The 288358-nt window shown below is 46.9% G+C and overlaps 2 protein-coding genes across 2 annotated transcripts in view; both read right to left on the reverse strand.

Moving 5' to 3' along the window:
* LOC127578014 (mucin-2-like) overlaps positions 1 to 17821 on the reverse strand; it is a 166305-nt gene extending 148484 nt beyond the window's left edge. The window contains exons 1-4 of the mRNA XM_052029720.1: positions 17599 to 17821; positions 12727 to 12839; positions 9972 to 10114; positions 6844 to 6958 (exon numbers count right to left, since the gene is read on the reverse strand). Coding sequence (XP_051885680.1) covers positions 6844 to 6958; positions 9972 to 10114; positions 12727 to 12839; positions 17599 to 17821 — 594 coding nt within the window. The remainder of the gene's footprint in view (positions 1 to 6843; positions 6959 to 9971; positions 10115 to 12726; positions 12840 to 17598) is intronic.
* Positions 17822 to 66413: 48592 nt separating this feature from the next.
* LOC127578015 (mucin-2-like) lies at positions 66414 to 214923 on the reverse strand. Its single transcript, XM_052029721.1, has 71 exons — positions 214719 to 214923; positions 187374 to 187635; positions 184143 to 184257; positions 178085 to 178175; positions 177873 to 177988; positions 174361 to 174577; positions 168391 to 168516; positions 164160 to 164277; positions 163921 to 164059; positions 161618 to 161728; positions 159015 to 159084; positions 157123 to 157260; positions 154057 to 154221; positions 152600 to 152694; positions 150297 to 150423; positions 148418 to 148673; positions 148279 to 148331; positions 148101 to 148198; positions 145126 to 145277; positions 140311 to 140449; positions 138273 to 138383; positions 137989 to 138168; positions 137653 to 137892; positions 137408 to 137564; positions 136371 to 136499; positions 133127 to 133268; positions 132537 to 132580; positions 131158 to 131208; positions 127631 to 129229; positions 126758 to 126886; positions 126308 to 126457; positions 125885 to 126034; positions 125475 to 125611; positions 125254 to 125318; positions 124637 to 125130; positions 124187 to 124336; positions 122939 to 123646; positions 122639 to 122794; positions 122087 to 122215; positions 120389 to 121096; positions 119537 to 119665; positions 119036 to 119236; positions 118677 to 118813; positions 118456 to 118520; positions 117854 to 118332; positions 116979 to 117115; positions 116156 to 116822; positions 115304 to 115996; positions 114416 to 115138; positions 113166 to 113875; positions 112343 to 113009; positions 111530 to 112183; positions 111068 to 111490; positions 110201 to 110908; positions 109764 to 109900; positions 109376 to 109607; positions 106829 to 109210; positions 106051 to 106259; positions 100953 to 101127; positions 92092 to 92339; positions 89844 to 90027; positions 86501 to 86585; positions 85558 to 85736; positions 82751 to 82819; positions 82586 to 82617; positions 80083 to 80260; positions 74901 to 74941; positions 69595 to 69723; positions 69111 to 69150; positions 67497 to 67617; positions 66414 to 66843 (listed from the first exon to the last, which is right to left on the reverse strand). The coding sequence occupies exons 1-71, from the start codon at positions 214921 to 214923 to the stop codon at positions 66414 to 66416; spliced, it is 19686 nt and encodes a 6561-aa protein (XP_051885681.1).
* Between the last annotated feature and the right edge of the window lie 73435 nt (positions 214924 to 288358).

The following is a 288358-nucleotide window of genomic DNA, read 5'->3' on the forward strand; positions in this document are numbered from 1 at the left end:
ATTGAAACACAGTGAAATGCATCTTTTGTGTAGAGTGTTCTGGGGACAGCCTGCAAGTGTCGCCACGCTTCCGGCACCAACATAGCACGCCCACAACTTCCTAACCCATACGTCTTGGGAATGTGGGAGGAAACCGGAGCACCCGGAGGAAACTCACGCAGACTGGGTTCAATTCCAGCCATTGTCTGTAAAGGGTTTGTACATTCTCCCCATGTCTGCGTGGGTTTCCTGAAACATGAGAGGGGATGAAATTTTATTCTCTTGATTAAAAAGAGACCAAGGTTTTAGATTGGGAGGTTTTAGATTGCTATAGGATTTCATACAGGTGACCCCTGCGTCACAGCCATTTGGGTAATGGAAATTCACCCTTACAGAATTCACAAATAGAAACATAGAAAAACTACAGCACAATTCAGGCCCTTCAGCCCACAAAGCTGTGCCGAACATGTCCCTACCCTAGAAATTACTAGGCTTACCCATAGCCCTCTATTTTTCTCAGCTCCATGTACCTATCTAATAGTCTCTTGAAAGACCCCATCATATCAGCCTCCACCACCATTTCTGGCAGCTCATTCCATGCACTCACCACTCACTGAGTAAAAAACTTACCCCTGACATCTCATTTATATCTGCTCCACAGCACCTTAAACCTATGTCCTCTTGTGGCCACCATTTCAGCCCTGGGGAAAAGCCTCTGACTATCTACCTGATCAATACCTCTTATCATCTTATACGCCTCTATCAGGTCCCCCATCATCCTCCGTCTCTCCAAGGAGAAAGGCCGAGTTCCCTCAACCTGCCTTCATAAGGCATGCTCCGCATTCCAGGCAGCATCCTTGCAAATCTCCTCTGCACCCTCTCTGGCTCCCACATCTTTCCTGTAGTGAGGTGACCAGAACTGAGCACAATACTCCAAGTGGGTCTGACCAGGGACCTATATAGCTGCAACAATACCTCTTGGCTCCTAAATTCAATTCCCCGATTGATGAAGGACAATACACCATATGCCTTCTTAACCACAGAGTCAACCTGCGCAGCCGCTTTGAGCGTCCTATGGACTCAGACCCCAAGATCCCTCTGATCCTCCACACTGCCAACAGTCCTACCATTAATACTATATTCTGCCAACATATTTGACCTACCAAAATGAACCACTTCACACTTATCTAGGTTAAACTGCATCTGCCACTTCTCAGCCCAACTTTGCATCCTATCTATGTCCCTCTGTAACCTCTGACAGCCCTCCAAACCATCCACAACACCCCCAACCTTCGTGTCATCCACAAACTTACTAACACACCCCTCCACTTCCTCATCCAGGTCGTTTATAAAAATCACAAAGAGCAAGGGTCCCAGTACAGACCCCTGAGGTACACCACTGGTCACCGACCTCCACTCAGAATACGACACTTCAACAACCACTCTTTGCCTTCTGTGGGCCAGCCAGTTCTGGATCCACACTGCAATGTCCCCTTGGATCCCATGTCTCCTCACATTCTCCATAAGTCTCGTATGGGGTACCTTATCAAACGCCTCGCTGAAATTCATATACACTACATCTACTATTCTCCCTTCATCGATGTGCTTAGTCACATCTTCAAAAAATTCAATCAGGCTCGTAACGCAGGACCTGCCCTTGACAAAGCTATGCTGACTATTCCTAATCATATTATACCTCTCCAAATGTTCATAAATCCTGCCTCTCAGGATCTTCTCCATCAGCTTACCAACCACGGAGGTGAGACTCACTGGTCTATATTTCCCTGGGCTATCCCTACTCCCCTTCTTGAATAAGGGAACAACATCCGCAACCCTCCAATCTTCCAGAACCTCTCCCGTCTCCATTGACAACACAAAGATCATCGTCAGAGGCTCCGCAATCTCCTCCCTTGCCTCCCACAGCAGCCTGGGGTACATCTCATCCGGTCCCGGCGACTTATCTAACTTGATGCTTTCCAAAAGTTTCAGCACCACCTCTTTTTTAATATCTACATGCTCAAGCTTTTCAGGCTGCTGCAAATCCCCACTACAATCCCCTAGATCTTTTTCCGTGGTGAATACTGACGTAAAGTATTCATTAAGTACCTCTGCTATTTCTTCCAGACCCATACACACTTTCCCACTGCTGCACTTGATAGGCCCTATCCTTTCGCATCTCATCCTCTTACTCTTCACATACCTGTAGAACGCCTTGGGGTTTTCCTTAATCCTGCCCGCCAAGGCCTTCTCATGTCCCCTTCTGGCTCTCCTAATCTCTTTCTTAAGTTCCTTCCTTTTAGCCTTGTACTCCTCCAGATCTCCAACATTACCTAGCTCTCTGTACCTTTTGTATGCTTTTCTTTTCACAATCACAATCAAAAATTTTGAAATATGGAATAAAATTTACTCTCATAGAATTTACGAAAAAAAGTAAATAAACAAACAGAAAATCTCTCCTTTTCAAACCATGTTTCTTGACGCATGTGCAGATGACGCAGCTTCGTGTTGTGGAAAATCGTGATACATACCATTTACCAGGAACACAAACTCCCCATAATGTGGGAATTGCCTTCAGTGTAAAGAAAACCTGTAAACATCAGCTATTACATTTACAGCAAAATTTCCATGAATTAAATGGACTAAAGCATGAAGAGTTGGATGAAGGAGAATGATTCACTTACAAATTCAGAACAATTTTTAACGCTGTCAGATGGCACATCTTTGCATCGTTCTGTGGGACCATTCAGTTTCTGCAAATTTCCAAACTGGATAGGGGTCAGGTGATAGCCTGTAATCAGTGATGGGCGATGAATAAATACTGTGCATCTAATATCAAATAAATTAGAACTAAATGCTTCTCACTACACATACCATTTGAAAAAAATTCATTATCACGGATGCCATTGAAGTCACCACATAATCCGCAGGTTGTATTGACAAACTGCTGACCCAGTTCAAGCTAATGCAAGGAAAGAGAATATGGTTAGAAGAAGCATTCTCAGCCTCATTTCAAGTAAATCATGACAAATGTAATTGTTTGTTTTCACTGAGAAAACTTTGAAGAAGCTAATGTTTTAAGCATCATTGCTATCATTTTATAATTTGTTCATTTTCATGATCTCAATGTGACAGGCAAGGCCAGGCAAGCATTTATTGCCTGTCCCTAATTGTCCTTACTGAGGTGATGGTGTGCCACTGCCTCGAATTACTGCAACCTAACTGGTGAAGATGCTTTCACAGAGCTGTTCAGGAAGGATTTCCAGGACACAGTAATAATGAAAGACTGGAAATATATTTCCAAGTGAGGTTGGCATGTGACTGAGAGGAGACCTTATAGGTGGTGGGGTTCCGATATAGTTGCTGCCAAGTCCTTCTTGGTGCCGTAGGTTGTGGGTTTGGGAGGTGCTCTGGAACCAGTCAGAACAAGTAACTGCCATGCTTATTGTAGATGCTACACATTACAGCCAGTGCGCAACAATGATGGCGGGAATGAATGTTTAGGGCAGTGGATAAGGGACCGATCGAGTGGGATGCTTTGCCCTGGATGGTGCTGAGCTTCCTTAAAGTTGCTGGAGTTGCACTCAACCAGACGAGTGAAGAGTATTACACCGCCCTCCTAAAACGTGCCTTGTCAACGGTGGAAAAGGCTCTCGGGTGTCAGGAGGTGAGTCACTTGTTGCTGGCTACCCAGAGCCTGACATGCTTTTGTAGCCATAGTTTTTATTCAACTGGTTCAGTTGAGTTTCTGGTCATTGGTGACCCAGAAGATGTTGATGGAGGAAGTCTCAGTGATGGTAATGCCACTGAGTGTCAAGGGTGGGTGGTTGGACTTTCTTCCGTTGGAAGTACAGTGTACCCCCATGTCACGGCAGTTCAGGTAAAGGAAATCCGCCCTTATGGAATTAACAAACCACTATCAAAAATTTCAGATATGGAATAAAAGTTCACTCTTATGTAATTTATGTGAGGAAAAAAAAACACAAAACGCAGAAACAAAACAACAAATTTTGTCAAGGGTTCACGTTACTGAAGATCGTAGTATGGACATTTTCTGGGAACGCTGCCACTCCCTAAGGTGGGAGTGCATACTGTAGTCATTCCCTGACACCTTACGGCGTGAATGGAATTTGACACACCAGCCCACAGACTGCTTCATTTGCCGAGGAGTTGCAGGTGGAAGCAAACACTGTGCAATCATCAGCAAGCATCCCTAATTCTGACCTTACAGTGAAGTAGCAGATGATGGTTGGGGCCTAGGACACTGGCCTGAGGAACTCCTGCAGTGAAGTCCTGAGCCCATTACGATTGACCTCGGACAATTGTCCACCACCATTCAAGACTGGATATGGTAGGACTGCAGAGTGTGGAGCTAATCTGTTAGCTCTCTATTTTGCGCTGTTTCTGCTGTCTGGCAATGCATGTCGTCCTGTTTTGCAGCTTCACCAGACTGACAATTCACCATGTTTCACTACACCTGCTGTTGTGCTTCACGCTCCTCTTTGAAGCAGTGTTGATCCCCTGGCTTGACAGTAATGGTTGAATGAGGGATGTGTCGAGCCAAATTTCCTACCTGAGCTAGTCCTATTTGCTTGCCTCGGACCCACATCCCTCTAAACCTTCCCTACCCATGTACCTGTCCAAAACATCTTTTAACATTGTAACTGTACCCGCCTCTATCACTTCCTCTGGCAGATCATTCCATATACTCACCTCCCTGTGTGTGAAGAAACCTGCCTCTCAGGTCTCCTTTAAATCTTTCGCCTCTCACCTTAAACCTGTGCCCTCCAGTTTTAGACTCACCTACCCTGGGGAGAAAACTGTGACCATCCACCTTAGCTACGCCTCTCATCTTGCCTTTTTATGAATCTCTATGAGGTCACCCCTCAGCCTCCTTCATTCCAGGGAAAACAATCCCAGCCTTTCCAGTCCCTCTTCATAACTCCAGCCCTCCGGTCTCGGCAATATCCCTGTGAAACTTTCCTGCGCCCTCTCTAGCTTAGTTGCGTTGTTTATGCCAAATGTTACCTGCCACCTTGCAGCCCATGCCTCAATATGGTGTATGTCACAGAGAAGCAGAGGACTGCAGATAATCTAGATGAAAAACATGATGATGCAGGCCAGGCAGCATCCGTGGAGAAAAGCAGGCGGTCAACGTTTCGGGTCAGGACCCTTCCTCAGGACTGAAGATAGGAAAAAGGAAAAGCCCAATATATAGGAGGGAAAAGCAGAGCAGTGATAGGTGGACAGAAGAGGGGTGGCGGGGTGGGCACAGGGTGGTGATAGGTAGATGCAGGGTGGTGATAGCTAGAGACAGTGATGGGCAGGTGTGGGGGAGGAGGGGAGAGCAGATCCACCGGGGGATGGGTCAAAGGTAAGGAGAGAGAGGGGAAAAGGGGAGAGAAAAGAGAGAGAGGCTGGGAAAGGGAAGAAGCACGGTGGGGGTGGTGGGCGGGGTGGGGGTGTGGGGAAGGGGGGGTGGGGATTACCTGACGTGGGAGAATTCAATGTTCGTGCCATCAGGCTGCAAGGTTCCAAGATGGAAAATGAGCCACTCTTCCTCCACAGCACCTCATTTTCCATCTGGGAACCTTGCAGCCTAACGGCATGAACATTGAATTCTCCCACTTTAGGTAATCCCCACCCCCCTCCCCACCACCACGTTTCTTCTCTTCTTCCCTTTCCCAGCCTTTCTCTCTTTTCTCTCCCCCTTTTTCCCCCTCTCTCCTTACCTGGTGGATCTGCTCTCCCCTCCTCCCCCGCACCTGCCCATCACTGTCTCTTACCTGCATCTACCTATCACCACCCTGTGCCCACCCCGCCTCCCCTCTTCTGTCCACCTATCACTGCTCTGCTTTTCCCTCCTATATATCAGGCTTCCCCCTTTTCCCACCTTCAGTCCTGAAGAAGGGTCCTGACCCGAAACGTTGACCGCCTGCTTTTCTTCGTGGATGCTGCCTAGCCTGCTGAGTTCCTCCAGCATCATCGTGTCTTTCATGGTGTATGTCATGTTGCACACAGATTCATTTTCTTGAAGTTGAGAATGGAATTTAAACCTGTGCAATTATCAGCGGGAATCCCCATTCAGATCTCATGAGGGAAGGAAAGTTATCAATGAAGTAGCTGAGGGGTCTAAGACCCTCAAGAAATCCTGCAGCAATGTCCTGGGGCTTAGATTACTGACCTGCAAAGACTATAGTCTTGATCACAACATCAGAAGTTTGTATAATTGGAGAACGTAGTTTCTAGCAGGTTCATGTATTTGCCATCTTTTTCTTCAGGCGGTAGAGTTTGTGAATCTGGGAAGAGCTGTTGAAGAAGCCTTGAAGAACTGAACCAGATCAGATGGCAGCACCGTAACAACCAGACATTGGTGGTGCAAGGTTGAACAACCCAATGCTTAGCTTGGATGCCAATCTATCAGGTTGTTTTGTCCTGGATGGTGTCAACCACCCTGGGTGTTGCCAAAGCAACACTTTATCCAGGCAAGGGGAGGATCTTACCCCATGAGTTGTAAATGATGAAAAGCTTTGGGGATTTGGGAGGGGAGTCACTCACTGCAGGACACCCAGTCTCTAACCTGGTCTTACTGCCACAGTATTGATATGGACAATAGTGTTTCTCAAAAAGTTGAATGGGAACGACATGATGTGCACGGTAATCATAATAGATGCCTTAGTTATGAGAAGAAAGATCACCCTACTGAAAGAACCAATGAGGAAAAAAGTAACAAGCGGAAAAGCGGGAAGCTTTTCATCCATCATTTAATGATGGTAAAGATCTTGAAACACAGGAAATATTCTTATAAAATGTAACAGTAAAACATGCTTCGTATCATTTAAGTGCCTGATCTTGAGATTCCCATACCTCTAGGGCATCATCGCCATTCCAGGAGACAATCAATCCGATCTTTGCTGTAATGCGGGTGTAATTACTGACTTTCTCAATCATGATCCCAGAATGGGTAAAAGGAGGTGTCACTCTGCAATAAAAGGAACAAATTCAGTTTTCAGCATGGTTTCTAAGTTACTTCACTAACTGGCATAATGATTTTATGATTCGCAAAACATTTTGTTTTTTGCTGTTTTATTTCTTTGTTTCCATCGATATCTCTTCATCTGTTTTCTAATCTTGCAACTTGAACTGTGCACAGTATATGAAGGGCAACCTAAACAAGATTCAGAGCAAGTTTACCATAACGTAGTCATAGAATCACACTGCACAGAAACAGACCCTTCAGCCCACTGAGTCTGTGCCGGTCATCAAAGACTCACTGGCACTAATTCTACTCTAATCTGATTTTGTTCTCTCCATGTTCCCATCTACTTCCCCCTAATTCTACCACTCACCTACCCCAAGGGCAATTTACAGCAGCCAATTAACCTACCAACTGGACGTCTTAGAAATGTGGGACAAAACCAGAGCATCTTGAGGGAACACAGACAATCACAGGGAGAACATGCAAGCTCCTTATAGACAGCACCAGAGTTCAGGGTTGAAGCCAGGTTGCTGGAACTTTGAGGCAGCAGCTCTACCAGTTGTACCATTGTGTTGCTACTTCTCATTTCTGTCCCTCTTCATGTAAACGAGGGAAATCATGTCTGAAAAACCTCTTAGCTCAAAGAGGTAACCAAGAGGGTAGATGGGAGTAGGGCAGTGGATGTTGTCTAAATGGATTTTAGCAAAGCCTTTGACAAGATCCCACATGGCAGCCTAGTCTGGAAGGTTAGATCGCATGGGATCCAAGGGGAGATACCCAATTGCGTTCGTAATTGGCTAGATAAAAGGAAGCAGAAAGTGATGGTTGAGGGTTGTTTCTGGGACTGGAGGCCTGTGACTAGTGGCGTGCCACAGGGGTGATGCTGGGACTTTTGTTGTTCGTTATTTATATAAACGGTTTGGATGAACGTGTACAAGACGTGGTTAGTAAGCTTGCTGATGACACTAAAATAGGTGGTATCGTAGACAGTGAAGAAAGTTATCAAAAATGACAGGGAATCTTGGTCAGCTGGGTACGTACGCTGAAGATTGGCAAATGGCTTCCAATTTGGAAAAGTGTCAGGTGTTGCACTTTGGGAAGTCAAGCCAGGGGAGGACTACTACAGTGAATGGTCAGTCCCTGGGGAGTGTTGTAGAACAGAGGGACCTAGGAGTGCAAGTACACTAGCTCACTGAAAGCGGCGTCACAGGGAGACAGGGTGGTGAAGGTGTTTGGCACGCTGGCCTTCATCAGCCAGGGCACTGAGTATAAAAGTTGGGATGTTGTGTTGCAGTTGTGCAAGACATTGGTGAGACTTCATTTGAGTAATGTGTACAGATTTGGTCACCCTATCATAGGAAAGGCATCATTAAACTGGAAAGAGTGCAGAGAATATTTATGAGGATGCTGCCAGGACTCAAGGGCCTGAGTTATAGGGAGAGGTTGGGTGGGCTTGGATTTTATTCCTTCTTGGACTGCAGGAGATTGAGGGGTAATCTTATAGAGGTATATAAAATCATGTGGGTACTAAAAAAAAGGGGTCATAGGTTTAAAAATGTGAAAGATTTAAAAGGGCCCTAAGGGACTACTTCCTCTAAGAGTGGTCCGTATATAACAACATTTAAAAGACATTTGGATAAGTACACAAGTGAGGTTGTTAAAGAATACAGCAGGATATAGATCAGGTGGAAATTTAGGTGGAGAAATGGCAGATAGAGTTTAATCTGGACAATATATTTTCAGAGGACAAATGCAAGTAAATAGCTCCCTTAAAGTAGTAACACAAGTGGATAGGGTGGTAACAAAGGCGTATGGCATACTTGCCTTCATTGGTCAGAGCACTGAGTACAAAAATTGTGAGGTCATGTTGCAGTTACATAAAACTTTGGTTAGGCCACATTTGGAGTGCTGCGTGCAGTTCTGGTCACTGCATTACAGGAAGGATGTGGGGGCTTTGGAGAGGGTGCAGAAGAGGTTCACAAGGATGCTGCCTGGATTGCAGTGTAATAACTATAAGGTGTGATTGGACAAACTTGGATTGTTTTCTATGGAGTGTCAAGAGGCTGAGGCGTGACCGGATGGAAATATATAAAATTTTGAGAGGCATATATAGGGTAGACAGTTGGAGTCTTTTCCCAGGGTGGAAATGCTCAATACTAGAGGGCATAAGTTTAAGATGAGGGGGGAAAATTTTAAAGAAATGTGCGAGGCAAGTTTTTTTTACACAGAGAGTGGTAGGTGCCTAGAATGCTCTGCCAGGGGAGAAGGTGGAAGCAGATACAGTAGCAATGATTAGGAGGCATTTAGACAGTCACATGAATAGACAAGTAATAGAGAGATATAGATCTGGTGGTGAATCTGTGGAATTCATTGCCACAGAGGGCTGTGGAGACCAGAACAGTGGGTGCATCTAAGGCAGAGGGGTAAGGGGGGTTAAGGCATATGAGGAGAAAGCTGGAGAATGGGGTTGAAAAAAACCAGCCATGATTGAATGATGGAGCAGACGTGATGGGCTAAATGGCCTAATTCTGCTCCTATATCTTTTGGTCTTATGGACCACACCTGGGCAGATGGGTTTCGCTTAATTTGGCATCATCATTGGCAGAGACATCGCGGGCCGAAGGGCCTGTTCCTGTGCTGCACTGTTCTGTGCTATCCCAAGTTCTAGTCTCGTTCCCATCTCCCCGCATTAACACATCCATTACATCAGCAGTCACTTCCTTCAAGACCTTCCTTCAATCTGAGAAATAAACCAATATACAAGGTTAGTGAGAACTTTCTTGATGGATAATCCAAAAGTTCTGCTCCGAGTTGTTTGTAAGTGAGCGTAAGGGAAGTGAGCAAAAGACTGGAACCAGATGACCATTAATGTGGAGAGGAAGACTATGTTAATTTGGTACACTGAATTGCAGGTGTGTGCTACAGTGTTCCATGATCCTATACATCTCACCACACAACAGTGTACAGTTAGATAGTTAAATACTGAAAAAGGCAAATGAACGCACAAAGTACTTACACATTATCATCAACTGAAATAACTGAATTAATTATTTCCACAACCGATCCATCAATTTTCATGACAATTTGAGTGATGCTTGGATGGCCATCAACATTGGCACGCCTCAGCTGGATGTTGAATTGCTCATAAGCACTCAAACACTGGGAAGCGAAGACATAATTGCAGGTGCCAGGGAAATAATAAACATCTCCATCAAAAGTTTTGAAGTGGTACTTGCCCCAGGTACTGCAAACTCGGTAACTGTGGTTTGGATTGTGACCTATGAATTGAGAATAGTGTACAATTACTTTGAGGGGTGGTGACTTGCTTAGAGTTTTTCCAAAAGATATTACCAAAGAACACCAGGTTCTAAAGAATTGTATCTGCACAAGTAAGGTTATGTTTCTTCAGTTTTATACCTGATGAAGCAGTAATATTTGGAACACATTGTTTATCTGATTCATGGTTGTTTTCAGAAAGAAAAATCCACCAAGTGTACTCAGCACAGAAATTACACACAGTACACAACTGGTCACAACACACAGTACTGTGTACACAACACAAAGTTAGCCATTTAAACTCTTAGCGCATGCTTCATAAGCTGATTTTTTTTTTGTTTTAAGTTCTTAAACAGTCCAACCATTGGCTACCTGCTCCTCATTGCAATGTATTGGTGTTTCTAGAGAACTTACACTACACTTCCTCACCTCTTCCACTGTAATGATGCCGATAAGTTTAATTTCTGTCTCTTAACGAGACTGTTACTCATCTTAATCATGTTTCTCCCTCTCTGAAAAGCTGAATTAATTCAGGAATCAGAAACCACTCATATTTTTGGAAAGGTATGTTAGCATCCATCAAATTCATCAGCAGTATGCAAGAAAGAAATTCCCAGTTGATCAGTTTTCTCTCCGTTTTCTATCCTCCAGTATTTTCCGCTGTGTAATATTTATTATCCCTCTTTCTAAGTCTTGTTTTTTTTGCAGTTAGTGATCTTCTGAATGTTCTTTTTTGCTCTTTCTATGTGCCATGTGTTGTACAAAACATCTTTTCTCCCACCTGAGTCCTCACTAAGATTTTTCATACTAGTTCTTTACTCAGATTTGAAGATTTTGTGAGTCTTCTCTTCTGAAATCTGTTGACTTTTACAAGAGTGTAATATTGACCTGCCACTACTTGTTCATTAATTCAAATTTATTATTTTGAAGCATTACAATATCCTAGCTATGAATCTTAGCCAGTAATATGTTTCTCAATTTTCATAAAAGAAATTGTTTTACACTGGAAAATAATTTTGCTTATAGTGTTGTTTAGTTACTTGTAAAAATTGGTGCTGATGGTATTCCAGGAAGCAGTACCACGTTCTTGTTAACCAAACTGGGTTCAGATGCTTTGCCTAAAAACACAAGAAAAATAATATTTTAATAATGAACCACAAAAATGTGAATTGCCTCATGTTAAAAAACAGTGATTTAGTTTAACAGTACCCCATTGGAAGAGGGACCCACTTATCAATGTCAAGTTATCACATAGTTACAGAACATGACAAAGAAGCCAGCTTCTCAACCTTTCATCATGTCCATCCCAGCCACAACAGAACAATTTCAGACTAATGTCAATATTTCTGCTTTCAACTTTCAAGTTATTACGAAAGTCTGGAAAGAAAAGACCATTTTCCCTGGAGCATAAGAGGCTGAGGGGCAACCTAATAGAGGTTTATAAAATCATGAGAGGCACAGATAGGGTGGATGCGCATAGTCTTCTTCCCAAGGTAGGGGAGCCTAAAACTAGAGGGCATGGGTTTAAGATGAGAGAGGAAAGATTTGAAAGGGACCTGAGGGGTAAGTTTTCCACACAAGCTGTCAGAGGAAGTGCCAGAGGTGGGTACAATTAAAACATTGAGAAGACATTTGGACAGGTACATGGATAGGAAAGGTTTAGGAGGACATGGGTTTAGAAGGACATGGGCTAAATGGAGGCAAATGGTACTCGCTTAGATAGGCACCTTGGTCAGCATGGACGAGTTGGGCCAAAGGGCCTGTTTCCATGTGTTATACCTCTATGACTCAATGCACCCCTCTGCCTTGGTTGTCCTCTGCAAATACACTGTTTCCTATTTCTCCCGATTGAATTCCGTTTGCCGTCCTCTGCCCACCCTGTGCATTAATATCTTCCTGAAGACCACTTCCTCAAAATTAACTGCATGGCCAAGTTTATACTCACCGTGCAAACTGAATTTACAAATCTCATGGACCCAGATTTACATTTGACCCTGTTTCTGGGAATGTGATCATCTCTGCCAAGGCCAGAGGCTAATCGGTTTGAAAAGTTGGTGCTGGTCCACTTTCTGGAACCTTCTGGTGAAGATGCTGCCAGAATACTGTTCGGCAGGATCTAGACCCAGTCATCATGAGGTAACATTTCCAGGTGTGACTTGAAGGGCTTCCCATTCCACGTTCCGTTCTTGCTCTCCTTGGTAACAGATCGCAGGATTGGGAGGCTGCAGCAGCAGCTATGAGTAACTGAAGGCTGTGTGGAGGCCGTGAATGTTTAGTGCAGTGGATGGACATCAGCAAAGTGGGTTGCTTTGTCCTGGATAGTGTCGGTGATTCAACTCCCTTGGATATTCATGGTGGGAACTAATTGAATGTCATGAGGACACTCTCTTGTTGGAGACAAGTCTATGGCACGGAAGTAACTTGTTGTGCATTGGGCCACACCTGAATGTTGTCCAGGTCTTGCTGGATGCAGGCATGGGCTGCATCTACATTACTGACAGCAGGGCCCGCACATTGGGGTCCTGCAGTATTCCGTAGTAGAAAGCCTTCAACTGTCTCAAATATCCATCGACCACGACCCTTCGATTATTGCCAGTTTTGGATTCAGCTTACAGTAAAACAGAACATTCTGCAAATATGTAGCAGATCAAGTGTCATCTGCGGGCAGAGAAATTGACCTGACATTTTCCAACATTGGTGGGTATCTGCAGGGCATTTTGAGAATGGTGTGCACTGCAGTCATGGACTGCTGGTGGGAGAGGAAGGTGTGGCTTCTGTATCCTGCAAGGTCTTGAGCTCCTCCTGTGTGCAGATGGGCTCACCAAGTAACTGGAAAGTATTCCATCACTTTATATTGAGGATAAACAAATGAGTTGGTAACAGGTCAGATTTGATTTGTACTGCTTTTTGCTTTTAGCTCACTCTGTAGCTGTACTGGAACAGCCAGGCTAGAGACATGATTAGTTCTGGAACACAAGTTTTCAGCATTCCAGTCGCTATTGTCTGGGCTCACACACATTCCACTCAGCTGTCTCCCAACAGCACATGGAGTGGGTTGAATTGGTGAAAGACTGGAAGTTTGGCTTCCATGACAATGTAGACCTCAGAAGGAAGCCAAGGTGGACAATCCACTTGTTACTCAGTAGAAGATGGTTGCAAAAGGTCGAGTCTTTTCTTTTGCTCAGATGCTGGGATCTGTCACTGTTGGAAACGGAGTGCTCATGGAGTTCCCTCCTCCTGTGGTTTGATCTAGTCTGTTGGCTCTGAGATCATTTACCTCCGTCCTCGGTATACTATTTTCTGTCGTTTAGCATGGGTGTTGTCCGGTGTTGTAGCTTCACAAGTTTTATTCTAATTCCTAAGTTCCTGCTGCAGTGCTGCTCTACACTCCTGATTCACCCATGATGGATCTCCTCACTTGATGGCAATGTAGAATGAGGGGTGGAGTAGAGCTGAATTCTCTAAATTTAACATTTTATGGAACCTCCACTGACCAGAAACTTAATAGGAGCAGCCACAAAATGCATTGACTCCAAGAGCAGAATAAAGGCTGAGTATTCTGACTCCCTCAATCTTTTTTGTTTCTTACAGGCTACGTCAACATTGTAATGGAATTCCCTCTACTTGTTCCTATAAGTGCAGCATCAGGACAAAGCAGCTCTCTTGGTTCACCACCATAATCTTTCACTCTCTCCACTGCCAAAGCACTGTGGCTACACTGAATAGCAACTACAAAATGTTCCACCACAATCACCAAGATTACTTCAACATTACCTATTCTTCTTTAAGATTTTCCAGTTTAGATTAAAGACTATTTACATATTCCAGAAATTTTGTGTGGATTTCCATCATTTTCTCTCTTTATGACGACAATACATCAATACCAAAGATAAGATCAGCACATTTAGGGGAAGATGATGAATGCCAAAGAATGTTACTTTTAAGTAGAAATATTAAATGTGAAAATTCTAATGTATCTTGAAAACATAGTTCCTCACATTTCAACAAAAATCATCAACTAATTTGGAATTTGTATTCGAGCTAATCTGTAGAAATTCATCAAGAATATGCGTTAATTTTTTGTATAATAATCAATAAACCCATTATTCAATAGAACATAGGCTTCACGAATATTTAAAATTGTTCTTGCACACTGGATCGGTAAGTCATTTTCAGAGTGATTTTCTGCCCCTCAACAGCATTGTCAGTTAACGTAGCCTTGCAACAGAGCCATAAGACATACAATTTGTTCAGGCCAATAGAATAGTCTTTTATTTTGCAAAAATAAGGACCTCATTTACAAATTATATTTTTTAAATTATTGTAAAATTATGAAAAGAACATTCTTACGTTTTGAGCTGCTCCAACCATAAGAGGATGAAATGATCAGGATTAGGATCCATCCTGATGAAATCCTACTTGTTGTCATCTTGGTGAGAACTCGGTATGAGGTACCGAGGTTCACGTAGGACGTCGATTACCTGTGGCTCAGTCTTTTATACAAGAAAATTCGGCACGTGTCCAGATTGCGAGTGACTATCGAGTGGGGCTCATGAAGATAGAATTTGTTTTATCCCCAAGTGTAAACAGCAAACCAGTACTGAGATCTGATTTAAGCAAGATTGTTTGCTAAATGGGAGTAGGAACTTTGTGGTTTGTTTATTCAATAAGAAAGAAAAAAGATAAAAGAAATAACAATGAGAATGTAACTGACAGGTTGATAAGTTATTTTCTAATTTGAAGCTATTTGTTAACCATTCTTGAGAAACGCAGAAACTTTTTTTTCAAAATTCACTGATTCCCACAACGAAACTTAAACCTGAAAATGTTCCTTTACAACTATAAATGTCTCCACTGATACGAGGGTACAATCTTCAAGCTATTTTCATAAATTTCCCAGAATTTCCCAAAAATTGACATTTAAATGTATAATTCTACACAAACAGTTCAGGGATAAAAATGCTGCAGTCGTTTCTATGTTTTGTGAGTACACACTTCTGAATTTAAGATGAACACAAGTCATTCTGTACACAAGTTATATTGTTATAGAAGTGATTGATCTGAGCATTAGTTGCAAGAAATGAAAGGATTCTGTCCTCCAGCTCTGATATTCCTTTTCACGCCAGCACAAAGATAACTATATTTATTGGAAGTATAGTGAAATTCTTGACATCTGAAAACTTATCAGATTATGGCAAACATCTTGTTGAATTGAGTCATGGATATATAGAGCACAGAAACAGGCCCAAGCTTCAAACGACCTCAACCCATTTACACTGAACTTGTTACTCTCTTTTTATTCCCCCCACATTCCCTTAGCTCCCTCTAGATTTTACCACTCACCTACACACCAGGAACAACTTTCAGCTGCCAATTAACCAACCAACCTGCTGGCCTTTGGACTGCAGGAGGAAACCAGAGCACCCGGAGGAAGTCACAGGGAGAACGTGCGAACTCCACACGGACAGTAACTGAGATCTGGACTGAACTTGGGACTCTGGTCACTCTGGAGTCCCACAACACAGAAACAGTCCCTTCAGTCCACCATGCCCATTGTACAGAGAACACATAGAACATTACAGCACAGTACTGGCCCTTCGGCCCACAATGTTGTGCTGACATTTTATCCTGCTCTAAGATCTATCTAACCCTTCCCTCCCACATAGCCCTCCATTTCTCTATCATTCATGTGTCTATCTAAGAGTCTCTTAAATGTCCCTAATGTATCTGCCCCTACAACCTCTGCTGGCAGTGCGTTCCACACAGCCACCACTCTGTGTAAAAAAAAACTTACCCCTGACCTTCCTCCAATCACCTTAAAATTATGTCCCCTTGTGTTAGCCATTGTCGCCCTGGGAAAAAGTCTCTGACTGTCCACTTGATCTATGCCTTTTACCATCTTGTAACCTCTATCAAGTCACCTCTCATCCTCCTCCTCTCCAAAGAGAAAAGCCCTCGCTCACTCAACCTATCCTCATAAGACATGCTCTCCAATCCAGGCAACATCCTGGTAAATCTCCTCTGCACCCTCTCTAAAGCTTCCACATCCTTCCTGTAATGAGGCGACCAGAACTGAACACAATACTCCAAGTGTGGTCTAACCAGAGTTCTATAGAGCTGCAACATCACCTCACGGCTCTTGAACTCAATACCCCGACTAATGAAGGCCAACACTCCATACGTCCTCTCAACAATTGTACTTGGCCCCAATCACCCATAGTTGATCAGCGGCCTTTGTTGTCGAGGGAGGCCGCATGCCTATGAGCTGCTCCACCGCGCCACTGTAATGGAACAATGCTGGGATAGATTTTGTTAAATTTAATTGCCCAAATTAAAATAGGGTAGCAGTTAGCGCGACGCTATTACAGCACCAGCGATCGGGGTTCAATTCCTGTCGCTGTCTGTAAGGAGTTTGTACGTTCTCCAGTGTCTGCATGGGTTTCCGCCGGGTGCTCTGGTTTCCTCCCACACTCTAAAGACATACGGGTAGGTTAATTTGGGGTTTAAAAAATGGGCGGCGCGGACTCGTTGGGCCGGAAGGGCCTGTTACCATGCTATAAATAAAATTTAAATTTTTTAAATTTCACACTAAAGCTATCCTCTGCATCTTTTCCCATTTCCCACATATTTAGCCAATAAAATCAACGATTGTCCTCTTGAACTTACAAGGTCTGTAGGAATAGAGAAGCTGGACTTATGTTTCAATTCATTTCCAAGGCAGGATGGTGTTTGGAAGGAAACCTGTGCCCGCTGCCCTTGGTCTTCTAGGTGTTGAGGTCATGGGCTTTGGGAGGTGCTGTCAGAGTAGCCCATGCAAGTAACTGCAGTGTGTCTTGTGGATGCTGCACACTGTAGCCATGCCGGGCTGGTGGTGCAGTGAATGAATGTCCAGGATGGATGGGCTGCCGGTTAAGCAGGTTGTTTCTCCTGGATGCTGTTGAGTTTGTTGGGTTGTTAGAGTGCACTCAGGCAGGTAGAGAGCAACATGTGCCTTGAAGATAGCGGAGAAGCCTTGACGTATCAGGGGGTGTGTCACTTGCTGCAGGACTGCCAGTAGTGTAACGGTTAGTGTGACGCTATTACAGCGCCAGCGACCCGGGTTCAATTCCGTCCGCTGTCTGTAAGCAGTTTTACGTTCTCCCAGTGACTGCGTGGGTTTCCTCCGGGTGTTCCAGTTTCCTCCCACATTCCAAAGACATACAGGTTGGGAAATTGTGGGCGTGCTATGTTGGCGCCAGAAGCGTGGCGACACTTGTGGGCTGTCCCCAGAACACCTTACGCAAAAGATGTATTTCACTCTGTGTTTCGATGTACATGTGACTAATAAAGAGATCTTATCTCATCTTATCTTATACCCAGCCTCTCACCTGCTGCTGTGGCCTTAGTATTCATGAGGCTGGCCCGTTTTGTCAATGGTAACCCCAGAACACTGATGGTGGGAGACCTGGTGATGGGAACAGCTTTGAATGTCAAGGGCAGGTTTGTAAACTCTCCCAGGTTGGAGATGGTCATTGCCTGGCACTTCTGAAGTGGAAATGTTACATGGCACTTAATAGCCCATGCCTGAACGTTGTCTAGGTCTTGCTGCATGCAGGCGTGGGCTGCTTCACTGGCTGAGGACTGTGAATGGACTTGTATTGGTATTGGTATTGCTATTGGTTTATTATTGTCACTTGTACCGAGGCGCAGTGAAAAACTTGTCTTGCATACCCATCGTACAGATCAATTCATTACACAGTGCAATTACATTGAGGTAGTACAGAGTGCATTGATATAGTACAGGTAAAAACAATAACAGTAAAGTGTCACAGCTACAGAGAAAGTGCAGTGCAATAAGGTGCAAGGTCACAACAAGGTAGATTGTGAGGTCAGAGTCCATCTCATTGTATAAGGGAACCGTTCAATCATCTTATCACAGTGGGGAAGAAGCTGTCCTTAAGTCTGGTGGTACGTGCCCTCAGGCTCCTGTATCTTCTACCCGATGGAAGAGGAGAGAAGAGGGAATGACCCGGGTGGGTGGGGTCTTTGATTATGCCGGCTGCTTCACCAAGACAATGAGAGGTAAAGACAGAGTCCAAGGAGGGGAGGCTGGTGTCCGTGATGTGCTGGGCTGTGTCCACAACTCTCTGCAGTTTCTTGTAGTCCCGAGCAGTTGCCGTACCAAGCCATGATACATCCAGAGAGGATGCTTTCTATGGTGCAGACGTGAGTGAGTATCCCTACTTTTGCTGCTATGATGGAAGATCATTGATGAAGCAACTGAAGATGGTTGGATCTGCGATGTCCTGGGGCTGACAACCACAAGCATCTTTCTTTGTGTGAGCTATGACTCCATCCACACAGTGTTTCCTTTTGATGCCCATTGACTTTGGCCTTATCAGGGCTCCTTGATGCTACACAGTCAGGATACTGCCTGGATGTCAGGGCCAATCACTCTCAGCTCAGATCTGGAAACGTTGAACCATGGCTGTGGTGGGCTTTGGATCCGAGTGGTCCTGGTGAAATCCAAACTGGGCATAGATGAGCAGGTTATCAGTGAGTAAGTCCTGCTTAACAGCACTGTCATCGGCAGTTTGCATGAGTTTGCTGGTGATTGACAGCAGACTTCCTCTGGATGCTCCCACGTTCCAAAGACTTACGGTTAGGAAGTTGTGGGCGTGCTATGTTGGCGCCGGAAGCCTGGCGACACTTGCGAGCTGCCCCCCAGAACACTCTACGCAAAAGATACATTTCACTGTGCGTTTCGATGCACATGTGACTAATAAAGATCTTATAAAGATTATATTAGTGACATGTGCGTTTCGATGCACATGTGACTAATAAAGATCTTATAATAAAGATCTAATATAGATTCGCTGGATTGGATTTATACTGCTTTTATTGAAGGAATACCTAGGCAAATTTCTGCAAATGCCAGTGATGGAATGGCTTAGATGGAGACATGGCAACTGGAGTGTGGGTCTTCAGCTGGCATGTTGTCTCATTTCACAGCCTATGATGTATCCAATTTCTTGATATCACGTGGAGTGAACCAAATCGGCTGAAGACATACCTGTGTGATGGTGGAGATCATCTCTTCAGCACTTCTGGCTGAGCATGGCTGTCAATGCTTTGGCCTATCTTTAGCACTCACGTGCTGGGTCCTGCCATCACTTAGGACGTAGTTGGATCCTCCCCTTCCTGGTAGTTGCTCGGTCCACCACCATTCACAACCACGTGTGGTAGAACTGCAGGGCTTCGTTCTGATCCATTAACCGTCAGGTTGTTGCACTCTGTCTATCGCATGGAGTGCAGGTTCACCAAGCTGGAAGCTTATCATGTTTAGGCATGCCTTGTGCTGTTCCCAGCTGCTGCACTCCTCACTGAACCAAGGTTAATGCCCCAGCTTGGCTGCAACGGTTGAGTGAGGGGTGTGCCAGGCCATGAGGTTATGGATTGCGGCTATGAACATTTAAGATTAAGATTATCTTTATTGGTCACACGTACATCGAAACACACAGTGGAATGCATCTTTTGCGTAGAGTGTTCTGGGGACAGCCCGTACGCCTTTGGAATGTGGGAGGAAACTGGAGCACCCGGAGGGAACCCATGCAGACACACGGGGAGAACGTACAAACTCCTTACAGACAGCGGCGGGAATCGAACCCGGGTTGCTGGTGCTGTAACAGCATCATGCTAACCACTACGCTGCCGTCCCTGCACATTTCCACTGCTGATGGTCCACAGTGTCTCCTGGATGCCCTGTTTTGAGATATCATTATGTGTTCCGAGTCAATGTCAATGGAACAATATTAAAATGACAGATTGGCCTCTTCTCTCGTTAATCCCTCAACATAATGATCTGGAAAACCATCTCTTATCTGCTCCATAAATTCACCTTCTGCACTATTACTTCCAACTTGGTTTATCTGGTCATGTGTAAAGTCCCCCCATGATTGTTCTATTGTTACCTGCATCTCTAATTTTCTGATGTATACTCAATAAATGCATAAATCTATACTGCATTTCCTACCACAGTCGGGGGGCCTACATAGTGTATGTTCAGAACAAAGACTGACAGATTTTTAGTGATAGAGAGATAGAGCACAGAAACAGGCCCTTCGGCCCATCATCCCGTCTGACCATCACACACCCATTTACACTCATCCCACATTAATCCCATGTTTTGTTCTCCCTCCGTTTCCACCAACTCCTCCCAGACTCTACCTCTCACTTACACACAGAGGACAATTTACAGAAGCCAATTAACCAAGCAATCTGCATGTCTTGGGGATGTGGGAGGAAACCACAGCACCCAAAGGAAACTCACACGGTCGCAGGGAGCACCATGCAGCGGCTCTACTCTCTGTGCCACTCTGTCAGCCATTAATATTACTGAATAGCAGAGCAGACACAAGGGGACACAATGGCCACCTCCTGCTTCATAAGCAGGCCCTTCAGCCCACCCACGTCCATGCTACCCATCTAACTAATTCCATTTACCAGCACTTGGTCCATAGCTTCTACGCTTTGGCAATTCAAGTGCTCATCCAGGTGCTTCTGAAATGTTGTGAGAGCCCCTTCCTCCACCACTTCCCCTGGCAGAATGTTCCATATTTCAACTGCTCCCCCTCCGGTCACCTCTCCACCTCACCATTAACATGCCCTCTGGCCTTCGACATCTCTGACATGGGGAAAACCTACTATCTACCCTAACTATGCCTCTCATAATGCTGTACACCTCTGTAACGTCCCCACTCAGCTCTGAGGAAAACAAACCCAGCTTATCCAGTCTCTCCTTATAACTGGTGACATACTGTGTTAGGACTTACAATCAGGACTAATCAGCCCACACCAGGACTTTCACCGAGGGAATTCAGAAATCGGCAACCCTTGCAGGGAGGAGTGAAATCACAGATTGAGGAGTTAGAGCAATTGCTCCAGTGTTCACAAGCTCTGTCGAGTTCTGGCCATCAAGCATTGCTCACTATAAACATACCAGGGAATCCCCAGATTTGCTCGAGTCACTGAAGGTGCCATGTAAATGGAGGCTGTAGTAGTTGTAGCACAGCATTCAGCCCATGGAGCCTCAGGATCAATTAAATGCAACAGCTCCCCAGCATCTATTATTCTGTGCCTGTGTAACTTCTTGTGGTCTCTTCAAAACCTCCACTGATGTATTCTTGCCACTCTGAAAGCCACAACTGCCTGAGAAGCTCTTTCAGATATTCTGACACTAGAGCCATTTCCTGGAGTATGTCAGTGCCAAGAGCCTTCTGCAGCTTCAGAAGTTTCATGTAATGTACTGCAGGTATGGGGAATGCATTCCCCGATCATTATAATCGTGTGTGGAAACTGAATCACTGCCAACAGATAAGACCCATCTTCTTGAATTGTGTTCAGAAGTCAGTGTTGAGGTCAGAGCTCCTTTGCTCCATGACTGTGGATGCCACACCTCCCTCTACCTTTCCCTCGCGTGCAGCACTAGGGTTTTCCCTTAACTTCTACCACAATGTCCATATCTGTACTGAGAAACTCACCTAGTGATAAACCTTTAACTCTTCCAACTTCTTAATTGCTCAGAAGCATATGTCTCTGTGTGGGTGCTTGTACAGGGAAGCTGTTGCAAAACAATTACAGGTAAAATGTATGTCTTTGAGTGGTCACTGTAGCAATGGTCCTCTTCCTCCAAGGCACCCATCATAATATGAAAGGCAGTGGTACTTGAATAACAACATAGAACATAGAACAGTACAGCACAATACAGGCCCTTCGGCCCACCATGTTGTGCCGACCTTTAAACCTCGCCTAAGACTATCTAACCCCTTCCTCCCACATATCCCTCGAACTTAAATTCCTCCATATGCTTATCTAGTAATCTCTTGAATTTGACCAACGTACCAGCCTCCACCACTGCCGCAGGCAGCGCATTCCATGCCCCAACCACTCTCTGGGTGAAAAACCTCCCTCTGATATCTCCCTTGAACTTCCCAGCCATTACTTTAAAGCCATGTCCTCTTGTATTGAGCACTGGTGACCTGGGAAAGAGACGCCGGCTGTCTAATCTATCTATTCCTCTTAATATTTTGTATACCTCTATCATGTCTCCCCTCAACCTCCTTCTCTCCAAAGAGTAAAGCCCTAGCTCCCTTAGTCTCTCCTCATAATCCATACTCTCCAAACCAGGCAGCATCCTGGTAAATCTCCTCTGCACCCTTTCCAATGCTCCCACATCCTTCCTACAATGAGGTTACCAGAACTGGACACAGTACTCCAAGTGTGGTCTAACCAGAGTTTTGTAGAGCTACATCATTACCTCGCGGCTCTTAAACTCGATCCCACAACTTATGAAAGCTAACATCCCATAAGCTTTCTTAACTACCCTATCCACCTGTGAGGCAACTTTCAGTGATCTGTGGATATGAACCCCCAGATCCCTCTGCTTCTCCACACTACCCAGAATCCTGCCATTAACTTTGTACTCCGCCTTGGAGTTTGTCCTTCCAAAGTGTACCACCTCACACTTCTCCAGATTGAACCCCATCTGCCTGTAAGTGCAAGATACTTCATCATAAATGCAAATTTAGAATGCAAAGAAGCTGACCACCTACTCAATGGGCAACTGGAAGTGGCTGTGCCAGAAGTTCCCACACCTCGAAAAATAAATAATTCAAGACTAAAGATGCAAGAGACGGCAGATACAGAATCTGGAGCAAAAAACAAACTGCTGGAGGTACTCAGCGGGTCAGGCAGCATCTGTGGAGGGAAAGGAATGATCGACATTTCAGGTCGAGACCCTGCACCAGGACTCATGATGTTAGGGTCTTGACCCGAAACATTTACCGTCCCTCTGCCTCCACAGATGCTGCTCGACCTGCTGAGTTCCTCCAGCAGTTTGTCTTTAATTGAAAAGTAAGGTGGAGCAGCAGTTCTGACTCAATCGCAAGACATTTAAAAGATAAAAAGCAAAGAATGACTTTAAGTAAGGCATAAGTTATGGGCCTATATATAGAACTTTTCACATCCCCTGCAAAATTTCCCAAAGATTTTTTACAGTGAATGAAATGCAGTCATTCTTGTAAAGCAGGAGACACAAGAGCCAATTTGCATGCACCCAGGTCCCACAAACAGTAAGTAGCATGATAATAACCAGATGAGAAATGTTGACATGAAATCTTCCCTTAGTTTAATGTCTCAGCTGAAAGACAACCTCAACACCAACAGTAGGGTAATCACTCAGTGCTGTCCTAGAAGGTCAGCCGAGACTTCTGGGCTCCTATCCCTGATTTGGGACTTTCCATGAATGTTTAGCAGCTCACGTCCGGTATTTGGAACATTTCAACCCCACCTGACAACATACTGTGCAAATCCATTCTTCAACTTGTGAACTGATGGACTGTTAAAAGTATCCTGACTGGTTGCATCACGGTCTGGTGCAGCAATTCAAATGTGCAGGAACGCAAGAAGCTGCAGAGAGTAGTGGACTCTGCCCAATACATCACGGGCACATCCCTCCCCACCATCGGTAGTATCTACAGGAGGTGCTGCCTCAAGAAGGCAACATCCATCATCAAAGATCCCCACCATTAGGGCTGTGCCATCTTCTCGCAGCTCCCATCGGGCAGGAGGTACAGAAGCCTGAGTCCCACACCACCAGGTTCAGGAACAGCTACTTCCCTTCAACCATTTGGTTCTTGAACCAACCTGCACAACCCTAATCACTACTTAAGTATAGCAACACTATGACCACTTTGTACTGAAATGGACTTGTTTTTAATATTTTAATTGTGTTCTTGCTTGTAAAAATTGTGTATAATTTATTTTTAATTTTACGCTTTTCTTGTGAATGCTGCTTATATGATGCTCTGTGGCTGTGATGCTGCTGCAAGTAAGCTTTTCATTGCACCCGTGCATGCATGTACTTGTGCATATGGCAATAAATTCGACTGTGACTTTGAATGAATATCAAGCCCTTACTCAAAGAGGAGGATAGTGCAGCCATCTTATGAAAAGGTAGAGTAGAGCAGAGAAGTTTACTTGGGCTTTCAATAGCTTCTCAGCAGCAATATGTTCAAAGTGAACCCCCAACCTTCCTCCAATAATGTTCAGATCTACAATACATCCAGCCATTTCACAGTCTCTTCTTTGTTGTCCGATGCCTAATTTAGTAGATCAGAGACAAAACAATTATGTGGAATATTTCTGGGCTTTAGGGCTCCGAAGTAAACAGTGTCACAGGCTTCTGAAAGCCACTGGGACGCATGACCGTGATTCTATCAGCTTCAAGGTAGTTATAAAAATTACTAAAGAATAATCCAGAAAGTAAGATGGTGTAGCAGTTAGCGTAACGCTATTACAGCACCAGCGACCCGGGTTCAATTCCGACCACTGTCTATAAGGAGTTTGTACCTTCTCCCCGTGTCTGCGTGAGTTTCCTCCGGGTGCTCCGGTTTCCTCCCACATTCTAAAGACATACGGGTTAGGAAGTTGTGGGCGTGCTATGTTGGCACCGGAAGCGTGGCGACACTTAACGGGCTGCCCCCAGAGCACTCTCCGCAAAAGATGCATTTCACTGTGTGTTTCAATGTAATAAAGATACCTTATCTTAGATCGGGGGAGGCCAATTTAATATCGTAAGACAGGTCCCAGCAAAAGTACTCTGGCAGCAGATACTTGTAGGTCGGTCCATAGCCAATAAGTAAGATGCATTTAAATGTGAAATATTGAGAACTCAAGAGTGAAAGCAACTGACAGCGAGTCCAGGGAACCCTGGATGTCAAGGGATATTGAAGGCTGGATTAAGAACAAAAAAAGCCCACGACAGGGAAAGAGAACTGAAAACAAGACAGGCAGGAGGATAGAAAGTATCAGGGTTCTTACAAAGAGATCAGGAGGGTGAAGTAAGAGTATGGTGTACAGTGTACAAAACCTGGCTGGGTGAGAGGAGGCAGAGGGTAGTGGTGGATGGAGACACAAGAGATTCCTCAGATGCTGGAAATCTGGAGCAACACACACAAAGTGCTGGAGGAACTCAGCAGGTCAGGCAGCATCCATGGAGGGAAATAAACAGTTGACGTTTCAGGTCGAGACCCTTCTTCAGGACTCTGAAGTAGACAGTGTCAGGGGCAGTGTCAGGTGGATGGGTGTTTTACTGACTGGAGATCTGCCATGAGTGCAGCACCGCAGACATCAGGGCTGGGACCTTTGTTGTTTGTAATGTATATAAATGGATGAGAATCTAGAGAGTAAACTTGCAGACAATAAAAAAAATTGATGGAATTGTAGACAGCAAAGAAAGTTACCTAAGGACACAGTGGGACAGAATCAGCTGGAAGGTTGGGTGGAGCAGTGACAGATGGAGGTGATACATTTTAGGAAGTCAAATTTTAGCCAGACATGTAGAGTAAATGGCAGGGCCCTCAGGAGCAGTGAAGTACAGAGGGACCTTGGGGTGCAAGTCCACAGCTCCCTGAAAGTAACGACACAGGTGGATGGGGTAGTGCAAAAGGCATTTGGCATGCTTGCCACTGAGTATAAGAATGGCGGTGTCATATTGCCATTGTACAAAACATCAGTTAGACGGCACTTGGGGTACTGTGTACAGTTCTGGTCACCTCACTACAGGCAGGATGTGGTAACAATAGCGAGAGTGCAGAAGGGATTCACCAGGACATTGCCTGGAATGGAGAGCTGTAGTTACAAGGAGAGATTGCACAGGCTGGGTTTATTCTCACTGGAGTGAAGGAGGCATTATTTTATATAGAGGTTTATAAAATCATGAGGGGCAGAGATTGAGAGATAGTCAGAATCCTTTTTCTCAGGGTAGCAGAATCTGGAACTAGAGGCCACATATTTAATGTGAGAGGGGAGAAATCTAAGGGAGATCTGAGGAGTAAGTATTTCACACAGAGGGTGGTAAATGTCTGGAACAAGCCACCAGAGGCAATTGCAATGTTTAAAAGCCACTTGGACAGGTACTTGGATCGGAAAATGTAGAGGGATGCGGGTCTAATGCAGATGAATGGGATTAGTGTGGATCAGCATCATAGCCAGCATGGTCGAGGTGGGCTGAAAGGGCCCATTTCTGTGCTATGATTCTTTGAGTTCTGGTCACCATACCATATGAACGATGTGATTGCACTTGGGAGGGTGCAGGGAAGATTCATCTGGAAGTTGCCTGGGATGGAGCATCTCAGGTATGGGGAGGGAATGGATAGACTGGGTTTGTTCTCCTTGGATTATGTGTTTCAGAATTCTCCAACTCGTCCTTTAAGATTAAGATATCTTTATTAGTCACATGTACATCGAAATGCATCTTTTTGCGTCAAGTGTTCTGGGGGCAGCCCGCAAGTGTCGCCACGCTTCCGGCGCCAACATAGCACGCCCACAACTTCCTAACTCGTACATCTTTGGAATGTGGGAGGAAACTGGAGCACCCGGAGGAAACCCACGCAGACACGGGGAGAACGTACAAACTCCTTACAGATAGTGGCTGGAATTGAAGCTGGGTCGCTGGCGCTGTAATAGCGTTACGCTAACCGCTACACTACGGTGCCGGCCCCTTTTGGGATTAAAAAAAATAGGTACTGGATCTTCTCGGTGTGATGGCGAATGCAGTTGTTGGTTGATGCTGGATGCTGTGGGGAACCAGCACTGCAGGCCTCCAGCCCAGTTCTGCACCTGCAGAGACACACTGCAGGTGAATGGGACCACAGAATGAGTCCTGACTCTGTGCAGACAGATGGACAGACCGCGGGCGGCACACGTCAGTTTAGTCACCTCTGCTCAGGGGATAAGTTTCCGATAACTGCCCTATCTATGCCCCTCATAATTTTGTACATCTCCAGCGAGCGGGCCCCACCACCCTCAGCCTCCTCTGCTCCAGGGAAAATGAACCTGACCTATCCACTCTCCTCCAACACATTTGAGTGAGGCAAGAGGGAGAAGTCTCCATCCATTTACACTTGTCCTGCATGAATCCCATTTTATTCTCCCCACATTCCCATCAACTCCCCCCAGATTCTACGACTCACCAACACATACGGGGCAATTGACAGTGGAATTAACCTACCAACCTGCATGCCTTTGGGATGTTGTTGGGGGGGAAGCCATGTGATCACATGAAACCGTGCAAACTCCACCCAGGCAGAGCCCCAGGTGGGGATGTGAGGACGTGGCCCTACCAGCTGCGCCACTGTGCCACCCAAAGGTGGAGGGGGATAAATATCTGAAAGATCGAGGAACTGAGGGTTATGGGGAACTGACACAGAAGAGGTCATGAGTGCAGAGGAGATTTACTAGAATGTTGCCAGGTCTTCAGGAGTTGAGTTGCAGGGAAAGATTGAACAGGTTAGGACTTTATTCCTTGGAGCGCAGAAGAATGAGGGGATATTTGATTGAGGTTTACAAAATTATGAGGGGTATAGACAGAGTAAATGCGAGTAGGCTCTTTCCACCTAGATTAGAGGAGATAAGTACGAGAGGACATGGCTTTAGGGTGAAGGGGGAAAGGTTTAGGGGGATCTTCTTCACTCAGAGTGGTGGGAGTGTGGAATGACGTGGTAAATGCGGGCTCACTCTTAAATTTTAAGAATAAATTGGATAGATACATGGATGGGAGAGGTCTGGAAGGTTATGCTGTGTGCAGGTCAATGGGACTAGTGGAATAAAGTTTTGGCACAGACTAGAAGGGCCGAATGGCCTATTTTCTGTGCTATACTATGGCACTTGTGCTGTGCTATGGTTCTATGGCTCCATGAGGCCAGCGTAGATCATATTGAATGGTGGGGCAGGCACGAAGGGTTGAGTGCCCTACTCCTGCCTCTTGTGCCCAGTGTACAAGCGCAATGCTCATTGAAGTGCTGGTGGATATCACAGGGATCCAGCAATTAGTGCCCCGTGGGTTATTGCGATTGCCGAGGCACTGTGCCAGGAGAATGGCAGTGGCTCCACAGAGCACCTCAGGATGACGGTGTTTGAAATCCCACCGCAGTCAACTCCACTGAGTTCCTCATGGAGTCGTACAGCGCACAAACAGGCCCTTCAGCCCAAATGGTCCATGCCAATCAAGATTCCCATCTAAGCTAGCCCCATTTACTTGCATTGGCCCTCTAAACCTTTCCTATCCATGTACCTGTCCAAGTACCTTTTAAATGTTGTTAATGTACCTGTCTCAACCACTTCCTCTGGCAGCTCATTCCATATACAGACCACCTCTGGGTGAAAAAGTTGCCCCACAGGTTCCTATTGAACCTTTCCCTTCTCACATTAAACCTATGCCCTCTAGTTTTTCACTCCCCAACCCTGGGAAAATGACTGCACATTGACCCTATCTATGCCTCTCATAATTATATACACCTCCATAAGATCACCCTTCAATCTCCTACACTCCAATGATAAAGGTCCCAACTTGCTCAGCCTCTCTCCATAGCTCAGTCCCTCAAGTCCCGGCAACATCCTCATAAATCTCCTCTGCACTCTTTCCAGCTTAATGACTTCTTTCCCATAGCAGGGTGACCAGAACTGAACACAATACTCCAAATGTGGCCTCACCAATGTCTTGTACAACAGCTACATAACATCCCAAATTCTATACCCGATACCCTGACTGATAAAGACCAGTGTACCAAAAGCCTTCTTCACCACCCTGCCTACCTGCAATGCCACTTTCAGGGAACCATGTACTTGTATTCTGAGGTCCCTCCGTTCTACAACGTTCTCCAGGGCCCTACCGGTCACACTGAAAGTCCAACTGTCATTTGTCTTCTGAAAATGCAACACCTCACACTTATCCGAATTAAACTCCATTTGCCATTCCTCGGCCCACTTACCTAGTTGATCAACAGTCCTATGTAAATCCTGATAACCATCTTCACTGTCAATGACACCACCTATTGTAGTGTCATCTGCAAACTTACTAACCCTGCCTTGAACATTCTCATCCAAATCACTGACATAAATAACAAACGGCAATGGGCCCAGCACCGATCCCTGGGGAACACCACTAGTCATGGGCCTCCAGTCCAAGAAACGACCTTCCACCATCCCCCTCTGCTTCCTACCATCAAGCCAATTGTGTATCCAATTAGCCAGCTTTCCCTGGATCCCCAGTGATCTAACTTTCTATAGCAGCCTACTATGCGGAATCTTATCAAAGGCCTTACTGAAGTCCATATAGACCACATCTACCGCCCTGCCCTCATTGACCTTCTTGATTACTGCTTCAAAAAACTCAGTCAAATTCATGAGATATGGTCTCCCACTCACAAAGCTGTGCTGACTATCCCTAATCCATTCCAAATGCTTGTATGTCTGATCCCTCAGGATTCCCTCCAATAACTTACCTATCAGAGATGGTCTATAGTTCCCTGGTTTCTCTTTGCAGCCCTTCTTAAATAAGGGCACAACATTAGCCACCCTCCAGTCTTCCGGCACCTCACCTGTCGCTAACAATGATGCATACATCTTAGCCAGGGCTCACACAATTTCCTCTCCAGCTTCCCACAGTGTTCTTGGATATACCTGATCAGGCCCTGGAGATTTATCTACCTTCATACATTTTAAGACATCCAGTACTTCCTCTGCAGACCATCCCCAAGATGTCCCCATTAACTATCTCAAGTACCGAAGTCTTCATGTCCTTCTCCATGGTAAAAACAGTGGAGAAATATTCATTGAGGACCTTGCCCATCTCCTGTGGCTCCACGCACTGATGTCCACTTTGTTCTTTGAGGGGCTCTATTCTCTCTCTAATTACTCTTTTCCCCTTAATACACTCAAAAAATCTCTTTGGATTCTCCTTAACCTCTGCCAAAGCTGTCTCATGCTGCCTTTTTGACCATAAGACCAGAAGACAGAGGAGCAGAATTAGGTCATTCAGCCCATCGAATGGCCTGATTGATTTTCTCCCTTCTGATTTCCTTCTTGAGTACACTCAGAAGACGAGTTATTACGCGTATTCAAGGCCAAAGTCTTCCCCCATTATGACCCAATCAGTAACACTGCTTCATTGAAAGTATTGCACATAATTGCAAAAATAGCCTCATTCTTAAAGAAAGGAGGGAGAAAACAGTAAACATAGAACGGTACAGCACAGAACAGGCCCTTCGGCCCACAATGTTGTGCTGACATAGCTAATCCCTCCTACCTACAGAATGTCCATATCCCTCCATTTTCCTCTCATCCATGTGCCCATCCAAGCCCCTCTTAAAAGCCCCCAATGAACTTGCCTCTACCACCCTATCAGGCAACGCATTCCAGGCACCCACCACTCTCTCAGTAAAAAACGTACCCCTCATATCTCTTCTGAACCTACCCCCTCTCACCTTAAATGCATGCCCTCTGGTATTGGATCACTCAATAATGGGAAAAAGATATTGCTTGTTCACCCTATCTATGCCCCTCATAATTTTATACACCTCCAACAGATCACCCCTCAGCCTCTGCCGCTCCAGAGAAAAGAGCCCAAGTTTGTCCAGCCTCTCCTGATAGCACATGCCCTCTAATCCAGGCAGCATCCGAGTAAACCTCCTCTGCATCCTCCCTAAAGCCTGCATTTCACTGTGTGTTTCGATGTACATGTGACTAATAAAGATATCTTATCTTACATCCTTCCTATAGTGAGGTGACCAGAATTGTACGCAATACTCTAAATGCGGCTGAACCAGACTTCTGTAGAGGCGCATCATAACTGCTTGACTTCTCTACTCAATACCTCGATTAATGAAAGCAAGCATTCGATAAACCTTCTTAACCTGTGTAGCCACTTTCAATGAATCATGGACTTGCATCCTAAAGTCTTTCTGCTCTTCAACACTGTTAAGGGTCTTGCCCTTAAGTCTACTGCCTCTTGACATTAGTCCTACCAAGGTGTAACACCTCACATTTATCCGGGTTAAACTCCATCTGCCATTTCTCTGCCCACATCTGCAGCTGATCTATATCACACTGTATCCATCGCCAGTCTTCTACACTATTCACAACTCCACCAATCTTGGTATCATCTGCAAATTTACCAAACCATCCATCAACATACTCATTCAGGTCATTTATGTACATCACAAACAGCAGAGGTCCCAGTACAAATCCCTGTGGAACACCGCTATTTACAGGCCTCCAGCCCGAACAAGTCCCTTCATCCACCACCCTCTGTCTTCTACGGGTAAGCCAGTTATGGATCACACAGCCAATTCTCCACTGACCCCATGCACCTGAACTTTCTTGATCAACCAACTATGTGGGACCTTGTCAAATGCCTCAGTGAATCTTGTAACAGTGCAGAAATTACCCATTCAAAAAACTGCAGATGCTGGAAACCCGAAACAAAATAAGAAGCTGCCAGAAACACTGAGCAGATCAGGCAACCTCTGTAGAATGAGAAACCACGTTTAAGTTCAAAGATCCTTCATCAGGACCAGGAAAGTGAGAAAACAAGTTGGTTGAAGTTGTGGGTGGGTGGGGGAGGGATGGAGAGGACAAAGGGTGAGGCCAGAGTTGCCAGGGTGATATCAGTGTTTACAGAGTTGTCTGGTAAATAGATCAGTGAGGGAAGCTAGAGGCGGAAAAGCAGCAGAGGGATGTTAACGTGGTGAAATGCAGGTCAGAGTTGTTGTTGAAAACTGAAACCAAAAGGATTGATGGTTGCCCAGATATCTAGACTGCTGTGTAGTTTAATGAGGGGAGACATGTCTCAAGGGGATAACAGACTGCCAGCGGTGCGGACATCACAGGCACCAGCCTCCTCAGCTGACAGGATAAAGAAACCATTTGCAGCCTGTGCCAGGGAGGGCATCGAAGACTGGAAAACTGGAAGGGAATTCAACAACCTTCAGAAAGACGAGGGGAATATGCTGCCCCATTGCATCAACTTGTCCCCCAAATGGGATTTAGAATGTAAGGGCCACAACATAATTCAAGAATTACATTGACAGATAAAGTTTCAACTTCAGATTGTCCCAATGAAAAAAACTGTAAAATTTATTCTTTAATTAAAGGGCACAGAATACCACTGAGTGATTTATATCACTGACCTGCCATTGGCACGTGTGAACGTAAAGATACTGAACTTGGTAGCTATCAAAAACTTACACAGTCATTGAGGTAAAGAATTTTACAGCACGTCAACAGGCCCTTCAACCCAACTTGTCCATGCTGACCAAGGTGCCTAACTGTGATAGTCCCCTTTGCCTGCGTTTGACCCATATCCCACTAAACTTTCAATCCAGGTACCTGTCCAAATGCTTTCTAAACGTTGTAATTGTACTCATCTCTACCACTCCCTCTGGCAGCTCGTTCTACACACCCACGACCCTCTGGGTGACAAACCTGCCCCTCAGGTCCCTTTTAAATCTTTCCTCCCTCAGCTTAAATCAGTGCCCTCTGTCTGAGATTTCCCTACCCTGGGAAAAAGACCATGACCATTCACCTTAGCGATGCCACCCATGATGTTATATATCTCTGTAAAGTCACACCTCAGACTCCAGTGCTCCAGGGAAAAAAGCTTCAGCCGATTCAACCTCTCTTAAAACTCAAGCCCTCCAGTCCCAGTAACATCCTTGTGAGATTTTATGCACCCTTACCAGTTTCATGACACCCCTCCTATAGATGGGTAACCAGAACGGCACACGACACACCACATGTGGTGACACCAACGATGTGTGAAGTCGCAGCATGACATCCCAAATTCTGCTTACTGCCCTGACCAATGGAAGCCAGCCTGCCAAACGCATTCTTCACCACCGTCTACCTGTGTTTCCACATTAAGTGTGCTGTGTACCACAATTTAACAACTGCTACCACTACCCCCACCCCACACACAGCTACACAACTCTACCCCCGCCCAACAGCTTCACACTTCTACTCACCACACACAGCTTCACACCTCTACCCCCCCACACACAGCTTCACACCCCTACCCCCCCACACACAGCTTCACATCTCTACCCCCCCCACACACAGCTTCACACCCCTACCCCCCACACACAGCTTCACACCTCTACCCCCCACACACACAGCTTCACACCTCTACTCCCCACACACAGCTTCACACCTCTACCCCCCCACACACAGCTTCACACCCCTACCCCCCACACACAGCTTCACACCTCTACCCCCCACACACAGCTTCACACCTCTACCCCCCACACACACAGCTTCACACCTCTACTCCCCACACACAGCTTCACACCTCTACCCCACCACACACACTTCACACCTCTACCCCACCCCCCCCACACACTGCTTCACACCTCTACCACCATTGCACATAGCTTCACAATTGCCTTATCCACATCCCAAAACATCCAAATGAAAATTTCAAAAATAAATGCAGATGCTGGAAATCCAAATAACAAAAGTACGAAGCAGGGCAGGCCAGGAATAGAGATCCTCCATCCCCTGCTAATTAAGGTACCAACAAATACTGGTTCCAATCCCAGTTCAATCCCTACCTACCAAAGGAATGCTGTTTCTGAGCCCAATCCCTCCAGGAAGATTATAGCCACAAATGCACATCCCAGAAGCAATATCGTAACTGCTGGTTCCCAATCCCACCCCATCTTTCAAAGTGCCAGATTCCGATACGCCTTCCTCTGACATCTTCCCAGTATTTGCACAGGTCAGTCGGGTCTATGACCATTGATTCTCCCACACTGGGCTTCAGATGGAAGTCCCAGGTAACACATATTCAGTTTTGAAAACATACAGCCCTTGGAAACAGATTTTCTGTGTCAACTGTTAACCAAGAGGGTCATTACAGACCTGCTGCTGCTGTCTCCATGTAGTGCACTTGAATTTCTGGCCAGGACAATTCATAACAGGTTAACATTGAAAACCACACTCCAAATCAGTAGTTTTGATTTAATAATAAAACCGAATTATGGTTTTATTATTGCCAACAATTTTGATTGACGGTTTTGAAATCTACTCTTTGAATTCTGATCAAAAGCAAATACCTCAACATAGATTTACATTCCCAACCAGGTCCAGGAACAGCATCCTGTTTGTTCTTGTGTAATGATACCACAGAAAAATAATGTAAATCAGATTGTCTTTGAGCCTCAGGATGTAAGATTGGAACGATTGTGCAGTCCTGTGCACCTCATAGCAAGCTATTCACAAGAAGTATGGTCAGAATTAAGGCTAGAATACCAACCTGCTTGTCACCAATTTGTAATTTCTGTAAATATTACTTCCCCATTGACAACCAGAGTTCACCCTTCCTCAGCCCCAGTCTCACCAGTGTAAGCAGGCTTCTTTATTGTTAAAGAGAACAAGCCAGTGGCATATCCATGTTGTAAATGCTCCCTTCCCCACCACTTCACACCAACTTCAGCAACAACTGGGTCACGAAGGAACTGAAGTTTTGCTGCAGTCGTGTCTCACTTTGCATTTCTGATTCAATGGGTTTCGTTGTTAGCTACAGACATGAAAAGCACTGAGTAATATTTTCATGTGGTATATCCTTGTATCTTGACTTTCCAGTTATAATGTCCCAACTGAGAAAAGAGGCATCAAGTGATATGCTATAAATTTTGCAATCATTCAAACAAATGCATCGAAGTATTCATTGCTGTTAGAGGCCATGCTACATTATATGCCATCTCATTACCCTTTTAAATAACAATGTTTTGCACTGCATATTTTAAGGCTAAACAGTAATAATGTAAAATACAACAAAAATAAATCGAATGACTATACTCAGCATCACATGTCAGAGTATATTGCTGATACACAGGTACACAGCGTGGAAACAGGCCCTTCGGTCCAAATCGTCCATACCAACCAAGCTGACTACCTGAGCTGGTCCCATTTGTCTGCATTTGGCCCATATCCCTCTAAGTCTTTCCTATCCACGTAACTGTTGAAATGTCTTTTAAACATTGTGACTGTACCCACCTCTACCACTTCCTCTGGCAGCTCGTTCCACACACCCACCACCCTCTGTGTGAAAATATTGTCCCTCAGGTCCCTTTTAAATCTTTCCCCTCTCACCTTAAACCTATATCCTTTAGTTTTAGCCAACAACTGCACTGCCTTTATAAACGTAAAGAAACTAAAAATGTCTTTTCCCATCTATTTTGCATAACACTTGTAACAAAATTCACTGTTTGAGCTTACTTTCATAAAAGCAAAACAAGCTTTTGTAGGCTATGCATAGCCTTTTATATATAGCCCAGACAACCATTTGAACTAAAATCACTTAATTCCAAATGTTATGCGAGCAGTGCAATGCATTCCCTTTGTTCTGGATACTCCATCATTTCATGAGGTTCAACAGAACTTTCATGAGTCGAAATAGAGGCTCAATATTCCTGGAAATTTTTGGCAGCGGCATGAGATTTCTGGATGCATAAATACCTGATAGATGAGAGCTTACTATTCTGAGATAATCAATTCTCAGATAATTTAAATTTTTCCTTTGAATTTGTAACGATGGCAATTGCCAGCACGTGCAAGTGCAATCGTTATGAGCCAGTAGGTCACACGTTTTAAATTTACACAAATTAGATTAGAATACAAAATTCTCCTCCTCCAATGGTCAAAGAAAGGAGAAAGAAAGCAGCGAAGAACCGTATTCACAAAGCACAGCATTTTTTGGTGTTACATTTTTACAAGGTAACTCACTCTGAACTTTCTAGCCTCCATGCTCATGTCATGTATTGCAATTTGTGGAGTGCCACAGTGTTAGAGATATCGTTGTTCAGTCATAGGAAAGAGGGTCTGACTCCTTTCTCTTGAACAAAGAACTTTAAGCAGTGCAGGGTTGGCAGCTTCCTGAAGGTTCAGGGAGAGTTGGGCTCCGTTCATATGGTGCATTGGGTTGCCTTTGAGAACCTTGTTGGGCCACATTCCTGCAAAGTTCAACACTCCATTCATGTCCCCTAATGAAGAAAATTTTCATGCTCAATGTTATGTTTTAGGGAGATATTACTGCAGTCATGAAAATGTGGTTGAGTGAAGGGCAGGACTGGCAGCTTAATGTTCTAGGGTACAAATGTTTCGGACGTGACGTAGGAGATACAAAAGAGGAGGGGGTGGCATTTCTGACTGGCGAGAACATCACAGCAGTACATTGACAGAATATATTACAGGAATCATCCAACGAGGCCATTTGGGTCTTTAGGAATAAGAGAAGAGCGATCACTTCACCGGGGTACTGTAGGCCCCCGAATAATCAGTGGGAATTAGAGGGACAGATACATTGGCAAGTTGTAGAAATGTGTAAAAGTAATGTGGTTATAGTAGTGGGGGATTTTAACTTTGCCAATACTTATTGGGATTGCCTTTAGTGCAAGGGGCTTAGATCGGGTGGAATTTGTCAAGTGTGTCCAAGGTACATTTTTGAGACAACATGTAGATGGTTCGATCAGAGAAGGGACTGTGCTCGACCTTGGGAAATGAAACTAGCCACGTAGTGGAAGTGGCGGGTGGGGAACATTTTGGAAACAGTGACTACAATTCTGTAAGTTTCAAGATAGTTATGGAAAAGAATAATGTTGGTCCTAAGGTTAAAGTCCCAAACTGGGGTAAGGCTCACTTCAATAACACAAGAGAGGACTTAGTGATGGTAGATTGGGAGCAGATGCTTCTGAGCAAAACAACACCTGACAAGTGAGAGCCTTTCAAAAGAGAGTTAACAGGAGTTTAGGGCCAGCATGTTCTGGTAAGGCTAAAAGGTAAAGGTGGCTGGATTAGGGAACCGTGGATGACCAAGATTATTGGCGGTTGGATCAGGAACTGTAAGTAAGCACATGACAGGCACAGGTAATTACAATCAAGCGAGTTCCTTGAGGAATATAAATGGTAGAAGATTTCTTAAATGTTGTTGGTTTCCACCACTGTCTCTGGCAGTGTATTCCAGGTACTCACCACTCTCAAGGTGAAGAAGGCTCCCCTCAGATCCCCTCTAAACCTCTTACCTGTTACACCAAATCTTTGTCCTCCAGTACTACCAACCTTGCAGTCTGCCCTATCCATACCTCTCATAATTTTATGCATATAATCATGTCCCCTCTTAACCCCCTACACTTCAGAGAAAACAGACTGATAGAGACCCAGTCTTTCCACATAATTGAAACGTTTCATCCCAGGCAACATCCTGGTGAACCTTCCCTGCATCCTCTCCAGTGCTATTACATCCTTCCTGTAGTGCGGTGACCAGAACTGCACACAATACTCCAGCTGAGGTCTGACTAATGTTTTATTAAGGTGGAGCATAACCTCCCTGCTCTTGTATTCCATGCCCTGACTAATGAAGATCAGTATCCCATGTGCTTTCTGAACCATATGATCTACCTGCACTGCCACATTCAAGGATCTTTGGGCTTGTACACCAAGGTCCCTCTGTTTCTCAATAATCCCTAGGACCCTATTCAGGTGATGTGGGCAAAGTCTGAAATGAACACCTCACCTCTGTTCAGAAAGGAGAAGGATGTGGAGGATAACGTTTCATGGGGTGAGAGGCTGTAGCATGTGAATATGAAGAAGATGGAGATGTTAGATATCTTAAAGGGTGGATAAATCCCCAAGGCTGCATGAAAGCTCTCCAAGAATGCAACAAGAAACAAGGGAGGAGATTGCACGGGCCCTGATGGAGACTTTTGCATCTTCATTTGTGAGGCAAGTTCATTTGTGAGGTTGAGCAATCTGGGGCTTTTCTCTTTGGAGCGTAAGAGGATGAGAGGAGATTTGTTTGAGGTGTATAAGATTATGAGGGGCATAGACAGAGTGGACAGCGATCACCTTTTCTGCAGGGCGGCAATGGCCAATACCAGAGGACCAGTTTGTCAGAGGTAGGTTTTTTTTACACAGAGTGGTGGGTGCCTGGAGTGCACTGCCGGTGGTGGTGCTAGAGGCTGATACAATAGGGACATTTAAGAGACTCAAACAGAAACATGGAGATAAAAAAAATGGAGTGTTATGGGCTGTGTAAGGTCTCTCCACATAACTGAAACGTTCCATCCCAGGCAACATTCGATTGATCATGGAGTAGGTTTATATAGGTCGGCACAACATCATGGGCTGAAGGGCCTGTACTGTGCTGTACTGTTCAATGTTCTAAGGATCCCCACCATCCGGGTCATGCCCTGCTTTCACTGCTACCGTTAGGCAGGTGGTACAGAAGCCTGAAGTCCCACTCTGCCAGGTCAGGAGCAGCTACTTTCCCACAACCATCAGGTTCTTGAACCGACCTGTACAACCCACACCCTACCTCAGCAACAGAACGCTACAGACCACCTCTTGCACTGCCATGGACTTGTCTCTGATTGTGTTTTTTTTCACTAGAGTCATACAGCACGGAAAAGGCCCTTCAGCCCAACTGGTCCGCACCCTCTCCAGCGCTATCACATCCTTCCTATAGTGCGGTGACCAGAACTGCACACAATACTCCAGCTGAGGTCTAACTAATGTTTTATTAAGGTGGAGCATAACCTCCCTGCTCTTGTATTCCATGCCCTGACTAATGAAGACCAGTATCCCATGTGCTTTCTTAACCATATGATCTACCTGCAATGCCACCTTCAAGGATCTTTGGACTTGTACACCAAGGTCCCTCTGTTCCTCAATACTTCTTACAACCCTTTCATTTGTGGTGTATGTCCCATACTCACTAGTACTCCCAAAATGCATCACCTCACATTTGTTAGTAGTGAACTCCATCTGTCACTTCTCAGCATATTTCACCAGCACATATCATCCTGTAGCTTTAGAGGACCCTCTACACCGTCAACAACACCACCAATCTTCATGTCACCTGCATATCACGTTTTGAGTACTCAAGAAAGAAATTATGAAGGCAAAAAGCCATGAAATATCCTGGGTTGGTAAGATTAAGAATTATCCTATGTCATCCTAGAAGTGTATTAGGAGCAAAAGGGTAGAAAGGGAAAGGTTGCTTAGGGACCAAAGGTACAGTCAGGGGGGTTGGGCGAAGTCCTAAATGAACACTTCTCACCTCCGTTCAGCAAGGAGAAGGATGTGGAGGATAATGTTTCATGGGGTGAGAGGCTGTAGCATGTGAATATGAAGAAGATGGAGGTGTTAGATATCTTAAAAGGTGGATAAATCCCCAGGGCTTCATGAGAGCTCTCCCAGAATGCAACGAGAAACAAGGGAGGAGATTGCTCGGGTCCTGATGGAGATTTTTGAATCTTCGGTTGCCACAGATGAGGTAGGAGACTGGAGGATAGCTAATGTTGAAAGGCGACAGGGATAAGCCAAGGAACTATGAGCCAGTAAGCCTTACATTAGTGGTAGGGAAATTATGGAGAAAATCCAAAGAGATAGGATTTATGGATTTATAGTTTATAGCTTAGTGCGAGCGAAATTCCGTCTCACTAATTCTTTTTTGAGATTTTTGAGGGGATAACTAAGAGGTTGATGAAGACAGGGCAGCAGATATTGTCTACATGGACGTTAGTTCGGCCATTGACAATGTCCCACGTGGTAGGCTGGTCCAGAAAGTTAAGGCACGTGGGACCAATATCTGAACCCCAAGATCCCTCTGTACGTCAATGCTTCATTGGGTCCCTACCATTTGCTGTAAACATTTCCTCTTGCACTTGACCTCCCAAATTCCAACACCTGACAACTGTCTGCATTAAATTCCACCTGCCATTTCACTGCCCAACTTTCCAGCTTGAGGCTGCATCAAAATAAACACTTTTTGTTTGCAATTAGACTAAGAAAAGGGTCAATAATTAGTCAGGAGCAACATAGGATCCAAGAAAACTGCTTGAAGTAGTATTGTAAATAAAAATTCAAAGAAATTATTTTTGGTTCCAAAGATGACTAGAAGCAAAGTTACAGTATTGAAGAAAGTAATGGAGGAAAGGAGTGGCAAATCGCCAAAATTGGATGCTAAATCAATGCCCCTTTGGGTCCTGCCATTGATATTTGACCTCCCAAAGTGCAACATCTCACACTTGCCCAGGTTAAACTCCACCTGCCATTTCTCTGCCCATGTTTCCAGCTGGTCTCTATCCTACTGGATTCTTTGGCACACTTTGTTAGCTCCATCAATTTTTGTGTCATCTGCAAACGTACTAATCAGCCAACTTACATTTTCATCCATATCATTTCTATCACAAACAACAGAGGTCCCAGCACTGATCCCTGTGGACCACCACTGGCCACAGACCTCCAGTCAGAAGAACAACCCCCCACCACTGCCCGTTGACTTCTACGACCAAGCCAATGTTGAATCCAATCTACCAATCTCCATGGATCTCATGTGCTTTCATCATCAGGATCAGTCGACCATGAGGGACCTTGTCAAATGCTTTACTGGAGTCCATGTAGACAACATCTACTGCCCTACCCCCATTGATCATTATCATCGCCCTCGAAAAACTCAATCAAATTTGTAAGACATGACAAATAACCATGCTTTCCATAATAAGTCCATGCTTTTCCAGATGCGAGTAGATCCTATCCTTCAGAACTTTCCCCAATAATTTCCCTACCTCTGACATAAGGCTCACCAGCTGAAAATTTCCTTGTACTCAGTCCCTCTGTTCTACTACAGTCCCCAGGCGCTACCATTCACTGTGAAAGTCCAACCCTCATTTGTCTTCCCAAAATGCAACACCTCACACTTATCCGAATTAAACTCTATTTGCCATTCCTTGGCCCACTTACCCAGCTGATCAACATTCCTCTGTAAATCCTGATGATCACCTTCAATGTCAATGACACCACCTATTTTAGTGTCATCTGCATATTTACTAACCACGCCTTGTATACTCTCATCCAAATCACTTATATAGATGACAAATATCAATGGTTTCTGAGGAACACCACCAGTCACGGGCCTCCAGTCCGAAAGACAACCTTCCACCATCACCCTCTGCTTCCTACCATTAAGCCCAATGTCTTGTTTTCCAGACTTCTTTTACCTCCACTGTCTTGTATACTTTGTTTTGTATTTTGTCTAAATGAATGTGCCTACAATGCTGCTGAAAGCAAGTTTTCCATTGCACCTGTACCTCATCGTACTTGTGCACTTGACAATACACGAGACTTGATGACTCCATATCAAGAATTCTAACCGCTGTTGTACATTTCTCCCAATCAAACACAACATTGAATTCATTTGAATTACGATTACTGTTTAATATATGTTCATATTCTGTTTGGTTACAAACAGCTCAGCTCAATAATAATGACTGAATCCCATATGGCCTGCTCCCTTTTTAATTCTAAAACAGATTATTGAATGAAGTATCACAAACTGGAAACTCACTGACATTCTGTCATGAGCCGTTCTACTTATCCCAATCCATATGAAAGGTATTCCAAGTTTGTGAAACATGTACCCACTATTCCAGGGGGCAATTCAGGCATATTTTCAGAGAATGGATGCTGATAGAACATTGAATAGGAACAGGCCCTTCAACCTGCAATGTTGTGCCGAACATGATACCAAATTAATCTAAATCTCTTCTGCCTGAACACGGTCCATATCCCTCCATTCCCTGCATGTTCATGTACACATCTAAAAGCCTCTTAAATGCCACTGTTGTATCCACCACTACCCCAGGCAGCCTGTTCCAGTTACCACCACTCTGTGTAACAAATCTTGCACCGCACATTGCCTTTAAATTTTCCCCTCACCTTAAATGCATCTCCTCTAGTACTTGACATTTCTACACTGGGAAAAAGATTCTGACTGTCTACCCTATCTATGCTTCTCATAATTTTGATAACTTTTATCAGATCTCCCCTCAACCTCTGACACTCCACAGAAAACAACCCAAGTTTGTCCAAGCTCTCCTTAAAGTTCATACCCTCTGAACAGTCGTCTTCCTTTTCTGACCCTTTCCAAAGCCTCCGCATGCTTCCTGTCATGGGGTAACCAGAACTGCACACAATATTCCAAGTGCGGCCTAACCAAAGTTTTTTATAGCTTCAACATGACTTCCTGACTCTTATACTCAATGCTCTGATCAATGAAGGCAAGCATGCCATACGCCTTCTTTAACACCCTGTCTACTTGCGCGGCTACTTCCAGGGAGCTATGGACTTGGACTGCGAGATCCCTCTGTACTTCAACACTGTTAAGGGTCCTGCCATTAACTGTGTACTGTCCCTTTACATTTGACCTCCTGAAGTTCAACACCTCATACTTGCTGGGATTAAACTTCATCTGCCATTTCTCTGCCGACATTATTTATTAATTTATTGTGTTTTTACAATAGGCTGCTTCAGCAAAGATTTAATACTCTCTGGGCACAATGTTGTATAAACAAAAATGCAGATCCTGGGGGCCTGAAACAATGCTGGAAGTACTCACCAGTTCCAGCATCTTCACCTGAAACGTTAATTCTGTTTCTCTTTCCACAGATGTTGTCTTATCTTCATTTTCTGGGGGTTTTTTTGGACAAGAAGCTTCAATGTGAACATGGAACCTGTACCACAAAACACCATACACTGCAGTTTGTCTTCAGTGTTCCAACAACTATCGTAACTGAGCTGAGTACTAAATAAGGCCTTTGTACATGTTAACTTGAACTATATCTGGTGGGATGCAACGGTACAAAATGATTAGATGGCAATGGTTAAGAAAATGTAAGTTATACATTTATCATGCTGAAGTCAGTGGGAATTAGAGGGACAGATATGGAAACAAATTGCAGAAAGGTGTAAAAGTAATAGTTATGGTAGTGGGGGATTTTAACTTTCCCAATATTTACTGGGATCGCCAGTCAACTGTAATGGCAGCAAAATGGCCAGAGTTGTCACCACACTGAGTAACTGCCAGCAACTGAATGTGCAGTTAAACTCAGATATCCAGTATTGCCTGTCAGTGACTTCACCCTTCTCTGGAGTGCACTTCTTTCTGCTTTCTCCAGGGTAATCTTTAGAAATAATTGATCATCAACCACTGAGAAACTACTGTCATTATAGATGTCCTGAAAATATTATATTTCATTACATGAGGTAAAGGAAAGTTTTTAATGGACCATTGTCATGATTACCGCTCAGCAACTTCTCTGTCCCACAAAAAATAATTTTGTAACTATGGATTGTAATTCCCTCCAACAAATTTTTTTTAAAGTACATCTTAAGACCGGATATTTCAAATTCTGCCCTAATCTGAAATTTATGTTCCCTCATGATGTTGCCCTCCATAAAATATTAAAAAATGTTTTTTTTTAATTTGTATTTTTCACTTCATGGTTTGATAATTTTTTAAGTGATTGCCAGCTGAAAGTCTGATGGCATCATTGAGACTCGATGGCAAAATGACACCTGGCAGCAGCTGATGTTGTGAAAAGGGAATCTATGGTGGATCATCTCTGTCCACACCAAGTGTTGTTACTTCATTGCTGACTGCAAAATCAAGACCAACGTACTTGTTTCAAACCATAGAGTTGAGTACTGATGCCAGGCACAAAACAGAGTCTGTAACAAATATCCTTAGAGCGAGCAGGCAGACGGTGCTGGATTTCCCCTGTGGCCATACCGCTCAGCAACTAGTATACCCCTTTGGATAATGCTGGGGGGGGGGGGGGGGTGGGTGGGGGATGAAACGACCTATCAGGGCACAGCAGCAGCAGCCAGGGCAGTGGCACTGTAGCCAGCTCTGAGGCTCAGGGGGAAGGCAGAGCAATAATGATAGGAGACTCGGTAGTTAGGAGGACAGACAGGAGATTCTGTGGCTGCAAAACAGACACCATGATGGTGTGTTCCCTCTTGGTCACTGGGTCAGGGATGTCTTGGAGCAGCTGCAGAACATTCTCAAGGGGGGAGGGTGAGCAGCCAGAGGCAGTGGTGCACCTTAGCACCAACGACACAGGTAGAAAGGGGGAAGAGGTCCTGCGCAGTGAATGTAGGGAGTTAGTAAGGAGGCTGAAAAGCAGGACCTCGAAGGTAGTAATTTCTGGATTGGTCCAGGTGCCATGTGCTAGTCAGGGGAGGCATGGAAAGAGAACAGATGAAAGGCTGGCTGAGGAACTGGTGCAGGGGGCAGGATTTCAGGTTCTTGGTTCATTGGAACCTCTTCTGGGGCAGCGGTGAGCTATACAAGAGGGACGGGTTGAACCTGAACTGGAGGGGAACCGATATCCTGGCCGGGAGATTTGTGAGATAAGATCTCTTTATCAGTGACATGTACATCGAAACACACAGTGAAATGCATCTTTTGTGTAGATGTTTTGGGGGCAGCCCGCAAGTGTCGCCACGCTTCCAGTGCCAACATAGCATGGCCACAACTTCCTAACTGTCTTGGGAATGTGGGAGGAAACCAGAGCACCCGGAGGGAACCCACACAGACACGGCGAGAACGTACAAACTCCGTACAGATAGTGGCTGGAATTGAACCCGGGTCACTGGTGCTGTAATAGCGTCACACCAACCCTACACTCCTGTGCCTGCCAGTGCTACTCGGGATGGTTTAAACCACTTTGGCAGGGGGATGGGAACTGGCGCACCAGGTCAGAAAGTGGAGGGATGGAGAGGAAGGTAATGTCATGATCAGTCAGTCTGCTAGGAAGGACAGGCAGGAGCAAGGGAATAGACACGATGGGACAGACAGGTTGAAGTGTTTATTTTAATGCTATGAATACAGGAAGTCCCCGGATTACGAACGAGTTCCGTTTGAGTCTGCTCGTAAGGCGAATTTGTATGTAAGTCGGAACAGTTACGTACAGTTCACATCTAGTGTCAATTAGTCGAATGTTTGTCTTAGTATATAGTATCTATTTTACCTAAAACATCATAAATATAATAATGCAGTAATAATAAAAACGCACAGTGTCTTGAGCGTCGCGCAAAGTAGTCCACCCGTTCGTTAGTCTGAACCATTGTGTGTAACTCAATTTTTTTATAACAGGCTTTACAGAGGTCGGTTCATAAGTCGGGCGTTCGTAACCCAGGGACTTCCTGTATTAAGGGTAAGGATGATGAACTTAGAGCATAGGGTGGTGGGGGGATTGCATTATTGAGCTGGGACAATATGACAGCTGCAATCAGAGGGGACAGGATGGAGAGCTCATCCATTGAGTCTTTCTGAGTACAACTCAAAAATAGGAAAGTGCAATCACTCTGATGGGATTATACCACAGATCCCCCAGTAGCTTACTGGACATTGGGGAACAGATATGCAGGCAGATTAGAGAAGGGTGTTGTTGTTGTGGCTGACTTTAACTTCCTCAAAATAGACTGGGACCTCCTTAGTGCAAGAGGTTTAGCCAGGGTAGAATTTGTTAGGTGCATCCAGGAGGGTTTCTTAAATCAGGATATAGATAGTCCAAGTAGAGGAGGGGCCATACTGGACCTGGTGTTGGGAAGTGAGCCTGGGCGGGTGACTGACCTTTCAGTGGGAGAACAGTTGGGGAAGAGTGACCACAACTCCTCAAGCTTGGAGATAACTGTAGATGGACCTGGCAGCCGAGTATTAGGCAAGAACTAGGGAGAGTGAATTGGGAACAGCTGTTTTTGGGCAAGTCCACATCTGACACTTGGAGGGTGTTTAAAGACCAACTCCACAGAGTATACCATAGAACCGTATAACAATACAGCACAATACAGGCCCTTCGGCCCACCATGTTGTGCCGACCTTTTAAACCACACCTAAGACTATCTAACCCCTTCCTCCCACATATCCCCCTATTTTAAATTTCTCCACATGCTTATCTAACAATCTCTTGAACTCGACCAACATACCTGCCTCCACCACTACCCCAGGCAGCGCATTCCATGCACCAACCACTCTCTGAGTGAAAAACCTCCCTCTGACATCTCCCTTGAACTTCCCAGCCATTACTTTAAAGCCATGTCCTCTTGTATTGAGCACTGGTGACCTGGGAAAGAGACGCCGGCTGTCTAATCTATCTATTCCTCTTAATATTTTGTATACCTCTATCATGTCTCCCCTCAACCTCCTTCTCTCCAAAGAGTAAAGCCCTAGCTCCCTTAGTCTCTCCTCATAATCCATACTCTCCAAACCAGGCAGCATCCTGATAAATCTCCTCTGCACCCTTTCCAATGCTCCCACATCCTTCCTATAATGAGGTTACCAGAACTGGACACAGTACTCCAAGTGTGGTCTAACTGGAGTTTTGTAGAGCTGCATCATTACCTCGCAGCTCTTAGACTCAACCCCACGACTCATGAATGTTAATATCCCATAAGCTTTCTTAACTACCCTATCCACCTGTGAGGCAACCTTCAGTGATCAGTGGATATGAACCCCCAGATCCCTCTGCTTCTCCACACTACCCAGAATCCTGCCATTAACCTTGTACTCCGCCTTGGAGTTTGTCCTTCCAAAATGTACCACCTCACACTTCTCCAGATTGAACTCCATCTGCCACTTCCCAGTCCAGCTCCGCATCCTATCAATACCCCTCTGAAATCTACAGCAGTCCTCTACACTACCCACAACACCACCAACCTTTGTGTTGTCTGCAAACTTGCTAACCCACACTTCTACCCCCTCATCCAAGTCATTAATAAATGTCACGAAAAGTAGAGGTCCCAGAACTGATCCTTGTGGGACACCACTAGTCATAGCCCTCCAATCTGAATGCACTCCCTCCACCACAACCCTCTGCTTTCTACAGCCAAGCCTCCCTGGATCCCATGCCCTCTGACCTTCTGAAGAAGCCTACCATGTGGAACCTCATCAAACGCCTTACTAAAATCCATGTAGACCACATCTACTGCACTACCCTCATCAATCTTCCTGGTCACCTCCTCAAAGAACCCTATCAGGCTTGTGAGACATGATCTGCCCTTCACAAAGCCATGCTGGCTGTCCCTAATCAGTCCATGATTCTCTAAATGCTCATAGATCCTATCTCTTAGAATCATTTCCAACAGCTTGCCCACCGCAGACATAAGGCTCACTGGTAATTCCCTGGACCATCGCTACTACTTTTGAATAAGGGGACAACATTTGCCACCCTCCAATCCTCAGGTACCATTCCCGTGGACAACAAGGACTCAAAGATCCCAGCCAACGGTTCAGCAATCACTTCCATCGCCTCATGGAGCAGCCTGGGGAATATTCCGTCAGGCCCCAGGGACTTATCTGTCCTAATATTTTCTAACAGCTCCAACATGTCCTCTCTCGATATCTACATGCTCTAGAACATTATCCTTACCAACACTGTCCTCAGCATCATCAAGGCCCCTCTCTTTGGTGAATACCGAAGAGAAGTATTCATTGAGAACCTCACTCACTTCCACAGCTTCCAGGCACATCTTCCCACCTTTGTCTCTAATCGGTCCTACCTTTACTCTCGTCATCCTTCTGCTCTTCACATACTGAAATGTGAATACTGAATAAAACTGAAATGTAATTCTCATCAATAGTACCAAAGGAGTCAAACACTGAAAATCAGCAATTGAGATTTTTTTTTGTCTTATGGTCATACAATTAACATTAATTATTGTTGAGCACAGTATTTGGGTGATCACCCTAACATCACAGTGAGCTGCAAACAGAAGACGTATGTTCCAGTAAGAAAAAAGGACAAGGATGGCAAGGTAAAAGAACCTTGGAGTGTATGTAAGGTTTAGGAACCTAAAATCAAACGGAGCTCTTGAGGATTATAAAGAAGCTTAGAGGAGAACTCAAGGGATTTGGGGAGCCAGGAGGTCCTAAGATATTCTATCCATACATCAAGAGCAAGAGGATAATTAGGGAGAGGGGTAAGACCACTCAAGAATGAAAAAGGGAACATGTGCTTGGAGGCAAAGGATGTGAATGAGGTCCTAAAAGAGTACTTTGCGTCAGTATTTTGAGAGAAGGACATGGAGGATAGTGAGATCAATGTGAAGCATGATAATATGCTTGGGCATCTTGAGAAAAAGAGGTGACGTTGGATTTCTTGTAGAACATTAAGGTGGATAAGACCCAGGGCCTGACAGGATATATCCCAGGTTATTGAAAGAGGCAAGAGATGAGATTGCTGGGGCCTTGACCAAGATCTTTGTGTTCGCTCAAGCCACAGGTTTTGTGCGGGGCAGGTTATGTCTTGCTAACTTGATTGAGGTTTTCGAGGAGGTTATGAAGGTGATCAGTGGAGGTAGAGCTGTGGATATTGTCGACATGGATTTTAGTAAGGCGTTTCACAAGGTCCCTCATGGCAGGCTCCTCCAGAAGATTAAGATGCATGGGATCCACAGTGACTTTGCGGTTTGGATTCAGAATTGGCTTGCCCATAGAAGACAGAGGGTGGTGGTCGATGGGACTTATACTGGTTGGAGGTCAATGACTAGTGGTGTTCTGCAGGGATCCATACTGTTGTTTGTGATACATACAAATAACTTGGATGAAAATGTGAATGGGTGAGTTAGTAAGTTTGCAGACGATACAAAGATTGGTGGAGCTGTGGATAGTGTAGAAGGTTGCCAAAGAATACAGTGGGATATAGATCGGTTGTGAATATGGGCAGAGAAATAGCAGATAGAGTTTGATTCAAGTAAGTATGAGGTGTTGCACTTTGGGCGATCAAATGTGAAGGGGCAGTACACAGTTAATGACAGGACCCTCAACAGTGTTGATGCAGAGGGATCTTTGGGTCCAGGTACATAGCTCCCTGAAAGTGGCTGCACAGGTTGTTAGGGTGGTAAAGAAGGCGGATGGCATGCTTGTCTTCTCCAAGTCTGTCCAACCTTTCCCCATAGCACATGCCCTCTAATCCAGACAGCTTAATTTGGTAAATTAAAATTGGTTTATTATTGTCACACATACTGAGGTACAGTGAAAATCTTTGTTTTGCATGGCATCCATACAGATCATTTCATCACTTAAGTACATCCAGGTAGTTCCAGGGAAAAATGTTTACCAGGATGTTGCCTGGATTCGAGGGCACGTGCTGAGGGGAAAGGTTGGACAGGCTTGGGTTGTTTTCTCTGGAGAAGTGGAGGCTGAGGGGAGACCTGATAAAAGTTTATTAAATTAGAAAAGGCATAGAGTTGACAGCTGGCATCTTTTTCCCAGGGTCGAAATGTCTAGTACCAGAGGGCATGCATTTCAGGTGAGATGGGGTAAGTTCAAAGAAGATATGCGGGGCAAGTTCTTTTGTTTTACACGGTGGTGGGTACCTGGAATGCGCTGCCAGGGGTGGTAGTGGAGGCAAATATGACAGAGACGTTCAAGAGGCTTTTAGATAGCCACATGAATATAAAACATAGAACAGTACGGCAGAGAACAGGCCCTTCAGCCCACAATGTTGTGCCAACATAGCTAATCCCTCCTACCTACAGAATGCCCATATCCCTCCATTTTCCTCTCACTCATGTGCCCATTCAAGCCCCTCTTCAAAGCCCCCAATGAATTTGCCTCCACCACCCTCTCAGGAAACACATTTCAGTCATCCACCACTGAGTAAAAAACGTATCCCTCACATCTCTCCATCCCCCCTCACCTTTAAATGCATGCCCTCTGGTATTGGATCACTTGCAGGAAATGAGGTGATATGGACATTGTGTAAACAGAATGGATTAGTTTAGTTCAGTGCTTAATTGCTAGTTTAAGTAGTTTGGCACATTGTGGGCCAAAGGGCCTGTTCCTGTGCTGTATTATGTTCTATGCAGACATGATATTTACTTGGACAAGATCCAGTAAATACCCCCAATTATTGTGCCTCACGTTGTAAAGTGCTGCCAATTAAGTAATTGTCTGAAACCACCTCTTCCACGAGAACACTTTGAAACAAAAATAGGAATTGAGAATAAGAGTTGGGACGTAAGTGAGGCCACACTTGGAGTATTGTGTGCAGTTTTGGATGCTACGCTACAGGAAGGATGTGGTTAAACTGGAGAGGGTGCAGAAAAGATCAACAAGGAGACACGAGACTGCAGATGCTGGAATCTGGAGCAACAATCTGCTTGAGGAACTCCTCAGGTCGAGCAACTTCTGTGAGAGAAAAGGAACTGTCAGTGTTTCAGGTCAAAACCCTGCATCAGTGCTCAAGATGAACAAAGATGTTGCAGGAAGATCAAGCTATCAAGAGGGATTAGATAGGCTGGGTCTGTTTTCCCTGGTCTGAAGGAGGCTTAAGGGTGAGATGATACACGTTTATAAAATTATGAGTTACAGATAGGGTAGATTGGCAGTTTCTGTTTCCCATGGTAGGGGTGTCTACAACAAGAAAGAATAGGTTTAAGATGAGAGGGAGCAGGTTTCAATGGGATCTGAGGGGTAAATGTTTGATGCAGAGAGTAGCTGGTATCTGGAATGAGCTGCCAGAGTAGTTGGTGGAGACAGGAAAAGTAACAACAGTTAAGAGGCATCTGGACAAGTGGTTGAAAGAGCAGGGCATCGAGGGATATGGAATTAATGCAGGCAACAGGGGAACAGGGATTAGTGTAGCTAGGCACGATGGTCAGCATCGACGAGGTGGGCCGAAGGGCCTATTTCTATGCCGTACAAGTCTATGACCTTATCGACAAGTAGCGGATTTCAGCTTCAGCCCGTGTCGAGAGCCTGTGATGTGGGTCAAGAAACTGCGGATACGGAAAATCTGAGATCAAACCCGGAAATGCAGCAGGTCGGGCAGCGGCTGTGGAGACCCGTAGGTGCCGAGTGTCACCGCCGTTCCCGCCCCCCCCCCCCCACACACGCCGGGCGTCACCGCCGTTCCCATCCCCCCACATGCCGAGTGTTTCCCCATCTTCTGCCCTTGCCGTCTGATGTCTCCTCACCTCCTCCCCTTGTCTTTGCTCTGTCTCCCTGCCAATTCACTCACCCTCCCCTCCCCAACCTCATCCTCCCTCCATACTCCCTCATCTTCCTCCCTCCCCCTCCTCCCACCTCACCCTCCTCCCCCACAGCCCCGTTAATCCTCTCTCTCCCCTCACGCTCCCTCCTCCCTCGTCATACACTCTCCTTACCCTCCACACCTCCTTCACCCTCCCAAAGCCTCTCACCTCCTCCCCCATCCCACTCCCTCCCTACCCCACTCTCCTCACGCCCCCCTCACCTCACCTCCCTCCCTCACCCCCCACCTCCCTCCCTCCCTCACGCCCCCCTCACCTCCCTCTCTCCCTCATCCCCCCTCACCCTCCCTCACCCTCACGCCCCCCCACCCCCTCACCTCCCTCCCTCACGCCCCCCTCACCTCCCCTCACCTCTCTCCCTCACGCCCCCCTCCCTCACCCCCTCACGCCCCCTCACCCCCATCACGCCCCCTCACGCCTCCCCCCTCCCTCCCCCTCACGCCTCCCATCCCCCATACCCCTCTCACCTCCCTCCCTCTCCCCCTCCCGCTCCCCCTCTCCCCTCCCTCTCCCCCTCTCCCCTCCCCTCCCTCTCTCTCCCCCCTCACCTCCCTCCCTCTCCCCCTCCCCCTCACCTCCCTCCCTCTCCCCCTCCCCCTCACCTCCCTCCCTCCCCCTCCCTCCCCTCCTCTCCCTCTCTCTCCCCCCTCACCTCCCTCCCTCTCCCCCTCCCCTCCCTCTTCCCCCCTCCCCTCCCTCTTCCCCCCTCCCCTCCCCTCCCTCTTCCCCCCTCCCCTCCCCTCCCTCTTCCCCCCTCTCCCCCTCCGCTCCCTCTTCCCCCCTCTCCCCCTCCGCTCCCTCTCTCCCTCCCTCTGCCTCTCTCCCTCCCTCTCCCCCTCCCCCTCCCTCCCTCTCCCCCTCACCTCCCTCTCTCCCTCCCTCTCCCCCTCCCTCTCCCCCTCCCCCCTCACCTCCCTCTCCCCCTCCCCCCTCACCTCCCTCTCCCCCTCCCCCCTCACCTCCCTCTCCCCCTCCCTCTCCCCCCTCACCTCCCTCCCTCTCCCCCCTCACCTCCCTCTCCCCCTCCCCCTCACCTCCCTCTCTCCCTCCCTCTCCCCCCTCACCTCCCTCTCCCTCTCCCCCTCCCCCCTCACCTCCCTCTCCCTCTCCCCCTCCCCCCTCACCTCCCTCTCCCTCTCCCCCTCCCCCCTCACCTCCCTCTCCCCCTCCCCCCTCACCTCCCTCCCTCCCCCCTCACCTCCCTCTCCCCCTCCCCCCTCACCTCCCTCTCCCCTCACCTCCCTCTCCCCCTCTCCCCTCACCTCCCTCTCCCCTCACCTCCCTCTCCCCCTCCCCCCTCACCTCCCTCTCTCTCCCCCTCCCCCCTCACCTCCCTCTCCCCCTCCCCCTCACCTCCCTCTCTCCCCCCCACCTCCCTCCCTCTCTCTCCCCCCCCACCTCCCTCCCTCTCTCTCCCCCCCCCCCCACCTCCCACCTCCCTCCCCCTCCCCCTCCCCCTCCCCCTCCCCCTCCCCCTCCCCCTCACCTCCCCCTCCCCCTCCCCTCTCTCCACATCACAACCGCCGCTCCTGGGCTGCACGCGGTCTCCAGCGCCCGGGGGGCGGGGTTAGGGGCGGGACGAACATCCGGGGGGCGGGGCCGCGGCGGGGACCCTCGGTCCCGGGACCGGATCCAGGGGTTCGGTGACTGAAGGTGGGAGATCCTCGGGGGGAGGTGAGGATGTGGGTGGTGGGGGGAGGGGGTGAAGGTGAGGTGGTGGGGGGAGGGGGTGAAGGTGAGGTGGTGAAGAAGGGGAGGGTAAGGTGAGGGGAGGGGGGTTGAACGTGTTGGGGGAGGGGCACTGAAGTGGAAGGGGAGGCATGAGGGGGTGTTAAGGGGAGGGGCTAGGTGAGGCGGGAGGTGAGGGGGTGAAGGTGAAGGTGGTGAGGGGGAGGGGTGGGAAGGTGAGGGGTGAAGGAGAGGAGGGGGAAGGTGAGGGTGAGGTGAGGGGGTGAGGAGTAGGTGGGGGGAGGGGGAAGGTGAGGGGTGAGGATGGGGAGGCCGGAAGGTGAGGGGGAAATGTGGGATGGGGTTGTGAGGGGGTGAGGGAGGGAGATGGGGATGGGTGGCGAGGGGGTTGAGGGGAGTGGGTGAGAGAGGGAAGGAGGGAGTCAGGATGGGAAGGGCGTGAGAGGGAGGGGGTGGAAGGGAGATGGGGAGGGGTGGTGAGTGGGACAGTGATGGGGAAGTGGGTGAGTAGAGGAAGGGTGAGGGGAGGGAGGGAGGGAGGGAGGGGGGAGATGGTGGAGGGGGATGGGGTGGGGTTTGAGAGGAACAGGGGGAAGGGGGACGAGAGGGGAAGGCTGGGAGGGGTTGTGATGGGGAAGCAGCATTTCTGACTTATTTTTGTTAAAGTTAGTTAAAACACCCAAACTCTCTGGCCTTTCTCAGCCAGAGCGCGGTTCACAGCCAAAAATACTTCAGACGTGTAGCACATCTGTTTGAAATGTTAGAAATGTCCAAGCAAACTTGGGTAGACAGTGCGGACTGGAGAATGGCCACTTAGAAGGCCATGTCAACTGGATGCTGCAGCACAAGTCAACAAACGTTCTGGTCACTGGGCCCACCACCCCACAGTTCAGTCGTACACACTGTGCAACAGGTAGCTCCTGCACTCTCAAATGTGAAGAAGCAAACCTGTAAGGTCACCAGTGCAGATCAAGGGTGGGGGAATGGTTTGCTGGTGAGACAGAAGGTCTAGACTATCACCCTGGACACCAGGTCTCAGGGTTGGGACAGGCCTGTCGGTTGCAGAGGATCCCACCGGAGATCAGACTCTTGGCTCAGTCGGGAGATCAGTGAGAGCAGGTGGGGCGGGAGATCAGGGGGGTGGCTGGGACTCGGAGAGTCAGGACCTGCATGAGTGGTGGAGAAGGGCCGAATGGTCGACTCCTGCTCAGGTTCCCCACTCCTTGTGTTTCAGAGCCGATGGTGACAGGCACTGAACCCCTGTCCTTCCGGGTGCCCAGGCACTGAACCCCTGTCCTTCCTGGTGCCCAGGCACTGAACCCCTGTCCTTCCTGGTGCCCAGGCACTGAACACAACCCTCCACAGGGAATTAAACAGGAAATGCTGGAAACACCCAGCAGGTGAGGTGACATCTCATGAAAGCGCACAAAATTCTTCAAGGCACCATGTGGAGTCCAACTCCGCACTGAAACATAACCCTCTATCCACCAGCTATACACCAGCTCATAGTCATAGAGTCATACAGCACAGAAACAGGCCCTTCAGCTCAATTGGCCCATGCTGACCAAGATTCCCATCCAAGTTCATCCCATTTGCCTGTGTTTGGCCCATATCCCTCTATCCATGTCCCTGTCCATGTTTCTTTTAAATGTTGTTAATGTACCTGCCTCAACCACTTCCTCAGCTCATTCCATACACTGATTTCCACCCCGCCCCCCCCGCCCCCCGGAGAGAGTTGCCCCTCAAGTTCCTGTTAAATCTTGCCTCTCTCACCCTAAACCTATTTCTTGATTCCCCAGTCAATCAAGGTGTTCTGACTTAAAGACAAATAATTTGCTTGGTGTAGCTTGGTCTTGTGACTGTTGGTTCCTCAGTGCTTCTTGTCCTGGTCATTTAGAAAATATTCCAAATTCTTTACCTTGTATCCTTTCAGTTCCCACATTGAATTCCACCTGGCCCTTTTATGTCCACTTGTGCCCTTTGTAACTTTCTGCATTCATCTGCACAAGTGGGGGGACACAGGACACAGCTGGTCGAGCTGCTGCCTCACAGCTCCAGTGACCTGGGTTCAATCCTGACCTCCAGCGCTGTCTGTGTGGAGTTCGCACATTTCCCTGTGACTGTGTGGGTTTCCTCCGGGTGCTGCAGTTACCTCTTCCATACCAAAAACGTGGTTGGTGTATGTAGGTGAGCAGTAGAATCTGGGGGGAGTTGAGGGGAATGTGTGGAGAATAATTTGGGCTTCATGTGAGATTAGTGGCAAGGGATGGTTGATAGTCGGAACAAACTCGTTGGGCTGAAGGGCCTTCTTCCATTCTATGCGACTCTGTAACTTACCGTAACAGTCTGCTATACCAACTGCATTTGTGTCACCGAGTCAACTGAAGAATGGGTTAGAGGACAGTGAGGAATGGACACCGATGATGTATCTCACGAGCCTGGTGCACAGCCCATGCAGTTTGTCCATGAGCCCTTCTTCAAGTCCATGAAAGTTAGCTTCTTGCAGTAGCAACACGATATATTACAAACATTGGTACTGGTTTATTATTGTCACTTGTACCGAGGTACAGTGAAAAACTTGTCTTGCAGACCGATCGTACAGGTCAATTCATCACACAGTGCAGTTACATTGAGTTAGTACAGGGTGCATTGATGTAGTACAGGTAAAAACAATAACAGTACAGAGTAAAGTGTCACAGCTACAGAGAAAGTGCAGTGCAATAAGGTGCAAGCTCACGACAAGGTAGATCGTGTTGTTGAACCTTGAGGTTTTGGTTTATTATTGTCACTCGTACCGAGGCAGAGCTGCAGTTTGTGGTGAAGAAAGGAAGTGGAGATTCAACTTTATTCCTTGAGATAGTGCAGTAGTGGGCAGAAGAATAGAAGACCCCCCCTTCTGTGGCGACAAGCAAGACTCCAGGATAGTGTGCTGCTCCCTGGTGCCAGGGTTCAGGGATATCTTGGAGTGGGTACAGGACATTCTGAAGGGGAAGGGAGACCAAACAGAGGTTTGTACAAAACATTAATATGAACAACGCAGGAGGAATGACACAGGTTGAGGTCCTGCAGGGTAAATTCAGGGAGTTAGGCAGAAGGTTGAAAACGTTTAATCCCGGTTAATTGTGGGAATACTCCCTGTGCCACGGGACTACGATATTGTGGCTATTGTGGCTCTTGCAGAGACTTGGCTGTCACCAGGGCAGGAATGGATATTGAATATTCCTTGTTTTCAGTGTTTTAAAAGGGATAGGGAGGGGCAGAGAAGAGGAGGAGGGGTGGCAATACTGGTCAGGGAAACTATTACAGCGGCAGAAAAGGTGGATAATGTAGAAGGATCCTCTCTAGAGTCAATATGGGTGGAAGTTAGGAACAAGAAAGGAGCAGTTACTCTACTGGGAGTATTCTATAGGCCCCCCCGCCCCCGGTAGCAGAGGGATACTGAGGAGCAGATTGGGAGGCAGATTTTGGAAAGATGCAAAAATAACAAAGTTATTATAATGGGAGACTTCAACTTCCCAAATATTGATTGGCACCTGCTTAGTGCCAAAGGTTTAGACAGGGCAGAGTTTGTTAAGTGTGTCCAGGATGGATTCCTCTCACGGTATGTTGACAGGCTGACTAGAGGGAATGCCATCTTAGATCTAGTTTTAGGTAATGAACCGGGTCAGGTGGCAGATCTATCAGTGGGTGAGCATTTGGGGGACAGTGACCACTGCTCCATAACCTTTAGAATTGTCATGGACAGGGAAAGGAGCAAAGAGGAGGGGAAGATATTTAATTGGGGAAAGGCAAATTATGAGGCTATAAAGCTAGAACTTGAGCATGTAAATTAGTATGACATTTTTGAAGGAAAATATACTATGGAGATGTGGTCGATGTTCCGGGATCTCTTGCAGGATGTTAGGGATAAATTTGTCCCAGTGAGTCAGAGAAAGAATGGCAGGGTGAAGGAACTGTGGGTGACAAGAGAGGTGGAACAACTAGTTAGGAAGAAGAGGGCAGCATACATAAGGTGTAAGCAGCAAGGATCAGACAGGGCTCGTGAGGAATATAGAGTAGCAAGGAAGGAACTTAAGAAGGTGCTGAGGAGAGCGAGAGGGGACATGAAAAGGCTTTGGCGAGTCGGGTTAAGGAGAATCCCAAGGCTTTTTTCTTGTACTTGAAGAGCAGAAGGATGACGAGATTAAAGGTAGGTCCGATTAGAGACAAAGATGGGAAGGTGTGCCTGGAAGCTGTGGAAGTGGGTGAGGTCCTCAATGAATACTTCTCTTCAGTATTCACCAAGGAGAGAGGTCTTGATGATGCTGAGGACTGTGTTGGTAAGGTTAATGTTCTAGAGCATGTAGATATCAAGAGAGAGGATGTGTTGGAGCTGTTAGAAAATATTAGGACAGATAAGTCCCCGGGCCCTGATGGAATATTCCCCAGTTTGCTTCACGAGGTGAAGGAGGAGATTGCTGAACCGTTGGTTAGGATCTTTGAGTCCTCGTTATCCACGGGCATGGTACCTGAGGATTGGAGGATGGCAAATGTTGTCCCCTTATTCAAAAAAGGTAGTAGGGATAGTCCAGGGAATTACAGACCAGTGAGCCTTACGTCTGTGGTGGGTAAGCTGTTAGAAAGGATTCTAAGAGATAGGATCTATGAGCATTTAGAGAATCATGGACTGATTAGGGACAGCCAGCATGGCTTTGTGAAGGGAAGATCTTGCCTCACAAGCCTGATAGGGTTCTTTAAGGAGGTGACCAGGAAGATTGATGAGGGTAGTGCAGTGGATGTGGTCAACATGGATTTTAGTAAGGCGTTTGACAAGGTTGCACTTGGTGGGCTTCTTCAGAAGGTCAGAGGCCAAGGGATCCAGGGAGGTTTGGCTGTGTGGATTCAGACCTGGCTTGCCTGTAGAAAGCAGAGGGTTGTGGTGGAGGGAGTGCCCTCGGATTGGAGGGCTGTGACTAGTGGTGTCCCTCAGGGATCGGTTCTGGGACCTCTACTTTTTGTGATATTTATTAATGACTTGGATGAGGGGGTGGAAGGGTGGGTTAGCAAGTTTGCAGGTGACACAAAGGTCGGTGGTGTTGTGGATAGTGTGGAGGGCTGTCGAAGCTTACAGAGGGATATTGATAGGATGCGGAGCTGGACTGGGAAGTGGCAGATGGAGTTCAATCTGGAGAAGTGTGAGGTGGTACACTTTGGAAGGACAAACTCCAAGGCGGAGTACAAGGTTAATGGCAAGATTCTGGGTAGTGTGGAGGAGCAGAGGGATCTGGGGGTTCATATCCACAGGTCACTGAAAGTTGCCTCACAGGTGGATAGGGTAGTTAAGATGTTAGCTTTCATAAGTCGTGGGATCGAGTTTAAGAGCCGCGAGGTAATGATGCAGCTTTACAAAACTCTGGTTAGACCACACTTAGAGTACTGTGTCCAGTTCTGGTCGCCTCATTATAGGAAGGATGTGGAGGCGTTGGAAAGGGTGCAGAGGAGATTTACCAGGATGCTGCCTGGATTAGAGAGTATGGATTATGAGGAGAGACTAAAGGAGCTAGAACTTTACTCATTGGAGAGAAGGAGGATGAGGGGAGACATGATAGAGGTATACAAGATATTAAGAGGAATAGATAGAGTAGACAGCCAGCGCCTCTTTCACAGGGCACCAATGCTCAATACAAGAGGACATGGCTTTAAGGTAATGGGTGGGAAGTTCAAGGGAGATGTCAGAGGGAGGTTTTTTACCCAGAGAATGGTTGGTGCATGGAATGCGCTGCCTGGGGTGGTGGTGGAGGCTGATACATTGGTCAAGTTCAAGAGATTGCTAGATAAGCATATGGAGGAATTTAAAATAGTCTTAGGCGTATTTTAAAGGTGGGCCGAAGGGCCTGTATTGTGCTGTATTCTATGTTGTATGATTCTTTCGAGAGGGTAGGAACAGGAGGATAGGATGTGAAATGCATCTTTTGCGTAGAGTGTTCTGGAGGCAGCCCGCAAGTGTCGTCACTCTTCCGGTGCCAACGTAGCACGCCCACAACTTCCTAACCGGTACGTCTTTGGAATGTGGGAGGAAACCGGAGCACCCAGAGGAAACCCACACAGTCACGAGGAGAACGTACAAACTCCTTACAGACAGCGGTGGGAATTGAACTCGGGTCGCTGGCGCTGTAATAGTGTTACGCTAACTGCTACAGTACTGTGAATGCATGGCTGAGGAGCTGGTTTAGTGGGGAGGGCTTTTGGATCATTGGGATCGCTTCCGAAGGCTGGTGGGACCTGCACAAGATGGACGGGTTGCCCCTGAACTGAGGGGGAGGGGGGTAACATTCTTGCAGGGAGATTTGCCCTTGTTACTGGAGAGGGATTAAACTAATTTGGCAGTGGGATAGGACGCAGAGCAACGGTGCTGAAAGTGGGGAGATTTAGTCGAATGTAAGAGCATAAACCGAACAGGTCTTAAATTGGGGGAAGACTGATTTTACTGGTATAGGATAGGACCTGACAGAAGTAGTCTGGGTGCAGCTTCTTGCAAGGCAGTCAGAGTTCAGGGCCAACAGGTTCCAGTCGTGGTGAAAGCCAAGGATGGCAAGATTAGTGAACCTTGGTTGACAGGGAGATCGAAGATTTGATGAGGTAAAAAAAAGAAGCATTTGACAGGTATAGGCAGCCCCTTGGTGCAAGAGAGAACTGATGATAGGAATTAGCAATGCAAAAAGGCATCATGAAATATCTTCAAAGAAAGATTAAGGAGAATCCTAAGTCATTCTGTAAGTATATTGGGAGCAAGAGGATAGCCAGGGAATGAGCCAGAGAGGGGGTCCCTTGGGGGAAATCTATGTGTGGAGGCAGGGGATTCAGACGAGGTCCTAAATGAAGACTTCTCATCTGTATTCACCAAGGAGAAGGACGTGGAGGATAAGATAAGATCTCTTTATTAGTCACGTGTACATCGAAACACACAGTGAAATGCACCTTTTGCATAGAGTGTTCTGGGGGCAGCCCGCAAGTTTCGCCACGCTTCCGGCGCCAACATAGCACGCCCACAACTTTTATATTTAAAACTTAATTTTAAAAATGCATATATTTTGTTGTTACACAGCACTCATCAGAAGGTGTAACAGCTGAATTAAGTCATGAGCACGTACCAGCTTTTAAATTTAAGTCACATTGACTATGCAGGGTACATGGACTAAAAATTTATCCCTCTTATTTCCTTTCCTTGGCAATGGATAACTCGGCTAAACTAATGTTTATTGCACAAGAATCTAGTCGCCCAGAAGGAATTGTATCATCTGAATCAATTCCTTATTTCAGATAATAATTTAGCAGCTTTCAAGTTTATCATCATGGGCATGCATACCCAAGGTCTAAATGCCATGAAAATGTGTTCCGGGAGGGATACGTTGATAGTCTGGAGAACATCATTATTAAGGAGGAGGAGGTGTTGGATGTCTTGGAACACATAAGGGTGGATAAATCCCTGTTGAGATTTATCCCAGGCTGCTATGGGAGGAAAGGAGGAGGTTGCTGGGGTCCTGACTGAGATTGTTGTATCTTCGTTAGCCACAGAGGAGGTACCAATAGACCGGAGGATAGGTAATGTTGTTCCTTTATTTAAGAAAGGCAGCAGGGATAAGCCAGGGATCTACAGACCAGTGAGCCTTCCATTGGTCGTCGGGAAGTTATTGGCAAAAGTTCTGAGGGGCACTTGGAAAGACAGGGACTGATCAGGGATAGACAGCATGGCTGTGAGCGGGAAATCCTCTCGCACTCATCTGACTGGGGTTATTTGAAGAGGTAACCGAGAAGATTACAGGGCAGTGTTGTCCACTGGACCTGACTAGGCCCCTCGTGGTAGGCTGGTCCAGAAGGTTCGAGCCCATGAGATCCAAGGCGGTCTGGCAGATTAGATCTACAATTGGCTTAGTGATCGAAGGCAGGTGGGGGCGCTGGTGGTGGTGGAAGGATGCCTTTCTGATTGGAAGTCTGTGGCCAGTGGTGTACCACAGGGATTGGTGCTGGGACCCTTGCTGTTTTGTGATATATTTTAACGATGACTGTGAATGCAGGAGGTTTGAGATTAAGAGTGCGGATGACACAGAAGTCGATGGTGTCGTGGGGAGTAAGAAGGTTGTCTCAGGCCACAGCAGAATAGAGATCAGGTGAAAAGTTGGCCGGACCTTTGGCAGAGGAAAGATAATCCCAAAAAGCGTGCAGTGATGCTGGTTGGAAAGTCAAATCAGAAAAAGACATATACAGTAAATAGTCGGGCCCTAAGAAACCTTGATGGGCAGAGGGACCTTGGGGTTCGTCCATGGTCCCTTGCAAGTGGCCACACAGGTGAGTAGGATGGCAATGAAGGGATATGGCATGCTTCCCTTCATCATATATAACACAGAATATATGAGCTACAACTTTACAGAACACTGGTTAGAACATAGAACAGCGCAGTACAAGCCCTTCGGCCCACGATGTTGTGCCAACATTTTATCCTGCTCTAAGATCCCTCCTACATAGCCCTCTATTTCTCTATCATTCATGTGTCTATCTAAGAGTCTCTTATATGTCCCTAATGCATCTGCCCCCACAACCTCTGCCGGCAGTGCATTCCATGCACCCACCACTCTCTGTGTAAAAAAAAAACTTGCCTCTGACATCCCTCTGTTACCTCCTTAAAATTGTGCACCCTCATGTTAGCCATTGTCACCCTGGGAAAAAGGTTAGGCCGCACTTGGAGCACTGTGTGCATTTCTGGTCACCACACCACAGGAAGGATGTGTGTGCGCTGGGGAGGGTGCAGAGGAGATTCACCAGGATGTTGCCTGGATTGGTGGATCTTAGTTCTGGGGAGAGACTGGACAAGCTGGGCTTGTTTTCTTTGGACCAAGGGAGGCTGAGCAGTGAAGTACATGAGATTATGAAAGGCATGGATAGGGTAGACAGCCAAAATCATCTTCCCATAGATATATAGATAGATCTCTTTATTAGTCACATGTACATCGAAACACACAATGAAATGCATCTTTTGCATAGAGTGTTCTGCGGGCAGCCCGCAAGTGTCGCCACGTTTCCGGCGCCAACATAGCACACCCACAACTTCCTAACCTGTACGTCTTTTGGAATGTGGGAGGAAACCGGAGCACCCGGAGGAAACCCACGCAGACACACAGGGAAAACGTACAAACTCTTTACAGACAGTGGCTGGAATTGAACCCGGGTTGCTGGCGCTGTAATAGAGTCACGCTGACTGCACAACCGTGCCATGGCAGGGATGTCTAGAACAGGAGGACAGAGGAGGGGAGAGGGAGGAGGTTTAGAGGTGATCTGAGGGGAAAGGTTTCCACACAGAGAGTGGCTGCCGGAAATGGTGGTGGAGGCTGATACGATAAGGTCTTTCAAGAGACTGTTAGATCAGTATATGGAGCTGAGTAAAATAGAGGGCTATGGGTAAGCCTAGAAATTTCTAGGGTAGGGACATGTTCGGCACAGCTTTGTGGGCCGAAGGGCCTGTATTGTGCTGTAATTGTTCTATGTTCTATGATATTCAGGATGTGCTGCCAGAGGAGGGGGTGGCAGCAAGTACATTCACTACATTTAGGAGAAATCTAGACAGGCACTTGATTCACCAGGAGGTAGAAGGCTATGGGTGTACTGCAGGCAAATGGGATTGGTATAGATAGGTATAATGATCAATAAAGACACGTGGGCTGAAGTGCCCATTTCTGTGCTGTACGATTCCACGACTCTAGAATTCACTGTCACCAGGGCACTCCATACAAGTTACGTAACTTGGCTCCCTCGCAGACAATTATAAAATCTGATCCCTGAACTTATCACAGTTATTTCGGAATAACTCCATCTACCTCACTGGAATTTCCAGGTGTCTTCTTGCTGGAGAAGTTATTGTAGTGGGCCTAAAAAAACTTCTTACACTTGGATCTGAAATGTAATCTATCTGTGAACACAACAGGGTGAGATTGTTTGCTTAAAAAAGCAAGCTGACACTTCCAGCTCATGATTTATAACAATGTTATCAAACATAAACATTAAGCTGGATAGAAATGTGATAAATAATACGTAATTTTGAAATAGCTCTCTGGTTAATCACTAAATCACATTTGAAGTGTTGTGTGGATCCTGCTTGAGCTGTGGAATCCCAGGGGAACAACAGTGAAAGTATTTGCAACCATGCAGTGAATAGACATTCCCTGAACTTGTTGAGCAGATCATTTTCTTTTAAAGAAACCTGACAGTTCTATACTTTACAAATCAGTCTCTGAAAGATATCTAAATGAGGGCACAGTAAGTTACAGAGTGAGTGCTGCAGACGTCCAGCATAGACGTGATAGGCTGGAGGGCCTGTCTCAGTGCTCTATAACTCTGAGAATATATCTGCTTCGTTAGTGACATCAGTCTAGAAATTAAGTTGTATCATGCACATGTTTTATGTACTGTTGAACTGAACTATCATTGAGAGGCTGGACAAACTTGGACTCTTTTCTCTGGGGCGGCGGAGGCTGAGGGGTGATCTGTTGGAGGTGTATAAAATTATGAGGGGCATAGATAGGGTGGATAAGCAATATCTTTTTCCCATTATTGAGTGATCCAATACCAGAGGGCATGCATTTAAGGTGAGCGGGGGTAGGTTCAGAACAGACTTGAAGGGTAAGTTTTTTTTACTGAGAGAGTGGTGGATGCCTGGAATGCATTGCCTGATAAGGTGGTGGAGGCAAATTCATTGGGGGCTTTTAAGAGGGGCTTGGATGGGCATATGAATGAGAGGAAAATGGAGGGATTTGGGCATTCTGCAGGTCGGAGGGATTAGCTATGTCAGCACAACATTGTGGGCTGAAGGGTCTGTTCCGTGCCATACTGTTCTATGTTCTATGAACTGTAACTAATGGTTTGCATCACACACAGTACACGTTTGGCTCACACACTTTGGGTGCTCTGCCTCACAAACTCATTCAGTTACACACTCACTTGTATTTGATTTGACCATTAGGAGTAGGTTCCCAGATATCCCTTGACGCTGTTGGGTGGAACAATGACGCAGCAGTTGGTCCTGCTGCCTCAGAGTTCCAGGGACCAGACTTTGATCCTGACCTCTGCCGCTGTCCCTGAAGGTTTCCTCCCACGTCCCAAAGACGTGCTGGCAGTTAACTGGCTGCAATAAATTGTCCCTTCATGCAGTTTACTGGCAGAAGGAATCAATGTGAGAGAGAATAACCTGCGGGGTGACTGCAGGAAGTTAAAACCGAACAGGGCCCTTGAGGATTATAAAGAAGCCAGAGAAGAACTCAAAGGAATTCGCAGAGCCAGGAGTGGCCATGAAGTGTCCTTGGCAAGTAGGATTAAAGATATCTTTATTAGTCACGTGAAATGCATCTTTTGTGTAGAGTTTTCTGGGGCCAGCCCACAAGTGTTGCCACGTTTCTGGTGCCAACATAGCACGCCCACAACTTCCTAACCGGCACGTCTTTGGAATGTGGGAGGAAACCGGAGCACCCGGAGGAAACCCACGCAGTCACGGGGAGAACGTACAAACTCCTTACAGACAGCTGTGGGAATTGAACCCGGGTCGCTGGCGCTGTAATAGTGTTACGTTAACCGCTACATACTATGAATGCATCGCTGAGGAGCTAGTTCAGTGGGGACTGCTACACTAACGAGCCTGACCCTAGAACCCCTAGACATTCCTAGATAACTCGGGAGAGGGTAGAACCACTCAAGGATAAAGGAGGGAATGTGTGCTTGGAGGCAGAGGATGTAGATGAGGTTCTAAATGAGTACTTTGCATCAGTATTTACCAAGGGGAACGACATGGAGGAGAGTGAGATCAGTGTGGAGCGTGCTAATATGCTGGGGCACTTTGAGGTAAAGATAAAGGTAGTGCAGGTTTCCTAAAGAACATTAAAGTGGATAAATTCCTAGGGTCCAATGGGATATATACCAGGTTATTGAGAGAGGCAAGAGATGAGATTGCTGGGGCCTTGACCAAGATCTTTGTGTCCTCTCCAGCCACAGGTGAGGTCCCAGAGAACTGACGAGTGGCTAATGTTGTTCCGTTATTCAAGAAGGGAAATAGGAATGATGATGGAAACTATAGACCGGTGGGTCTCAGGTGAGTGGTTGGGAAGCTATTGGAGAGGGTTCTTAGGGATAAGATTTATGAGCATTTGGAAAACCATGGCCTAATTAGGGACAGCCAGCATGGCTTTGTGTGGGGCAAGTCGTGTCTTACTGACTTGATTGAGTTTTTTGAAGAGGTGACGAGGGTGATTGATGAAGGATGTTGTCCGCATGGATTTTAGTAAGGTGTTTGACAAGGTCCCTCATGGGAGGCTCATCCAGAAGATTAAGATGCATGGGATCCATGGTGACTTGGCCGTTTGATTCAGAATTGACTTGCCCATGGAAGACAGGGGGTAGTGGTCGATGGGACTTATTCTGGCTGGAGGTCTGTGACTAGTGGTGTTCCACAGGGATCTGTACTGGGACCTCTGCTGTCTGTGATATATATAAATGACCTGGATGAAAACATGGATGGGTGGGTTAGTAATTTTCTAGACAACACAAAGATTGGTGGTGTTATGGAGAGTGTAGAAGATTGCCAAAGGATGAAGTGGGATATAAATCAGTTGCAGATATGGGCGGAGAAATGGCAGATGGAATTCAATCTCGCCAAGTGTGAGGTGTTGCACTTTGGGAGATTAAATGTAAAGGGACAGTACACAGTTAATGGCAAGACCCTCAACGGTGTTGATGTGCAGAGGGATCTTGGGGTCCAAGTCCATAGCTCACTGAAAGTGGCTGCACAGGTTGATAGGGTGGTAAAGAAGGCGTGTGGCATGCTTGCCTTTATCAGTTGAGGCATTGAGTTCAAGAGTCAGGAAGTTATGTTGCAGCTTTATAGCGAGGCCACATCTAGAGTATTGCATTCAGTTCTAGTCACCCAATTATAGGAAGGACGTGGAAATTTTGGAGAGGGTGCAGAAGAGGTTCACCAGGATGCTGCCTGGATTAGAGGGCATGTGCTGTAAGGAAAGGTTGGACAAACTTGGGTTGTTTTCTCTGGAGCAGCGGAGGCTGAGGGGAGACCTGATGGAGGTTTATAAGATTATGACAGGCACAGATAGAGTAGACGGCCAGTATCTTTTTCCCAGGATTGAAATATCTAACACTAGAGGGCATGCATTTAAGGTGAGAGGCGGTAAGTTCAAAGGAGATGAGTGGGGCAGGTGTTTTACACAGGTGGTGATGAGGCAAATACGATAGGGACTTTTAAGAGGCTCTCAGATGAGCACAGAGAATGAACGGATATGGCCATTGTGTAGGCAGAAGGGATTAGTTAGCCATTTAATGACTGGTTTAATTGGATCAGCACAACATTATGGGTCAAAGGGCCTGTTCCTGCGCTGTTACTGCTCTACGTTCCATATTCTGTTTGAGTCCAAAAGCATGCTCTAACTTCAACAATGAAAGATGCACCAAGCTGTCGAGGTCATGATGTTGAGTAATGATGGTAACCTTGAAAAGAACTTACACAAAAATCAAAAGCTGTGAGATGATAAACAAATTGATGTACTTTTATAGTTTAATTATTTAGAATTATTGACAGGTATTTATTTTCTTTTGCGCACAATGATTCATCAGGCAAGACAATAAATAGGAAGTTATATGGTTTGCCTGATAAAATAATTAGTAACTAATATGAAAGAATAAAGGCCATAAACAGCAGAAGTTTTCAGATTTGCAAATAATTAATGTGATCTGCGAACATTTTTGATTTATCCTAGTTGTGCTTTCTAAGTTGCTTCACGTTCATTCGTTGGCGATGCCTCTGCTTTCTCTCCTTCGGTTGCTTTTCTTGACGATGATTTTGTCGGTTTCCTTCCACTTTACTTTCGTTGGGTTCAATTGCTTTGCTAAAGCTTGCGCTGTCCATCCCTCTTCTTGAGTCAATTAAGTTGCGATTCTCTCCAGATGCATTGGTCATGGATAGGCTGCGTTTTGCTCGAGAGACTTTGTATGCTCTGTTGCTGGTGGTTGAGTTGGTTTGATCTTCACATTTGTTTTCCACACAATCACATGCATCAACATAGATGTATGGATAATGAATAGTATTTCCATCGGGACATAACAGAACAGTTTCTCTTAGGTGTTTCTTCATCTCTTTACAACAAGTACATTTGTGCTCCATTGAACTTACTTCTGAAGAATACCTGTCAATTATGAGACAGAAAATAAAGGTATATAAGATTATGAGATGCATAGATGGAGTGGACAGCCAGCACCTTTTTCCCAGGGCGGCAATGGCCAATACCAGAGGACATCTGTTTAAGGTGAGAGGAGGAAAGTTTAGGGGAGATGTCATGTCAGAGGTAGGTTTCTCACACAGAGCATAGTGGGTGCCTGGAACTCACTGACAGTGGTGGTATTATATTGGTATTGGTTTATTATTGTCACTTGTACCGAGGTACAGTGAAAAACTTGTCTTGCATACCGCTGCAGTTACATTGAGTTAGTACAGAGTGCAGGTAAAAACAATAACAGTACAGTACAGAGTAAAGTGTCACAGCTACAGAGAAAGTGCAGTGCAATAAGGTACAAGGTCACAACAAGAGGCTGATACAATAGGGACATTTAAAAGACTCTTGGATAGGCACATGGATGTAAGAAAAGGTGGAGGGTTATGGGCTGTGTAAGAGGGAAGGGTTAGATTGATCATGGGGTAGGTTTATATAGGTTGGTACAACATTGTGGGCTGAAGGGCCCCGTATTGTGCTGTACTGTTCTATAAAATACACAAATTAAACAAGGAAATTGTATGAGACAGAAAAGTAATTTAGGGTGACAGTAAGGTAATGTTACTCACTTGGAGTAAGTACCGCACATTCCTTCACACGAAGCTAGTTCCACTTTTTCTATTGATTTACAGCCTTCATGGGTAATGTGGACCATTGTCGTCTCACGCTTGCAGCTCTCCTTTTCTTGACCTATAAATGATGGGAAAGACAAACATTATGACTGCAGCACATCCTACATGTAAAGAGAACAGCAGCACTCACTCACTGATGTGTGGCCAAAAATGTTTATGAAAATTTGAGTGCTTAAAACGCATCCAAGTTTTCTGTTCCTGAAGCTGGAAGTGAGCATACTTTTCTCAAATTTTGGTGGCTCTTCATTTTAGAGCAGACCCTTTTATGCTTTTGTACAGAGTGGCCTTAAACAAAGAGTAAAGTTGAGAATTTGGTGCGGTGGTAACTCGTCGGCAGACGAAACCGCCTGTGCCTGCATGCAGCAAGACCTTGGAGTTTGTACGTTCTCCCCATGCATCTGTGTGGGTTTTTTCCGGGTGTTCTGGTTTCCTCCCACATTCCAAAGACATACAGGTTAGGAAGTTGTGGGCGTGCTATGTTGGCGCCGGAAACGTGGCAACACTTGTGGGCTGCCCCCAGAACACTCTAAGATGTACTTCACTGTGTGTTTCGATGTACATGTGACTAATAAGGATATCTTGAAAAAGATCTTAATCTTAACAGTCAGGCATAGGCTGACAAGTATCATCTGTGCCGTAAGGGTGCCAGGCAATTACGATCTCCAACAAGAGACCATTTACTCTTCGATGGTATCACCATCACTGATAACACCACCATCAGCATCCTGGAGCCATGAGCACACGGTGGCTGCAGTGTGTGCTATCTACACAATGCACTGCAGAAACTTGCCACAGTTTCTCTGGCACCTCCCAAACTCCCAGGAACTACCGCCTTACTTGGGAGTGCCAAGTGCTTACTTGGGAGAATCCTCAAGTTCTCCTGCGAGTTGCACACTATTCTGATGTGGAAATATGTTGCAGGTTCTTCATCGCCCCACGGTCCAAATACTGGAACAGTGCTGGTCTTTGTGCATCCGCAGTCCTTTCATGGCTTCTGTGTGTTGTGCAGCCACTTCCAGAACTCATCAATTGTCATGTTTGCAGTGTGCCTTCAAATAGCATGGCTAATAGTGAACCACACGGATCAGCATCCCTGTGGCTTTTTCCAATTATTCAGAAATCCAGAAGTAATACACTCCTGCTACAGTGAACAGGCATGCTGCGGAACACTTTGGCTCTTCTTGCTGACAGCTCCCAGTAGATTGAGAAGTTAATATTCAGGCCATGATGTTGGATAGAGGTGGAGGACATGTTGTGTCATGGCTAAATGCTTAGCAATAAAGGTCTGATGAAGAGCCATCGACCCAAACCGATGGCTCATTTTCCACAGCACAAGATGCTGTCTCACCTGCTGAGTATTTCCAGCAATTTTTGTTTCCATTGAATACTTAGCGCCAACCGTATGTTGTCGATTAATCCTTACTGATTTAGTTCCACTCATCAAAAGGCCAGAAATGTGAAAAGGGGACACTTCCACTGAGCGGTTTAAAGAACTAGCAACAATTTTTTTTATACTTTATCCAAATAACACTGCAGATTTTCAATACTTACAGGTCTTGCAACAGCCATCTGTAGTTGTGGTAATTGTGCCCTGTAACATCAAACAATTGTAAGATGTCACATGTGATCAGTTTACAATGAATTGTATAACTTATAAAAATATAACAACTAGAAGGATCAAACAGGATTTTAACTCATTATTTGAATGAGCATTTGTTAACTCTATCGTTGGGTAGCACTAACTTTCAGATGCCTATTGAAATCTGTTTTAAATTATTTTACAAGCCTCCTTCAAGATGGGTACAAACACTGCTGCAGTCTCTTACAATGTGAGGTGTATCAAGGACAGTTTGCATCAGTAGGAATTTCTAAATGCTAACTTAAACTTGTTTTTACTGTAAATTGCTGTGCACTAACACTGGATGTTCAGCAGAGTAATTTTAATTATATGTTGGTCCATTTCTAAGTACATTTTATAAATATTGTATTACAAATTCATAGTTCCATTAAGTATTTGAAACATATGTATACTTACTGGTTCACAGTTCTCTGGATGAAAATCAGGGCAAACTACCTTGGAACTGGTTGAAATTAAGCTCTCATTGATTTTCATACATTCATAAATTATACACTTGTCATAAGGTGAAGGCCATTCTTTCCCAGGCTAGAACAGAAAAAGAAGATAACACTTCAGAAAGTATCTGCAGCTTATTATGTGTTAGGTTTAATGTGTGGGATATATGTCTCATTGAAAACTCATTACCGACCTGGAGATCCGATTATATGTTTAGTTCACATTGTGATCATTAATGTGTCCCATAGCACAGAATAAACAGCAATTACTTTCTAGTGACAGTTACCCATTTGTGGATTTCCACGTCATAATGTACCTGAATATAGTTTCATTGCAATTTTGTCAGCAAATGGCCGAATACAAGTAGTTAACCAAAGTAAAAAAAACACAATAGCATGAAAAAATGCATACACAAAATTAGCCTGGGTATTATCTCCCACAAGGCAAGAGTACTCTTCAGTTATTTATTTCTATGAATGTTGTTTTACATTTTAAGCAGTTGGTGCTAAAAAAGGTTAAATTAGTTTGAAAAGCAGAAAGAAACACTTTTAGAAATGTGGAGGTAAAGTCGATATCGAATATTTTCAAAAGTTAGGAAAATTGTAATACACAGAATTCTCATGGGGCTTAAAAGCAGAAAATGCCGGAAACACCCAGCACGTTAGGCAGTATCTGTGGAAAGAGAAACAGAATTTTTGACCTAAAACATTAACTCTTTCCACGTGCTGAGGCGTCCCAGCATTTTCTGTTTTTATATCAGATTTCCAGCATTTGGTTTTCATGCAGGGCTTGACAGGGAAATGTGGAGTTGATCTCTCTGTTGGTTGCGGTGTCCAGTGGTCACTGTCTCAACATAAGAGGTCAGAAAGAGATGAAAAAAATCTCCACCCACAGGAGGTGAATCTACTGGAGGTTTAGTGGCTGAGTATGTTCAAGACTGGGTTTGATAGATTTTTAGACATTCAAGAAATAAGGAAAAGATGATTAGTGCAGTAAAGTAAAAGATCAGCCAGGGTCTCATTGGCAGGCCAAATGTCTTATTCCTCTTACCTCTTCTTTAAGGTAAGATATCTTTATTAATCACATGGACATCGAAGTGTTCTGGGGGCAGCCTGCAAGTGTCACCATGCATCTGGTGCCAACATAGCACGCCCACAACTTGGAAATAAACATTCCCTCCGTGGATGCTGCCTGATCCGGCACTTTTTGCGTATTGCTCCAGACTCCAGCATCTGCAGAATATTCTTTGACTCGGATGAGGAATGTTTGACTGGCTGTCAGCAAGTGTCACCAGGGGGGACTGGTGCCTTTTGGGCGTGAGTGAGTGCGGGAGAAGGAGGGAGCCGCGCTCTTTGACTGTCAGCGGGTGAAGTAACTGTGGCCTGGTGCCTGAGAGCTCAGGGTGATGCAGCTAAAGGCACCACATGTCGATAGCACATCTGATGAGGTGGCGATATTTTGTGTTTTGTGGTGTCTTGCTTCTGTAAGTCAGTTCTGTTGCCACCTCCTGCAGAGCAAGGCTTGTCCATGGTCCAGGACAGCGTCTTGGACACCTTGATATAAAGGGCTTCTTTTCCCGTGTGGATCTGATCCACTTCAGGCTCTCATAGAGTAACCTGGGGGTCATGTTCTCTCCCCTCTCCTGTCCCTCCATTGCAAGTTGCCACAGTGGCGTGTGTGACTTGCATGAGCTCCTCAAAGACTGCAGCTCTGACCTTTGCATTGTGTGTCCAAGTGCCAGCAACGCCCAGAACTCCCATTTTAGGTTTTCACTGGGGTGTGACATTTCTTTCCAAATTCAGAAGTGTTTGATAAAATATCCCTGCAGGAGAATTATGGTTGAAATTGGCGACCCTTCGGCAACTTTTGTAAGTGCTGTAAGAGTAAAGCGCTTTGCTGGTTTGCGTACCTGGTCGATGAATTGCTTGAGGAGCTGTTTCTTCTCCTCCTGCCTCTCGTGGGTGATAGAATGGTGCAGCACAGAAACGGGCCCTCTCGCCCACCTCGTCCATGCCGACCGTGATCCTCATCCATGCTCATCCCATTTGCCTGCATTTGGCCTCATACACTCTATACCCTTCCTATCCAAGTACCTGTCCAAGTGCCTTTTAAACATAGTGATCGTATCTGTCTCTATCAACTTCTCTGGCAACTCATTCCTGATACCCACCACCCTCTGTGTGGAAAACCTACCCTTCCCATCTCCTTCAAGTTTCTCCCCTCTCACCTTAAACCTGTGCCCTTGAGTTCTAGACTTCCCTGCCCTGGAGAAAAAGGACTCTGCTCCTACCAGTGCCAATCTCTCCTCACAACTGCAGCCCTCCTGCCAGACATCATCCCAGTGAGTCTCTTCTGCACTCTCTCTTTTGCTACCACATCCTTCCTGTAGTGTGGTGACCAGAACTGTACACAATACTCCATACAGTCCAACTACCATGGGGCAGGCACGGTAGCGTCGTGGTTAGCGCGATGCTATTACAGCACCATCGATCGGGGTTTGATTCCCGTCGCTGTCTGTGAGCAGTTTGTACGTTCTCCCGGTGTTTCTCCTGGTTTCCTCCCGGTGCTCCGGTTTCCTCCCACATTCTAAAGACGTATGGGTAGGTTAACATAGGTTTAAAATGGGCGGCGCGGACTCATTGGGCCGGAAGGGCCTGTAACCGTACCTTATAAGTAAAGTTTTAAAAAAAGTTTTAATGCTTTGTAAAACTGTCACATGTCATCCCAACTCTTATATTCGAGCATTGACCTATGAAGGCAAGCGTGCCAAATGCCTTTTGTACTACCCCATCCACCTGTGTCACCACTTTCAGGGAGCTGTGGACTTCTACCCCAAGGTCTCTCCGTACATCAATAAAGGCCGCTGCCAATTACTCTGTAGGTCCCAACAGAATTTGACCTCCCAAAGTGCAGTACCTCACACTTGTCTGGATTAAATTCCATCTGCCACTGCTCCACCCAACTTTCCAGCTGATCTATGTCCCACTGCTCACATTGCAGTCTTGGACTATCTTAAAGGATGAGAGGCCCAACGGTAGGAGACTGGGAGAAAAGTCAGGGATACATGCTTCACTTGTGGACAACGGGTAAATGGAATGTAGGTAGGAGGACCAGGTTGGAGCACACTCAGGATCTCAGCACTGTCACTGGGATGTTCTCTCCAATGATCATCATCAGTGCCACCATCAGAAAGAGATGTAGACATGCCAGCCCACTGCCATCTCCTCTCTGCCTCTAACTATGCATTACCCTGGCCTTGACAAGAAAGAAGAGTGAATGTTATTTCTCAGGCTGGACTGGGCACGGACACTGTACAGAAGCTACAGACTAAGTTTGTGTGGTTTGTTACAGGGCCATGTGTGCGAGATTAGGATGGGGCACAGTAGTGCAGCGGTTAGCATAACACTATTACAGCGCCAGCGACCCAGGTTCAATTCCAGCCGCTGTCTGTAAGGAGTTTGTACGTTCTCCCCATGTGTCTGCGTGGGTTTCCTCCGGGTGCTCCAGTTTCCTCCCACATTCCAAAGACATACGGGTTAGGAAGTCATGGGCGTGCTATGTTGGCACCAGAAGCGTGGTGACACTTGCGGGCTGCCCCCAGAACACTCCATGCAAAAGGTGCATTTCACTGTGTGTTTCGATGTACATGTGACTAATAGAGAGATCTTATCTTGTCTCATCTCATATGTATTTGAACTAAGGGTCCTGATGATAAAGTCTATAATGAGAATGGAGTGGAGTGAGCAGGATATGAGGGGCATCTGAGAATTTGCTCAGTACCTTGAGGTCATTGAACTTCTGGCAGCACTGCTTGTGTGTCCTGGCCCTCTGTGGAAGCAGTTACCTCTCTATCTCCCACCTGTCCCACACAGCTGCAGTCACAGTTGGAACATCATGGGCAAGCTCCCTCCTGTGAGGTTCTTGAGTGGCCCCCAGGTCAGAATGCTGCAGTCGTCACAAAGTCGCCTTGATGTGGTTTAGGCTGGCTTTACGGTACCTGGCATCAATAAACGTGGCCTGCTGAAGAGATCTGTCCACGTGCAGTGGCGGCTGCATTTGAAGCTCAGCAAGTGAACTCCATCTGCTGCTTATTTATTAAAAGATGAGAGAAATAGAGAAGAAAAAAGAGCTGGGAAATAAAATAAAACCACTAAATTCTGATGCCAAGGTGTAAAAAAGGATTAATAAGGGGAAAAAGTGTGAGAGCCGGGATTTAGGAATATCTTCCCAACGACTTTCACCCCATTGCAGTCTGCAGGCTTTGACTATTAATATTCCCACTTTGTCCCACTTTGTCCCACCTTGCCTCTCACTACCTCTGTCCTGAGAAACAGGCGGAAAAATATTGCAAGAAGCAGGAGATAAAACGGATAACGGGAGAGAGGGAAATGGGGTTAAGAGCAGATAGAAATAGAAAGGAAACCAAGAGAGGGAGGGAGAGAGAAAGAAACAACACAAATTGATGAAACAGGTGAGAAGGTGATCAGGTTCTCTATCACATCACGTGCATTATGGAATCTTAACAAGGAATTAGTTACTGACAATGTCGCAAAATAAGCGACAGTCAGTTATTTATCTTGATGTGATATGATTATACAAACCGGCAGAAGATGGACAGGTTGGTCTCCTTGGTGAATCACACATTGCGTCTGGACGCATTTACCACAGCATTCGCCAGTCATCGCATGGTACTCGAATCCCTGTTGCAAAATGCATTCATTAGTTCCCTGATAAACATCTGTTTGATCTCAGCGATAAAATAAAAATGCTTCATTTTTAATTGTGAGATTTCAATATTTATTTCTCTTTGTCTTTTTTTTATTATTTTGATACTATTCTCTCCAATGGACCACAGTTCACTCACAATTTACTTGTTTCTAGGTTTGTGTACTATTTGAATAGCTGGCAGGGGTCTACTAGCCAAGGCCTGAGGTCAACATGTAGCTGGTGAGTAGCACAGCCAGTGTCATTAAATGGTCACCCACTTTCAATACGCAATTACTGCTAAATAATTAACTATTCTCAGAATTGAAACATATAAATCCTTACTTGTGCACAGTCCTTTTTGCATTCTTTATTCCGACATGACATGATATTCAGCTGAGTAGCTGGATCTGTTACATTGAGGCAAGTGCACGTTTGGCATTTGGTGAGAGGAATAATCGCACCAGGCTGCATGGAGGGGAGAAAATTAGTTACTTTGGTTCATTGCTTAAAACGAACTGATAGTGGGAAAGAAAAGGGCACTTTCAAAGCAATCGACTTACATAGTACACTGACCCTTCATTCACACAAACACCCAGTGGCTCTACAAAAGAAGCAGAACAAGATTCATAAGGTTAATAGTTTTGAAATAAACTAGCTAATTCAGCCAAATATAGAATCACTGAAACCTACAGCACAAAGCAGGCTCTTCCAGCTCGCTTCGTCCATGCCGACCATGGTGCCTCCCTATACTAATCCCACTTCCCTCCACTTAGCCTGTTTCCCTCTACCCCTTTCCTATCCAAGTACCTGTCCAATGCCTCTTAAACATTGTGATTGAATCTGCCTCCAGTACATCTGCTGGCAGCTTGTTCCAGATCTTCACCACCCCCTGTGTGGAAAAACTTACCCCTCCTTTAAATTTCTCCCCTCTCATCTTACACCTGTGTCCTCTGGAATAAGAGTCTGACTCTCTAACCTAACCATACCCCTCCTCGTTTCATAAACCTCTGTAAGGTCACCCCTCGGTTTCTGACGTTCCAGTAGGAATAAACCCAGCCTGTCCGATCTCTCCTTATATCTACAGCCCCCCATTCCAGGCAACGTCCTGGTGGATCTCTTCCGCACTCTCTCTATTGTTACCACATCCTGCCTGTTGTGCGGTGACTAGTGACACAATTATTCTAAGCAGAAGAAGTATATATCAACATCAAGTACATTTTCGTTTTCAGTGTGTTGAATTCAATTACATCCTGTATTCTTATCCACAGCATAAGGGTGACGCAGTGGTTAGCACTGCGGTCTAACAGCTTCAGTGGCCCAGGTTCGATCCTGACCAAGGATGTTATGGTGAGGTTGTATCAGACATTGGTGAGGCCAGATTTGGAGTATTGTGTGCAGCTCTGGTCACCTAACTATAGGAAGGATATCAGTAAGATTGAAAGAGTGCAGAGGAGATTTACAAGAATGTTGCCGGGTCTTCAGGAGTTGAGTTACAGGGAAAGATTGAACAGGTTAGGACTTTATTCCTTGGAGCGCAGAAGAATGAGGGGAGATTTGATAGTGGTTTACAAAATTATAAGGGGTGTAGACAGAGTAAATGCGAGTAGGCTCTATCCACCTAGATTAGGAGAGATAAGTACCATAGAACCATAGAACAATACAGGCCCTTCGGCCCACCATGTTGAGTACGACTTTATTTATTTATTTATATGTTGAGTATGAGAGGACATTGCTTTAGGGTGAAAGGGGAAAGGTTTAGGGGGAACATTGGGGGGAACTTCTTCACTCAAAGAGTGGTGGGAGTGTGGAACGGTGTAAATGTGGGCTCACTCTTTTGAGTTTTAAGAATAAATTGGATAGATACGTGGACGGGAGAGGTCTGGAGGGTTATGGACTGGGTGCAGGTAAATGGGACTAGCGGAATAACATTTCGGCACATAGAAGGGCCGAATGGCCTGTTTTCTGTGCTGTAGTATTCTATGGTTGTAAGGGTGCTGTCTAGGTCACCCTGTGACAGTGACAGCCTTGGGTATTCTGGGTTGCTCCCACGTCCCAGAGACTTGCTGATCAGTAGGTTATTGGCCGTGAGACATTGCGGTCCTGACACAGGGTTTCAACCCGAAGCTTTGACCGTTCCATTCCCCCCGCAGATGCTGCTCGACCTGCTGAGCTCCTCCAGCAGATCGTCTGTTGCTCCAGAAATTGTCTGTAGCGTAGCTGGGTGCCTGGCGACTGGGGGGAGGGGTTGCTGCTGTGTGGGACCTGACTTGTACGGGTGTGAAAAGTAAATCATAGTGCCTACAGATGTTGCATGTCAAAGTAGGCTCGTGGCTGTGTTTGCTAGAAAACATCAGATCTCAATTACTGCTGTACAGTTGAACAAATCAGGAATGGTTTGCTTGATCCTGAGATTTTAGTACTTTACCACATCCTCTCTCTCTTGTTATGTGTGGGTGAGTCAGGCAGGGAGTGAGGCAGCCCATTGTGTTCATGAGCAATGAGTCACTCCTTGGTGACAGATCTGAATGAATGGGGAGAATGTGGATATAGGTACAGATGCGTGTCTTGAAATTCAACTTTGATCAGTAAACATGCTGTATCACAGTGGCTGCTGATTTTATTGAATTAGCTGAACTTAACTTCAAAAACAGATCGAATGTCAGATGTATTACACGAAATACGATCAACATTCCTAACGGGAAACCAATTTATCTACATGGAATCAAACATAAGGTGGGGTGCGTGCAGGATTGGAATTGGGAATTGTGGAGGTTCTACCCAAAACCTGTGGACCTCGATACAAGAGAGTGGAAAAATTGTTATATCTCTGTTGAAAGAAAGGAAATGATAATCTTAATAATTACGGTGGGTTAACCTAGCATTGCTGATGTAACTCTTAGAATTGCAAAATTAGAGGTTAATGAATGAAAGTCAACACATTATTTAAAGGAAGATCCTGTTGGACTAACTAGATTGAGCTGCTTTGTGTAATGGAGAGGCAGACAGTGTTACTGCAGTTGAACTTGTGCACACAGTTTCAAAATTCCCTGAAGGATAACTTCCACACAATAGATTTGTTAGCAAAACTGAAGCCCGCATGGGTAAAGATGCAATAAAAGTGGTTAATGGACAAACAGCAAAGAGTGTGTGAGTTGTTTTTTTCAGACCAGAGGGAAGTATGCAGTGGTGTTCACCAGGACTACTGCTCGTTTTATGACTGATCACAAATGACTGATCTAGACCTGGGTCCACTGGACTCAACTTCATGGGTAATGGACAACTGCAGTTCTTTAAAGCTTGCTCAAGCCTCAGAGAAATCTCCCAGAGCTTATTATGAATTAATTACACTTAAGCCGCTGGTGGAATCTGAATTAAAACTGTGTTGATTCTTGTACTAAAGCATTGTGCTGGAGCTTGTTTCAGTCAGCAAGACATTTCCCAGAAATTGTGCTAAATTGGCTGTATTCCTGAGTTCCTTCTGCCTTTCCCAGGACACAAGATTGTTCAAGGATAGGGTGAATAATGCGTAAGATTGCACTGTCAACTAGACGGAGGTTGACTTAAGGTGTGACAGCCCTTCCTCGTTCTGTGCTTATTCTTTACGTAGATTGTAGACAATGGTTATGTTTTAAGTATGAGTTAAGAAACTGCAGGTTTGCTGCTTGTGAAAGTATACTCAGCCACACACAGTGTCATATTAACTTACCACATGAATAAACTGGGCAACATTTCCCTTCTGGAATCTTTGATGATGCCTTAAACCCAAGGTCACATTCAATATCAACCTGAGGACAGAGGTTGATGTCGCACCCTAGATAGATCACAAAGCATGTATGAATCAAATCGAATTGTTATAAATGAATTTCAAGCTATTTCTGCCATTATGTGCTTGAATAAAATACATTGGCCTAGATTTTGTGGGATGTGTCGGCATTTACCAGTATAGATGGTGTCAGTGCTTACTGTAACAATGAGCAATGTTGGGGTTTCCATGTGAACCTGGATTTCCCAAAGATGTGGGCAATCTGGGAATGTGAACATCCACTCATTTCCAATCACTGTGCACAACCTGGGCAGGGAGTGCATCCCTGTTCATTTCAGTGGTAGGGAACGGCTGCTGGCTCTAGGCCAGTATTGATTGAGGTAGACGTTTCATATCATTTGAGGATATTTTAAATATTTCTGTATTTTAATTGTTTTTGATTTTTAATACTTTATAAATGATCAGTTTTGAAAAGTTTGCAATAAATTATTTTTAAAATGTTTAAATGTCTCTGTTTTCTTTTAATATGTAAACATTCAGAATCATTCAGTTTCTGATAACCTTTAACAGTTCCAACCAAGCCAGACGGCAAAGCTTTTTTGCTTCTTTCTCAGATCAGAGTTTGCTCTGGGTCCCATATCGAAGGCGTCGCTTCGTGAAAGACACTTTTGATGTCTCGGGCCCTCCCTGGTTGGACTGGGTAATTCAGTGGTCAGCTCATCACCAACCACAGATCCTGCATTTAGTGATGTAACTCCAGATCTGAGCATCAATGGCAGAATACTTTTCCCCTTGTGGAAAGCAGGAAGTCAGTCAGCTGTGGGACAGGATGGAATCAGTGCATAGCAGGTGTCTCCGGGTTTCCTAATCTGTTAACTCAGGTGAAAACTGGGACAGTTGCAGAGTACATCTCTGCAGTGACAATGAAACCATCTCAGGCTCAGTTCCTTAATGACAGGGGTACAAGTACTCAGGAATAACAAAGGTCCACTAGAAACTGAAGCTTCATTCAGTCTGACATCAATTTCATATTCATGTTTGCCGATCCCAAATAGAATCTAATTTATTAATCTTTAGTAACGTGTGTCACTGGCAAGCCCAGCATTTATTGAACTTCGCCAATTGCCCTTGAGGAGTTGGTGATGAAATCCTGCAGCCCTCCTGGTGACAGTGCTCCCACGGCGCTACCGGGAGGGAGTTCCAGGATTTTGACTCAGCGACGATGAAGAACAGTGATGCATTTCCAAGTCCGGACGTGTGGGACTTGGAGGGGCATCTGCAGGTGGTGGTAAACCAACCTGGCCACTGCCCTTCTTGCAGTTTGCAGGTCTGGGAGATGATGTCGGAATAGCCTGGGCAAGTAATTGGAGTGCATTTTGCAGATGGTGCACACTGCGACCACTGGTGGAGGAGGAAATGAGTGCCTAGGGTGGTTGGCGGGCTACCAGACAAATGGACCGCTTCAGCCCGGATGGTGCTGTGCTTCTTGCGTGTTGTTAGAGCCGGTGTATGGCAGGAATTCCACCTGATGTGCCATGTAGGTGGAGAAAAGGCATTTGGGTGTCAGGAGGTGAAAATAAGCAAACGGAGAGCAAGTACAGGCCATTGGGCCCCTCCAGCCTGCCCCACTGTTCCTGGCTGACCTGCCCCATTCAATAGCAATCCAGCGGAAAGCTTGTAAATATATCAATTCACGGGTCTGAACCAGAAAGGTTTCAAACACTGCAAACAAAAAAACAACTGCAGATGATGGAATTCTGAAATAAAAACTAAATGTGCTGTAAACACTACCGGCTGCTTCAGCATTTTTTTGTTCATACCTAAGGTGTCTGTCGTTTTCTGACGGGCAGAATATTTTTATCTAAAAAAGATATTAGATGGAGGAGAAACAGAAATGCCACTGAGTTCTCATTCAAATCATCTTATTGCAGGCACGATCCAAGTTATAAAACAATATGATAAAGTAACAATGAACTTACTGCACGTGGGTTTTGTGCAACAATTGTCATCTGGGATTGTTACATTAACATTGATAAATCCTTCTCCATCACAGGTTGTCGCCGGGAAATCAGGACAGCTGGAAGGCTGACAGATGACGCGATGTGTGATCTTGTCACAGATGCAGTCCTGGCAGTTGAACTTAAATTTTTCACCAATCTAGTGAAGGGAAAAAAAGGTAACAGTGATTGGCTGTTGCACTGAGCTTTCTGTGCATTCAAACAAGATGACCCTGCTGTGTTAAAAGGTTTATGCCGTCTGTATTGCAGGAAACACTAAAACATGAACTGATTCACAAGTCATGTGCAGATAATTTGCCAGTATACACTATGGAAGGAAGCAGGTGAGCATTTCTGAACAGTGGTAAAGATCAGCCTGCCTCGTAATTCTTACAGAAGAATCTCAGCCTAGCCCACTTACTTTCCCACCAAATCCCTCCTGTTAGATTTATTTTTGATGTATTTTTCATGTAAGGTGCCAGTTTCTATTTTAAGAGCAAGTTATTTCAAACAGCTTTTTATAAAGGACTATGGGTGCTGAACGTGTGTCATGAAGCCAGAACGGTTTGTGCAATTCTATTGTCTTTCCTAACAATGATTAAGATAAGTTGTCTGTAGTTCCTTAGACTTTTCTACTTCTTAGAATTTCTCTGTGAATGTTTTAACATATATAATAGTTTCTCTGCTTTCTCTTCCATGACCAACTCCAATATGCTCAGTTGTTGTCCAGCCACGCAAAGGTGTCATATCTTCCCCCTTCCTTAATTTTCTGTGCATTACTTTGATCTTTTTTTAAAATCATGCTCTTTTTTAAAAACGTTATTCTCAGATAAATACCAAACTAATAGCTGCTTGGTGTAATACGGAACAGAGGTAGACAGGATGGTGAAGAACACATTTGGCATGCTTGCCTTCATGACTCAGGGCATTGAGTTCAGGAGCTGGGATGTCATGTTACAGCTGTACATGATGTTGTATATGCATTGGTGAGACCGCACTTGGACTACAGGAAGAGTGTAGGAATACAGGACAGCTATAGGAAGGGTGTCATTCAGTTAGAAAGGGTGCAGAAAAGATTCACCAGGATGTTTCTGGCACCAGAGGGCTGAGTTGTAAGGAGAGGCTTGATAGGTTGGGACTTCTTACCCTGGAGGGTAGGAGGTTGAGGGATGACCTTTCAGAGGTTTATAAAATCATGAGGGGCCTAGTTAAGGTGTACAGTCACAGCCTTTTCCCCTGGAGTAGGGGAGTCTAAAACTAGAGGGCATTGATTTAAGATGCGAGGGGGAAAGATTTAAAAGGGACTTGAGGAGCAAATTTTTCACATAGAGGGTAACGTTTATATGGAACGAACTGCCAGAGGAAGTGGTTGACAACATTGACAACATTTAAAAGACACTTGGACGGGTACATGGATATGAAACGTTTAGAGGGGTGTGGGCTAAACACAGGCAAATGGAACTGGCTCAAATGGACACCTTGGTCAGCATGGACAAGTTGGGCTGAAGGGCCTGTTTCTGTGCTGTAAGTGTGACTGTTACTTTCTCTCACGCTCTACCTTGAACATAAAATATCTACACTGATGAAGCAGAGGCATCAGGTAAAGAAAGGTGGCAAACAATCAGCAGCTGATAAGATTAAACAGGAAGAAGCATGAGGGCTGTGAGTCCTTGGAACTTTCTTCATCAAAGGGTGATGTAAGCAGATTCTTTAAGGCAGAGATCAATAGATAGACTGTTGATTAGGAAGGAGGACACTCTGAAAGGTTATTGTGTGTATACTCATTGAATGGCAGAACAGGCGCAAGGGGCCCAGCCTGATCCTGCTCCTAATTCATATGTTAGTTTCATTGGGATGACATGTCTCAGGGAGACGATCATAGAGACGTACAGCTTGAAACAGGCCCTTCGGCCCACCTTGTCTGTGCTGACCATCAAACCAACATTTACGCTAATCCTACGTTAACCCCATTTTTTATTTTTTAACCCACATTCCCATCAAATCCCCCCCCCCCCCTCCGATTCTACAATTCACCTACACACTCAGCCAATTAACCCACCAACCTGTTCATCTTCGGGATGTGGGAGGAAACCAGAGCACCCAAGGGAAACAGGGAGAACGTGCAGTCTCCACACAGACAATGCCAGAGGTCAGGATTGAGTCTTGGGTCTCTGAGGCAACTGTGTCACTGTGCTGCCCTTAGGCCAAAGTGCTTTGTAAAGTTCAGTGGATTTTTTGTATCCATCTGAAAGAGTAGCTGTATCTTCACTGTGATGGTCGATCTGAAGTGCAGCATCTTTGATGGTACAGCAGCACTGACTGTGGTAGAGAGTGTACCTCTGAGTCAACAACAGTGATGCTTTGCAATGTATTCATTGGACAGTTGTTTTGTGTGGATTTGCAAATTGCCTGTTCTCTCCCTCATGTACTGAGTAAATTTGGTAATCAAATGTTTTAATGAGGCATAGATTTATCAAATGCGTACCTCTTTGGTTGACCCATCAGGTCCGAGGCATCCTGTAAAACCAAACATACACTTGCTTACATAAATTTGAAAAGATTCCTTGCATTGAAAGATTTTGAGAGCAGCACAAATAATAAGCAAGGCATTCAAAGTACAAACACAGAATAAAAGAGTCACAATATTTACCACATTTATCAACACAAAGGTCGGAATCAGGGCTGAATAGGATAGTACCCTTGGAGCAGAAACATCCTTCTGATAAGTTAAGGCCAGTCCAATCGACATTGCTTAAAAACATACATAGATATTAGTACTGTACAGTAATCCCGACTGTTGGGTACAAATAAAGTAAATACGTTAAAACTACTTAATTACTAATATATTTAGTTTTGAGAGCAGCGTTATCATAACTAACCTTGAACTGCAAGTATCTTCTTTTTCAAAGATCCCACATGCTTTGTACATCTTGTTTGAGGGACAATTAAAAGCTGCATTGAAAAATGAAAATTCTTGTCAAGACCATCACCAAATCTACATCTTAGTGGAACTTTATGTCTCTTAAAAATTAAAGGATTGAAACAGAGTGTCTTTGTCTTTGAGATTTTACTGTATGCCTTTAATGGCAGGAACGGCAGTGTAGCAGTTAGCGTAACGCTATTACAGCGCCAGCGACCCGGGTTCAATTCCGGCCACTGTCTGTAAGGAGTTTGTACGTTCTCCCCGTGTCTGCGTGGGTTTCCTCCGGGTGCTCCAGTTTCCTCCTACATTCCAAAGACGTATGGGTTAGGAAGTTGTGGGCGTGCTATGTTGGCGCCAGAAGCATGGCGACACTTGCAGGCTGCCCCCAGAACACTCTACACAAAAGATGCATTTCACTGTGTGTTTTGATGTACATGTGACTAGTAAAGATATCTTACCTTATCTAACACTAAACCATATCTTTCTTTTCATGCTAAGGACATGGGCTAATATAATTGTACTTTGGCATATTCCAAGAGGACAGATGTTTACCTGAGACACTTTGCCCACGGACCTCTCATTGAACACAACTTCCAAGTAATCTGCACTCAAACTGAGTTGCTCTGCTAAAGGTGAGTGAACCTTAGAGATCAGAGGATCACTCTGGTTTCATAAGCGTCTTTCTCCAGCAATGCTTTGTAGCTCTTTTAATTCCAGAAGTAGTGGTTTTGGTTTATTATTGTCACGCGTACCAGTGTACAGTGAGAAGCTTTTGTTTGCGTACCGTCCAGTGAGGTAGTTAAAAGAAAAAAAACAGAATGCAGAATGTAGTGTTGCAACTGCAGAGAAAGTGCAGTGCAGGGAGACAAATAAAGTGTAACAGTCACGACGAGGTAGATTGAGAGGTCAAGAGAGAATGACCAGGGTGGGAGGGGTCCTTGATTATGCTGGCTGTTTTCCTGAGGCAGTGGGAAGTGTAGACAGAGTCCATGGAGGGTAGGCTGGTTTGTATGATGGACTGGGCTGTCCACAACTCTCTGCCGTTTCCTGTGGTCTTGGGCAGAACAGTTCCTGCTGCTGTTTCAAGTCGGGGATATAAAGGTAAACAAAACCATGCAAGGAATGAAAAACATGAGGGGGGAGCAATCTGACAAAGTGCAAAGGTTGAGGCTGGGTCAAGTGTTAAAAACTGAAAGCAGGACCACACAGGCGAAAAATTGAAATAATCAGAAAAGATTCACGGCTTCTGACGAGCCTGAGCAAGCAGAACTGTTGGCAGGTGAAAGCGCCGGCTGCGGGGAGAAGGTAAATCTCCGTACGTTACAGTGAGTCGCCCGGCAGAGCAGGAGTGTCATAGACCCGTACAGCACGGAAACAGGCCCTTCAGCCCACCATCTCTGTGCTGACCACCAAGTCCCCAACAACACTAAAGCAACGAACAACCCGCTGGAGGAAATCAGCAGGTTAAGCAGCACCTTTCGGGTCAAGACCCTGCATCGTCAACAGTTCCTTCCCCCCACACCCCCCCCCCATCCCCCCAACAGATGCTGCTCCACCTGCAGAGTTTCTCCAGCAGATTGCTTGTTGCTCTGGATCACAGCATCTGCAGGCTCTGGTGTCCCCAGCTGTGCTAATCTCATTTGTGAGCCCTTGGTCAGTAGCCTTCCACACTTTGGCAGTCCAAATGCTTGCCTAAATATTTCATCAATGTTGTGAGTCTCTGCCTCTAACCCCCTCTCAGGCAGTGCATTCCAGATTGCAACCACCCCCTGGGTGAAAAAAAAATCCTCAAATCTCCTCTGAGATAAGATATTTATTTATTAGTCACACGTACATCGAAACACACAATGAAATGCATCTTTTGTGTAGAGTGTTCTGGGGGCAGCCCGCAAGTGTCGCCACGCTTCCGGCGCCAACATAGCACGCCCACAACTTCCTAACCCATACGTCTTTGGAATGTGGGAGGAAACCGGAGCACCCGGAGGAAACCCACGCAGACACACAGGGAAAATGTACAAACTCCTTACATAGGTAACTCCCACCTCCCCTCTTTTGTCCACCTATCACTTACTTATCACCACCCTGTGCCCACCCCGCCTGTCCACCTATCACTGCTCTGCTTTTCCCCCCTATATATTGGGCTTCCCCCTTTTCCCATCTTCAGTCCTGAAGAAGGGTCCTAACCCGAAATGTTGACCACCTGCGTTTCTCCACGGATGCTGCCTGGCCTGCTGATTTCCTCCAGCATCATTGTGTTTTTCATCTAGATTCCAGCATCTGCAGACCTTTATTTCTCTAGGTGATTCACATAAGCTTGCTTATCTGTTACCTTGTATCACAAAAGCACTGCATGATCAGAGGAGGAATTTACTGTCCCAAGAGTAGTTGAGGTGAACAGGACTGTTGCATTCACTGGGAATTTTGACAAACATGAGTAGAAGGAGACATCGATGGGGCTTGATGGAGGTGTGACTGAAGCATAAATACTAGCCTGTGTTTCTGCCTGACGTACAATGTAACTATGTAATACTTACGACATTCTCCATGCGTGTAATTTCTCCAGTCAATGCAGATGCCGTGAGTCATGCATGTAGATGCGTAAGTTTGCAAACTGGCACACACGACTGGGGTACTCGGTGTCAGGCACTCGTCATGCACACATGCCTGGTAGTAGGAGTCTGGTGCAACAAGGCTGTGGCATTCTTCAAACAACCTAGAAATAATAAATATCATTAACATTTGAAAAAAAAATCGAAAACTATTATCCTCGGTACGAAGTACAGGTGAAGAGCAAAGTTTCACCTGCACTGTCCTTTAAAGAATTCCCTGGTCAGATAGTATGGATTTCCATCTGATTCAAATGAAAAAGTTTGCTTTAACCTCTGTTGAACAAATATATTATTCCCGTTAGTTTCCACATCTCCTCTGAGAAAACCCACTTTCTAATCCCTGCATCACGTTCTGGCTTTGTAGATGATTCCATCTGGTCAGTTGCTGTCCACATCCTTCTGAAAACTGACACCCTCACCTTTCAGCCTCCATTCTCAAACCCTGACCAGGACAGGCCGAATGGCCTCCTGCTCATGCTGTTTCTTATATTTTTATGTTCTTATAGTTAGACCAAGTCGTTTGGTCACCCTGCTGATAACCCCATCTCATCCAATTTTTCCCTGTCCTGTCTTGACTTATTACCTTGAGACAGTGTTTTATTGTAATCATCCTTGGATTTGTATCAATCAGTTTTGATAATTTATTTAATTTCCTGACTAACCAAAAACTCAGAGCTGATGGAACTTAGTAAACCTCAGAAAGCGGATATCCAATAAAGTTTCTTACTTGCTTGTGATGAGCTTGCAGAGAGAATTGGATCTGCAAGGTTGTTGAGTTGTTTGAGGGACGATTGTCCCTTGAGGTCGTGCTGTAGTCAGTGATGTGGATGGTCCATTACAGCCTGGCTTACTGGGATCTTTGACTTGCCAGTGATCAACCATTTCAGAACAGGAGGACACAATCTTTCCGCTGGGCAGAATACAGTCATCGTTCTGAATATTATTACACGTTCCTAAGAAGCCAGATGATCAGCAAATGTCATTTTACCAATATTATTGCATGCATCGTCTTTAAGGCATCTTTTGTCTCTTTTAATAGATACTGCTCTAGATTGAAACACTTTAGCAAACCTCCTGCTTTAGGAACAGTCTGTTTCATTTTTCTGAAATACAAATTCACAGCATTTCTCGGCCAGAGTTAATTGCTGGCATGAAAATGCAGTCACATTTCTGCAGAGAGCTCTGCTGTGATTCTGTGATTATTTTCTCTGGGAAATGCATTTAGAGTGGGGTCAGAAGGTGCAGCGTTTAATATTACTTCGGGGTTAAAGATAAAGTGGCAAATTGAAATTCAACAGTGCGATATTTCCACTGCATTGGTTAAAATGCTCATGGCAAAGTTCAACATTAGTTTAATGAAAAGACAAAATAAATTTCTCAATATATTGTTTAGATGACTACAAGGAAATTTAAGAAAATCTGTAAGCAATGTTTTACAATTAACACAATCTCCATGGTTTTAAAGACATTTATATATTTTTAGAGATGTAGGAATGTATCCACATACCCAGTCATGTATCACCTTTCAATCTTGTGATCTGTTCGAGACATCTTAATATGGCCTAATGTGTTCACAGCCTAACCTAGTAACTTCCTATGAATATATCAACATTTTAATCTTTTATTTTATCCATTGTACACAGGGCTACTTGAGTTTCTTTTCAGTGAACTTCTGAGCCATACAAGTAAGGGAAGTCTTGTTGGATCTCTGATGTTACAGCAATGGGTGATTACAGCTGGGCACGGTGATCTCGACTTAGAGAGGAATAAAAAGCAGACTGCTGGAGGAACTCAATGCGTCAGGCAGCATCTGTGGAGGGAAATGGACAGTTGACATTTCAAGTCAAGACCCTTCATCTGGATTGAAAGACAGAGGGGAGATATCCAGTATAAAGAGGTGAGGAAGAGGGATAGGGGCAAGAGCTGGCAGGTCTTGCTTCACCCCCTTCCCCTCACCTTGTTACACTGACTATCTCCCCTCCATCTTTCAGTCCAGTTGAAGGGTCTCGACCTGAAATGTCGACTGTCCATTTCCCTCCACAGATGCTGCCTGACCCACTGAGTTCCTCCAGCAGTTTGTTCTTTTTTGCTCCAGATTCCAGCACCTTGTGTCTTCGCAGAGGAATAATTCAGTCTTCCCAGTCTTGATGATTATGAAGCGACACCGCATAAAGGATTCTGGGCAATTTAAAATCAGGTGTGATTATCCCAACCAGACAAACAGCAGAAAGGAATAGGTGCCGGATGGTACACAGACCCTCCGGAACTGTACAGGGAGTCATAGAGAGTAATATATCATGGAAACAGGCCCTTCGGCCCAACTTGTCCATGCTGACCATGGTGACCACCAAGCCAGTCCCATTTGAACATAGAACATAGAACACTACAGCACAGTACAGGCCCTTTGGCCCACCATGTTGTGCTGACATTTTATCCTGCTCTAAGATCTATCTAACCCTTCCCTCCCACATAGCCCTCCATTTGTCTATCATTCATGTGTCTATCTAAGAGTCTCTTAAGTGTCCCCAATATATCTGCCCCCACAACCTCTGCCGGCAGTGCGTTCCACGCACCCACCACTCTCTGTGTAAAAAAACTTACCCCCGACATCTCCCTTATACCTTCCTCCAATCACCTTAAAATTATGTCCCCTCGTGTTAGCCATTGTCGCCCTGGGAAAAAGTCTCCGACTATCCACTCAATCTATGCCTCTTATCATCTTGTACACCTCTATCAAGTCACCTCTCATCCTCCTCCTCTGCAAAGAGAAAAGCTCTACCTTGCACAACCTATCCTCATAAGACATGCTCTCCAATCCAGGCAGCATCCTGGTAAATCTCCTCTGCCCACGTTTGGCCCATATCCCTCTAAACCCCCCCTATGCATGCACTTATCCAAATGTCTTTCAAATGTTATTACTGTACCCGCCTCAACCACTTCCTCCGGCAGCTCATTCCATAAACACACCGCCCTCTGTGTAAAGAAGCCCCCCCCCAGGTCCCTTGTAAATCTTTCACCTCTCATCTTAAACCTATGGCCTCTAGTTTTCAGTTTCCCTTCCCTGGGACAAAGACTGTGTGCGTTCATCCTATCTATACCCCTCATGATTTTATGCACCTCTGTGAGGTCACCCCTCATGTTCCAAGGAATAAAGACCCAGCCTGCGCAACCTCTCCCGATAACTCAGGCCCTCGAGTCCTGGCAACATCCTCGTAAATCTTCTCTGCACTCTTTCCAGTTTAGTGATGCCTTTCCTACAACAGGGTGACCAAAACTGTACACAGTACAACAACCTGTACAACTGCAACATAAGTAATACAGAAACCATGGAATGATATAGCACAGAAACAGGCCCTTCAGCCCACCACATCCCTGCCAACCATCAAGTATCCATCTATAATAATCCCATTTACCAGCACTTAAATCCATAGACTTCATGACTCAGCAATTCAAGTGTTCATCAAGATACTTGTGAGAGTGCCTGCTTCCATTTATAAGGGAGCGTATGTAGCTACTGTTAAGTGTACAGAATCAACACCGCACATTATTCATCAGATTCAAGGGCAGATAATTTACTTATTTGTAAGTCTCTGTCCATATCATTCAGCAGCAATGTGAGAGGTACTTAAAATTAACCAGTTTGGTTTGTCTTTCTTTCTCATGACGGGGAAGATAAACACTTCACCTGGCATGTTAATCTTGCAAGGACATTTCTTTCTAATATAAAAGTGTCTTGTTGAGGCTGCACCTGGAATACTGCAGACAGGACAGGTCTGATTGAGGCAGTCTGCTGAAGGTTCCCTGATTGATTCCCGGGCTGGTGGGTTTGTCATGTGAGCAGACAGCTAGGCAGATTGGACCTGTACTCTTGTTTAGAGAAATAAGCGGCGATCTCACTGAAACATGCAAACATGTTGCTGGGCACACGATAGATAGAGTGAGGATGTTCCCTTGCTGGGCATCCAAAACCAGGGCTCACAGCCTCAAGATAGGAGTTCACCACTTAGGACATAGATGGGAAGGACTTTCTCTGGAATTCTCAGGAGCTGAAACTATTAAAGATACGGCTCAATAGATCTTTGGATATCAATGGAATCAAGGGATACGAGTGTGATTGAGATAAAATATCAACTATAAGCTATTTATATTTCTTATGTTCTTATTCGAAATGCGTTATGTTAAAGAGTCTGCGAAACAATCTTCATCCTTACCACATTGCCCCTGGGTCTTGTTTCCAAACAGTTCACTCGGAAGTTTGATTGCAAAAGCTAAACCACTAGAAGTGATGAGAGCTTTTATTTTGGGAATGTGAATCATTATGTTAATGCCTGACCTGAAGATCCTCACGTCATCTCTGAAATATGGTAGTGACGCAATACTTCCATTAATTGTTACCTGAATAACCAGACAAAGTTTCAGAAATTTTCAAAGAAGCAAAACGATTATCACATAGAATCATACATAGAAAAATAACCATGCATAAGAAGCCCTCTGAACCTCTGCCTGCTCCTCAACTCTTATGTCACTGGGACCAGCTCCTCCTTATCAAGATCTTCTAACAGTCTTAACAAAAGTCTCAACCTTCACAACCATCAGAAGAGAATTCCAGCCTCTCTCGTGTCCATGTTGTTGAAGTGCTTCACTATTGCAATAATTCCTTTCCTGCTCCATCTTTAAGGTGTGGATATCATTATCTGTGCTGCGGTTGTGACACTGTAGTTGCTGATTGAGATGGTGTACTTGTGGATAACGCTGGTGTGTGTGTAACTGTTGTAGACTTGGAGGATGGTGTTGGTGTAGTTTCTGTTAATTCGGTTGTGCAGGTTGTAGTCAATTCAGTTGTGACACCAGGTGGTGTTCCTGAGACTGGAGGTGTTGGGGTTGTGGGTGATGCTGTAAGTGTAAATGCACTGGATGTACTGATTGTGGTGATAGTTGTCTGTTGACGTTGTTTCTGTTTGTGTGACTGTTGGCATTGGGGTGGATGGTACCTGTGTCGGTGTTGTTAGACTGGTTGTTGTAGTTGTGGAGCTGGTGAAATGTGTAGTTGTGGTTTTGCTTGTTGTGCCTGTTGATGAAGGGGGAGTGTGCAGTGTTGTGCTTTCACTTGGTGTTGGTGCTGTGGTTGTGGACACTGTAGTTGCTGATTGAGATGGTGTACTTATGGATACCACTGGCTTCTGTGTAACTGTTGTTGACTTGGTGCTAGTGGGTGTTGGCATAGTTTCTGTTATTTTGGTTGTGCAGGTTGTCGTCTCTTCATGCGTGGTTCCTGGTGGTGTTCCTGTAATGGGAGTTGTTGAGGTTGTGGGTGATGCTGTAGGTGTAGTGGCACCGGTTGTACTGGTTGTGGAAACAATTGTCTTTGGACTTGTTGGTAAGTGCCGTGGCTCAGGGGTGGTGGGGGGGGGGGGAGGTTTAGCTTCGCTTAAACTTTCTTCAGATGGATGTGACTTATTCTGCCCCAACTTCATTCCACCTTGTGATGACATTATATCTCATCATGCACAAGGCATTGCATCCAGTCACTATTTGGGATTGGGATACCACTCTTTCGCACTTTGATAGATGTGGTAAGGCTGAAATGGCATGTATATCAGGGTGCCAGTGGCTTTCCAAGTTCTGGCCCTCGGAGATGATCCTGTGGTTCTGGTATTGACCCCAGGAAAGCACTCTGCTTTCTCCCTTCAAGAACATCCCTTCACAACTCCTTTCTGTCCTTTTCCTATCACTGTATCCATATGGCCTTTAATCCCATGGGCCTTAGTTTTGCCTGTAGGTTTATTGTATGATACTTATCAAAAGCTTGTTGAATGTCCATATTCACAGCAACAGCACTATTCTCCATCACGTTAACTAAATTAAGAACGATTTGCCTTTAACAATAGCACGTAACTTTTATGCAGTAGTACATTTTTTTTTCAAATGCCATTTTATTTTGTGCAGCTTAAGTGCAGAATAAGTTAATATCGTTGAGATTATTCTACAGGCTGTTCCTCTTTATTCCTCTTTGCTTTTTTAAATACTGTTTCACATTTCCACCTTTTCGAGGAAGATCAGAGGTTTCCATGGTTTCCACCCTTCGCACCCTCAGCAGCCAAGAATGAATCTTGTCCACTTAACTTTTCAACATCAATGCTGTTAGTCTTTTTAAGTATCTTCTCTCTATCTATTATTCAATTTTGCTACTTCTTGCTTTTTTTAGTGTGTGGCTGTTTCTTCTTTGCAAGTGAAAACGTTACTCATTCAGTGTTGCAACCTTCCTCTTGGCACCTAGACCCTGATTGGCCCTTTCTTCCATCAACCTTTTTAAATTTATGTGTCTATGGAAGATTTTCTCATGCTCCCATTTATATTGCCATTAGTAATGAGATACTCATCTCCATCTCTGCATTATCTTGGCCACCCTCGTTCAACACATGGCAAAGCACTCAGAAGAAAAATCAAGGTGATAGTTACCAGACTTTGAATTTCATTTGCATTGATAGTTGTGACTTGTATTTCAAGATTTTCAAACTTCACAGTAATACCACGCTGGCAGGTGAGACTGTTTTGTGTATCACAGTAGTAATTGTCAATGTAAACACCAAAATTGTGAAGGGATGGACTTGTTTCTTCCACAAGAATGTAGCTGCAGCTTCCATCGTAACTGTAGTACTGACCATCGAATGTAACGATATGTGAACCTCCCCATCCATTGCAATGACCTGTGTGGGGAGCAAATTAATGTGAATCAAATCTCAGTAATAATACATCAATAACTTTCTCCAAGAAAATAAATGTCAGTTTCCCTTTTGATATATTTCATTGATATGTGAATGTGTATTACATATTAAAGATCCTTTATTCTTAAGTGACTAAAGCAGGTGCAATTGGTGACTTGAATCACAGGAGCCCCAGCAGTTGATCTCACTTTGCTCATTACTCCCTTGATTGCCAGGCAACTTTCTAACTGAAATGAAGAGAGGGCAACAACTCTAGCAGTCCTGAACTCTGCTCAGTAATGAATTAAGAGGTCAACTAAAGTCAGAATTTGGGTGGAAACCCTGCTGCCATATGTGCTTATTGCTTGTAAGGGAATTACCGGGTGATCTATGAAAATCCTCACAAAGGGAGTAATCTCAAATGGTGAAGATTTATCCACCACATAGGCAGGGAGGCAGCATAAAGGAAATTACAGACCTATTAGTCTGACGTCAGTGGTGGGAAAGTTATTGGAATCGATCCTCAAGGATGAGGTTATGGAATACCTAGAGGTGCAAGGCAAGATAGGTCCTAGCCAACATGGTTTCATGAAGGGAAGATCCTGCCTGACCAACCTATTGGAGATTTTTGAGGAAATCTCAGGTAGGGTGGATAAGTGAGAAGCTGTAGATGTTGTGTATTTAGACTTTCAAAAGGCCTTTGACAAGGTGCCGCATAAGATGAGAGGTCATGGAATTACAGGTAGGATAACAGAATGGGTGGAGCATTGGCTGGTTGGCAGGAAGCAAAGGGTGGGAATAAAAGGATCCTGTTCTAGTTGGCTACCGGTTACTGGTGGTGTTCCGCAGGGGTCGGTCTTGGGGCCACTTCTTTTTACTTTGTACATTAACGATTTAGATGATGGAGTAAATGGTTTTGTGGCTAAGTTTGCAGATGACACCAAGATAGGTGGAGGAGTAGGGAGTATTAGGGAGACAGGAAGGTTGCAGAGAGACCTAGATAGTTTAGGAGAATGGGCAAGGAAATGGCAGATGAGATTCAATGTTGAGAAATGTGCAGTTTTACACTTGGAAACAGAAATAACGGGCAGATTATTATCTAGAAGGGGGAGAAAATTCAAAGCACAGAAGTACAAAGGGACTTAGGGGTACTCGTGCAGGATACCCTAAAGGTTAACCACCAGGTCAGATCGGTGGTAAAGAAATCGAATGCTATGTTGGCATTCATTTCGTGAGGTATAGTGTATAAAAGTAGGGAGGTGTTGATGAGGCTGTACGGCTCTAGTGAGGCCTCATTTGGAATACTGTGCACAGTTTTGGGCCCCATATTTTAGGAAGGATGTACTGATGTTGGAGAGGGTTCAGAGGAGATTTACGAGGATGATTCCCGGGATGAAAGGGCTTATGTATGATGAGCGTTTGTTGGCTTTTGGACTGTACTCACTGGAGTACAGAAGAATGAGAGGGGACCTCATAGAAACATTTCGAATGTTGAAAGGACTGGACAGAGTAGATGTGGCTAAGCTGTTTCCCTTGGTGGGTGAGTCCAGGACCAGAGGGCACAATCTTAGAATTAGAGCGTACAGGTTTAAAACAGAGTTGAGGAGAAATTTCTTTAGCCAGAGGGTAGTGAATTTATGGAATCCTTTGCCACATACAGCAGTGGAGGCCCGACCATTGGGGGAGATAGGGGGAGATAGATAGTTATCTAATTAGTCAAGGTATCAAGGGATATGGGGATAAGGCCAGAAATTGGGGCTAGAAAGCAACAGGTTTTTTTTTCTCATGGACATTCCCCCATTTCTCATTTCTTTTTTCTTTTTCTTTTTCCCTTTCTTTTCTTTGGAGCAGACTCGATGGGCTGAATGGCCTACTTCTGCTCCCTTGTCTTGTGACCTTGTGATCCACAGTTCTCTCTTCTTCCTTGCATGCCATTACAGAATGGAAAAGTGGAATTAGTCGTGGATTCATACAGCATGGAACCAGGCCCGTTGACTTTTGAAGTAATGTGTTCAGTTCTGGTCGCCTCATTATAGGAAGGATGTGGAAGCTTTAGAGGGGGTGCAGAGCAGATTTACCAGGATGCTGCCTGGATTGGAGAGCATGTCTTATGAGGATAGGTTGAGTGAGTGAGGGCTTTTCTCTTTGGAGAGAAGGAGGATGAGGGTGACTTGATAGAGGTGATAAGAGGTATAGATCGAATGGACAGTCAGAGACTTTTTCCCAGGGCGACAATGGCTAATACAAAGGGGCATAATTTTAAGGTGATTGGAGGAAGCATGTCAGCGGTAAGTTTTTTACACAGAGAGTGGCAGATGCGTAGAACACACTGCCGGCAGAGGTGGTGGTGGCAGATACATTAAGGACTTTGAAAAGACTCTTAGATAGGCACATGAATGATAGAAAAATGGAGGGCTATGTGGGAGGGAGGGGTTAGATAGATCTTAGAGCAGAATAAAATATTGGCACGACATCGTGGGCTGAAGGGCCTGTACTGTGCTGTAATGTTCTATGTTCTAACTCCTGTACTCGGTGCCCTGACTGATGAAGGCCAGCGTTCCAAATGCCTTCTTCACCACCCTGTCTACCTGTGATGCTGCTTTCAGTTCCACAACAGAGGGACCTAGTTTTCCTCCAGTAATTTTTTTTTCCCCACTTTAATAATCTGTCCTCCAGCTAATTATCCAAATTGCTAAAATGATGCTCCAGGGAAGTGGTGATGGGTCAAAAAAGCAATAAATAAATTTGCTGCCCCATCGTAGAATGCGAGTTCAGTCCTATCTGACTGCCAGTCTAGACCGCTGCCACTGTTGGCGACTAGCACAATTCACAGCCAGGCCACCCAGACCTGAACAACTTGTAGCCATTCTGTAGGGCAATCTGCTGCTTCCTTCAGTGGAAGGAAGGAGAGACAAAGGCAGATGTGCACCAGAAACAGGTTCTAAAGCCCTTCACATCCATGCCGACCTTTTTGCCCATCTACACTGATCTCACACTATTTCTGCATCCATCCATACCTTGCCTATTTAAGTGAATGTCTCTTGAACGTGATAATTGTATCTGGCTGCACCACGCACCACCTTCTCCCACAGTGAGTTCCTGATATCAGCCACTCTCTGTGTAAAAGACTTTACCCTCAATTCCCCCTCAAAACTTCTTCCTCTCACTTTAACCCTCTGGACCTCTTGGTTTTGATACCCCTACCTGTCGATCTACCCTATCTTTGCCTCTTGTATGCTCCTATTAGGTCGCCTCTCAGCCTCCTATGATCCAGGGAAAACAAGCCTGTTATCCAATCTCTCCCCATAACTAAAGTCATCCAATCCTGGCAAGCATCCTGGTGAATGCACTCTCTCCAGCGCAATCACACTGTTCCTATGGTGTGGTGACGAGAATTGGACACAATGCGCTGAATGCTGTCTAACCAGCACTTTGTAACATAACGTCCCAACTTTAATGTTCTGTGCCCCGACCTATGAAGGCAAGCATGTCATATGCCTTCTTCGTCACCCTATCGACCAGTGTTAGCGTTTCCTACAATTTTTATCTTGATTACCATGTACAGATATGGAGGAAACATAAGAAATAGAGGCAGGATTAGACTGATCAACTCCTCATGCTTGGTCCTCTATTCAATAAGGACATGGCTGATATACCTCAGCAACACTTTCCTCCACAACCTCCATATTCCCTGATTACCGCAACATCTAAGATTATCTTGGCATTGAAAAATCCTATTTGAATACACACAACAACCTCCACAACTCTCCAGTAGAGAATTCCCTTCAGTTGAAACTGTGATCTCTCTTCGAGACACCTCTGCCAGATGAATCAGTATTCCTTCATCTACCCTGTCTAGTTTCTGTCTGTCATCCTTCAGCCCTCCTCTGTCCACCAATCACCAACCAGATAATCCCTGTGTGGAGCGGGGAGATATGAGTGAGGTTCCAAATGAATACTTCTTATCAGTATTCACCAGGGCCTGGAGAGTTAAAGGAGAGGGACTCTGATATTTCTGGAGCACTTCTGTATCAGGACAGAGGATATGTTGGAAATATTGAGAATATTGCGTGTTGAAGAATCCTGAGAGATTTTTAAAGTATATTGAGGGGAAAAGGGGCCCTCAAAGACCAAGGCAGAAATCTATGTCCGGAGCCACGGGAGATGGCCAGGCTTCTCAGTGATTATTTCTCCTCTGTTTTTACCATGGAGAAAGATGGGAAGACTTGGGAACCTGGCAAAGGTAATGGAGATGTTTTGGGAGCAGTCCGTATTACAGTAGAAGAGGTGTTGCATGTGTTAAGATGTATGAAGGTAGGCAAATATCCAGGTCCTGATGAGGTATATCCAAGAACACTACGGGAAGCTGGAGAAGAAACTGTGGGAGCGCTGGCTGAGATATATGCAACATCGTCATCCTCTGATGAGGTGCTGGAAGACTGGTGGATAGCAAATGTTGGGATGTAAGCATAGACCCATTATAGACCTGTTAGCCTAGCATCCCTGGTAGGTAAGGTACTGGAAAGCAATCTGAGGGATAAGATATACCTATATTTGGAAAGGCAGGGTTTGATTAGGGGCAGCCAGCATGGCTTTCTGCATGGGAATCTTACCTTACGAGTTTGATTGAGTGTTTTGATGAAGTGACGAGGAAGGTTGATGAGGGGAGGGCGGTAGACGTAGTATATGTGGCTTTCAGTAAGGCTTTTGATAAGGTTCAGCATGGTAGGCTGCTCTGGAAGGTTATATCGCATGGCATCCAAGGAGAGCTAGCAAATTGTATATAAAATTGGTTGGATGGTAGGAAACAGAGGGTGTTTCCCAGACTGGGTGTCTGTGACTAGTGGTGTGCCCCAAGGGTCGGTGCTGGGCCCATTGTTATTTGACATCTATTTGGATGGGAATATACAAGGAAGAGTTAGTAAGTTTATAGATGACACTAGAACAGGTGGTGTTGTAGACAGGGAAAAATAGAATCAAGAACTGCAGCACAGTCTTAATCAGCTGGGAAGCTGGATTGAGGAACGACAAATGGAATTTAGTTCAGATGGTGTGAAGTGTTACATTTTGGAAGGACAAATCAAGGTAGGACATTTACATTGAACGGAAGGGCCCTGCATACTTTTGTAGAACAGAAGGAGTACAGGTGCATAGTTCCCTTAAAATGGAGTCACAGGTAGAGAGTGCAGTGATGAAGGCTTTTGACATGTCGGCTTTCATCAGTCAGGGCACTGAATATAGAAGTTGGGCGGTTATGTTGCGATTGTACAAGACGTTGGTGAGGCCACGCTTGGGGTATTGTGTTCAGTTTTGGTCACTCTGTTATAGGAAGGATGTGAGTAAACTGGAAAAAGGATGTTGCCAGTACTTGAGGGACTGAGTTATTGGGAGAGGTTAGACAGGGTGGGCCTTTACTCCTTGGAATGCAGAAAACTGAGGGATGATTTCGTAGACATATATAAAATCATGCGCGGCATAGATAGGGTGAGCGGTCTTTTTTCCAGGGTTGGGGAATCGAAAACTAGAGGACATGGTTTTAAGGTTGGAGGTGACAGGTTTAATAAGAACCTGAGGGGCAACTTTTTTTACCCAGTGGGTGGTAGGTATATTAAGGGGGAAAGGGTGCCAGAGGAAGTGGGTGAGGCAGGCACAGGAGATACATTGAAGAAGTATGTGGATGGGTATGTGGATGACAAGAGTTCAGAGGGATACCGGCCAAGTGCTGGGAAATGGGATTAGCCTGATTATGCATCTTGGTCATCATGGATACTGATGGGCCGAAGGGCCTTTTCCCACACTGTACAACTCTATGACTCTGTTGGAGCACAGGAGAATTTATAATAAGGAAATGGCACAGGAGTCAAACAAATTCTAGTAAAACAAAACTAGTCAATGAGCCTGAAAATGAAAAAATCTCAAGGATCTAATCCTCTACGTCCTTGAAAGCAGTGGCTTTAGAGTCAGTGGACACTTTGGTTATTGTCATCCAAATTGGTGGCGAAAACAGTACAGAAAAATGGAGCTGAGGTAGGAGATCAGACGTGATCCTAAACTGGAGGGGAACCAATGTCCTGGCCGGGAGATTTCCTTGTGCTACCCAGGAGGGTTTAAGCTAGAGTGGCAGAGCGATAGGAACCAGAGCAGTTGGTCAGCGTGTGGAGGGATTGAGGAGAAGGGGGAGGTTAGGTCAAGCAAGAGACATAGATGGAGTAGACAGCCAGTGTCTTTATCCCAGGGTTGAAATGTCTCGTTCCAGAGGCCGTGCATTTAAGGTGAGAGGGGGTAAGTTCAAGGGAGATGTGCAGGGCACATATTTTACACCTGGTGCCTGGAATGTGTTGCCAGGGGTGGTGGTGGAGGCAGATACGACAGAGGCATTTAAGAGGCTCTGAGATAGGCACATGGATATGCAGAGAATGGAGGAAGATGGATCATATGCAGGCAGAAGGGATTAGTTTAATTAGGTGTCAGTAGCTTAATTAGTTGGGCACAACATGGTTGGCTGAAGTGCCTGTTCCTGTGCTATACTGTTCTAAGTCAGTCTGAAAGGAAGGATAGGCAGGGCCAGGTTACTGAACACAGTGGGGCTGATGGGCTGAAGTGAGTTTATTTCAACGCACGGATGATTACGGTAAGGCAGATAAACTTAGAGCCTGGATCAATACCATGGTACTGGTATTGGTTTATTATTGTCACCTGTACCAAGGTGCAGTGAAAAACCTGTCTTGCATACTGTTCGCACAGATTAATTCAATACCCAGTGCATTGAGGTAGTACAAGGTAAAAACAGTACAGAGTAAAGTGTCACAGCTACAAGGAAGTGCAGTGCAGATAGACAATAAAGTGCAAGGTCACAACAAGGTAGATTGTGAGGTCAAAAGTCCATCTCATCGTAGTGCAGCTCTCTTGGTGGTGCAGCCATTGCAGGGACTTGGCTGAGGGGAGGGCAGGGCTGGCAGCTCAGCGTCCCAGGAATCAGATGGTTTGAGACATGAGAGAGAGGGATGGAAAAGAGGTGACCTTCTATTGGGAAATGAGCCTGGCCAGGTGAGGGGATTTCAGTGGGAGAGAATTTTGGGAAAAGTGACCGTAATTTCGAGAGTTTTCAGATAGCAGGGGATAAGGATAAGCCTGGGCCTCAGGGTAAAGTGCAAAGAGGAAAGGCTAACTACAATAGTATTAGACAGGAGCTGGGAGAGTAGATTGGGAGCGGCTGTTACTGGGTAAATCCACATCTGACATCTGGGAGTCACTTAAAGACCAGCTGGTCAGAATTCAGGACCAACGTGTTCCTGTGAGGAAGAAAGTCAAGGCTTGGAGGATGAGAGATGTTGTAAATTTACTCAAAGTGAAAGAGGAAGCATATGTAAGGTTTATAAGTCAGACAAGTCCCTTGAGGAATGTCAAAGAAGCAGGAAAGAACTTAAACAGGGAATCTGGAGGGCTAAAAGGGGCGATGATATGTTCTTGGCAAGTTGGATTAAAGGGAATCCCAAGTCATTTTGAATATACATGAAAAACAAAAGGGTAGCTAGGGAGAGGGTAGGATCATTCAAGGACAAAGGAGGGAATTTATGCCTGGAGCTGGAGGAATTGGGTGAGGTACTTCGGTATTCACCAAGGACATGGAGGATGGTGAGATCAGGGAGGGGTATGCTGATATTCTAGGGCGTGTTGATATCAAAAAGCAGGGGATGTTGGGTCTCTTGAAGAATATTAAGGTGGATAAGCCCCCAGGGCCTGATGGGATCTATCCCAGGTTATTGAGACAGGCAAGGGAGGAGACTGCTGGCACCTTGACAGACATCTTTGTATCCTCATTAGCTGCAGGCAAGGTCCCAGAGGACTGGAGAACAACCAGTGTTGTTCCTCTGTTTAGGAAGGGCAACAGGGACAAGCCAGGAAATTATAAGCCTTTGATCAGTGGTAGGGAAATTATTGGAGAAGATTCTTGGGGATAAGATCTATTCACATTTGAAAAAAACATAGGCGTATTAGGGATAATCAGCCTGGCTTCATGCGGGGAGGTTCACTATAAGGAGACGTTGTACAAACTTGAACTATTTTCCTTAGAGTGTTGGAAGGTGAGGGGGGACCGTATGCAAGTATATAAAATGAGAGGCATAGATATATTTTCTCAGAATGGAGATATCAGATTAGAGGGCATAGGTTTAACGTAAGAGGGGAAAGTTTAAAGGAGAGTTCCAAGGTGAGTTGTTTCACACGGGGAGACCGGTGGGTGCCTGGAACACACTGTCAGGCAAAGTGGTGGAGACAGATGGGAAAGTGATGTTTAAGTTAGACAGGTACAAGAACAGGCAGAGAATGGAGGGATATGGACCGCGGGCAGGCAGATGGGCAGGTTAAATTGGCATCAGGGTCAGCACAGGAGGACCTGTTTCTGTGCTGCACTGTTCTGAGTTCGATGATCTATAAATGTTCTCAAGGGGCCAGTCAGCCCACTCCTGCTCTTTTTAATAATTAACATCAGTATATAAAACATACTCAGTGTTGTTGCAACAGAATCTCACCAACAGAGAAAAGTGAAATTTTACAATTTGGGAAAACAGTAACTATACTGATAAAAACAATCGGTTCTGGTCCGAAGATACTCACAGTCACATTCGTAATGGTAGCAACAATGATGCTCATCATAAACTTTGACAGGTAGACGGCCATTGGCACATTTAATAGGTTCAACGGTGGGACACACCACAGGTTTTAAGGAAATTACATCTTTATCTATACATCTTGCTGTCATACAATCACAGCTCAGCCAGGTCTCGTTATGCTGGAAAGAACAGAAAGCATTTTAGAGATTTCTAAAAACAGAAATGACAATAATACATATTACTGGTTAACTTCTCGTTATTGTTGACTTTCCACTCCATATTATGCTGTTTCTTTATTACTGCTAATTAGAAGGTGGTGTTAGATGTCCTGGAAAGCAGAAGAGTGAATAAATCACCAGGGCCAGATGGGATCTGTTCCAGGATGCTGTGGGAAATTGCTTGGCGACTTTTGTATCTGGCGAGGTGCCAGAAAACTGGAGGATAGCTAACGTTGTTCTTTATTTAAGACAGGTAACCGCAGGACATTGGAAATCTGTGAATAGTCGTTTATCACAGGGATCAGTGCTGGGGCCCTTGTTGTTTGTGCTGTACATCAATGACTTGGATGCGAATGTAGGAGGGTATGATCAGCAAGTTTGTAGATGACGCAAAAATTACTGATGTTGTGGATAGTGAGGAAGGTTGTCTAAGGCTACAGCAGGATAGAGCTCAGTTGGAAAATTGGGTGGAGCGCCGGCAGATGGAACTCAATCCCCACAAGTGCAAGATGATATATAGAGCCAGGACATATACAATAAGTGGTAGGATGCTAAGGAATGTTGCTGAACAGAGAGACCTAGAGGTCCAAGTCCATAGCTCCCTGAAAGTGGCAACACAGCTGGTTAGGGAGGTGAAGAAGGCATATTGTATGTTTGACTTCAAAGGTTGGAGCATAGAATATTAAAGTTAGGATGTTAGGTTGCAACTTTACAAGGTTAGGTCTACACTGATTAGGCCAAATTTGAAGTATTGTTTGCAGTTCTGGGCGCCTCGCTATAGGAAGGATGTGATTGAGCTGGAGAGAGTGCAGAGGAGATCCACCAGGACAGAGATGAGTTCTACGGCATGTAAACACACCCCTTGGCCCAACTCATGTGCCAACCAAGTTGCCTAAGTTAGTTCCATTTTCCTGGTTTTGACCCATATAGCTCCAAACCTTTCCTATCAATGTACCCGTCCAAATATCTTTTAAATGTCATAATTGTACCCACCTCTAACACTTCCTCTGGCAGCTCGTTCCATACACCCACCGCCCTCTGTGTGAAAAATCTTTCCCCTCTCACCTTGAACCTATGGCCTCTGGTTTTGGACTCCCCTACCCTGGGGAAATGACTGTGGCTATTCACTTCATCTTTGCCTCTCAGAGTTTATAAACCTCTATATGCTCCAGGGTAAAAAGTCCCAGCCCATCCAGTCTCCCCTTATAACTCAAGCCCTCCAGTTCTGGCTGAGGGGGTCACCTGATAACAGTCACCTGATAAAGTCAGATTATGAGAAGCGTACATAGGGTAGATGGACAAAATCTTTTTCCCATGATAGGCGTATCAAAAGCAAGAGGATAGAGGTTAAAGGTGAGAGGAACAAATTTTAAAGGGAACCTGAGGGAAGTATTTTACACAGAAAGTGGTTGATATCTGGATCATTCTGCCAGAAGTGGTGGTGGAATCAGGTACGGTCACTGTGTTTAAGAAGTATTTATAAAGATATTTACATAGAACATTACAGCGCAGTACAGGCCCTTCAGCCCACGATGTCGTGCCAATATTTTATTCTGCAAGATCTATCTAACCTTTCCCTTCCACATAGCCCTCCATTTCTCTATCATTCATGTGTCTTTTCAATGTCCTTAATGTATCTGCCCCCACAACCTCTGCCAGCAGTGCGTTCCACGCACCCACCACTCTCTGTGTAAGAAAAACTTACCCCTGACATCCCCCTCATACCTTCCTCCAATCACCTTAAAATTATGCCCCCTTGTGTTTGCCATTGTTGCCCTGGGGAAAAGGTCTCTGACTGTCCACTCGATCTATTGCCTCTTATCATCTTGTACACCTCTATCAAGTCACCTCTCATCCTCCTTCTCTCCAAAGAGAAAAACCCTAGTTCGCTCAACCTATCCTCATAAGACATGCTCTCCAATTCAGACAGCATCCTGGTAAATCTCCTCTGCACCCTCTTTAAAGCTTCCACATCCTTCCTATAATGCGGTGACCAGAACTGAACACAATACTCCAAGTGTAGCCTAACCAGAGTTCTATAGAGCTGCAACATCACCTCACGGCTCTTGAACTCAATCCCCTGACTCATGAAGGCCAACACTCCACACGCCTTCTTAACAACCCTATCGACCTGCGCAGCAACCTTGAGGGATCTATGGATGTGGACCCCAAGATCCCTCTGTTCCTCCACAATTAGGCAAGGCATGGAAGGATATGGTCTGAATGTGATTATATAATGAAAGAGTCAGGCAGGAGCTCAGGAGAGTTACTTGGGAACAGCTGTTTTTGGGCAAGTCCACATCTGACACATGGAGGGTGTTTAAAGACCAACTGCACAGAGCACAGGACAGGGATGTTCCAGTAAGAAAGAAGGGCAAGGATGGTAAGGTCAGGGAACCTTGGTTGATGAGAGAGGTGGTGAATTTAGTCAAGAAGGAAAATAAAGCATACATGAGGTTAAGGAAGCTACAATCAAACAACCCTTAAGGATTATAAAGAAGCCAGAAAAGAACTTAAGAAGGGAAATGAGAGAGCCAGGAGGGGCCATGAAAAGGCTTCTTTATAATCCCTAAGGGTTGTTTGATTGTAGTTTCTTTAACCTTACATACGCTTTCTTTTTCTTCTTGACTAAATTCACCACTTCTCTTGTAATCCAAGTCGGATTGAGGAGAATCCTAAGGCTTTCTCCACATGTATCAAGAGCAAGAAAATAATGAGTGAGAAGTCAGACCATTCAAGAATAAAGGAGGGAACATGTGCTTGGAGGCAGAGGATGTGGGCGAGGTACTTTGTACTTTGCGTCAGTATTCACCAAGAAGGAAGGCATGGAGGATAGAGAGATCAGTGTGGAGTATGCTAATGTGCTGGGGCATTTTGAGATAAAGAAGGAGGTGGTTTTGGGTCTCTTGAAGAGCGTTAAAGTGGATAACTCCCTGTGACCTGATGGGATATACCCCAGGTTATTGAGAGAGGCAAGAGATGAGATTCATGGGGCCTTGACCAAGATCTTAGACCACCTCTCTAGCCACCAGCGAGGTCCCAGAGGACTGGCGAGCAGTTAATGTTGTTCGTTTTTATATGAAGGCAGATAGGGATAATCCTGGAAACTAGACTGGTGAGTCTCATGTCAGTGGTAGGCAAGCTATTGGACAGGATTCTTAGTGATAAGATTTATAAGCAATTGGAAAAAAAACATGGCCTAATTAGGGACAGTCAGTATGGCTTTGTGTGGGGCAGGTCATGTCTTACTAACTGGATTGAGTTTTTCAAGGAGGTGTCGAAGTTGATTGAGGAAGGTAGAGACATGGATTTTAGCAAGGCATTTAACAAGCTCCCTCATGGTAGGCTCATCCAGAAGATTAATATGCATGGGATCTGCTGTGAATTGGCCATTTGGATTCAGAATGAGTTTGCCCATAGAAAACAAGAAGGTAGTGGTCAATGGGAGTTTTCAAGCTGAAGGTCCATGACTAGTGGTGTTCCACAGGGATCCGTACTGGGACCTCTGCTGTTTGTGATATGTATAAATGACTTTGATGAAAATGTGATGGGTGGGTTTTCAGATGACACAAAAAATTGGTGGCATTGTAAATAGTGTACAAGATTGCCAAAGGATACAGTGGGATATAGATCAGTTGCAGATTTTGGCAGAGGAAGTTTAATCCAGAAAAGTGTGAAGTGCTGAACTTTGGGAGAGCAAATATAGAGGGACAGTACACAGTTAATGGCAGGACCCTAAATGGTGTTGATGCACAGAAGGATTTTGGGGTTCAAGTCCACAGCTCCCTGGAAGTGGCTGCACAGGTAGATAGGGTGGTAAAGAAGGCGTACGGCAAGCTTGTCTTTATTAGTTGAGGACTTGAGTTCAAGAGTTAGGAAGTTATGTTGCAGCTTTATAAAACTCTGGTTAGGTCACATCTGGAGTATTGCATTCAATTCTGGTCGCCCCAGTACGTGAAGGCTTTGGAGAGGGTGCAGAAGAGGTTCACCAGGATGCTGCCTGGATTAGAGGGCATGTGCTGTAAGGAGAGGTTGGACAAACTTGGGTTGTTTTCTCTGAAGTGGCCGAGGCTGAGGGGAGACCTGATAAAGTTATGAGAGGCATAGACAGAGTAGACAGCTGGCATTGTTTTCTCAGGGTCGAAATGTCTAATACTAGAAGGCATGCATTGAAAGTGAGAGGGGGAATGTTCAAAGAAATCTGGGGGGGGGGGGGGGGTGGGGAGGGCGCAAGCTTTTTACACAGAGTGTGGTGGGTGCCTGGAATGTGTTGCCAGGGGTGGTGGTGGTTGGCCTGTTCCGGTGCTGCACTGTTCAATATTCCATGTTCCAGTGTAGTTGGGCAAAAAGGTTGGCATCAACACAGCAGGTGAAAGGGCTCATGTCTGTGCCGTACGGCTATGACTCTAAACTATAACAGGTAAGCCAAGTGTATTCTGCACAGCAAATGACCTCTCATCATCAATGCCACTTCATCAAGGATGTTCTTTAAGGCAGTGAGAGGAAATGGGCCATGCCTGCCTTGACAGTTTTTTGAAATTATGTCTCAATACTCCAGTAATACTCCAACATGCAGCTCATTCACAAGTGTCAATAACTTCACCTTAAATGTAGCACATCCAGAGATTAAACTTCCAATTTATTGTTTTGGATGTATCTTATCCAACATTTGTGACAGATCAGGTAGGTTAAATTCTATGTGGAGTAACTGGTTTGATTTCACAGAGTGTAAATGTTTATAGAATTAACATCATGTTATTTTAGTTGGAAAACCTGCCAAGTGTGAAGAAGTTCAATTGCATTCAGCTGTGGCACCAAAGTTTTTATACAGCTGAAATTGACTTTTCTCCAAAGATGTGAATCCTTGATGTAATGCATACTTACTTGTCTTGGTGGATTTAAGTCTGGGCATCCTGGAGGTGGGGTAGATTCAGTTGGCTTTGTTGGATGGCTGCTACTGCTTGGAGGTACACTTGTGGAAGGTGGCTTTGTGGTTCCACAAGGCCAGATATGTTTTTCAATGTTACAGGTGTCATTACAGATTGCATAAATGCAAATTCCAGCATTATCAGTGTAGTTATATATCACAGCACCTAAAAATGCAAACAAAGGGTAATTGTCTTCAAAATTAGAAGGATTGATATTGAAGAACTTTTAGAACAAACAAGAAAATAAAATGTTCTGATTTTAGTTCATCCCCTGAGTATTTTATTATAATGATTTAAGTGTTGGGATATAATAGAAAATTGGAGTAGAAATTGACAAGATCATAAATTGAGAAAAGGAACAAAGCAGTTTATCTGAAACAGGTATGGATTTTTTTTTACTTTTCTGACAGGGCACCAAATGACAAGTGTAAAATCATTAAAATCCTGCTTGCGCCTTGTACGACAGTCTGCTGTTTTACACAGAGAATAGTTTGGAACTATTTAAGGATTGACGTTTGCAGGTTACACGGGAGAAGAGTAACTGAACTTGCAATATACTGTGGTTACAAGAGCAGGCGACTGACACCCTGGTAAGCGATTCACCTCCAGACAATTAATTGGCAAATCTGGTGTCTTTGCAAAGCATGCACAAACAGATATGATGGAAATGTTTAAAGAAGAACTAATGTTCCCATGAAATACATTATCTCATGAACTAAGAGTGAGTAATTTACCTTGGGGATACACGGTTCCATTCACAACACAGAAGCATTCTGTGATGGAAGATGAATGACTTGTGGATGGAGAGACGGTAGAATGCCGAGTGGGACCAGTGGATGAGGAAGAAGAGGTTGAGAAAATCTTGGTCGTAGTTGCAGACAGGGCAGTTGTTGAACCAGGAGAGGAGAGCCGAACGGTGACAGCAGTGGTCGTGCTCCATGTGGTGGGTGACGTGGCAGACAGAGTGACGGTGACTCTGCTGGAAGTTGGAGACGCCGTGGCTGATTCTGTGACGTGGCTGTGCGTGGTGGCAGCTGTACTACTTGGAGATGCAGAGGATGCAGTCCCGTTCGGTGCAGGTGAAGATGATAGGCTGGACAGAGATGGCGGAATTGTGGTGGTTGAAGCTGAGGGTGAAATTGTACTCGTTGATCCTAGAGAACCTTGTGTACTGCCAATAGAAGCAGGGGGCACTGATGTTTCAGTTGTTACTGTTGCTTCAGTTGTGCGGATTGTAGTCAACACTGGTTCAGTGCCAGCTGTAGATGTCCTCCTGGATACAGTGCTTGTAGCACTGACTGGTGTTGTGGCTCTGGATGGAGTTGATGGTGCGGGGGAGGATACCAAGCTTGCTGTTCGAGGTGTCGATACCACTGGTGTGTATGTAACTATACTAGACTTGGAGGATGGTGTTGTTGCAGTTTCTGTTATTTCAGTTGTGCATATTGTCGTCTCTTCAGTTGTGGAAAGAGGTGGTGTTCCTGTGATGGGAGTTGTTGAGGTTGTGGGTGATGCTGTAGGTGTAGAGGCTCCGGTTGAACTGGTTGTGGAAACAGTTGTCTTTGCACTTGTTGTTTCTGTCTGTGTACCAGTTGTTGTTGGGGTGGTTACCACACGTGTTGGTGTTGTTAGACTGGTTGTTGTAGATGTAGAGCTGGTGAAATGTGTCGTTCTGGTTTCGCTTGTTCTGCCTGTTGATGAAGGGGGAGTGTGCACTATTGTGCTTTCAGTTGGTGTTGGTGCTGTGGTTGTGGACACTGTAGTTGCTGATTGAGATGGTGTACTTGTGGATACCACTGGTGTGCTTGTTAGTGTAGTAGTCTTGGAGGATGGTGTTGTTGTAGATTCTGTTATTTCAGTTGTGCAGGTTGTCGTCTCTTCAGTTGTGGAAAGAGGTGGTGTTCCTGTATTGGGAGTTGTTGAGGTTGTGGGTGATGCTGTAGGTGTAGAGGCTCCAATTGTACTGGTTGTTGAAACAGTTGTCTTTGGACTTGTTTCTGTCTGTGTACCAGTTGGTGTTGGGGTGGTTTCTACACGTGTCGGTGTTGTTGGACTGGTTTTTGTAGTTGCAGAGCTGGTGAAATGTGTAGTTTTTGTTTCACTTGTTGTGCCTGTTGATGAAGGGGGAGTGTGCAGTGTTGTGCTTTCACTTGGTGTTGGTGCTGTGGATGTGGACACTGTAGTTGCTGATTGAGATGGTGTACTTGTGGATACCACTGGTGTGCTTGTCAGTGTAGTAGGCTTGGAGGATGGAGTTGTTGTAGTTTCTGTTATTTCAGTTGTGCATGTTGTCGTCTCTTCAGTTGTGGAAAGAGGTGGTGTTCCTGTGATGGGAGTTGTTGAGGTTGTGGGTGATGCTGTAGTTGTAGAGGCTCCGGTTGAACTGGTTGTGGAAACAGTTGTCTTTGGACTTGTTGTTTGTGTACCAGTTGGTCTTGGGGTGGTTTCTACACGTGTTGGTGTTGTTGGACTGGTTGTTGGACTGGTTGTTGTAGTTGTAGAGATGGTGACATGTGTAGTTATTGTTTCACTTGTTGTGCCTGTTGATGAAGGGGGATTGTGCAGTGTTGTGCTTTCACTTGGTGTTGGTGCTGTGGATGTGGACACTGTAGTTGCTGATTGAGATGGTGTACTTCTGGATACCACTGGTGTGCTTGTTAGTGTAGTAGTCTTGGAGGATGGTGTTGTTGTAGTTTCTGTTATTTCAGTTGTGCAGGTTGTCGTCTCTTCAGTTGTGGAAAGAGGTGGTGTTCCTGTGATGGGAGTTGTTGAGGTTGTGGGTGATGCTGTAGGTGTAGAGGCTCTGGTTGTACTGGTTGTAGAAACAGTTGTCTTTGGACTTGTTTCTGTCTGTGTACCAGTTGTTGTTGGGGTGGTTACCACACGTGTTGGTGTTGTTGGACTGGTTGTTGTAGATGTAGAGCTGGTGAAATGTGGCGTTCCGGTTTCGCTTGTTGTGCCTGTTGATGAAGGGCGAGTGTGCAGTGTTGTGCTTTCACTTGGTGTTGGTGCTGTGGATGTGGACACTGTAGTTGCTGATTGAGATGGTGAACTTGTGGATACCACTGGTGTGCTTGTTAGTGTAGTAGTCTTGGAGGATGGTGTTGTTGTAGTTTCTGTTATTTCAGTTGTGCATGTTGTCGTCTCTTCAGCTGTGGAAAGAGGTGGTGTTCCTGTGACGGGAGTTGTTGAGGTTGTGGGTGATGCTGTAGTTGTAGAGGCTCCGGTTGAACTGGTTGTGGAAACAGTTGTCTTTTCACTTGTTGTTTCTGTCTGTGTACCAGTTGGTCTTGAGGTGGTTTCTACACGTGTTGGTGTTGTTGGACTGGTTGTTGTAGTTGTAGAGATGGTGACATGTGTAGTTATTGTTTCACTTGTTATGCCTGTTGATGAAGGGGGAGTGTGCAGTGTTGTGCTTTCACTTGGTGTTGGTGCTGTGGTTGTGGACACTGTAGTTGCTGATTGAGATGGTGTACTTGTGGATACCATTGGTGTGCTTGTTAGTGTTGTAGTCTTGGAGGATGGTGTTGTTGTAGTTTCTGTTATTTCAGTTGTGCATGTTGTTGTCTCTTCAGTTGTGGAAAGAGGTGGTGTTCCTGTGATGGGAGTTGTTGAGGTTGTGGGTGATGCTGTAGTTGTAGAGGCTCCGGTTGTACTGGTTGTGGAAACAGTTGTCTTTGGACTTGTTGTTTCTGTCTGTGTACCAGTTGGTGTTGGGGTGGTTTCTACACGTGTCGGTGTTGTTGGACTGGTTTTTGCAGTTGTAGAGCTGGTGAAATGTGTCGTTCTGGTTTCGCTTGTTGTGCCTGTTGTTGAAGGGGGAGTGTGAAGTGTTGTGCTTTCACTTGGTGTTGGTGCTGTGGTTGTGGATACTGTCGTTGCTGATTGAGATGGTGTAGTTGTGGATACCACTGGTGTGCTTCTAACTGTAGTAGTCTTGGAGGATGGAGTTGTTGTAGTTTCTGTTATTTCAGTTGTGCATGTTGTCGTCTCTTCAGCTGTGGAAAGAGGTGGTGTTCCTGTGATGGGAGTTGTTGAGGTTGTGGGTGATGCTGTAGTTGTAGAGGCTCCGGTTGAACTGGTTGTGGAAACAGTTGTCTTTGGACTTGTTGTTTGTGTACCAGTTGGTCTTGGGGTGGTTTCTACACGTGTTGGTGTTGTTGGACTGGTTGTTGGACTGGTTGTTGTAGTTGTAGAGATGGTGACATGTGTAGTTATTGTTTCACTTGTTGTGCCTGTTGATGAAGGGGGAGTGTGAAGTGTTGTGCTTTCACTTGGTGTTGGTGCTGTGGATGTGGACACTGTAGTTGCTGATTGAGATGGTGTACTTGTGGATACCACTGGTGTGCTTGTTAGTGTAGTAGTCTTGGAGGATGGTGTTGTTGTAGTTTCTGTTATTTCAGTTGTGCAGGTTGTCGTCTCTTCAGTTGTGGAAAGAGGTGGTGTTCCTGTGATGGGAGTTGTTGAGGTTGTGGGTGATGCTGTAGGTGTAGAGGCTCTGGTTGTACTGGTTGTAGAAACAGTTGTCTTTGGACTTGTTGTTTCTGTCTGTGTACCAGTTGTTGTTGGGGTGGTTACCACACGTGTTGGTGTTGTTGGACTGGTTGTTGTAGATGTAGAGCTGGTGAAATGTGTCGTTCCGGTTTCGCTTGTTGTGCCTGTTGATGAAGGGGGAGTGTGCAGTGTTGTGCTTTCACTTGGTGTTGGTGCTGTGGATGTGGACACTGTAGTTGCTGATTGAGATGGTGTACTTCTGGATACCACTGGTGTGCTTGTCAGTGTAGTAGGCTTGGAGACTGGAGTTGTTGTAGTTTCTGTTATTTCAGTTGTGCATGTTGTCGTCTCTTCAGCTGTGGAAAGTGGTGGTGTTCCTGTGATGGGAGTTGTTGAGGTTGTGGGTGATGCTGTAGTTGTAGAGGCTCGGGTTGAACTGGTTGTGGAAACAGTTGTCTTTGGACTTGTTGTTTGTGTACCAGTTGGTCCGGGGGTGGTTTCTACACGTGTTGGTGTTGTTGGACTGGTAGTTGGACTGGTTGTTGTAGTTGTAGAGATGGTGACATGTGTAGTTATTGTTTCACTTGTTGTGCCTGTTGATGAAGGGGGAGTGTGCAGTGTTGTGCTTTCACTTGGTGTTGGTGCTGTGGATGTGGACACTGTAGTTGCTGATTGAGATGGTGTAGTTGTGGATACCACTGGTGTGCTTGTTAGTGTAGTAGTCTTGGAGGATGGTGTTGTTGTAGTTTCTGTTATTTCAGTTGTGCATGTTGTCGTCTCTTCAGCTGTGGAAAGAGGTGGTGTTCCTGTGATGGGAGTTGTTGAGGTTGTGGGTGATGCTGTAGTTGTAGAGGCTCCGGTTGAACTGGTTGTGGAAACAGTTGTCTTTGGACTTGTTGTTTCTGTCTGTGTACCAGTTGGTCTTGAGGTGGTTTCTACACGTGTTGGTGTTGTTGGACTGGTTGTTGTAGTTGTAGAGATGGTGACATGTGTAGTTATTGTTCCACTTGTTGTGCCTGTTGATGAAGGGGGAGTGTGCAGTGTTGTGCTTTCACTTGGTGTTGGTGCTGTGGTTGTGGATACTGTCGTTGCTGATTGAGATGGTGTAGTTGTGGATACCACTGGTGTGCTTCTAACTGTAGTAGTCTTGGAGGATGGTGTTGTTGTAGTTTCTGTTATTTCAGTTGTGCATGTTGTCGTCTCTTCAGCTGTGGAAAGAGGTGGTGTTCCTTTGATGGGAGTTGTTGAGGTTGTGGGTGATGCTGTAGGTGTAGAGGCTGCGGTTGTACTGGTTGTGGAAACAGTTGTCTTTGGACTTGTTGTTTCTGTCTGTGTACGAGTTGGTGTTGGGGTGGTTTCTACACGTGTCGGTGTTGTTGGACCGGTTTTTGCAGTTGTAGAGCTGGTGAAATGTGTCGTTCCGGTTTCGCTTGTTGTGCCTGTTGATGAAGGGGGAGTGTGCAGTGTTGTGCTTTCACTTGGTGTTGGTGCTGTGGATGTGGACACTGTAGTTGCTGATTGAGATGGTGTACTTCTGGATACCACTGGTGTGCTTGTCAGTGTAGTAGGCTTGGAGACTGGAGTTGTTGTAGTTTCTGTTATTTCAGTTGTGCATGTTGTCGTCTCTTCAGCTGTGGAAAGAGGTGGTGTTCCTGTGATGGGAGTTGTTGAGGTTGTGGGTGATGCTGTAGTTGTAGAGGCTCGGGTTGAACTGGTTGTGGAAACAGTTGTCTTTGGACTTGTTGTTTGTGTACCAGTTGGTCCGGGGGTGGTTTCTACACGTGTTGGTGTTGTTGGACTGGTTGTTGGACTGGTTGTTGTAGTTGTAGAGATGGTGACATGTGTAGTTATTGTTTCACTTGTTGTGCCTGTTGATGAAGGGGGAGTGTGAAGTGTTGTGCTTTCACTTGGTGTTGGTGCTGTGGATGTGGACACTGTAGTTGCTGATTGAGATGGTGTACTTCTGGATACCACTGGTGTGCTTGTTAGTGTAGTAGTCTTGGAGGATGGTGTTGTTGTAGTTTCTGTTATTTCAGTTGTGCAGGTTGTCGTCTCTTCAGTTGTGGAAAGAGGTGGTGTTCCTGTGATGGGAGTTGTTGAGGTTGTGGGTGATGCTGTAGGTGTAGAGGCTCTGGTTGTACTGGTTGTAGAAACAGTTGTCTTTGGACTTGTTGTTTCTGTCTGTGTACCAGTTGTTGTTGGGGTGGTTACCACACGTGTTGGTGTTGTTGGACTGGTTGTTGTAGATGTAGAGCTGGTGAAATGTGTCGTTCCGGTTTCGCTTGTTGTGCCTTTTGATGAAGGGGGAGTGTGCAGTGTTGTGCTTTCACTTGGTGTTGGTGCTGTGGATGTGGACACTGTAGTTGCTGATTGAGATGGTGTACTTGTGGATCCCACTGGTGTGCTTGTTAGTGTAGTAGTCTTTGAGGATGGAGTTGTTGTAGTTTCTGTTATTTCAGTTGTGCATGTTGTCGTCTCTTCAGCTGTGGAAAGAGGTGGTGTTCCTGTGATGGGAGTTGTTGAGGTTGTGGGTGATGCTGTAGTTGTAGAGGCTCCGGTTGAACTGGTTGTGGAAACAGTTGTCTTTGGACTTGTTGTTTCTGTCTGTGTACCAGTTGGTCTTGAGGTGGTTTCTACACGTGTTGGTGTTGTTGGACTGGTTGTTGTAGTTGTAGAGATGGTGACATGTGTAGTTATTGTTTCACTTGTTGTGCCTGTTGATGAAGGGGGAGTGTGCAGTGTTGTGCTTTCACTTGGTGTTGGTGCTGTGGATGTGGACACTGTAGTTGCTGATTGAGATGGTGTACTTCTGGATACCACTGGTGTGCTTGTCAGTGTAGTAGGCTTGGAGACTGGAGTTGTTGTAGTTTCTGTTATTTCAGTTGTGCATGTTGTCGTCTCTTCAGCTGTGGATATTGGTGGTGTTCCTGTGATGGGAGTTGTTGAGGTTGTGGGTGATGCTGTAGTTGTAGAGGCTCCGGTTGAACTGGTTGTAGAAACAGTTGTCTTTGGACTTGTTGTTTGTGTACCAGTTGGTCCGGGGGTGGTTTCTACACGTGTTGGTGTTGTTGGACTGGTTGTTGTAGATGTAGAGCTGGTGAAATGTGTCGTTCCGGTTTCGCTTGTTGTGCCTGTTGATGAAGGGGGAGTGTGCAGTGTTGTGCTTTCACTTGGTGTTGGTGCTGTGGATGTGGACACTGTAGTTGCTGATTGAGATGGTGTACTTGTGGATCCCACTGGTGTGCTTGTTAGTGTAGTAGTCTTGGAGGATGGTGTTGTTGTAGTTTCTGTTATTTCAGTTGTGCATGTTGTCGTCTCTTCAGCTGTGGAAAGAGGTGGTGTTCCTGTGATGGGAGTTGTTGAGGTTGTGGGTGATGCTGTAGTTGTAGAGGCTCCGGTTGAACTGGTTGTGGAAACAGTTGTCTTTGGACTTGTTGTTTCTGTCTGTGTACCAGTTGGTCTTGAGGTGGTTTCTACACGTGTTGGTGTTGTTGGACTGGTTGTTGTAGTTGTAGAGATGGTGACATGTGTAGTTATTGTTCCACTTGTTGTGCCTGTTGATGAAGGGGGAGTGTGCAGTGTTGTGCTTTCACTTGGTGTTGGTGCTGTGGTTGTGGATACTGTCGTTGCTGATTGAGATGGTGTAGTTGTGGATACCACTGGTGTGCTTCTAACTGTAGTAGTCTTGGAGGATGGTGTTGTTGTAGTTTCTGTTATTTCAGTTGTGCATGTTGTCGTCTCTTCAGCTGTGGAAAGAGGTGGTGTTCCTTTGATGGGAGTTGTTGAGGTTGTGGGTGATGCTGTAGGTGTAGAGGCTGCGGTTGTACTGGTTGTGGAAACAGTTGTCTTTGGACTTGTTGTTTCTGTCTGTGTACGAGTTGGTGTTGGGGTGGTTTCTACACGTGTCGGTGTTGTTGGACCGGTTTTTGCAGTTGTAGAGCTGGTGAAATGTGTCGTTCCGGTTTCGCTTGTTGTGCCTGTTGATGAAGGGGGAGTGTGCAGTGTTGTGCTTTCACTTGGTGTTGGTGCTGTGGATGTGGACACTGTAGTTGCTGATTGAGATGGTGTACTTCTGGATACCACTGGTGTGCTTGTCAGTGTAGTAGGCTTGGAGACTGGAGTTGTTGTAGTTTCTGTTATTTCAGTTGTGCATGTTGTCGTCTCTTCAGCTGTGGATATTGGTGGTGTTCCTGTGATGGGAGTTGTTGAGGTTGTGGGTGATGCTGTAGTTGTAGAGGCTCCGGTTGAACTGGTTGTAGAAACAGTTGTCTTTGGACTTGTTGTTTGTGTACCAGTTGGTCCGGGGGTGGTTTCTACACGTGTTGGTGTTGTTGGACTGGTTGTTGTAGATGTAGAGCTGGTGAAATGTGTCGTTCCGGTTTCGCTTGTTGTGCCTGTTGATGAAGGGGGAGTGTGCAGTGTTGTGCTTTCACTTGGTGTTGGTGCTGTGGATGTGGACACTGTAGTTGCTGATTGAGATGGTGTACTTGTGGATCCCACTGGTGTGCTTGTTAGTGTAGTAGTCTTGGAGGATGGTGTTGTTGTAGTTTCTGTTATTTCAGTTGTGCATGTTGTCGTCTCTTCAGCTGTGGAAAGAGGTGGTGTTCCTGTGATGGGAGTTGTTGAGGTTGTGGGTGATGCTGTAGTTGTAGAGGCTCCGGTTGAACTGGTTGTGGAAACAGTTGTCTTTGGACTTGTTGTTTCTGTCTGTGTACCAGTTGGTCTTGAGGTGGTTTCTACACGTGTTGGTGTTGTTGGACTGGTTGTTGGACTGGTTGTTGTAGTTGTAGAGATGGTGACATGTGTAGTTATTGTTTCACTTGTTGTGCCTGTTGATGAAGGGGGAGTGTGAAGTGTTGTGCTTTCACTTGGTGTTGGTGCTGTGGATGTGGACACTGTAGTTGCTGATTGAGATGGTGTACTTCTGGATACCACTGGTGTGCTTGTTAGTGTAGTAGTCTTGGAGGATGGTGTTGTTGTAGTTTCTGTTATTTCAGTTGTGCAGGTTGTCGTCTCTTCAGTTGTGGAAAGAGGTGGTGTTCCTGTGATGGGAGTTGTTGAGGTTGTGGGTGATGCTGTAGGTGTAGAGGCTCTGGTTGTACTGGTTGTAGAAACAGTTGTCTTTGGACTTGTTGTTTCTGTCTGTGTACCAGTTGTTGTTGGGGTGGTTACCACACGTGTTGGTGTTGTTGGACTGGTTGTTGTAGATGTAGAGCTGGTGAAATGTGTCGTTCCGGTTTCGCTTGTTGTGCCTGTTGATGAAGGGGGAGTGTGAAGTGTTGTGCTTTCACTTGGTGTTGGTGCTGTGGATGTGGACACTGTAGTTGCTGATTGAGATGGTGTACTTCTGGATACCACTGGTGTGCTTGTCAGTGTAGTAGGCTTGGAGACTGGAGTTGTTGTAGTTTCTGTTATTTCAGTTGTGCATGTTGTCGTCTCTTCAGCTGTGGAAAGTGGTGGTGTTCCTGTGATGGGAGTTGTTGAGGTTGTGGGTGATGCTGTAGTTGTAGAGGCTCGGGTTGAACTGGTTGTGGAAACAGTTGTCTTTGGACTTGTTGTTTGTGTACCAGTTGGTCCGGGGGTGGTTTCTACACGTGTTGGTGTTGTTGGACTGGTTGTTGGACTGGTTGTTGTAGTTGTAGAGATGGTGACATGTGTAGTTATTGTTTCGCTTGTTGTGCCTGTTGATGAAGGGGGAGTGTGCAGTGTTGTGCTTTCACTTGGTGTTGGTGCTGTGGATGTGGACACTGTAGTTGCTGATTGAGATGGTGTACTTCTGGATACCACTGGTGTGCTTGTTAGTGTAGTAGTCTTGGAGGATGGTGTTGTTGTAGTTTCTGTTATTTCAGTTGTGCAGGTTGTCGTCTCTTCAGTTGTGGAAAGAGGTGGTGTTCCTGTGATGGGAGTTGTTGAGGTTGTGGGTGATGCTGTAGGTGTAGAGGCTCTGGTTGTACTGGTTGTAGAAACAGTTGTCTTTGGACTTGTTGTTTCTGTCTGTGTACCAGTTGTTGTTGGGGTGGTTACCACACGTGTTGGTGTTGTTGGACTGGTTGTTGTAGATGTAGAGCTGGTGAAATGTGTCGTTCCGGTTTCGCTTGTTGTGCCTTTTGATGAAGGGGGAGTGTGCAGTGTTGTGCTTTCACTTGGTGTTGGTGCTGTGGATGTGGACACTGTAGTTGCTGATTGAGATGGTGTACTTGTGGATCCCACTGGTGTGCTTGTTAGTGTAGTAGTCTTGGAGGATGGAGTTGTTGTAGTTTCTGTTATTTCAGTTGTGCATGTTGTCGTCTCTTCAGCTGTGGAAAGAGGTGGTGTTCCTGTGATGGGAGTTGTTGAGGTTGTGGGTGATGCTGTAGTTGTAGAGGCTCCGGTTGAACTGGTTGTGGAAACAGTTGTCTTTGGACTTGTTGTTTCTGTCTGTGTACCAGTTGGTCTTGAGGTGGTTTCTACACGTGTTGGTGTTGTTGGACTGGTTGTTGTAGTTGTAGAGATGGTGACATGTGTAGTTATTGTTCCACTTGTTGTGCCTGTTGATGAAGGGGGAGTGTGCAGTGTTGTGCTTTCACTTGGTGTTGGTGCTGTGGTTGTGGATACTGTCGTTGCTGACTGAGATGGTGTAGTTGTGGATACCACTGGTGTGCTTCTAACTGTAGTAGTCTTGGAGGATGGTGTTGTTGTAGTTTCTGTTATTTCAGTTGTGCATGTTGTCGTCTCTTCAGCTGTGGAAAGAGGTGGTGTTCCTTTGATGGGAGTTGTTGAGGTTGTGGGTGATGCTGTAGGTGTAGAGGCTGCGGTTGTACTGGTTGTGGAAACAGTTGTCTTTGGACTTGTTGTTTCTGTCTGTGTACGAGTTGGTGTTGGGGTGGTTTCTACACGTGTCGGTGTTGTTGGACCGGTTTTTGCAGTTGTAGAGCTGGTGAAATGTGTCGTTCCGGTTTCGCTTGTTGTGCCTGTTGATGAAGGGGGAGTGTGCAGTGTTGTGCTTTCACTTGGTGTTGGTGCTGTGGATGTGGACACTGTAGTTGCTGATTGAGATGGTGTACTTCTGGATACCACTGGTGTGCTTGTCAGTGTAGTAGGCTTGGAGACTGGAGTTGTTGTAGTTTCTGTTATTTCAGTTGTGCATGTTGTCGTCTCTTCAGCTGTGGAAAGAGGTGGTGTTCCTGTGATGGGAGTTGTTGAGGTTGTGGGTGATGCTGTAGTTGTAGAGGCTCGGGTTGAACTGGTTGTGGAAACAGTTGTCTTTGGACTTGTTGTTTGTGTACCAGTTGGTCCGGGGGTGGTTTCTACACGTGTTGGTGTTGTTGGACTGGTTGTTGGACTGGTTGTTGTAGTTGTAGAGATGGTGACATGTGTAGTTATTGTTTCACTTGTTGTGCCTGTTGATGAAGGGGGAGTGTGAAGTGTTGTGCTTTCACTTGGTGTTGGTGCTGTGGATGTGGACACTGTAGTTGCTGATTGAGATGGTGTACTTCTGGATACCACTGGTCTGCTTGTTAGTGTAGTAGTCTTGGAGGATGGTGTTGTTGTAGTTTCTGTTATTTCAGTTGTGCAGGTTGTCGTCTCTTCAGTTGTGGAAAGAGGTGGTGTTCCTGTGATGGGAGTTGTTGAGGTTGTGGGTGATGCTGTAGGTGTAGAGGCTCTGGTTGTACTGGTTGTAGAAACAGTTGTCTTTGGACTTGTTGTTTCTGTCTGTGTACCAGTTGTTGTTGGGGTGGTTACCACACGTGTTGGTGTTGTTGGACTGGTTGTTGTAGATGTAGAGCTGGTGAAATGTGTCGTTCCGGTTTCGCTTGTTGTGCCTGTTGATGAAGGGGGAGTGTGCAGTGTTGTGCTTTCACTTGGTGTTGGTGCTGTGGATGTGGACACTGTAGTTGCTGATTGAGATGGTGTACTTGTGGATACCACTGGTGTGCTTGTTAGTGTAGTAGTCTTGGAGGATGGAGTTGTTGTAGTTTCTGTTATTTCAGTTGTGCATGTTGTCGTCTCTTCAGCTGTGGAAAGAGGTGGTGTTCCTGTGATGGGAGTTGTTGAGGTTGTGGGTGATGCTGTAGTTGTAGAGGCTCCGGTTGAACTGGTTGTGGAAACAGTTGTCTTTGGACTTGTTGTTTCTGTCTGTGTACCAGTTGGTCTTGAGGTGGTTTCTACACGTGTTGGTGTTGTTGGACTGGTTGTTGTAGTTGTAGAGATGGTGACATGTGTAGTTATTGTTCCACTTGTTGTGCCTGTTGATGAAGGGGGAGTGTGCAGTGTTGTGCTTTCACTTGGTGTTGGTGCTGTGGTTGTGGATACTGTCGTTGCTGACTGAGATGGTGTAGTTGTGGATACCACTGGTGTGCTTCTAACTGTAGTAGTCTTGGAGGATGGTGTTGTTGTAGTTTCTGTTATTTCAGTTGTGCATGTTGTCGTCTCTTCAGCTGTGGAAAGAGGTGGTGTTCCTTTGATGGGAGTTGTTGAGGTTGTGGGTGATGCTGTAGGTGTAGAGGCTGCGGTTGTACTGGTTGTGGAAACAGTTGTCTTTGGACTTGTTGTTTCTGTCTGTGTACGAGTTGGTGTTGGGGTGGTTTCTACACGTGTCGGTGTTGTTGGACCGGTTTTTGCAGTTGTAGAGCTGGTGAAATGTGTCGTTCCGGTTTCGCTTGTTGTGCCTGTTGATGAAGGGGGAGTGTGCAGTGTTGTGCTTTCACTTGGTGTTGGTGCTGTGGATGTGGACACTGTAGTTGCTGATTGAGATGGTGTACTTCTGGATACCACTGGTGTGCTTGTCAGTGTAGTAGGCTTGGAGACTGGAGTTGTTGTAGTTTCTGTTATTTCAGTTGTGCATGTTGTCGTCTCTTCAGCTGTGGAAAGTGGTGGTGTTCCTGTGATGGGAGTTGTTGAGGTTGTGGGTGATGCTGTAGTTGTAGAGGCTCGGGTTGAACTGGTTGTGGAAACAGTTGTCTTTGGACTTGTTGTTTGTGTACCAGTTGGTCCGGGGGTGGTTTCTACACGTGTTGGTGTTGTTGGACTGGTTGTTGGACTGGTTGTTGTAGTTGTAGAGATGGTGACATGTGTAGTTATTGTTCCACTTGTTGTGCCTGTTGATGAAGGGGGATTGTGCAGTGTTGTGCTTTCACTTGGTGTTGGTGCTGTGGTTGTGGATACTGTCGTTGCTGATTGAGATGGTGTAGTTGTGGATACCACTGGTGTGCTTCTAACTGTAGTAGTCTTGGAGGATGGTGTTGTTGTAGTTTCTGTTATTTCAGTTGTGCATGTTGTCGTCTCTTCAGCTGTGGAAAGAGGTGGTGTTCCTTTGATGGGAGTTGTTGAGGTTGTGGGTGATGCTGTAGGTGTAGAGGCTGCGGTTGTACTGGTTGTGGAAACAGTTGTCTTTGGACTTGTTGTTTCTGTCTGTGTACGAGTTGGTGTTGGGGTGGTTTCTACACGTGTCGGTGTTGTTGGACCGGTTTTTGCAGTTGTAGAGCTGGTGAAATGTGTCGTTCCGGTTTCGCTTGTTGTGCCTGTTGATGAAGGGGGAGTGTGCAGTGTTGTGCTTTCACTTGGTGTTGGTGCTGTGGATGTGGACACTGTAGTTGCTGATTGAGATGGTGTACTTCTGGATACCACTGGTGTGCTTGTCAGTGTAGTAGGCTTGGAGACTGGAGTTGTTGTAGTTTCTGTTATTTCAGTTGTGCATGTTGTCGTCTCTTCAGCTGTGGAAAGTGGTGGTGTTCCTGTGATGGGAGTTGTTGAGGTTGTGGGTGATGCTGTAGTTGTAGAGGCTCGGGTTGAACTGGTTGTGGAAACAGTTGTCTTTGGACTTGTTGTTTGTGTACCAGTTGGTCCGGGGGTGGTTTCTACACGTGTTGGTGTTGTTGGACTGGTTGTTGGACTGGTTGTTGTAGTTGTAGAGATGGTGACATGTGTAGTTATTGTTTCACTTGTTGTGCCTGTTGATGAAGGGGGAGTGTGAAGTGTTGTGCTTTCACTTGGTGTTGGTGCTGTGGATGTGGACACTGTAGTTGCTGATTGAGATGGTGTACTTCTGGATACCACTGGTGTGCTTGTTAGTGTAGTAGTCTTGGAGGATGGTGTTGTTGTAGTTTCTGTTATTTCAGTTGTGCAGGTTGTCGTCTCTTCAGTTGTGGAAAGAGGTGGTGTTCCTGTGATGGGAGTTGTTGAGGTTGTGGGTGATGCTGTAGGTGTAGAGGCTCTGGTTGTACTGGTTGTAGAAACAGTTGTCTTTGGACTTGTTGTTTCTGTCTGTGTACCAGTTGTTGTTGGGGTGGTTACCACACGTGTTGGTGTTGTTGGACTGGTTGTTGTAGATGTAGAGCTGGTGAAATGTGTCGTTCCGGTTTCGCTTGTTGTGCCTTTTGATGAAGGGGGAGTGTGCAGTGTTGTGCTTTCACTTGGTGTTGGTGCTGTGGATGTGGACACTGTAGTTGCTGATTGAGATGGTGTACTTCTGGATCCCACTGGTGTGCTTGTTAGTGTAGTAGTCTTGGAGGATGGAGTTGTTGTAGTTTCTGTTATTTCAGTTGTGCATGTTGTCGTCTCTTCAGCTGTGGAAAGAGGTGGTGTTCCTGTGATGGGAGTTGTTGAGGTTGTGGGTGATGCTGTAGTTGTAGAGGCTCCGGTTGAACTGGTTGTGGAAACAGTTGTCTTTGGACTTGTTGTTTCTGTCTGTGTACCAGTTGGTCTTGAGGTGGTTTCTACACGTGTTGGTGTTGTTGGACTGGTTGTTGTAGTTGTAGAGATGGTGACATGTGTAGTTATTGTTCCACTTGTTGTGCCTGTTGATGAAGGGGGAGTGTGCAGTGTTGTGCTTTCACTTGGTGTTGGTGCTGTGGTTGTGGATACTGTCGTTGCTGACTGAGATGGTGTAGTTGTGGATACCACTGGTGTGCTTCTAACTGTAGTAGTCTTGGAGGATGGTGTTGTTGTAGTTTCTGTTATTTCAGTTGTGCATGTTGTCGTCTCTTCAGCTGTGGAAAGAGGTGGTGTTCCTTTGATGGGAGTTGTTGAGGTTGTGGGTGATGCTGTAGGTGTAGAGGCTGCGGTTGTACTGGTTGTGGAAACAGTTGTCTTTGGACTTGTTGTTTCTGTCTGTGTACGAGTTGGTGTTGGGGTGGTTTCTACACGTGTCGGTGTTGTTGGACCGGTTTTTGCAGTTGTAGAGCTGGTGAAATGTGTCGTTCCGGTTTCGCTTGTTGTGCCTGTTGATGAAGGGGGAGTGTGCAGTGTTGTGCTTTCACTTGGTGTTGGTGCTGTGGATGTGGACACTGTAGTTGCTGATTGAGATGGTGTACTTCTGGATACCACTGGTGTGCTTGTCAGTGTAGTAGGCTTGGAGACTGGAGTTGTTGTAGTTTCTGTTATTTCAGTTGTGCATGTTGTCGTCTCTTCAGCTGTGGAAAGTGGTGGTGTTCCTGTGATGGGAGTTGTTGAGGTTGTGGGTGATGCTGTAGTTGTAGAGGCTCGGGTTGAACTGGTTGTGGAAACAGTTGTCTTTGGACTTGTTGTTTGTGTACCAGTTGGTCCGGGGGTGGTTTCTACACGTGTTGGTGTTGTTGGACTGGTTGTTGGACTGGTTGTTGTAGTTGTAGAGATGGTGACATGTGTAGTTATTGTTCCACTTGTTGTGCCTGTTGATGAAGGGGGAGTGTGCAGTGTTGTGCTTTCACTTGGTGTTGGTGCTGTGGTTGTGGATACTGTCGTTGCTGATTGAGATGGTGTAGTTGTGGATACCACTGGTGTGCTTCTAACTGTAGTAGTCTTGGAGGATGGTGTTGTTGTAGTTTCTGTTATTTCAGTTGTGCATGTTGTCGTCTCTTCAGCTGTGGAAAGAGGTGGTGTTCCTTTGATGGGAGTTGTTGAGGTTGTGGGTGATGCTGTAGGTGTAGAGGCTGCGGTTGTACTGGTTGTGGAAACAGTTGTCTTTGGACTTGTTGTTTCTGTCTGTGTACGAGTTGGTGTTGGGGTGGTTTCTACACGTGTCGGTGTTGTTGGACCGGTTTTTGCAGTTGTAGAGCTGGTGAAATGTGTCGTTCCGGTTTCGCTTGTTGTGCCTGTTGATGAAGGGGGAGTGTGCAGTGTTGTGCTTTCACTTGGTGTTGGTGCTGTGGATGTGGACACTGTAGTTGCTGATTGAGATGGTGTACTTCTGGATACCACTGGTGTGCTTGTCAGTGTAGTAGGCTTGGAGACTGGAGTTGTTGTAGTTTCTGTTATTTCAGTTGTGCATGTTGTCGTCTCTTCAGCTGTGGAAAGTGGTGGTGTTCCTGTGATGGGAGTTGTTGAGGTTGTGGGTGATGCTGTAGTTGTAGAGGCTCGGGTTGAACTGGTTGTGGAAACAGTTGTCTTTGGACTTGTTGTTTGTGTACCAGTTGGTCCGGGGGTGGTTTCTACACGTGTTGGTGTTGTTGGACTGGTTGTTGGACTGGTTGTTGTAGTTGTAGAGATGGTGACATGTGTAGTTATTGTTTCACTTGTTGTGCCTGTTGATGAAGGGGGAGTGTGAAGTGTTGTGCTTTCACTTGGTGTTGGTGCTGTGGATGTGGACACTGTAGTTGCTGATTGAGATGGTGTACTTCTGGATACCACTGGTGTGCTTGTTAGTGTAGTAGTCTTGGAGGATGGTGTTGTTGTAGTTTCTGTTATTTCAGTTGTGCAGGTTGTCGTCTCTTCAGTTGTGGAAAGAGGTGGTGTTCCTGTGATGGGAGTTGTTGAGGTTGTGGGTGATGCTGTAGGTGTAGAGGCTCTGGTTGTACTGGTTGTAGAAACAGTTGTCTTTGGACTTGTTGTTTCTGTCTGTGTACCAGTTGTTGTTGGGGTGGTTACCACACGTGTTGGTGTTGTTGGACTGGTTGTTGTAGATGTAGAGCTGGTGAAATGTGTCGTTCCGGTTTCGCTTGTTGTGCCTTTTGATGAAGGGGGAGTGTGCAGTGTTGTGCTTTCACTTGGTGTTGGTGCTGTGGATGTGGACACTGTAGTTGCTGATTGAGATGGTGTACTTCTGGATCCCACTGGTGTGCTTGTTAGTGTAGTAGTCTTGGAGGATGGAGTTGTTGTAGTTTCTGTTATTTCAGTTGTGCATGTTGTCGTCTCTTCAGCTGTGGAAAGAGGTGGTGTTCCTGTGATGGGAGTTGTTGAGGTTGTGGGTGATGCTGTAGTTGTAGAGGCTCCGGTTGAACTGGTTGTGGAAACAGTTGTCTTTGGACTTGTTGTTTCTGTCTGTGTACCAGTTGGTCTTGAGGTGGTTTCTACACGTGTTGGTGTTGTTGGACTGGTTGTTGTAGTTGTAGAGATGGTGACATGTGTAGTTATTGTTCCACTTGTTGTGCCTGTTGATGAAGGGGGAGTGTGCAGTGTTGTGCTTTCACTTGGTGTTGGTGCTGTGGTTGTGGATACTGTCGTTGCTGACTGAGATGGTGTAGTTGTGGATACCACTGGTGTGCTTCTAACTGTAGTAGTCTTGGAGGATGGTGTTGTTGTAGTTTCTGTTATTTCAGTTGTGCATGTTGTCGTCTCTTCAGCTGTGGAAAGAGGTGGTGTTCCTTTGATGGGAGTTGTTGAGGTTGTGGGTGATGCTGTAGGTGTAGAGGCTGCGGTTGTACTGGTTGTGGAAACAGTTGTCTTTGGACTTGTTGTTTCTGTCTGTGTACGAGTTGGTGTTGGGGTGGTTTCTACACGTGTCGGTGTTGTTGGACCGGTTTTTGCAGTTGTAGAGCTGGTGAAATGTGTCGTTCCGGTTTCGCTTGTTGTGCCTGTTGATGAAGGGGGAGTGTGCAGTGTTGTGCTTTCACTTGGTGTTGGTGCTGTGGATGTGGACACTGTAGTTGCTGATTGAGATGGTGTACTTCTGGATACCACTGGTGTGCTTGTCAGTGTAGTAGGCTTGGAGACTGGAGTTGTTGTAGTTTCTGTTATTTCAGTTGTGCATGTTGTCGCCTCTTCAGCTGTGGAAAGTGGTGGTGTTCCTGTGATGGGAGTTGTTGAGGTTGTGGGTGATGCTGTAGTTGTAGAGGCTCGGGTTGAACTGGTTGTGGAAACAGTTGTCTTTGGACTTGTTGTTTGTGTACCAGTTGGTCCGGGGGTGGTTTCTACACGTGTTGGTGTTGTTGGACTGGTTGTTGGACTGGTTGTTGTAGTTGTAGAGATGGTGACATGTGTAGTTATTGTTTCACTTGTTGTGCCTGTTGATGAAGGGGGAGTGTGCAGTGTTGTGCTTTCACTTGGTGTTGGTGCTGTGGATGTGGACACTGTAGTTGCTGATTGAGATGGTGTAGTTGTGGATACCACTGGTGTGCTTGTTAGTGTAGTAGTCTTGGAGGATGGTGTTGTTGTAGTTTCTGTTATTTCAGTTGTGCAGGTTGTCGTCTCTTCAGTTGTGGAAAGAGGTGGTGTTCCTGTGATGGGAGTTGTTGAGGTTGTGGGTGATGCTGTAGGTGTAGAGGCTCTGGTTGTACTGGTTGTAGAAACAGTTGTCTTTGGACTTGTTGTTTCTGTCTGTGTACCAGTTGTTGTTGGGGTGGTTACCACACGTGTTGGTGTTGTTGGACTGGTTGTTGTAGATGTAGAGCTGGTGAAATGTGTCGTTCCGGTTTCGCTTGTTGTGCCTTTTGATGAAGGGGGAGTGTGCAGTGTTGTGCTTTCACTTGGTGTTGGTGCTGTGGATGTGGACACTGTAGTTGCTGATTGAGATGGTGTACTTGTGGATCCCACTGGTGTGCTTGTTAGTGTAGTAGTCTTGGAGGATGGAGTTGTTGTAGTTTCTGTTATTTCAGTTGTGCATGTTGTCGTCTCTTCAGCTGTGGAAAGAGGTGGTGTTCCTGTGATGGGAGTTGTTGAGGTTGTGGGTGATGCTGTAGTTGTAGAGGCTCCGGTTGAACTGGTTGTGGAAACAGTTGTCTTTGGACTTGTTGTTTCTGTCTGTGTACCAGTTGGTCTTGAGGTGGTTTCTACACGTGTTGGTGTTGTTGGACTGGTTGTTGTAGTTGTAGAGATGGTGACATGTGTAGTTATTGTTCCACTTGTTGTGCCTGTTGATGAAGGGGGAGTGTGCAGTGTTGTGCTTTCACTTGGTGTTGGTGCTGTGGTTGTGGATACTGTCGTTGCTGATTGAGATGGTGTAGTTGTGGATACCACTGGTGTGCTTCTAACTGTAGTAGTCTTGGAGGATGGTGTTGTTGTAGTTTCTGTTATTTCAGTTGTGCATGTTGTCGTCTCTTCAGCTGTGGAAAGAGGTGGTGTTCCTTTGATGGGAGTTGTTGAGGTTGTGGGTGATGCTGTAGGTGTAGAGGCTGCGGTTGTACTGGTTGTTGAAACAGTTGTCTTTGGACTTGTTGTTTCTGTCTGTGTACGAGTTGGTGTTGGGGTGGTTTCTACACGTGTCGGTGTTGTTGGACCGGTTTTTGCAGTTGTAGAGCTGGTGAAATGTGTCGTTCCGGTTTCGCTTGTTGTGCCTGTTGATGAAGGGGGAGTGTGCAGTGTTGTGCTTTCACTTGGTGTTGGTGCTGTGGATGTGGACACTGTAGTTGCTGATTGAGATGGTGTACTTCTGGATACCACTGGTGTGCTTGTCAGTGTAGTAGGCTTGGAGACTGGAGTTTTTGTAGTTTCTGTTATTTCAGTTGTGCATGTTGTCGTCTCTTCAGCTGTGGAAAGTGGTGGTGTTCCTGTGATGGGAGTTGTTGAGGTTGTGGGTGATGCTGTAGTTGTAGAGGCTCCGGTTGAACTGGTTGTGGAAACAGTTGTCTTTGGACTTGTTGTTTCTGTCTGTGTATCAGTTGGTCTTGGGGTGGTTTCTACACGTGTGGGTGTTGTTGGACTGGTTGTTGTGGTTGTAGAGATGGTGACATGTGTAGTTATTGTTTCACTTGTTGTGCCTGTTGATGAAGGGGGAGTGTGCAGTGTTGTGCTTTCACTTGGTGTTGGTGCTGTGGATGTGGACACTGTAGTTGCTGATTGAGATGGTGTACTTCTGGATACCACTGGTGTGCTTGTCAGTGTAGTAGGCTTGGAGACTGGAGTTGTTGTAGTTTCTGTTATTTCAGTTGTGCATGTTGTCGTCTCTTCAGCTGTGGAAAGTGGTGGTGTTCCTGTGATGGGAGTTGTTGAGGTTGTGGGTGATGCTGTAGTTGTAGAGGCTCCGGTTGAACTGGTTGTAGAAACAGTTGTCTTTGGACTTGTTGTTTGTGTACCAGTTGGTCCGGGGGTGGTTTCTACACGTGTTGGTGTTGTTGGACTGGTTGTTGGACTGGTTGTTGTAGTTGTAGAGATGGTGACATGTGTAGTTATTGTTTCACTTGTTGTGCCTGTTGATGAAGGGGGAGTGTGCAGTGTTGTGCTTTCACTTGGTGTTGGTGCTGTGGATGTGGACACTGTAGTTGCTGATTGAGATGGTGTAGTTGTGGATACCACTGGTGTGCTTGTTAGTGTAGTAGTCTTGGAGGATGGTGTTGTTGTAGTTTCTGTTATTTCAGTTGTGCAGGTTGTCGTCTCTTCAGTTGTGGAAAGAGGTGGTGTTCCTGTGATGGGAGTTGTTGAGGTTGTGGGTGATGCTGTAGGTGTAGAGGCTCTGGTTGTACTGGTTGTAGAAACAGTTGTCTTTGGACTTGTTGTTTCTGTCTGTGTACCAGTTGTTGTTGGGGTGGTTACCACACGTGTTGGTGTTGTTGGACTGGTTGTTGTAGATGTAGAGCTGGTGAAATGTGTCGTTCCGGTTTCGCTTGTTGTGCCTTTTGATGAAGGGGGAGTGTGCAGTGTTGTGCTTTCACTTGGTGTTGGTGCTGTGGATGTGGACACTGTAGTTGCTGATTGAGATGGTGTACTTCTGGATCCCACTGGTGTGCTTGTTAGTGTAGTAGTCTTGGAGGATGGAGTTGTTGTAGTTTCTGTTATTTCAGTTGTGCATGTTGTCGTCTCTTCAGCTGTGGAAAGAGGTGGTGTTCCTGTGATGGGAGTTGTTGAGGTTGTGGGTGATGCTGTAGTTGTAGAGGTTCCGGTTGAACTGGTTGTGGAAACAGTTGTCTTTGGACTTGTTGTTTCTGTCTGTGTACGAGTTGGTGTTGGGGTGGTTTCTACACGTGTCGGTGTTGTTGGACCGGTTTTTGCAGTTGTAGAGCCGGTGAAATGTGTCGTTCTGGTTTCGCTTGTTGTGCCTGTTGATGAAGGGGGAGTGTGAAGTGTTGTGCTTTCACTTGGTGTTGGTGCTGTGGATGTGGACACTGTAGTTGCTGATTGAGATGGTGTACTTGTGGATACCACTGGTGTGCTTGTTAGTGTAGTAGTCTTGGAGGATGGTGTTGTTGTAGTTTCTGTTATTTCAGTTGTGCATGTTGTCGTCTCTTCAGTTGTGGAAAGAGGTGGTGTTCCTGTGATGGGAGTTGTTGAGGTTGTGGGTGATGCTGTAGTTGTAGAGGCTCCGGTTGTACTGGTTGTGGAAACAGTTGTCTTTGGACTTGTTGTTTCTGTCTGTGTACCAGTTGGTGTTGGGGTGGTTTCTACACGTGTCGGTGTTGTTGGACTGGTTTTTGTAGTTGTAGAGATGGTGACATGTGTAGTTATTGTTTGACTTGTTGTGCCTGTTGATGAAGGGGGAGTGTGCAGTGTTGTGCTTTCACTTGGTGTTGGTGCTGTGGATGTGGACACTGTAGTTGCTGATTGAGATGGTGTACTTGTGGATACCACTGGTGTGCTTGTCAGTGTTGTAGTCTTGGAGGATGGTGTTGTTGTAGTTTCTGTTATTTCAGTTGTGCATGTTGTTGTCTCTTCAGTTGTGGAAAGAGGTGGTGTTCCTGTGATGTGACTTGTTGAGGTTGTGGGTGATGCTGTAGGTGTAGAGGCTCCGGTTGTACTGGTTGTAGAAACAGTTGTCTTTGTACTTGTTGTTTCTGTCTGTGTACCCGTTGGAGTTGGGGTGGTTTCTACACGTGTCGGTGTTGTTGGACTGGTTTTTGTCGTTGTAGCGCTGGTGAAATGTGTCGTTCTGGTTTCGCTTGTTGTGCCTGTTGATGAAGGGGGAGTGTGCAGTGTTGTGCTTTCACTTGGTGTTGGTGCTGTGGTTGTGGACACTGTAGTTTCTGATTGAGATGGTGTACTTGTGGATACCACTGGTGTGCTTCTAACTGTAGTAGTCTTGGAGGATGGTGTTGTTGTAGTTTCTGTTATTTCGGTTGTGCATGTTGTCGTCTCTTCAGGTGTGGTACTAGATGGTGTCCCTGAGACGGGAGGTGCTGAGGCTGTGGTTGCTGTGGTAGGTGTCGTTTTTGCTGTTGTGGTTGTGGAAGTGATGAATTGTGATGTCCCTGATGTGGTTGTTGTTGGTTCTGGGGTAGTTGTCAGAGGATGGCATATGTAGTCACAACATTGTACCTGTATTTCGTAATCATAGCATTTTTTGATGTATTCTTGGTCTTCATTTCTGCATGTGAGCCCGTAGGATACATTACATTCCACCTTTTGCTGCAGGTCCTCAAGGTCCACTTCCGGTGCATGTATAGCTCTGCACTCTATCCTGTTCGGAGCTTCGCAGATCGCGTATCCGTGCTCCCTGATTTTATCATACGTTTCGAAATCACCTTCCCCATATCCATGTAAGGGAGTACTCACACTTATCCAGTTGGTCCATTCACACTCTTCCACTATCACACAAGTCGCTGTGGGGAATGACAGATAAGATGAGATTAGTCACATGTGCAACAAAACACACAGTGAAATGTATCTTTTGTGTAGAGTGTTCTGGGGGGCAGCCCGCAAGTGTCGCCACGCTTCCAGCGCCAACATAGCACGTCCACAACTTCCTAACCCATACGTCTTTGGAATGTGGGAGGAAACCGGAGCACTTGGAGAAAACCCAGACAGACACGGGGAGAACGTACAAACTCCTTACAGACAGCGGCGGGAATTGAACCCGGGTCACTGGCTCTGTAATCGCGTTACACTGACCGCTACACTACCGTGCCTGTGCTTTCAGATATCTCCTTTAACATAAAACACTTTATGTTGCAGTTTAAGTTTAGTTTCTCATATTCATTTCAGTACCTATTACATATGAATAGACTGGATACATGCCATATTTTAAATTTAAATAATGATCAACTTTTCTTGCACTCTCTTTTGAAGGGCGGACACTCATGCAGGGTTGAGCCGCTTCCTCACAGCTCCAGAGACCTTGGTTCAATCCTGACCTCTGCTACTGTCTGTGTTGAGTTTTCAAGTGGGATTACTCCAGGTGCTCTGACTTCCTCCCACAGCCCAACCACATGCTGGTTTGTCAGTTAATTGGCCACTCTGTTGCCTTTTGTGTGAGGGGTATAACTGGTGAGGTCCTTGATGGGAAAGGTGGAGAGAACAAATTGGGATTAATGTTGGATTAGTGAGAATGGATTGTTGATAGTCAGTGCGGACGGTGTTTCGGAGGACCTGTTTATGTGCTGCATCTCCGTGTGACTCTAATGTGACTGCAATTCTCCATTCATGAACAAATGATGCTCTTCTTTAATGGTGATTTGACAGCCAGTTTATTGAAACCATCCTATGTGGATGCATCACGGCTTCATACGGCAACTTTTCTGCCCGGGACCACAAGAAACTGCACAGAGTTGTGGACACAGCCTAGCACAGATACCAGCCTCCCCTCCATGGACTCTGTCTTTACCTCTCGCTGCCTTGGTGAAGCAGCCAGCATAATCAAAGACCCCACCCACCCAGGTCATTCTCTCTTCTCTCCTCTCCCATCAGGTGGAAGATACAGGAGCCTGAGGGCACGTACCACCAGGCTTAAGGATAGTTTCTACCCCACAGTAATCAGACTATTGAACAGTTCCCTTATACAATGAGATGGACTGTGACACTTTACTCTGTACTGTTATTGTTCTTACCCTGTACTACCTCAATGCATTCTATACTAACTGAATGTATCCGCACTGTGTAATGAATTGACCTGTACGATCGGTTTGCAAGACAGGTTTTTCACTGTACCTCGGTACAAGTGACAATAATAAATGAATACCAACACCAAAATGCACTGTAGAGGTGCTAAAGTTGGGATATATTCCATCACGAACTTGTTATCCTCTCACTTACTGTGAGCAGATTTGTGCATGTTGGTCCCCAGGAATGTGTCCCTGTCCTTCCCAGGTCAGTCTGGTCTGTGGGCCGAAGGGCCTGTTCTTGTGCTGCACTGTTCTGTGTTCCTTGTGGGCTGTGTGTGCAGTCAGACGCCATCCAGGCTGCTTCCACATTCCAGCTTGTTTCAACAAACTGAAGCATGCATCAAAGGTTCTGTCCATGCAGGGAGTCATTGCCCCCAGCATTTGCGGTACCTGAGTCTTTAGTCAGCTGCAGGAAGCCCTCGTCCCTTGTGACTGATGAGGGTTTAGTCTATCCTGACCCGTGACCTCCCTTCCCCTCTCCCCTCCACCCACCAAGTCTCTCTCCCGCACCAGTCTCCCACCCAACACCTCAGACTTGTGTGATTTCCTTTGCGCATTTGATGACTTTCGGTGGATGGCATTTGCTCTTTGACAAGCTGTCTCTTTGCGCAACTGGTGCCTTCACATTTCTGATATTTCCATTTACTTACAGGTCAGTGCTTTGCTGGTTGTGGGAACAGTTGAAGTTGACGTGAGAATCACTGGAAAAAGGAAATCAATATACTGATCTTAAAAACGTGCAGTAAATTTCAGAAGATTATAACTGAACTGTACAAACACTTGAAGAACATATTGATGTGTTACATTTTGGTCATCACTTAGTCTGACTTGTCCCCAAGCCACAAATGATGAGTGAGATCTTTCTGGATGCCATTCTCCTCGCTACTCTGACCTGCAATGGCAACTTGCTGCAAACTGGTTGCTGACCAGCGAGGTCCTGTGACACACAGAGCCCTCCTCATAAACTGCAGTCCCTGTGCCAAGAAATGCTTCGGCAGCTAATTCAGCCTCTCTCCAGGCCTAATGTCTATCAATACTGTCAACTGTCCACGATGCCAGACGGTGAAACACATTCAGAAACTATAATACGTAATCATGTGATTAAAAAGCAAAATATGAATTTGCAAGGTAAAATGAAAACGTAAAGCACCTCAAATAATGAAGTACATTTCACAATTGAATACTTAATGGTAGTGAGTAAATTCCCCAACGCCAGCTCTCCCTTGGTGCCTGTTCTCCCCACTGAAATGGGTGAAGCTTTGATCTGGCACCTGTTCCAACTTCTCACACACTCAGGAGGTGGATTCCCGGAGTAAGGCAACATTCTGCCGCCAGACTTTGGGAGGGATGTGACATTGGATTGCAATTTCAGTGGTGAGTATCCCTCGGAGAAGGCTTTTGACTTCCACGTTTGGGTGAGGGAATCTGTATTGCCAGACCAGTCCTGCTTTCAAACTGTTGTACAGCATTGCTTGAATAAAAGCTGTTCCTGGATGGACTGCTGGGAGTCTCCCACAAGATCATGACTTGCAGTTCTTCCCCTTTTCTAAACCCCATTTTTTTAATCTGCTGACCATTTGTGCTCTGATTAGTTCCATCTTGTCCACTCATCTGCTGGCAAATCCAGTATTTATTTCCAGTACAGAATTCTGTCATTAAAGGGTCATGCACCTCGGCTCAAGTTTTAACTTCTTTTCAGTTATGAAGGAAAATAAAACGCCAAATTTACCTGTACTGGCTGTGATTGAGGATGAGGAAACTGTCCATGGTGTTGCTGTGGTTGTTGCACTTGTTTCACACGATACAATTGTCCTATTAATTGTTCCATTCTCAGCACAGATTGCTATTATGCAATCTCCAAGGCCATCAGTTATATTATAGATAACGTCATTTGGATGATAAATTGTGCCATTGTATATACAGACACAAGCTGTGAAGAAAAGTTACAGGATGATTTGAGTATTTTAATTTATAATTTTATTCTGAAATAAATAATTTACTTCACAGGAAAAATGAAATGAACACTTGCCGCTGCTGTCGTTCATGCATTGAATGCCGTCCGGTGTGCACACACTGAAAAAAAACAAGTTTTCTGTTTTTCTGAGAGTTTAACATGATGACAGTGAATATAAGTTGCACTTTCATTTCTATGGCACATTATCAAACCTTTGGAAACTCCAAAGCATTTCATAACTAAAAAAATACTTTGAAGTTTTCTTACTGAGTATTGGATGCAAATGCTAAAGTCACTTTGTGCATATTTATAGAATAAAAACAAATGAAGTTAATGTCGAATTCTGTATTATCATTGGTGTAGGCCACAAAATGTTGACAATGGCATCGCAAGAACTCACTGCTCGAGAAATACCAAGGAATACTTATCACTGAAATTCTGTGTTAGACCTGCATGAAGAGCAGAAATCATAAACCTCTCACTCAGAGGCTCGAGTGATGTCAGCTGAGCCTAGCGAGGATGTGCTTGTCTCATCCTTCGGCCCATTGAATCTGTGCTGACCATCGACCACTCACTCACACTAATGCCATAGGAATTCCATTTTGTTTTAATTTGACTGTGCAATCTAATTCCATAGTTTATTTAAAATCACAAACTATACATACCACTTCTCACAGTTATTGGTGGTTACCACAGTTTCGTTAACTTCATAATGCTTTCCATTTTCATAGCAGCCACATTCAGCAACACACTGCTTGGTATGCTCATCGAAAATGGGTGTGTCCTCGGGACATTTAGGGTAGCAACCTGCGGGGGAAGAAAATCAGCACATTCATATGGGGGCCATAAAGGGAAGGTAGGACAGCACAAGATGACAAATAGGGTCAACATTAGGAGGTGGGTCTCAAGGCAGAGAAGCTAGAGAACACAGAGGATTCTTAGTGAAGCATATCAAAGAAGAACCAAACATCAATCGAAGCCAATTCAGATTCAAAGTGAGCTTTCGAAGTTCAGTCTCGTGGCTGGGAAGTGCCCTGTTGGCCACGTCAATCGTCACCTCACAAACATACCGTTTACAGCCTTGCAATATGAATGATCAGTAGACAAGCCTTCCTAGCATCTTAGAACATAGAACATAGAAAAACGACAGCAGAATACAGGCCCTTCGGCCCACAAAGCTGTGCTGAACATGCCCCTACCCTAGAAATTACTAGGCTTACCCATAGCCCTCTATTTTACTCAGCTCCATGTACCTACCTAACAGTCTCTTGAAAGACCCTATCGTATCAGCCTCCGCCACCGTTTCTGCCAGCCCATTCCATGCACTCACCACTCTCTGAGTAAAAAACTTACCCCGGAGCAGAAATGTAAGGAATTTCTACAAGTAATAAGGAAAATGCAGGATAGATATATTCCAAGAAAAAAGGTTTTGAATAGAAAAAAGGCACAAATGTGAATAACGAGAGAGGTGAAGGCTAAAATAAAAGCAAAAGGGAGGGCATACAAGGAAGCAAAAATTAGTGGGAAAACAGAAGTGGTGCAGGAGAGATTATAATGGATGATAAAGAGATGGCAGAGGAACTAAATGAGTATTTTGCATCGGTCTTCACTGTGGAGGACATCAGCAATATACCAGTTAGTCAGGGGTCTCATGGAATGGAACTGAGTTCAGTTAAAATTACTAGAGAGAAGGTGCTAGGAAAACTAAATGGGTTAAAGACTGATAAGTCTCCCGGGCCGGATGACGTGCACCCTTGGGTTCTGAAGGAGGTGGCTTCAGAGATAGCGGAGGCATTAGTGATAATTTTCCAGGAATCGATAGACTCCGGCATGGTTCCGGAGGACTGGAGGGTCGCATATGTAGGTCCACTGTATAAGAAAGGTGGGAGGCAGCATAAAGGAAATTACAGACCTTTTAGTCTGACGTCAGTGGTGGGAAAGTTATTGGAATCGATCCTCAAGGATGAGGTTATGGAATACCTAGAGGTGCAAGGCAAGATAGGTCCTAGCCAACATGGTTTTGTGAAGGGAAGATCCTGCCTGACCAACCTATTGGAGTTTTTTGAAGAAATTACAGGTAGGGTAGATAAGGGAGAGGCGGTAGATGTCGTGTATTTAGACTTTCAAAAGGCCTTTGACAAGGTGCCTCACAAGAGACTGATTAATAAGATGCGAGCTCATGGAATTACAGGTAGGATAACAGAATGGGTGGAGCATTGGCTGGTTGGCAGGAAGCAAAGGGTGGGAATAAAAGGATCTTGTTCTGGTCAGCTACCGGTTACTAGTGGTGTTCCGCAGGGGTCGGTGTTGGGGCCACTTCTTTTTACCTTGTACATTAATGATTTGGATGATGGAGTAAATGGTTTTGTGGCTAAGTTTGCAGATGACACCAAGATAGGTGGAGGCGTAGGGAGTATTGAGGAGACAGGAAGGTTGCAGAGAGACCTAGATAGTTTAGGAGAATGGGCAAGGAAATGGCAGATGAGATTCAATGTTGAGAAATGTGCAGTTGTACACTTTGGAAACAGAAATAAACAGACAGATTATTATCTAGAAGGGGAGAAAATTCAAAGTACAGAAGTACAAAGGGACTTGGGGGTACTCGTGCAGGATACCCTAAAGGTTAACCACCAGGTCAGATTGGTGGTAAGGAAAGCGAATGCTATGTTGGCATTCATTTCGAGAGGTATAGTGTATAAAAGTAGGGAGGTGTTGATGAGGCTCTACGGGGCACTAGTGAGGCCTCATTTGGAATACTTTGTGCAGTTTTGGGCCCCATATGTTAGGAAGGATGTGCTGATGTTGGAGAGGGTTCAGAGGAGATTTACGAGGATGATTCCCGGGATGAAAGGGCTTACGTATGATGAGCGTTTGTCGGCTATTGGACTGTACTCACTGGATTACGGAAGAATGAGAGGGGACCCCATAGAGACATTTAAAATGTTGAAGGGACTGGACAGAGTAGATGTGGTCAAGCTGTTTCCCTTGGTGGGTGAGTCCAGGACCAGAGGGCACAATCTTAGAATTAGAGGGTACAGGTTTAAGACAGAGATGAGAAGAAATTTCTTTATCCAGAGGGTGGTGAATTTGTGGAATTCCTTGTCAGGTACAGCAGTGGCCAGATCATTGGAGGCATTTAAGGAAGAGATAGATAGGTATCTAAATAGTTGGGGTATCAAGGGGTATGGGGATAAGGCCGGAAATTGGGGTTAGAATAGTTTTTTTTGCCCCCACCCCCCAATTTCTCATTTCTTTTTCTTTTTTTCCCTTTTCTTTGGAGCAGACTCGATGGGCCGAATGACCTTGTGATCTTGTGACATCTCCTCTATATCTACTCCCCGGCACCTTAAACCTATGTACTCTTGTGGCCACCATTTCAGCCCTGGGGAAAAGCCTCTGACTATCTACCCAATCAATGCCTCTCATCATCTTATACACCTCTATCAGGTCCCCCCTCATCCTCCGTCGCTCCAAGGAGAAAAGGCCGAGTTCCCTCAACCTACTTTCACAAGGCATGCCCCCATTCCAGGCAGCATCCTTGTAAATGTCCTCTGCACCCTTTCTATGGCTTCCACATCCTTCCTGTAGTGAGGCGACGAGAACCGAACACCGTACTCCAAGTGGGGTCTGACCAGGGACCTATATAGCTGCAACAATACATCAAGGCTCCTAAATTCAATTCCCCGATTGATGAAGGACAATACACCACATGCCTCTGCTCTTCTGCTCCTGCTTCTATTGTTTATGTTATGTTTCATGTGCAAACATGGTTCAAACAGGGAACTGAAATGAAGGTACATCTTACAAACCTTTCCTGTGTTATGAACATTATCTTACTTAATGCCTATATCGATAAATAGTAACAGCAGGGGTTCTAAGGATTTGTTCAATAATCAGAAGTATATCTACCTTCCAGCTGGAATGTGACGTTGCAGAGACCGTGAGGGTTTAGACAGGTTTTGAAGCAGTGGACTCCACAAGCATGGTAATGCCACTGACACAACTCCGGGAAAGGGTTGTAGAAACTGCAGTACATAGCTAAAACAGCAGAAAATAGGTATTCATAAATTCCATAAGATATGACATAGTTTTGCTGAGCCATCAGGCTGTTATTTCCCCCACTGGTATCTCCTTTATCTGTTCCGTCCCTTTTATCCACTAGTGGATCTTTTTTTATTGCTGCCTAATCTAGTGTCTCCTTCAATGTTCACTCCTCTGTATCTTTTCTGTTCTGTATGACCACTGCATCTTTCAGTATCTTTCTATCACTGATATTCTCCCATCGATTTTCCTACCCCTTACATTCAATTTAACTTTCCTTCATGCATTGTTTATGATAAAATTAGTTCCAGCTCATTGTCAAAATTTACAAGTTGAGAATTGCTTAAAGTAATACAAATTTAACTAATTCGTGGTCACAACAATGTTCCAACATTGTTTGGATGTTTCTTTAGGACAAGTTATTCGGGGAATCTGATGATCCATCCACAACGAACGAAAACATTTATATTCCATGCATTTTCTTTCTGCACTGGCTCATCTTTTCACTCTTCCCATAACATTCCTGCTGGGAATGAAGGTTCCAGATCAGTCCAGAAGTGTTATGCGTTCAATGCTGGCATTTAACTAGGACCACAAAGGCACCTAGCCTTCAGACTAGGTCCTCCGCAGCTTACGAACACCAACTTATGAACTTATGAACTTATCTAAACAGCAGGATGGATTGTCCAGCTGCTGCAGGGCTGCAGGCATCTTCTGCCATGTGGGAACTCAATTTGTGGCCGCATTTCTGACTTGTGAACTGTGAATTGCCCAGAAGCCCTTCATAAATCATTGTATCCATTACATATTTATGTTTTCGACATTTTGAATGATATTGGTCACCCAAAGCTGATAATCTTATTGTAAATCTCATTTGTGGTTATACCATTTGGATGTTAACTTACGACAGATTTCAGGGGTCCTCCAGTCAACACATATCCCAGACTCATTGCAGGCATTTGCGTAGGCAGCTACAGCTGTGCAAAAGCACTCACAGTCTCCACCACTGTCACAAGAGCAAGAGTCATGGACACAAGCTTCATAAAATGGATTTGGGTCAACCTGTTGATGAAGCACATTACTAAGTCTGATGCCAGTCAAAGGAAAGACAGCAAATGAAAACAATTGAAGACGTAAGAAAATGCACAACCATTCCGGAACAATTTTTGAAGACGTCACTCAGAATGATCCCACACTGCTTCTCCGCCCAGGCTTTACGGTGCGGCTTCGCAACGCAGGGGTCGTTCTCAGGCACAGCATCAGGGCAGGTGGCTGACAACTTCCAGGAGTTTCCAAATTCCATGAGGTCAGTGACAACAGACTGGCTTCTTGTCATCAAATCATTGTTGGCATTTCCATCAAAGTTACCACATAATCCACAAATATTCCCCTGGAATCAGAAAAATAAATAACCGTGATAAATAACTGCTAGTAGTGAAATACGTAGGAGAGGTAATCCCAGGTTACGGATAATTTTATTTCATACCTGGTAAGAAGGGCTCAGTTTAATAAAAACGCTAGTTTTTTTGTCCCATATCAGAACCAATCCATTAGTAGTTTCCACCGTAAGATAAAGACCCAGTGTGCGAACAGTGAAAGGAAGCTTCTTGTTTTCATTCCGTTGTATTACTTCGTGTTTCCCCTCGGCTAACTTCAGTTCAAAATTCTGAATTAGGAGATGACAGTAATTCAGTATTATTCGGTAAATGCAATCAGAATGAGTTTGAAACGAATTCTTGCTGAGAAATTGGAAGTGAGAAAAGTCAATACCTGAAAAAACAGCTTGATTGATTTAGAACATGTTGTGCCAGTTGTTCCGCAGGGGACGTTTTCTGTGATTACACTGAAGGTACCGTTGGTTTGACTAACTCCACAGTAGTCCTGCGAATTGAGTGTGCAGTAACAAAGAGTGTAACGGGGACTATTACTGCCATGCTGCTAATGAAGCAGTTTGTCACCTTAAAAGAAATGCGGGTTATTACAGGACAAAACCCAGCACCACAAATGTAGGAGATATGATTAGAGGGTTTGCGCTTGGCAGGTTAATTGGCCGCTCTAAATTACCCCTGGTGAGTGGTAGAATCTGGGGGAAGTTGATGGGAATGTGGGGAGGATAAAAGATGGGTTTGATGTAGGATCAGTTAAATAGGTCACTGAGACCAAAGGCCTGTTTCCATGCTGTATCACTCGATTCTACACGAAAGTTGGTGGTGGTGTGGATAGCGAGGAAGGTTGTCTGAGGCCACAGCAGGGTATAGATGAGATGGAAAGTTGGGTGACGTATCGGCAGATGGAATTTAATCCCAGCCAGTGTGAGGTGATATGCAGCACCAGCGACCCGGGTTCAATTCCAGCCACTGTCCATAAGGAGTTTGTACGTTCTCCCCCTGTGTCTGCGTGGGTTTCCTCCGGGTGCTCCAGTTTCCTCCCACATCCCAAAGACGTACGGGTTAGGAAGTTGTGGGCGTGCTATGTTGGTACTGGAAGCGTGGCGACACTTGCGGGCTGCCCCCCAGAACACTATGCAAAAGATTCAATTCACTGTGTGTTTCGATGTACATGTGACTAATAAAGAGATCTCATCTCATCTCATCTTTGGGAAGACAAATAGAGGTAGGGCATGCATGCTAAATGGTGGGGCCCTAAGCAATGTTGGTGAACAGAGAGCCAGAAGGGTTCAAGTCCAGAGTTCCCTGAAAGTTACAACACAGATTTATACAATGGTGAAAAAGGCACCTGGCAGACTTGCCTTCATAGGTTGGGGTATAGAAAATAAAAAAAATGGGACATTATGTTGCATCTTTATAAAACAGACAAGATCACACGGAGTATTGTGCACACTTCTGGTCGCCACACTGCAGGGAGGATGTGGTTGTGCTGGAGAGAGTGCAGGATGTTGCCTGGATTGGAGGACAGCAGTTATGGGGTGAGACTGGATAAGTTGGGCTTGTTTTCCCCTGGAGCGAAGGAGGCTGAGGGGGTGACCTGATGGAGGAATAGAAAATTATAAGAGAGGTAGATCGGGGAGATATCCAGAATCTTTTTCCCCGTGGCAGGGGTATCAAAAACAAGAGGGCATGGGTCTAAGGTGAGAGGAAGGAGTTTTAATGGGGATCTGAGGGAAAGTTCTTCACACAGAGAGTGGGTGATACCTGGAAAACTGCCGGAGGAGGGGTTGCAGGCAGATACAATCACTGTGCCTAGCAAACATTTAGACAGGCACTTGAATAGGCAAGGCATCGAAGGATATGAACCTAATGTCATAATCTACCCTGTTGTGACCTTGCACCTTATTGCACTGCACTTCCCTGTAGCTGTGACACTTTACTCTGTACTGTTATTGTTTTTACCTGTACTACCTCAGTGCACTCTGTACTGACTCAATGTATCTGCACTGTGTAATGAATTGACCTGTACGATCGGTATGCAAGACAAGTTTTTCACTGGACCTCGGTACAAGTGACAATAATAAACTAATACCAATACCAAATAGGATTGGTGCAGATGAGCAAATAGGCCAGCACGGAACTAACGGGCTGAAGGGCCTGTTTATGTCTTGTACGACTCTGACTCCAAACAGTGGGAGGTAAATTTGTTCCCTTGACGCCAATGGATGCTGTTGTCCACAGCGCCATTCGATTGATGGGAAAAGGATTTGATCAAAGCCTAACTGCTTCCTACAAAGGAACAATATCAGCTGGAGGACCATCACAGAATGCCTTGGAGTTCCTTATTACAGATGTTTCAGGCTCATCAACCAAGGCTGAGTGTATTGTGCCATCGTAAAAGAAGACAGAGGAAACCTTACCTGGGTGACAACATATTCACAATTACCCTCAAAGTTATAGCGCTTGCCATCAAATGTGATGTAGTGACCACTCCCGTATATTCTACAAGCTCCAAAGCAGGGAATATCTGTGCACATCCAGTGGCCTTTCTGACAGGTACTAAGTAAAACAAAATGAATTGGGAGCAATAAAATTGTTACTTGGTAATTCTGAGAGAACACAATGAACATTTGTTTTATAATTCAGTTCAAAAGGCTTTTTACCTCATGAATTTAAAGTAGTTGGTTCAAGCAAAGTTGCCTAGGAGTTGGAGTTCAGCCTTCTTGGCTCCCTCAGTACGTGTGTGTGTGTGTGTGTGCCAGCCCCCACAGGGTGCCCTCCCTCAGTACAGGTGTGTGGGTGAGTGCCAGCCCCACAGGGTGCCCTCCCTCAGTACAGGTGTCTCTGTGTGTGTGTGTGTGTGTGTGTGTGTGTGTGTGTGTGCCAGCCCCACAGGGTGCCCTCAGTACAGGTGTGTGTGTGTGTGTGTGTGTGTGTGCCAGCCCCACAGGGTGCCCTCCCTCAGTACAGGTGTGTGTGTGTGTGTGTGCCAGCCCCACAGGGTGCCCTCCCTCAGTACAGGTGTGTGTGTGTGTGTGTGTGTGTGTGTGTGTGCCAGCCCCCACAGGGTGCCCTCCCTCAGTACAGGTGTGTGTGTGTGTGTGTGTGTGTGTGCCAGCCCCACAGGGTGCCCTCCCTCAGTACTGGTGTGTGTGTGAGTGCTGTCCCTCTATTTTCATGATAAACTCGGGTGAACTAAATTTACTTTGCATCGTGTTCAATAATTTGACATTTCCTGCCAGCAGCTGCTGCATTGCTGCCTGTAGAACTTGCCAACTCTGCGTTGCTGCCTGCGTTGCTGCCTGACTGTTTAGAAGTGAGTCAGACTTTGAAGATCACTTTCCAAGACGGCCACAGTACAGAGGGAGGTCGGAGACACAAGAGACGGCAGATGCTGGAATCTGGAGCAACACACGAGCTGCTGGGAGAACTCAGCGGATCAGACAGCATCTGTGGAGGCAAACGTCAACCATCCTTCTGCCACCACAGAGAAGTTGCCAAGTTCTGTGACAGCAAGCAGCATTTCCAGGCCAATATTTTTACAGTATTGATTGGATTTCTTGATTTATCATTAAAACATCATGATCTAATTTCACTGAAACAAACGTGGGTAAACTCTGCACCGTGGTGTGGGACAAGGTCCCACGTGGGAGGTTAGTTCAGAAGGTTCAGACACTAGGTATCCATGGAGACGTTGTAACCTGGATTCGAAACTGGCTGTGTGGGAGAAGACAGAGTGGTAGTGGATGGTTGTTTCTCAGACGGGAGGCCGGTGACTAGTGGTGTGCTTCAGGGATCTGTGCTGAGGCCATTGTTGTTTGTTGTCCATATCAATGATCTAGAGGATAATGTGGTAAATTGGATCAGCAAGTTTGCTGATGACACTAAGATTGGAGGCGTTGTGCACAGCGAGGAAGGCTTTCAAAGCTTGCAGAGGGATCTGGACCAACTGGAAAAATGGGCCAGAAAATGGCAGATGGGATTTAATGCCGACAAGTGTGAGGTGTTGCATTTTGGAAGGACAAATCAAGGTAGGACATACACAGTAAATGGTAGGGCACTGAGGAGTTCAGAGGAACAAAGGGATCTGAGAGTTCAGATACATAATTCCCTGAAAGTGGCGTCACAGGCAGACAGGGTTGTAAAGAAGGCTTTTGGCATCCTGGCATTCATAAATCAAAGGTGAATTATGAGGTTATAAGGCTAGAACTTGAGAGTGTAAATTGGGATGACGTTTTTGAAGGGAAATGTACAATGGAGATGTGGTCGATGTTCCGGGATCTCTTGCAGGTTGTTAGGGATAAATATGTCCCGGTGAGACAGAGAAGGAATGGCAGGGTGAAGGAACTGTGGGTGACGAGAGAGGTGGAACAACTAGTTAGGAAGAAGAGGGCAGCATACATAAGGTGTAAGCAGCAAGGATCAGACAGGGCTCGTGAGGAATATAGAGTAGCAAGGAAGGAACTTAAGAAGGGGCTGAGGAGAGCAAGAAGGGGACATGAAAAGGCTTTGGCGAGTAGGGTTAAGGAGAATCCCAAGGCTTTTTTCTCGTACATGAAGAGCAGAAGGATGACGAGAGTAAAGGTAGGTCTGATTAGAGGCAAAGGTGGGAAGATGTGCCTGGAAGCTGTGGAAGTGGGTGAGGTTCTCAATGAATACTTCTCTTCAGTATTCACCAAGGAGAGGGGTCTTGATGACGCTGAGGACAGTGTAGGTGAGGGTAATGTTCTAGACCATGTAGATATCAAGAGAGAGGATGTGTTGGAGCTGTAAGAAAATATTAGGATAGGTAAGTCCCCGGGGCCTGACGGAATATTCCCCAGGCTGCTTCGTGAGGCGAGGGAGGAGATTGCTGAACTGTTGGGTCGGATCTTTGAGTCCTCGTTGTCCACGGGAATGGTACCAGAGGATTAGAGGGTGGTGAACGTTGTCCCCTTATTCAAAAAAGGTAGTAGGGATAGTCCAGGGAATTACAGACCAGTGAGCCTTACGTCTGTGGTGGGTAAGCTGTTAGAAAGGATTCTAAGAGATAGGATCTATGAGCATTTAGAGAATCATGGACTGATTAGGGACAGCCAGCATGGCTTTGTGAAGCGAAGATCTTGCCTCACAAGCCTGATAGGGTTCTTTGAGGAGGTGACCAGGAAGATTGATGAGGGTAGTGCAGTGGATGTGGTCTACATGGATTTTAGTAAGGCGTTTGACAAGGTTCCACATGGTGGGCTTCTTCAGAAGGTCAGAGGCTAAGGGATCCAGGGAGGCTTGGCAATGTGGATTCAGAATTGGCTTGCCTGTAGAAAGCAGCGGGTTGTGGTGGAGGGAATGCATTCAGATTGGAGGGCTATGACTAGTGGTGTCCCACAGGGATCAGTTCTGGGACCTATACTTTTCATGATATTTATTAATGACTTGGATGGGGGTGGAAGGGTTGGTTAGCAAGTTTGCAGATGACACAAAGATCGGTGGTGTTGTAGATAGTGTGGAGGAGTGTTGAAGCTTATAGAGGGATATTGATAGGATGCAGAGCTGGGCTGACAAGTGGCAGATGGAGTTCTATCCGGAGAAGTGTGAGGTGGTACACTTTGGAAGGACCAACTCCAAGACGGAGTACAAGGTTAATGGCAGGATTCTGGGCAGTGTAGAGGAGCAGAGGGATCTGGGGGTTCATATCCAAAGATCACTGAAAGTTGTCACACAGGTGGATAGGGTAGTAAAGAAAGCTTATGGGATGTTAGCTTTCATAAATCGTGGGATTGAGTTTAAGAGGTGTGAGGTAATGATGCAGCTGTACAAAACTCTGGTTAGGCCACACTTGGAGTACTGTGTCCAGTTCTGGTCGCCTCATTATAGGAAGGATGTGGAGGCATTGGAAAGGGTGCAGAGGAGATTTACCAGGATGCTGCCTGGATTGGAAAGTATGGATTATGAGGAGAGACTAAGGGAGCTAGGGCTTTACTCATTGGAGAGAAGGGGGATGAGGGGAGACATGATAGAGGTGTACAAAATATTAAGAGGAATAGATAGAGTGGACAGCCAGCGCCTCTTTCCCAGGGCACCAATGCTCAATACAAGAGGGCATGGTTTTAAGGTAATGGGTGGGAAGTTCAAGGGAGATATCAGAGGGAGGTTTTTCACCCAGAGTGTGGTTGGTGCATGGAATGCGCTGCCTGGAATGGTGGTGGAGGCTGATACATTGGTCAAGTTCAAGGGATTGTTAGATAAGCATATGGAGGATTTTAAAATAGGGGGATATGTGGGAGGAAGGGGTTAGTTAGTCCTAGGCGTTTAAAGGTTGGCACAACATGGTGGGCCGAAGGGCCTGTATTATGCGGTATTGGTTTAAGTATTGAGTACAGGAGTTGGGATGTTATGGTGAGGTTGTATAAGTCATTGGTGAGGCCAAATTTGGAGTATTGTGTGCAGTTCTGGTCACCTAACTATAGGAAGGATATCAGTAAGATTGAAAGAGTGCAGAGGAGATTTACTAGAATGTTGCCGGGTCTTCAGGAGTTGAGTTACAGGGAAAGATTGAACAGGTTAGGACTTTATTCCTTGGAGCACAGAAAAATGAGGGGAGATTTGATAGAGGTTTACAAAATTATGAGGGGAATAGACAGAGTTAATGCAAGTAGGCTCTTTCCACCTAGATCAGGAGAGAGAAGTACGAGAGGACATGGCTTTAGGGTGAAAGGGGAAAGGTTTAGGGGGAACTTCTTCACTCAGAGAGTGGTGAGAGTGTGGAACGAGCTGCCATCTGATGTGGTAAATGCGGGCTCACTCTTATGTTTTAAGAATAAATTGGATAGATACATGGACAGGAGGGGTCTGGAGGGTTATGGACTGGGTGCAGGTCAATGGGACTAGCGGAATAAAGTTTTGGCACAGACTAGAAGGGCCAAACAGCCTATTTTCTGTGCCGAAGTGTTCTATGGTTCTGAAAGAGAATATCCACGCCTAGAAATTCGCCCTTGGCCAGCAACACTACATGCAGAGCCTAATGGAGGCTGGTTGTTCTGCTTGAGTTCTGATATTTAGTTTCATTGAAGGTGGTTGTTGACACCCATTTAACACACGATTAAGACAAATTTTCTGAGGTGTAATACTTAATGTTAACTCTGTACAAGCAAAGAATAACTTCACAATTTTGTTTTCCCATTTCTAAAACGTTTCGCTAAGCATGGTATAACATAATGGTATATTTAATACTGAAAGGTTTGTTTTAGTTTTATAATTACCAAGTGTTACAGTCGACTCTAATCCTGCTTCCTGGTGAGTAAGAGACATTATTGTGCATACAAGGGCACTTCTCCTCCATCACACAGCTTCCTCTCCCATCGTCCAAAAGCCCCTCAGGGCAAACACAACCTGACACACACTTCTCACTGTACTGTGGAAACCAAGAAACAAATACAATTCAGGGTCAATTAGGATCATAGAGGCATTTATAATGACACATGAACAGGCAGGCAGTGGAAGGATATGGATCATGTGCAGGCAGATGTGCAGTTTAAGTTGGTATCATGGTTGGCACAGGCATGGTGGGCTGAAGGGCCTGTTCCTGTGCTAGACTGTTCTATGTTCTGTGATCAATTGCTTATTAGATCTAATTTCTGCCTCATTGCCCTTAGTTATTACTGTTGCCTTGACTTCCCTTCTAACTCTTGAGTTTCAATATTCCAACTTTTTGTTATCTTGTCATCATACTGCCTAGCTCAAATTGTTTCAGTCCCTCCTACGATGCTCCCACAGCTGGAGCTTGAGAATGTTGAACAGTTCTGGTGGCCATGTCACAGGAAGGTACAAGGATCTCGGAAGTATCAGTGAAGAAGAAAGGTTGGATCGGTTGGGATAAAACCAGAAAATGCTGGAAACACTCAGACCTTTACATCTCAGCATTTGACACTTTAAGTCAAAGACCCTTGGTCGGATCTGGGAGAAAGAAAGAACAAATTAGTTTTTACTTGCAGAGAAGATGTTGGGTGTGAGCGTGGGTGTATGTATGTGTGTGTGTGAGTGAGTGTGTGTGTGATTATGTATGTGTGTATGTGAGTGAGTGTGTGTTGGTGTGTGTGAGTGAAGTGTATGTGTGAGTATGAGAGTGTGAGTGTGTGTGTGTGTGTGTGTATGAGAGAGGTGTGAGAAGGGGAGGGGTGGAGTTGTTATGAATCACTGGACCCATTCGGGATCCACTGTACCTCCGTACTCTGACAGTGCTCCAGTGGAGTTTGAGGAGTTGCCACAGATGTTCTGGCCCTGCCCAGAGAGCTGCACAATGACTGAAAAAACATCTGAAGGTAATGGTCCTGGGACCATGGAGGAGGAACCTACTGATCATCTGGCATGATTCCTGTTCCCTTCTGTGCCTCCACACTAAAATGTCAACAAGCAAGACCTTTCTGCTGAAAAGCCCGTATGAGGATTGTCAGGGCTATGGTCCAGAGTCTTTCAGGGGTATCACAAGAGAATAAATAATTTACCCGTAAGATCATCAAAAGGCATCCACCTTACCCACCACAACCAATCAGGAGACACTGTGGGCACTTAAGAGGTTCAAATGCAATGTAATCTATCCTTCCTGACCATTAAGTACTACTACTTGCAAGCAGTATTGCCATTTTTGCTGCAATACTTTCAGTCTGGTTTGGAGCATCTTTTCAGTTTCGTGTTGGCCAACAGAATGCGTTGCAGCCTCTTCATGAGCAATAGGAGTCAACTTGGGTGGAGCTTGCAGACTGAAGCTTCCTCGGGACAGCTGGTCCTGACACACTTTTGAACCGTTTGCCAAAATGGCGTCTGGCTTTACAGAAGGACAACTGAGTTTGACAGATTGCCTTGCTTCAGTGACTCTTTAGTAACTATTCAGCACCTAAGTTACCAGCGCTAGACTGAGGAAACAACTCCTCAAGGCCTTTATGTGCAAATTTTAAATCCAACTGAGCACCGAACAGAAAAGAGTGCAATGTGATGAGCTACCCACGTGGTCAGTCCGGTGGGGGAGCTGAGCAGGGGGGGTGGTACTGACATTTTGTCAGGGAGGATGAGTAATATTGCTTTGATATAAAACTTACGTTCTTTGGCTGGATGTACTTAATTACTTAATAATGCACTCTTAACCCTGCGGGGAGTGACTCGCCTCCTAACTCCCGAAAGCCTGTCCACTGTCTACGAGGCTCAGGTCAGGAGTGTGAGGGAGCACCCTCCACTGGCCTGGATGAGTGCAGCTTCAACAACACTCAGAAGCTCGACACCATGCAGGGGTTTATAAAATCAAGAGGTGGACGGTCACAGCCTTTTCCCCCGGAGTAGGGGAGTCTAAAACTAGAGGGCATTGATTTAAGATGCGAGGGGGAAAGATTTAAAAGGGACTTGAGGAGCAAATTTTTCACAGAGAGGGTAACGTCTATATGGAACGAACTGCCAGAGGAAGTGGGTGAGGCAGGTTAATTAACAAAGTTTAAAAGGCACTTGGACGGGTACATGGATATGAAATGTTTAGAGGGGTGTGGGCCAAACACAGGCAAATGGAACTAGCTCAAATGGACTCCTTGGTCGGCATGGACAAGTTGGGCCGAAGGGCCTGTTTCCGTGCTGTAAGACTCTATGACTCTGTGACTGTGACCATGCAAGACATAGTAGCTTGCTTGATGGGCACCCATCGACTCACTCCTCCACCCACACACAGGAGCAGCAGTTTGTACCATCTACAGGACGCACTGCAGCAACTCACCGAGACTCCTCAGACAGCACCTTCCAAACCCACCACCTCTACCAGCTAGAAGGACAAGGGCAGCAGAAGCACGAGGAACACCACCGCCGGCCGGGAAGTTGCCTCCAAGCCACACACCATCCGGACTTGGAAATATATCCCCGTTCCTTCACCGTTACTGGGCTAAAACCCTGGAACTCCCTCCCAAGCAACACTGTGGGTACACCCACACCTCAAGGACTGCAGCGGTTCAAGAAGGCAGCTCACCACCAAGGCCAACTAGGGATGGGCAATTAAATACTGGCTCAGCCTGCAAAGCCCACATCCCTTGAATGAATAAAATAAATAAAACTCAGACACTTTGGGTAGGACTGGAATATTTCAAAATGACCCAAGGATTGAATAAGGCCGATTTCAAGGTAACCTATTCCAGATTAGAATTGTGAAAATGTAGCTTTCAGTCTGTGATTGTACAATTATGAAAACAAATCTCAGTCCACTCACACAATCCAGATTCTGGTTCCCGCATGTCCTGCGACACTCTGCCCCTGTTCCCGGCTCTGTCGTATTGCAGCTGAGATAGATCTTCGGTGGCTCACACCCTGCAGTGCATAAAGACTTATAAGTGTCATGGAGTATATTCGAGTATTAATGTTTCAACCAACAAAGCAGTAGGACCTACCTGTCATTCTGCTTCGTAACCTAATGCACTGGACTTTTCCATGTATACACACACTGCAACAGAAAAGGAGGTCAAATTGTAGACCCACCACATAGTCATCACCATTGGGTAAAAACACTCGCGGCTACTTTTGATTTACCAATGTGTATCTCCTATTCTGATCATCTCGCCAGGATTCAAGAGGCTGCCCTGATAGAGGCACGGACACTTGAGTGAGGGCACACATCTGCCCTTTTCATTCATGTACGTTCCTTCCGCGCACCCACATCCATCCACAGGCACATGTTGGATTCCGCACGTGACGTCCTTCTCAGTCAGCGAGTGACATGTGCGCCTGCAGCTCTTCATGTTATAATCGTACGTTAGCGTCTCGGGGCAGGTTTTTGTGTAGGAGCCTAAAACGATTTAGTTAAAGAAGAGAAGGAACATAAAAGGTGAGAAGAATCGAGTCAGCGTTTAAAACTGTATGATCATTATTGACAGATTTCACAAAGGAGGCCCTTGTGTGAGAACGATATCACAGAACACTACAGTGCAGTGCAGGCCCTTTGGCCCACCATGTTGTGCCGACATTTTATCCTGCTCTAATACCTATCTAACCCTTCCCTCCCACATAGCTCCCTATTTTTCTATTGCAGAAACATTGTTTCATATTCAGAAACAACTGGCTTTAATTCTGATTATTATTTTTCAATCCCAAAATTCACATCAGAAGCTATGTTAAATAAAATCTATGTTCACTAACCCATATTAACTGCATGTCAAGCAGCACCTTTAGTTTAAGCTTGTACATGTGCCTCCCTTGCCTCACCCCCTTCTTGTCTAAACTACTTCGGACTGAAATATCTCTGAGATCACAGAGATGTTGTAATTTGGGTAAGGATAAAGAGAAACAAAGGACTGAAGATGCTGGAATCTCGATGAAAAACACAACGATGCTGGAGGAACTCAGCAGGCCAGGCAGCATCCGTGGAGAAAAGCAGGCAGTCAACGTTGCAGGTCAGGACCCTTCTTCAGGACTGAAGGTGGGAAAAGGGGGAAGCTAAATATATAGGAGGGAAAAGCAGAGCAGTGATAGGTGGACAGAAGAGGGGAGGCGGGGTGGGCACAGGGTGGTGATAGGTAGATGCAGGTAAGAGACAGTGATGGGCAGGTGTGGGGGAGGAGGTCATTCTAATTTAGGTCTTTTCTGCATTCCTGATTTTTTTATTGCTTCCATATTAAATGATGAAAAACCTTTCCCCCGAGCAGAGGTGTATGAACCTAGACACTATAGGTTTAAAGGTAGGAGGTTTGGAGGGGATCTGAGAAAGAATTTTCTTCACTGAGAGGATGGTTGGAGTCCAGAACACACAGGCTCTGGAGGCACTCACATTTAAGAAGGATCGAGATGGACTCTTGAATCACCAATGCACAGACAGTCAAGTGCTGGAAAGTATGACTACTGTACTCAATGGTCAACATGGGCCAAAGCACTTGCTTCTGTGTTCTTTGACTACAACAATTAGCAGATAGTGTATCATGGTTTAGAGTGAATTTCATTCGACCTCTCTGCCCTCTTTTAAAATGCACTTAAAAACCTTTCAATGTGAAGAAGCTTTTCGGCCCTAATGTCTCCTGATGTGGCTCTGTGGATATAGATTTATCTATGGATTTATCGCGTGCAAGGTGCTATACAAATCCGCGTCGTTGCTGCGGAAATTCAACTGGATCAGTGAAGTGAGAGTGCATTCCAACACAATGATGAAGCTCTCACTTCTGCGACCTCACATGGGAGCATCTTCTGTCAAATACATGAGAGTTCCCGGATGCATGAAAACACAGCTTCAAGGAGGATGGAAGTTCTGATGCACTGCTGTTTGTGGCACGTTACCTTGGCCAGAAAGATGTTAAAAGCAGAGGTAGCCATTACTGCTGAATGCAGCTTCTGTGATTATTCCTTCCTTTGTTAATCTAATGTGTCAGAGCTGCAAGGTGATTGCACCATATTACAATGAAAGTACCGAAAGCTTACTCACCACACACGTTTGTTCGCCAGTTGTTTAACGTGACCCCTTTGCTTGCACAAGCTCGGACATAGGAATATATGGCAGCACACATACAGTCCTCGTTTTTATCACAGTTGCAGCTGTCATATTTACATTTCTAACAAGAAAAAAAGTGAAGCATCATGTAATTGGGCCATATACGTACAAGGGGAAACCGCACAAAGAGGTGCACAACAAAAGCAGAAAACACCAGAGATACTTAGCAGGTCAGGCAGCATCTGTGGAGAGAGGAACAGCTCAGTTTCCCTCCACATTGATGCTGCTTCTTTTTCCATGGATGCGGCTCGACCTGCTTTTCTTCCCCCTTTCCAAAGGAGGTTTCGTCAGTGATTACAGCATCACATCATTCCAATACACGGTGTTCAACAATTCACACTATCTGCAGCTAATAGCTTTAAATTATACCACAGTCATTTTTACCCAGAATGCACTCGAGCCCCTGTGGCACCCTCTGGTCCCAGATAGCCCCCAGTGTGCCCGTGGACAGCACATGCTCACTCTCCAGGGACACACGGGCACAGACGTAACCTAGGGACGAGGGTCGCTTGACCTGCTAAATGTTTGCAGCATTTTCTGTTTTTTTTGTTTGATTCCTGGCCTCTGCAGTTCTTTGCTTCAATCACAGAAGGTGTGTAGTTGAAAGACTGCCTCAAATTCACTTCTGCATGAATGCCCCACCTCAGGGCAGTATTCCAAGTGAAAGTCTTGCACCTCTGGTTCAGAGAATTAGTTTGCATCAATTATTTTTCTCCTTTGGAATATTAATGTAAAAGAAAAGAAAAATCTGCAGCAGCCAATTCTTTCTGCACAATGAAGGAAGACTCGCAGATCTGTAAGATATCGCTGGCTGTTTTACAGTGAATGAAATGCACTTGAAATGGAGCCACTTATAGTGCAGGGCAGACAGCAGCTAATTTTCAGATGGCAACTTCTCACATCCAGCAATCCAAGGATTAGGCAATATCTGTTCTTTTAACATTGACTGACGGACACAAAAGTCAGGACACAACGGAGAACTGAGCTTTTCTAAAAAGCAGCATCATTGCAATTTCTGCAGGAGAATCAATGGGCCTTTGATCTATTGACCCTCCAAAAGATGCCATTTATAAGATAGGACATCTTTATCAGTCACATATACATCGAAACACACAGTGAAATGCATCTTTTGCGTAGAGTGTTCTGGGGGCAGCCCGCAAGTGTCGCCATGCTTCCGGCGCCAACATAGCACACCCACAACTTCCTAACCCGTATGTTTTTGGAATGTGGGAGGAAACTGGAGCACCCAGAGGAAGCCCACGCAGACACACGGCAAGAAGGTACAAACTCCTTACGGACAGTGGCCAGTATTGAACCTGGATCACTGGCGCTGTAATAGCGTTATGCTAACCACTACACTACCTTGCCTGCCCTGCAGCACTCCCTGTTACTGCAGTACTCCCTCAGCTTAGCACTGAAGTGTCATCCTGAATATCTGGACTCAGAGGCAAGAGTACACTGAGGTAAAGCTGATAGTGGTCAAAGCTGATAATGATATGGGCAGGTATGGTAGTGTTTGGGCAGGCATGGTAGTGTAGCGGTTAGTGTAACACTTTACAGCACCAGCGACCCGGGTTCAATTCCCTCCGCTGTCTGTAAGGAGTTTGTACGTTCTCCCCATGTGTCTGCATGGGTTTCCTCCGGGTGCTCCGGTTTCCTCCCACATTCCAAAGACGTACGGGTTAGGAAGTTGTGGGCGTGCTATGTTGGCACCGGAAGTGTGGCAACACTTGCGGGCTGCCCCCAGAACACCCTATGCAAAAGATGCATTTCACTGTGTGTTTCGATGTACATGTGACTAATAAAGAAATCTTATAACTTAATCCACTGAGATATACACAAGAGCAGAGGCAAGGAACTTCCATGGATAAACTGGGTGGTGGTTCCACAATCACAGAAAAGTTAAAACATCCAGCTGCAGCTCACCCCCCATGTTACGGAGGGTCGTGTTCCCAGAAAACCGACCATATTGGGATTTTCTATAACGTGGACCATTGACAAGATTTGTCGCCCCTTTCGCATTTGGTATTTATGTAGTTTTTTTCTCTCTCATAAATTCTGTCAGAACAAATCTTTATTCCACATCTCAAATCTTTGGCAGTGATTTGTGAACCCCGTAAGAGTGAATTTCCCGGAGCTGAACGGTCGTAACGCAGGGTGCACGGTACCTTTGTTGGGCAGAAGGGGGATGTTCACTGAAAATTGCCAGGCACAGAATGAGAACATTGCAGGCCTACCTTGAAGTACTCATTTGGGTCGATGGTAGTGTGGCAAGGAGAGAAATCTCCATCAGGCTTTTTCAAAAGGGAGCACCAGTACTCTGCGTAATTTTCTGCAAGAGAATTTTGGACAGGTGTTTTGAGTAAAATGTACGAATAACCCTGCAGTGAAGGTTGTTGATTTCTACTGCACTCATTATATCCCAAGCACACACCCGGAAACTCTCATCACCTGGAGCCTCATTGGTGCGCGGCAGGCTGACAGGCATTACATATGTGGGCTCACAGTCAGGATAATCCATGGTGCACAGAGCCCATGGCATCCTTCAGAGGCTCCACCTTCAGCACTAGGTATTGGTATTGGTTGACCACTTTCATCACTTGACACTGTGACCACTTTCATCACTTTACACGAAAATGGACTTTATTTTTTTTGGTTCTAATTGTGTTCTTTCTTGTAAAAATTGTGTTTAATTCATATTTCTCTTGTGAATGCTGCTTATCTGATGCTCTGTGCCTGTGATGCTGCTGCAAGTAAGTTTCTCATTGCACCTGTCCACACATGTACTTGTGCATATGACAATAAACCCGACTTTGACTTTGAAAGAGATTCTGACAATCAATCCTCTCTCTATCTCTCATAATTTTATATATCTCTATCAGGTCACTTCTCAGCCTCCTTCGCTCCAGGGAAAACTAACTCAGCCTGGCCAATCTCTCCCCATAACTGACGTCCTCCAATCCAGGGAAAGGCATCAATCGGTAAGTAGAGGCATAAGGGCAAGAATGGTTGAGGTCAATGTGGCACACAGCTGTTGGGGTTAGATGCAGAGGAGGCAAGAGGGTCAAAGCAGGGGAGCAATTGGCGGTGGGATCTCATTGAAACATACAAAATCCTTACAGGCTTCACAGGGTAGGTACAGGGACCATGTTTCCCCTGGCGGGGGTGTGTGAAGCAGGAACTACAGTCTCAAAATGAGGGCTCGACTATTCGGGACAGAGATGAGAAATTTCTTTCCCTCCTGAGGGTGATGAACCTTTGGAATTTACCACCCAAGAAAGCTCGGGTTGATGAATTGATGAATTTTTGGATATGAAAGGAATCAAGGCATTTGGGGTACGTGCAGGAAAGTTTTGTGGAGGTAGATGGCACATTGGGCACGAGAGAGTAAATGGCCTACATCTGCTTCCATTCCTTCTGCTCTCACGGTGTTGTGAGAGAAAATTTGTCAACAGCATTTCCGTCCGCTGAATATGCTTCAGATCAGCATGGACCCTGAGTTCACTGACCATAAAGTATCATTGTCAAGGTGATTGGTTCATGTGTGGAGCATAAATAGTCAAACATCTTGGATTAAGGTGGTTCTTCCTTTGGACAGACTTATATTTCCTGGAAATATTTTAGATGTTTGAAGACTTGACTTGAAATTACCCCCCGCCAATCCAGCCCAGAGTCACTCAATTTTGTTACTTACGGTTCTCAGCACTAATAGCACAGGGATCCTCCAGGCGCTCTGATACAGATGGGCAGCTCTGCTGGGCTTTCCATGAGTTTCCAAATGGTGCAGCTGTGCCCTCAATCAATCCATTACTTGCCTTGAAATCGTCGTGCAGGATGTCATTAAAATTCCCACAGAAACCTCAGAGAAACAAAACGATGACACGTTAAGCCCATTGCTCTTCTATCAGAGAAAATCATAAAAATAGCAGAGGTGTGTAGATGATGTGAGGTTAATCAAAAATAAGACAGGGGAACCAGATTTGCAAAAAACAAACATGACATTAAGAAGCTACGAAAATTTGTTTCGAACCAGGAAAAATGCTTTGATTAAAATCAAAAACAGAAAATGCTGGAAATACTCAGCAGGTCAGGCAGCATCTGTGGAGAAAAAAAATAACTTTTTGAGCTTTTTTCACAACTGTTGTGACAACATGAAACATGAACTCTGTTACTCTCTCTACTAACGAGGCCTGTTGAGTACTTCAGAAATGTATCTATTGCACTGCACTTTCTCTGCAGCTGTGACACTTTACTCTGTACTGTTATTGTTTTTACCTGTACTACATCAATGCACTTTGTACTAACTCAATGTAACTGCACTGTGTAATGAATTGACCTGTACGATCAGTTTGCAAGATAAGTTTTTCACTGTACCTTGGTACAAGTGACAATAATAAACCAATACCAATACCAATACCAATCCACTGTCTGCGGCATTTTGCTTTTCAATTGCTTTTGTTTGAATTGCCTGTGTGTGACTTGTAAGAAAGACAGACTCTAGAATATAATGCCAAAAGGACTGCAGAGGCTGGAAGAAAGTGGGTGAAACAGAATGTGTGGGGGCAAGAGGTGTAGGTTGACATTTTGAGTTGGAACCTTACATCAGGACTAAGAAGGAGCAGGAAAGATTGTCAGTATATAGCAGCGTGTGTGTGTGTGTGTGTGTGTGTGTGCGTGTGTGTGTGCGTGTGTGTGCGTGCGTGTGTGTGCGTGTGTGTGCGTGCGTGCGTGTGCGTGCGTGCGTGCGTGTGTGTGTGTGTGTGTGTTGGTTTATTGGTATTGGCTTATTATTGTCACTTGTACCGAGGTACAGTGAAAAACTTGTCTTTCATACTGTTCGTACAGATCAATTCATTACACGGTGCATTGAGGTAGTACAGGGTAAAACAATAACAGAATACAGAGTAAGGTGTCACAGCTACAGGGAAGTGCAGTGCAGGTAGACAATAAGGTGCAAGGTCACACCAAGGTAGATTGTGAGATCAAGAATCCATCTCATCGTATAAAGGAACCGTTCAATAGTCTTATCACAGTGGGGTAGAAGCTGTCCTTGAGCCTGGTGGTGCGTACCTTCAGGCTCCTGTATCTTCTGCCTGATAGAAGGGGAGAGAAGAGAGAATGACCCGGGTGGGTGGGGTCTTTGATTATGCTGGCTGCTTCATCGAGGCAGCGAGAGGTATAGACAGACTCCATGGAGGGGAGGCTGGTTTCTGTGATGCACTGGGCTGTGTCCACAACTCTCTGCAGTTTCTTGCGGTCTGAGCAGAGCAGTTGCTGTACCAAGCCATGATGCACCCAGATAGGATACTTCCTATGGTGCATCGATAAAAGTTGGTGGGTGTCAAAGGGGACGTGCCAAATTTCTTTAGCCTCCTGAGGAAGTAGAGGCACTGGTGAGCTTTCTTGGCCGTGGCGTCTACGTGGTTGGACCAGGACAGGTGATGTTCGCTCCCAAGAATTTGAAACTCTCAACCCTCTCAACCTCAGCACCATTGATGTAGACAGGTGTATGTACACTGCCATCTTTCCTGAAGTCAATGACAAGCTCTTTTGTTTTGCTGACATTGAGGTCATTAAACCATTGTCACCAAGCTCTCTATCTCCTTCCAAGTCAACTTGGGGACAAGGTGGAGGTTGATGGTGAGGCAGGACCAATGCAGTCATTGAAGAAGTGGAGAGAGTTGGGGATGGGTGCTGGTGCAGGTTTGGAACAAGGACTGTTCCATGTAGCCCGTCAAAGGAAAGGCATAGCTGGGGCCATTCAAGGGCCCACGGCTGCACCTTTGATTTGGAGAAAGTGGGAGGAACACAGAACACTGCAGCACAGTACAGGCCCTTCGGCCCACAATGTTGTGCCGACATTTTATCCTGCTCTCTAACTCTTCCCTCCCACACAGCCCTCCATTTCTCTATCATTCTCTATCTAAGAGTCTCTTAAATGTCCCTGATGTATCTGTCCCCATAACATCTGCCAGCAGTGCGTTCCACACACCCACCACTCTGTGTAAAAACTTACTCCTGACATCCCCCTTATACCTTCCTCCAATCACCTTAAAATTATGTCCCTCGTGTTAGCCATTGTCACCCTGGGAAAAAGTCTCTGACTGTCCACTCGATCTGTGCCTCTTATCATCTTGTACACCTCTATCAAGTCACCTCTCATCCTCCTTCTCTCCAAAGAGAAAAGCCCTCGCTCACTCAACCTATCCTCATAAGACATGCTCTCCAATCCAGGCAGCATCCTGGGAAATCTCCCCTGCACAGTCACTAAAGCTTCCACGAAAGAGAAGTCATTGGGGATAAGCAGAGGTTCTGCTACTGTCAGAAAGCTGGTGTCTGCCCTCTGCAAGGGAGAAGTCAGTGCACCAAACTGCAACAGAACCACCTTTGCCTGTGGGTTGAGATCGGTGCGGAGTGAGCAGAGAGCCACGCATTCGGAGAGGGTGAGGGGAGTGTAGAAGTCAAGGTGGTCGATGTCACAGAGGTCACTGGAAATGAAAACATCAAGACAGGGTAAACAGGCCAGAAGGGTTGTCCGGGTGGAAGGGGAGTGCTGGAGACGTGAGAAAGGGTCGTCAGTGGGGTTGGAGGTGGGGTGAAGATTCCTTGCCGAAGAAATAGGCCAAGAGGCGACAAGAAGGGCTCGACGTTGTGCCGGGCTCAGAACTCACTGAGATGTGGGTGCAGGGGTGACCAAGGTGAGGCGTCTGCAGAGGACAGACCGCTCAGCGTCGGAGGGGGGCAGGAGTACGATAATTACCACATGTCTTTCCCTTGTAAGACTGCTCCAGTGTTACGTAGACTTGCATCCGAGGGACCAGCTGGACCTGTAGCTGCAGGCCAAGTTTTGATTCTACCAGGATGTGGAATGTCGATGGTTTGAAAACAGTGTAGTTTGCTACAGGAAAGAAAACACAGATCAGTGTTTCTATAATTCCTGTCTTCTATAGCTGTCTTCACAGACTACCCGTGACCCTGTCTCCATCCCCCTGTATGGTACCATTAGTTGCAAGAAAATGCATGATTTCCCTCCTATTTGAGCTATAATTGACTATTTGATGACCTTACAAATTGATGTTCAGCTATTATTGATAAGATATACCCTGTTTTGTGAAACCTGTTTTCAAATCCAGCCATTCATTGATACAACTGTGGCATTTTTAACTGAAAACAGAACACAAGCTTTAATTTATAATAACAACCACACACACAATGCTGGAGGAACTCAGCAGGTCGGGCAGCATCCGTGGAGGGAAATAAACAGTCGACAATGTTTCAGGCCGAGACCCTTCATCAGGACTGGAGAGGAAGAGGGCAGGAGCCAGAATAAGAAGGTGGGGGGAGGGGGAGGAGCACACGCGGGCAGGGGACAGGTGAGTCCAGGTGATAGGTGAGCCTGGGGAGAGATGGAAGGTAGTGGGTGTGGGAGGAGGATGGGGGAAGATGTAAGAAGCTGAGAGGTGAGAGGTAGAAGAGGCCGAGGGCTGAAGGAAGAGGAATCCGGTAGGAGAGGGCAGTGGACCCTGGAATAAAGAGATGGGGAATAGATGGGCAGGTCATGAGGGTGGGGGATGGGGAAAGAGAAGGGGGGAGGGGGCCACAGGAATGAGGGAAGACAAAGGAGGGATGTAAAGAGAAGGGGGGAGAAAGAGGGGAGGGGTTACCGGAAGTCGAAATCGATGTTGAGGCTGTCAGGTTGGAGACTCCCAAGGTGGAAGCTGAGGTGTTGTTCCTCCAACCTGACGGCCTCAACATTGATTTCTCTAACTTCCGATAGCCCTTCCCCTCTTCTTCCTCTCTCACTCCTTTGTCTTCCCTTTGACGCCCAAGACGTCGACTGTTTATCCCCCTCCATGGATGCTGAGTTCCTCCGGCATTTTGTGTGCGTTGCTCCAGACTCCAGCTGCAGAACTCCAGTGTCTCTGTGATTCCCTTGTTACTTTGTCTTTATTCAGTTCTCGCAGCAGGCCACAGCAAAAGGAAAATCAGCGTTTGGGTGTGGCCAGGATTACTGGTGGAATATCTGAGGCAGGGAGTTTGTAGCAGGGACTAAGAGTTAAAAATTGAAACAGAAGATGAGCTCAAGTTAACATAGAAATATTCACAATGTTTCTTTGATCCTGTCCCAATATTATCAATGCATTCCCCATCTTTTTCTCCCTTATTTAAATATGTCAGAGTATGAAGCAAAAGAATATTGTGTTGCTGGGCGGCACGGTAGCGTAGCGGTTAGCGTAACGCTATTACAGCGCCAGCGATCGGGGTTCAATTCCTGCTGCTGTCTGCAAGGAGTTTGTACGTTCTCCCCGTGTCTGCGTGGGTTTCCTCCGGGTGCTCCAGTTTCCTCCCACATGCCAAAGACGTACGGGTTAGCAGGCTAACGTTGGTGTAATTGGGCAGCACGGGCTCATTGGGCCAAAAGGGCTTGTTACCGTGCTGTATAAATAAAGTTTCTAAACTTCTTAAAGTATTCAGAAGAAATGACTCCTTAATGTAAGGACTAATGTGGATGCCCCCTGAAAGACTCTGTGACAGATTATGTCAATGAAACACTGTTTGCAGCGACAAGTAAATCCTGAAAGTTCATTGCTTCGTCAGTAGATGATATTAAACAAGGTGCCTGCAATGGATTTCACCAGAGTCGGTTCTTACCTGTTACCAGAGGCAAAGTCACCTTTACACCATTCATGATAACATTCCCATTATCTTTAAAAACAAGGATCTGAAAATGAAACCAACAATTACAGGTGAGTGGTGTACGATACAAATTGAAGATTTGAAATAGTGGATTATTTTTGAGTTGAATTTCAACATCTCTGATTGTTATAGAAATTTAGGATCATAGAATGGTACGGCACAGAACCAGAGCTCTCAGCCCACCTTGTCTGTGCCGACCGTGAAGCCTGTCTACACTAATCCCCAGAGAAACTACACTGATCCCTTCTGTCCACATTCGGCCCATATCCCAATCTTATCCTATCCGAGTACCTGTCCATATGCCTCGTAAATGTTGCAATTGTATCTGCCTCCACCACCTTCTCTGGCAGCTTGTTCCAGAGCCCCACCACCCTCTGTATGAAAATTTTACCCGTCAGATCTCCTTTAGATATCTCCCCTCTCACCTTAAGCCTGTGTTCTCTAGATCTAGGCTCCACTACCCTGGGAAAAATGACTCTGACCATCTACCCTATCTGTGCCCCTCATAATTTTAGAAACCTCTAAAAGGTCATCCCTCAGCCTCCTACATTCCAGCCTGTCCGATCTCTCCTTATAACTACAGCCCTCCATTCCAGACAACGTCCTGGTGAATCTCTTCCACATTCTCTCTGTTGCAATCAATGTTTTATACAGCCACAGCACAACATCTCAATTCTTGCACTCAATGTCTCAGCCTATGAAGGCAAGCATACCAAATGCCTGCTTCACTACCCTGTGCACCTGTGCCTCCACTTTCAGGGAGCTATGACCAAGCCCTCTCTGTGCATCAATGTCCCTGCCATTTACTCCACGTGCCCTACCAGAATTTGACATCCCAAAGTGAATTGCATCTGCCACCGCTCCACCCAACCTTGCAGCTGATCTATGTCCTGCTGTATCCTTAGGCAACCTTCTTCACTACCTACAGCTCCACTATTTGGAGTTGTGGGGCAGGCACGGCAGTGTGGCGGTTAGCGTGATGCTATTACAGCGCCAGCGACCCGGATTCAATTCCCGCCACTGTCTGTAAGGAGTTTGTACATTCTCCCCGTGACTGCATGGGTTTCCTCTGGGTGCTTCGGTTTTCTCCCACATTCCACATTCCCGATGTTCTCATCCAAGTCATTTATATACATTACAAACAACAAAGGCCCCAGCAGCAAACCCTGCCGTACACCACTGGCTTCAGACTTCCAGTCAGAGAAACAGCCCTCCACCACTACCGAGAGACAAAGGACTGCAGATGCTGGAATCTAGATGAAAAACACAACGATGCTGGAGGAACTCAGCAGGCCGGGCAGCATCCGTGGAGAAAAGCAGGCGGTCAACGTTTCAGGTCAGGACCCTTCTTCAGGACCACTACTCTCTGGCTCCTATCACCCAGCCAGGTTTTGGATCCATTTTGCCAACACACCTTGGATACCTCGTGCCTTAAAGTCACCTCCAGTCTGACCAGCAAGAGAGTCCAAAGGTAAATCTGGATCCATGGAAGCAACATTATGAGACTGTGTGGCAGCAAGCTAGCAGAAGTTTGTACTTTAAGTGCAGTACTCATCCATTGGATGACCCTGATGCTATGGAAGCAAACACCATGGCCATCAGGTGCTACATCATGGTTGGCTCTGCAAATGTCGATGTTTGCCTGTCGACCACTTTTATACAAAACCATGCACAGGTTTGGATGAGCCATTCTTTCTGACATTTCTTGTTTGCTTTCAGAAAAGAGAAAGACCAGAGGACTGACAATAGGACTTACAATGCATTGGAGTACATTTGTCCAACCTCTCCTAATAGCACCTGCCCTCTAATCCAGGCAGCATCCTGGTGAACCTCTTCTGCACCCTCTCCAAAGCCCCCACATCCTTCCTATAATGGGGCAACCAGAACTGACTGCAATACTCCAGATGCGGCCTCACCAGAGTTTTATAAAACTGCAACATAACTTCCCGACTCTTGAACTCAATACCTCGACTAATGCCATACACCTTCTTTACTACCCTAGCAATTAGAACCATAGAACACTACAGCACAGAAAAACAGGCCATTTGGCCCTTCTAGTCTGTGCCGAAACTTTATTCCGCTAGTCCCATTGACCTGCACCCAATCCATAACCCTCCAGACCTCTCCTGTCCATGTATCTATCCAATTTAGTCTTAAAACTTAAGAGTGAGCCCGTATTTACCACATCAGATGGCAGCTCATTCCACACTCCCACCAGTCTCTGAGTGAGGAATTACCCCCTAAACCTTTCCCCTTTCACCCTAAATTAATTGCATTCATTAATGTAATTCATATTAAAGTCATTAGTATTAAATTGATAAATTTAGTATTAATATAGAGAGGTTTTTAATATTAATTAAATATTGAAATCCATGTGAAGTATTTTATTAATATTTAAATATTTAATATAATATTAGAGAGGCATCTGTAATAAAACTAAAACAAGCAAGAGATCAGAAGTCAGTGATGATATATTTCATAGCATTAAAAGCAGGGCTATCGAATGTGAACTGTAGTGGTGTCTGTTGTTTAGTCTCATTACCTCTGAAAGAACTTACATTGTGTTTGTGGTCTGTTGATAGCACCACAGATTTCAGGCAGGTTTCAGTTGATATTGTTCCACAAGGCACGATCTCTGCCAGTAAAGTATATTGTTGCTGATCACAGTCCTGGTGACAGAGAAGTTCAGGTGGTTAATCCAGGGAGGTGGTTGAGATTCAGAAACAGGATTGAGCAAGTCAAATGACGTCCAGTTTGCAACAAATTCAGTCGAGCCTTTTTTTCATTCAGTCATTAAAAAAAAACTGCTTGCTTGGAACCTGGAGGTTTTTATAACATTAACTCCTTATAAGTTACACTTCCATTGCTTTACCTGTGACTTAGCTACATTCAAATGCAGTGTGAACGGGATTCACGATGGATGTTCCAGCAGTTTCACAAGTGAAACACACATAAACTTAGTTAAGATTAGCATTATGGCTTTGCTGATGCTTTAGCCGTAGAAATCCCTCCATGGCCTTGATTATTTTAATTAGCATTTCAGTCAGCATTGTCATTTTACCACAGGTTCCTCCAGAAGTCAGGGACAGATACCAGTCCAGTTATTTTCCTTATCTAAACGACATCATATCTTTGCTTGGATATGATTCAAGGGCCAAATTGCCTCAGTCAAATAGAATTCAGCAAGTTATGGCAGATTGTTGGCCATTATATCCTACCCGAACCTTCCCTCTTCAACCACATACACTGACTGAATGTTGACCAGGAGGTGGAACATTGGCTGCCCTTGCCTATGGATGTTGAAAGTAAAGGGAGAAATTTTTAGAGAGCTTCTTTTCCTGAAAATGTCACCTCCCTCAGGAAATAAAGTTGGAGAGAATTCATAAATGTGCAGGGTGCACTCCCCAAGAGTGAGCTCAAGGGCCATACCGCTTCTTGCTCCCTTCTCTGGGGTGTTTAAAAACTAAATGCACCAATGAAATAAGGGCCTCCTGCTGCCTGTTGGCCAGTACAATTGATTCTGAATGTTATCCTGCTCTTTGGATTAATTGCAGTTATGTAGCCTCAACTCATGATCCAATAACTCTCTACTGATCCGTGATGACGTTTGATATTGCTCAACTTTTCCCTGGTGTTTGGACTTTATTTTTTCTCAAATATGTACTCGATTTTGTAACTTGTGTATTTGTAGCTAGCAGATCGTTTTAGTGAATAAATTAAACCTTTTGTACCAGGTCCATGTTCTTCTTCTTCCGAAGGATTTTTGGATGTGCAACAGGTAGGAAGTGTGATGATCATATAATAGATGGAAAACTGACTTAGATTATAACATTTTGTTTCTTATTTTGTGTTGTTACGTCAAAAGTGGGTCAACCAGCCATAGCCAAGAAAGCTCACCAGCACCTCTACTTCCTCAGGGGGAGCTAAAGAAATTTGGTATGTTCCCCATATTGGCTCTCACCAACTTTTATCGATGCACCATAGAAAGCATCCTATCTGGATGCATCACGTCTCGGGTATGGCAACGGCTCTGCCCAGGACCACAAGAAACTGCAGAGAGTTGTGGACACAGCTCAGCGCATCACGGAAACCAGCCTCCCCTCCATGGACTCTGTCTACACTTCTCGCTGCCTCAGTAAAGCAGCCAACATAATCAAAGACCCCACCCACCCCGGACATTCTCTCTCCTCCCATTGGGCAAAGGATTCAAAAGCGTGAAAGCACGTACCACTAGGCTCAAGGGCAGCTTCTATCCCGCTGTTATAAGACTATTGAATGGTCCCCTAGTATGATAAGATGAACTTTTGACCTCACAATCTCCCTCGTTATGGCCTTGCACCTTATTGTCTGCCTGCACTGCACTTTCTCTGTAACTGTAACACTTTATTCTGCATTCTGTTATGCTTTTCCCTTGTACTATCTCAATGCACAGATGTGATGAAACGATCTGTCTGGACGGCATGCAAAACAAAGTTGTTCACTCAGCACATGTGTCAATAATAAACCAATTTACCAAAATTGGTCAATGTTAAGATCGCCCTTTCAACTCCAATCTTCAATGTTCATATCTAAAGTGTATTATCAGTTTATTTAAATTCCTTGGTAAATTTGATGAACGGGAATGATATCACATTAGCATCAGTTTAATGAGGTGAACTCCAAGGCAGGTTAACTCGCAACGTCATGTGTTTTGAAAACAGCATAAACAGCCAGCCAGTAATGTTCCCACCATGCAGGTGAAGTGCTGTGGAAATTAGAACATGTACCACCAGTAGCAGTGCGGTATGATCTTACAGTGACACAGGCACATCAAAATACTTTGACTAGATGTGCAAAAGAGATAAATTTCCGGATATATTACCTTGGAAAGAATGTAATAGCAGTCACCGTGAAATGTGTACTTCATCCCATCAAAAGTGGAGACATGTGCTCCCCCCTCGAAGGAGCAGACACCAGGACAAGGCAGATTCTTGCACAGCCATTTGCCATTGTTGCAGACACTAGAATCAAAAGGGACAAACATTTGGCAATTGATTAAAATCTGGTGTGATCCGAGCAGATTCAAGTCTTCTCACAATTCAGAATCGATGCAGGTTATACCATTCTTCACACTCAGTTGAGATCAGGCTGCCTGGGTTGTAATGTTTGCCCTTCATCGTACATTTGCAGTCCTTCACTTTGATGCATCCAGAGCCAGAATAGTCGTCAATCACCATTCCTGAAAGAAGAGAAGGCTGTAACTGCTGCTGAGAGCTTCCAGATATGCAGAAGCCCAAGGAAAAACCTTAAAATGTTTTGTCAGACTATGTGCTTGCTAAAGTGGGAGGTTTTGAAACTGATGAACAGAATACTTTGTACTTCTTCAATCATAGAGGACTGAAGGAAACACTTACGTTGAGGCTCCCTGGATTAGGTGCCACGACACCAAATTCAGACCACATGAGATCAGCTTGAAATAAGGACCTTCTGCTGACTGTTGACCAGCACAATTGATCCTGAGAGTTATGCTGCTCTCTAGATTAATTGCAGTTCTGTAGCCCCGGCTCCTGACCCACTAATTCTGCACTGGTCAGTGGTGATGTCTGATATTGCTCATATTTCCCCGGGAGTTTTGGAGTTTACTTTCGGGAGCCGATGGATTTGTTCCTGTGGTGATTCTGAGCCAGTCGTCAGTCTGCACAGCAGCGGTGACACGTTCCCGGGTCCACATGGAGCCGAGTTGCCCAGAGTCATTTTATTTGGGAACTTCAGCCAGCTTGGAAAAGGAAACATTCTTTCAGTTGGGCTTTGCTAACCAGTTGGAGGAGGCTGTAAAACCTGGGATTGCCAACTTCACCACCACATCAAGGATGGGAGAATACAGAAACTGACAGTAATTTGGATCCTCTACATAGTTTTACAGTAACCTAGTTCATGACATGGAAGGCCATTCGTTACATCAAGTTGTGCTGCGTCAGCATTTCATCAGACCCATCCCCCCTCACTTATTTTCCTGTAACCCGTTATATCTCACACGCCCCCATGCCCTGTTAACTCCCCCCCTCCCCAATTCTGCAGGCACCCTCCCACACCAAGGAGTGACCCATTAATGTGGGAGGAAACCGGAGCACCCCGGGGGAAACCCACTCAGTTGCAGGGAGAATGAGCAGACTCCACACAGACAGCAGCCGGGGTCGGGATCGAAGCCGGGTTTCTGGAGCTGCGAGGCACTGTACTGCCCGTCGCTCCAGTTCTCTGGGGTTCTGAGGGGGCTGATGACCAAAGTGGGATCTGCAGCTTCTTCCAAGGTGAGTTCTTGACGAGGTGGGTGGGCATAGAACATAGAGCAGGATGGCACAGGAACAGGCCCTTCGACCCACGATGTTGTGCCAAACACAACACCGAATTAAACTAAATCTCTTCGACCCATACACAATCCATATCCCTCCACTCCCTGCATCTTCATGTGTCTATCTAACAGCCTCTTAAAAACCACTGTCCTATTTGCTTTCACCACTACTTCCAGCATTTTGGCAGGAGTTTGGCTGCACAGGTGATAAGGCGGTAAGGAAGGCGTATGGCGTGCTTGCTTTTATTAGTCGAGGCACTGAGTTCAGGAAGTTATGTTGCAGCTTTATAAAACTCTGGTTAGGCTGCATCTGGAGTATTGCAGTCAGTTCTGGTCGCCCCATTATAGGAAGGATGTGGAGGCTTTGGAGAGGGTGCAGAAGAGGTTCACCAGGATGCTGCCTGGATTAGAGGGCATGTGCTATAAGGAGAGGTTGGACAAACTTGTGTTGTTTTCTCTGGAGCGGCGGAGGCCGAGGGGAGACCTGATGGAGGTTTATGAGATTATGAGAAGCATAGATTAGAGTAGTCAGCTGGTATCTATTTCCCTGGGTCGAAATGTCTAATGCTAGAGGGCACGCATTTAAGGTGAGAGGGGCTAAGCTCAAAGGAGATGTGCGGGGCAAGTTTTGTTTGGCACAGAGAGTGGTGGGTGCCTGGAATGTGCTGCCAGGGTTGGTAGTGGAAGCAAATATGATAGAGGCTCTTAGATAGGCACAGGAATGTGCAGGGAATGGAGGGACATGCATGATAGAGAAATGGGGGCTATATGGGAGGGAAGGGTTAGATAGATCTCAGAGCAGGATAAAATGTCGGCACAACATTATGGGCCGAAGGGCCTGTACTGTGCTGTAATGTCTTATGAGGATAGGTTGAGTGAGCGAGGGCTTTTCTTTTTGGAGAGAAGGAGGATGAGAGGTGACTTGATAGAGGTGAACAAGATGATAAGAGGCACAGATCGAGTGAACAGTCAGAGACTTTTTCCCAGGGCGACAATGGCTAACATGAGGGGACACAATTTTAAGGTGATTGAAGGAAGGTATAAGGGCGATGTCAGAGGCAAGTTTTTTACACAGAGAGTGGTGGGTGCGTGGAACGCACTGCCGGCAGATGTTGTGGGGGCAGATACATTAGGGGCATTTAAGAGACTTTTAGATAGACACATGAATGATAGAGAAATGGGGGGCTATGTGGGAGGGAAGGGTTAGATAGATCTTAGAACAGGATAAAATGTCGGCACAACATTATGGGCCAAAGGGCCTGTGCTGTGCTGTGATGTTCTATGTGTCTATGACATTGTGTAGGCAGAAGGGATTAGTTTAGTTAGGCACTTAATTAATAGTTTAATTAGTTTGGCACAGCATTGTGGGCCAAAAGGCCTGTTCCTGTGCTGTACTGTTGTACTTGTACTATGTCTATGTTGTGTTTCTTTTGTGCGGTCTCTGTATGTCCTAATGAAGAGAGTTAAGTCTATTGGTGCCATCCCAAATGTCCCTTCTCCATCTTGAATTGTGCAGTCCTAGAATTCAATGAGAACATTAAACGTTTCTGGGACTCAAGTGTTGGGAGTACAAACACACTGGCTGACAGGATGGAGCTGTAATCACCGCTGGCCATGTTGGTGTGTGTGAGGGCGCTGACTTTGGTTAGCTCACCCTGTCAATGGGTTTGAAGGATTTTGTGGGGAACATTGGTGGTGGTACTTCCGTGCTTTGAGGTGCCTGCTGTGGGAAGTCCAGGTCGCCTTTGTACACAGGGAGGGTGGGAATCAGTGCTGCCCTGGTTGACCATGAACAAGGTCCGGTTTGAGGCCTTGGTCTTCAAGCAAGTTTTTCCTCAGATGGCCGTTGGCTCTCTGAGTGAAACAGCGGAGCTGATGGTGAACTTCCTCATCACTCCCCGCCTCCGTGGCTCCTGAGAATGTGCTCTGCATTTTCCTGGGTTGGTTGTGGTGCTTTAGGACATACAACAGTTCTGTACAGGAACAGGCCCTTCAGCCCACCACGTCTGTGCTGACCACAATGCCAATTTAAGTTGTGCGCATATCGCTCCATTCCCTGCCTGTTCATGCGTTTGTATAAATGCCTCTTAAACATCGCTGTAGCACCTGCTTTATTGTCGGGGGTAGTATTGTTCATTGGGGGCTGGTTAGGAGAGGGCCTTTGTTTGGTAGATGCCATTGTCTCGCACATCTCAGTGAACTGTGCGCACACGTGGAGTGCGTGCTGCGGTCCATGACTGAGGTGACTGAGACCCTGGTTGTGGAGCGGAGGTCAGGCAGGTCGAGCAGGTCGCCACTCGTTCTGCGGGTTCGATGCATTCCTGCAGGAAGCTTGTTGAAGGAGAGGTGCCATGTTACAGCAAGAAAGATCTCTGACACCACCTCCAGCTTTTCCAACATCGGCAAATGTTCTAATGCAAAGGATTGCCACTGTGGAAATTAGTGAGTATTTCAGTCCTGCTGAGATCAGCGTGCGTGGTCGACACTCAAGGTCACAAAACAGGGGGTCAGCAGAAACTCCTAATGCACCATTCCGTTATCTGGGGCAGGTCTCTGTCACTGGGCCAAACAGTGAGAATTTTGTAAACGATCCCCTCATACCGGAAATGTGGCGACACTTGCGGGCTGCCCCCAGAACACTCAATGCAAAAGACGCATTTCACTGTGTGTTTCAACATACATGTGATAATAAAGAAATTTTATCTTATATCAACCCACAAGTGAGGCAAACATTTGCCAAGTGAACCAATTTAAAACTCAGTAACAGAAGTCTGCTGCATCTTTCTGCATTTGACACACAGGGATGATAGGTTTCTCCTTCTCATGTATAGATCTGGAAGACAAACCGGCTAAGCAATTATCTTATCGTGGAGTAAAGCATTCCTTATCAGTTCCGCCAGCTGTACCAGCGCGTAGTCTGAGGCTTCAATGGGCTTCTTTGAGACTGAAAGAGGCATTGAATTGCAGAGGTTTTATTTGAAGAGCTGAGCCACAACTGCTTACCTGGGGGGCAGAAACAGCCATCCATATAGTGCTCCTCACACAAGCTGCTCGTGTCCAGGTGAGAACAAGAGTCCATGCAGGGAGAGCCACTCTCCTTGTAGATCATATTTAAAGGGCATTTCTTTGCTGCAGAAAACAGACAGTGTGGGAATGTTAAACTGACGTAGATTCTGAGACAATGCCTGCAACAGAAATCATGCTGCACCTTCAGAAGCTGGAATCGTTTTGCAACAGGCAGGCCATGAAGCAAGAGCAAACGTGAGAAAGAGGCGCAGCAACTACCATGCTTGGCAATGTAGGGTTAATATTTCATAATCTCCTCTGGCTCAGCAAGCATTCTTCCCAAATCACCTGCATGATTTTCGCCAGGCGACTTCCATGCTTCACAAGAAGTCTGGTGCAGGGCTGCCCAGTAGGAGGGCTCAGCATCTGTGGTGGGGGACCAAGTGTCTCAGTTTGGCCTGCGTCACCAGGAATTTATGGTGCTTGATGGAGATCAGGCAGTGACCAGCTTCAACAAAGGAACATTTGGCTACTTACCCTTGACATCACCAAGCCCTTGACATCAATACCCGGGGGTCATTAACATGGAGCAGCCACGTAAATAACATATCAACAGTATCAGATCACAGGCTCTGTGTCCTGTGGTAACTCTCCCATCTAACACCAGAGAGCCTTTGCGTCACCTACAAGGATAGGATCTGGACATCAATGGCAGGGCCAATGATCGAACACTCTCCACCTGCCTGGACCAGTGCAGTTACAACAACTCTCAACAAGTTCGACACCGCCCAGGACAGGGCAGTCTGCTGGACTGGGACCCCATCCTCTCTGAAAACCACTTATTTGCTCCAGTTGCTGGAGCAGGTAGAAGATACAGGAGGCTGAGGGCACAGACCAGCAGGCTCAGGGTCAGCTTCTGTCCCACGGTGAGGAGACTATTGAACTTAGACCATGAGATGGACTCTGACCTCACGATCTACCTTGTTGTGACCTTGCACCTTATTTTCTACCTGCACTGCACTTCCCTGTAGCTGTGACACCTTACTTTGTATTCTGTTACTGTTTTACCCTGTACTACCTCAATGCACTGTGTAATGAATTGACCTGTACGATTGGTCTGCAAGACAAGTTTTTCACTGGACCTCGGTACAAGTGACAATAATAAACCAATACCAATACCACTTCTGATGAATCCAATGTGGCTTCAGAGTGTATCACCTACAAAGTGTACACCTGGGCTGTTCCAACAGCACCTTCCAAGCCCACATTCTCTAAACCTAGAAGGACGGGAGAAGTAGGTCCATGGGGACACCAGCGCCTGCAGGTTCCCCTCCAAGTCTCACACATTCTGTGGATATGTGCCCACTGCCGCATCACTTCAAGTCCCATGCGTACCTGAAAGCACTGTGGGAGAACCTCCACTGGAATTAAAAGCAACAGCAGGGAATTATTCATCCCCATGAGCGGGGCAGAATAAATGTTGCAAATCCTGAGGTGATTTTCCCGTATGGGAGCTTCACCCTGAGTAGAACACTTCTGGTCACATTCGCCAAACACATTTCACCCTCGAACAAGGCCACCTGGATGTCTCCCCTCCTTAAGGTAGAAAGGGTTGTAAAGAAGGCTTTTGGCATCCTGGCATTCATAAATCAAAGTATTGAGTATCGGAGTTGGGATGTTATGGTGAGGGGACATTGTTTAGGGGAACATTAGAGGGAACTTCTTCACTCAGAGAGTGGTGGGAGTGTGGAACGGGCTGCAATCTGACGTGGTAAATGCAGGCTCACTCTTAAGTTTTAAGAATAAATTGGATAGATACATGGACGGGAGAGGTCTGGAGTGTTATGGACTGGGTACAGGTCAATGGGACTAACGGAATAAAGTTTCGGCACAGACTAGAAGGGCTGAATGTCCTGTTTTCTGTGCTGTAGTCTTCTATGGTTCTATGGTTCAGGGTTGAAGCTGTGCTTGATGGTACAAACGACAAAAGCTTTAATGGAATGGTTTAGGTTGAAACAGCAATGAAAGGTTCAGTAATAGCAAGCAGTTTGAACAGATGTGTGGGTGTGGTTCGCTATCGATCATTGAGCTCACTGGCATTGCCAACTCAATAATCGGGAGCTCGGATCGAACAGTGAGAAGAACCCACGCAGGTTCTCGAGGGAGATGTGGCCAAGGGAGACAGGAGGATCTCCTCAGAAAGACGAACAACAGGGTGACCGGTCTGGAGCAATGGGGAGGGGCGATGGTCTGAGCTAGTGAGCGGATGGCATTATTATGTGGTGTTGCTCTTCTCAAAGTTAAATTCTGGAGTAAATCTCAACGTTTTTATATAACTGCAGTTGCAAATGAGCCACTAACACGCTCTTGGCTGCTCTGAGTTCACTTCACCATGACCTGTTCTGAGGTGGTAAGAATTAGGAAAACAAACGATAGTCCTAGACTCCTACAGGACAGAAACAGGCCCTTCAGCCCATCATGTCCATGCTAACCACTGAGTATCCATCAGGACTCTAAACATCAGCACTTGGTCCATACCTTGTTCAGATACCTGTTGGGAGGGTCTCTGCCTCCACCACCCGCTCAGGCAGTGCGTTCCACATTCCAACCCCCTCGGGGTGCAAGAATTCTCCTCCGATCCCCTCTCACCCTCTCACAAGATCACAAGAAAAAGGAGCAGAAATAGGCCATTCGGCCCATCAAGTTTGCTCCATGAGCTAAACAAAACTATTCCTATCTAGCCCCAATTTCCAGCCTTTTCCCCATATCCCTTGATACCTTGACTAATCAGATACCTATCAATCTCCTCCTTAAACGCCCCCCAGTGATCGGGCCTCCACAGCTGTATGTGGCAAAGGATTCCATAAATTCACTACATAAGTTCACTCATCACCTTAAGCCAACACCTTCTGGTTTTAGATGCATTGGTATTGGTGTTGGTTTATTATTGTCACTTGCACTGAGGTACAGTGAAAAGCTTGTCTTACAACACATCTCTGTTGTGGGCAAACGTTTCTCACTGTCCACCTTACCTACTCCCCTTGCAGTTACGTAAATCTCTGTCAGGTCCCCCTCAGCCTCCTCTGCTACAAGGAAAGCAACCCCAGTCTCTCCTCATAACTGAAATGTTCCGTCCCAGGCTAGATCCTGGTGATTCTGCTCTGCTGTGCAATCACATCCCTTCTGACAGTGTGGTAAACTCAACAGTACACAAAACTCCAGCTGACTTTCAGAAAGTTGTACCAATGACCACTGCACTCTTATACTCTATGTCCCTGCTAATGAAGGTAAGTATCCAACATGCCTTCTTCACCATCCCTTTCTACCTGTGCTGGCTCCCTCGATCCTTACACTTGTACACTGAAGTCCCTCTATTCCACAACAATCCCGAGGGCCCTACTGTCTCCACGGTGTATGTCCGACCTGATTAAACCTTACAAAATTCATCACCTCGCACTTAAATTCCATCAGCCCGATTTATCAGCTGATCGGTAGAGCTACGCTCTCTGTGTGAACAGACCAGAGATGGACCTGGTCCTTTGACCCACACTCCCTGTTAGAACAAGCCAAAGGTGGCCTGAAACCAACTTTACAACCTGCAAATTGTACTCAGTCAAACGTGTCGAGCCTTCCAGAAGGGTTACGTGTGGATAGGTGGGATTAGGTTGGGTGGGGCTCAACAGGTGACGTGGACACAGTGAGCCAAATGGGCCTGTCTCTGTGTGGTATGACTCTGTGACTGTTAAGAAGGTGTACGGAGTGTTGGCCTTCATGAGTCGGGGGATTGAGTTCAAGAGCCACAAGGTGATGTTGCAGCTCTATAGAACTCTGTTAGACCACACTTGGAGTATTGTGTTCAGTTCTGGTCGCCTCATTATAGGAAGGATGTGGAAGCTTTAGAGAGGGTGCAGAGGAGATTTACCAGGATGCTGCCTGGATTGGAGAGCATGTCTTATGAGGATAGGTTGAGTGAGTTTGGGCTTTTCTCTTTGGAGGATGAGGTGATGGAGGTGTACAAGATGATAAGAGGCATAGATCGAGTGGACAGTCAGAGACTTTTTCCCAGGGCGACAATGGTGAACACAAGGGGACATAATTTTAAGGTGATTGGAGGAAGGTATAAGGGGGATGTCGAGGGTAAGTTTTTTACAAAGAGTGTGGTGGGTGTGTGGAACGCACTGCTGGCAGAGGTTGTGGGGGCAGATACATTAGGGACATTTGAGACACTCTTAGATAGACACATGAATGATAGAGAAATGTGGGGCTCTGGGAGGGAAGGGTTAGATAGGTTTTAGAGCAGGATAAAATATCGGCACAACATCGTGGGCCGAAGGGCCTGTACTGTGCTGTAGTGTTCTATGTTCTATGACTCTATTTTATCTGAACAATAAGAGATTGCAGAGCTCTGAGACAAAGAGGGGTTGGGAAGTCCTCGAGCACAATTCACAAAAGGCTGGCGTGCAGATACTGCAAGTAAGTGGGAAAATGAACAGAATGTTATCACTCATTGCCAGGGAATTAGACACAGACGTTGGCAGGTTTTCTTCAGTTGGAGGAGGAATGGGAGAGGATGAGTAAAGCAAACCAGGTGTCCTGACAGGGTGGATGTGCGAGGCTGTCTCCCTTTGTGAGGAAATCTGGAATTAGGGGTCGCTGTTTTAAAATAAGGTGAATTCTTCTCTCAAAGAGTTGCAAGTCTCTGGAAGTCGCTTGGAAGTAGAGTCTCTGAATATTTTAAATGCAGTGCTGGATAGGTTCTTGATGATCAAGAGGGTGAGAGGTCAGACAGGAATGTGGAGGTGAGTTTACATTCAGGAGGCTAGAGGTGCGAAATGGTTGACTCCTGCTGCTGGGTGGTAGGTTTGTATACAAACAATTAAACCCTTGGTTCTGTATAATCCATAGAAGACTACAGCACAGAAAACAGGCTATTCAGCTCTTCTAGTCTGTGCCAAATCTTTATTTCACTAGTCCCATTTACCTGCAGCCAGTCCATAACCCTCCAGACCTCTCCCGTCCATATATCTATCCAATTTATTCTTAAGAGTGAGCCTGCATTTACCACATCAGATGGCAGCCCGTTCCACACTCCTACCACTCTCTGAGTGAAGAAGTTCCCTCTAATGTTCCCCCTAAACCTTTCCCCTTTCACCCTAAAGCCATGTCCTCTCAAACTTATCTCTCCTAATCTAGGTGGAAAGAGCCTACTTGCATTTACTCTGTCTATACCCCTCATAATTTTGTAAACCTCTATCAAATCTCCCCTCATTCTTCTGCGCTCCAAGGAATAAAATCCTAACCTGTTCAATCTTTCCCTGTAACTCAACTCCTGAAGACCTGGCAACATTCTAGTAAATCTCCTCTGCACTCTTTCAATCTTACTGATATCCTTCCTATAGTTAGGTGACCAGAACTGCACACAATACTCCAAATTTGGCCTCACCAATGACTTATACAACCTCACCGTAACATCCCAACTCCTGTACTCAATACTTTGATTTATGAATGCCAGGATGCCAAAAGCCTTCTTTACAACCCTGTCTACCTGCGACGCCACTTTCAGGGAATTATGTACCTGAGCTCCCAGATCCCTTTGTTCCTCCGCACTCCTCAGTGCCCTACCATTTACTGTGTATGTCCTACCTTGACTTGTCCTTCCAAAATGCAACACCTCACACTTGTCGGCATTAAATTCCATCAGCCATTTTCTGGCCCATTCTTCCATTTGGTTCAAATCCCTCTGCAAGCTTTGAAAGCCTTCCTCGCTGTGCACAACGCCTCCAATCTTAGTGTCATCCGCAAACTTGCTGATCTAGTTTGTGTGATTTCTCCTTCCTCATTGTCCTCTGCTCATTTGGTATTTCCCATTTTTCCCCCTTAGTGCTTCAGCTCTCTCGTTCCTGTTTCCCGCAATGAGTAATTGGCAGGTGTCAACATTCATTAATTACTCAATGATATTTCACTTACGGCAAAACGTCTCTGTCCTCCAGTTCTCTGGCTTCCCTCCAGCATGAGAGCATTGCCGTGAATATTCAGAGATGGTACTGCACAGACAGAAGGAGTCCAAAACTTTGTCACAACTGCACATGTCCAGCATGCAGGTCTGTATGTAATGCTCATTATTTAAGCGGGATGTACAGTCTGCGAATGAGCTTCTTGAGAGCAGATTTTCACAGGCCTCCCTCTGAAAGATATGAATGTCATATATTGGAGATCATCATCTGAAATGACAGCAACTACAACTGGTTGGCCACCAGGAAGAAAAGATTCAAAAGGTTGCCGCGCAGTCGATAGGGTTGTTAAGAAGGCGTATGGAGTGTTGGCCTTCATTAGTCGGGGGATTGAGTTCAAGAGCCGTGAGGTGATGTTGCAGCTCTATAGAACTCAGGTCAGACCACATTTGGAGTATTGTGTTCAGTTCTGGTCGCCTCATTATAGGAAGGATGTGGAAGCTTTAGGGATGGTGCAGAGGAGATTTACCAGGATGCTGCCTGGATTGGAGAGCATGTCTTATGAGGATAAGTTGAGTGAGTTTGGGCTTTTTACTTTGGAGCAAAGGAGGATGAGAGGTGACTTGATAGAGGTGTACAAGATGATAAGACGCACAGATCGAGTGGACAGTCAGAGACTTTTTCACAGGGCAACAATGGCTAACACGAGGGACATAATTTTAAGGTGATTGGAGGAAGGTATAAGGGGTGTCAGGGGTAAGTTTTTCACACAGTGAGTGGTGGGTGTGTGGAACGCACTGCCTGCAGAGGTTGTGGGGGCAGATACATTCGGGACATTTAAGAGACTCTTAGATAGACACACAGAGAAATGGGGGGCTATGTGGGAGGGAAGGGTTAGATAGATCTTAGAGCAGGATAAAATGTCAGCACAACATTGTGGGCCGAAGGGACTGTACTGTGCTGTAACGTTCTATGTTCTAAGATGCTACAAGGACTGGAGGGCTTGAGTTATAAGGAAAGACTGGAGAGGCTGGGACTGTGTTCTCTGTGGTGGAGGAGGCTGAGGGGTGACCTTATAGAGGTATAGATGGAGCTGATAGCCACAGTCTTTCTCTTGGGGTAGGGGAGTCTAAAACTAGCGGGTATAAGAGAGGGGAAAGATCTAAAGGGGACCTGAGGGGCAACTTCTTCACACAGAGTGTGGTGGGTGTGTGGAACGAGCTGCCAGAGAGAGTGGTAGGGGCGGGTACAATTACAACATTTAAGAGATGTTTATACAAGTACACGGAGGACTTAAGAGGGTTGTGGGCCAAACGCAGGCAATTGGAACTAGCTTGGATAAATATCTTGGACGGCATGGACCAGTTGGGCCAAAGGGTCTCTTTCCATGCTGTATGTGACTCTATGAGCCTTTGAAATGGAGAGTTGTCTCATGAGCAAGCTGTTATGTTGGGTGACCACAAGCATCAGTGTTGGAGCCTCATTATTTTTACAACTGATATCAGTGACGTGATGAAGACACCAAAGGTGGGGTTGCTGCATTAGCTGGTGACACTAAGATAGGTGGGAAAGTAGGAGGCTATAGAATGAAACATAGAAACATAGAAAACCTACAGCAGAATACAGGCCCTTCGGCCCACAAAGCCCTGCCAAACATGTCCCTACCTTAGAAATTACTAGGCTTACCCATAGCCCTCTGTTTTTCTCAGCTCCATGTACCTATCCAAAAGTCTCTTAAAAGACCCTATCGTATCTGCCTCCACCACCGTTGCCGGCAGCCCATTCCACACACTCACCACTCTCTGAGTAAAAAACTTACCCCTGACATCTGCTCTGTACCTACTCCCCAGCACCTTAAACCTATGTCCTCTTGTGGCCACCATTTCAGCCCTGGGGAAAAGCCTCTGACTATCCACATGATCAATGCCTCTCATCATCTTATACACCTCTATCAGGTCCCCCCTCATCCTCCATCGCTCCAAGGAGAAAAGGCCGAGCTCCCTCAACCTCTCCTCATAAGGCATGCTCCCCAATCCAGGCAACATCCTTGTAAATCTCCTCTGCACCCTCTCTATGGCTTCCACATCCTTCCTGTAGTGAGGCAACCAGAACTGAGCACAGTACTCCAAGTGGGGTCTGGCCAGGGTCCTGTATAAAGTCACCTGAAGAAGTTGGAGAATTTGATATCAAGTGCAGAATGTGCCCTAGCAGACGAGGTGCTGTTCCTTGAGCCATAGACAGGTCTTTCTGTTTTGTACCCACAGTGGACAGTGCGCCTGATGCATTGAGTACAACGGAGCAATGATATTTGTGTGTTAGTGTGTGTGCCCAGAAATGCCCACACTTCCTCAGTGTGTGGCTCTTCAAATGGAAGTGGGCGCACAGACTTCAAGTGATTTTTAGGTGTCATTTACACATGGATGCAATTTGCATGTGTGTCATCCGAAGGCCTGCACTTCACAAGATGGTGGTCAGTCATTAGTTACCAATATTACCCCGCCTAACTGGCAGCAGCTTCAGAACTTTTGTGTATCTATCCTGCAACAGCTGCTGCATTCAGCAGTTCCCTACTGGCAGCAGGCTGGTGAATGCAGCTGTACCCTTTCATTCTGTATTACCTCAAGAATTCTGCATTGTACCTGGAGAGGTGTACAGATCTACACCCACCTTTAAACAGAGGGGTGGCTGTGACAGCCTCGGTAATGTAAGCGGATTTTTAGATGGATTATTATTTTCGGAACACTCTTATGTCATTTTTTAAATATCTAAACTTCTTCAAACATATAACTGTAAACATTCGGAGTGTTTTCAAAGATTTTAAAGTTCAGACTGAGCCTGGAGACTGTCAGTGTTTTTCACTGATTCTGTGTGCAGACAGCTTGCTTCAGATGCTGAATACATACAGAAGACCTTCTAAACGTGCAGGTCCCCACTATATGGAATTGTCCACGCAGTTTCTGCAAGTTCCTGCTGGAGGGTCACCAGGTGTAAGTTTGCTTTGTGTTTTACTGACTGCACACTGCTGTGTGTGAATGTTGAGTCTGTGACTTTATGGGTGTGTGCGCAATCTCAGGCATGATTATGTGTGTCATGTCTGTGGTACATATATACACTGAAAGATACAAACTATTCTCCAGGACAATTTCCAGAGGTTTAACATTTTCTCTGCTCATCCTTCCTGTCTTTAAGGGAAATTAGTTTGCCTGGATCAGATTTCTAAATAAAACTTCTGGGAAATAGGGTTTTTAATACCCATCCAGAAAACTACTGTGTATTTTTAAGGTACAGAAGGGTAAAGACAGAGTGACAGGGGCATAATCCATTCAGCCTTAACCATTCAACTGAATGGGGCAGATATCCCCATTCAAACAGTACCTGTCTGGGTTAGTATCTGCAGTGTTTGCAATTAAATTGATTTGTAACATTTTTCCAGAGAATGGAGATGTGGGAAGGAAGGGGAGAGGGAGGTGACTTTCCTGATCGTAGATGCAAAACACAACCCTCTCAAACCCCACAGTGAAATCTTACATATTGTTCACACAGAGCACTGGATTCGGTCTCCTGCTCATCCACATCTGGACACATTTCATTTGGCAGGTGGACTTTCTGCAGGTTTCCAAACTGAATGGGTGAAAGTTGTTGTCCTGCAATGTAAGAAGACACAGCAATTAAAATGCTGAACTGTACAATTAACAATTATTGTCCCAATATATTTAAAAAGGCACTTGTTCTTCACTTACCATCTGTCATGAACTCATTGTAAACAGGAATGCCATTATAGTCTCCGCAAAGCCCACAGGTCTGATTGTGAAATTTCACATCAAGCTCAACCTGAAATAATGGAAAAATAAGGTGGGTAATATTTGGCTCATATTTGATGGGCATGTTGTGGTTTTCATGTTCCTTATTTATGACCTTAAATTGTCATTCACATAAGGAACAAGCACTTCAGAGGTGGTTGCCTCTTCAATAACAGTGGGACATGGAAGCTCATGAAAGCTCAGGGAAGGGTATTTGCCCCAATTAAGTTGCTCAGTGCCAGAATAGTGATGAACCCTGGAACTGAAATTAGTTTGCCTGGATCAGATTTCTAAATAAAGCTTATGGGGAAAAGGGTTTTATTATCCATCCAGCAAGCTCCTGTGTATTTTTCAAGTGCAGAAGTGTAAAGACAGAGTGACAGGGACATTATCACTTTCATGAGAGCAACTTTTTTTGCAACTGCTAACCGTGGAAGTGAATTCACAACGTGACAAATCGGTGTGAAGACTTGCTTCCTGTTCTAAATCCCTTCATCTTTTATTAATGGTCTCTCATTATTAATCCTTATCAAACACCAGTCGGCTTTTATTTACTTTTCTCTCGGTACCTCCTTATTTTTTTCCTATTCTCTTATTGGTATATTTTTAAATACCACCATTCCTTCGCTTCTGTACATTTGCACACGTTCCACCATTGGTCTGCAGCCAGTTACCTAGGTTAGCTGATGCTTCATCTGTCAAAAACCTGCCTGAATTCGAACTGGCCTGTGAATTTTTCTCCTCTGACATCTTATAGTTCACATTCACTATAAACTTCAGATAGTTTAGGGAGGTAGTCACATGCTTCAGCTGCCATTAGCTGAAAACATGGCAGTTGTTGTGGAGCAAACCTGCAAGATTGCGGGGTTGGAAGTGATTTCCCCGGGGAGATGTGAGGCCATGGGGTAATTTGAAAACAAAATGAGCATTTTAAAATTGAGGTATTGTGTAACTGAAGGCAAATCAGTCCAATCAGCACAAGGGTGACGTCTGGAGACACAAGAAATTCTGCAGATGCTGGAATACACAAAAAGTGCTGGAGGAACTCAGCAGGTCAGGCAGCAGGTGATGTATAAATGGGGCTTGTTACAATGTGAAGCACAGATTTGGATAGTGGCTCTGGGAAGGGTAGAAAATGGGAACACTGAAACAGTCTGAAGGAGTCACTGGATGTTTCAACAGTAGGTGAACTGAGTGAGGAACTGAACTGGCAGATGTTATTTGGATTGAAATAGGCATCTTAGTAGCAGGACGGTTGTATCGTCTAAACGTTCCCTTGGACCGAGTGTGATCCGGAGCATTGAGTGCAGCCTGGTTCAGCTTCAGGGAACTGAGAGAACAGACAAACAAAAGAAACAAGATCAGAGGGGGTGGGGGGCAAGTGGGGCCCCTCGAGCCTGCGCTGCCATTCAATAAGATCATGGCTGAATCACTCGTGGGTTTAACTGCACCTTGCCATGCTCTCCCCAGACCCCTCCATTCCTTGTACTTCAAGTCTATCAGTCTACACACTGAATGTATTCCATGCCTCCACTTACACAGTCCCTGAGGTGGAGAATTTGCAAGTCGCAACCCCTGGGAGAATTCCTCCCCATCTCCTTTTTAAATGGGCAATCCTCGTTCGGTAACTTTGCCCCCTAAATCTGGATCCCCCTCACCCACAAGGGGAAAAATCCTCCACTTATCCACCCCATCAATCCCCTACATATCTCATAATTCAGTGGAGTGATCTCCCATTCCTCCAAATTCCAAAGAGTGTCGAACCCAACGGTTCCACCTCTTCTCATTTGTCAAACTGTCATCCCAGGGCTCAGCTGAAGGAACCTCCTCTCCACTCCCTCCAACACAACTGGTGGGCTCACTGGCCCGTGGCACTGGTAGTAATCTGGAGGTCACTACCTTTGGTGTCCTGATTCTTAACTTCTTTCCAAACTACCAAAACTCTGCATTCAGGACCTCATCCCTCTTTCTACCACATATGTAGTTGGTACCAATATTTTTTTATATTTGTTCAAGGGATGTGGGCCTCGCAGGCTGAGCCAGCATTTATCCCCCGTCCCTAGTTGCCCTCAAGATGGTGATGGTGAGCTGCCTTCTTGAACCGCTGCAGTCCTTGAGGTGTGGCTATATCCACAAAGGCGTTAGGGAGAAAGTTCCCGGGTTTTAACCCAGCGACGGTGAAGGAACAGGTGATATACTTCCAAGTCAGGACGGTGTGAGGCTTGGGGGGCAACTTCGAGGGGGGTGGTGTTCCCCGGGCTTTTGTTGCCCTTGTCCTTCAAGCTGGTAGAGGCAGTGGGTTTGGAAAGTCCACAACCTCTGGCTGTTCACCCCCTCCCCCCCCCCCCTTCAGGATACTCTGCAATGGTATTGTGAGATCCTTCACCCTGGCACCATGGAGGTACATTACCATCTTGGAGTCAGATTTCCAACCTCAGAAGTGCATGTCTGTCCCCCTACTACTGAATCCCCAACACTGTCTAGGGAATGGCATTTGTGTGGACACAGGACCTGGGTCCATCAGCTATGTTCCTTTAATACACTGCAATGTGGTAGGCGCAAGTGACCTTGTAAAACCTGATGCTCCCCCTAACAAGGTAAGGTAAGGTACCTTTATTAGTGACATGTACATCGAAACACACAGTGAAATGCATCTTTTGCATGGAGTGTTCTGGGGGCAGCCCGCAAGTGTCGCCGCGCTTCCGGCGCCAACATAGCACGCCCACAACTTCCTAACCCGTACGTCTTTGGAATGTGGGAGGAAACCAGAGCACCCGGAGGAAACCCACGCAGACACACGGGGAGAACATACAAACTCCTTACAGACAGCGGCGGGAATTGAACCCAGGTCACTGGCGCTGGAATAGTGTGTCGCTAGCCGCTGCACTACTGTGTCAAACCCCCAGTCTTCACTCCAGACCATTCACCTTTCCTCCACATAATCTCACACTTCTTCCTTCATGAGCTCTCCACCCACCTCCCCACAGTCTCCCTGCTCCCCTCCATCATCTCCTCCCTGCCCCCTATCCTGATGTACCAGGGACTCTAATCGATCCATCCTGTCCCCACTCCCCTTGCACAGTACCAGCATTGTGCCTGAATCCCCCACCCACCACCACCACTGGTCCTACAGTGACTCCCTCAGCCGCTGCCTTGTGCTGCAGGGTTTTCCGTTGTACTGACACAAAGTCCCTCGGTCAGACTGGCACCCAGACAAGCAAACAGAACACTCCCCAGAGTCAACGGTGTTCAGAGAAACCTGACCCATTCCAAGCCTCGGTAATCATTGGCACCACTGATGCTGCCCATACCCCTTTGTAGCCTGTATCCCTCTCCACAGTCGGCACACACCAGAACCAGTCTACCTCCTTTCTGATTTTTTCTTCTCCCTCTCAAAAGTATTAATTTGTCTCATTTGCACCCTGGTTTCTGTTCATTTGATTGACTTAACAGAATGTTGTGTTGACATTTTATCCTGCTCTAAGATCTATCTAACCCTTCCCTCCCACATAGCCCTCCATTTCTCTATCATTCATGTGTCCATCTAAAAGTCTCTTAAATGCCCCTAATGTATCTGCCCCCATGACATCTGCCGGCAGTGCGTTCCACACACCCACCACTCTCTGTATAAAAAATTTGCCTCTGACATCCCCCTTATACCTTCCTCCAATCACCTTAAGATTATGTCCCCTCGTGTTAGCCATTGTCGCCCTGGGAAAAAGTCTCTGTCCACTCGATCTGTGCCTCTTATCTTCTACACCTCTATCAAGTCCTTGTTCCTTTTAACCTTATTCCTTTTTTCCATCTTTTTTTCTGTCCAGTTTAATTCTACGCCCCACATGGATCTTTTTATCTCTGTATATTCCCTTTAGATTTATGACCACTCTCCTTGGCCATGAAGGCAGAGACTTTCTCCCAGGGCGGAAATGGCATAATTTTAAGATGATTGGAGGAAAGTGGGGGGGGGGGGGGGGGATGTCAGTGGTAAGTTTTTCACACAGAGGGTGGTGGGTGCGTGGAATGCACTGCCGGGGGTGCTGGCAGAGGCGGATACATTAGGGACATTTAAGAGACTCTTAGGCACATGACTGATAGAGAAATGGAGGGAAGGGTTAGATAGATCTTAGAGTAGGTTATAAGGTCGGCACAACATGGTGGGCCGAAGGGCCTGTACTGTGCTGTAATACTCTCTGTAACACATTTAGCCATGCATTGTTTTCATGACTCTTCCTGCCATTCCCTGCAGATGGGGAACTCATCCTCAGTTAACCATGCATTAAGGTTCAGTACAAAGTAATTCGAGACAATGTGAGCCACACAGACTACTGTGTTCAGCTTCGGTCACCCTGCTCGAGGAAAGACATCATTAAGCTGGAGAGACTGAAGAGGAGATTTACGAGGATGTTGCCAGGACTCGATGGCCTGAGTTACAGGGAGAGGTTGGCCAGGCTGGGACTTTATTCCTTTGAGCGTAGGACACTGAGGGGCAACCTTATGGAGGTGGATAAAATCATGAGGGGCATAGATAGAGTGCATACAGTATTTTTTGCAGGGAAAGGGAACCAAAAATTTAGAGGGCATAGGTTTAAGGTGAGAGGGGAAGGATTTAAAAGGGACCTGAGGGGCAACTTCTTATACAAAAGGTGGTGAGTATATGGAACGAGCTGCCAGAGGAAGGGGTTGAGGCAGGTACAATAACAACATTTTAAGGACAGGTCCATGGATAGGAAAGGTTTAGAGGGATATGGGCCAAACACAGGCAAATGGGACTGGCTTAGATGGGCACCGTGGTCGGCATGGACCAGTTGGGCCAAAGGGCCTGTTTCCGTACTATAACTCTATGACTCTGTGACTAAGGGTTTCCATAGGGATTTAAACAAGCAAAAAGTTAACTAAATGAGTATCATGCCACAGAAAGTAAGTATGAGGAATTAATGGAAAATAAGGAGGTGGTCGATTGAATTAAACTTTTTATCACTCTTCACAATAGAGGATGCAAGTAACATCCCAGAAACAGCTACGATCTGGGAATGGGAAGGCAGGGAGCAACTACGGGAAATTACCATCACCGGGGCAGTAATACTGAACAAATTGTTGGCCTAATATCTGCAGGTCAAGATAAACTTTACGCTTGGGTCTTGAACTTCGATCAGCCATGGTCTTGTTAAATGGTGGAGCAGGCTCCAGGAGCTGACTGCTGGCCCCAACTTGTGTGTTCATATTCTTTGAAATTCATTCCCCAATCAACTAAAGCCCTCAAATCCAGACCTCCGATTATTGGATAAATCACAGTAATCGATTGCCTGTTGTAACTCTAGTTCTGTGGTAACATAGGCTACTGTTTCACCTCAGCCCTTCACCATGCCCAGCCGCTCAGATCAGACGGTGTCTCACAGAGCTCCCTCGCATGGGCGGTGGGAATGATACCCTTCTCCTGTGCAGGATGGCCCTTTGTCTGTACCCATCCCCTGGGCTGAAGCTGTGAGTGATATCCCTGTAATCCACTTCACTGGGAAATCATTTTCAGTGCTCACGAGGGGGGAGTGTTCTCCTGCATTCACTAACATTTAATAAACACATGCATAATTTAAATCAGTAGAGTCGTAATATATCTCTTATCCCATCTACTACACGGAGCAGTAATGTTACCATTTCGGGAATGTTATTGTGCCCAGTACACAGTTGAGCAGATACAGTGTAATGTATAGACTCTGTGTATCATGTACAGAATAAACTCCCACTTTATATAACAGAGAATATCATATATTTCATATGCTCGAGAAATATTCGCACAGCTTCAAAATGCATGGGACCATGGTGTACGTCTGCCCAAGCACTGTGTGAAGAGCCAGTTCATGTCATTTGCAGAGCTCTCAGTCTGTCTCAGTCTCATTCTCCCACACAATGTACCCTTCCTCTCTATCGTTTGTCCCAAATGTGCAAACATATCCCAAGACATCGCAGCCAGCACAAAGCTTTCTCCAGCCGTTACACTTACCATGAGAGCATCCTCCCTGTTCCACATGAGAGTCAATCCAAACTTCCCATACAGCTTAGTGTACTGAGCATTCTGTTCCACATAGAGACCAGGGCCAAAGTAAGGGAGCGAGACTCTGAAAAAAATCAAAGCAGATTACCGTACTTCCTCTTAACGCCACGCTGAAGTCGTTGAGCATGGAATCAGGCCCTTCGGCCCACGAAGCCCATCCTGACCATCCAGTATACCTCTATACCTAGTCCAGCGCTTGGTCCATAGCCTTCTATCCCTAGTGAGAGTCTCTGCTTCCGCTAACCCTTCTGACAGTGCGTCCAAGATTCCAGCCACCCTCTGGGTGAAACGTTCCCTCTCAGATTCCCATTAACCCCTTACATGAACCCTGGGCCCTCTGGTTGTAGACAGCTCCGCTGTGGAGGAAGGTTTCTGATGATCTTTCCTTTCTGTGACCTCCCATCATTTTGTATGCCTCCAACAATTCACCCTCAGCTCCAAGGAAAACATGCAACACCTTGGTGAATCCCTTCTGCACCCTCACTTGTGCAATCACATCTTTTCCACGATGCCCACCTGTGGTCTTGTAAAGTTATACCATAACTTCCCTGCTCTTATATTCTGTTTCCTGGTGTATGAAGGCTGGTATCACGTACGCCTTCCAAACTACCTTATCTAACCTGTGCTGTTAACTTCGGGGATCCTTGGACATACACCAAGGTCCTCCTGAAGGCCTGACTTCAGCATGAACACTGGCATGGAAGTCAGACCTTCAGGAGGACCTTGGTATAGGTCCAAGGATCCCTGAAGTTAACAGCACAGGTTAGATCAGGTAGTTTGGAAGGTGTACATGATACCAGCCTTCATACACCAGTTGGGCCCCAATGGACTGTATCAGCACCTGATATCCAACGTGACCCGATTTCAGTCAGACTTGTGAGGTGAAAGATCCCCCTGTTTACGGGCTGTAAAAGTTCAGAGTGAAACAAGTATGGGCAGCCTCAGCATTGGTGCGAGCGCATCCTTATCTCTGTGATCTGACCCCCCAGCCTCACAACCAAGCGAGATTCAATCCTGATCTCCTTACGTTAATGGTTCCAGCACAGCCAAGGATCAACGCTCTCTCCCTCACCCTTTCTGCCTTATGTCCCTCCAGTTCCTCCAAGTAACTTCCTTGAATGGACCATCCGAATATGTAGTTTGGTTTCACTTTCTATTCTGAGATGGTATACAATGTTAAAGCATTTTTTTTCAAAAAAACAAATTGCTGTTAACTCTTCCCCATTGTTCCCGGTACACTAACCTTTCTGCTTGTCCCATTTCACCAGCTGCCTTTCTAGCCCTGGTGTACTGCGATTGGTCACCAAATGCACAGCAGCTTTGAGCGGGGTTTGTTTCCCCCAGAGGCAGAGAGGATTGAAGGGTGACTTTAGAGAGGGATGCAGAACCGTGAGGCAGATGGATGGGGGAGGCAGGAAGGACCATTGTCCTTTGGTGGGGGTGCCTGAGACAAGAGGTTGAAGGGCTGAGGGAGGAGGTTTCCAGGAGGACTGGGAGGCAACGTTTTCACACAGAGTGGTCGGAATCCAGAACCTGAGGCTTGAGGAGGCACTGGTAGCAGATACTCTCGACCATTTGGGAGATCCTGAGCAGCCACTTGAATCGCCAAGGCATTGAAGGCTATGGACCTACTGTGGGGGTAGATGGGTGCAATGGTCAGCATGGGTGTGGTGGGCCGAAGGGCCTGCTTCTGTGCTGTATGGCTCTGTGACTCTAGCACGATATATGCAAGCTGAATTGAGATCAGACAGTGAACCAGCAGCGAGGAGCAGGCTCTATTCATATTTTTCACATTTCTTTAGGACATAGAGTGCATTCAGCCTATCGAGTCCATGCCAGCCCTCAGAGCGACCCCATTCTCCCACTGATTTCCCTGCCCTCTAATTCGCACCCCTCCAGCCCCACTCTCCCACCACATCCCTACAACAGGCAGTCAATTTACCCTACCGACCCGCACGGCTTTGGGACGTGGGAGCAAACCGGAGCACCCCGGGGGAACTCACTTGGTCACGGGGAGAAGGTGCAAACTCCACACAGACAGCACCCGAGATCAGGATTGAACCCGGGTCTCTGGAGCTGTGAGGCAGCGGCACAACCTGCATCACCACTGCACCGCCGGTGAGCTGCGAGAGAAGGGCTAAAAGAGATACAGCAAGGCGGACTGTGCCCTGTACATTGAATCATTGAGCTCTGAACACTGGGACTTTCGTTCCCGGACTTATCTGGTACTGCAGAGTGACAGATCTCCTGCCTGCTGAGCTAACTAATTTTAACTCGATTAGCTTTCTTGTAACGATCATTGAGGTTCCTGCCTCAAATTTGAAAGACCCATGTTTCGTTGGTGTGTGGCAGGCCAGGGATAGGTGTTGTTTGAGGGCCTGCAATTACAAACCCAGGCCTGGCCCAGGACAAAGGTAGCACCGGCTCCCAGCAGCCCTTACATTAGGAGAGGCACATCCTTCGTACAGTCCACCAAAGCACAAGGGAGTCATTTAGTCCGTGGTAAGGGTGAAGGAATTGGATGGTCATTGAGGAGAAGGGGTTGAGGGGAAGAGGCTGGAGATCGAAGAAGTGGTATCAGCCACTAAAAGTGTTGGAAGAACAAGATATCATGTGAGAAACCAACGTTATCACATTGAATCACTGAGCTCTGAACACTGGGATTTTGTTCCTGGACTTGCCTGGTACTGCAGAGTGACAGATCTCCTGCCTGCTCAATGCTGAGCTTAACTAATTTTACCTGGATCAGCTTTCTTGTAACGATCGTTGAGGTTAAGTCACTTGTCGACAGACATGCCTTGGCTCCCAAGGAACAGTGCCCGTTTGAGAAAAGTTCATGGTTCTACTAAGTGGTGACTACAAGAAGTCACCCAGCTGAATTGTCGTCTTTGCTCTATGGCCAAGGAGAAGTGGTCACAAGCACAAAATACAATTTTTATCCCAAATTAATGGGGTGAAAATCCAATGAGTTCTGCAATGGCAGACTGCCATCCATCGCTGAAGGAATTCATTCTAATGACAAGACAGAAAGCAAAGAAAGAGAGAGAATTTTTTGAAAGTAAAAATCTGAGGGTGGACTCAGTTAGACTGTAGGTCACACAGACTATTAGGGACCCAATACTTGTCCAGCACTGACATTAAACATATATTCAATACAAAATAACTGACTGTAGCACTTACATTTCATCATTGACGACCATAAATTTTGGTGTCATGTAAATCACAATATCCTTGATTTTTGCTGTGATGTAATGTATTTTGGGGTGCCCCTTGGAAACGGTACGTTTGATATGAATGGAGAATTCTTTATATTGCGAATGACAGTCAGTCACAAAATTATAATCACAAGTTCCCGGAAACTGGTAAACATCCCCGTCGAAGGTCTTGAAGTGGTTGTTTCCCCAGGTACTGCAGACATGGTCCCGATGGTTTGGTAACCTGGCTGTGAAAGAAAGTGACTAAAACTTAGCAACGAGCAAGAAAAACAGACTAAGTAATAGCTGCAATTTGGACTCCCAATGTACAAATTACAAACTGAAATATAGGGAAAACTGCATTTCTTCTATGTCACACCATAATAATATCACTCTATCTATTAATCCCTAATATCTACAGTAAATAATTCACTAATAGCTACAGTGACAAATTAACCATACAATTATTGCATTACAAAAAATGGAATTTTCAGAATTCATACTCACCATGTTTGATTTCCACACAGAATGTACATGAAAAAGCCCAACTAAGCAACCACACTCTGATACTCCATGGTCCCATGATAAACCCCGCACAAGGATGTGCAAACTCAGAGGCACAATTCACTCAGTGCTGCACCTTTTAAACCATCTTTTCAGGCCATAAAATTTATTGGGGGGGTGTGGTTGTAAAAGCACGTTATCCTTCCTAATTTCAGCGTACGTATGTGGCTACTTCTGATGCACTGGGTGGAACCATCGTGCACTTCATCTGTTCTGCTCAATCCACACAGAATGTATTGTGTAGGTTCCCCAATCACATCATGCAGCCTGCAGACCTATCACAGGCACACAGGTCCTTGCCTGTCCATCTTATGCTAAAATAGGATGCACCTGATAAATGCTGCAACTGAACAAGGCAGTCTGTACGCACAACAGCAAAGCCATAGAGCTGTACAGCACGGAGGCAGATCCTTCGGCCCAACTCGTCCATGCCGACCAAGGCGCCCATTGACGCCCATCCCATTTGCCTGCGTTTGGCCTACATCCCTCTCTGCCCTTCCCATCCATCAAACTTCCGGAGAGTTAATTATCCTTGTTTTGTAGGTTATTGGGTATGGGGGAATAATAGTTATGTCACAGGATAATAACTAAATGATAATGTGGTAAATTGGATCAGCAAGTTTGCTGATGACACTAAGATTGGAGGCGTTGTGGACAGCGAGGAAGGCTTTCAAAGCTTGCAGAGGGATCTGGACCAAATGGAAAAATGGGCCAGAAAATGGCAGATGGGATTTAATGCCGACAAGTGTGAGGTGTTGCATTTTGGAAGGACAAATCAAAGTAGGACATACACAGTAAATGGTAGGGCACTGAGGAGTTCAGAGGAACAAAGGGATCTGGGAGCTCAGGTACATAATTCCCTGAAAGTGGCGTCGCAGGTAGACAGGGTTGTAAAGAAGGCTTTTGGCATCCTGGCATTCATAAATCAAAGTATTGAGTATAGGAGTTGGGATGTTATGGTGAGGTTGTATAAGACATTGGTGAGGCCAAATTTGGAGTATTGTGTGCAGTTCTGATCACCTAACAGATGACCTAAGGACATAAGTAAGATTGAAAGAGTGTGGAGAAAATTTACTAGAATGTTGCCAGGTCTTCAGGAGTTGAGTTACAGGGAAAGATTGAACAGGAGAATGAGGGGAGATTTGATGGAGGTTTACAAAATTATGAGGGGTATAGACAGAGAAAATGTGAGCAGGCTCTTTCCACCTCGATTAGGAGAGATAAGTACGAGAGGACATGGCTTTAGGGTGAAAGGGGAAAGATTTAGGGGGAACATTATGGGGAACTTCTTCACTGAGAGAGTGGTGGGAGTGTGGAACGAGCTGACGTGGTAAATGTGGGTTCACTCTTAAGCTTTAAGAATAAGTTGGATAGATACATGGATGAGAGAGGTCTGGAGGGTTATGGACTGGGTGCAGGTCAATGGGACTAGCGGAATAAAGTTTCGGCACAGACTAGAAGGGCCGAATGGCCTGTTTTCTGTGCTGTAGTCTTCTATGGTTCTATGATTCTATAAGTAATCCAGAGACCTGCATCAGTAAACCAGAGGCTCGTGCTTGATTCCTACCTTGGCAATGCTTGGAACTCTGTTAGTTAAATGTCTGGAATAAAACAGACAAAATCAACCATGATGACCACAAATTCACTGTGAGACTGCCAGATCGTCCAAACAAAATCGGTTTCCTTGGCTGAGTCTGACTTCGGTCAAACAACATCAGAGAGAAACAAAGGACAGCAGATGCTGGAATCTGGATAAGAAACCCGATGATGCTGGAGGAACCATTTCACAGAACACCTGCACTCCGTCCGTGATCGCGACCTGCATCTCCCCGTCGTCGGTCACTTCAACTCCCCCTCCCACACTGTCACTGATATGTCCGTCCTCGGCCTCCTCCACTGCCGGGAGAATTCCAAGCGCAAACTGGAGGAACAGCTCCTCGTTTTCCGTCTTGAAACCTTGCAGCCTGACGGCATGAACATTGAATTCTCCTACTTTAGGTAATCCCCACCCCCCCACATCCCCCCCCCCACCGGTGCTTCTTCTCTTCCCTTTCCCAGCCTCTTTTTTTCTACCCTTTTCCCCTCTCTCTCCTTACCTTTGACCCATCGCCTGGTGGATCTGCTCTCCCCTCCTCCCCCGCACCTGCCCATCACTGTCTCTTACCTGCATCTACCTATCACCACCCTGTGCCCACCCCGCCTCCCCTCTTCTGTCCACCTATCACTGCTCTGCTTTTCCCTCCTGTATATCAGGCTTCCCCCTTTTCCCACCTTCAGTCCTGAAGAAGGGTCCTGACCTGAAATCTTGACAACCTGCTTTTTTCCGCGGATGCTGCCCGGCCTGCTGAGTTCCTCCAGCGTCGTCGTGTTTTCCAAACAGCATCATAGATGGTTCTCAACTGGAATGAGTTCTCAGCTCATCACATCACTGGAGAAAACTCTAACCAGCTGGGCAAATCCTGAAGGGTGTAGCCGCCAGCCAAGGCCTGCAGTGAACGGTTAGATGGAGAACAGCAGAGGAGAACCTTGCTGATTTGCCCTCACTAAGCCGCCAGGAACAGAAGCAGAAAAGGTCATAAGGCATAGAAGCGGAATTAAGCCATTCAGCCCATCGAGTCTGCTCCTCCACTCGATCATGACTGATTTATTCTTCCCTCTCAACTCCATTCTCCTGCCTTCTCTCCGTAACCTTTGACGCCCTTACTAATCAAGAACCTATCAACCTCCACTTTAAATATAAGATAAGGTATTTTTATCAGTCACGTGTACATTGAAGCACACAGGGAAATACATCTTTTGTGTAGAGTGTTCTGGGGGCAGCCCGCAAGTGTCACCACGCTCCCAGCACCAACATAGCATGCCCACAACTTCCTAACCCGTACATCTTTGGAATGTGGGAGGAAACCGGAGCACCCGGAGGAAACCCACGCAGTCACACGGGGAGAACGTACAAACTCCTTACAGACGGCAGCGGGAATTGAACCCGGGTCGCTGGCGCTGTAATAGCATCACGCTAACTGCTACACTGCCCAGTGACTTGGCCTCTACAGCCGTCTGTGGCAATGAATTCCACAGATTCACCACCCTCTGGCTAAAGAAATTCCTCCTCATCTCTGTTTTAAGGGAACGTCCTCCTATTCTGAGGCTGATCCCTCTGGTCCAAGACTCTCCCACTACTGGAAACATCCTCTCTGCGTCCACTCTATGACAATGGCGATATTACTTGGAGTGATCACTGTATCATCCCAACGGAGACAAAGTCCTTTCTGCACAGTGACAGCACGGTGGATCACACTGTGCGGTACCACCATAAGGAGCTGTGAATGAGAGCAGGGGTAGGACCCTCAGACTCTCTGTCCCACTGCACCATTTAATGAGGTCATGGCTCATCTGACTGTATTCTCAACTCTTCATTCTCAGCTCCTCATGGCAACCTTTCACCCTGTCTTCTCTAGTGCCTGTCCACCTCTGCCATAAAACTACTCCAAGGTTGTGCTACCAGGGCCCTTTGAGGAAAAGAGTTCCAAAGACTCTCTGCCCTCTGACAGCAACCAGTTCAACTTCACGGGCCGCTCCAAAGGCTGACCCCTGGGTTGTGGAATCTCCCACGGGAAGAAGCATTTTCTCCACCTTCACCCCTCCAGGATCTTGCGTGTTTCAATCAAGCCCCTAACTCCAGAGTATGTGTACCCAGCCTCTCTCACCTTACCCCCCTCAGACAACCCACCCACTCCAGATGTTAGTGTAACACACGCACTGGATAATGCACAAAGATCCTTCCTTCAGTAAGGAGACCAGCACTGTATAGAGTACTCCCGACATGGTCTCATCTACGTCTTATGTAACTGAAGCATAACCACCCTAAGAGAAGTCCAGAGGCATTACCTACAGATGGGATGCATTCTGGTGAAAGTATGCATGCATACTGACAGCTGAGGCTGCGTGACTTTAACAGAGCTAAATGTTTCACAGCCAGTGAAACAAACCAAACAATTGAACAGCCAACAGGGAAAGGAAGCATGAGGAAACAGTCCGTCCTCAGTGGGACCGAAAGACAAGGCTGAAATGTCTGCACTTGTCTCCAGCTGGAAGTGCTGGGTGGATGATTCAGCCTTGTCTCCAGACCAAGGACTCCACCAGCTCAGAAGACAAGCCTTTACCTCAGTGAGACCAGGTGCTGGTTGAGAGCTGTCTGCCCAATGACATGCCAGCTGACCTGCACTTTGGAACTAACCGTGCCTTCAGTCAAGCAGTACCCGCGTCACTGCAACATCGGCATTCACTCAGTGATGTGGGAAATTGCCTGGGAAAAGCAGTGACAAATCTGGCCTTGCCAATGATCCAAGTCAACCCATCGGATGGAAGGGGTTGATCGCAGCACTATCAAGGTCAATCTGTCGCTGTTGCAGTTTGACCTTGCCGTGAGCACTCCTCTCCAAACCCCATCACAATTTATCTGAACTTAAGGTGTGAATGACCAGGCCTGACGACAGCACCTGACTGAATGTGATGCCAAGGAGCCCAACTGGAATCAAATCAATGGGAACTGGGGGCCTGGAGTCAGACCTCCCACGAGGCAGACGGATGTGATCGCAGAAGGTCGGGTGTTTCATGACAGGATGTTGTTGTGGAGATTGCAACAAGTATCGTCCTTGGTCAAATCACCTTTAGTTGTTTCATTAATGACTCCCTCCATTATGTGGGGACTTTGCCGTGGATTACAATGAAATCCATTGAAAACTCGTCACAGAGAGAAGCTACCTGTCTCTGCGTAAGGCAAACCCTGGACAACATTCGGGCATGGGCTGATAAGTGCTGAGTAGCATTTTGGTCCTCGAGTTCCAGGTAATGTCCATCTCCTCTACAGAAGCAATGGCCATCTCCTCTACAGAAGCTATGTCCATCTTCTCTATAGAAGCAATGGCCATCTCCTCTACAGAAGCTATGTCCATCTTCTCTATAGAAGCAATGGCCATCTCCTCTACAGAAGCTATGTCCATCTCCTCTACAGAAGCAATGGCCATCTCCTCTACAGAAGCTATGTCCATCTTCTCTATAGAAGCAATGGCCATCTCCTCTACAGAAGCTATGTCCATCTTCTCTATAGAAGCAATGGCCATCTCCTCTATAGAAGCTATGTCCATCTTCTACACAGAAGCAATGGCCATCTCCTCTATAGAAGCTATGTCCATCTTCTACACAGAAGCAATGGCCATCTCCTCTATAGAAGCTATGTCCATCTTCTACACAGAAGCAATGGCCATCTCCACGACAGGAGCAATGACCATCTCCACTGAATAGCATTTGGTCCACGGGTACCAGGCAATGACCATCTCCACCTCCCCCCGGCATTCAGTGACCAATACCATTGTGGCATCCCCTGCCATCAACACCCTGGGAGCAATGATTGACAGGAAATCCCAATGGATTAGCTGCATAAATACCATGGCTGCAAGTGCAAGTCAGAGGCTGAGTGTCCTGGGGCAAAGGATCCGCCTTCTGAGTCACCAAAGTCCACGTCACCTACAGTGGATGTCAGCAGCGTGAGGTGGTCGGACAAGTGCAGGTCAAACAACTCTCAAGAAACCCGACCCCCACTCCTACACCCCTCTTCACTGACACTCCAGCTGGCGCCAGAAGCATCCTCTCCCTCCAGAAGGTTTGCATTGTGGGTCTTCAGTGGGTATCGGGTACTGCATGCACTGCTGCAGCTCACCAACTGCATCCAACAGCACCTTGCCAAACCTGTGACTGCTCACACCTATAGAGGGCTGCAGGCGCATGGAATCACCACCACCTGAAAGTCCTCTCCAAACCACCAGGACATAGGCATTGACCAGGAAGCAGAATATGCGAGGAAGCCTACAGGGAACATAGATATATAAAAAGCTGCCTGCAGAACGCTCTGTGAGATGTGTGAACAGGATGAGTGTCAACGAATTGCTGGTGCTTACTGTCAGGAACAGACAAACAACACATGGCAGCTTAATTAAATACATGTGTTGATTTTGACTCACAATGGAAGATGCAAGTGCCCTCCCAGAAAATGTTGGGGAGGGCGGAAGGAATGAAATCAGAACTTGTCAGGAAAATTGAAGGGATTAGAGACCAATCCGCCCCCCTGGAGCCCAGTCACGCCCATCTCAGAGTACATAAAGTGGGTCAAAACTTAGGGAGGCTTTGGTGTTGCTTTTCCAGAGCTGTTTGCATTCTGGGAAAGCTCCAACAGATTGGGAGGGGATCTCACATAACCCTACAGAGTCATACAGTGCAGAAACGGTCCCCCTCAGACCGCCATGTCCTTGCCGAGAGTATTGCCCTTCTACTCTAATCCCATTTGCCCACATTAGGTCCGTATCAAGTTCAAGTTCAAGTTACTTCATTGTTATTCACCCACATGCTATAAAACCACATGGAGGAACAAAATGTCGTTTCCTCCAGACTCACACAACAGAGGACATACATAGAACAGAGGACACACAAATAGTACAAAAAACAGTATATACAGGATACAAAATTAGTGCAGGGTTAGTGCAAAACCAAGTTGGACGAAGAAAGTACAGAACTCAGTGTGTTGGACTAATTGTATAAACATGTTCAGCAACAGCCAAAGTTCTAATAGGCCGTTGTGCAAACCAGGGCTTATGACGTGGCATTTGTCTGAAACTGCCTCCAGGGTATTCAGGAGCCTGACAGCCTGGGGGTACAGTCTAGTATTTCTGGCCCGGATACTCCGGTACTGCTTGCCAGACGGCAGTGGGACAAATAGGTCATGGTCCTTCTATGCCTTGCCTATTTAAGTGCCTGTCCAAATGTCTCAGACAGAGCGACTGTCTCTAACTGCACGACCTCCTGTGGCAGCACGTTCCACATATCAACCACCTTCTGTGTGTAAAAGCTTTCCCCTCAGGTCCACTTTACCTCAGACCTCTCATTTTTGATACCCCTATGATGAGAAATAACGATCTGACTATCTACCCTACCTATGCCCCTTATAATTTTACATACCTCCATCAGGTCACCCCTCAGCCGCCTTCGCTCCAGGGAAAACAAGCCCCAGCCTATTCAATCTCTCCCCAGAACCAAGATCGTCCAATCCAGGCAACAACAATCTCTGCACTCTCTCCAGTGTAACCGCATCCCTCCTGCAGTGTGGTGACCAGAACTGTGGACATTACTCCACGTGCAGCCTAACCAGTGTTTGGGACCTCCTTAGTACAAGAGCTTTAGACAGGGAGGGATTTGTTATGTGCTTCCAGGAGGGTGTCTTAATAGGTAAATAGTCCAACAAGAAGAGGGGCCATACTGGACCTATTGCTGGGTAATGAGAGGTGACTGGCCTTTTGGTGGGGGACAAGCATTTAGGGAACAGTGATCACAACTTAAGCTAGCTATAGATAAGGATAAGTATGGATCGTGTGGGAGGGTCTTAAATTGGGGAAGGGCAAATTACAGGAGTGCCAGGCAGAAACTAGGGAGAGTTAATTGGGAAGAGCTATTGTTGGGCAAGTCTACATCTGACTTGGGGAGGGCGCTTAAAGACTGGCACAGAAGAGGGGTTGAGACCAGCACAGATCAGCCATGATCGTACAGAATGGTGAGGCAGGCTTGAGGGGCTGAGTGAACTTCTCCACGGAACTCTACGCAGAGGATGCATTTCAAGTGTGCTTCGGTGTACATGTGACTAGTAAAGAAAGCTTAAAAGATCTTATCTTGAGTCATTCTCCACCACAGAAAGACATTGGTGGCAAACCATTAACTATATCTCAGAAGGAGCCAGCTGTAATTGTGGGGGTGGGGGATTTGGGGGCGTTAATGGATCCAAAGGACATGAGGAGAAAGCTGGAACTGAATGTGGATGGAGAGCCGCCATCACATCGAATCGCAGAGCTGGGTGACCTGCTTCCCATGTGTCGATCTCGAACTGCAAATGCATTGTCATTCCTTCACTGTGGCTGGAGCTGACCTCACTGGACGATGGCAGCACCACTACAGTGCTGGCTGTCCTCCCATACCCTGAAGGGACGTTAGGCATTGCCAGTAAGTTCTCATCGATGCCCACACCCAGGAATGCAGAAGTCATCGCCACCTTGAGCCCACTCCCGCTGCCCCTCTTCTGTCCACCTATCACTGCTCTGCTTTTTCCTCCTATATATCGGGCTTCCCCCTTTTCCTATCTTCAGTCCTGAAGAAGGGTCCTGACCTGAAACGTTGACCGCCTGCTTTTCTCCACGGATGCTGTCTGGCCTGCTGAGTTCCTCCAGCGTCGTCGTGTTTTTCACCCAGATCCCAGCCTCTGTTCCTCTGCCTATTCAAGTGCCTCTTAAACATTGTGATTGTACCTGATTCCAACACCTCCGCTGGCAGCAATTCCAGGTATCCGCCACCCTCTGCGTGAACAATGTATTCCTCACACCACCTTTCAGACATTTTTTTTTTACACACCTACCATTGGAAAAGATTTTGATGATCTTCCCGATGCATACCCCTCGTAAACTTACACACGTCTCTCATGTCACCCCTCAACTTCCTTTGCTTCAGGGAAACAAGCTCAGCCCATCCAATCTGCCCCCATAACCAGAGTCCCCCCAAGTCCTTCCTGTTCTTCCAGTGTCCTGCATTTATGCTCAACGTCCTGGTGTGTCTCCGCTACAGTCTCCGCCACCGTCACACCCCTCCCACAGCGGGGAGAGTGGAATGGCACACAATGCTCCAAGTGCAGCCTACGCAGTGTTTACTGAAGTTGCAGTCTGTCCTAACTCCTGATACGTCCATCCTCGACCTCCTCCACTGCCGGGAGAAGTCCAAACGCAAACTGGAGGAACAGCACCTCATCTTCCTTCTTCGGACCTTACAGCCTAACAGCATGAATATCAAATTCTCCCACTCTAAGTAAATCAACCACCCCCCTCCGCTCCCCTCCCCACCTCCCCCCCCCCACACACACACACACCCCATGCCTCTTCTTCTTTTCTCTTTCCGAGCCTATCTCTTTTCCCTCTTCGTTTTTCTTTCTCTCTCTTCCTCTCCCCCCCTCCCCCCTGCAGCTAAGAGACAGTGATGGGCAGGTGCGGGGGAGGAGGGGAGAGCAGATCCACCAGGGGATGGGGCAAAGCTCCTTCCCTTTGACCCACCCTCTGGGGGATCTGCTCTCCCCTCCTCCCCCGCACCTGCCCATCACCGTCTCTTACCTGCATCTACCTATCACCACCCTGTGCCCACCCCACCTCCCCTCTTCTGTCCACCTATCACTGCTCTGCTTTTCCCTCCTATATATTGGGCTTCCCCCTTTTCCTATCTTCAGTCCTGAAGAAGGGTCCTGACCCCAAAACGTTGACTGCCTGATTTTCTCCACGGATGCTGCCTGACCTGCTGAGTTCCTCCAGCATCATCGTGTTTTTAGAACATAGAACATAGAACAGTACAGCACAATACAGGCCCTTCGGTCCACAATGTTGTGCCAACCGTTTAAACCTTGCCTAAGACTATCTGACCCCTTCCCCCCACATATCCCTCTGTTTTAAATTCCTCCATATGCTTATCTAGTAATCTCTTGAATTTGACCAATGTACCTGCCTCCACCACCACCTCAGGCAGCGCATTCCATGCCCCAACCACTCTCTGGGTGAAAAACCTTCCTCTGATATCTCCCTTGAACTTCTCACCCATTACTTTTTACTGCTCTTGTATTGAGCATTGGTGCCCTGGGAAAGAGGCGCTGGCTGTCCACTCTATCTATTCCTCTTTTTCCAATGCAAAAGTTAACACAATCTGCCCACCCATCTCAATGATTACTTGCAGCATTGAAATTTTTCACATCACATCGTAACTTTGCTGTGGAGTTCTATCCAACGTTGTGCCGGAGCTTGCTCCTTCATCCAGGTGACGTTGTCACGTGGCCTGTCCATGTGACTGCAACTCCTCCGTCACTGCCCTGGGATGCGTCCTGTCCTGCCAGCGAGACCAACCCACTTCGGGGTGGCACATGGTACAAAGGTAGGAGGGAACGGCCCTGGGAGTCCTCAACCCTGACTTCATACTCCATGAGGTCTCGTGACCCCCTCCAGGCATCCTCCTCCCAACTACCACAGCTGAGGAACCAGTGCGGCTCCTGTCGACCAACACGTGAAAGAGTAGCATAGACACAGAATGTTCTCCAGGTGGGGGACTTCACTGAGTCTGTGAGAAATCCCACTGGCTGAACTGGTCGAGTCCTACCAACAAGGGGGATAAACCACCAGCACGGAGTCAAACCAATTCCAAACCAACTCCATTCACTGCATGTGACGTCAAGCTTGATGAACACAGGACTTTGGTGCAGGAGTCAGCCGCTTGGCAGGTTAGAGTTTCACAGAGACACCAATAATTCTGTGGATCTTTCCTGCACCATCTTTAGCTTAATCACATGGTGGTGACCAGTGGTGATCAGTATTTCACACAATACTCCAAATGCGGTCTCACCAATGTCCCAATTCTTTGAACACAGAACATAGAACATGGAACAGTATGGCAGCAGGAACAGGACCATCACCCACCATGTTGTGCTGAACTAATTAAACATAATTAAATGCCTAACTAAACTAATCCCTTCTGCCTACAGAATGCCCATATCCCTCCATGCGGCACTGTAGTGTAGTGGCTAGTGTAGCGACAGGTGCTGAAATCTGGAGCAAAACACAAAAAGTGCTGGAGGGACTCAGCAGGTCAGGCAGCATCCATGGAGGGAAATAAACAGTCAACGTTTCAAGCCGAGACCCTTCGTCAGTAAGGGGGCAGAAGCCGGAATAAGGAGGTGGGGGAGGGGGAGGAGCACACTCAGACTGGGGACAGGTGAGTCCAGGTGAGAGGTGAGTCCAGGTGAGGGGGGAAGGTAGTGGGTGAGGGGAGGGGGGGAAGATGTAATAAGCTGAGAGGTGATGGGTAGAAGAAGGAATGCGGGAGGAGAGGGCAGTGGACCATAAAGGATGGGGGGAGGGGAGGGGAGGCAGGTCATCAAGGTGGGGGAAGGGAGCCACAGGAATAAGGGAAGACAAAGGAGTGGGGTGGGGGGGGGGGGAAAGAAAAAGAAGGGGAGGAGTTACCGGAAGTTGGAGAAATCGATGTTGAGGCTGTCAGGTTGGAGACTCCCAAGGCGGAAGATGAGGTGTTGTTCCTCCAACCTGCTCCTGGCCTCAGCGTGGCAGTAGAGGAGGCCGTGGACAGACATGTCAGTGTGGGAGTGAGATGTGGAATTGAAGTGGGTGGCCACTGGGAGGTCTCGGCTGTTGCAGCGGACAGAGCGAATGGGCTCGACGAGGTGGTCACCCAATCCGAGCCGGGTCTCACCGATGTTGTCCACAGCCGTTCACAACAAGGTGCGGCAGGACTGTGGACCTATCTCACTTCCTCTCTCACTTTCCAACTCCCAATGTGGAGCTATTTCTGGGATGTTTCCTGAATCCGCTGTGTTGAAGACTGATACAAAAACCTTCTTTAATTCTGCCATCTCTCTGTTTTCAATCATTAATTCCCCATGTTCACTTTCTACAGTACCAACGCGCACTTTAACTCTTTTTTTCTGAAATATCTAAAGAAACTCTTTCAATCTTGTATTTTCTTTTATTTCTGTCTAGCCTCATCTTGTACTCTTAATTTGCTCTTCCTTATGAATCTTCTGGTCATTTTTTGCTGGATTTTATATTCTATCCAATCTGCTGTGTGAAAAGAATTGCCCACAGTAGCGTAGCAGTTAGTACAATGCTATTACAACGCCAGCGACCCGGGTTCAATTCCCGCTGCTGTCTGTAAGGAGTTTGTACGTTCTCCCCGTGACTGCGTGGGTTTCCTCCGGGTGCTCCGGTTTCCTCCCACATTCCAAAGACGTACGGGTTAGGAAGTTGTGGGCGTGCTATGCTGGCGCCAGAAGCGTGGCGACACTTGTGGGCTGCCCCCAGAACATTCTACGCAAAAGATGCATTTCACTGTGTGTTTCAATGTACAGGTGACTAATAAAGAAATCTCATCTTATCTTAATTATATGCCTTCTCTTAAGCTTGCTGCTATCTGGACCTTTTTTAGTTACCATGGATAGGGGGTGTTCCCCTTGGCATTGTTCTCTCTCATTGGACTGCTTCTGCTCTATGTACTCTGACAGATCCCCTGACACATCTGGCAGACCATCTCAACGAACTGATCCCCCGACTAAAACTGCTCCATGTTCTCACAATTGTCCTTACTTCAGTTTAAAAATACATACTTCTCTCCCTGGAACTGAATATAAAATACCCTGATCACTGCTCTCGAGCATTGTCATCACTACGAGCTCATGAGCCTGTCTTGTTGCACAGTAGATGGTCTGGTGAAGCCTGCTTCTTGGTTGGCTCCACACCGTGCTGTGGTTAGGAGCATGGGATACTGCAAACACTTCGGGACCAGGCTGTTGTCTGGAGACCTGTGCTTCAGAACCAGCTGCACCTCTCGCCAAGTGACACCAGAGCAGTTACAGTACTGACATGTACCTGACGATGTGGAAGATTGTCCCGGTGTGTCCTCTTCTCAAACAGCAGGACAACTGCAGCTTGTCCAGTTACTGTCCAGTCATCAGCAAAGTGATGGTGTTGCTCCTGGAAACACCTCTGTACCACACACAGAGAATCCTGGAGGAACTCAGCAGGTCAGGCAGCTTCTCTCACACTCTGGTTAGACCGCGCTTAGAGTGTTGTGTTCAGTTCTGGTCGCCTCATTATAGGAAGGATGTGGAAGCTTTAGAGCAGGTGCAGAGGAAATTTAGCAGGATGCTGCCTGGATTGGAGAACATGTCCTATGAGGATAGGTTGAGTGAGCTAGGGCTTTTCTCTTTGGAGAGAAGGAGGATGAGAGGTGACTTGACAGAGGTGTACAAGATGATAAGAGGCAGAGATCAAGTGGACAGTCAGAGACTTTTTCCCAGGGCGACAATGGCTAACACAAGGGGACATAATTTGGAGGAAGGTATAAGGGGGATGTCAGGGGTAAGTTTTTTTACACAGAGAGTGGTGGGTGTGTGGAACGCACTGCCGGCAGAGGTTGTGGGGACAGATACATTAGGGACATTTAAGAGACTCTTAGACAGACACATGAATGATAGAGAAATGGAGGGCTATGTGGGAGGAAAGGGTTAGATAGATCTTAGAGCAGGATAAAATGTCGGCACAACATCGTGGGCCGAAGGTCCTGTACTGTGTTGTAATGTTCTATGTTCTACGTTCTATGTTCTATGGACGGAAATAAGCAGTCAACGTTTTGAGTCGAGACTCTTCATCAGGACAAGGGTCTCGACCTGAAATGTCAAATGTCGATTTCCCTCCATAGATGCTGCCTGATCGGCTGACTTCCTCCAGCATTTTGTGTGTGTGTGTTGCTCCAGATCTGCAGAATCTCTTGTGTCTCTGTGAAACCTTCTGTACTCCTGATTGAACCTGGGGTGACCCGGCCTGTCAGTAACCATGGGGGCAAGGATGCGCCGGGCATTGACGTCTGGCGGTGAAATTTCTGCCGCTGCTGACGGTCCTTTGGTTGTACGGTCTCAAGATGCCAGATTGGTTCTGAGAGTAGTCCGATTGGTGTGACTTGTCAAAAGCCACAGTGGAAGTTGTCCTCGGAGTGAAGGGCGTGGACTGCATTCACTGACAGATGCACCTACTGCAGGTGTACACAAGAATATAAGAAACAGGAGTAGGAATCGGCCATCGAGCCTGCTCTGCCATTCAATAAGATCATGGCTGATCTGTCCGTGGATTCAGCCTTTTCCCCATAACCCTTAATTCCCCTACTGTGCAAGAATCTATCTGTGTCTTTACTCTATACTGTGACGGGCAGGTGGAACCAGGTGGAGCAGGGTTAGGCACGTGGGTCGTGAGTTTCGGTGAAGGAGGGAAGGTGGCGAACAGGCCCTGGGTGGACCGGTGGGAGTGGGACACGGGGGAGAGTGGTTATCTGAAACTGGAAGACTCAGTGTTGATGTCAATGGGCTGTAGGCTGCCCAGGTGGTACATGAGGCGTTGTTCTTCTAAGGTTGTCCCAGCTGTCAAGCAACGGCTGATATGGTCGCACGGAGGGACTGGGGTTACAGGCAATGCACCCTCGGCTGTGTCCCACTCCACTGGTTGGACAAGCCCACCAGAGTGGCATATAGGTGGGAGCTTGTAGCTCCGGGTGTTCTCAGTGTTGATCCCACGTCCCACGAAGTCTGGTGGCGTGAGGCCAAATGTCAGAAAGGAATCCCAGCTGAGAAATCAGTGCCCTTCCACGCTGGACAACGTTTGTCGGGAGCACTGGGAGCAGTAGAAGCTTTGAACACGCTCGGCGATGGGGGGGAGCGATGCAAAGCTCACCACCGCAAGCTCGGTATCTCCACTACTGTCCAAAACCCTGAAGGTTACCGCTGCCGGACGGTGGTGAGGGGAACCAACACAGAGGGTAAACCGACCTGGCCTTGTCCTCGCCTGGGTCTATGCTCGCTAGAATTCGGAAGAACGAGAGGGGATCTGATAGAAACATGTAACAGTACAGAGTAAAGTGTCACAGCTACAGAGAAAGTGCAGTGCAATAAGGTGCAAGGTCACAACAAGGTAGATCATGAGGTCAGAGTCCATCTCATCGTATAAGGGAACCATTCAATAGTCTTATCACAGTGGGGTAGAAGCTGACCTTGACCCTGGTGGTACGTGCCCTCAGGCTCCTGTATCTCCTACCCGATGGGAGAGGAGAGAAGAGAGAATGTCTTTGATTATGCCGGCTGCTACACCAAGACAGCGAGAGGTAAAGACAGAGTCCAAGGAGGGGAGGCTGGTTTTCGTGATGCGCTGGGCTGTGTCCACAATTCTCTGCAGTTTCTTGCGGAATTGGGCAGAGCAGTTGCCGTACCAAGCCGTGATACATCCAGATAGGATGCTTTCTATGGTGCATCGGTAAAAGTTGGTGAGAGTCAAAGGGGACAAACCAAATTTCTTTAGCCTCCTGAGGAAGTAGAGGTGCTAGTGAGCTTTCTTGGCCATGGCATCCACATGGTTTGTCCAGGACAGGCTGTTGGTGATGTTCACTCCCAGGAACTTGAAGCTGTCAACCCTCTCAACCTCAGCACCATTGATGTAGACAGGTGTATGTACACCGCCCCCTTTCCTGAAGTCAATGACCAGCTCTTTTGTTGACATTGAGGGAAAGGTTATTGTCATGACACCATTCCACTAAGCTCTCTATTTCCTTCCTGTACTCCAATTCATTACTGTTTGAGATACAGCCTATAACGGTAGTATTATCTGCAAACTTGGAGATGGAGTTAGAGCAGAATCTGGCCACACAGTCATGAGTGTATAGGGAGTAGAGTAGAGGGCTGAGGACACAGCCTTGAGGTGCACCAGTGTTGAGAATAATCGTGCCGGAGGAATTGCTGCCTATCCTCACTGATTGCGGTCCGTTTGTTAGAAAGTCAATGATCCAGTTGCAGAGGGAGGTGTTGATTCCTAGGTCTCAGAGTTTGGTGACAAGCTTGCTTGGTATTATTGTATTGAAGGCAGAGCTGTAGTCAATAAACAATAGTCTCACGTAAGTGTCTTTACTGTCCAGATGCTCCAAGGCTGAGTGAAGGTTGACTCTGTGGTTAAGAAGGCATATGGTGTATTGTCCTTCATCAATAGGGGAATTGAATTTAGGAGCCGAGAGGTATTGTTGCAGCTATATAGGTCCCTGGTCAGACCCCACTTGGAGTACTGTGCTCAGTTCTGGTCGCCTCACTACAGGAAGGATGTGGAAGCCATAGAGAGGGTGCAGAGGAGATTTACAAGGATGCTGCCTGGAATGCGGAGCATGCCCTCTGAAAGTAGGTTGAGGGAACTCGGCCTTTTCTCCTTGGAGCGATGGAGGATGACGGGGGACCTGATAGAGGTATATAAGATGATGAGAGGTATTGATCAGGTAGATAGTCAGAGGCTTTTCCCCGGGGCTGATATGGTGGCCACAAGAAGACATAAGTTCAAGGTGCTGGGGAGTAGGTATAGAGGAGATGTCAGGGGTAAGTTTTTTACTGAGAGAGTGGTGAGTGCATGGAATGGGCTGCCGGCAACGGTGGTGGAGGCTGATACGATAGGGTCTTTTAAGAGACTGTTGGATAGGTACATGCAGCTGAGTAAAATAGAGGGCTATGGGTAAGCCTAGTAATTTCTAGGGGAGGGACATGTTCGGCACAGCTTTGTAGGCCGAAGGGCCTGAATTGTGCTGTAGTTTTTCAATGTGTCTGAAAGTTAACGTGATTTTTTCTATAAGATCTCTTTATTAGTCACATGTACATTGAAACACACAGTGAAATGCATCTTTTGCGTAGAGTGTTCTGGGGGCAGCCCGCAAGTGTCGCCACGCTTCCGGCGCCAACATAGCATGCCCACAACTTCCTAACCCGTACGTCTTTGGAATGTGGGAAGAAACTGGAGCACCCGGAGGAAACCCACGCAGACACACGGGGAGAACGTACAAGCTTGGAGCGACGGAGGATGAGGGGGACCTGATAGAGGTGTATAAGATGATGAGAGGCATTGATCATGTGGAGAGTCAGGTGCTTTTCCCCAGGGCTGAAATGGTTGTCACAAGAGGACTCAGGTTTAAGGCGCCGGGGAGTAGGTACAAAGGAGATGTCAGGGGTAAGTTTTTTACCCAGAGAGTGGTGAGTGCATGGAATGGGCTGCCGGCAACGGTGGTGGAGGCGGATACAATAGGGTCGTTTAAGAGACTGTTGGATAGGTACATGGAGCTTAGGAAAATAGAGGGCTGTGTGGAGGCCTAGTAATTTCTTTGATAGGGACATGTTCAGCACAGCTTTGTGGGCCGAAGGGCCTGTATTGTGTTGTAGGTTTTCTCTGTTTCTATGTTTCCAAACTCCTTACAGACAGCTACGGGAATTGAACCCGGGTCGCTGGCGCTGTAATAGCGTCACGCTAACTGCTACACCACTGAGCCACCCGTATGTTAGTGAACAGACCAGTTGTCTTCAGCACTTTGAGGCCCAAGTGAAGCACTGGTAAGATCCGGAGTCAAGCTGCCTCCATGTTGTTCCAAGGCAGGTTGGATACTCAACAACGTGCTAGAGAACAGCATCAAACAATCCATGTGATCTGTTTCCTCTGGCACTGTGAGCAAGGCTGACAGTTTAACGGGATTGGTGTTACATGAGCAAAAAGGGTTGGCATGGACATAGCGGCCCGAAGGGCCTGTTTCTGTGTGGTGTGTGTCCCTGTGGCTCTTATGGCCATGACTCTGTGAATGCTGAATCATGGACAGCTTTGGGCTGCGGCCTTCCTGTGACATTCTGAAACCGAGGCATTCCCCTTCTCTCCAGCATGTGGGAAACTTTGGACAGGGTTCAAACCAGGTCCTGGCAACGAGTGAGCCGTGTGATAAAATTCTCTCGCAACACCCCAAAACTAAATAAAGTCCTGAATAGGTTCGTCATAAAGGTTCTGTATTTATTTCAATGCCATGTTCATTTTGAGATACTAATAAAATAAACAGGAGTGAACGTCAAGCGCGGGTCAGGCCTGCCACTCCCTGCAGCCTTGCCTGCTCCCCAGCTGTTGAGCGATGGAGTTGTTTGCTGTGGGTTCAGTGAACATCCTGGACCAGATGCAAACACACGCTGCTGAAACTACAAAGTGGAAACATGTTTCAGCAATTAAACAGCAGCAAAAGAATTGTACCAAATGGGCCAGGGATGTCAGTAAGGACAGAAATGATTTTGAAGACTGTCGGTGTTATGTTACTTGACACTTAGAAGTCCGTAATGTTATTTTGTTGATCTGAGTCCCCTCACACAAAATGTGTTTATACATTTGTGCAATCCAGGGAACAAAGGATTCCTTTCTGTGCAAGATTTGGAACTCACACCTCATTCCATTGGGGTAGTTTCTTGCTCCCTCACCAGTAAGGGTGTGGACCTCTCAGTCACCAGGGAGGGAGAATGGAGGGAATGGTGAGAAGGAAGGATGCCACCTTCCACAGTTCTCCGCAGCTCCAAGTTCTGCTGCAAACTTACACTGATTTTATCGGGAATTTATGTGGGCTTTACTTTCTGTAGGGGGTAATGGCAGAGGTGCAAAGAGGATGCATAGACATCAAACAGAGCCCTTGAGGATTATAAAGAAGGCAGGAAGCATTCCAAGGCAATCCACACGTGCACCAAGAGCATGAGGATAACTAGGGAGCAGGTAGGACCACTCAAGGATAAAGGAGGGATAAAGGAGGAGCTCCGGTCTCCTCCCACACTCCAGAGACGTACCGGTTAGGAAGTTGTGGACGTGCTACGTTGGCGCCGGAAGCGTGGCGACACTTGCGGGCTGCCCCCCAGAACACTCTGCGCAAAAGATGCATTCCACTGTGTGTTTCGATGTACATGTGACTGATAAAGACAGCTTATTATCTTATTATTGTCTTATTATATGCTTGGAGATAGAAGATGTGGGCGAGATCCTAAATGAGTACTTTGCTTCAGTATTCACCAAGGAGAAGGACGTGGAGGACGGGGAGATCAGTGTGGAGCGTGCTAATATGTGAGGGTATTTTGACGTAAAGAAAGAGTTGAGATTGCTGGGGCCTTGACCAAGATCTTTAGGTCCTCTCTAGCCTCAGGCGAGGTCCCAGAGGACTGGCGAGTAGCAAGTGTTGTTCCGTTATTCAAGGAGGGAGATAGCGATAATCCTGGAAACTATAGACAGGTGAGTCTCACGTCAGTGGTAGTGGATGCTGAGAGAGATGGTGAATTTAGTCAAGAAGAAAAAGGAAGCATATGTAAGGTTTAAGAAGCTAACATTGTGGGTCCTTGAGGATTATAAAGAAGATAGAGAAGAACTCAATGAGGGAATTAGGGGAACCAGGAGGGACCATGAAAAGTCCTTGGCAAGTAGGATTAAAGAGGATCCCAAGGTATTCTATAAATACATCAAAATAACTGAGGAGAGGGTAGGACAACTCAAGGATAAAGGAGGGAACATGTGCTTGGAGGCGGAGAATGTGGATAAAATCCTAAATGAGTACTTTGTGTCGGTATTTACCAAGGAGAAGGACATTGGGGGTGTCAGTGGGGGAGCAGTTTGGGACCAGTGACCGTAGTTCCATCAGTTTTAAGATAGTTATGGAAAGGGACAGAACTGGTCCAGAGGTTCAAGTTCTAAATTGGGGCAAGGTGAACTTTGACGGTATGAGACAGGAGCTTGCAAAGGTTGATTGGAGTAGGTTGTTTGCGGGCAAAGGGACTTCCAGCAAGTGGGAGGCTTTTAAAGGTGAAATAGTGAGAGCTCAAGGTCTGTGTGTTCCTGTCAGAGTGAAGGTTGGTGGGAGTAGGGAACCCTGGATGACCAGGGATATTGAGGCCCTGGTCAGATAAAAGGAGGCATGGGTCAGGTACAGGCAGCTGGAATCAAGTGAAACCTGGGAGGAGTATAGGGGATGCAGGAGTGTACTCAAGAAAGAAATCAGGAGGGCAAAAAGGGGGCATGAGATAGCTTTGGCAGTGAAGATTAAGGAGAATCCAAAGAGATTTTATGTATATTAAGGGAAAAATAGTGACTAGAGAGAGAATAGGGCCCCTCAAAGACCAAAGCGGACATCTTTGCGTGGAGCCATGGGAGATGGGCAAGGTCCTTAATGAATATTTCTCCTCTGTTTTTAGGAGACTTTGGACCTTGAGATAGTTGATGGGGATGTCTTGGGGATGGTCAACATTACAGCAGAGGAGGTGCTGGATGTCTTAAAACGTGTGAAGGCAGAGACATTTCAGGTATATCCAAGAACACTGTAGGAAGCTTGAGAAGAAATTGCAGGAGCCCTGACTGAGATATTTGCATCATCGTTAGTGATGGGTGAGGTGCCGGAGTAATGTTGTGCCTTTATTTAAGAAGGGCAGCAAAGAAAAACCAGGGGACTATAGGTCAGTACGTCCAACATCTGTTGTAGGTAAGTTATTGAAGAGGATTCTGAGGGATAAGATATACGTACATCTGGAAAGACAGGGGTTGATTAGGAGTAGTCAGCATGGCTTTGTGCATTGGAGATCATGTCTTATGAACTTGTTTCAGTTTTTCGATAATGTGACCAAGAAGGTCAATGAGGGTGGGGCGGTAGACGTGGTCTATATGGACTTCAGTAAGGCCTTTGATAAGGTCCCATATTGCAAGCTGCTCTGGATGGTTAGATCACTGGGGATCCAGGGAAAGCTGGCGAATTGGATGCACAATTGGCTTGATGGTAGGAAGCAGAGGGGCATGGTGGAAGGTTGTTTCTTGGGCTGGAGGCCCATGACTGGTGGTGTTCCCCAGGGGGTCGGTGCTGGGCTCTTTGTTGTTTGTCATCTATATCAACGATTTGGATAAGAATGTACAAGGCAGGGTAAGTAAGTTTGCAGATAGTCTACAATAGGTGGTACAGTGGACAGTGAAGAAGGTTATCAAAAATTACAGGGGGATCTTGATCAGCTGGGTAAGTGGACCGAGGAATGGCAAATGGGGTTTAATTCGGATAAGTGCGCAGTGTTACATTTTGGAAAGTCAAATCCAGGTGGGACTTTCACAGTGGAGGGCAGGGCCCTGGGGAGTGTTGTGGAACAGAGGGACCTTAGAGTATAAGCACTTAGTTCACTGAAAGTGGAGTGACAGGTAGACAGGGTGGTGAAGCAGGCCTTAGGCACGCTGGCCTTCATCGGTCAGGGCACTGAGTATAAAAGTTGGGAGGTCATGGTGCGGTTGTACAGGACGCTGCTGAGGCTGCACTTGGAGTATTGTGTTCAGTTTTGGTCACCCTGCTGTAGGAAAGGTGTTATTAAACTGGAAAGGGTGCAAAAAAGATTTACAAGGATGTTGCTGGGATTTAAGGGACTGAGCTACAGGGAGAGGTTGGACAGGCTGGGACTTTATTCCTTGGAGCGTAGGAGGCTGAGAGGTGATCTTATAGAGGTGGATAAAATCATGAGGGACACAAATGGGTGAATGCACTCAGTGTTTTTCCCAGGGTTGGGGAATCAAGAACTACAGGGCATAGGTTTAAGGTGAGAGGGGAGAGATTTAAGAGGAACTTGAGGCACAACTTTTTTTACACAAAGGGTGGTCTGTATGTGGAACGAGCTGCCAGAGGAAGTGAGTGAGGCAGATACAATAACAAGTTTTAAAAGACAGCTGGACAGGTACATGGATAGGAAAGGTTTAGAGGGATATGGGCCAAATGCTGGGAAATGGGACTAGCTTGAATAGGAATATTGGCCTGCATGGACCAAATGGGTTGAAGGACCTGTTTCCATGCTGTCTAACTCTGTGACACTATGACATGGAGGACAGTGAGATCAGTGTGGAGTGTGCTAACATGCTAGTTAATTTTGAGATAAAGAAAGTGGTCGCCTCAGGTCTCTTGAAGAATATTAAGGTGGATCAGTCCTCAGGTCCTGATAGGATGTACCCCAGGTTATTGACAGAGGCAAGGGATCAGATTGCAGGAGCCTTGACCAAGATCTTCCTTTTCTCTATCCACAGGCAAGGTCCTAGAGGACTGGCCAGCAGCTAATGTTGTTCCTTTGTTCAAGAAGGGAAATAGGGATAATCCTGGAAATTATAGACTGGTGAGTCCCAAGTGAGTGGTAGGGAAGCTATTGGAGAGGATTTGTAGGGATAGGATATATGAGCATTTGGCAAAGCATGGCTTAATTAGGGACAGTCAGCATGGCTTTGTGCGGGGCAAGTCGTGTCTTACTAACTTGATTGAGCTTTTCGAGGAGGTGCCAAAGATGATTTTACCTGATGAAGGTAGAACTGTGGATATTGTCTACATGGATTTTAGTAAGGCATTTGGCAAGGTCCCTCATGGGAGGCTCATCCAGAAGATTAAGATGCATGGGATCCACGTGACTTGGCTGTTTGGATTCAGAAATGACTTGTCCATAGAAGACAGAGGGTAGTGGTTGATGGGGGTCTCTCTGGAGGTCCGTGACTAGTGGTGTTCCGCAGGGATCCGTACTGGGACCTCTGCTGTCTGTGATGTATATAAGTGAACTGGACGAAACCGTGGATGGGTGGGTTAGTAAGTTCACAGACAATACAAAGATTGGTGGTGTTGTGGATAGTGTAGAAGATTGCCAAAGGATACAGCGGGATATAGATCAGTTGCTGATATGGGCAGAGAAATGGCAGATGAAGTTTAATCCGGGCAAGTATGAGGTGTTGCACTTTGGGAGAATCAAATGTAAAGTGACAATACACAGTTAATAGCAGGTTAATAACAGTGTTGATATACAAAGGGATCTTGGGGACCAAGTGCATTTCTCCCTGAAGGTGGCTGCACAGGTTGCTAGGGTGGTAAAGCAGGTGTATGGCATACTTGCCTTTATTAGTCGAGAGTTCAAGAATCAGGAAGTTATGTTGCATGTTTATAAAACTCTGGTCGGACTGCATCTAGAGTACTGCATTCACTTCTGGTCGCCCCATTATAAGAAGGATGTGGAGGCTTTGGAGAGGGTGCAGAAGAGGTTCACCAGGATGCTGCCTGGATTAGAGGGCATGTGCTATAAGGAGAGATTGGAGAAACTTGGATTGTTTTCTCTGGAGCAGCGGAGGCTGAGGGGAGACCTGACAGAAGTTTATAAGATTATGAGAGGCATAAACAGAGTAGACAGCCAGGATCTTTTTTCCCAGGGTCAAGTTATCTAATACTAGAGGGCATGCATTTAAGGTGAGGGGGGAAAATTCAAAGGAGATGTGCGGGACAATTTCTTTTACACACAGAGTGGTGGGTGCCTGGAATGAGCTGCCAGGGGTGGTAATGGAGGCAAATCCAGTAAAGGCATTTAAAAGACTATTGGATAGGCACATGGATGTGCAGAGAATGGAGGGATATGGACCTTGTGCAGGCAGAAGGGATTCATTCAGTTAGGCCTTTAATTACTAGTTTAATTAGTTCAGCACAACGTGGTGGGCCAAAGGGCCTGTTCCTGGGCTGTACTGTTCTGTAGAGTTGTAGTACAGTAAGGCAAGAATCCATTGGTGGGTGGGAAGGACAAATAGAACATACATAGAGCATAGAACAGAACATCACAGGGACAGGCCCTTCAGCCCACAATGTCTGTGCCGGCCTTGATGCCAAATTAAGCTCACCCCTCCTGTCTGCACATGATCCATTCTCCACCTGTTCATTTGTCTAACAGCCTCTTGAATGCCACCATCGTATCTGCCTCCACCACCACCCCTGGCAGCCCGTTCCAGGCACCCACCGCTCTCTGTGTTAAAAAAACTTGTCTCGCACATCCCCTTCAATCTTTCCCGCTCTCACCTCAAAGCTATGTCCTCTGGTATTCAACCTTTCTACCCCAGGAAAAAGTATAGCTGCCTCTCATAATCTTATAAACTTCTTCCGGGTCTCCCCTCAGCCTCTGCCGCTCCAGAGAAGACAACCCAAGTTTGTCCAAGTAGGAGGGGTTTGGTCAGAGGTGATTGGTAATTAGGGAATAAGCAACAGAGAATCCAGGGGAGTATGTTACCTGTGGCATGGAATATTAGATGCAACCAGGCAAAGAAAGGAAGGTCCAGTTTACGTGGTCCATGCCACTGTCGGTTAGTTGTATGGGGAAGAACCAATGAGGAGCGGGAGCTAGAATTAAATTATGCTTTCACAAGCCGATTGGTCGACAGATCCAAAGGTCACATGGCTGAGGGAGTAGCACAGAAGAGAAGCGATTCTACTTCGTGGAGACTGACACCGGATCTCGCACAGGAAGGGGCTGCGCCTTGGAGAGAGGCTCCACCTGAATCCAATGGAGCAAGAAGAAAGGATAAATGAGGAAGTAGAGTCAAGCAGATGGATCGGGCAACAGTAGCATGATGTTAAAGAAAATGGAGGAGAGTTTAACCAACAAACCCGGGAAAGGATTGGTATTGTTATTGGAAGTGGTTTATTATTGTCACTTGTACTGAGATACAGTGAAAAACTTGTCTTGCATACCGGTCGTACAGGTCAATTCATTACACAGTGCAGTTACATTGGGTTAGTACAGAGTGCATTGAGGTAGTACAGGTAAAAACAATAACAGTACAGAGTAAAGTGTCACAGCTACAGAGAAAGTGCAGTCCAATAAGGTGCAAGGTCACAACGAGGTAGATCGTGAGGTCATCGTATGAGGGAACTGTCTTATCACAGTGGGGTAGAAGCTGTCCTTGAGCCTGGTGGTCTGTGCTCTCAGGTTCCTGTATCTTCTGCCTGATGGGAGAGGGGAGAAGAGAGAATGTCCCGGGTGGGTGGGGTCTTTGATTATGCTGGCTGCTTCACCAAGGCAGTGAGAGGTATAGACAGAGTCCATAGAGGGGAGGCTGGTTTCCGTGATGTGCTGGGCTGTGTCCACAACTCTCAGAAGTTTCTTGCAGTCCTGGGCAGAGCAGTTGCCGAACCAAGCCGTGATACATCCTGATAGGATGCTTTCTGTGGTGCATTGATAAAAGTTGGTGAGTGTCAAAGGGGACATACCGAATTTCTTTAGCCTCCTGAGGAAGTAGAGGCACTGGTGAGCTTTCTTGGCCATGGCATCTATGTGGTTGGACCAGGACAGACTGTTGGTGATGTTCACTTCCAGGAACTTGAAGCTCTCAACCCTCTCGACCTCAGCACTATTGATGTAGACAGGTGCATGTACACCACCCTCTTTCCTGAAGTCAATGACCAGTTCTTTTGTTTTGCTGACATTGAGGGAAGGGCTGTTGTCATGACACCATGTCACTAAGCTCTCTATCTCCTTCCTGTACTCTGACTCATCATTATTTGAGATACAGCCAACTATGGTGGTATCATCTGCAAACTCGTAGATGGAGTTAGAGCAGAATCTGGCCACACAGCTGTGAGTGTATAGGGAGTAGAGTAGAGGGCTGAGGACGCAGCCTTGTGGGGCACCAGTGTTGAGGATAATTGTGCCGGAGATATTGCTGCCTATCCTCACTGATTGCAGTCTGTTGGTTAGAAAGTCAAGAATCCAGTTACAGAGGGAGGTGTTGAGTCCCAGGTCTTGGGAGTTTGGAGAGGAGTTTGCTTGGAATTACAGTATTGAAAGCAGAGCTGTAGTCAATAAACAATAGTCTAACGTAGGTGTCTTTACTGTCCAGATGCTCCAGAGCTGAGTGTAGGACCAGGGAGATGGCATCCACTGCAGACCTGTTTCGGCAGTAGGTGAATTGCAGTGGGTCGAGGTTGCCTGGGAGGCTGGAGTTGATGTGTGCCATGACCAGCCTCTCGAAGCACTTCATGATGGTGGATGTCAGAGCCGGTAGTCATTGAGGCATGTTACCTTGCTTTTCTTCGGTACCGGGATGATAGTGGTCTTCTCAAAGCAGATGTCAGTGTCAACAAGTCAAAGTTTTCTCTGCTCCATCAGGCCAGACCTCATCCTTCAGCCCTGTGACACGGGCACCTTCCTGGGCTGCAGGCCCTCCTGAAGTGCCAGCATTCAGAGACTGCACTCATGTCCTTAAGGGGAACTCGCTGGCAGTTTCCTGCAGGAGCAACCAGCTTGTAGCCCGAGCCAGTCTCTGTCAGGGCGACTGACAGTCCTGAATTAGTGGGGATGCTGCTGTGTGATTGTTCCTTTCAGGACTGGCTGACGAGCTTTCAGCTGGCAATGTCCAGTCAATGCATTCACAAAGGATGGAAATGCAAAGCAGATAGTGTAGACTTACTCCCTTTTTAAATGTCTTTGATTCCTGGAAATCCTCTTCCTGCACATCTGTCCTGAAAGTAGCTTCTGACTTTGACAGAGGGAGCATGGGGATTTATGACTGGATGCTCAGATCTAACCTCCACTGGGACTGAATGTCTTTATTTATTGGACTGGTTCAAAATATTGAGAGGCCTGGATAGAGTGGACGTGGAGAGGATGTTTCCAGTAGTGGGAGAGTCTAGGACCAGAGGGCACAGCCTCAGAATAGGACGTCCCTTTAAAAAAGAGATGAGGAATTTCTTTAGTCAGACACAGATTTCTGAACGATCCATGAACTCATGAACTCTACCTCATTAGTCCTCTTTTGCACTATTTTGTTCATTTATTCATTGGTAACGCAGTAATTTTTAAGTTTTTGCACTGTACTGCTGCCGCAGAACAATGAATTCCACAGCATATATTAGTGATAATAAACCTGATTCTGATTCTGGTGCCTCTGTGGGACTCGTTGCCACAAGACGGCTGTGGAGGCCAAGTCATTGGGTGTATTTAAAGTGGTTCTTGATTAGTAAGGACGTCAAAGGTTACAGGGAGAAGGCAGGAGAATGGGGTTCGGGTGAAAAAATAAATCAGCCACGATCGAATGGCAGAGCAGACTCGATGGGCGTAATGGTCGGTCTGCTCCTATTTGGGAAATGGAAATTTACTGGGGCTTGAAAGTAAATTTCAAATAATAAATTTGTCATTGTAGGCCTTGAAAAACCAAAGGTTTGTGAATATTTTACCTAAGTGCCCTATCGTGCCATTTTGTTGTCATTCCCCGTAAGAACGGTACTGCCTGCAGTGTTGTACTGGCTCCATCATCTGCACCCAGGCCCGATGCGTGATGGCTACAGGGACACAGAGCACGGAGCAAAAATCAAACTGCCGGAGGAACTCAGGGGGTCAGGCAGCATCCGTGGAAGCGAAGGGATGGTCGACGTTTCAGGTCGAGACCCTGCCTCAGGGACTTTGCTCCGGATTTCTCCACCTGCGGTGTCTTGTGTCTTCAGGGAACATGGGGACAAGCCCTTCAGCCCATCATGTCCTTGCCGACCATCGTGCAATCATCCCATTTTCCAGCAGGTGGCCCGTTTCCTCCGATGCCTTGGTGTTTCAAGGGCTCGTCAAATACTTCCGAAACGTTGCGTGGAGTCTCTACCTCCAACACCTCCAGTAACTTTATCACAATGACATCAGACTCAGTCACGTAATTAGCTGCATCCCTACTGCCCTTCGTGGATGAAGGTGCTTTCATCCTACTGTTATAAGACTATTGAACGGTTCCCTAGTACAATAAGGTGGACACCTGACCTCATGATCTCGTGACCTTGCACCTTATTGTCTGCCTGCAGTGCATTTCCCCTGTAGCTGTGACACTTTACTCTGCACTCTGTATTCTTTTACCTCAATGCACTGTGTAATGGATTGATCTGTACGATCGGTTTGCAGGACAAGTTTTTCCCTGTCCCTCGGTACAAGTGACAACAACAAACTCGAGTCGTCTGATACCAAACCTGCAGCCAGTGAAGATTTAAAAATCCCTATCACAGTCCCAGCAACCTCCTCTCTTACCTCCCACAGGAACCTGGAATACACCTCTTCACGCCCGAGGGATTTACCTGCCATCAAGCCTGCTGAAGCTTCTAATTGGTAAATTGGTTCATTATTGTCACCCATGCCGAGGTACAGTGAAAAACTTGTTTTGCACGCCATCCATACGGATCATTTCACCGCATGAGTACATCGAGGTAGTACAAGGGAAAACAATAACAGAATGCAGAATAATGTGTTACACTTACAGAGAAGGTGCAGTACAGGGCCATGACGAGGTAGATTGTGAGGTCAAGAGTCCATCTAATCGTACAAGGGGACTTATAACAGCAGCTTCTAATCCCTAGTTTCTAATGGTAACCATAGAACCATAGAACAATACAGGCCCTTCGGCCCACCATGGTGTGCCGACCTTTAAACCACTCCTAAGACTATCTAACCCCTTCCTCCCACATATCCCCCTATTTAAAATTCTTCCATATGCTTATCTAACAATCTCTTGAACTTGACCAACGTATCAGCCTCCACCACCACCCCAGGCAGTGCATTCCATGCACCAACCACTCTCTGGGTGAAAAACCTCCCTCTGACATCTCCCTTGAACTTCCCAGCCATTACTTTAAAGCCATGCCCTCTTGTACTGAGCATTGGTGCCCTGTGAAAGAGGCACTGGCTGTCTACTCTATCTGTTCCTCTTAATATTTTGTACACCTCTATCATGTCTCCTCTCATCCTCCTTCCCTCCAAAGAGTAAAGCCCTAGCTCCCTTAGTCTCTCCTCATAATCCATGCTCTCTAAACCAGGCAGCATCCTGGTAAATCTCCTCTGCACCCTTTCCAACGCCTCCACATCCTTCCTATAATGAGGCGACCAGAACTGGACACAGTACTCCAAGTGTGGCCTAACCAGAGTTTTGTAGAGCTGCATCATTACCTCTTGGCTCTTAAACTTGATCCCACAACTTATGAAAGCTAACATCCCATAAGCTTTCTTAACTACCCTATCCACCTGTGTGGCAACTTTCAGTGATCTGTGAATATGGACCCCCAGATCCCTCTGCTCCTCTACACTGCCCAGAATCCTGCCATTTACCTTGTACTCCACCTTGGAGTTTGTCCTTCTAAAGTGTACCACTTCACACTTCTCCGGATTGAACTCCATCTGCCACTTCTCAGCCCAGCTCTGCATCCTATCAATATCCCTCTGTAAGCTTCGACAACCCTCCACACTATCCACAACACCACCGAGCTTTGTGTCATCGGAAAACTTGCTAACCCAGCCTTCCACACCGTCATCCAAGTCATTAATAAATATCACAAAAAGTATAGGTCCCAGAACCGATCCCTGTGGGACACCACTAGTCACAGCCCTCCAATCTGAATGCACTCCCTCCACCACAACCCTCTGCTTTCTACAGGCAAGCCAATTCTGAATCCACACGGCCAAGCCTCCCTGCATCCCATGCCCCTGACCTTCTAACGTTCTAGAATTTTACTGCCTGTCCGTGTGAATTCACCAACTACAACGTCCTTCTCGCAAAGAAGCACCTCACCCACATTCTCCAGCCCCACACACACATTACCTGTTTGGTCACTGATAGCCCACACACTTTCTCTTGACCTTAATATACCTATAAAATGCCCTGGTATTTTCCTTGAATCTTGTCCATATACTCTCCTCCGTTATAATTACTTTTTTTTGGGCCCCCTCCCCCACCTCACCATACACCTCCACAAGGCCTTGCACATTTTCAGTTCTCAAACCCACCTTTTCTTGTTCTTTATCCCACTCTCAATATCCCTTGACATCCAGGGTTTCTTGGATTTACCTTTCACCCGAATAGGAACACTTTAACACTGAACCCTCAGCATTCCCATTTTGAATGACGACTGCTGGTTGCGTGTAGACCTCCCCGCCGATAGCATTCCCAGTCCCCTTTTGCCAGGTACTCTCTTATGATATTGAAATCAGCCTTCCCCCAATACAGGACGTTCATTTCTGCTCCATTCTTGAATTTCTCCATCGCTGCCTTAGAACCTGTGGCCAGTGTTCTCCCACTGACGCTCCCACCGCAATGCCCACCCCCAAGGATTAGGTACAGTATTGCCCATCTTTTGTCGGCCTATCTGCATCCCAGCTCAGGAAGCTGTCAACAATTCTGCTGGTAGGGGAAATCAAAAAGCAGACTTATCTCAATGAAGGGAAAATGCAGATGAGAGGAATACTGGGGAATCTAGGTGATGGAACACAGAAGGTTAGTATGTAGGTACGGTAAGTAAGGGTTTGGAGTTTACAAACAGAACTATTACTACAGTTTATTTTGGCCCCCTTATTTAAGAAAGGATTTGCAAACATTGGAGACTGTGCAGAAGAGATTAAGCAGGTTAGTGCCTGGGACGAGGGAGTTACAAGAGAAGGTTGGTGAAGGATGAGCTGCCGTTTCTCACACATGCAACAGTGCAGGAGATCAGCACGGAGTGGGATGGGGAATTTGAGTGGCTGGAAACTCAGGGCAGGGGTGTCACTCCTATGGATTGCACTCTGTAGAACGACCTGAGGTTGGGCTTCCCCATTGTAGGGGAGGCCACAGCGTGAACACCGAACGCAATCCACTGGATTGGAAGAAGTGCGAGGGAATCACTGCCTTTACCTGGAGGGAATGTTTGGATCCCTGGACGGAGGAAAGGGAAGAGGTGAAAGGACCAGTGTTGTATCTCCCCGATTGAGATAAGATAAGATTTATCAGTCACATGTACATCGAAACGCACAGTGAAATGCATCTTTTGCGTAGAGTGTTCTGGGGGCAGCCTGTAAGTGTCGCCACGCTTTTGGCACCAACATAGCACGCCCGCAACTTCCTAACCCGTACGTCTTTGGAATGTGGGAGGAAACCGGAGCACCCGGAGGAAACCCACGCAGACACACAGGGAGAACGTACAAACTCCTTACAGACAGCGGCCAGAATTGAACTTGGGTCGCTGGCGCTGTAATAGCGTTATGCTAACCGCTACACTACCGAGCCTGCCTACACTATCCTGCATGTCCTATCATCTCACCATTGATAAAACCGACACAGACAAGGAAGTGGAATGTGCCCGTCACTTTCTGCACTTGGTCTCACCCTATCACAGATATTCACTTTGTTCCAACTATCCCTTCTCTGCTCTTGACAGCTAACTTTGTCTTCCACTTTCCCAGTCTGATGCAGGGTGCTGGAACCTCTTTCCTCAGACGCTGCCTCAGCATTTCCAGCATCCTCTGTTTTTATTTCAGGTTTCCATTGACTGGCAAATCCCTGGACTTCTCTACCCCAGAGGGCTGTGGAGATTAGATCACTGGAGGTACTTGAAGAGGAGGTGAGCATATTTTTGAAAAATCGGGGACTTGAGGGTCGTGTGGAAGTGGTACAGAAGAGACGCTGAGGCCTGCGGCAGATCAGTATTGATCATTTTGATGGTGGGGCAGGCTTGAGGGGCCAAGTGGTCCACTCCTATTCCCAAGGGGGGTGGTGCTCCCTCCCTCATCACCCAACTAGTTTTTGACCACAGACAACACATTTCACTGTGTGTTTTGATGTACATGTGACGAATAAAGATATCTTATAAATATATTCTTTCTGTGAGGAAAAATGCGTTGACCTTGGTTCTAAATGTACATTTCTCTCATTTGATGCTTTATCTCTGAATTTAAAATAATATTAAGGATTTAACATTTTCATTCCATTTACCATCTTACGTGGCTGTCCAAGATCTAGCAATTCACAAGGTGAAAATCCAATGGCCCAGAAGTTTGATGATGGTCCACAAATCATTCATATGTACACCAAAACGTTCAGTTTGGTGGACAGTGTATTATGTACATGTTCTGACAAAAAGATATTGCCCACCCTATTGGTTTCGACATCAGTATGGGTGGACAACATGGACTGGTTGGGCTGAAGGGCCTGTATCTGTGCTGTATTGCTCCATGACTATAACAATTGCTCGACCCTTTACATCTGTCAAAAGGGCCTAAGCAAATGTTCAAATAGTTTTTTACCAGATTAATTTGCTCAAATTGGCCAGAGCGTGCTCAGCAAAACCAAGTCATCCTGCCTCTGAACTACATCTCCTCAACACTCCCATTGCCTATTGCCACCAAAACAAAACGTTCCCTAAAATACTTTTCTGAGCATGAACGCGGGGTCGGGAATACGAATGATCCTCCTCACTCGTCTGGACATTCTTCCCAGTCACCACCCTCTCAATCTCCTTTCATCTAGACAGAGTCTCCCAGTGCCACCTCCTCTTCTCCCAAACACAAAGTACCAGCGGTGTGGCCACAGCCAACCCAAAGGGCTTCCAAAGCCCAAAATTGCCAGCAGGTGTCCGCAACAAGTGGGGTTAATGTAAAATGAGGCAAGAAGTTCAAAATCAAGTGGGTCTTGGGGCTACTTTAGTAAATGTGTTGTACAGTTTCTAGACCCAAGCTTCTCCTCACTGGGGAATAGTCACACAGTTTTCTCTGTGCCTTCAGAGGACATAGAACATTACAGCACAGTACAGGCCCTTTGGCCCACGATGTTGTGCCAACATTTTATCCTGCTCTAAGATCTATCTTACCCTTCCCTCCCACACAGCCCTCCATTTCTCTATCATTCATGTGTCTATCTAAGGGTCTCTTTAGTGTCCCTAATGTATCTGCCCCCACAACCTCTGCTGGCAGTGCGTTCCACGCACCTACCACTCTCTGTGTCATCCCCTTTATACCTTCCTCCAATCACCTTAAAATTATGCCCCCTTGTGTGAGGCATTGTTGCTCTGGGAAAAAGTCTCTGACTGTCCACTCAATCAATGCTTCTTATCATCTTGTACACCTCTATCAAGTCACCTCTCATCCTCCTCTCCAAGAGAAAAGCCCTAGCTCGCTCAACCTATCCTCATAAGATATGGTCTCCAATCCAGGCAGCATCCTGGTAAATCTCCTCCGCACCCTCTCTAAAGCTTCCACATCCTTCCTATAACGAGGCGGCCAGAACTGAACACAATACTCCAAGTGTGGTCTAACCAGAGTTCTACAGAGCTGCAACATCACCTCATGGCTCTTGAACTCAATACCCCGACTAATGAAGGCCAAAACTCCATACTCCTTCTTAACAACCCTAATGACCTGTGCGGCAACTTTGAGGGATCTATGGACATGGACCCAAGGTCTCTCTGTTCCTCCACACTGCAAGAGTCCTGCCATTAGCCTTGTATTCTGCCTTCAAATTCAATCTCCCAAAGTGTATCATTTCACACTTCTCCGGGTTGAACTCCATCTGCCACTTCTCAGCCCAGGTCTGCATCCTATCAATATCCGGTTGTAATCTACAGCAACCTTCTACACTATCCACAACACCACCAACCTTTGTATCATCAGTAAACTTATTAACCCACCCTTCCACATCCTCATCCAAGTCATGTATAAAAATCACAAAGAGCAGGGGTCCCAGTACCGATCCCTGTGGAACACCACTGGTCACTTCCTTCACTGCCTCTTGTGTTCCTTGCTGGTTTGAACGTGATGTATTGTTCAAGATAAGAGTCTTGCTGAATCACTTTTGATAACCACTTAATTACAGATAGATTGGTTTATGACAAAATCAAATAAAAATGGACCTATTTGGATAAAGGGCATATTATTAGTTATCTGGATTAGTCCAGTTTTGAATCCTGAAAACAATGTTCATGCAATCAAAATCAAAACAAAAGGACACAGAGGCTGGAAGTCTGAAATAAAAAGAGAGAATTCAGCAAGTCAGGCAGCATCTGTGGAAAGAGAAGCAGTTCACGTTTGAGATAAGGGACCCTACGTTTTAGGTCGTAGATCTGAATCTTTAACTGTTTCTCTTCCCACAGATGCAGCTTGATCCGCTGAGTTTTTCTGATATTTCTCTTCTTATTTCATTTCATCAGAAGTGAGACTGACCATGCCCAGAGCACAGTGGGCATTACTGAGCTCTCAATATGATGTTTTGAAAGTAGCAATTTCTGCCAAGGCAGTTGAATGGATCTGGGAAAGTAAAAGAGAAGAGAGTCTGGAAGGAAGACACACATCATGCGGGGCAGGTCATGTCTTACCAACGACTGAGTTTTTTGAGGAGGTGACGAGGGTGATTGATGAAGGTGGAGCTGTGGATGTTATTTACATGTATTTTAGAAAGGCATTCGACAAGGTCTCTCATGGGGGGGGGGCTCATCCAGAAGATTAAGATGCATGGGATCCGTGGTGACTTGGCCATTTGGATTCAGAATTGGCTTGCCCATAGAATGTAGTGGTCGGTGGGTCTTATTCTGGCTGGAGGTCTGTAACTAGTGGTGTTCCGCAGGGATCCGTACTGGGACCTCTGCTGTTTGTGCTGCATATAAATGACTTGGATGAAAACGTGGACGGGTGGGTTAGTAAGTTTGCAGGTGACACAAAGATTGGTGGTGTTGTGGTTAATGTAGAAGATTGCCAAAGGATACAGCAGGATATAGATCAGTGGCAGATATGGGCAGAGAAATGGCAAATGGAGTTTAACCAGGGAAAGTGTGAGGTATTCCAGTTTGGGAGATCAAATGTGAAGGGACAGCACACTGTTAATGGCAGGACCCTTAGCAGCATTGATGTACAGAGGGATCTTGGGGTCCAAGTCCACAGCTCCCTGAAAGTGGCTGCACAGGTTCATCGTGTGGTAAAGAAGGCATATGGCATGCTTGCCTTTATTAGTCAAGGCAATGAGTTCAAGCATCATTTGCAGCTTTATAAAATTTTGGTTAGACCACATCTGGAGTACTGCATTCATTTCTGGTCGCCCCATTATCTGAAGGATGTGGAGGCTTTGGAGAGGGTGCAGAAGAGGTCCAGGATACTGCTTGGATTAGAGGGCATGTGCTATAAGGAAAGGATGGACAAACTTGGGTTGTTTTCTCTGGATTGGCAGAGGCTGAGTGGAGACCTGATAGATATTTATAAGACTACGACAGGTATAGATAGAGTAGACAGCCGGTATCTTTTTCCACAGTCGAAATGTCTAATATTAGAAGGCATGCATTTAAGGTGAGAGGGGGTAAGTTCAAAGGAGATGTGCAGGGAAAGTTTTTTACACAGAGTGGTGGGTGCCTGGAATGTGCTGCCAGGGGTGGGGGCTGGAGGCAGAAATGATAGAGATGGTTAAGAGGCTGTTAGACAGACACATGAATGTGCAGGGAATGGAGGGAGATGGATCATGTGCAGGCAGAAGGGGTTAGTTTAACTGGGCATCATTAGATGAATTAGTTCAGCACAACATCGTGGGCCAAAGGGCCTGTTCCTGTGCTGTACTGTTCTGTGTTCCATAGTGAGCATGAGTGGAGAAACCAAAAGACCAGAAGACATAGGAGCAGAATTAGGCCATTCAGCCCATCGAGTCTGCTCTGCCATTCGATCATGGCTGATTTATTTTTCCCTCTCAACCTCATTCTCCTGCCTTCTCCCTGTAACCTTTGATGCCCTCACTAATCAAGAACCAAGGGCCCATCAACCAGCCAAAAGCAGATCCAGAATTCACCGTCTCTGGACTAGGCTGGAAATGACGTCTTTGATGTTAGTGTAACATTGGCTAGAACAAGGAATTCTCTCTCACACATTTCGACAAAGAGGAGAAATCCTGGTTAACTGCCTCTTGTTCGAATAGCGCTCAGACCAAATTCTAGTGCCCTCATTGTCACCCAGGGATTGGTCCAGTCTTCCGATATCAAAGTTCAACCATGTGACTGGGCAACATTTGACGTGTTTTAATCTCAATCAGTTGAAAACTTTTTTTTTAAACTTTGGTTTACAGCACGGTAACAGGCCCTTCCGGCCCGATAGCCATGAGAATTGAACCCCGATGACTGGTGCTGTAATAACGTCGCGCTACCGTGATCATTTATTTGTAAAACAAAACAGGATAATCCCAGCCGCTATAGGCCAGTCAATTTAGCCTCAGTGGTAGGAAACCTTTGCAGAAACATTGACCAGAACAGGATTAACTGTCACCCAGAGGAAAACGGATTAATTTATGCAAGCCGGCGTGCATTTGCAAATGTTTAGTTGGTTTGATAGGATGTTGTGATGAGTTAACGGACAGGCTTGGTGAGGGTAATGCTTCAGTTTATGTTTGTGGACTTACAGAAGGCTTTTGATGAGGTACCCCACAGCAAGCTTAGTTGAAACATAAAACATAGAGGGGGCATTGACAGCGTGGATACGAAGTTGGCTTAGTATCAGAGAGCCAATGGTCATGGTGAGTGGTTCTTTCATCTGCCTGAAGGAAGGTGAATAATGGTGTCACCCAGGGGGTTTAACGATCTGGGTGTGGGAGTGCAAGCCACAGTTCCTGCATTTGCAGACGACTTGGCAGCATTGTGAGGAGAGTCGTGACAGATCGTGACAGGTTATCCACCAGCTGGTGGAATGGGCAGGCACACAGAGTCGTACAGCAGGGAAAAAGGCCCTTTGGCCCATCCGTGTCCACGCCGACCAAGATAAGATGAGATTTCTTTATTAGTCACATGTACATCAAAACATACAGTGAAATGCATCTTTTTGTGTAGAGTGTTCTGGGGGCAGCCCGCAAGTGTCGCCACACTTCCGGCGCCAACATAGCACGCCCACAACTTCCTAACCCGTACGTCCTTGGAATGTGGGAGGAAACCGGACCACCCGGAGGAAACCCATGCAGACACACGGGGAGAATGTACAAACTCCTTACAGACAGTGGCCAGAATTGAACCCAGGTCGCTGGCACTGTAATAATGTTACGCTAACCAGTACACTACTGTGCCTGCCCCATACATGTGAATGTATATTCAAGCTAATCCTATTTCCCAGCACTTGGCCCGTCTCCCTCTAAGCTCTTGTCATCCACATACCCGTCCACATACTTCTTCAATGTATCTCATGTACCTGCCTCACCCACTTCCTCAGGCAGCCGGTTCCAGATACCTGCCACCCGCTGGGTAAAAAAGTTGCCCCTTGGGTTCTTATTAAGCCTTTCACCTCGAACTATGTCCTCTAGTTTTCGATCCCCCAACCCTGGATAAAAGACCACTCACCCTAGCTATGTCTCACATGATTTTATATACCTCAGACCCCTGCACTCCAAGGAATAAAGTCCTAGCCTGTCCAACCTCTCCCTGTAACTCAGTCCCTCGAGTCCTGGCAACATCCTGGTAAATCTTTTTTACACATTTTCCACTTTAATCATATTCTTCCTATAACAGGGTGACCAAAACCGAACACAATACTCCTCACCAACATCGTGTACAATTGCGACATATCTTCCCAACTTCTATACTCAGCGCCCTGACTGACAAAGGCCAGTGTGCCAAAAGCCTTCTTCACCACCCTGACTACCTGTGACTCCATTTTATGGGAAGCAGGTGGTTTACTGTGGAGAAAAGTGAGGTGATGCACTTCAGTCAGAAGGATGAGGAGAAACAATGTAAAATAGAGGATATTGTTCTGCAGGCAGTGCGGGAACAGACGGACCCAGAGGCATGTGTACACATCACTGAAACTGGCAGGAGCAGGCTGAGAAAGCAGTTAATGAGGCGCACATAGCTCTGGGCTTTATTGTGATTCCAATGGAGAGGCTGCAGAGAAAATTCACAAGGAGGTTGTCCAGGTGAAGCTTTTTTTATTTATGAGAAGACATTGGGTTTGTTTTCCTTGGAGCAGAGGAGGCTGAGGGTACACCTGACTGAGGTAAACAACATCATAAGGTAAGATATCTTTATTAGTCACACGTACATCGAAACACATGGTGAAATGCATCTTTTGCATAGAATGCTTTGGGGGCAGCCCGCAAGTGACGCCACACTTCCAGCGCCAACATAGCACACCCACAACTTCCTAACCCGTACGTCTTTGGAATGTGGGAGGAAACCGGAGCACCAGGAGGAAACCCACGCAGACACGGGGAGAACGAACAAACTCCTTACAGGCAGCGGCTGGTATTGAACCCAGATCACTGGAGCTGCAATATGAAGGGCATAGACAGGGTAGATGATAGGGAACATTTCCCCATAACAGGTCTCAAATGCTGGACAGAGAGTCACACAGCACAGAAACAGGCCCTTCGGACCAACTGGTCCATGCTGACCAGGATTTATATCTAAACCAGTCCTATTTGCCTGCGTTTGGCCCACATCCCTCAAAACCTTTCCTATCCATGTCCCTTATAAATGTTGTTAATGTACCTGCCTCAACCACTTTCTCTGGCAGCTCATTCCACATACTGACCACTCTCTGGGTGAAAAAGTTGCCCCTCAGGTTCCCATGAAATCTCTGCCCTCTCACCTCAAACCTATCTCTTCCAGTTCTTGATTCCCCAACTCTGGGAGGTAGACTGTGTGTGTTTACCCTATCTATGCCCCTCGTAATTTTATACACCTCTATAAGATCACCCCTCATTCTCCTGCACTCCAATGAAAAAGTCCTAACCTGCTCAACCTTTCTCTGTAACTCAGTCCCTCAAGTCCTGGCAGCATCCTCATAAATCTCCTCTTAACTCTTTCCAGCTTAATAGCATCTTTCTGATAACAGGGTGACCAAAGCTGAAGACAATATTCTAAATGTGGCCTCAACAACATTTTGTACAACTTCAACATAACATCCCAACTTCTATACTCAACTCGCTGACTGATGAAGGCCAGCGTGCCAAAAGCCTTCTTCACCACCCTGTCTATCTGCAACACTACTGTCAGGGAACCATGTACCTGCACTCTGAAGTCCCTCTGTTCTACAACACTCCCCAGGGCCCTGCCATTCACTGTGAAAGTCCTACCCTCATTTGTCTTCCCAAACTTCAACACCTCACACTAATCCGAATTAAACTCCATTTGCCATTCCTCGGCCCACCCCCCAATCACAATCCCTCTGTAAATCCTGATAAGCATCTTTGCTGTCAATGACACCACCTATTGTAGTGTCATCTGCAAACTTACTAACCCTGCCTTGTACATTCCCATCTAAATCACTGACATAGATGTCAAACGGCAATGGGCTCAGCGTCAACCCCTGGGGAACACCACTGGTCACGGGCCTCCAGTCCGATAAACGACCTTCCACCATCCCTCTCTGCTTCCTGCCATCAAGAAAATTAGTAGCCCTCCCTGGATCCCTCACGATCTAACTTTCCACTGCAGCCCAGCAGGCGGAACCTTATCACAGGCATAGGTTTAGGGTAAGGGGAAAATTTTTATTGGGGATCTGCAGAAAGAATTTTTTTTCACCCAGAGGGTGGTTGGAGTCTGGAATGTGCTGCCTGAGGAGGTCGTGGAAGTGGGTATTCTCAGAATGTTTACGAAGTTTCAGGATGAGCACTGAATTGTCAGGGCATTGACAGATATAGACCTAGTAAATGACATTAGTGTGGATGGGTAATCAATGGTCAGTGGGTCAAGGGACCTCTTTCTGTGCTGTATGACTCATAGAACATAGAACACTGCAGCACAGTACAGGCCCTTCGGCCCACAATGTTGTGCCAACATTTTATCCTGCTCTAATATCTATCTAACCCTTCCCTCCCACATAGCCCCCCATTTCTCTATCATTCATGTGTCTATCTACAACCCCCCACAACCTCTGCCGGCAGTGCGTTCCATGCACCCACCACTCTCTGTGTAACATACTTACCTCTGACATCCTTAAAATGATGCCCCCTCGTGTTAGCCATTTTCGCCCTGGAAAAAAGTCTCTGACTGTCCACTCGATCTATGCCTCTTATCATCTTGTACACCTCTATCAAGTCACCTCTCATCCTCCTTCTCTCCAAAGAGAAAAGCCCTCGCTCACTCACTATCATCATAAGACATGCTCTCCAATCCAGGCAGCATCCTGGTAAATCTCCTCTACAGCCTCTCTACTGCTTCCAGATCCGTTCTCAATTGTGGCATTGAATATAAACCCAGGGAAGCTGAAGCTTTATCAAACGCTGGTCCATCCTCAGGTGGGTACTGTGATCAATTCCGGTCACCTCATGGAAGGATGTGGAGGATGTAGCAAGAGTCAGAAGCAGAATCAGGTTTATTATCAGTGACTTATATGATGTGAAATGTGTTGTTTTGTGGCAGCGGTACAGTGCAAGGACCTAAAATTACTGCAAATTACAAAATAAATAAATAGTGCAAAATAGGAGCAACGAGGTAGTGTTCACAGACCATTCAGAAATCTGATGGCGGAGGGGAAGAAACTGTTCTTGAAACATTGAATGTGGGTCTTCAGGCTCCTGTACCTCCTCCCCAGTGGTAGTAATGAGAAGAGGGTGCGTCCCAGGTGGTGAGGGTCCTCAGTGATGGACACCACCTTCTTGAGGCGCCGCCTCTTGAAGACGTCCTCGATGGCGGGGAGGGTGGTTGAGTCTGCAACCCTCTGTAGCCCCTTGCGATCCTGTGCATTGGAGCCTCCATACCAGGTGGTGACGATGAAAAGATTTGATGATGAGAAGGTGAGGACGTGATGAAAAGATTTGTTAGAATTGCTCTAGGGACAAGGGGCTGCAGAGTTGGTTTGTTGAGGCTCCTTTGGAGAAGAGAAGGCTGAGGGCAGATTTGGTGGGAGGATATAACATGCTGAGGGATCTGGACAGAGTGAAGTGGGAAGTTGTTCCTGTTGGTGGAGGGGTTGACGACTGGACATCTGAGGTACAACCATAAAGGGGAACAAATTTCAGAGTGACCTGACGGAAACCTTTTTTCACGCAGGATGTGGATGGAACCTGGTCCACGCTGCCTGCAGGTGTGGTGGGGGTAGGTTCCACTGTGGTCTTCACAAGGGAATTGGGTAAGTATGCAATGCCTCAGAGAGAGGACTGGTGGATGGAACCTGAGCTGGTCTACCAGAGATCCAAATGGCCTCCTGTGAAATGATAGACCATCATGTGCTGATGTTACAGAGAAAATCTGCAGCCCGCTAACTTTCGTGTTTATTAGCTCTCTCCTGCTGGAAGAGTATGAATATTAACACATGACAACACAGGAGGAGGTCCTTCCCCCACTGAATCCATGCCGGCTCCCAGTCACATCCGATCCATTCCCCCCATTGAATCCATGCCGGCTTCCAGTCACATCCGTCCCATTCCGCCCACGGAGTCCATGCCGGCTCCCAGTCACATCCGATCCATTCCCCCCATTGAATCCATGCCGGCTCCCAGTCACATCCGTCCCATTCCGCCCACGGAGTCCATGCCGGCTCCCAGTCACATCCGATCCATTCCCCCCATTGAATCCATGCCGGCTCCCAGTCACATCCGTCCCATTCCGCCCACGGAGTCCATGCCGGCTCCCAGTCACATCCGTCCCATTCCGCCCACGGAGTCCATGCCGGCTCCCAGTCACAGCCATCCCATTCTGCCCACGGGGTCCATGCCGGCTCCCAGTCACATCCGTCCCATTCCGCCCACAGAGTCCATGCCGGCTCCCAGTCACATCCGTCCCATTCTGCCCACAGAGTCCATGCCGGCTCCCAGTCACATCTGTCCCATTCTGCCCACGGGGTCCATGCCAGCTCCCAGTCACATCCGTCCCATTCCCACCATCCTGTAATTTCTCTCTTCTGCACCCACAAATTTCACCTTTTGATTCTTTTGCATGTACCTATGTGGAAGGGTAATCTACAGTGACCAGCACACCTTTGGGATGTGGGAGGAGACCAGAGCACCCAGAGGAGAACCACATGGTCACATAGGAGAGTGTTGCAAACTCCACACAGACAGCACCCAGGATCAGGACTGAACCGGTGCTAGGCCAGCCTGCCAGCCTTGCTGTGCTGCTATCTGCCCCAAACCTTATCGGATGTGACTGGACACAGGTAGGACTGCCCCATCCCTGGGACGGATGTGACTGGGAGGCGGCATGGACTCAATGGGCAGAATGGGAGTGATGTGACTGGGGTAGGTTCAGAACGGACGTGAGGGGTACATTTTTTACTCAGAGAGTGGTGGATGCCTGGAATGCATTGCCTGATAGGGTGGTGGATGCAAGTTCATTGGGGGCTTTTAAGAGGGGCTTGGATGGGCACATGGATGAGAGGAAAATGGAGGGATATGAGCATTCTGTAGGTAGGAGGGATTAGTTATGTCGGCACAACATTGTGGGCCGAAGGGCCTGCTCTGTGCTGTACTGTTCTATGTTCTATGTAATCAGTTCAACAGCGAAGTGTTGTTTAGTGAATTGATGCTTTCATTGATATTATTTTTTGAGTTAACAGTTTAAACTTGTTTAGTTTCAGGAAAATTTGGAATTATCACACAGTTATCTCCTCAGGTGTATCACTGCTGCTATAAAATATTCATATTGCACAACCTTCCATTGGTTTATATTGTTGGGTTTCAAGAGTCACAAACACCAGTGTGAGTAAATCATGTTACAATGGTTGCTATTTGTACAAATTGTCACCCGTTCCCAAACAGGATCCAGAAACAGGAACAGAGCATGATGCAGAGAGATTTCTATTACTATCTGTGTATACTGGGGTGTGGTGGGGGCATTGCGGGAGGGAGAATGAGTCAGACTGAAATGCTTAATAAATTGGTCTGTGGTGTGAATGTTGTAATCAAGAACAGGAATCAAATAATTATTTATCCCGCTGACAAAGGTGGCGCCGTGGTAGTCTGGCGTACTGACTTCTACCTTGCAGAGGTCAGACGCCAATTCTCAGATACCTCCTCCTACCTACCATGACCCTACCAATGACCACCAAGACATCAATCTCCTGCACTATTAGTGATCTCATCACCCCTGGAGATCTCCCCCACCTCTGCCGCCAACATGATAGTCCCCCAACTCAGGACTGCCTGCCTCTATCTCCTCCCCAAAATCCACAAGGACGACTGTCCCAGTCGGCCCACTTTCTCTGCCTGCTCGTGCCCTACCAAACTCATATCTTCATACCTTGACACCATTTTGTTCCATCAAGTTCAATCCTTTCCGATCTATGTCCATGACACTTCATGTGCCCTCCAATTCTTGAACAACTTTAGGTTCCCTGGCGCACACAACCTCATTTTCACTACAGAAGTTCAGTCCCTTTCTACTTCCATTCCCCATCATGACAGCCTCACTGCCCTCTGCTACTTTCTTGACCAGAGACGGGACCAGTCCCCCTCTGCCAACACTCTTCTGTGCCTGGCCGAACTTGTCCTAGTTCTCATAACTTCTCTTTCAATTCCTCCTACTTTGTACAAACCAAGGGTGTAGCCATGGGCCCTCACAGAACATAGATCATTACAGCACAGTACAGGCCCTTCGGCCCACAATGTTGTGCCGACATTTTATCCTGCTCTAAGATCTATCTAACCCTTCCCTCCCACATGGCCACCTATTCTTCTATCATTCATGTGGCTATCTAAGAGTCTCTTAAATATCCCTAATGTATCTGCTCCCACAACCTCTGCCGGCAGTGTGTTCCACACACCCACCACTCTCTGTGTAAAAAACTTACCCTTGACATCCCCCTTATACCTTCCTCCAATCACCTTAAAATTATGTCCCCTCATGTTAGCCATTGTCGCCCTGGGAAAAAGTCTCTGACTGTCCACTCGATCTATGCCTCTTATCATCTTGTGCACTCCCTGGGCCCGAGCTATGCCCTCCTTTTCATCAGCTATGTGGAACAGTCTCAGTTCCAAGCCTACCCTAGTCCCATTCCCTAACTTCCTCCGCTCTATCAATGACTACATCTTGCACCCCTGCAGAACTCGTTAACTTTGCCACCAAGATTCCCTTGGTCCATCTCAGATACCTGTCTCTTCTTTCTTGATCTTTCCATCTCCATCTCAGGAGATGTTCTGTCTACTGACATCCTTTGCAGACCCACTGATGCCCCACAGCTACCAGCTCCTCCCACCCTGTCTCTTATCTCTCAGTTTCTCTGCCTCTGCCGCATCTGCTCCAATGATGAGGCGTTCCGCTCCAGGACATGTCCAAATTCTTTACTAAACGTGGCTTCCCCACACCCCCCCCCCCCATCCCACTGTGGTCAAAAGAACCAGTACTCTGCCATTTCCTGCACCTCTGCTCTTACCCCGCGGCCCCCTCGGACCTAACAGGGATAGGTCCCCCCGGTCCTCACATTTCATCCAATTAACATCCGTATTCAGCACATCGTCCTCCGTCACTTCTGCCATCTCCAAATGGGACCTTCGCACCGGACACATCTCCCCCTCCCCACCCCCTTTCTGCTTTCGGCTGGGCCCACTCTCTCCGCGACTCCCTGGTTCACTCTTCTCTCCCCACCCCTGGCACTCTTTCCTTGCCACCCACCAGAGGTGCAACACCTGCCCCTACACCACCTCCACCACCTCCGTCCAGGGACCCAAACTGTCTTTTCAGCTGACGCAGAGATTTACTTGTGCCGCCCTTAAATATCACCTGCTGCATCCCGGTGCTCCCGGTGCGGCCTCCTCCTCGTCGGCGAGACCTGACGCTGCCCGTTTTTTTGCCGAACACCTGTGTTCTGTCTGCAAGGGCCCTCCAGAAGTCCTGGTAGCCTGCTCCTTCGGCTCCCGCCCTCCCTCCCACTCTGCGATGTCAGCCCTTGGCCTCCTCCACTGCCAGGGGGAGACCCAACATAAAATGGAGCAACAGGGCCTCATCTCCCGCCTTGGGAGCTCACAGCCAATGGCATGAACATTGAGGTAACAACACCCCACCCACCCCCCACACCCCCACAAACACACCTCCGTCTCTCCCCCCTCTCTCAGCCTCTTGCTTTTCCTCCCCCTTACCTTTGGGGCTCCTCTCCCCCACGTTTTTCTCTGTCTATCCCCACAGGCTCCACCTTCCTGACCCGCACCTCCCCCTGTCTGTCTCTACAGCCCGGACCTATCCCCTTAGGAGATCCGCTCTCCCCACCCTCCCCCCCCCGCCTCCCCCTTTTCTCCCCATCTACCCACTGCTGTCTCTCACCTGCTTCTACCTGTAACTACTGTGTGCCCACTACCTCTCCTGCTCACCTATCACTGCTCTGATTCCACCCCACCTCACCCAACCTCAGTAATGTAGTGTGACGCTATTACAGCGCCAGCGACCCGGGTTCAATTCCGGCCGCTGTCTGTGAGGAGTTTGTACGTTCTCCCCGTGTCTGTGTGGGTTTCCTCCGGGTGCTCCGGTTTCCTCCCACATTCCAAAGACGTACGGGTTAGGAAGTTGTGGGCGTGCTATGTTGGTGCAGGAAGCATGGCGGCACTTGCGGGCTGCCCCCCAGAACACTCTACGCAAACGATGCATTTTACTGTGTGTTTCAATGTCCATGTGACTAATAAATAAATATCTTGTCTTTTATTTTATAATTTGGTATCATGCTCAGCACAGACATCGTGGCTCAAATGGCCTTGTCCTGTGCTGTGCTGTTCTATGTAGTATATTCTGTGTTCCAAGTGTTTCCTGTTTCATCAATCCATTTCGTTGCTATGGAGGCGTTTATCTTTGCTGGGATTTAATACATCCTCCTGCAATAAATTCAAATATATCTTAAAACCTTATCAGCTCAATGATAAGCAGTTGGGCCATGCAGTTAGCTGATTTGAAAATTACGCAGTCGTTTCTAATCACCAGCGTTTAATCTCTCAGTTCATGGGAATTCAACGACTTTATTCACGGATGCCTGCTTATCTTTTTGAGAAATTGGTTTGTAATCTGTTGGCTTTGCCTTCAAGGAGAGTTCCATGGAGCAAGTCAGAGCGGAATGATTGGTACAGCCCAGTGTTTGCATTGGCTGTGGTAGAAGCCATCCTGTTTCTCTCTGGTTGTTGAGTTGCTGCTTGCCTGCTGTCAGCCTGGGTGTGATGCACCAGTGCAGTATGTGTAACATGAGCACTTAGTTTTAATTGTCATTGACAGGATTAAGAGCAGTAATGGGGGGGGGGGGGGGGGGGGGGTGGATCTAACAAGGTAATTATCCCAGAGGCGAGACTTCAACATATATTAGTGACATGGATGTAAGTGCAGGAGGTGTGATGTGTAACTTTGTGGATGGGCATGAAAATTAGTGAAGACACAAGAGACTACAGACGCTGGAATCTGGAGCAGCACACTAGATGCTGGAGGAACTCAGCGGGTTGAGCAGCATCTGTGGGAGGGGGAAAAGGAACCGTCGACATTTCGGGTCGGAACCTTGCATCAGTCCTGATGTGGGACCTCGACCTGAAATGTTGACAGCTCCTTTCACCTCCCACAGACGCTGCTCGACCCACTGAGTTCCTCCAGCAGATTGTGTGCTGCTCCCAAAATTAGTGGTGTTGCAGGACAGTGAGGGAGGTCTAACCCTACAGCAGGATGCAGTTCAGATGGAAAGCTGGGCGGAGCGTTAGCAGGTGGATTTTAATCTCGACAAGTGTCTTGATGCATTTAGATTTTGATTTAGATTTTGATTAGTTTATTGTCAAGGTGCAATGAAGTTCCTCATACGCAGGGAGCTCACAGAGTAAACAGTGTGTGTGGTAATGATTGTATTGTATAATTGTATAAATTGTATTTGGAGATCTCTTCAAGTTGTAGAAATTGTAGAACTCAGATTGTAGAACTCAGAAATAAGAAAGGTGCAATCACTCTGATGGGATTATACTACAGACCCCCTAATAGCCAGTGGGACATTGAGGAACAGATATGCAGGCAGATTAGGGAAAGATGTAAATACAACAGAGTTGTCATCATGGGTGACTTTAACTTCCCCAATATAAACTGGGACTCCCTTAGTGCAAGAAGTTTAGACAGGGCAGGATTTGTTAGGCGCATCCAGGAGAGTTTCATCAGACAGTATGTAGCTAGTCCAACGAGACGAGACCCATATTGGTTGTGGTGTTGGGTAATGAGCCTGGCCAGGCGACTGACCTTTCAGTGGAGGAACATTTAGGGAACAGTGATCACAGCGCCCTAAGTTTTAAGACAGCTATAGGAAATGGTAAGAATGGACCTTATGGGAGAGTAATAAATTGGAGCAGGACAAATTACAGGAGCGATGGACAGTTAATTGGGAACAGCTGTTTTTGGGCAAGTCCACATCTGACATGTGGAGGGTGTTCAAAGGCCAACTGCACAGAGTACAGGACAGGGATGTTCCAGTAAGAAGGAAGGACAAGGATGGCAAGGTCAGGGAACCTTGGACGTCAAGAGAGGTGGTGAATTTAGTCCAGAAGGAAAAGGAAGTGTATGTAAGGTTTAGGAAGCTAAAATCAAACAGGGTCCTTGAGGATTATAAAGAAGCCAGAGAAGAACTCAAGAAGGGAATTAGCAGAGCCAGGAGGAGCCATGAAAAGTCCTTGGCAAGTAGGATTAAAGAGAATCCCAAGGCATTCTGTATGTACATCAAGAGCAAGAGGATAACTAGGAAGAGGGTAGGACCACTCAAGGATAAAGGAGGGAACATGTGCGTGGAGGCGAAGGATGTGGGCGAGCTCCTAAATGAGTACTTTGTATCGGTATTTACCAAGGAGAAGGGCGTGGAGGATAGTGAGGTCAGTGTGGAACGTGCTAATATGCTCAGGCATTTTGAGATAAAGAAAGAGGTGGTGTTGGGTCTCTTGAAGAGCATTGGCAGATATATCCCCAGGGTCTGATGGGATCCCAGGTTACTGAGAGAGGCAGGAGATGAGATTGCTGGAGCCTTGTCCAATATCTTTGAGTCCCCTCTAGCCACAGGTGAGGTCCCAAAGAACTGGCGAGTAGCTAATGTTGTTCCATTGTTCAAGAAGGGAAATAGGGATAATCCTGGAAACTATACATCTGTGAGTCTCACATCAGTGGTAGGGAAGCTATTGGAGAGGATTCTTAGGGATAGGATTTATGAGCATTTGGAAAACCATGGCCTAATTAGGGACAGTCAGCATGGCTTTGTGCAGGGCAAGTCGTGTCCTACTGACTTGATTGAATTTTTTGAGGAGGTGACGAGGGTGATTGATGAAGCGAGAGCTGTGGATGTTTTCTATATGGATTTTAGTAAGGTGTTTGACAAGGTCCCTCATGGGAGGCTCATCCAGAAGATTAAGATGCATGGGATACACAGTGACTTTGTCATTTGGATCCAGAATTGGTTTGCCCACAGAAGACAGAGGGTAGTGGTCGATGGAGTTATTCTGGCTGGAGGTCTGTGACTAGTGGTGTTCAGCAGGGATCCGTACTGGGACCTCTGCTGTGTGTGATGTGTATACGTGACTTGAATGAAAACATGGATGGGTGGGTTAGTAATTTCACAGATGGCACAAAGGTTGGTAGAGCTGTGGGTAGTGTAGAAAGTTCCCAAAGGATATAGTGGGATATAGATCAGTTGCAGATATCAGCGGAGAAATGCAGGTAGAATTTATTCCGGCCAAGTGTGAGGTGCTGTACTTTGGGAGATCAAATGTCAAGGGAAAGTACACAGTTAATGGCAGGTCCCTTATGGCTTTGATGTACAGAGGGATCTTGAGGTCCAAGTCCATAACTCCCTGAAAGTGGCCACACATGTTGATAGGGTGGTGAAAAGGCAAATGGCATTGCTTGCCTTTATCAGTTGAGGCATTTGAGTTCAGGAGTCAGGAAGTTATGTTGCAGCTTTATAAAACTCTGGTTCGGCCGCATCTGGAGTATTGCATTCAATTCTGTTCACCCCATTATAGGAAGGATGTGGAGGCTTTGGAGAGGGTGCAGAGGAGGTTCACCAGGATGCTGCCTGGATTAGAGAGCATGTGCTATAAGCAGAGGATGGACAAATTTGGGTTGTTTTCTATGAAACGGTGGAGGCTGAGGGGAGACCTGATAGAGGTTTATAAGATTATGAGAGGCATAGATAGAGTAGACAATATGCCAGGGCATTTTGAGATAAAGAAAGACGTGGTGTTGGGTCTCTTGAAGAGCATTAAGGTGGATAGGTCGAAATATCTAACGCCAGAGGGCATGCTTTTAACGTGAGAGGGGGTAAGTTCAAAGGAGATGTGTGGGGCAAATTTTTTCCAGAGAGAGCGGTGGGTGCCTGGAATTTGCTGCCAGGGGTGGTGGTGGAGGCAGATGCAATAGAGGAACATGGATGTGCAGAGAGAAGGAATTAGTTGTCTTTAGCCGAATTAGTTTGATACAATGAAGCACAGAATGGATCATTTTCGGAATCAAATAGGGATAAGTAGTGGGGTACTTACACAGTAAGTAGTGGGGCACGAAGGAACATTAATGAACAAAGCTGGGGTTCACGAACGTAGTTCTCTTAAAGTGGTGATGAAGAAGGCACATGATTTGCTTGCCTTCATAGGTCGGGGCATAAGATATAAGAGTTAGGATAGAGAAGCAAAGGACGGCAGATGCTGGAAATCTAGATGAAAAACACGGTGATGCTGGAGGAACTCAGCAGGCCGGGCAGCATCCGTGGAGAAAAGCAGGCGGTCAACATTTCAGGCCAGGACCCTCCTTCAGGACTGAAGATAGGAAAAGGCGGGGAGCCCGATATATAGGAGGGAAAAGCAGAGCAGTGATAGGTGGACAGAAAAGGGGAGGGGGGGCAACGTATAGAAGGATAGGGTCCTATGGGATTAGTGTTGACAAGCAAGTAGGTTACCCTGGACGTGATGGGCCAAAGGGCCTGTTCCTGTGCTGTACAGCTCTGTAAGAAACAGGAACAGGAGTCAGCCCATGAGCCCTCGAACCAGCTCCCACATTTGTTGTGATCAAGGCTGTGAACCAGGCCTCAGGTGCACCCCCTGTTCATTCCCCACTGCACTTCCCTGCACCCTAAAGATCAGCCTCCACAGCTCAGAGATTGGTCATCATCTGAGGGATGGAAGTTCACCTCCAAAGGACAAACTCTTCTTCTGAAACTGTGCCCCCGGATCTAGACTCTCCCAACATGGGGAAAAATAAACTCTCGCTGCATACCCTGCTGAACATTTAAATATTATGTTTCATTCGCCTGAACTCGTGCGAGTATCGGCCCAAACGGCTGAACCGTTTCTCTTGAGGCAATCCATTCACCTTAGGAATCAACCCTGCGCACTTGACTGAGTTAAATTCCATCTGCCATTCCTTGGCCCACTTCCCCAGTTCATCTCCATCCTGTTGTAATCTTTGCTGACCTTAATTCCTCATACCTGTATTTTGATTGATTACCATAGAACAATACGGCACAATACAGGCCCTTCAGCCCACCATGTTGTGCTGCCCTTCAAACCATACCTAAGACTATCTAACCCCTTCCTCCCACATATCCCTCTAACTTAAATTCCTCCATATGCTTATCTAACAATCTCTTGAACTTGACCAACGTATCAGCCTCCACCACCAACCCAGGCAGTGCATTCCATGCACCAACCACTCTCTGGGTGAAAAACCTCCCTCTGACATCTCCCTTGAACTTCCCACCCATTACCTTAAAGCCATGTCCTCTTGTATTGAGCATTGGTGCCATGGGAAAGAGGCGCTGGCTGTCTACTCTATCTATTCCTCTTAATATCTTGTATACCTCTGTCATGTCTCCCCTCATCCTCCTTCTCTCCAATGAGTAAAGCCCTAGCTCCTTTAGTCTCTCCTCATAATCCATACTCTCTAATCCAGGCAGCATCCCGGTAAATCTCCTCTGCACCCTTTCCAACGCCTCCACATCCTTCCTATAATGAGGTGTCCAGAACTGGACACAGTACTCCAAGTGTGGCCTAACCAGAATTTTGTAAAGCTGCATCATCACTTCGCGGCTCTTAAACTCGATCCCACAACTTATGAAAGCTAACATCCCATAAGCTTTCTTAACTACCCTATCCACCGGCAAGGCAACTTTCAGTGATCTGTGGATATGAACCCCCAGATCCCTCTGCTCCTCTACACTGCCCAGAATCCTGCCATTTATCTTGTATTCCACCTTGGAGTTTGTCCTTCCAAAGTGTACCACCTCACACTTCTCTGGATTGAACTCCATCTGCCACTTGTCAGCCCAGCTCTGCATCCTATCAATATCCCTCTGTAAGCTTCTACAGCCCTCCACACTATCCACAACACCACCGAGCTTTGTGTCATCTGCAAACTTGCTAACCCACCCTTCCACACCCTCATCTAAGTCGTTAATAAATATCACAAAAAGCAGAGGTCCCAGAACTGATCCCTGCGGGACACCACTAGTCACATCCCTCCAATCGGAATGCACTCCCTCCACCACAACCCTCTGCTTTCTACAGGCAAGCCAATTCTGAATCCACACGGCCAAGCGTCCCTGGATCCCTTGGCCTCTGACCTTCTGAAGAAGCCTACCATGAGGAACCTTGTCAAACGCCTTACTAAAATCCATGTAGACCACATCCACTGCACTACCCTCATCAATCTTCCTGGTCACCTCCTCAAAGAACCCTATCAGGCTTGTGAGGCAAGATCTGCATTTGCAATAAAGCAAGATTCCTATCTTTACAAAATCTGCAGGAGGTTTTAAATAATAAATAAGTTTCTGCACATGTATACGAATCATTTCTGTGAGTTTTATCTTGATACAAACTTTTTGTCCTCTTTAATCCTCCACATATACATCTAGTAATACAGAGGGAGGCCAGTCCATTCAGATGATTGCTGCTTTTTATATATAGTTAGTTCTAATTTTCATTCATAGTACACGGTAGTGTAGCAGTTAGTGTAACGCTATTACAGCGCCAGCGACCCTGGTTCAATTCCCGCCGCTGTCTGTAAGGAGTTTGTACGTTCTCCCCGTGTCTGCTCGGGTTTCCTCCCACATTCCAAAGACGTACGGGTTAGGAAGTTGTGGACGTGCTATGTTGGCGCCAGAAGCGTGGTGACATTTGCGGGCTGCCCCCAGAACACTCTACGCAAAAGATGCATTTCACTGTGTGTCTCAATGTACATGTGACTAATAAAGAGATCTTACTTTATGTTATCTAATACAGCCTGCTGGAACAACCCAGTCTCCAGGTGTGGTGTTGACAATGTCCACTACAATTCTGGCAAGACTGCCTTTTTTTTTCCTCCGGTTCTTTGTAATAAAGGCCAAATTTCCATTTGCCTTTCTCATTCCTTACTGCAGTTCAATGGGAGATTATTGTGCCATTGTAGTCTGGCACTCTACCTTGCAGAGGACAAACTGCAGCTCTCAGACACCTCCACATACCTACCCCTGGACCATGACTCCACCAACAATCACTGGGCTACTGCCTCCCCAGCTGTCACAGATTTCACCACATCAGGGGAACTCCCTCCACAGCCCTCCATTTCTCTATCAGTCATCAGTCATGTGTCTATCTAATAGTCTCTTAATTGTCCCTAATGTATCTGCCCCCACAACCTCTGCCAGCAGTGCGTTCCACGCACCCACCACTCTCTGTGTAAAAAACTTGCCTCTGACATCCCCCTTATACCTTCCTCCAGTCCCCGTAAAATGATGCCCCCCCCCCCCCCCGTGTGAGCCATTGTCACCCTGGGAAAAAGTCTCTGGACTGTCCACTGCGTGACACTTACGGGCTGCCCCCCAGCACATTCTCAGAAACTCAAAAAGACGCATTTCACTGTGTGTTTCGATGCACATGTGACTAATAAATAAATATCTATATCTAAATACACACTATCTATTGGTTCCCTTTCATCCATACTACTTGCAGTCATGGACTCATAGAGCATGGAAACAGGTGCTTTAGCCTTGTCAGTCCGCACCAACCACCGACCATGCTTTTACATTTTACATTCATCCCATTTTTTCATTCTCCCCACATTCTCATTGACTCTCCCCCAGACCCTGCCTGTCTTCCATGCTCCAACCTATACAAAGCTCTGCTGACTGCATTCTTTACCATCCAGCCACCACCCAACGCTTCCTGGTGTACATTGGTCACCTAAGATTACTGAACACACCTTGAAATCCTTCCGTGGCTTCACCCACCTCTGGATTTGTTGTTACCCAATATCATCTCCACTCTGATATTGGACCCTTGTTCATTTATCCCTTAGCGTCGCTCTCCATCCATAGCTCAAATTTTAGTCAAGGCCCATCAGAATGCCTCTGATAAATTAACGTTTTCTGTTAAAGTTCAGGAGCTGCAGTATAGTGGTTAGCGTAATGATAGTACAGCGCCAGCGACTCGGGTTCAATTCCCACCGCTGTCTGTATGGAGTTTTCACATTCTCCCTGTGTGTCTGCGTGGGTTTCCTCCGGGTGCTCCGGTTTCCTCCCACATTCCAAAGACGGGTTAGGAAGTTGTGGGTGTGCCATGTTGGCACCGGAAGCGTGGCGACACCTGTGGGCTGCCCCCAGAACATGCATTTCCCTGTGTGTTTCAATGTACATGTGACTAATAAAGATATCTCATCTTTTAATCACCCGTCCCTCATTTCTCTCCAGAAGATGGTGGTGGCCTGCTGTAGGGCACCAGAACTTGACCCAGTGACAATGAAGGAGTGACGACGTGTTCCAGGTCGGAATGGTGTGTGACCTGGAAAGGAAGCTGCAGGTGGTGGCGCATCCATACATCTGCAGCCCATGTCCCTCTTGGCGACGGGACTCACAGGTTTGGGGGTGGGGGTGTTGCTGGGTGAGTGACTGCGTTACACCCTGCAGCTGCGGCAGGTCAGTGATTGGGGGGGAATGAACATTCAGGGTGATTGACAGGGTATTGATCCAATGGGCCACACGGTGCCCGACTTGTCAAGCTTTCTGAAGAAAACACTGGAGCCACACTCAAGCAGGTAGAAGGAGAGAACTCGTCACACTCCTGAAGGAATGCTCTCCATTTGCCTGGTTGAGTACAACTTCAACACGTTTTCAAAGAGCTGGTATTGGTATTGGTTTATTATTGTCACGTACCGAGGTGCAGTGAAAAACTTGTCTTGCATACCGATCGTACAGGTCAATTCATTACACAGTGCAGTTACATTGAGGTAGTACAGAGTGCATTGATGTAGTGCAGGTAAAAACAATAACAGTACAGAGTAAAGTGTCACAGCTACAGAGAAAGTGCAGTGCAATAGGTGCAAGGTCACAACAAGGTAGATCATGAGGTCAGAGTCCATCTCATCGTATAAGGGAACTGTTCAATAGTCTTATCACTGTGGGATAGAAGCATGGGAATGCCCCGTGCCCATCCCCAGCAAAAGATACCCGCAGCACTGCAGCGGCCGGTAAATCAGTCCCCGTCCATCCCCACCTATCTCTCCTGGAGCCTCGCTCAGATGCCCGGGGATGGGGGTGGGTGGTGGTGGTGTCCATGAGTTTGGCACTTGTGACCCAGGATGGCACAGAAACCGACTCCTTGGCCCATTAGGTCTGTGCTGCCAAGCTCTTATCAATGCTGATCCTGTTCACCAGCACTTGCTCCAGAGCTGTGCTGATCCAAGTACTGGCCTTCACACTTCCCAATGCTCCGAGGGTCTCCGCCTCCACCACCTCTCAGGCAGTGTCTCCCGCTTCCCAACTACCCTCTGGATGAGAAGCTTCCCTCCGCAGATTCTGCCTGACCCGCTGAGTTCCTTCAGCTCCTGTGTGTATGTTGCTCCAGGAATTCAGACAAAACATGCTGCCTGGATTGGAGAGCATGTCTTATGAGGACAGGTTGAGTGAGCTAGGGCTTTACTCTTTGGAGAGAAGGAGGATGAGAAGTGACTTGATAGAGGTGTACAAGATGATAAGAGGCATAGATCGAGTGAACAGTCAGAGACTTTCTCCCAGGGCGACATGAGGGGGCATCATTTTAAGGTGACTGGAGGAAGGTATAAGGGGGATGTCAGGGGTAAGTTTTTTACACAGAGAGTGGTGGGTGCGTGGAACACACTGCCTGCAGAGGTTGTGGGGGCAGATACATTCGGGACATTTAAGAGACTCTTAGATGTCTACATGAATGACAGAGAAATGGAGGGCTATGTGGGAGGGAAGGGTTAGATAGATCTTAGAGCAGGATAAAATGTCGGCACAACATAGTGGGCCAAAGGGCCTGTACTGTGCTGTAATGTTCTATGTTCTGTGTTCTTCTTCTGATTCCCTCAAAACCTCTTCCCCCCGACCCTTGGCCCTTGGGTTTGGTTCCGGCTTCCCTCTGTACCTCAGCTCTGGAGATGCTGCCTGACCTAATGAGCATCTGCAGCACTTTCTGCTTTCAGATCAAGTTTGTGTTACCTGCGGCACCTTTGTGTGTTACAGTGTTCGATGCTGATGTCAGTTACCGTTCACAAAAAAGTAGGGATTGCAAGTATTGAGTTTACAGCAATGAAAGCAACAATCTTCTGCTGAGCTGGTTTGGATGGCTTTTTTATCTGGAGCCTATCACCATGATCGCATTGGAAGGGAGCAGTCTGAATATTTGTCATGTGCCAGGTCTGCAAGGGTGTGTGCAAGGGACAGGCACGGGATTGTAGCAGTTATTGTAATGCTATTACAGTACCAGTGATCCGAGTTCAATTCCGGCCACTGTCTGTAAGGAGTTTGTACGTTCTCCCCGTGTCTGCGTGGGTTTCCTCCGGGTGCTCCAGTTTCCTCCCACATTCCAAAGACGTACGGCTTAAGAAGTTGTGGGCGTGCTATGTTGGTGCCAGAAGCGTGGTGACACTTGCGGGCTGCCCCCAGAACACTCTACGCAAAAGATGCATTTCAATGTGTGTTTCGATGTACATGTGACTAAAAAAAGTCTTATCTTATTTTATCTTACCTTATCTTATCTTTTTATCTTACCTTACCTTACTTTATCTTATCTTATCTTACCAGTTCCCACAAATGGGTCAGGTGGGTTTGTTGCTGAAATCCTTCTCTGTGATGGTGGTATCTGCCACCTTAAGCTGATGGGGGCTGCAGAGTGAGAATCCAACCATGGATCCAGGTTCAAAACTGAAGGAAAAAGGCTCCAACACAATTCTCAATACCACTGTGCTCAAGTGCATGACTCACCCCTCTCTCACTCACTGAGCCACTGAGGCTGGCTAGCGGCCGCTCTTCCCGTGTCTGCTTGCTCTCTCGTCACAGCTATTCCTGTGACCCTCTCCCACGCACTGTTGAGTATGTACTCGAGTACATAGTTCACTGAAAGTGGCATCACAGGGAGACAGGGTGGTGAAGGAGGTGCTGGCCTTCATCAGTCAGGCCACTGATGAAGGATGAGTATAGGAGTTGGGACGTTATGTTGCAGTTGTACAGGACGTTGGTGAGGCCAGACCTGGAGTATCGTGGTCAGTTTTGGGCATCTTGTTGTAGTAAAGATGTCATTACTGCAACAGGGTGCCCAAAACGGAACACAATACTCCAGGTCTGGCCTCACCAACATCCTGTACAACAAGAGCGCAAAGAAGATTTACGAGAATGTTGCCAGGACTTGAGGGACTGAGTTATAGGGAGAGGAAGGGCAAGTTGGGACACTTTCAATTGGAGCGTAGGAGGCTGAGGGGTGATCTTATAGAGGTGTATAAAATGATGAGGGGCATGGACCGGTCTTTTTCCCAGGGAAAGAGAAATGAAAACTTAGAAGACATCGGTTTAAGGTGAGAGGGGAGAGATTTAGAAGGGACCTGAGGGGCAACTTCTTCACGCAGAGGGTGGCAGGTGTATGCAACAAGCTGCCGGAGAAAGTTGTTGAGGCAGGTACAATAACGACATTTAAGAGACGTTGGATAAGTATGTGGATTGGAAAGGTTTAGAGGGATACAGGTCAAACATGGGCAAGTGGGACTGGCTTAGGTGGGCATCTTGGCCAGCATAGACCAGTTGGGCTGAAGGGCCTGTTTCCGTGCTGTATGACTCTGTGACTCTATGATTAATAATGACACAAAATGAGGCCATTCAGCACAATTGGTCCAAGACAACAGTGCTATCTCACTAGTCCTTCTCCTTCTTTCCCTGTGACTCTGCAACTTGTTCCTTCATCCACGTCCGTCAGCTTGAGTCCTGCCACTTACCCACACCGAAGGGTAATCTACAGAAGCTAATTTACCATCCATTGCATCAGTGGGATGCGGGAGGAAACCGGAACACTCAGAGCAGACCCAGGTGGTCACAGGAGGAGTGTCAGACTCACACAGACACCACCCGGGGTCAGGATCGAACCCAGGTCCCTGGATCTGTGAGGCAGCAGCACTACCTGCCGCACCGCCATGTTCCCAAGCACTCAACCTGATTGCCCTCTCCTTAGATCAAATATTCATGTTTGGGACCTTTCAGACATTTTAACCCCTGCATTCACAAATCACTCGGTCAACCCACCAACCCTTCTCTGACACCAACACTTAACTCGTTCTTCAATCAAGGATTTCATCTCTGTTACCAGTTTGAGTTCCTTCCCTGTGGGGGTCAACATGTGAACTTTAGTTTTTATTCACTTCACCATGGGAGATTGTACTTGACTCATGCATCTTATTTTAGATCAGTTATCAGGATTTGATAATGCTCTCTCTTATTACCATTGTATCAATGAGGGCAGGGCAGTGGATATGATTTACAGGGACTTCAGTAAGGCCTTTGACAAGGTCCCACATGGGAGAGTGGTCCAGAAGGTTAGGGCCCATGGGATCCGGGGAAAATTGGATCCAAAATTGGGCTTGACCATAGGAGACAGAGGGTGATGGTAGAGGGTTGCTTTTGTGATGGGATGCCTGTGGTGTCCCACAGGGATCAGTGCTGGGACCCTTGCTGTTTGTAATACACGGGAATAATTTGGACGTGGATGTAGGAGGCATGATCAGTAAGTTCACAAAGGTTAGCAGAGCCATGGATGGTGTGGTGGGTAGTGTACTGGGTGATATCGATGTGTTGGTGAAATGGGCTAAGAAATGGCATCTGGAGTTTAATCTTGATAAACGTGAGATGATTCATTTTGAATCAGAATCAGAATGAGATTTATTATCACTGACATGTGATGTGAATTTTGTTGTTTGAAATTTCAAATTTGGGAGCACTATTGAGGCTAGGACATACACCATAAATGGTAGGGTCCTCGGGAGTATTGAGGAACAGAGGGACCTTGGTGGTACAAGTCCTTGAAGGTGGCAGTGCAGGTAGATCACATGGTTAAGAAAGCACATGGGATACTGGTCTTCATTAGTCAGGGCATTGTACACAGGAGCAGGGTGGTGATGCTCCAACTTTATATATCTTAGGTCAGACCTCAGCTAGAGTATTGTGTGCAGTTCTGATTACCACATTATGAGAAGGATGTGGTGGCGCCGGAGAGGGGATTCACCAGGATGCTGCCTGGGTTGGAACGTTTCAGTTATGAGGAGAGAGTGGAGAGGCTGGGTCTGTTTTCTAAAGAAGGTTAAGAGGGGACATGTATAAGGGGTATGGATAGGGTAGACTTTCCCCATATCAGAGGTAGGTCCCAGGGCGACAATGGCTAACACGAGGGAGCATTATTTTAAGGTGATTGGAGGAAGATATAAGGGAGATTTCAGAGGTAAGATTTTACAGAGAGTGGTGGGTGCGTGGAACGCACTGCCGGCAGAGGTTGTGGGGACATTAGGGACATTTAAGAGACTCTTACATAGACCCATGAATGACAGAGAAAGGGGGGGACTATGTGGGAGGGAAGGGTTAGATAGATCTTAGAGCAGGATAAAATGTCGGCACAACATCGTGGGCCAAAGGGGCTGTACCGTGCTGTGATGTTCCATGTTCTAGGTAGCACTTGGGGACATCAACTTAGGGTAAGGGGGAAGAGGTTTAGTGGGGATGTGAGGGGGAACAAGCTGCTGAAGGATCTCAGCGGGTCAGGCAGGACCTGCGGAGGCAGAGGGATGGTCAACGTTTCGGGTTCAAGAACCCGCGTCAGGACTTGAGGGTGTCAAGGGGAGGCAGCCAGTCTGTAGAAGTGAGAGGGAAGGGGTGAGGCACGGACGGGAGGTGACAGGTGAGGAAGGGGGGACGATGAGCAAATGGAGCCGTGGGGGGGGGGGGTAATGCATCCTGGGAATGAGGAAGGGAAGGATCAAAGGAAAGAGAACCCAGGTGGGACTGCAGAAGAAGCACGGGGGAGATGGGTGATCTGAAGCTAGAAGATGTTCACACCATTGGGTCGTAGACTATCCAGGTGTAACATGAGGTGTTGTTCCTCTAGTTTGCATTTGGCTTCATCCCGGCAGTGGTATTGGTGTTGGTTTATTATTGTCACTTGTACCGAGGTGCAGTGAAAAACTTGTCTTACAAACCAATCGTACAGGTCAATTCATTACACAGTGTAGTTACATTGAGTTAGTACAAAGTGCATTGATGCAGTACAGGTAAAAACAATAACAGTACAAAGTGTCACAGCTACAGGGAAAGTGCAGTGAAATAAGGTGCGAGGTGACAGCAAGGTAGATCGTGAGGTCAGAGTCCATCTCATCATATAAGGGAACCGTTCAATGGTCTTATCACAGTGGGGTAGAAGCTGTCCTTGAGCCTGGTGGGACGTGCCCTCAGGCTCCTGTATCTTCTACCCGATGGGAGAGGAGAGAAGAGAGAATGTCCTGGTTGGGTGGGGTCTTTGATTATGTGATCAGTGGAGAAGCAAGGAGGACAGACAGGTCGGTGCGGGAATGGGAAAGGGGAGTTGAAACGGCAGCCAACTTGGGAGCCCAGGATGGCCATTGCGGACAGAGCGCAGGTGCTCTGCGAACCGCTCTCCTGGTCTCACTGATGCAGAGGAGGCCACATCGAGAGCAATCGACGAGATTGGAGGAGGTGCATATAAATCTCTGCCTCACTTGGAAGACCTGTTCAAGTCCCTGGATGGTGGTGAGGAGGGGAGGGGGGAGCTGAAGGGACAAGGAAGGGCACAGTTGGGACCCTTGCAGGTGGACCCATGGCCACACCTTTGATATGGAGACAGTGGGAGGAGTCAAAAGAGAAGTTTTTTGAGGGTAAGAACAGGTTCTTCCAGGTAAGTGAGAGAGTTGGTGGAGAGGAACTGGTTGGGTCTTTGTTCCAGAAAGAAGTGGAGGGGCTGAACACCTTCCTGATGGGGGTTGGCGGTGCATAGGAGTTTGTACGTTCTCCCCGTGTCTGCGTGGGTTTCCTCCGGGTGCTCTGGTTTTCTCCCACATTCCAAAGACGTACGGGTTAGGAAGTTGTGGGCGTGCTATATTGGTGCCGGAAGTGTGGCGACACTTGCGGGCTGCCTCCAGAACACTCTACACAAAAGATGCATTTCACTGTGTGTTTGGATGTACATGTGACCAATAAAGAGATCTTATTTTATCTTATCAGTGCCCACAAATGGGTCAGGTGGGTTTATTGGTGAAATCCTTCTCTGTAAGAAAGAAATCTTAGCTTGTACTGGCCATCTTCCTTCTGCACTCTCAGTCCTGATGCAGGGTCTCGACCTGAATCATCAACCATCCCTCTCCCTCTACAGTTGCTGCCTGACCCACTGTGTTCTTCCAGCAGTTTGATTTTCGCTCCAGATCCCACCATCTACAGTCTGTCCCCATAATTTCAATGGCTCCCTTCCCATCCAAGACTTACACAAATGAGGAAGCGCCTATGTTAATTGGGTGGCAAACGTGTAAGAGACGATAGCTCACAGAGATCTGTTGCTGCATGAGAGAGAAGCTAATTCTGTCATCTGCAACATTCAACGGACAAAAATCTTGTCTTTAACAACGACTCATGGAGTCGAAAAGTCACAGAGCAATAACACCACAATAACCCAACCAGTTCATGCCGACCACGGTGCCCACCCAGCTGGTCCCAATATCCTGCGTTCGGCCCATATCCCTCCACGTACCTATCCCAGTGCTTCTTAAATAATACTCTTGTACCTGCCTCATCCACTTCCTCTGGCAGCTCGTTCCATATACTCACCACCCTCTGTGTGAAAAGGTTGCCCCTCAGGTCCCTTTTAAATATTTCCCCTCTCACCCTCAACTCTGCCCCCTAGTTTTGGACTCCCCTACCCTGGGGAAAGGACTGTGCCTTATCTGTGCCTCTCATAATTTTAAATATTTCTACAAGTTCGCCCCTCATTCTCCAACATCCCAAGAAATAAAGACCCAGCCTGGCCAACCTCTCCCTATAACTCAGACCCTCTAATTCTGGCAACATCCTCGTGGACAAGCACAGTAGTGTAGCAGGTAGCGAAACGCTATTACAGCGCTAACGACCCAGGTTCAATTCCAGCCGCTGTCTGTAAGGAGTTTGTACGTTCTCCCTGTGTGTCTGCGTGGGTTTCCTCTGGGTGCTCCAGTTTCCTCCAACATTCCAAAGACGTACAGGTTAGGAAGTTGCGGGCGTGCTATTGTTGGCGCTGGAAGCATGGTGACAGTTGCGGGCTGCCCCCCAGAACACTCTACACAAAAGATGCATTTCACTGTGTGTTTCGATGTACATGTGACTAATAAGGATATCTTAATCTTTTTAAATCTTCTCTGCACTCTTTCCAGTTTAGCCACGGCTTTCTTATAGCAGGTGACCAAAACTGCACATAGTGCTCCAAGTGCAGCCTCACCAACAACTAAAACAACTGCAACATAACATCCCAACCCCTACTATCAATGCCCAGACGAATGGAGGGTCTCGTGCCTAGTGCCATTTTTTTCACCAGTCTTGAAGATCCTTGAGGATCACACATCAGGAGGACCAATGGAGTTAGGCCGGAATGCAAAATTTGTTTTAAAAGGCAGGAGACAGATTAAGAAAACATTTACAATCTTGACAAGTGCAAAAATGCAACAGAAGGACAGAGGAATGCAGAGGAGATTTGTGTAATCTTGTTAATCTTGTTGAATTGTTGGCACAACTGTAGATATCTCTTTTAATGTTTATTGGCCCCACCTTGAATCCTTTGTTCAAACAAAACCTTGCCCAGTTACCCGGTTTACTTAACTTAAGTAACAGCTGTGCAACCTGGTTTCTGACTCTTGATAATAGCAGACAAGTGCGTCACTGAGCTGGTTGCCTCATACGCTCACATCCCAAATGGCTTTATTGACAAATGCTGAGCAATTGTTCTTATTTTAAAACAGTGTGTTCACGCTGAGATCCCTGCCATCGGATGTGACACATAAAGAAGTTACTGTCCAAGTGCTTCCAGGTGTTAACACTTGTCATAATAATATACACATGGATGGTTCTTTTCACACTTACATTTTTATCAATTTACAACCTCTTATTTTCTTCAACAAATAAAAATTATTTAACTGGCTTACAAATTATCGGCTTTTTCATATATAAACCACATGCATTCTTGGGCAAGAACAGATATTTTAAAAAATTAAACTGGGTGAAAGAATCATCACATAAAGGAAGTGATTTAGGTTAATTGATCTCAGATTAAAAATGATATTATATTAATAGCTTCCAGCTCAATTATGTTCAAAACATTATTGCCCGATTAGACTCAGTAAACGTTGCAATAGGTTCTGGACTCTGACTCCATAAGTTATGAATTAATTCTACTTCTGATAAGCTACAGCAATATAATACAATGCAAAGAGTGTTAGACACTCAAGCACCCTTGTTCAGGTCAAGGGTAACTTTGATACATAACAGCAGCAAATCCTGGCTCAGATACTGTCCTGACCAACATGTTCTTCCAAACGCAATGTAGATTAGATATCTGGTAAAATCGTCTTTTCATCGTCTCTTCAAATTACCCCAGGAACAGAAAAATCAGTACTAATATTACGGTCTCCCATTAAACACTTCTAATTATTGTAGATAAAGAGAAAAGCACCTTCTGTCTGGTTTCATTGCACATTCCCAGGGCAGGGCCTGCACTCTCCCAAGTAAGATATCGTTATTAGTCAGATGTACATCGAAACATACAGTGAAATGCATCTTTTGTGCAGAGTGTTCTGGGGGCAGCCGCAATCCTGGGCAACCACAGGATTTTCTGGGAAAACACAGGGATTGCCATAATGAAGTCCCACTTGGCCAGTGAGTGACATTGACATTGCTCATGAGGTCTGCCCAGGCTGAACTCACAAGGTGGTGAGGGCGATGGGTGTGACTTCCAGCGGAACTCCCTTGCTGGGGCTGGGGAAGTGGAGAGTGATGGGTGACCCTGCTGCAAGGTTCCTGTGAAGGGCCAGTTTCAACATCCATGGGAGCAGGGAGTACCCCTTGGAAGAAGTGTCTGCTGTCCCGAACCTCCATCAATAGTGCTGATGTCAGCGGAGCCAACTAGTGCCCTCCACCAGCTCTTGAGAGCCAAATGCCCAGGGCCGGATGGGCTGACGAGAGTCCCTCTGGGCTCTCTGGCAGGACGGAGAAGGAGCCAGCGATGTGCTGGCCCTGCTGAAAAGCCTGGTGACTCAGGAGATGCCTTTTCGTGGCAGAGGATGGTTGTTGTCCTGAGGGAGATCTCCACTTCTTGAGGAACTGGCTCCCACCCTCTCTCCTCGACAAGGGATTTCAGATCTTTTCCCTGGTACGCTTTTGAGCTGGGTGCTGGCTGCCCCTGTGACTTACCCTGACCAGTCCTACACGGTCCCAGGCCCTGGAAGCTGGTTCAGCTTTCCCAGAGGAATAGTCTGTTGGTCATGTTTCTCCACTGTCAGGACGGACCACAGACTCCTTCACAGACTTTGACCTCACAATCTACCTTGTGGTGACCGTGCTCCTTCTCTGTAGCTGTGACACTTTACTTTGTGCTGTTATTGTTTTTACCTGTACTACCTCAGTGTGGTCTGTACTTACCTCAGTGCACTCTGTACTACCTCAATGCACTCTGTCCTAACTCAATGTAACTGCACTGTGTAATGAACGATCTGTATGCAAGACAAGTTTTTCACTGTACCTCGGTGACAATAATAAACCAATACCAATACCAATACGGGACATCGTGCGTTCGGCCTGGGGCCACATGTCTTGGCCCAGGTCTGACGTTTGTAAGCGCCTTAGAGTGTCGCGTGAATGCTAACGGGCCCTTGATGGCAGCCCCTTTGCTTTTGGGGATGAGTGCATCAAGGACGTCCCATGTCTGGTCAGTTTATTCCTTCTGCGTGGAGGCATTCCTGTGTCTTCAGAGGAGGTTGCCGGGTCTGTCTCTGTACAGATTGGGCATGAAGGTCACCCTCCCAGCTGACATTGATAACATAGATAAGGTAAGGTATCTTTATTACATCGAAACACACATTGAAATGCATCTTTTTGTGTGGAGTGTTCTGGGGGACAGCCCGCAAGTGTTGCCACACTTCTGGTGCCAACATAGCACACCCACAACTTCCTAACCCGTACATCTTTGGAATGTGGGAGGAAACCGGAGCACCCGGAGGAAACCCACGCAGACACGGGGAGAACGTACAAACTCCTTACTGACAGCAACCAGAATTGAACCCGGGTCACTGGTGCGGTAATAGCGTTACGCTAACCGCTACACTACAGGTCACCCAGGGTTGAACGGTTCCGTAATGCAATGAGATGGACTCTTGACCTCACAATCTACCTTGTTTGACCTTGCACCTTATTGTCTACCTGCACTGCACTTCTTCTGTAGCTGTGACACTTTACTCTGTATTTTGTTATTGTTTTTACCCTGTACTACCTCGATGCACTGTGTAATGAATTGACCTGTACGATCGGTATGCAAGACAAGTTTTTCCCTATACCTCGGTACAAGTGACAATATTAAACCAATAGCACTAATAGGGTCGATAGGGTGGTAAAGAAGGCATATGACATGCTTGCCTTCATAGGTCGAGGAACATAATACAAGAGTTGAGACATTGTGTTGCAGCTTTACAAAACACTGGAGTGTTGTGTGCAGTTCTTGTCACCGCCCTGTCGGAAGATGTGGTTGTGCTCGAGGGGGTGCAGAGGAGATTCACTGGGATGTTGCCAGGACTGGAGGAACCTTATTATGACCTTGCACCTTATTGTCTACCTTCACTGCACTTCCCTGTGGCTGTGACACTTTACTCTGTATTCTGTTATTGTTTTTACCCTGTACTAATTCAATGCACTGTGTAATGAATTGACCTGTATGAATGGTCTGCAAGACAAGTTTTTCACTGTACCTCGGTACAAGTGACAATAATAAACCAGTACCAATACCGTGGCTGCCCTGACTACACTACGTGCTCCTTACGGTCACAGAGATCGTTGACCTTCAGAGGGTGTGCGAGTGCCAGCAGGTCCTTCTGGCCCTGTCCTCTGCACGGATCAACTGGGAGAAATGTTCCGGACTCTTCGTAGGTCGGTGACAGGTGGGCCTGTTGCTGGAGGAGATGAGACCCTTTGCGCAGAGGACCACGTGCACCCTCGCCCAGTCTGGGATAGGAACAAACACTGCCAGAAATACTCAGCAGGCCAGGCTGAATCCATAGGGAGAGAAACCAAGTCAAGCGTCCCACGTCAAAGACCCTTCATTGGAACCTGAAAGGTTAACTCCGGTTCTCTTCCCACAGGTGCAGCCCGACCAGTATTTTCAATTTTGTTCCCAGGTGTCCAGCATCTGCGGTTTTGTGGATTCCCAGTCTGGGAGTCCACCTGAGTCCTGGTGAGGAGACCGGCCGGCAAACCAGCAGAGCCTGGGAAGTGGTTGCCTCCAGTGGGTGCACCCAGGCACCAGACAGGGAGAGACAGAGAGAGCAAACTGGCTGACCAGGTGTCCGGGTGAAAGTGGCAGACTGGACAGTGGAGGACTGAGCTACATGCCACTGAGGGTCACAGCTGAAGCTTCCATCAGTCCTGGCTGCTGGGAATAAGATAAGATGAGATAATTCCTTGCTGCTCCTCGCTATTTGCTTTCTGCATCTGCTGATCCCTCTGTACACAAGCGTTCACCAGCTTCTCGGCATTCAAAAATGATCTGTGTCTTTAGTCTTTTTACCTGAGTAAATAACCTTACATTTCCCACACTTTGTCTGCCAGCTTCTTGTCTGATTGATTACCCTGTCCATACAGCTTCACCAAATCATTGTTCCCTGTGTACTCACTTTCACTCGGCTTCTTGTCGGAACCAAATACACCCTGTCCTGTCATCTGGCTCAATGTAGATTATGAATCTTTGACGTACAGCACTGATCCCTGTAGCACTCCACATTCTGCCAACCTGTAAAAGACAATGAATATTCCTACTATCTTTTAACTAATCACCTACCCCTGCAAATTAGTTACCCCCCAGCCTTTATTTTATATATTAATGTTCTGCAGGGTACCTGACATCCACTGGTTTCCTTCATCAGCCAGCTACATCCTCAAAAACTCTTACATTCGCAAATCTGTTCATGTTTACCTTCAAGAAACCATGTTACTATAATTTCACTGATGACACCACTACTGTTGGCATAATCTCAGATGGCGACGAGAAGGCGTACAGGAGTGAGATCGATCAGCTGGTTGAGTGGCGTCGCAACAACAACCTCACACTCAACGTCAGCAAGACCAAGGAACTGACTGTGGACTTCAGGAAGGGGAAGTTGGGAGAACACACACCAGTCTTCGTTGAGGGGTTGGAGGTGAAAAGGGTGAGCTGTTTCAAGTTCCTGGGCGCCAACATCTCAGAGGATCTGTCCTGGGCCCAACACATTGATGCAATCACAAAGAAGGCACGCCAGTGCCTCTACTTCATTAGGAGTTTGAGAAGATTTGGTACGTCACTAAAGACTCTTACAAATTTCTATAGATGTACAGTGGAGAGCATTCTGACTGGTTGCTTCACAGCCTGATATGGAGGATCACAAGAGGCTCTGCAGCCTCTTGCACAGGATCGCAAGAGACTGCAAAGGGTTGTAGACTGAGCCAGCTCGATGATGAGCATAACCCTCCCCACCATCGAGGACATCTTCAAGAGGCGGTGCCTCAAGAAGGCGGCATCCATCATTCAGAACCCGCAACACCCCGGACATGCCCTCTTCTCGTTACTACCATCAGAGAGGAGGTATAGGATAAGATAAGATGAGATATCTTTATCAGTCACATGTACTTCGAAACACACAGTGAAATGCATCTTTTGTGTAGAGTGTTCTGGGGAAGCCCGAAGACCCACACTCAACGTTTCAGGAATAGCTTCTTCCCCTCCGCCATCAGATTTCTGAATGGTCCATGAACCCATGAACACTACCTCGTTATTCCTTTTTTCACACTATTTACTTATGTTGTAATTTACAGTAATTTTATGTCTTTGCTCTGTACTGCTGCCCCAAAATGACAAATTTCACCACAGCTAAGTAGGTGATAATAAATCTGATTCTGATTCTGAAAACCTTAATGACTCTGCTTCATCAAATAACAATCTCTTCACTTTAAATACATGCCCTCTGGTCTTAGACATTTCGACCCTGGGAAAAAGATACTGGCTGGCTATCTATGCCTCGTATACTTTTATAAACCTCTATCACATCTCCACTCAGCCTCAGCCACTCCAGAGAAAACAACCTCACCTTGTCCAATAGCACATGCCCTCTAATCCAGGCAGCATCCTGGTAAACCTCCACTGCACCCTCTCCAAAGCCTCCACATCCTTCCTATAATGAGGTGACCAGAACTGAACACGATACTCTCAATATGGCTGAACCAGAGCTTTATAAAAGCTGCGACATAACTTTCTGGCTCTTAAACTCAAGCCTTGACTAATGAAGGCAAGCATGCCATATGCCTTCTTTACCGCCCTGTCAACCTGGGTATATTTGACACAACTCTGTGATGGAGTTTAACTCTGGATCTGAACTGGTCCTTTATTTACAAAATTGGAGCAAGTATAAAAAGTGTCCTCTCCTACCTGGTCAGAGGTGAACATTGAAGCAGCACACAATAAGCTGGGGGAACTCAGCGGGTCAGGCAGCATCTGTGGAGGGAAATGGACGGCTGACGTTTCAGGTCGAGGCCCTTCATCTGGACCTTTCATCAGTCCAGATCTCCTGTTTGTAGCTCCAGATTCTAGCATCTGCATCTATTTAGTCTCCAGAGCTAAACCTTGTTTAGAGTCCTGCTCCATGAGCCATCTAATCCAATTTGAATGAAGTTGCTCACCTGCTCTTCCTGTCGGTTAAAACAGCAAAAATGGCGCAGTAATATTCAACCATTATCACCTGCGTCCAGGATACCCCCAGCCCCTGTGTGCCAGCTGGCCCGAGAAGGCCTCCACTGAGCCAGTGGACACCCTGTGCTCCTTCTCCAGGGACACACAGGAACAGACGTGTCCTGGGAAGAAGGTCAGGCAGTCGATTCAGACAGGTCCTCGATACGCCGCTGAATGGACCAGTGACCGTCCGCCTCGGCAAGCCCCAGGAGCAGGTTAGCGAGGAGGTTCTGCAGCACAGAGAGGGCTCACATTGCGCGGTTAGCATAATGCTATTACAGTGCCAGCGACCCAGATTCAATTCCGGCTGCTGTCTGTAAGGAGTTTGTACGTTCTCCCCGTGTGTCTGCGTGGGTTTCCTCCGGGTGCTCCGGTTTCCTCCCGCATTCCAGAGACGTACGGGTTAGGAAGTTGTGGGTGTGCTGCATTGGCGCTGGAAGCCCACAACTTGCAGCCACTTGTGGGCTGCCCCCAGCACACTCTTAGCAACACAAGAAGACGTATTTCACTGTGTGTTTCAATGTACGTGACTAATAAATAAATATTTTATCCTATCCGAGGGCCAGACAGTCTACATCTGCTTCTGTTTCCTCTGCTTTTATATCTCATGAAAAACACAATGATGCTGGAGGAACTCAGCAGGCCAGGCAGCATCCGTGGGCTGGTGGGATGAAGTGTGAGGACAAGGGGTCTGGGAGGGGTGGGGGTGAGAGTGGAAGTGCGGGAGATGGCAGAGATCTCTCAACCACAGTTGGGGGTGGGGGTGGGGGGAAGCCCCGGTTAGAAAAGAATTTGGACATCTCAGATGTCCTGGAGTGGAAAGCCTCATCATGGGAGCAGATGCGGTGGAGGCAGAGAAATTGAGAAAAAGGGATCGTGTCCTTGCAAGAGACAGGGTGGGAGGAGCTGTAATCGAGGTAGCTGTGGATGTCAGTGGGTTTGTGGAAGATGTCCATAGATAAGGAATCTCCTGAGATGGAAGGATCGAGGAAGGAGAGAGAGGTGTCAGAGATAGTCCAAGTGAATTGGAGAACTGGGTGAAATTTATGAAACTCCCAAGTGAATCAGAGAGCTGGTTTCATAAGTTTCGCCACTAATTTTCACCCAGCTCTCCTCCCCCACACCTGCCCATCACTATCTCTCACCGGCATCTACCTATCACCACCCTGTGCCCACCCTGCCTCCCCTCTTCTGTCCACCTATCACTGCTCTGCTTTCCCCTCCTACATATCAGGCTTCCCCCTTTTCCTATCTTCAGTCTTGAAGAAGGGTCCTGACCCGAAACGTTGACCGCCTGCTTTTCTCCACAGACGCTGCCTGGTTCACTGAGTTCTTCCAGCATCGTGGAGTTTTTCCTCTAGGTTCCAGCATTATCCGTCCTCTGTTTCTCTTTTATGTCTCATGGCTGATTTAGAGCTTCAGCTGAGATACGAATAGGTTAGTAGATGCGTAGATTTGTTGGTATAATGGCTCTGAACCGCAGCGTGCAAAGGGGTTTGCAGAACCTGCCATGGGGATGGCTCGCATCAGGGGGAATGTCAGTGGTGCAGGGAGTTTTGGTTTTTGGTTTTGGTTTTGGTTTATTATTGTCACTTGTACCGTTGTACAGGTCAATTCATTACACAGTGCAGTTACATTGGGTTAGTACACAGTGCATTGATGTAGTACAGGTAAAAACAGTAACAGTACAAAGTAAAGGGTCACAGCTACAGAGAAAGTGCAGTGCAATAAGGTGCAGGGTCACAACAAGGTAGATCATGAGGTCAAGAGGCCATCTCTTCGTATAAGGAAACCGTTCAATAGTCTTATCACAGTGGGGTAGAAGCTGTCCTTAAGTCTGGTGGTATGTGCCCTCAGGAGCAAGAATTGGTGGCTCTCTCTCCCTCGTGGGGCACCATTTCTCACACCCCACCACCTCCAACCCACAGCCTCGTCACCGTTGGATGACAGTCAGCCTGACCTGACTGGTGACACTTTTTTATATAAGATAAGATATCTTTATTAGTCATATGTACCTTGAAACACACAGTGAAATGCAACTTTTGTGTAGAGTGTTCTGGGGGCAGCCCGCAAGTGTCGCCACACTTCTGGCACCAACATAGCATGCCCACAACTTCCTAACCTGTACAATGATGGAGAAAAATCAGGATTATGGTGCAGACGTCTTTGAGCTTCTTCTCCCAGATTACCTGCTGTCTCACAGAACAGGTCCTTCGGCCCACAATATTGTGCTGACATAGCTAATCCCTCCTGCCTACAGAATGCCCAAATCCCTCCATTTCCCTCTCATTCATGTGCCCATCCAATCCCTTCTTGAAAGCCCCCAATGAACTTGCCTCCACCACCCTATCAGGCAACGCATTCCAGGCACCCACCACTCTGTCAGTAAAAAATGTACCCCTCACGTCTGTTCTGAACCTACCCCCTCTCACCTTAAATGCATGCCCTCTGGTATTGGATCACCCAATAATGGGAAAAAGATATTGCTTGTCCACCCTATCTGTGCCCCTCATAATTTTATACACCTCCAACAGATCACCCCTCAGCCTCCGCCGCCCCAGAGAACAGAGCCCAAGTTTGTCCAGCCTCTCCTGATAACACATGCCCTCTAATCCAAGCAGCATCCGAGTAAACCTCCTCTGCATCCTCTCTGAAGCCTCCATAAAGTCTGTCCTTTTCTACCAGAGGAACTCTGCCTGGGACTCTGACAGACACAGTGGTAGGGAGATTACTGGAGCTAAGGGGTTACTCTGCACTTGGAAGGGCAGGGAGTGGTCAGGGATAGTCAGCACATATTTGCTGATGGGAGATCCTGTCTGACTCATTCAGCTGAAGAGGCAACAAAATACATTGAAGAGGGCAGTGTGGTCGCTATGGTTTCCATAGACTTTGACAAGGTCCCACATAGGAGACTGGTTCAAAAGGTTAGGGCTCATGGGATCCAAGGCGGGTTGGATATTAGAACCGGAAATGGGTACGGTATTTTGGTGCCGGAAGCGTGGTGACACTTGCCGGCTGCCCCCAGAACACTCGATGCAAAAGATGCATTTCACTGTGTGTTTCGATGTATATGTGACTAATAAAGATAGCTTATCTTATCTTATTGCCACATGGACCAGGATACAGCGAAAATTCCGCTCTGCAAGCCATCTAGTTTTGCAAGATCATTTCTAAATATAAGTACTTTGAGGTACTACAAGGGAAAAGCAAGAACAATAGCAAAATTACAAAACTGAATCCAAAGTTGGAAACAGAGGATGATGGTAGTGGGTTGGAAGACTATAGCCAATGGCGTACTACAGGGATCTGTGCTAGACCCAGTCAGTTTGTGATATACATTAATGACAGATGTGAATGCAGAGGTGTGGCTGGTAAGTTTGCAGCTACCTCAAAAATTGGTGGTGTTGTTGACAAGAGAGGTCGGTAGTCTATACTGATCAGCTGCTAACTTGGGCAGAGCAATGGCAGATGGGACTTAATAAGTATGAGGTGGTTTGTTCAGGAGGAGTGAGGGACACAGGGATCTTGGTGTATAAGCCCAACGATGCCTGAAGGAGGGGGCGAAGAAGGTAAATGGGCCAGAAAATGGCAGATGGAATTTAATGCAGACAAGTGTGAGGTGTTGCATTTTGGAAGGACAAATCAAGGGAGGACATACACAGTAAATGGTAGGGCACTGAGGAGTGTGGAGGAACAGAGGGATCTGGGAGTTCAGATACATAATTTCCTGAAAGTGGCGTCGCAGGGAGACAGGGTTGTAAAGAAGGCTTTTGGCATCCTGGCATTCATAAATCAAAGTATTGAGTACAGGAGTTGGGATGTTATGGTGAGGTTGTATAAGACATTGGTGAGGCCAAATTTGGAGTATTGTGTGCAGTTCTGGTCACCTAACTATAGGAAGGATATCAGTAAGATTGAAAGAGTGCAGAGGAGATTTACTAGAATGTTGCCAGGTCTTCAGGAGTTGAGTTACAGGGAAAGATTGAACAGGTTTGGACTTTATTCCTTGGAGCGCAGAAGAATGAGGGGAGATTTGATAGGGGTATGAGGGGTATAGACAGAGTAAATGTGAGTAGGCTCCTTCCACCTAGATTAGGAGAGATAAGTACGAGAGGACATGGCTTCAGGGTGAAAGGGGAAAGATTTAGGGGGAACATTAGCGGGAACTTCTTCACTCAGAGAGTGGTGGGAGTGTGGAACGAGCTGCCATCTGATGTGGTAAATGCGGGCTCACTCTTTTTTTGTAAATAAATTGGATAGATACATGGACGGGAGAGGTCTGGAGGGTTATGGACTGGGTGCAGGTCAATGGGACTAGCGGAATAAAGTTTCGGCACAGACTAGAAGGGCCGAATGGCCTGTTTTCTGTGCTGTAGTGTTCTATGGTTCTATCCATGCCATGGACTGTGAGAGCAGGGACGTCTTGGCACAGCTTATAGAACAATGGTTAGACCAGAGCTAGAGTACTGTGCACAGTTCTGGTCACCACACTACAGAAAGGATGTGGTTATACTGGAGAGGGTACAGAGGGGATTCACCAGGACGTTGCCTGGGATGGAGCATTTCAGTAATGAGGAGAGACTGGAGAGGCTGGGTTTGCTTTCCTTGTAGCAGAGGAGGCGTGAGGGGGTGCCTGACAGAGGTGTACAGAATTATGAGAGGCAGAGATGGGATAGGTTGTAGACATGAGAGATTCTGCAGATGCTGGAATCTGGAGCAACACACACAAAGTGCTAGAGGAACTCAGCAGATCAGATGGAATCTGCAGAGGGAAATAAACCATTGACGTTTCGAGTTGAGACCCTTCATCAGGACTGGAAAGGAAGAGGGCAGAAGCCGGAATGAGAATCAATCTACCTCTCGACTTTTTCCACCACTGCCTTTCATCTTCCCCTTCGCCCACCCACCTACCTCCCCCCTCGCACCTGGACTCACCCGTCACCTGCCAGCCTGTGATCCCCTCCCTCCCCCCTACCTTTCTATTCTGGCTTCTGCCCTCTTCCTTCCCAGTCCCGATGAAGGGTCTCGACCTGAAACGTCGACTGTTTATTTCCATCCGCGGATGCTGCACGACCTGCTGAGTTCCTCCAGCATTTTGTGTGTGCTGTTAGGGTAGACAGTGAGAAGGCTTTCCCCCATGGTAGAGGTGTCTAGGACCAAAGGGCATAGGTTGAAGGTGAGCAGAAAGGGGCTTAAATGAGAATTGAGGCATTACTTTCCGCCCAGAGCATGATGGGACTCTGGAGGGCATTGCTTGAGAAGGAGGTGGAAGCAGGTACATTTAAGAAGCACCTGGACAAGTGGTTAAATCACCAAGGCAGAGAAGGCGACGGGCCAAATGCTGGTCAATGGGATTGGTATAGTTAGTACAGATGGTCAGTAAGGACATGGTAGGCCCAAGAGACCTGTCTCTGTGCTGTATGACTCAATAACAATGGCATGTGTAAAACAGGAAATGTGTAAGCATGATTAGTTAACACGTCTGTCCGATAATAGCACACATGCAAGCTTGTTTTCTTTATGGTTTTTGGATTGCAGCAGAACAAAAAGTGGGAGCGGACCATTCCTTTCCCCAAGTATCTCGTCAGACAGCACATAAACAGGCCCTTTGGCCCACCGAGTCCGTGCTGACTGGCAATCACACACCTGCCCTAAAAAACATGAATTCCATTTCATTTTCCACACAGTTTCTCCCAGATCCTAAACATTTCTGCACGGACATTCACTCCTTTCTGCTTCAAGCTCGACTTGAGTTTGTGTCTTCCTCTGGGTAAAATGTTCTCCAAGTTACTTATTCCAGCAGGGGACCCTGTCCTTCCCCTTGTCCTTTGTTATTATTTTATAATACAAATGTTTATTTGCTAAAAGCACTACAAAAGAACATCTTCCCTTTGTCCTTTTTTTTACAAATGCTTATATGCTAAAAGCACTGTGAAAGGACATCCAGTGTCAAAATCCTCCAACTGATATAGAGAGTAGAGGAAAAACTATGCATCTATATAACTACAGCAATAACGCTAACTAACAACCGCTAAACGTACACGCAACACTTCAGATAAGAATCGCGTTTTCATCGTCCACAAGACACGCGATCCCCTTTCCCTTTGTCCTTTTTTTTAATACATATGTATGTCTATATGCTAAAAGCACTGTGAAAGGACAGCCAGTGTCAAAACACTACAACTAACACAGAAAGGGAAGAAAACAAACTAAGCATCTACAGAACTACAGCAAGATAACGCAAACTAAACACCCATGAAATGCACATGCAACACAGCAGAGAAAAACACCCGCTAAATGCACACGCAACACTTCAGAGAAGAATCGCATTCTCACCGTCCACGACACACGCGATCCCCTGAGGGGCCCACCGAGCGCGGAACTCACCCAGAGTTCCCTTTGTCCTTCGCTCACTGTGACATTCCTGCGGCAACCGATCTGCTGAGTCACAGCACAACCTCCACATTTGGTTTGCAGTGACTTGGTCAAACCATGAGTCCCCCTAACTTGTTTGGTCCTCTGATTGGGTTCACAACAGTGTACCCTTCAGTCATGGGGATGCAAAACCCAATGGATGTGGTGGGTACTTGGTTTAACTTGTCTGTCAGTACTGGTCACCAGTGCAAGATAATCTGGGCTCATCCAGAAGAATAAGATGCATGGGATCCATAGTGACTTGGTCATTTGGATTTTAAATGGGCTTGCCTGCAGAAGACAGTGAGTGTGTGGATTGTTTTCTCTGGAGCAGCGGAGGCTGAGGGGAGACCTGATACAAGTTTATAAGATTATGAAAGGCATAGACAGAGTAGACAATGCAAGATTGCCCAACCTCTCCTTATAGCACATGCCCTCTAATCCAGGCAGCATCCTGGTAAACCTCTTCTGCACCCTCTCCAAAGCCTCCACATCCTTCCTGTAATGGGGTGACCAGAACTGAATGCAATACTCCAGATGCAGCCTAACCAGAGTTTTATAAAGTTGCAGCATAACTTCCTGACTCTTGAACTCAGTGCCTCAACTAGTAACGGCAAGCATGCCATATGCCTTCTTTACCACCCTGTGTGGCCACCTTCAGGGAATATGGACTTTGAGCCCCAAGATCCCTCTGCATGTCAATACCGTTAAGGGACCTGTTGTTAACAGTGTGCTGTCCCTTTACATCTGATCTCCCAATGTGCAACACCTCACACTTGCCTGGATTAAACTCCATCTGCCATTTCTCCATCCATATCTGCAACTGATCTATATCCCGCTGTATCCTTTCCAGTCTTCTACACCATCCACAACACCATCAATCTCTGTATCGTCTGCGAACTCACCCATCCACATTTTCATCCAGGTTATTGACATACATCACATCCAGCTGTGGTCCCAGTACAGATCCCTGTGGAACACCACTAGTCACAGACCTTCAGCCAGAGTAAGCCCCATCAACCACTACCCTCTGTCTTCTATGGGCAAGTCAATTCTGAATCCAAACGGCCAAGTCACCGTGAATCCCATGTAGTATCTTAATCTTCTGGATGAGCTTCCAATGAGGGACCTTTCCAAAAAACCTTACTAAAATCCACGTAGACAACATCCACAGCTCTACCTTCATCAATCACCCTCATTACCTGCTCAAAAGACTCAAACAAGTTGAAAAGAAACAACTTGCCCCACACAAAGCCATGTTGACTGTCCCCTAATTAGACCATGGTTTTCCAAATGCTCATAAATCCTCTCCCCACAAATCCTCTCCAATAGCTTCCCCACCACTGACGTGAGACTCACAGGTGTATAGTTTCCAGAATTATCCCCATTTCCTTTCTTGAATAACAGAACAACATTTGCAATTCGCCAGTCCTCTGAGACCTCACCTGTGGCTAGAGGGGACACAACGATCAAGGCCCCAGCAATCTCATCTCTTGCCTTGCTCAATAATGGGGGTTAGATCCCATCAGGCCCTGGAGACTTAATCCACCTGATTTTCTCCAAGCGACCCAACACTACCATTTTCTTTATCTCAAAATGCCTGAGCATATTAGCACGTTCCACACTGACCTCACTATCCTCCACGCCCTTCTCCTTGGTAAATACCGATACAAAGTACTCATTTAGGAACTCGCCCACATCCTTCGCCTCCACGCACATGTTCCCTCCTTTATCCTTGAGTGGTCCTACCCTCTTCCTAGTTATCCTCTTGCTCTTGATGTACATACAGAATGCCTTGGGATTCTCTTTAATCCTACTTGCCAAGGACTTTTCATGGCTCCTCCTGGCTCTGCTAATTCCCTTCTTGAGTTCTTCTCTGGCTTCTTTATAATCCTCAAGGACCCTGTTTGATTTTAGCTTCCTAAACCTTACATACACTTCCTTTTCCTTCTGGACTAAATTCACCACCTCTCTTGACGTCCAAGGTTCCCTGACCTTGCCATCCTTGTCCTTCCTTCTTACTGGAACGTACCTGTCCTGTACTCTGTGCAGTTGGCCTTTGAACACCCTCCACATGTCAGATGTGGACTTGCCCAAAAACAGCTGTTCCCAATTAACCCTCCATCGCTCCTGCGTAATATTCTCGTAATTCGTCCTGCTCCAACTTATTACTCTCCCATAAGGTCCATCCTTACCCCTTCCTACAGCTATCTTAAAACTTAAGGAGTTGTGATCACTGTTCCCTAAATGTTCCCCCACTGAAAGGTCAGTCACCTGGCCAGGATCATTACCCAACACCAGGTCCAATATACTGTCTGATGAATCTCTCCTGGATGCGCCTAACAAATCCTGCCCTGTCTAAACCTCTTGCACTAAGGAGGTCCCAGTCTATTTCAGGGAAGCTGAAGTCACCCACTACAGCAACCCTTGTTGCTTTTACACCTATCCCTAAGCTGCCTGCATATCTGTTCCTCAATGTCCCGGTGGCTATCAGGGGATCTGAAGTATAATCTATGATCTCTACCACTTATTTGTTTGCTGATGTTCTTGCAAAAGGCCTTGGGACATTTTATTCTGTTACAGGTGTTTTGTGGTATAAGATGTTACAATAATTGAGTCGATGTGAAGTGTAAAGCTGGATTGGCGATATCTGGTCCAGCATCAAACATAATGGAACACTCATTCTGCTGTGCTTGAAACCACAACTGACAAGCTTCCAGTTCCAAGGAGTGAACATCACCAACAGCCTGTCCTGGTCCAACCACGTAGATGCCATGACCATGAAAGCTCACCAGCGCCTCTACTTCCTCAGGAGGTGAAAGAAATTTGGCATGTTCCCTTTGACACTTACCAACTTTTAGCAACACACCATAGAAAGCATCCTATCTGGATGTATCACGGCTTGGTACAGCAACTGCTTTGCCCGGGACCGCAAGAAACTGCAGAGAGCTGTGGACACAGCCCAGCGCGTCATGGAAACCAGCCACCCCTCCGTGAACTCTCACTGCCTTGGTGAAGCAGCCAGCATAATCAAAGACCCCATCCACCCGGATCATCCTCTCTTCTCCCCTCTCCCATCAGGCAGAAGAGGGCACAGACCCCCAGGCTCAAGGACAACTTCTATCCCACTGTGATAAGACTATTGAATGGTTCCCTTATACAATGAGATGGTCTCTTACCCTCACAATCTACCTTGTTATGACCTTGCACCTTATTGTCTACCTGCACTGCACTTCCTCTGTAGCTGTGTTCTGTTATTGTTTTTATCTGTACTACCTCAATGCTCTCTGCACTAACTCAATGTAACTGCACTGTGTAATGAATTGATCTGTACGATCGGTTTGCAAGACAAATTTTTCACTGTACCTCGGTACAAGTGACAATAATAAACCAACAGCAATACCAATACCAACCTGTGTACCTGCAATTCCCCAGCTCCCTCTGCCACCTGGTGGTTCAATAATCACTCCCTAGCAGTGTTTGTGGTGCACCGGTTCTCACAGTCACACAGGCTGCACCTCGAGACGCCAAACCCCACATGTGCAGCAAGTAGTGGGGGTTCCATCTGTGATCCCAGGGCACTGATTACAAACTTAAATAATTTTTGTAGTACTTCAGAGATGCAACTGATTCAAAACATCCAAAGACATTTTCCAAGTATATTGAAGGCTCAGTAATAACCAGGGAGAAAGTTGGGAACAGTGGGGGCAATGTGTGCATGGCACCAGAAGGTGCAGGTGAGGGCCAAGATGAATATTTTTCATTGGTATTCACAAAGAAAACAAACTTTGTTGTTGGAGGATTCAGCGAAGGGGAAAGTGAAAATCTCATGCAGGTTTCCAGAAACAAAGAGGAGGTATTCAATGCATTAGCGGACTTAAAAGTGGTGGATAATTCCCCAGGGTTGGATGAGGTTTATCCCAGTCTGTTATAGGAAGCAGGGGAAGACATTGCTGGAGATCTGGCTGAGATTTTTAAATCCTCGCTGGGCACTCAGGAGGTAGTGAATAACTGGAGGACAGCAAATGCAGTCTCCATTTCAAGGGCAGTCGAGAAAAACCTGATAATTACAGACCCGTGAGGCTAACATCAGTGGTAGGGAAGGTACTGGAGAAAATGCTGAGGGACTGGATCAATGATCACTTGGAATGATGGTCTAACCAGATACAGTCAGCATGGCTCTGTCAAGGGCACATCCTGTCTGACCAATTGTTTGAGCAGGTAACGACATGAATTGGTGTGGGCAGTGCAGTGGATGAGGTTCACTTGGACTTCAGTTAGGCCTTCGATGAGGTCCCACAATGTTTGGGGTTAGTGGGATCCAGAACAAGTTGGCAAATTGGATCCAAAATTGGCTCGGTGATAGGAGACAGAGGGTGATGGTAGAGGGTTGCTTTTGTGATGGGATGCCTGTGACTGGTGGTGTCCTGCAGGAGTCGGTGCTGGGACCTCATTGTTTGTGATACACGGGAATAATTTGGGAGTGGATGTAGGAGGCATGATCAGTAAGTTCACAGATGACACAAAGGTTAGTGGAGCCATGGATGGTGTGGTGGGTAGTGTGCAGGGTGATATCGATGTGTTGGTGAAATGGGCTGAGAAATGGCAGATGGAGTTCAATCCCAATAAACATGGGACATATACCATGAATGGTGGGGTCTGAGGGAGTACTGAGGAACAGAGGGACCTTGGCGTAAAAGTCCAAAGATCCTTGAAGGTGGCAACTCAGGTAGCTAATGTGGTTAAGAAGGCACATGGGATACTGGCCTTCAGTAGTAAGGGCATTGAATACAAGAGCAGGGAGGTTCTGTTCCAACTTTATAACACATTGGTCAGACATCAATTGGAGAATGGGTGCATTCTAGTCACCGCACTATAGAAAAGAATTGATAGCAGTGGAGAAGGTGCAGAGGAGATACACCAGGATGTTGCCTGGGATGGAAGGTTTCAGCTATGAAGAGAGACCGGAGGCTGGGTCTGTTCTCCCCGGAACGGAGGAAGTTTGGAGGGAACCTGACCGAGGTGTGTAAAACTATGAGGAGTATAGACAAGGTACACTGTAGAAAATCATGCCTCATAGATAAAGCTAGAGGGCAGGTTCAGGGTAAGGGGTGAGAGATGTAGAAGGGATGTGAGGGGGACTATCTTCACCCAGAGAGAGGTGAGTACCTGCAACGCAGTGCTGGAGAGAGGGTCACTGACTGCATTAAAGTGGTGCCTGGACAAGGACGTGAATCGCCCAGGTATAGGAGGCTACAGGCCAGGTACTGGAGGGTGGGATTAAAGCGATTGGGTTGGTGTGGACTGGTGGGGCGAGTGGCCGGTTTTACTGCCGCCTGACTCCACAACTCTATAACTGTCAGAACGAGTGACTTCAGACAGTTCTGAGTCACTGCAGTCTTGCAAACCCAGCAACAAACTTCTGTTTGATTAACGAGGAGATGAGAGTGGCCTCAGGTCCTACAATGACAGGGCAGGAACAGACCTTTCAGTTTGCCAGCGGGAGCACTTCCCAGTTCTCCGTTCCCCTCCCTGACCCCTTTCTGTTCGCCCCCATCTCAAATGCCCCATGTGCCTCTTTTCCTCCCCTCTCTACCCCACTTTGTCCTCTATAACCCGTCCCAATTCCATCCGCCGCTCACTTTGTCCTCTGTAACCTGTCCCCTCCCTACCCCACTTTGTCCTCTATAACCCGTTCCAATTCCCTTCCCTCTTGAGCTTCCCCCATCACCACATTGCCCATTCCCTTTGTCTCTTCGTGTGCCCTTCCCTGCTCCATACCATTCACTTTCTCATCACTTGCCGCATCCTGCTCTGACCTTTAGATTCTCACCTCACCTTCTTCCTCTTTGAAAGGGGAGAAGACAAGTTTGTGTGGTTGAATTTTTATCCTGCATATAATAATTTGCAGAAGTGCAGACAGGCATGGTTCTGGAGACCGTAGTCCAGTTTTGACCCGGTCTGATGTTCACAGGTCCTCCATCCTGAAGATGACCCCTCATCTCACCAGCCCACCTGCAGTCCTTCACATCCCAACCGGTGCTGTACCCGTCCTTCCCGCAGCTACCCCCGGCTGCCCTCGGCCTCCCATGTCCGCAGCCTGGTAAGAACATAAGAGCCCTGAGACGCCGTGTCCCGCAGTGGGTTACAGATGGGGGAACCTGTCACAAGCCAGCCCCCCGCCGTGATTTACCTGCAGTGGGAAGGGTTGCGACGGCAGAGCGAAGTGTTTGGTTGGAGGAGGATTTCCAGGTGTCTGGGATTTGCCCGCCCGCTTACTCACTTCATTCCATCATACGGATCCTCTGGGCCCCAAAAGCCAGCAGATTCCCAGAAGAAAATTAAAAAAATGTTGGTTCCAGGATGTGACTAAATTGAAATCCGCACTATAAGGTGCCATTCTGCAAGAGTGTGTACAGATAAGATCTCCTGCCTTTACTTAAGATAACAGACAAACAATCTGAGATAAAAGTGAGGAAACTGTTGTTACACTGTGTGTTTTGTGATCTGAAACCTGCAGCCCAGTAGGGGCAGAACATTCAAGTGCTATCTAAGAAACTCTTAAATAGACACATGAATGACAGAGAAATGGAGGGCTATGTGGGAGGGAAGGGTTAGATAGATCTTAGAGCAGGATAAAATGTCAGCACAACACTGTGGGCTGAAGGGCCTGTACTGTGCTGTAATGTTCTATGTTCTATGCAGAAAGAGCAGGGAATGGAACTGATGGGTTCTCTCGCCCACAGTGTTTGTCACTCTGTGAGTCACTGTCAGATCAACTGCCACACTGGCTGCTGCACACGTCCGACAGACAAAGAGCTGAGGTTTCCATGGGATCCGGCCCAGTCTTTGTCAAGCACAGGGCCTGCTGATGGGTCTGATGATTGTGTCTGCGAGAGGCAGCAAATGGATAGACTCGTAGAGTCGTAGACCTGGACTGTAGCTTGGAAGAGGCCCTTCGGCCCAACTGGACCATGCCGACTAAGGTGCCGTCCTAAGCTAGTCCCGTTTGCCCATGTTTGGCTCATCTCCCTCTAAACTTTTCCTGTCCATGCACCAGTCTTTTCAACATTCTAACTGCACCCACCCTCACAGCTTCCTGGCAGCTCATTCCATGTACCCACCACCCTCTGTGTGAAAAAGTTGCCCCTCAGGTCCCCTTTAAATCTTTTCCCTCTCACCTCAAACCAGTGCCCTCTCGTTTTAGACTCCCCTGCCCTGTGACCATCCACCTTACCTTTGTCTCTCAGGAGTTCATAAGCCTCGACGAGATCACCCCTGGTCCCCTTCGCTCCAGGGAAAACAGTCCCAGCCTGTCCAGCCTCTCCTTTTTGTTTTGAACATACAAAAGTTTATTCTCCAAAAGCACTACAAAATGACATCCAGTGTCAAAGCTACGTCAACTAATAATAGAAAGAAAAACTATGCAGACATATTCTAACTACAAAACAACAGTAAATAACGCTTGCTGACGACCGCAAAATACACTGCTTCAGATGAGGATCTCGTTCACACCGTCCATGACACATGCGATCCCCTGAGGGACCCATCCATCGTAGAATTCGACCGGGGTGCCCGCGGATAAAGCCTGCTCCCTCTCCAAGGACACCCAGGCGTGGACATAATCCCAGGAGAGGGGCAGGCAGGCGGATCAGCCGGATCCCTCAGCCGCCCACCACTTGGACCCGCGGATGCCCGGCTTGGCCAGGCCCAGGAGAGGACCCACCAGGACATCTCCTGAATGACCCGCCCCTCCCCGCTGCACCAGGTGACCGTAGGTCAGCAGTGTGGGGCTGAAGTGCGGCCAGAACTTGAGCAGCAGCCCCTTCAGATACACGGGGAGGGGATGCGACCTCTCGCACTCCACCTACACATGGTATGCCGTCTCCTCCCGGCCGCAGAAATGGCAGGAGGCCGGGGTGTCAGTGAACTGGCTCAGGGAATGGTTGCGCAGCACCGCCCGGTGCAGCACCCTCCACCTCAGCTCCCCGATGCGAAGGGGGAGGAATCCCCCCGCCCCCCACGTAGAGAGACCTCCACCGGAGACCCCCCTCCTCGCTGCCCAACGGCACTGCGGACTGCCATGGCATGTCCGGACGGCATGCGAGGGCGAGCAAGTGAAAGGTGTGCGGGAGCAGTGCAGACAAGAAAGGCCTTGGGCGCATGGTGGGACGGCACGGCCGGTGTGTCTGCCAGGTGGCTCGGGCTGTACCGCGCCGCCTCCCGGGAGAGATGCCTTGGCCCCAGCCTCTCCTTTTGACTCCAGCTCTCCGGTCCCGGTGGCGGAATTCCACAGGAGCTGACAGGAATCGTGAAGACAGATCCGTGGAATGCAGTGGTTGTTGGAGTGGAAGGTAATGGCCAGGGAGCTAGGGCTTTACTCATTGGAGAGAAGGAGGATGAGGGGAGACATGATAGAGGTATACAAAATATTATTCCCAGGGCACCAATGCTCAATACAAGAGGGCATGGCTTTAAAGTAATGGGTGGGAAGTTCAAGGGAGATATCAGAGAAAGGTTTTTGTACCCAGAGAGTGGTTGGGGCATGGAATGCGCTGCCTGAGGTGGTGGTGGAGGCAGGTACATTGATCATATTCAAGAGATTACTAGATAAGCATATGGAGGAATTTAAAATAGAGGGATATGTGGGAGGAAGGGGTTAGATAGTCTTAGGTGAGGTTTAAAGGTTGGCACAACATTGTGGGCCGAAGGGCCTGTATTGTGCTGTACTGTTCTATGTTCTATGTTCTATGAACTCTGCTCTTGCTCTGTCGTAGGAGGCGGGGGTGAGAGCAGAGGTGAGGGAGAGGGGTGGACAGGATGCCACGGTTCAGGGGAGAAGGAAGACATTTCAGCGGCACCTTGTGCCAATGACTCTTTCGTCAGAACAAACACACTGGAGAAAGAGGGAGCGGGGGAGTGGAGAGGAGTCCTTGCCCGAGGCAGGGTGGGAGGAGGTACAAGGTAGCTGTGGGAGGCTGTAGATGTTGGGGGCTGACCAAATCACCCGAGATGGAGCCAGAGAGAAAGGAAAGGGAAGAATCAAGTGAAGACTCTGCGAGGCTGACAGAGGCAGTGTCCGACAGCACAGGAACAGCCTCTTCAGCCCACCTAGTCCCATGCTGACTGTTAACCACTCACTTTTGCACTGATAAGATAAGATATCTTTATTAGTCATATTTACATCAAAACACACAGTGAAATGCATCTTTTTGTGAAGAGTGTTCTTGGGGGCAGCCCGCAATCTTGTCCCAACCTATTTTATGCCCATTGTGGGATGTGGGGGCTTTGGAAAGGGTGCAGAAGAGGTTCACCAGGATGTTGCTCGGATTAGAGGGCAGGTGCTATGAAAAGCGGTTGGACAACTTCTCTGGAGTGGGGAGGCTGAGGGGAGACCTGATAGAAGTTTATAAGATTATGAGAGGCATAGACAGAGTAGACAGCCGGTATCTTTTTCCCACTATCGAAATGTCTAATACTAGAGGGCATGGTTTCAAGATGAGAGGGGGTAAGTTCAAAGGAGATGTGTGGGGCAAGTTTTTTACACAGAGAGCGGTGGGTGCCTGGAATGCACTGCCTGGGGTGGGGGTGGAGGCAGAGTTGATAGAGGTGTTTAAAAGGCTCTTAGACAGGCACATGGACATGCAGGGAATGGAAGGATATGGACATTTTGTAGGCAGAAGGGACTAGTTTAATTAGGCAATTAATTACTAGTTTAATTAGTTTGGCAGCCACAGGGCCTGTTCCCAGCTAACCTCAAGATCTATCCCTCACCAACACTAAGGGCAATTTATAGCAGCTAATTAACCACGAGACATAGGAGCAGAATTAGGGCATTCGGCCCATCGAGTCTACTCCTCCACTCGATCATGGATGATTTTTTTTGACCCCATTCTCCCACCTTCTCCCTGTAACCCTTAACCCCTTAACCAATCAATCTCTGCCTTAAATACACCCAATTACTTGGCCTCCACCGCCCTCTGTGGCAAACGATTCCACAGATTCACCACCCTCTGGCTGAAGAAATTCCGCAATCCTGTCCCAACCTATTTTATGCCCATTGTGGGATGTGGGGGCTTTGTAAACAGTGCAGAAGAGGTCACCAGGATGCTGCTCGGATTAGAGGGCAGGTGCTATGAGAAGCGGTTGGACAACTTCTCTGGAGTGGCAGAGGCCGAGGGGAGACCTGAGATTTATTCTGAGGCTGTGCCCTTGGATCCTAGACTCTCCCTCTCCCTCTCCACATCCACTCTATCCGGGCCTTTCAGTTTCCGGTCAGTTTCAATAAGATCCCCCCTCATCCTTCTGAGCTCCATTGAGTACAGACCCAGAGACATCAAACGCTCCCCATAGGTTAAGCTTTTCATTCCTGGGATCATTCTTGTGAACCTCCTCTGGACCCTCTCCAGGGTCAGCACACCCTTCCTTAGATACAGGGTGCAAAATTGCTCACAATATTCCAAATGCGGTCTGACCAAGGCCTTACAAATCCTCAGCAGTACCTCCCTGCTTTTATAATCTAGTCCTCTTGAAATGAATGCTGACATTGTATTTGCTTTCCAATGTAACCGAGCAAACCTCACATCTCTGGGATGTGGGAGGAAAGAAGAGTATCTGGAGGAAACCCATGTGGTCGCAGGGAGAATGTGCAAACTCCACAAGGACAGCACCCAAGGTCAGGATTGACCCAGGTCTCTGATGCTGTGAGGCAGCAGCTCGACCAACTGCTCCACTGTGCAGAGCAGGGGAAGGGCAGAATGGAAACTGGCAGCAAGAGTAAAGGGATGGTTGATGTCCGGGTGAGTGCAGGATCCAGCACCAATGCAGTTATTAGGGTCATTGTGAGTGCAGGATCCAGCACCAATGCAGTTATTAGGGTCAATGTGAGTGCAGGATCCAGCACCAATGCAGTTATTAGGGTCAATGTGAGTGCAGGATCCAGCACCAATGCAGTTGCCGAGGTCTGTGTGAATGTAGGATCCAACACTGATGCATTTATTGAGGTCAATATGAGTGCAGAATCCAGCACCAATGCGATTATTGGTGTCAATGTGTGTGGGATCCAGCACCAATGCAGTTATTGGGGTCTGTATGAATGTAGGATCCAGCACCAATGCAGTTATCGGGGTCAATGTGAGTGCAGGATCCAGCATCCATGCAGTTATCGAGGTCTGCATGAATGTAGGATCCAGTACCAATGCAGTTATCGAGGTCTGTGTGAGTGCAGGATCCAGCACCAATGCAGTAATTGGGGTCAATGTGAATGCAGGATCCAGAACCAATGCAGTTATTGAGGTCTGTGTGAATGTAGGATCCAGCACCAATGCAGTTATTGAGGTCTGTGTGAGTGCAGGATCCAGCACCAATGCAGTTATCGCGCTCTGTGTGAATGTAGGATCCAGCACCAATGCAGTTATTGAGTTCAATGTGAATGCAGGATCCAGTACCAATGCAGTTATCGAGGTCTGTGTGAGTGCAGGATCCAGCACCAATGCAGTTATTGGGGTCTGTGTGAGTGCAGGATCCAGCACCAATGCAGTTATTGAGGTCTGTGTGAGTGCAGGATCCATACAGAACCATCAAAGCAATGGAGAAAGTGTTCAGGGAAGGGATCCAAGTGGGACTGAAATAAACATACTTGAGCACACCTCCCCTGCCATGTAAAACAAAATTGAGCACCACAGCTCCTCGACCAAACTGCTGCCTCCCCCCATCTACCTGACCTCTGCCACCACGTACCCTGTTCAGTCCTTCCCCACACTTAGCTGAGGCCTTCTCTCGGTGCTTACTATGTGTGCTCACCACTCCCAGGGTGATGTGTCTGTGTTTACCCATCGACTTCAGGAAGCCCCAGGAGCAATGCAAGGTGATGTCTATAGTGATCTTCCATTCACCACTGACCCCTGACCCCACCCACTCATCGCTCACCCATGACTTTCTACTCAGATGGCAATGAGGAGACATACAGGAGTGAGATTGATCAGATGACTGACAAGACCAAGGAACTGTTGGTGGACTTCAGGAAGGGGATGTCAGGAGAACACGCACCAGTCCTCATTGAGGGGAAAGGGTGAGCAGTTTCAAGTTTCAACATGAACATCTCAGAGGATCCATCCTGGGCCCAGCACATTGATGCAAGCACGAAGAAGGCACGCCAGTGGCTCTACTTCATTAGGACTTTGAGGAGATTTGGTACGTCACCAAAGACTCTTGCAAATTTCCATAGGTGTTCAGTGGAGAGCATTCTGACTGGTTGCATCACCACCTGGTACGGAGGCTCCAATGCGCAGTATTGCAAGAGGCTGCAGAGGGTTGTAGACTCAGCCAGCTCCATTGCAGGCACCGCCATCCCTGCCGTCGAGGACATTTTCAAGAGGTGGTGCCTCAAGAAGGCAGCATCTATCACTTGAGGACCTTCACCACCCAGGACATGCCCTCTTCTCGTTACTACCATCAGGGAGGAGGTACCGGAGTCTGAAGACCCACACTCAATGACACAGGAACAGCTTCTTCCCCTCTGCCATCAGATTTCTGAACGGTCCATGAACCCATGAACACTACCTCGTTATTCCTTTTTTGCACTATTCATTTATTTTTGTAACTTACAGTAATTTTTCTGTCTTTATGTCGTGCACTGTACTGCTGCCACAAAACAACACATTTCACGACATATGTTGGTGATAATATACCTGATTCTAATTCTGATTCATCACTGACCCCTGACCCCTCCAGTGAAAACTGATGCATGACTCCTCCGCTAATCATTGACCCGACCCTCCTCTGATCACTGACCCTCCTCTGATCATTAACCCCTGACCCCTCCTCTGATCATTGACCCCTGACCCTCCTCTGATCATTGCCCCCTGACCCCTCCTCTGATCACTGACCCCTGACCTCTGATCACTGACCCATGGTCCCTCTGTTGCTGATTGATCCCTGCCTCATTTTCATGGACCCAAGGCTTCTCTTCAAATCCCTGAACCTTGGCTTATTGGGAGTCAAACAGCACAGAAACAGGCCCTTCACCCCAACTGGTCCATGCCGACCATCCTGAGCTAGTCCCATTTACCAGTGTTTGGCCCATATCCCTCTAAACTTCCTGATGTACCTACCCAACTGTATTTTAAAAGTTGTTAATGTACCTGCCTCAACCATTTCCTCTTGCAGCTTGTTCCAGATATTGACTACCCTCTGGGTGAAAATGCCCCTCAGGTCCCTGTGAAATCTTTCCCCTCTCATCTTGAATCCATGCCCTCCAGTTCTTGATACCCCAACCCTGGGAAAAAGACTGAGTGCATTCACCCCTTCTATGCCCCTCATGATTTTACACACCTCTATAAAGTCACCTCTCAGTCTCCTATGCTCCAAGGAAAGAGGTCCCAGCCTGTCCAACCTCTCCCCATAACTTAGTCCCTCGAATCCCATCAACATCCTTGACAATCTTTCTGCAAACTTTCCAGCTTAATGACATCCTTCTGATGGCAGGGCGACCAAAACTGAGCACAATACTCCAAGTACGGCCTCATCAACCACAACGTAACATCCCAACTTCTGTACTCAGTGCTCTGACTGATGAAGGTCAACGTGCCAAACGACTTCTTCACCACCCTGTCTACCCGCAACGCCACTTTCAGAGAACCATGTATCTGTACTCCAAGGTCCCTCTGTTCTACAACACTCCCCAGGGCCCTGCCGTTCACTGTGAAAGTCCTACCTGGATTTGACTCTCTTCCTTAACCCCCGTTCAGCCTTCTCCCTGCTGCAGAGAGACCCGTGACCCTCCGTCCTTTGACTGTCCTGGTCCTGTGTCGGTGATCCGCGATAAATGTGCACTTCTGGTGTGCTCCACTCTGCTCTGCAGGTCGACCGAAATGTAGTGCTTGCTCGGCGCACACATGGCAGGCATGCGCAGGCTACCTGTTCGCGTCGTCGGTCCCCACGCATCGCTGGTCGGCTGCTCTCCCTGCAAAACTTAACGGGATGTCAGAGGCAAGTTTTTCACACAGAGAGTGGTGGGTGCGTGGAACGCACTGCCAGCAGAGGTGGTGGGGGCAGATACATTAGGGACATTGAAGAGACTATTAGATAGACACATGACTGATAGAGAAATGGTGGTCTATGTGGGAGGGAAGGGTTAGATAGATCTTAGAGCAGGATAAAATGTCAGCACAACATTGTGGGCCGAAGGGCCTGTGCTGTGCTGTAATGTTCTATATGTTCTAAAAGGAAAGGATGAGTGAACTGGGGCTTTTCTCTTTGGAGAGAAGGAGGATGAGAGATGAATTGATAGAGGTGTACAAGATGATAAGAGGCACAGATTGAGTGGACAGTCAGAGACTTTCTCCCAGGGCGACAATGGCTAACATGAGGGGACATAATTTTAAGGTGACTGGAGGAAGGTATAAGGGGGATGTCAGAGGTAGGGTTTTTACACAGAGAGTGGTGGGTGCATGGAACGCACTGCCGGCAGAGGTGGTGGGGGCAGATACATTAGGGACATTGAAGAGACTATTAGATAGACACATGACTGATAGAGAAATGGTGGGCTATGTGGGAGGGAAGGGTTAGATAGATCTTAGAGAAGGATAAAATGTCGGCACAACATTGTGGGCCGAAGGGCCTGTACTGTGCTGTAATGTTCTAAACTGCGCTGCCATCCTCCAGTTAACGGGCTTCTCCAACGGCCCACTGTACGCAGAAGACTAACAGGCAGTGGGCTGTCGGAGAAGGCCATTAACTGGAGCATGGCAGCGCAGTATGGAACATCACAGCACAGTACAGGCCCTTCAGCCCACAATATTGTGCTGACATTTTATAGTTCTCCATTTCTCTATTATTCATGTGTCTATCTAAGAGTCTCTTCAATGTCCCCGATGTATCTGCCCCCACAACCTCTGCCGGCAGTGCGTTCCACACACCCACCACTCTCTGTGTAAAAGCTTAGCCCCACTGCCTGCTGTTCCATGTCACCCCGATGAATCTGCAGCCCTGCGGGTCGCTGAGTGAGTTGATGAGGGTGACCTCCCCCCGCGGTGAAGCGGCAGAGTTGTTGTTGCCTGAGGGGGTGGGTGGAGGGGAGTGGGGAGGGGAAGGGCAGGGAGTCAGACTAACTGTGCGGCTGGAGGGGGAGGGGAGGGGAGGAGGGGGAGGGGAGAAAGGGAGTGGGAGGGGGTGGGGAAGTGGAGGGGAGGAGGGGAAGGGAGGGGGTGGGGGAGGAATGAGAGGAGGAGGGGGAGGAGGGGCAGGGGTGGGGGAGGAAGGGAAGGGAGGGGAGAGATGGGGAGGAAGGGGAGTGGAGGAGGAGGATGACGAGGAGGAGGCAGAGGAGGAGGGGAGGATGAGGAGGAGTGGAGTAGGTGTAGGAGGACAATGAGGAGGATTTGATGAGGAGCAGAGGACGAGGGGGATGAGGTGGAGGAGCAGGATGACATGAGGAGGAGGAGGAGGACGAGGTGGAGGATGGAGGAAAAGGGGAGCAGGAGGAGGAAGATGAGGAGGGGAGGAGGATGATGAGGTTGATGATGAGGGAATGAGAGAGGATGGGGAGGAAGGGAATAGGAGGAGGAGGAGGATGAGGAGAAGGTGGAGGTGACCATCCTCAGTCACCTCACTGATCTCATTCTCACGTTGAACGGCTTCACCCTCAGCTCCAAATCCCTTCTTCCAAATCCAAGCTTCAGTCCCGGGGCTGAGGTGATGCTGCCCCTCTCCGGGGGACGTGGGAGGGTCCCGGCTGTCTCACAGTGTTGTGGAAGCCAGCACTGCAGCAGGTGGAGATGCCGTGTGGACCAGGCCCCTGCCGAGCTGGGAGTCAGCCCACCCTTCCTCTCTGTCCTGGCCACAGGCCGGGCTGCAGGTGATTCCCATTCCCGCCTCCAAACCCCGACCTTCACTGCACAAAGTGCCGCCGTCTGAGACCGAGGGAGGGGGCTTCCTCCATCCATGAAACGGCTGCCCTCTGGCCAGGTGAACTGTCACCTGAACCTCCCCTCAGCTGAAGGAAGGAGGCCCACGAGGTGGGTCCTCGTGAGGGGAGGTGGAAGTGAGGTGTCACCTCACCTGAGGCACCCGTGCCTGCACAGTGAAGAGGCAGTGGGGTATGAGCGGGGCTATTATCATCTTCATCCAGTTCCCTGACAGCATCAGCCTTGGCGACTGCGCACTCTCTGGGAGCCGACGGACGCAGGATGGTCCTCTGGCAGTCTGCTTCCTTCTGGGGCCAATCATGTGCTTCCCTCTGCTGCTGGTGAAGGTCACAGAGAGATGCAGCACAGAAAGTGGCCCGTCAGCCCACAGAGTCCATCTACATGATGTTAATCCCATTTTATCCCCCCTCCCCCACATTCCCATCAACTCTCCCCCCCCCCCCCCAGATTCTACCACTCACCAACACTCCAGGGAGAGCTTACGGTGGTCAATTAACCCACCAACCCGCACATCGTTGGGACGCGGGAGGAAACAGGAGCACCCGAGGGTGGTGAGGGGGGAACCCACACAGTCACAGGAAGAATGTGCAAACCCCACACAAACAATACCCGAGGTCAGGATCGAACCGGGTCTCCGGGGCTGTGAGGCAGCGGCTCTCCCAACTGCGCCACCTAAAATGACCTTACAGAATGACGGTGGTAAATTTTCTGGTAAACCAGAATAAAAATTAAAAACTATTAGAAGGTGCCTACTGGTTTTCTGACACCTAAAATTACTATGTCACATGTATATTGAAACACACAGTGAAATGCATCTTTTTGCGTTGCCGAGAATGTGCTGCGGGGGGGGGGGGGGGGGGGGGGGCGGGGTGGGGGGGGGGGTTGCTGCTCGCAAGTGTCGCCACTCTTCTGGCACCAACATAGCACGCCCACAGCTCGCTAACCCGTACGTCCTTGGAATGTGGGAGGAAACCCACACAGTCACGGGGAGAACGTACAAACTCCTTACGGACAGCGGCCGGAATTGAACCCGGGTCGTTGGTGCTGTAATGACATCACACGAACCGCTACACTACCGTGCTGCCCCCCCCCCCCCCCCCCCCGTTACTCCCATCCCTGATGTCAGACTGCACCCCTGCACCTCCATTTGTGCCAGTCCCTTAAACCTCATGTTCGGGGCAAAGGCAGTGAGCAACAGAGCTGGCACTTCCTGGAGGCATCAGTCCTGACGATAAGGTGAGGACACAGAGGCACAGGTTAACCACACGTTGCTATTCCCCTGCTCATTTACCAGCCCTGTCTTGGGAACATCAGCTCTCGTTTTCCAGAGGAGGAGAAGTTCACATTTTTGCTGGACATCATCCTTGTTTCTGAATGAGCTGCACAGTTGCCGCAGTGAAGGTGCAGTGCTGCTGGAGGCCTATGTGCTTTTGTTGTGATGGCAGGGACCCCAGTCCTGCAAAATGCTTGCCTGAAGACTGAGCAGAATGCACGAGGTGTGGCCAAGGTCTGCTGGCGGTTCCTGCCTGCCTGTCTCTTGCAAAACCTTGTTTAATGATGTTAATCTGTGAAGCACTTGTGTGTGTGCACGGGGATTAAAATGTCGGGCATTTGTTCAGAAATCATGATGTCTCAGTTCTCCACAGAGAAGTATTGGGCATTTACCATTCATCAATATTAGACCAAGAGAAATCTTTTCTCAGACAAGACCCACTGGCCAGCATTTGTAAACAAATATCAACAGGGCACCTAAACTTAGTCATAGGGTCATACAGCATGGAAACAGGCCCTTCGGCCCCACTGGTGCATGCCGACCAAAATCCCCATCGAAGCTAGTCCCATTTGCTCGTGTTTGGCCCGTATCCCTCTGAACCTTTCCTATCCATGGACCTGTCCAAGTACATTATCAATGTACCTTCCTCAATCACTTCCTACAGATCACCCTCTGGGTGAAAATGTTATCCCTCAGGTTCCTATTAAATCTCTCCCCTCTCACCTTAAACCGATGCCTGCTCATTGTTGATTCCCCAACCCTGGGAAGAAGACTGTGCACATTCACCTCTTGATTTTATACATTTTTATAAGATCACTCCTCATTCTCCTACGCTCCAATGAGTGAGTGTTCAACCTCGCTCTATAACCTCGTCCCTTGAATCTTTCTGCAGTCTTTCCAGTTTAATGGCATCTTTCCTACAGCAGGGTGACCAAAGCTGAACCCAATATTCCAAATGCAGCTTCACCAACATCATGTACAACTTCCTGGCTAGAGTTTCTTTTATATAACAGCAGATACTTTTCAACACAAGTCATCTAAACCAGGTCAAACAGATACAACAGATGAAGGAAATTCCAGTGTGTCAAACTTCCAAAATAGTTTGTGCTCGTTCAAAATCATTGTGTTGGGATCAGGCCCGCTCCAAAACGGGTCAGTATTTCCCCTCCATCATCCTAGTCACCATGTGACTATCCAACTGAACTCATTTGCAGCAAGGTGCAAGGAAATCATCAGGTTCCATCAAATAGATTTTGATTGTTATTCTAATTTGTCGGAGAATTGACAGCCGTATCATGGAAATGGTTCTGTGCCGTTCTTTAAAGTCGGTTTCAGGTGATGGTCTAAGGTTGTGAATGAGAATTGTTTTCAGAGAAGCATTTTTCAGCCACATTAGTTGAAATACTTCAGTGAAACATTGTTTTAACATATCGAGGGACATTTTTAAGCAAAATTCTGTATTTTCCACAATGCTGCTCGAGATCGCTGGGTCGATTTTATGTGGGGCAGCGGAGAAATGAAGAGACAAACCAAACACATTGTTGGGTGCACCCTGTCGCCCGCGGTGTGGCCAGGTCACCCGCGGTGTTGCCTGGATACCTGCGGTGTTGCCTGGTCACCCGTGGTGTTGCTGGGTGGCCCGCGGTGTGGCCTGGTCATTCTACCTCATGTCGAACCCCCTGGCAGAAGGGAACAGAGCAGAATATCGGTGGTAAAGGATCGAGCTGGCACTGCCAGTCTGTGCTGTGGGAATCCTGGTGTGAACTGTAATTGTTCTGTAAATATCTCACAGTGGAAGGAGGGGGGTTTGGCTTTGATCAAATGCCTGTTGCGAGCTGGGCTGCTCACCTCTCCTGGAGCGTTTCGTGGTCGAGCAATTTACCGAACAATCAGTGAGCCGGCATTGAGAGGCTCAACAGCGACATCCACTGGGGACTGAGCTGCAGTTCTGCAACGTCAAGGGCAGCAGCTGAATTATCTTCCCTGGCTGCTCAGCAGTTGCAGTGTTACAGATCAGGAGGCCACACCTGAAGTAGAACCTGGTCACGTGGTCCCCTCCCCATTCTCTTGGCTGTAGATACTCCATGGGTGACTAAATATATTGGAATTGGAAATGGAATTGGAATTGCTTTATTATTGTCACTTGTACCAAGGTACAGTGAAAAACTTGTCTTGCAGACCATTCATGCAGATCAATTCATTACACAGTGCACTGAGGTAGTACAGGGTAAAACAACACAGAGTGCAGAGTAAAGTGTCACAGCGACAGAAAGTGCAGTGCAGGCAGACAATAAGGTGCAAGGTCATAACGAGGTAGATTGTGAGGATATGAACGATCCAACTGTGACGTGGACATCACACGTCATCATTTCTGACTCCGTGATACTTTCTTGTGTTTCTTTTGACTGAAGTGTTGCCCAGATCTAAAGACCCACCATTTTGCAAGATTGTGACGTGAATTCTTTCCAACCTTTCAGACAGTGCACGAAGGATTTCCCCTGTGCACGGACAAAAGTGGGGAACAATGAAGGGAGGCCAGGTTGGTCAGGCAGCACTGAAGGTACAAGACTCCTGCTCCTACCCTTACACCGAGGTATCCCAGTAATCACTCCGTCCCTGAGCTGCATCTGTAGAGATCCACGTCACTAAAGGGAGCCGTCAATTCAAAAATCAAAAGTACAAGAAATCCACGGCAGGGTTTTAATATCAGCAGGCGGCAGCAAAGGTGCCACTCGGCTTCTGATTCACACAGGAATGTTTTTATAAGAAGTTTCAGTACGGTGACTGATGAGTTCTTCTGTTTATATTTGATGGGATGGAAACAATACGAGCTGGTTCTCTGGTTCTGACCACCTCTGAGAACACTCCATCACTTCAGGGAACACCAGTCCTGGAGCGACCCGCTCCAGTTTCACGTGGCCACAATGCCGTTGCCCTGGAGGCTGCCCTGAAGTGACGGGGCCCTTCCTTCCTCCCTCCAACGAGCTTGGTTGATGCTGGCACAGTCGGCGTGTTTAACTGAAGCGTGGCTTTGTCTGTGACGTGTGTGGGTGCAGGGGCAACCTTGTCCCTCGACCCAGAGTTCATGTCAAGGACCATCTCCCGTGGGCTCCCAGGCAGGAAAAGCCGAGATAGATTGATTTGCTAAATCGTTCTGAAATATTCCACTGCTTCGTCACGTTGTGAACCTTTCGCACAGACTCCACTTTATTCAATTGTCTCTTTTTTTAAGGACAAGTTTCCGACACTGGCAGTCGTTTCCCACCCAGCCGATCTCCATGAAGTGCCGTGTACATCACGTCACCAATGGGCGCTGCCGCCGGGCTCGTTGTACGTGATGAACGCGTGGGCGTACGGCCAATTCCGGGATTCGTTCAGAGCTTTCTGGATTGCCTGGAGGGAGAAATGGGAGGACTTCTGCTCCCTAAGGCAATGGTGGGATGTGGGCAAAGCAGCGGGGAGTCCGCAAGCAGCTGCTAGAATTGCTGGCTGCTGACAACTCCTCCGTCACTGATCCTGCCAGGGTCACCGAGGAAATCTGTTCCTTTTAAGGGGACTTGTTTTCGCCGGACCCGTCCAGTGCGGACACGTGCGGTGCGGATTGGGAGGGGTTGCCGACGGTCTGGTCGGAGGCAGCAGAGCAGCTGGACGCTCCCGACTCAGGCCGAACTGTCTGTGGCTCTTCAGCAGCTCCGGATGGGAAAGTCCCCTGGCCTCGACAGCTTGACCATCAAGTTCCTTCAGGCATTCTGGGATGTCCTGTGGGACGATTACATCCTTGTCCTGGGGGAGTGCTTGGCCACCGGGGAGATGCTCCTTTCGTGGCGGAGAGCTGTCGTGGTCCCGTTGCCCAAGAAGGGAGACCTCCGCCTGTTGAAGAACTGCAATGTCTTCGCCCGGGCAATGGCCAACCGTCTCGGCTCTGTGCTGTGACAGAACATACATCCGGACCAGTCCTGAACAGTCCCAGGCCGGTCCATTCAGGACGATGTCCACCTGGTCTGGGACCTGATCCACCTGATCCAGGAGACTGGATCCCCGGCAGCATTTCTCTCCCTTGACCAGGAGAAGGCGTTTGACTGCGTGGATCACGGTTTGCTGGAGGGCACTCTGCGGGCATTCGGACTCGGACCGCACTTTGTGGCCTGGGTCCAGCTCTCGTACTCTGCCCCAGAATGCCTGGTCAAGGCCAACGGTTCATTGACAGCACCCATTCTCTTTCGGAGAGGAGTACATCAGGGATGCCCCAAGTCCGGCCAGTAGTACGCCATATGCGTCGAAACATTCCTGTGTCTCCTTCGGAGGAAGTTGACGGGTCTGGTTCTGCATGAGCTGGACATGGAGGTCGTCCTTTCGGTCTACGCCGACAACTTACTCCTGATGATGACCTGCGGAGGATGCGCAAATGCCAGGAGGTTTTCTCGGCATCGTCCTCTGCCAGGATCAACTGGGCAAAATGTTCTCGGCTCTTAACGGGTCAGTGGCAGGTGGACTCCCTGATGGAGGCGATGACTCCTTTTGAGTGGAGTACCACACATCTCCTCTCCCTGGGAGTCTACCTGACTCCCTCTGGGGAGACCTGGCTGGCAAACTGGCAGGACCTGGAGACGAAATTCGTGGCCCAGCTGGGGCGCTGGTCAGGCCTCCTCAGAGTGCTTCCTATCAAGGCAGGATGGTGGTCATAAACCATCTGGTGGCCTCCATGTTGTGGTACCGGATGGGCACCTTGACCCCACCTGCAGCCTTTGCCACAAGAATGCAGGGAAGTTCGTGAACTTCTTCTGGGGCAATGGGAAACACTGGGTCTCTGCAGCGGTCCTGAGTCTCCCGTTGGAGGAGGGTGGACAGTCGCTGGTGTGTGTACGTGCACGGCTGGCGGCTCTCCGCCTCAGGACCCTGCAGAGATTTCTGTACACTGAGGTGGCACATGCTGGCGACGTACTTTCTCCGGCAGGGCCGCTGTCTTCATGAGGTGACGCAGCTACTGCCGGCGGGTGTCAGCCGTGCTGCTCTGCGGAGGCTGCCCAGCTTCTATCAGGACCTGCTAAGAGCCTGGAACATGGTTGCCTCTGGCCAGGAGCCCCCTCTGCTGGTGGAGGGCGGTGCCCCGGCTGAGAGCTCAGATCACCCTTGCCCTACCTCATTGGGTGTCAGTGCAGCTTGGTTGTGTGGAGTAACTCCGGCTACTCAGCCGGAGCTGCTTGTTGGGCCCAGGCCCCGGAATCTTATCCGAGAGCCAGCCCCACACAACTTGAGCTGCCTTTCATCGGCACCCATTGCGCCCTTGCGGGATGCAGGGAAGAGGTACCTGTATGGGCTGCTGCTCCACACCCTCCACTTCCTAGCCCTTGTCCACCGTCCCGACACGTCGTGGCGGTCGGTGTTTCCACCTGGGAGCCAGTGGAAGTCCCTTTACGGGGGTGTACTTCCCATGCACATCAGGGACCTGGGGTGGAGGCTGCTGCACAGGGCAGAGCCCTGCAATGTTTCTTAGTTTGTGCACGGATCTCCCAGCCGACTGTCACTTCTGCGGACTGGTGGAGACAGTGTACCACATGTACATGGAGTGTGCGAGGTTGCAACCTCTTTTTGCATATCTGTGGGGGCTGCTCCTCACCTTCTGGCTGCACTTTAGCCCCCACCTGTTCATCTGTGGTCATCCAGTAAGGAGGGGGGAAAGGAGGGCTGAGGATATCCTGGTAAACTTGCTCCTGGGGCTATTCCAGGCTAAGGTGGCTATCCGTGGGTCCTGGAAGCGGGTAGCGGACGGTGCTGACCGGGAAGACTGCCTCGAGATGTTCCAGGGTTATATCCGTGCCCGGGTAGCTGTGGAGAGGGAATATGCGGTGCCTACGGGTACAGTAGAGGCGTTCTGGGACCGTCGGTCCATCCTTGGTAAAGATGGGGATATTTTAATTTAGTTTAGTTGGTTTAGTGACTGTGTTTAGTCACTGTATTGTCTCTATGTTTGTAGTTTTGTAGTATTGTAGATTGTGTTTTGTAATAAAGGAATTTTCAAAAAAAAACACAAAGAAGAGGGGTCAGACACAGAGTGAAGCTCCCTCTACACCATCGCATCACACACACCCGGGGTCAGACACAGGGTGAAGCTCCCTCTACACCATCGCATCACACACACCCGGGGTCAGACACAGGGTGAAGCTCCCTCTACACCATCGCATCACACACACCCGGGGTCAGACACAGGGTGAAGCTCCCTCTACACCATCGCATCACACACTCTGGGGGTCAGACACAGAGTGAACTCCCTCTATTCTTGTACCACTGTAGAAAGCATCAGAAGAACCAGCACCAAATGTTTGAGGACCCAGGCATCTCTGTCCTTCAAGCACCTGAGAATCAAGTTGTGCCACTTCAAGAGTTGCCTTTTGGTGAGTTCTCCACCAACACAAATCCCCATGGGAGCACATTCCGGTTGAATTTTCCAGTGATTCACCACACCCTAAGGCAAGTATTTCTCCCCTTTCAACCAGTGGACACTGAGTCATCAACGCAGCCTGACTTTACTGCACGATTGCCTAATTGTGCATGAATACATTCCCCCAATTTTTCTTCTCTTCCCTTGCATGATGAAGAGGCAATGTCAGCTCCCAGACCGATCCCAATCCTGTGCTTCTGAGAACATTGTGTATGGTTCCGATCACCATATCCCTGGGTCAGACCGACAGTGGAAGCACCGTGCACAGTTCCCATCCCTGTATCCCTGGTTCAGACCCACACTGAGAGCACCATGCACGGTTCCCATCTCCGTATCCCTGGGTCAGACCCACACCAAGAGTGCCGTGCACAGTTCCGGTGTCCGTATCCCTGAGTCAGACCGGCACTGGGAGCATCGTGCACAGTTCTCATCACCATATCCCTGGGTCAGACCCACACAGGGAGCACCGTGCACAATTCCCGTCTCTGTACCCCTGGGTCAGACCCACACCAGGAGCACCGTGCAGACGCAGTGGGACGTAGTCAGTGTGGGCAGACGCAGGTGAGCGCATGCGTGCGGGAATACTGGGACACTGTGTATCTGTGCTCTGACCACTCTCCCCTTCCCCTCCCTCTCCCAGGAACCGACCCAATGAGCACATCCAAAGACCTCCCCGTCACCACCAGCCGGACTCCGTACCAGGGAATCTCCCGTGGCACTGAAGTAACACCAACGCCGGGCAGCCATACACCAGACATCTGAGACCAGATCACGGAGATGAGCAGGAACATGGAGTTCCGGGAGCCAGATGTGGATATTGGGAAGTTTGCAAGTTTTTAACACAGAGAATGCTGGGTTCCTGGAATATGTTGCCAGGGTTGGTGGTGGAGGCAGATACAATGGAGACGTTTAAGAGGTTTTAAGTGCAGAGTATGGAGGGGTATCCCTCTCTGCTCTCCCTCCCCCTTCCCCACCCCAGATTCCCCACTCCCTGCCGCCTTCCCACTCTCAGTCCACACCAGATACCCAGCTGGATCCTCCTATCGCCCCACTAGCCCCTTCCCTCAGCCGGCCCCTCACCTCTTCACACTGACTACCTCCCTCTACACCCTCCGTCCCAGCACGGTTTTCTCGATTCCGAAACCCCCACAGGTGCTGCTCGAGCCACCGAGTCCCTCTAGTGGAGACACAAGAGATGCCGATGCTGGAGTCTGGAACAACACACGAGGTGCAGAAAGAACTCGGCCGGTTTGCAGAGACAGGGAGGGGTGTAGGGGCCGGAGGGGGGTCACAGAGACAGGGAGGGGTGTAGGGCCTGGAGGGGTTTACAGAGACAGTGGGGGTGGAGTGACCAGAGGGAGTGGTGCAGGGGCAGGAGGGGGTTACAGAGACAGGGAGGGGTGTAGGGCCTGGAGGGGTTTACAGAGACAGTGGGGGTGGAGTGACCAGAGGGAGTGGTGCAGGGGCAGGAGGGGGTTACAGAGACGGAGAGTGTAGCGGCCAGAGGGAGTTCCAGAGGTTGGGAGGGGTGTCGGTACCAAAGGGTGTAACAGAAGCAGTGGTGTAGGGACTGGAGGGTGTTGGAGAGACAGGCAGGGCTGCAGGAAACTGAGGGGATTACAGTGATAGGGGCGTAGGGGCAGGAGGGGTTTACAGAGATAGGGAGGGGTGTAATGGCAGGAGGGGGGTACAGAAATATGGAGGGGTGTAGGGGTAGGAGGTGGTTACAGAGACAGTGGGTGTAAGCGCAGGTGATAGGAACGTCTGAAGATCACAGGTGGGCATCAGGTGAAACAGTGCAACGGTTGGGAGTTAGAGCCCCGAAGTACAATTAACTGCTGTGTGATTTGTTTTGTCATCAGCTGACCTGTAAAATGTAAAATGCAATGATGTTGGAAATGCCAGAGCAGGTCTGTGGTTAACGTGAAACTGAACCAGGATCTTGTCTGAGAACCAAACGTGCACATGGATACCAAAGGCACAGCAATGGTATTAAATGAATACTTTACATCTATCTTCACCAAAGAAAAGGCTGCATTCCAAGTTCGGTAAAGGAGAAGGAAGTTGAAACATCAGATACATTCAGAAGTGATGACATCGAGGGATCAGAAAAGTGAGCTGAACTTAAAATTGGGAAGTCACCAAGAACAGGTGGGATGTATCCTTGGATCCTGATGGAAGTTCCTGAGGAAATCGTGAGGACAGAGACGATAACCTTTCATTGCTCTTTGGGTACCGGGTAGCATCAGAAGATGAGAAAGGGTTGCATGCTACATATGCAGGAACTGCAGACCCAGTTTCACAATGCAGGAGGCAAAGCTTTTGGGAAATAGATTTAAGACCTGATGGGATAACCTACATGACGTTCTTGATGTATCGTTCAGTGAGGCCATATGGGTAGAACTTGGAAAGAAGAAGGGGAAGGTCACTCCAGTGGGGCTGTATTATAGACCCCGCGATAGTCAGCGGGAACTTGCAGAGTAGGCGTGTAGAGGAATTGCTGATAGTTGTAAGAATAACAGGGTTGCATCAGTGGAAGATTTTAATTTCACCAGTATTGACTGGACAACCAAGCGTGTTCAGGGCCTGGACAGGGTGGAATTTGTGAAATGTATCCAGAAAAGTTTCCCGAGTCAATATATAGAGGGCCCTACTCGGGAAGGTGCAATACTGGACGTCTCCCATTGGGGAACGAGGCAGGGCAGGTAACTGAAGTGGCAGTCACGGAGCACTTTGGCTTTTGTGACCAAAATTCTGTTAATTTTAGGACAGTGATGGAAGAGGATAGGACAGGTCCACAGATTGGGGTCGGTCCTAAACTGGGGCAGGGCTAATTTTGGGGAAATTAGGCAGGATCTAGCAGAGGCCGATTGGGTGAGCCTGTTTGATGGGAAAGGAGGCTTTTAAGAGTGTGATATCAAGAGTCTGGGAGCAGCATGTTCCTGTTAGAGTGAAGGGTAAACCTGGTAAGTTTAGGGAACCCAGGTTGATAAGAGATATTGAGGGTCTGGTCAGGAAAAAGAAGGAAGCACACATTGGGTTCAGGTGGTTGGGGATGAGTGAATCCCTTGACTATAAAAAGATTAAGAATACACTTAAGGAAATCAGGAGGGCAAAGATGAGATGGAACTGGCAGGTAGCATTAAGGAAAATCCCAAGAGGTTCTATTGCTATGTTAAGAGAAAGAGGGTGGCCAGGAAG

This window comes from Pristis pectinata, chromosome 14 (assembly GCF_009764475.1).
Source record: "Pristis pectinata isolate sPriPec2 chromosome 14, sPriPec2.1.pri, whole genome shotgun sequence".
Lineage (NCBI taxonomy): Eukaryota > Metazoa > Chordata > Chondrichthyes > Rhinopristiformes > Pristidae > Pristis > Pristis pectinata.

Excerpts from the sequence above, each read along its gene's own strand:
- LOC127578015 (XM_052029721.1), bottom strand. The coding sequence starts at position 214,923 with ATGAAAGCACCTTCATCCACGAAGGGCAGTAGGGATGCAGCTAATTAC. Across the intron at positions 137,565-137,652 it reads TCAAAAATTGTTCCGGAATG|GTTGACCCAAATCCATTTTA; the intron begins GTTGTGCATTTT and ends CTTCATCAACAG. Across the intron at positions 133,269-136,370 it reads CGTCACATTCCAGCTGGAAG|GTTGCTACCCTAAATGTCCC; the intron begins GTAGATATACTT and ends CTTCCCCCGCAG.